Source organism: Coregonus clupeaformis, chromosome 18, assembly GCF_020615455.1.
Source record: "Coregonus clupeaformis isolate EN_2021a chromosome 18, ASM2061545v1, whole genome shotgun sequence".
NCBI lineage: Eukaryota > Metazoa > Chordata > Actinopteri > Salmoniformes > Salmonidae > Coregonus > Coregonus clupeaformis.
This window is the reverse complement of record NC_059209.1, coordinates 18073312-18346200: the sequence shown is the minus strand read 5'-3', so window position 1 is coordinate 18346200 and position 272889 is coordinate 18073312. Positions and strand designations below refer to the sequence as shown.

The following is a 272889-nucleotide window of genomic DNA, read 5'->3' as shown; positions in this document are numbered from 1 at the left end:
GGATTGATTTGCCCTTTTCGCACCAAAGTACATTCATCTCTAGGAGACAGAACGCGTCTCCTTCCTAAGCAGTATGATGGCTGCGTGGCCCATGGTGTTTATAGTTGCGTACTATTGTTTGTATAGATGAACGTGGTACCTTCAGGCGTTTGGAAATTGCTCCCAAGGATGAACCAGACTTGTGGAGGTCTACCATTTCTTTCTGAGGTCTAGGCTGATTTCTTTTGATTTTCCCATGATGTCAAGCAAAGAGGCACTGTGTGTGAAGGTAGGCCTTGAAATAAATCCACAGGTACACCTCCAATTGACTCAAATTATGTCCATTAGCCTTTCAGAAGCTTCTAAAGCATGACATAATTTCCTGGAATTTTCCAAGCTGTTTAAAGACACAGTCAACTTAGTGTATGTAAACTTCTGACCCACTGGAATTGTGATACAGTGAATTATAAGTGAAATAATCTGTCTGTAAACAATGGAAAAATTACTTGTGTCATGCACAAAGTACAGTGGGGAGAACAAGTATTTGATACACAGCTGATTTTGCAGGTTTTCCTACTTACAAAGCATGTAGAGGTCTGTAATTTTTATCATAGGTACACTTCAACTGTGAGAGACGGAATCTAAAACAAAAATCCAGAAAATCACATTGTATGATTTTTAAGTAATTAATTTGCATTTTATTGCATGACATAAGTATTTGATCATCTACCAACCAGTAAGAATTCCGGCTCTCACAGACCTGTTAGTTTTTCTTTAAGAAGCCCTCCTGTTCTCCACTCATTACCTGTATTAACTGCACCTGTTTGAACTCGTTACCTGTATAAAAGACACCTGTCCACACACTCAATCAAACAGACTCCAACCTCTCCACAATGGCCAAGACCAGAGAGCTGTGTAAGGACATCAGGGATAAAATTGTAGACCTGCACAAGGCTGGGATGGGCTACAGGACAATAGGCAAGCAGCTTGGTGAGAAGGCAACAACTGTTGGCGCAATTATTAGAAAATGGAAGAAGTTCAAGATGACGGTCAATCACCCTCGGTCTGGGGCTCCATGCAAGATCTCACCTCGTGGGGCATCAATGATCATGAGGAAGGTGAGGGATCAGCCCAGAACTACACGGCAGGACCTGGTCAATGACCTGAAGAGAGCTGGGACCACAGTCTCTAAGAAAACCATTAGTAACACACTACGCCGTCATGGATTAAAATCCTGCAGCGCACGCAAGGTCCCCCTGCTCAAGCCAGCGCATGTCTGAAGTTTGCCAATGACCATCTGGATGATCCAGAGGAGGAATGGGAGAAGGTCATGTGGTCTGATGAGACAAAAATAGAGCTTTTTGGTCTAAACTCCACTCGCCGTGTTTGGAGGAAGAAGAAGGATGAGTACAATCCCAAGAACACCATCCCAACCGTGAAGCATGGAGGTGGAAACATAATTCTTTGGGGATGCTTTTCAATGTGATTTTCTGGATTTTTGTTTTAGATTCCGTCTCTCACAGTTGAAGTGTACCTATGATAAAAATTACAGACCTCTACATGCTTTGTAAGTAGGAAAACCTGCAAAATCGGCAGTGTATCAAATACTTTTTCTCTCCACTGTAGATGTCCTAACCAACTTGCCAAAACGATAGTTTGTTAACTCGAAATTTTTGGAGTGTATGTAAACTTCCGACTTCAACTGTATACAGTACCAGTCAAAAGTTTGGACACACCTACTCATTCAAGGGTTTTTCTTGATTTTTACTATTTCCTACATTGTAGAATAATAGTGAAGACATCAAAACTATGAAATAACACATATGGAATCATATAGTAACCAAAAAAGTGTTAAACAAATCAGAATATAGTTCCACTAAGCCCAAACCAGATGGGATGGCGTATCGCTGCAGAATGCTGTGGTAGCCATGCTGGTTAAGTGTGCTTTGAATTCTAAATAAATCACAGACAGTGTCACCAGCAAAGCACCCCCACACCATAACACCTCCCCCTCCATGCTTTACGGTGGGAAATACACATGCGGAGATCATACGTTCACCCACACCGCGTCTCACAAAGACACAGCGGTTGGAACCAAAAATCTCAAATTTGGACATCAGACCAAAGGACATATTTCCACTGGTCTAATGTCCATTGCTCGTGTTTCTTGGCCCAAGCAAGTCTCTTCTTATTATTGGTGTTTCTTTGCAGCAATTCGAAGACCTGATTCACACAGTCTCTTCTGAATAGTTGATGTTGAGATGTGTCTGTTACTTGAACTCTGTGAAGTATTTATTTATTTCTGAGGCTGGTAACTCTAATGAACTTATCCTCTGCAGCAGAGGTAACTCTGGGTCTTCCATTCCTGTGGCGGTCCTCATGAGAGCCAGTTTCATCATAGCGCTTGATGGTTTTTGTGAATGCACTTGAAGAAACTTTCAAAGTTCTTGAAATGTTCCGTATTGACTGACCTTCATGTCTTAAAGTAATGATGGACTGTCGTTTCTCATTGCTTATTTGAGCTGTTCTTGCCATAATATGGACTTGGTCTTTTACCAAATAGGGCTATCTTCTGTATATCACCCCTACCTTGTCACAACCCAACTGATTGGCTCAAACGCATTAAGAAGGAAAGAAATTCCACAAATTAACTTTTAAGAAGGCACACCTGCTAATTGAAATGCATTCCAGGTGACTTCCTCATGACGCTGGTTGAGAGAATGCCAAGAGTGTGCAAAGCTGTCATCAAGGCAAAGGGTGGCTATTTGAAGAATCTCAAATATAAAATATATTTTGATTTGTTTAACACTTATTTTGTTACTACATGATTCCATATGTGTTATTTCATAGTTTTGATATCTTCACTATTATTCTACAATGTAAAAAATAGTAAAAATAAAGAACAACCCTTGAATGAGTAGGTGTGTCCAAACTTTTGACTGGTAGTGTATATATATTTTATTGTCACACACCGGATGGGTGGAGTGAAATGTGTTGTTTTACAGGGTCAGCCATAGTAGTACAGCACCACTGGAGCAAATTGGGTTTAAGTGCCTTGCTCAAGGGCACATTAACAGATTTCCCCCCTTGTCGGCTCAGGTATTCAAACAAGCGACCTTTCAGTTACTGGCCCAAAGCTTTAACCGCTAGGCTACCTGCCGCCCTATCATGCGATGTCCTAAGGACTAGTAAAACGAAAGCCCTAATAACGTCCTAAAAATGTCCTGACATGGTCCTCAGTGACGTCCTGGGAACTTACAGGGAACTACATAAAGGTCCCCCAGAGAACGTTCCCTTGGGACCATCATGCGACGTCCCATTGACCATCATGAAACGTCCCCTTGTGGACATTGAATGTTCTATGGATAACGTCTTGCTGAAAACCTTTAAGGGACCTAACGGGAATGTCCCTAGGACGTCCCCTGTTTACGGGGATACAAGTGTGTTGGAGATGTACCCCCACCACATGGTATGTATAACTGTCTATAGTGTCTGATGCTTTGGTTTCAGCAATATGATTCAACATGATAGTGTAGGCCTGCAGGGACTGCAGATAAAATCTGGGGAACATGGTCCATGTCTAAATAAACAAATAAAACACTGCTTTGAGGCAGAGTTCCGGGCAAGTAGGCGTCCTGTGTTCAGAAGTTCTCAGCCATTTCTAGTCAAGGAATGATTTTCTGCTCCTGCCCTAATTAATTAAAACCCAACTGCAAAGGAATCAACTTCAGTGTCCTGCTGCTCACTTGACATTCTTCCACTTTTTCTGTCCTCTCCACCTCATCTGTCTGTACTTGCCAATAGCCCTCCCTGCTCTGGCGTCTGCCTGGCCTCTATCCGCCCCATACCCCTCCCTCTCTCCCCAATCCCTCTCTCTTCCCCCCTCTTTCATTTGATTGCATGTCCAATAACGTTGGTTGTGCTGTTCACAGTTCAATACAACAAACATGGCTCCAGTGTTGTCATCTACTTAGCATTGATTCAATCGGTAATGTCATACATTAGGGTACGGACACTTGTTATCAAGGTCACCTAACAAGTCCAGTCCACAGATACCAACCCGGTTTAATATGTGGTGCACTAACTAACCCTTTGTATCCTCTGAATTGAATAGATTCACAGTATAGGTTTCAATGGATGTTCACTCATCTGAAACATGAGGCTTTGGAATTGCTTGTGGCATGCTTATAATAAATGTAATCTCTATACAAAGTCATTTTGACCATTTTGACCTATAAATGCCTTTTTTCGAGGGTTGGTAAAACAGTTGATATTGTTCAATAAAAACCATCATATGGCTTTCACTATTTCTCCATTACTCTTTCTCTAACTATAATGTTTCCTTCTGATTTTCTTTCTTTGCTGTCTATGAAAATGTGAGGTTCAAAAAAGCTCCCTCCGTATGGGTTTGTGTTATTCCAAAGCCCAGATTTGTGCATGACTGACCTAACTGACTAAAACTGAGAAAAAGACACAAAGGCATGAACAAGCTGGTGAATGCTTAATGTGGCCTGGCATAATGATACCCACCAACTGTTATTGCGTATCCTGTCTCTCTCATTCTGACAAGTCCCCTGTTCCGAAACACTGATGTGTTTGTACACGCATGGGCTCATTCAGAGGGACACGGAGAACATGATTTAAAACCCAAAGCATGTCTGACTCCTTATACAAGAGACCACAAGAGCAACAGCGGGCTTGCAACAGTACAGCAGTGGAGGCTGGTGGGGGGAGCTATAGGAGGATGGGCTCATTGTAATGGCTGGAATGGAAATAATAGAACGTTATCAAACACATCAAACATCATATGGAAACCACATGTTTGACTCCGTTCCATATTCCATTCAAGCCATTACAATGAGCCCGTCCTCCTATAGCTCCTCCCACCAGCCTCCACTGTAGTACAGTAGCCTACAAACACAGCTGCAAGCAGGATGCTCCTGTAGCTCCACTACATTACCTCCCTGTGTAACTCTGCTGCTGCACTTGAGGCTTATTTTCCATAATTATAGCAATAACCATTTATGCATATTCCATCATAAGAGATAGCCATAGAAAAAACTGAGCTCGATATGGGCTTGACAGAACCCTACACTATCTCCCTGCTGCGGGTATTGATTTGCAGTGCTGCAGTGCTGAGTCTATGGACACCTGGGGCCCATAAAACTTCCCTCTGGGCACTGCCCATCCCATCTGATCACTCATACTGAATGACTGAATGAGAGGAGCTCCTGGGACTGGCAGATTGATACAGATTGATACAGCTGCTGAGGAGTCTATCTCAAACATCAACCAGTCAGAAGAGTTCAATTGAATATTAAGGATCGTTTGTGAATTTTGGTGGTGTACTGTGACTGTCCAAATAAGATTGGGGTAGAAATAGTCCTATGTTTATAACCAATTACTTTTGGCATATGGACAATGCTGCATTTCACAGTTATTATGATAGTTTCTGACAGTTCTTCAGCACTCATTGCAGTTTGTTAATGCCAAAATAACAAGGCTGACAAGATGAGCCCTCTTGCTTGTGGCATCCAGCTCCAGCTTTGTCCAATCAGATGTTGACTAACAAGCCCAAGGCAGCCTCTAATGAACTGCAGTTTTGTGAAAGATTCACATCCAGATAACCCACGCATGAGGTATGAGGCAAGTTTGAGGGAGTACTTCACAGAGTTTACACTAGCCAAAGAGCTATTGAGAAGAAGGGTTGCTGTGGTTGACTCCTTTGTTTGCCAGTTTCCCAACCTACAATTAACGTATAGGTCTTTATAAAGAGAGGTCACATTGCATGAGCAACCAGACCAATTAGCCTTAGTCATCTACTCCTATCTGAAACCTGTCTGGGTAGAGTTTACTGGCATAGTGATGTTTAGAATTGGGAAAAACATGTTGCATTGTATGTTTGCAATGTCATTTTCCTGATTGATTGAATCCATACAGATCCATACAACTAGTACTGTAGAGGGTTCAATATGAGAAGTTCAGTGACCAACAGTGACCGCTTGGCCATGTTGAGGAGTAGTGAACTACATGTAGTTCAACTAGTAATTTAACTACATATTTGCAATAGCTTGTTGGTAGTTGAACTAAATTAAAATATTGGTAGTGTTTTCAGTAGGTAATTACTTTTTTTTGCCGTTTAGCGGTGTAGCTAACTACTGGAACATACTACTTTTTTGGCTAAAATAAAATAAAATATGGGTGAAGTAAACTATATTTTTCTTAAGGGTAGCTTTAGTGTAGCTTAACTTCTTCCAGTGTGAAGTAATTGGTAGCTTGGTAAGCTATATTTTCAGAGTAGCTTCCCCAACACTGCCTGTTGGAAGCTCTTGGATACACTACATGACCAAAAGTATGTGGACACCTGCTCATCCAACATCTCATTCCAAAATCATGGGCATTAATATGGAGTTTGTCCCCCCTTTGTTGCTATAACAGCCTCCACTCTTCTGGGAAGGCTTTCCACCAGATGTTGGAACATTGCTGCAGGGATTTGCTTCCATTCAGCCACAAGAGCATTAGTGAGGTCGGGCACTGATGTTGGACGATTAGGCCTGGCTCGCAGTCGGCGTTCCAATTCATCCCAAAGGTGTTTGATGGGGTTGAGGTCAGGGCTCTGTGCAGGCCAGTCAAGTTCTTCCACACCAATCTCGACAAACCATTTCTGTATGGACCTCGCTTTGTGCACGGGGGCATTGTCATGCTGAAACAGGAAAGGGCCTTCCCCAAACTGTTGCCACAAAGTTGGAAGCACAGAATCATCTAGAATGTCATTGTATGCTGTAGCGTTACGATTTCCCTTCACTGGAACTAAGGGGCCTAGCCCATTATTCCTCCTCCACCAAACTTTACAGTTGGCACTATACTTTGGGGCAGGTAACGTTCTCCTGGCATCCGCCAAACCCAGATTCGTCCGTCGGACTGCCAGATGGTGAAGCGTGATTCATCACTCCAGAGAACACGTTTCCACTGAGTCCAATGGCGGTGAGCTTTACACCACTCCAGCTGACGCTTGGCATTGCGCATGGTGATCTTAGGCTAGTGTGCGGCTGCTTGGCCATGGAAACCCATTGAAGCTCCCGACGAACAGTTATTGTGCTGACGTTGCTTCCAGTGGCAATTTGGAACTCGGTAGTAAGTGTTGCAACGAAGGACAGACATTTCCACTTCACAATAACAGCACTTACAGTTGACCAGGGCAGCTCTAGCAGGGCAGACATTTGACGAACTGACTTGTTGGAAATGTGGTGTCCTATGACGGTGCCACGTTGAAAGTCACTGAGCTCTTCAGTAAGGCTATTCTCCAGCCAATGTTTATCTATGGAGTGCATGGCTGTGTGCTCAATTTTATACACCTATCAGCCAGGGGTGCGGCTGAAATAGCCGAATCTACTAATTTGAAGGGGTGTCCACATACCATATAGTGTATCTTTATTATATTTTTGTTAACTTCAGGGGGATAGGGGGCAGTCCATTAAAGGTCAGGCTCCTGGCTAGACAGTGACTTTAGTTTCAGTATTGTGGGTGTAAAAGGCTTTAGTTGAATTCGCCAAAAGTGCTGCAGGCAAGGAAATATGATGTTTGAGGGATCCAGTGCATTAGCCTTAGTCGCAGCTCTCTACCAGACCTCATAGCTGCCCCCAAAACCCCAAACCCCAATGTTTATAAAATATATAGAGTTAGCCTCGAGTTACTGTCTCTGATGTCAGAATGCATGGGAGGCTACCACTTAGCGCCCCCTCCATGCGTCACCAATGGGTCTGGGTATGAGGGTTCAAAGTCTGGATTCATTCAAACATCTTTCAGCTCCTGGACATTAGAAAAACACCCTCACCTGTAGACAAAACAATTTAAAAACCTGTCTTCCGCCTGTCTTTGGGGTTAAGGGTGTTTTTTATTTCTTTTCATTTGTTTCCAGTAATTTGCTGATATATATCTTTCGGACCACTCAACATGGTTTTCTGTTTTGGGTCAATAGTTTCAATGCACTGACTGGAGTAAATTCAACACCGCAAGTGTGCTGTCTCTGACTCTGATTTCCCCTGGAGAAATTCACTCAGAGCAGAATGCTGACATTTGACCCTCACTTGCTTTATGTATACACATTGGTGTAAAGTACTACCTAAGTCGTTTTTTGGGGGTATCTGTACTTTACTTTAGTATTTATATTTTTACCAACTTTTACTTTTACTTCACTACATTCCGAAAGAAAATAATGTACTTTTTACTCCATACATTTTCCCTGACACCCAAAAGTACTCGTTACATTTTGACAGGAAAATGGTCCAATTCACACACTTATCAAGAGAACATCCCTGGGCATCCCTACTGCCTCTGATCTGGCGGACTCACTAAACACAAATACTTCATTTGTAAATTATGTCTGAGTGTTGGAGTGTGCCCCTGGCTATCCGTCAATAAAAAACAAAACAAAAAATAGTGCCGTCTGGTTTGCTTAATATAAGGAATTTGAAATGGTTCATACTTTTACTTTTGATACTTAAGTACATTTGAGCAATTCCCTTTACTTTTGATAATTAAGTATATTTAAAACCAAATACTTTTAGACTTTTACTCAAGTAGTATTTTACTGGGTGACTTTCACTTTTACTTGAGTCATTTTCTATTAAGGTATCTTTACTTTTACTCAAGCATGACAATTGAGTACTTTCCACACAACTGAGCATACATACTAACAAAGCAGCACTAAATACAGTGTGTCTGTTGGTTTGTAGTTATTTACTGTATAATCTATGACATAGCTGGAGCAGCTACTCAGAAATTGAGGAAATGCATGCTTATATGCACAAAGAAATGTAATTTTGGCAAACACATGTACCATAACAGCCAGATGAACAAACACAGCTTGTGAATCCGAGCTACATGACTTCAGTCAATCTACCATACCGTCCATGTCCCAACTGATTACAAACTCCCCAAACCCACTCAGAGCACATAACTAGGAACATAAATAATGAATCAAAATGTTTCTGTTTGATGGTGTACTCCTCCGAGTTGTTCTGCGACCCTACTTTGAGAAGAGGCTTTTTCAAATAATTCAGGCCGGTATCCATTGAAGCGCATGGGAAAGCATCCCAGGAGGAACCTCTCTTTGGAGGAGAGGAACTGGAAGGCTATTAAAGGATACAGCACTTAAGAGCACCTGGCCTGTAGTACACAGCCTCGATCACCACTACATACAGTGGCTTGAGAAAGTATTCACCCCCCTTGGCATTTTTCCTTTTTTGTTGCCTTACAACCTGGAATTAAAATTGATTTTTTGGGGGGTTGTATCATTTGATTTACACAACATGCCTACCACTTTGAAGATGCAAAATATTTTTGGGGGTGAAACAAACAAGAAATAAGACAAAAAAACAGAAAACTTGAGCGTGCATAACTATTCAACCCCAACCCCCCCCGTCAATATTTTGTAGAGCCACCTTTTGCAGCAATTACAGCTGCAAGTCCCTTGGGGTATGTCTCTATAAGCTTGGCACATCTAGCCACTGGGATTTTTGCCCATTCTTCAAGGCAAAACTGCTCCAGCTCCTTCAAGTTGGATGGATTCCACTGGTGTACAGCAATCTTTAAGTCATACCACAGATTCTCAATTGGATTGAGGTCTGGGCTTTGACTAGGCCATTCCAAGACATTTAAATGTTTCCCTTTAAACCACTCGAGTGTTGCTTTAGCAGTATGCTTAGGGTCATTGTCCTGCTGGAAGGTGAACCTCCGTCCCAGTCTCAAATCTCTGGAAGACTGAAACAGGTTTCCCTCAAGAATTTCCCTGTATTTAGCGCCATCCATCATTCCTTCAATTCTGACCAGTTTCCCAGTCCCTGCTGATGAAAAACATCCCCACAGCATGGTGCTGCCACCACCATGCTTCACTGTGGGGATGGTGTTCTCGGGGTGATGATAGGTGTTGGGTTCGCACCAGACATAGCATTTTCCTTGATGGCCAAAAAGCTCAATTTTAGACTCATCTGACCAGTGTACCTTCTTCCATATGTTTGGGGAGTCTCCCACATGCCTTTTGGCGAACACCAAACGTGTTTGCTTATTTTTTTCTTTAAGCAATGGCTTTTTTCTGGCCACTCTTCCGTAAAGCCCAGCTCTGTGGAGTGTACGGCTTAAAGTGGTCCTATGGACAGATACTCAAATCTCCGCTGTGGAGCTTTGCAGCTCCTTCAGGGTTATCTTTGGTCTCTTTGTTGCCTCTCTGATTAATGCCCTCCTTGCCTGGTCCGTGAGTTTTGGTGTGCGGCCCTTTCTTGGCAGGTTTGTTGTGGTGCCATATTCTTTCAATTTTTTAATAATGGATTTAATGGTGCTCCATTTTTTTATAACCCAACCCTGATCTGTACTTCTCCACAACTTTGTCCCTGACCTGTTTGGAAAGCTCCTTGGTCTTCATGGTGCCACTTGCTTGGTGGTGCCCCTTGCTTAGTGGTGTTGCAGACTCTGGGGCCTTTCAGAACAGGTGTATATATACTGAGATCATGTGACACTTAGGTTGCACACAGATGGACTTTATTTAACTAATTATGTGACTTCTGAAGGTAATTGGTTGCACCAGATCTTATTTAGTGGCTTCATAGCAAAGGGGGTGAATACATATGCACGCACCACTTTACTGTTATTTATTTTGTATATTTTTTTGATTTCACTTCACCAATTTGGATTATTTTGTGTATGTCCATGAAATCCAAATAAAAATCCATTTAAATGACAGATTGTAATGCAACAAAGTAGGAAAAACGCTTACATACACCATACTATGCTTCATTGTGTACTTATATTATTTCGTTATAGTCAGGGGTGGGTTCAACTTGGACTTTCAAAATGGTGGACCTTATTATCCACGAATCAAAGCATTCTTAGTATGTTAGTTATTGTAATGGTATTATTAGAGTACAGTGGTAAATTATGCTGCTGCTGATGTTAGACAGTAATTCTGTCCAGCAGGTTCAGACACATGTCCTCCTGACACCCCCTTAGAGTTCTCTATGACATCACTCTCTGGCTCCACAGTCCTTACTCCTTACGCCAATGATAAACTCATTCATATTGATTCATGACATTAGCATTTTCCTCAGATAGATTAACATTTCCTTTCGACACAAACAAAGGCATCAAGAGAGAGGGAGCAGATGAATCAGATGGCATGGGGAGTGTGGGCTGAACTGTCTCAAAGGGAGGACAGGTCAGCATTTGTTACACGCCTGAGCTGGGAGGGCTGAGCTGGAGAGGGGAGAGGAGGGAGAGAGGGCCTTGAAAGAGAGGTGGCAGAGAAAGTTCATTAGAGTTGTATTGCTTATCTGAGATGATGAGGTTCATGGTTTAGGTCTGCAACTATCACACACGCTCGCACGTAGGTGTACACACACACTCATGCGTCATGTACACATTCACAGGCATGTACAGTAGCACACACACAAACACACATGCACACAGCCCTAATGGAGGCTGCCAGGTAACATTGAGGCCTTGAAATGCAAATGTCCTGAAAGACAAAGGCCATGCATATTTCATGGAAAACAAGGCACCTTAGTTTCTATTGTGTGACAGTGAGCACTTATAATCTGTGTTTTTTTAATACGATTCAAATTTTGTGGCCCCCCTTTCACCCTGCATTTGTATCAGAAGTCTGATAGCACTATGTTGTTTTAAGAGCATCTGCTAAATAAACTAAATATAATTTATATGTACAAATTTTGATAAATACTTTGTTGTGGGAAATGTACTTGATACAATTGTGATATGTTGTTGTCTCACCTAGCTATCTTAAGATGAATGCACTAATTGTAAGTCGGTCTGGATAAGAGCGTCTGCTAAATGACAAATGTAAATATGAACAATTGCAAAGCATGCTGAGTATTGTTCTAATGAGCTCCGCCCCAAAACAAGGCGAAAAAGAATGCTTTACGGTTCATTTTGATATGTTCAATTTCACATATACATTAACATTTTGTTCATTTAGCAGACACTCTTATCCAGAGTGCCTTGGTCAACTAAAGTAGATAAACCACATTTCACAGTCATAGCAAGAAACATGCTTTTGTAACCCTTACTGAGAATGCTGTTGCTGTTCGGGCTGGCTACATGCACATTTAGTTTTGTATATTCAAATACAAAAAACATATATTTTAATTAAATACATTACAAAATACAATACATTACAAAATACATTGATCTTTATGGTGTTTTGTATCTGTATTTTGTAATTGTAGATTGTAATTTTTGCCGATCCCTGGCTGTAGTCGTATTGGACACAGATGCCACCTCTGTCCTGAAGATATTCAGCTGCACTACTGGGGAGCAGAGAAGAATTCAGATGCAGCATTTTCTGGTTTAATTAATGTAAGATTCTGTAAGGATCAAAACGTAACAGATTATTTCAGGTCACAGAGTTTGTCGCAGCGAGACGCAATGTTTAGTCTCAGTGAAGTTATTTGTTTGTGGATTTAATTATGAAGCTGTTGGCCCAGGAAACAGCTTGTGTGTGTGTTTCTGTGCATGTCGTGCCGTTTAAGATGAGGGAGGATGATAAAAAAATGTATGAGCTGCCTTATATCTATTACAGCATATTGGATGACTGTCATTCATATTCCATTCACCCAGCTCAATGTAACATCGATAGGTTTAGGCTACTACATGATACTCTAATTTTCCCTGTACCCATCATGAGGCTGCTACAACCTAGCCTATGAATGAAAGTTTACAACGTAGGTGCACAGGTCGAGATAATTTTGAGTAATCAAGGTGACAGACAGTGACACGTTCAATACCGCCTCGCACACTCTTGCCTGCATCTAGCTGATCTAGGGTGTAATCATTAGTCCAAAAGTTGCAAATGAGAGTTTCTATTGGACAAATTCAGCTTGCCTCCTCTCTATTTGAGCAGGGTGTTTGAGTAGGCAAAACTAGCTAGCTAGCTCCATTCACTAGTTAAGTGAAAGTTTAAAAAAAGAATACAACCAAATAAATCTCTCTCCCTCTCTCTCTTCTCCTTAATTTTGGAAGAAATACATTTGTTCAAAATTGTTCAACTATCATTTTTTTCTCTGTTTGAGTCAACTACTTAACACATTTTATGCACTGCAGTGCTAGCTAGCTATAGCTTATGCTTTCGGTACTCATTCTCTGATCCTTTGATTGGGTGGACAACATGTCAGTTCATGCTGCAAGAGCTCTGATAGGTTGGAGGACGTCCTCCGGAAGTTGTCATAATTACTGTGTAAGTCTATGGAAGGGGGTGAAAACCATGAGCCTCCTAGGTTTTGTATTGAAGTATAATAATAATATAATATAATAATATGCCATTTAGCAGACGCTTTTATCCAAAGCGACTTACAGTCATGCGTGCATACATTTTTTTTTTTGTGTATGGGTGGTCCCGGGGATCGAACCCACTACCTTGGCGTTACAAGCGCCGTGCTCTACCAGCTGAGCTACAGAGGACCAAATGTACCCAGAGGAGGACAGAAGCTAGCTGTCCTCCGGCTACACCATGGTGCTACCCTACAGAGTGCTGCTGAGGCTGCTGTAGACCTTCATTGCAAAACAGTGTGTTTTAATAAATTATTTGGTGACATTTAGCATAGTTTTATCTAAAAAGGATTACTTTTTTCATGTTTCACTATTTTTATTTTTATTAAATTCACTGAGGAGGATGGTCCTCCCCTTCCTCCTCTGAGGAGCAGACGTGCATGTATGTGTGTTTGTGCACATTCGTGGGTATGCAGTGGTGTAAAGTACTTAAGTAAAAATACTTTAAAGTACTACTTAAGTAGTTATTGTGGGGATCTGTACTTTACTTGACTATTTATATTTTTGCCAACTTTTACTTTTACTTCACTACATTCCTAAAGAAGATTTTCCCTGACACCCAAAAGTACATTTTGGCAGGAAAATTGTCCAATTCACACACTTATCAAGAGAACATCCCTGGTCATCCCTACTGCCTCTGATCTGGCAGACTCACTAAACACAAATGCTTTGTTTGTAAATTATGTCTGAGTGTTGGAGTGTGCCCCTGGCTATCCGTCAATAAAAAAATAAAAAATATTGTGCCGTCTGGTTTGCTTAATATAAGGAATTTGAAATGGTTTATACTTTTACTTATACTTTTGATACTTAAGTACATTTGAGTAATTCCATTTACTTTTGATACTTAAGTATATTTAAAACCAAATACTTTTAGACTTTTACTCAAGTAGTATTTTACTGGGTGACTTTACCTTTTACTTGAGTCATTTTCTATTAAGGTATCTTAACTTTTACTCAAGTATGACAATTGAGTACTTTTTCCACCACTGTGGGTATGTGTGTTTGTGCACATTCGTGTGTGTGTGTATTTAACGGGACACAGAGGGTGGTGTTCAGTGTGCAGTTTGCGTTCTGGTTACACAGCTGTGATCCTACTGACTACATAAACAATCAACACTCACAAACACACAGTGATAATGGGGACCATCTTCAAGCCAAATGAACGCCATGGGCACTTGGATCATTCAGGGATACTGTTAGGATCTCATTAAAACTAACATGGCTCTATAGGTTATACAGAAATGTGAAGTTTGAAGAAGCCCTCTGCATTGTCCCTGCCACTGGGCACACAACCAGCTGGAACTGTTCACTCACCCATACTGGAGCCTTTTAGGGCCTTTGAGGGCTAACCCTATCAGACCACACTGTACTAGCGGATGGACAGAGATTCACAAAAACATAACAAAAACAGTGTTAGAGCAAGTCAATTCCATAACAACTGAGTTCTTTGAGAAATTCTCTTACCTACATTCTGGTGTTTTTTTTTTGTGAAGATTTTATCAATTTATCAAGTATCAATTTCAAAAGGATTGAGAGTGTCCTATTTTCTGGAATAATCTAATGTCTATAGTTCTGAGTTACTGTGGTAACATTACATCATACAAGCAGCTCACATCTGATTCCAAGCATCATTCCCATTCCAACGGCTACAGAGACCAGACCCAGCCCTGACGCAATCGATAAGGGGAGAGGATTCAGAGTGATACAGAGCACACCTTGGCCATTATTCCACATGAGGGAAAATTACTGGAGCATTTAATCTCAGCCATGAGAGAGAGGGAGAACAGAGGGCCTGGGACATCTTTAATTCATCCCACTGGTAAGTGCAGTCACAGTGGAGGGAGGAGGCTGCAGGTCCACTACTCTAGGTTAGAGGTTTCATACTGACTGGCCGCCACATCAACCACATCATGGTCTTCTCTACTGTACAGACCATCTCCAAGAAAGCACTTATATAGCCGTCAATAACAACTCTGGGCTGAGCACAGCTGAATACACAGCTTTCATGTAGAACCCTGATACACCTCTCTTCTTAGACACAGCGTATAGTTGCAGTAAGGAGTAAGTGCTTATTGATACTGTGGAGAGGACATGCACACACACACACACACACACACACACACAGATGTCCATGCACGGACACAGGCATGCAAGCACGCACACACACACAGGTTGCCAGCTGTCAACTACGCCTGCTCTCCAAAATCCGTTAGCTGTTGCTGCCCTCTGCTGCTCTATTATAGTAATTGCAGCGGAGGCAAAGTTATGAGCTGTTATGAGAACCTTTTCAAATACAGTAAAGTCAGTAGTTGTAATTTGTTAGGCAAAAACAAGGAATTCAATACTTATAAAGTGCAATAATTCTATGTGAAACAGATAAAGGCACATGTGTGTATTTGCTGTAATTTCCTTTCTCAAACATAAATTGTGAAAAACCTTTAGAACAGAAGAATCACAGTCAATTTTGCCATTGCATTGTAGTTTAAACCTGGTCAGGAACCACAAACTGTACAATACTTGTGCAAAATATGCATCACATTAATCAGTGTTGGTATGGCCTTGGGAGTTACAGGAATTCTGGACCATATACATTGGAACATATACAGTACATTTATGAGTGTAGATAGATGTATTAGGTTTAGATTCATGAGTTAGTTTGGATGATATCAGTCTTAAGGACAGGGTTTGGCATCTACGACAGGCTCACAGCGGTCCACCACGGCCCGGATCTCGCCGATCTGAATGCCATCGTACACCCCAGAGATGGAGGTCCACTGGGTCTCTCCGTTGCGGTATGTACGGCTCAGCCTGGCTGTGAAGGGGATGTCTGCGGTGATCTTGCGGCCCTCCATGCGCACGGTACAGGAGTGGTTGGGTGGCACCTTGAGCTCCACAGACACAGAGTGGCTGAGGGCCTCCACCATGGTGGTGCCCCGGTTGAACTGCAGGGTCTTCTCCCCACTGAACTCAACCCCTGCAGAGCCGATTAGGGGGATCTTGGCTGTGATGCCGGCAGTGATGCCCAGCATGGTGGTGCGTCCGATGTTCCAGGTGCTCTCCACCTCTGAGGTCTTGGAGATGGTCACCGTCTTCACTACCGTCTGGCACTCGTTGTTGGTTACGCCAGAGAGGCGCATGGTCTCAGGGGGGTAGTGGAACATTTCCACCTCATCAATGCCATACTTGACATGGGAGATGTGCTGGGTGTAGGCGTCTCTGTTGATGGCCAGGACCTGGTAGCTCTTGTACCAGTACTCATCACCCTCCCAGGGCAGGAAGAAGGCCTTGAACTGAGGGACCACCTTCCCCAAGCCATACTTGTTCTTCCCAGCATAGATGCCCACTCCAGAGCATGTTCTAACTGAGTGTTCGGGCACCGAGCCGTGCGAGTCCTCCTTCCATTCCACAAACTCAAAGTTGTCTCTGTTGGTCAGGATCTCGAACTCTGGGGCGTAGTACTCTCTCTCACCGTAGGGGTATTGGCAGTATGGGCCCTTGCTAGGAGTGTAGAAGCCGGCTTCGCAGATGTATTTGCAGATGTAGTCGGTGCGTTTGGTGTAGCCGTTGTAGATGCCCACAGCTGCAGTTGGGAGAGAACCATTCCAGCCCAGCCACTGCAGGTTGACATTGTCCCCGAACATGAATGGAGTAGGTTTCTGTTGGTCCTTAAACTCAGGAGGGTTCAGTGGGCCCTGGACTGGACCATTACTGGACAGTGGGGGGACCCTTCCTTCCAGCACTGGGTTCAACAGGGACACTAGAAGACAAAGAATACACTGGACATGTCCGAATACCAATACTTTAGTCCTAAATAGTAGGCCATTTTTGTTTAATAGTATGCGACATTTTGAAAATCGAGTATACTTTAAATGCCTGCATGTCATACTCATTTCGGCTTTGATCAATTAGATATGGGGATGCGCTACCGAAATCAATGAATATCGAGAAACAACGCACTCGCACATGACACATTTTCAGTATGTGAAAATATAATATTTTATAGTATGTGAATTTTTGAAAATCGAGTATAGTTTAAATGCCTACTCATTTCAGCTCTTCATCTAGTAGAATTCGATGCACACTTTTCCACAATGCATTGGAAGAGGTGGGCTGCGAGTGATAGACCCTAGTTCTCTTAAAGTAGCCAAACAACATAATTAAGCTACTTCATTGGGAAGATGCCAAATAGCGAAGCTTCTGCGGTGGTGTTCAAATGTAGGACAAGTAGTTTTTGTTCTCCTTAATATGATCACGAGTATTGCATCATAGGCTACATCTTTGAAAACAGAAGTCTTTTTTATTTTTTTAATTTTTTTAAAGTGGATTCCTGTTTTCTCATTGAAAAGTGTTTCTTGTTCTCTTGGCCTTCGTCAGGGCTTTTAAACTAGTATGAAAAATGTATGCACTCACTAAAACTTTAAGTCGCTCTGGATAAGAGCGTCTGCTAAATGACTAAAATGTAAATGTAAATGTAAACTAAATACTAAACCACCTTTTGATTTCTGAATGTGTCAGCACCAGGGACTCGGGATGTGGCTGCGTTATTGATGTCATGTTAATCAGGCCTTTTGATTTGAACATATGGATTGTTTTAGTTTGTAGGCTACCTAATTTCATTTATGGATCAAACATTAGCAGTCATTCTGATCTCGTTCCCAATGATCAGGGCTTTAGTTTATTATGTTGCTGTCCAGCAGTTCTGAATTTGCGATGCACCCGGCTGTCCACGTTTTTCTGTGCAATAGCCTTTTGATTTCAACATTTGAAACGTTTTGGTGTGTGTACTAGGTTATTTGATTTAATTTATCAAACCAAACCAAACCAAACTTTATTTATACAGCACATTTCAGACATGGAATGCAACATAGTGTGCTTCACAGGAAAAAACTAATAAAAACAATGAAAACTGAACAACTAAAAAGCACCCTAAGGAAAAGCAAAGCTAAAAAAGTGTTTTTTAAGATCTCTTTTAATTATGTCCACAGTTTCAGCCCCCCTAGGGTTCTCTGGCAGGCTATTCCAGGGGGCATGGCATAGTAACTAAAGGCTGCCTCTCCAGGCCTCTTGGTCCTAGGCTTTGGGATAGTTAAAAGGCCAGAGGACCTGAGGGGCCTACTGGGTACATAACTTAAAAGCATGTCTGACATGTATTGAGGTGCACAGTCGTGGATTGATTTAAAAACCAATAGAAGAATCTTAAAATTATTTATAAAACTCACAGGCAGCCATGTGTCAACCAGGGAAAATAAATCCATAATGCCTTTGCGTGGTAGGCTAGGGCACATATTATCAAACTTCTCATCAGGTCTTGCTTGACTGATACCCAGCCTAATGTTTGTTATCTTATCTCTGAAATATGCCGCAAACTAATCACATTTTGATGTGGAGGAAAGTTCATGTAGGTTGTGGGGGTTGAATTTGTCAGGCCATCAATGGTCGAGAAGAGCACTCTCGAATTATTCTGATTATTAGTGATCAAGTTAGAAAAATTAGCCCGTCTGGCATTTCTAATTGCCTTGTTATATATGCCAAGTAGCTCTCTCAGAATATCATAATAGAACTGCAACTTTGACTTTCTCCACTTCCGCTCTGCCTTTCTGCAATTTCTCTTTGATTTATTAGTTTCTTCACTCATCTAAGGGGCTCTCTGTTTGGATGTGGCCTTTTTCAACTTTACTGGAGCTATGGCATCAATGGTTGCCCTTAATTTGCGATTAAAGTTATCAACTAAATCATCACAAGAGGAAGGCAGAATAGGTGATGGAGTATTGTTCATACACTCAATCAAATCTGTAGCAACTTCAGAGGTAAGATAGTGTTTCTTAATTATGCTTTCAGTATTACCCTGTGCTATGGGCAAAAAGGTAGTAAAAAATACACAGTGGTGAACGGATAAAGCAACAGCAACAATAGAGGATATGTCAATTGGTAATAACCAGGTCCAGAGTATGGCCACGGTTATGGGTGGGCCTAGTATCATGTTGGATAAAGTCCATGGAGCTCAAAATATTCATAAATGCAATGGCCTTGGAGTCAGTCTCTTTGTCAACATGAATATTAAAATCGCCTAACACAATGATTTTATCATAGTTCTCAAGGACAATAGACAATAGTTCAGAAATCAGTAAGGAAAGTGGAGCAGTGCTTTGGTGGCCTATGCAGGGTTATGGCCAGCACTGGTGGCTCACATTTAAACAGTATAGCATGATGCTCAAAAGACCCAAAGTTGCCAAATGAAATGTCCTTACAGCTGAGAGCATTAGTAAAAATAGAGTCTGTCCCCCCCACCCTTTCAGATCAGATCTTCTCGGATAGATGGGTGTCCAGACTGCCTCCCTGATCTCCTAGGCCTTGTGAGTGTCCAGTCTCCCATGGGCCACGGAGTTAAGCTTAACATTTGTCCGTTGGATTAGGACAGATCAACGCCACCCGACTCATCAACAGCTTTGCTATAGGAGGCATTTAAAACTGATATTTGGTTTGCCTTTGGTTACAGCAAGGTCGGTGTACTTAGAAAGCAGGTTTTCCTTTTTCTCACAACCGAGCTAACAGCCGGAGGATCTCTTCCCTAAGATGCTTGATGGTGGTGCATTTAGGGCAGACAAATCCCTGTCCATTTTCCAGTTCCACCTTCTCTTCATCTTGTGATTGTGTGGAAATCATCTCACACCTGAAGCATTTGTGCTCAGCCATGGATAAAAACACTGGTGGGCTAGCACTGCTAGCATTAGCCTGCTCAATTTTCATGATGGCTAGCAGCTAACTGCTACTTAACAGGAATCCGGGAAACAAACTTGCGGTCCCAGACATAAAGGCTGACCGGGTCGCGGAACCAGTAGCAATACAAACTTTAGCTATGATTAAAAACGATTTAATGAAAACTATTACATAAAAACAACAAACCGCGTGTAGACAGTACACTGTTGCGCGCTCTGAAGACGTCTGTTGCACAATGACTTGGCTCCTATATGTTACACACTTTGGTTTCACTAATAAATATGTTGAAATGGAACCAAATTATCTGTTTCTGTCTGCAGTCCTTTTAAATAAGATAGATGGGCTATGTAGGCTATGTTATAGGTCGAATGCGATAGTCTGCCTATATACCAGCCTGAGTAGGCCAATAACGCCATTCCTATTCTATTCATAGTTAGAGAAATTAATCAAATTGGAAATGAGCTATTATCAGGCTGGTTAATGCGATGCATGTCTGTTAAATTTGGAGAAATCCACCCGCACATGGCCCCGCCCCACCCCACCTACTCAGCCAGTCAGGAGCCATTACTGCATTGCGGCCATGTCATACTGCAAACTTTTTACTAAACGGTACATTCTAAATAGTAGTTGAGTACATAGTATGCAGTTTAAGTATGTAGTACGCTAGTATGGGTATTCGGACACGGGCACTGTCACAATATGCACCCATTACTGTTGTGTTGAAACAACTGACATTGAATGACTTTCTGAATGTTTTCTGTTTTCCTTTCTAAGAGATCGAACGCTGGGATTGATTGAATAAAAGGGGTGTATCAAATTAGAGAAGTACACAAATGTAGGCTAATTTACCCTTCTGTCTCAGTGAGCTCTTCCTCAATATGTCCTGGAGGCTGCCTGGAGGAGAGCCTGCATCCTGGGCACAGCACAGCCCCAGGTGCAGCAGGGAAATGACCACCAAGACTGACAGCTTCATCTGAGGAAGACCAGGAGGAATATTAGGAAACATTGAAGTACAATAGTGGTTATTACTATAGATATAACACTATAGTGTTACACAAATTCACATGAAATCAACATGATGTTGCATTTGAAATGTTGTGTTATAGAATATTCTTCCATAAGCTCCATTGAACAGCAACATTTTATATCAGATTCTTAAATAGTGCCCTAAATGCACAAATAGAAGAGCCAGTGCACTCACCCTCACAGTCTTTACCCAGTGAGCAGTGAACCTGTTGATTCTCCAGGGTTATATAGCTAGCTCCTTTATGACACTCATAAATTGCAACACTCACTCTCTCAGGGCTTTGACATGATGCTACATTCTCTTCTTTTTATTATTGGTTTCATTATTACATTTTAGTCATTTAACAGACACTCTTATCCAGAGCGATTTATAGTTAGTGAGTGCATACATTTTTCATACTGGCCCCCCGTGGGAAACGAACCCACAACCCTGGCGTTGCAAGCGCCATGCTCTACCAACTGAGCTACAGGGGACTACATATCATAATCATCTGAAATGTATGAGCTAATCTCTCTCTCTTCTCTCTCCAGCCCCCACTCTCTTACGCCCTTGACAGCACCACACCATGACAATGTATTAGTGTTTGACAAAATAATGTAAATTGGAGTTAGCTTAGACACTAGAATATTTGTTTTGCCATCTTGTTGTTGTGCAGTTTTCTTTGGAAGACAAATTGCCCTGTCTTCTCACTCGTCACACAACCTATGAGAAGGGAAGAACAGACACATTGAAGATGAGGGATTATAAACATGATTACGCAAATAGAGTGATAACAGAGATACAGGTAAAAGGCTTCTAGGACAGAGCTGACTGTCCTGAAATATCAGTCTTATCTCAGTTCCCTTTCCTCAAAGTTGGTTAGGAAGCACAATTTAGTTGTGGGCATAATAGCATGATTCAATTCAATGGATCTTTATTGTCTCCGAAGGGTAACTTGTGCATTATTGATATACAGTTGAATGGCCGATAGGACAACAAGTGGGGTGATAAAGAATGATCAAAGACAGATTCTATCAATGTAAAGACCTTTATACTGTCTGTCCTATTTCATTATCTGCAGAGGAACATTGAACTAGCGTGATAAATAAATTGATAACAGCTATCTGTGTCAAGGACTTATAGAGGCGGCAGGTAGCTTAGTGGGTAAGAGAGTTGTGCCAGTAACCGAAAGGTCGCTGGTTCTAATCCCTGAGCCGACTAGGTGAAAAATCTGTCGATGTGCCCTTAAGCAAGGCACTTAACCGTAATTGCTCCTGTAAGTCGCTCTGGATAAGAGCGTCTGCTAAATGACGTAAATGTAGAGACGGCCTTGGGATCATCAGTAAATTTGGCCAATCAGTACAAATCCAAGTTTTTGGCCTTCACCCGATAGGGTCAATAATATTATATCTGGGGGACTCTGAAGGATGTCTTTGTCTTTGCTTATCAAAGGAAAGCTTGTGATATCTCCAATAACAACCTCACTTGCTAGTCATCAGAATAGCAACGCCATCACACTAGGTTTCTTATCATAATCACAAAGCCTTTCTTATGCAATGTGTTTCTGTTATTTTACATTATACGTGATTTCTGGTAGATCGTGTACATTAATATAAAAAGCTCACATTCACTGCTGTAATGAGATAGAAAGGTATAATCTCAACCTATGATTATGTAAGCGAACACACTAAGCCCAGTGCATGACTTGCCTTAGACAACCACTGCAAGGGCACCAAAACAACATGGTAAAATGATTATACACACAAGGGCACTAGTCACATCTTTAATTAACTTTTTTCATCACTAAAACAATAAGCACTGTGCATTATAACTGTACAGTATAACTAAAATAAATGGTGAGGAAGCAGCAGCAAGAGACTCATATACAGTTAGAATACTAGGCCAAAGGGCATGGGGCCACTGTAACTCTGGCTGCTTTATTAGGGGAAATGATCCTGCAGGGAGGTTTAAAAAGCTGCAGGGGCTGCAGATCAAGCCACTGGAGGAGGAAACTGTCAAGGTAAAACAGCTTTCTTACATCTACCTACTGTATCAAAACATACTATTACTGTTAACTCTGTGCTGAATACCAATATCACGATTCCCTGTATTGTTAATCTGCTTTATGTAACATACAAATACAGTGACTAATGCTTTGATCAATGTAATTTCAAAAGTTCTAAGCTGGAGAGGCAGTTTTTGTGATTTCAGAACACAATTGTTTTAAGTAAATGACAGGCAAGCCCTAAAAATGGACATATTGTAAGAGTGTGATTTGAAGGAGTCAGGCGCAGGAGGGTAAATCACAGAATACAGAGTTTATTCCGTAGTACACAGTTACGCTGGATAGCGTCAACAGTCCAGTGTGCAAAACAGGCGCACTGGAACAAATACAGGCACACGGGAAAATATAACCCGGCAATACAAAGTACAGGTAGCTCCACCGAGCTACACTGAAACAATCACCCACAAGGACAAGGGGGCAGAGGGAACACTTATACATGTACTAATGAGGGGAATATGAACCAGGTGTGTGTAATTGACAAGACAAGACAATTGGAATAATGAGATATGGAGCAGCAGTGGCTAGAAGGCCGGTGACGACAAACGCTGAAGCCTGCCTGAACAAGGAGGGGAGGCAGCTTCGGAGGAAGTCGTGACAGTACCCCCCTTGACGCGCAGCTCTAGCAGCGCGCCGACCCCGGCCTCAGGGACGGCCAGGAGGAAGCGGAGCAGGGCGAGCCAGTTGGCGACGGTAGAAATCCCACAACCGTTCCTCCGGACCGTACCCCTCCCACTCCACGAGGTACTGAAGGCCCCCCACCCGACGCCTTGAATCCAGGATGGAACGGATGGAGTACGCCAGAGCCCCCTCGATGTCCAGAGGAGGTGGAGGGACCTCCCACACCTCAGACTCCTGGAGCGGACCAACCACCACAGGCCTGAGGAGAGACACATGAAACGAGGGGTTAATACGGTAATCAGGGGGGAGTAATAACCTATAGGTAACCTCGTTGATTCTCCTCAGGACTTTGAACGGCCCCACAAACCGCGGGCTCAGCTTCCAGCAGGGCAGGCGGAGGGGCAGATTCCGGGTCGAGAACAATACCCGATCACCCGGTACGAAGACCGGGGCCTCACTGCGGTGAAGGTAAGCGTTGGCCTTCTGACAACGTACCGCAGGAGCCTCGGTCTGGCTCTGGTGCCACGGTGCCAGAACCGGTTGGTAACCTAAAACACATTGGAATGGCGTTAGGTTAGTGGAGGAGTGACGGAGAGAGTTCTGGGCATATTCGGCCCATGGCAAGAACACCGACCACTCCCCCGGCCGGTCCTGGCAGTAGGACCACAGGAACCTACCCACATCCTGATTTACCCGTTCCACCTGCCCATTAGACTCGGGGTGGAAACCAGAGGTCAGGCTGACTGACACCCCCAGACGTTCCATGAACGCCTTCCAGACCTTGGATGTGAACTGGGGACCCCGGATCAGACACTATATCCTCTGGTACCCCGTAGTGCCGGAAGATGTGTGTAAACAGGGCCTCCGTAGTTTGCAGGGCCGTGGGGAGACCAGGCAGAGGAAGGAGGCGGCAGGCCTTGGAAAAGCGGTCCACAACGACCAGGATGGTGGTGTTACCTTGGGTGAGGGGAAGATCAGTCAGGAAATCAACACTAAGGTGAGACCATGGTCGTTGTGGAACTGGTAAAGGTTGTAACTTACCCGCTGGGAGGTGCCTAGGTGCCTTACTCTGGGCGCACACCGAGCAGGAGGAGACGTACACCCTCACGTCCTTAGCCAAGGTAGGCCACCAGTACTTTCCAGTTAGGCAGCGCACTGTACGACCGATACCTGGGTGACCAGAGGAGGGTGACGTGTGTGCCCAGTAGGTCAGACGATCACGGATAAGAGCAGGCACGTACTGCAGCCCAGTTGGACACTGAGCTGGAGATGGCTCTGTGCATAATGCCTGCTCTATATCCGTGTCCATCGCCCATACTACTGGTGCCACAATGCAGGCCGGGAGTATGGGGGTGTTGTCTCTGGGCCTCTCCTCTGTGTCATACAGCCGTGACAATGCATCTGCCTTCACGTTCTTTGTACCCGGGATGTATGATAGTGTGAAATCAAACCGGGTGAAGAACAGGGCACACCTGGCATGGCAAGGATTCAGCCTCCTCGCTGCCCGGATGTACTCCAGGTTACGGTGGTCCGTCCAGACGAGGAAAGGGTCAATGCCTCCACACAGTCAGGGCTTGGACAACAGCCAACAGCTCCTGATCACCAACGTCGTAGTTCTGCTCTGCCGGGCTGAGCTTCTTAGAGAAGAAGGCACAGGGGCAGAGCTTGGGTGGCGTGCCCGAGCGTTGAGATAGGACAGTGCCTATCCCTACCTCGGACGCATCCACCTCCACTACAAACGGTAGTGATGGATCGGGGTGGGCCAGTACCGGGGCTGAGGTGAATAGACCCCTCAGGTTACTGAAGGCCCTGTCAGCCTCAGCAGACCAGTGGAGCCGGAACGGCCCACCCTTCAACAGAGATGTAATGGGAGCTGCGACCTTGCCAAATCCCCGGATAAACCTCCGATAGCAGTTGGCGAAGGCAAGCAAGTGCTGCACCTCCTTAACCGTGGTGGGAGTCGGCCAATTACGCACGGCTGAAATGCGATCTCCCTCCATCTCCACACCTGAGGTGGTAATGCGGTATCCGAGGAAGGAGACGGACTGCTGGAAAAACATACACTTCTCTGCCTTGGCATAAAGGTCATTTTCCAACAGTCGGGCCAGCACTTTGCGAACCAGGGACACATGCTCGGCGCGCGTAGCGGAATACACCAGAATGTCATCGATGTAGACCACTACACCGCGACCAAGCATGTCCCAAAACACCTCGTTCACAAAGGACTGGAAGACGGATGGAGCATTCATCAAACCGTACGGCATCACCAGGTATTCATAATGCCCCGTGGTTGTGCTGAATGCTGTCTTCCACTCATCCATCTCTCGGATACGCACCAGGTTGTACACACTCCTGAGATCTAATTTCGTGAAGAAGCGCACCCCATGCATTGACTCGATCACTGAAGGAATGAGGGGGAGAGGATAACTAAATCGTATCATCTCCTTGTTCAGTGGTCTATAATCAATGCAAGGGCGCAGACTGCCTTCTTTCTTCTTCACAAAAAGGAAACTTGAGAAGGCGGGTGAAGTGGAGAGACATATATACCCCTGGCGCAGGGACTCGGTGATGTATGTTTCCATAGCTTCCATTTCAGCCTGTGACAGGGGATACACATGACTCCTGGGAGGCACAGCGTCTACCCTGAGGTTTATCGCGCAATCCCCCGCCGGATGAAGTGGTAACTTGGTCGCCTGAAAAAACGCATGCGCCAAATCGAGGTATTCGGGGGGAATTCGCACGGTGGAGGTACTGTCTGGACTTTCCACCATGGTTGCACCAACGGAAACACCTAGACACCTACCCTGACATTCTCGCGACCACCCTGTGAGAACCCTCAGAGGCAATGAGAAGGTGGGGTTGTGGCGTGCTAACCAAGGGATACCTAATACCACAGGGAAAGCAGGAGACTCAATCATTTTAAAAAAGTGACTTGTTTTACTGTGGATATAGATACTTTTGTACCTGTTTCTCCCAGCATCTTCACAAGGTCCTTTGCTGTTGTTCTGGGATTGATTTGCACTTTTCGCACCAAAGTACATTCATCTCTAGGAGACAGAACAAGAAGTGGTTGTATTAATTGGGGATCTATCGCATCCCACAACTGTCCCAGACTATGTTTGGAATATTTATTTCTCGCACAGAATAGAATAGGTCGACTTTTGTACTATGGGGGATAGTAGATTTGACATAGACTAGTGCTTTTGCTGTTCGTTAGCCCTACTCAACTTGTTGGCTGACGAAAAGTAAATGTGGGCAGCTCTTCCAATATCTTCAATATGCACCTCGGAATTGGATAAGGACGCGCGCAGTTGCATCCCCGATGTGTCTGTCTTCACTTGTAGCCTGTGAGAAAGACCCGATCACGTGATGGAGAGCCATGTGAGTGAGAGGTGATTCGGAGCACTCAGCACTCAGGAGAAGGTCACAACGGCCACTGGCCGCAAAAGGCATGGATTTTTTTGGGGTGCATTACGGCCACACAAAGGGGATGCCACCGTGAAATTCGAGGCATTATCAAGTGTTTGTCAAATTGTGAATGAGTGACTGATGTAGTGTGTACAGTCTGCGCAAAAAACAAAGCAAAGCTCATGCCTTTCAAGCGACTTTTTTCAAATCATCATTAGAGTCGCATCATGCAGTCTTACAATGTATTAAAAATTAAAACATATAGCCCAACGTTTGTAGAACAACTAAAGTTACATTAATAACTCTAAATTAAGCATATAGGAGTGCCTATTTCTTTGTTGACCTCTCATCACAGAATAGCCACATGTGCGCACTCCCTCAAATCATTTGGAGAAAATATTTATATTTTATTCGGCTTTGTTCAATTGTATTCTTCATACTATAAAATAATATAAAATAATACCATGGAATTCTAAGCAAATCTTGTCTGCTAAATGAACTAGTGTAGCCCACAGCCATTTGGCAAAGCCACATCAGGACCTAACATAAGGACAACTCAGAGTATGCTATTCTTTTCTTCTGAAATAGACTACATTTTCTTCATATCATGCTTCTTTAGACCTGTCTAAAATAAATAATGGATCTATTGTGAAGGTGTAGGCTATATTACATGGATTTATTATACTTTTTAAAATGTAGATGTTCCAAAGGTCTGCATCAGTGGCTTGTAGGCTATGTGTGGAAGCCAGGAGATGCTAAATGTGTTTATGTTAATTAACGGTCAATTACCGTGAGACCGACAGTTATTCGCTTGACAATCACCGGCTGACTAAATTTTGTGACCGCCACAGCCCTCCTCCTGGCACCTACTGCCATACCCGTTTAAAGGCACTTACATTTTTTGTCTTGCCCATTCCAACTCTGAATGTCACACATACACAATCTATGTCTCAATTGTCTCTAGGCTTAAAAATCCTTCTTTAACCTGTCTCCTCCCCTTCATCTACGCTGATTGAAGTGGATTTAACAAGTGACATCAATAAGGGATCATAGATTACACCTGGATTCACCTGGTCAGTCTATGTCATTTAAAAAATATATATATTTTACAAATATTTTCCTGCCTCTTGGACCCCACACGGGCCTGGGCACCGGGGCTTCAGCCCTGGTAAACCCATGCATTAAACCGGCCCTGTTGAGATATATACTTACATAGACATGTAATTTAATAATAGTAGACCGCGCTACCGTAAAAAAACACTTGCGCTTACATTTACTTGTAAATTAAGTCCATCCTTCTATCCTGCTGGGTAAAGACATCAGTGACTGAACTGTAAAACTCCTCCCTGTTGGCCCTCAGTTTTAAAAGTCGATGGAGATGATGGCAAGGGATGAGAGTCGTCCTTAATCGGCCCGGATTCGACTGTATGTCTTGATCCATTTCAGCGTAAAAAATGACCTCTCAACAGATGCTGTTGTAGCTGGTATAGTGAGGACCAGCTGCAGTAACTTTGTCGCCTCGGGGACAGTCTGTGTCAGGTCATGCTGGAACAAAAAGCTGAGGAGCTGTCCAGGTGATTTGTCTCATACCATTTGTGAACTGTACAATACGACCAGTGGTGTAAAGTACTTAAGTAAAAATACTTGAAAGTACTACTTAAGTAGTTTTTTGGGGTATCTGTACTTTACTTTACTATTTATATTTTTGACAACTTTTACTTTTACTTCACTACATTCCTAAAGAAAATTATGTACTTTTTACTCCATACATTTTCCCTGACACCAAAAAGTACTCGTTACATTTTGAATGCTTAGCAGGACAGGAAAATTGTCTAATTCACACACTTATCACGAGAACATCCCTAGTCATCCCTACTGCCTCTGATCTGGTGGACTCACTCAACTCATGCTTAGTTTGTAAATGATGTTTGAGTGTTAGAGCATGCCCCTGGCTATCCGTAAATTTCAAAAACAAGAAAAATGATGCCGTCTGGTTTGCTTTATATAAGGAATTTGAAATTAATTATTATTTTACTTTTGATACTTAAGTATATTTTAGCAACTACATTTACTTTTGATACTTAAGTATATTTAAAACCACATACTTTTAGACTTTTACTTAAGTAGTATTTTCCTGGGTGACTTTCACTTTTACTTGAGCAATTTTCTATTAAGGTATCTTTACTTTTACTCAAGTATGAAAATTGGGTACTTTTTCCACCACAGAATACGACAAGATCAGCCTTAAGTCCCTCAACATCTAAGTACTTGGCATATTTTGACAGACTCCAGTTTGCAGGTGTCAAACTTTTGTGCCATTGTTTCGATGTTTTTGCAGTCCACTAAGCCAAGGAACTTAAAATCACCAGAATGGTTGTTACGGATTTCCTGCCTGTGAGTTCTATAACTTCATGCAGCTAACTCCACCCATCCCCCGATGGTGCCAGAGAGACTAGGGGATCATAAACTGTTTCCCCAAAGTGACCTCTGCTACCAGCCCACCGATAGGTTGCTAGAGAGGTTGCTAGGGGGCAGGACACCTGACTTCTGCCAAACCTGGTCTCAGAGCATTTCGTCTTATTATTATGTAGGTAAATCTGAGTTACTCTATTTAGTATGATAAGTTACATTCCGTATGGTATGGTATGTATTAATTTGTGGATGTCCATCACCCATTTGGTATGATATGTTACGAATTACAATATGTATTATATGTTACGAATTTGCAAAACGTATGATATCTTACGAATTCTAGCTAGCTCGCTAATGTTAGTTCGCTCGCTAACGTTAGCTAGGCTAGGGGTTAGGATTAAATTTAGGAGTTAGGTTAAAAGGTTAAGGTTAGGGTTAGGGTTAGGGATAGCTAAAGGGGTTAAGGTTAGGGTTACGGGAAGCTAACATGCTAAGCAGTTGCAAAGTTGGTAAAAAGTAGTATGTAGTTGAAAGTTGCTAATCAGCTAAAATGCTAAAGTTGTCCATGATGAGATTCAAACTAGCAACCTTTGGATTGCTAGACATTCGCGTTATACACCCACCCAACCACCCTACTTTTGTTTTTGCCTTAAGTAACCATCTGTCTTATGTAACCATACCAAACGTAACATACTGTATCATACTAAATAAAGAATAGCGGATTTACGAAATGCTCTGAGGCCGGTTTGTTCTGCCTGCTCAGGTCAGAGCTTCCTCAGTCTCTCCAAGTGGACAAGAGTAATGGAGTGCGTGGACAGAAGTGAGTGATGTTGTTATTGAAACTTGTGCATTTACTGTTGGTTGTTACTATTGCTAGTTGTTAATAGTTGTTGATGCTATGTGTTATACAGTCCTTTGCTTATGTCACTATCTCCTTATACAGTCAATATTATTATTGCTCTTGTGCTATTTATTACTCATTCATTCTCATGTTTATTAGTATATTCATTCATAACAATTCTCTGTACAGAACCACATCCATCTCATTTTTCATCTGGAAATAAAGTTATTTAGTGTGAGTAACTCTATGTAAGGTTGCCTTATTCCTCTGACCGGTAAAGTTGTCAATGAATCACAGACCAGCCCAACTGGAGACCCGCTCTCTTTCAGTGGTCAAAACTGGCTCTCATCTGAATATTGATATTGTCCAGTATGTTGTAGTAGATTAACCCCCTCTCTACTCTGATTGGCTGTTTACTATGAGTTTCGCTTTCAGCCAGGCCCAGTTCATTGCATTTCTGCTCAAATCGCTCATAGAAACAAAGGCATGTAATAGTTCCACAGAGTTGCCCCTGTTTGATGAGCTGGCACTCTCATCGTTGCCATGAATTGCCAACTCCTGTTTACCTAGGTAGCATGGAGCCTAGCATTTATTAGGTCTTTCAAAATCTCACGGTTATCTTTTGCCTTTGCATTGTGCATGTCGATGTTCAATCTCCGTTGTTCATTCAATACCAGATCTGTCACGGTTCAGACAGACGACAAGAGGACCACAATTGCGTCACACCAGAAAGTTTATTAAACTTAAGGGAAAAGGGAAGTAGGGAGTGAGTGAAGGCTCCAGGGGTTATCCCGTCCAATGGGCTGGGTCTGTGCCCCCCAGTGGCAGCGATGCGTCCGATGACGCTCGGTGGTTGGTGGTCCAGAAGTCCTGGGGGGAGGAAACACAGACACAACGGGGCGGATGAAACAAGGCAGAAGTACAGTTCAAGGGAAATCCAAATACGTTGTAGCAAGGCAGAAGGCTGGTCAGAGTTACCGGGGTCGAAGAGTAGTCAGGAGTCGTAATGGCAGAGAGCAGGTCTGGTTCTCCTGGGGCAGAAGAGTATCCAAGAATCAGGCAGGTCCGGGGTCACAAAACAAGGGTGAGCCAGAAGCGCGAGCACACAGGTTCGGGTGTGAGCTTTGCAGACGATCTGACAAAGGAGAGCTGAAAGACGGGACTTTAAATACTGGGAGAGGTTAGTGGGTAATGCAGCGCAGCTGGCAGAGTAATTAGAGCCGAGCAGAGCAGGGACAGGTGGAGCTCGTTAGGCTGAGTAGAGAGAGAGAGATGAGCAGAGTGGAAGATAGTGGAAACACATTCAGGTGGTAACCCGGTGGAGTGAGAGGGCTCATGACAGAACCCCCCAAGGGGACGGCCCCAGAAGTCCCAAGAGCAACACCACGCCGGGCGGGAGGAGGGAGGCCGGAGGAGGGCTAGGGAACTCCTCCGACCGGTCCGAGCGAACGCCCTCATCCTCGGAGGAAGCCGGAGGGCCGTGGTCGGGAGATGGGACAGGTCCCGAGACAGGATCAGGCACAGGACAGGAAGCCGAGCGGGCAGGACGGTTAGGGATCCTCTGGGGCGGCCCCTACGGATTGCAGGTTGATCAGGATGCCGTTGGTGGAAGGCGGTGATGAGAGTCCTATCCACAATCCGACTAGCTGGCACCCAGGTCCTTTCCTCAGGTCCATAGCCCTCCCAGTCAATGAGGTACTGGGAGACCCCTACCCTCCGTCTGGACCGAAGCAGGCGGCGGACGGTGTAAACCAGACCACCATCGACGAGCCGTGGAGGAGGAGGACAAGGCGCAGCAGGGACCAGCGGACTCTCATGAATGGGCTTAATCTTAGACACATGGAAAGTGGGGTGCACCCTCATGGAATTAGGCAGTTGGAGCCGGACAGCAGTTGGGCTAATCACTCTTATGATAGGGAATGGGCCAATGAACCGAGGTGCCAACTTCTGCGACTCCACCCTGAGTGGCAGGTTCCTTGACGACAACCACACCCTTTGACCAACATGGTAGGTGGGAGCAGGGATTCTCCGACGGTTGGCCCCGGTAGTGTAGCTGGCAACGGATCTGAGAAGTGTGGCTCGGGCCTGTGACCAGGTGCGGCGACATCGACGGGCAAACGCAAGTGCAGATGGGCAAGTAACCTCCCTTCCTGACTGGCAAATAGAGGAGGCTGGTATCCATAAACACATTGGAAAGGGGACATACCGATGGCAGAGCAGGTCAGAGAATTGTGTGCGTACTCCACCCATGTCAATTGCTGCGACCAGGAGTGGGGGGTTGCGTGAAGTCATGCATCGCAGTGCCTTCTCGAGCTCCTGATTTGCCCGCTCTGACTGCCCATTGGATTGGGGATGGAATCCGGAAGTCAGACTGACTGTGGCTCCCAGCAGGTGACAGAACTCCTTCCAAAAGCGGAGGAGAATTGTGGACCACGGTCAGAAACTACATCCTTTGGCAGTCCGTGGATCCGGAAGACGTGTTCCAGGACCACCTGGGCGGTCTCCTTGGCGGTTGGGAGCTTGGGGAGGGGAATGAAGTGTGCCATCTTGCTGAATCGGTCAACTATGGTGAGAATGACGGTCTTGCCCCTTGAAGGGGGCAGCCCCGTGACAAAGTCAAGGGCGATGTGAGACCAGGGACGTCTGGGCACAGGCAGGGGCTGCAGCAATCCGGCTGGGGGCTGGCAGGACGACTTGTGTTGGTTGCAGATGGGGCAGGCTTGGACGAATTCCCGTACATCCTTTCTCAGAGCGGGCCACCAGAACCTCTGGGCGAGCAGGTTGTAAGTGCGGGTGGAGCCAGGGTGACAAGCTAGGCGGGAGTCATGCCCCCACTGAACGACCTGGGACCTTAGGTTTTCGGGGACAAAAAGGCGGTCAGCTGGGCAAGTGCTGGGACCGGGCTGGTTACGGAGAGCTTCCAGCACCTGTTCCTCAACAGCCCAGGTCAGAGCTGCTACGATGCAGGGACTTGGCAGAATCGACACAGGATCCTTGGAGGGGTTGTCATCCTTCTGGAATTGACGGGGAGAGGGCGTCTGGCTTGGTGTTGCGTGATCCAGGCCGGTATGACAGAGTGAAATTAAACCTGGTGAAGAACAGGGCCCAGCGGGACTGCCTGGAGTTCAACCGTTTGGCCGTGCGGATGTACTCCAAGTTCTTATGATCGGTCCAAAGCGAGAAATGGAATGGTGGACCCCTCCAGCCAGTGACGCCACTCCTCCAAGGCAAGCTTCACAGCCAGCAGCTCTCGGTTCCCTATGTCGTAATTGCACTCAGAGGGGGACAACCGACGTGAGAAAAAGGCACAGGGATGGAGCTTCCTATCCTCCGCAGCCCACTGAGAAATCACAGCACCAACTCCCACATCCGAGGCGTCCACCTCCACAATGAATTGCCGGTCCACGTCAGGCATCTGGAGGATGGGAGCGGAGGTGAACCTTACCTTGAGGGTACTGAAGGCCTTGTCGGCTGCTGGGGTCCAGGTGAAGGGTTGCTTGGTGCTGGTTAGAGCAGTGAGAGGGGCAGCAACGGTACTGTAGTTCCGGATAAACTTTCTATAGAAGTTAGCAAACCCCAGAAACTGTTGCAGCTTCTTTCTGTTCTCCGGAACTGGCCATGACGTGACTGCTGATACTTTGGCAGGATCCATTTGGATACTTCCCTCTGCCACTATGTACCCCAGGAAGGCCACTGTCTTGACGTGAAACTCACATTTCTCTGCCTTGGCGTAGAGGGAATTCTCCAGAAGACGATGAAGGACTTGCTGGACATGGCGGGTGTGTTCAGACAGGTTTCTGGAGTAGATTAAGATGTCATCCAGGTAAACGAAGACAAACTTGTTTAACATGTCCCGCAGTACATCATTCACTAGAGCCTGGAACACAGCCGGAGCATTGGTGAGGCCAAAAGGCATAACCAGATACTCGTAGTGGCCTGTTGGTGTATTGAATGCGGTCTTCCATTCATCTCCCTCCCGGATCCGCACTAGGTGGTAAGCGTTTCCGAGATCCAACTTGGTAAAAACAGTGGCTCCCTGGAGCAACTCAAAAGCAGAGGTGAGCAGAGGGAGAGGGTAACGGTTTTTCACTGTGATGTCGTTGAGTCCCCTGTAGTCGATGCAGGGGCGAAGAGATCCGTCCCTCTTCCCCACAAAGAAGAAGCCAGCACCAGCCGGAGATGAAGATGAACGGATCAATCCTGTGGACAGAGAGTCATTGATGTAGTCCTCCATGGACCTTCTTTCAGGAGCAGACAACGACAAAGACGGCCCCTTGGAGGGGCTGTTCCAGGGAGGAGGTCGATGGCACAGTCGTACGGTCGGTGAGGGGGCAGAGACGTGGCTCTTGCTTTGTTAAACACTTCTCTGAGACCATGGTAGCATTCTGGGACATGGGAGAGGTCAGGGGCGGAGTTAGTAGGTACTGGCCGAGGGGTAGTGCGGCAGCAAGCAGGCAGGTTCGGTGGCAGTCCTCTCCCCACTCCCTGATCACCCCGGTCACCCAGTCGAGCTGAGGGTTGTGCCGGGCGGAGCCATGGGTAACCCAGGATGAGGGGTTGGCCTGGAGAGGGGAGCAGGTGAAACTGGATAGTCTCTTGATGGTTTCCGGACAGACCCATCAAGACCGGGGCCGTGACATGAGTGACCGATCCGAGTAAGTGTCCGTCCAGTGCCCGGGCAGGAATAGGAGGTGTCAAACGGAGGTTCTCCAGTCCCAGTTGGCGTGCCAGCTTGATGTCCATTATGTTGGCTTCGGCGCCAGAATCCACCAGAGCAGCCAGGGTGTGAGTAGAGTCAGAGAGGCGGAGGTGAACTTGCAGCAAGGGTTTGCGGTCGGAGGACTGGATGGTCATTGAGCTCAACCGGACTCCCCCTATGCCCGGTGAGCTTCGGCTTTTAAAGGGCAGGTTACCACACGATGTCCATCACCTCCACAATAGAGGCAGAGGTTTGAGGTGAGCGGCGCTGGCGCTCTGCAGGAGTGAGAGAGGCTCGCCCAATCTCCATAGGCTCAGACTGATCAAGCTGACTTGGGTGAGTGGCAGTAGCTGACAGGAGCCCAGTCGGATCTCTCCGAATGCCGGTAGTTGGTGGACCTTGGCGCCCCCTCTCACGACTAGCGGGTCTGTATCCTTCTGTCGATCCGGACAGTCAGTGCGATGGCTTCATCAAGAGTGGAAGGCAGTTCATGGGAGACCAACTCGTCCTTGATATAGTCAGCCAAGCTATGGAAGAACGCGTCCCACCAACGATGGTGTGTTCCAAGAACTTCGTCTTGCCAGGGTTCGGAAGTCGATGGAATGGTCTGCGACTGTACGTCTGCCTTGTCGAATACTGAACAGTTCACGAGACGCCTCTGCGGTTGGTGAATCCAGGTCAAACACCTTCAGCATCTCCTCAGCAAACAGGTCGAAGGTTGCACATGCGGGGGTTTGACGTTCGAACTCTGCTGTTCCCCAGAGTCGAGCTCGGCCCGTCAGGTGAGTGATGGCATACCCGACCCTAGCCCCCTCCGTGGCGAAGGTCCTTGGCTGCAAGGAGAACTGAAGTCGGCAGCTAGTCAGGAATGGCCGGACCTGGGTAGAATCGCCGTTGAACCGCTCGGGGTTTCCAATCGTGGGTTCCGGGGCAGCGGCTGAAATGACCGGGGCAGGTAACTCGGAGGCAGGGCTGGTGGGCAGACTGGCTGGGGTAAGGTTGGTGAGGAGTTGGATGATCCTGGCGAGTTGTTGTTGCTGCTGCTGGGACTGCTGCTGGTGCTGCTGGAACTGCTGATGCTGTTGGTGGCCGACCTGAAGCAGAGAGGTGATGTCGCCGCTCATGCGACCTAGCTCTCTCTCAGTGTGTTCCAGGCGTAGCATGGCGGTGGGTTGCTCAGGTTCTTCGGTTTCCATGTCGGGGGAAGTGTGCGCTGAGTCCATGATGGTCAGATCGTACTGTCACGGTTCAGACAGACGACAAGAGGACCACAATTGCGTCACACCAGAAAGTTTATTAAACTTAAGGGAAAAGGGAAGTAGGGAGTGAGTGAAGGCTCCAGGGGTTATCCCGTCCAATGGGCTGGGTCTGTGCCCCCCCCCAGTGGCAGCGATCGTCCGATGACGCCGGTGGTTGGTGGTCCAGAAGTCCTGGGGGGAGGAAACACAGACACAACGGGGCGGATGAAACAAGGCAGAAGTACAGTTCAAGGGAAATCCAAATACGTTGTAGCAAGGCAGAAGGCTGGTCAGAGTTACCGGGGTCGAAGAGTAGTCAGGAGTCGTAATGGCAGAGAGCAGGTCTGGTTCTCCTGGGGCAGAAGAGTATCCAAGAATCAGGCAGGTCCGGGGTCACAAAACAAGGGTGAGCCAGAAGCGCGAGCACACAGGTTCCGGGTGTGAGCTTTGCAGACGATCTGACAAAGGAGAGCTGAAAGACGGGACTTTAAATACTGGGAGAGGTTAGTGGGTAATGCAGCGCAGCTGGCAGAGTAATTAGAGCCGAGCAGAGCAGGGACAGGTGGAGCTCGTTAGGCTGAGTAGAGAGAGAGAGATGAGCAGAGTGGAAGATAGTGGAAACACATTCAGGTGGTAACCCGGTGGAGTGAGAGGGCTCATGACAAGATCTATCCGTGAGCTGCCAAATTTATTTTCAGTGCTATCTGGCTTTGGATGTGAGACAGATTTCTCATGCTTGTTGAGCCCTATTGGCAAGTTGTTCAAGTTGAAGTAACTGGCTCTTGTCCACACGTTGTCGCTGGTGGAGAACAGCAGGCAAAGGAAGCAGTAGAGTTGGCTGCTAGCAGCGCAGCCACAGAGCCAGTAGTTCCATTGATACCACTCAGATTTAAATTATGCCGTTATTTTCTGTCCCTTCCTTTGATTTAGGTCCATAAGCTCAGGTGTTGGTCTTCCTTCCCTTACCACCCCCTGTTTCACGAGAAAATCCAACTTTGAAAACTGTTTCAGATGCAATATGTTAGCCATTGTCACGGTTTCGGCCGAGGCTGCTCCTCCTCCTTGTTCGGGCAGGCTTCGGCGGTCGTCGTCCCCGGAGTACTAGCTGCCACCGTTGTATGTTTCGATGTTTGTTTGGTTTTGTCTGATTGGTTACACCTGTTTCTGTTTTGTGCTTATTATGTGTCCTATAAGTTCTCGTCGTTTGAGTCTTGTGTTGTGTGTAATTGTTTCTCCAGTCAGCAAGGGCTATTAGTATTTTCTCTCCAGTTATTGTTTTGAGAGAGTGTCCGCACTGTGTGCGCATTTGTTTTGTATTTTGTGCTTTACGCAGTGTTGCGTAAAGTTGCTGCCTCCGGCTTGGATTTAGCCGTGTGTTTTGTTTACGTGTCTTTACTAAAGACTGTTGGACGAAACCTCTGTTGTCCTGCGCTTGATTCCACACCACATCCACGCTCGCACCTGACAGAATTACACACCATTCTACATGGAATCAGCAGGAGCAGCCTCTGCCGCCGAGGTAATCGAGGAGCGCCTCCGCGGACAGGAGGACAGGATCAACCGGATCGGGACCGCTCTAGATGGAGTAATGAATACCCTACATAGATGGGAGACCAGCGGGGTACCCACGCCTCCACCTACCTCACCACCACCATCGGTCAGTCCGCCCGTCCAAGCTCCGGAACCCAGTGGGATTCGGCTCTCGCTCCCGAGGGCGTATGATGGCACCGCTGCCGGGTGTCAGGGTTTCCTCTTGCAAGTCGAACTCTACCTAGCCACCGTACACCCTGCGCCCTCGGGACACGAGAGCGTTTCCGCCCTCATCTCCTGTCTCACCGGCAAGGCATTGGAGTGGGCCAACGCCGAATGGAGGAGGATAGACGCCGCAATGATCACATATGCAGAGTTCTCCCGCCGCTTCAGGGCTGTGTTCGACCATCCACCTGAGGGGAAAGCGGCGGGGGAGCATCTATTCTACCTCCGGCAGGGGATGAGGAGCGCCCAGGAGTTTGCACTGGAGTTCCGGACTCTAGCGGCAGATGCAGGGTGGAATGAGCGGGCCCTCATAGACCACTTCCGCTGCAGCCTCCGGGAGGACGTCCGTAGAGAGTTGGCTTGCAGGGACACCACTCTCACGTTCAACCAGTTGGTTGACATGGCCATTCGTCTAGACACCCTGCTGGCCACCCGCAGACGTCCTGGGTGGGGGTCGTCCATTCCACCCTCCAGCACCTCCGAGCCGAGTCCTATGGAGCTCGGGGGTGCTGGCGCTAGAGAACGGAGGAGAAGGAGTCCGAGGGAGGCCGTCCCCTGCACCAACTGTGGCCGTGGAGGACACACTGCGGCTAGGTGCTGGGGAGGGTCTCCAGGGGGACGAGACGGCAGGCCACGCACTGGGGAGTCCTTCCAGGTGAGTAGGCGCCCCACTTACCCAGAGCTCTCTGTCATGCACCTAACCATACCTGTTTGTTTTTCACAGGTTGCACCTCGTTCCCAGCATAAGGCGCTAGTAGATTCAGGCGCAGCTGGGAATTTTGTAGATCGGAAATGTTGTATAGAGTTAGGGATTCCTCTCCTTCCTGTTAAAAATCCCTTCCCTGTACATGCCCTAGATAGCCGTCCGTTGGGATCGGGGTTGATTAGGGAGGTCACAGCGCCACTTAGGATGGGGACGCAGGGGGGTCATGAGGAGACGATTCAGCTATATCTGATCGACTCTCCTGCGTATCCGGTGGTTCTGGGGCTTCCCTGGTTGATTACTCATGATCCCACTATTTCGTGGCGAGAGAGGGCTCTTAAGGAGTGGTCTGCCCGGTGTGTGGGGCGATGTCTGGGTGTTTCCGTGGGGGCGACCTCGGTGGAGAGTCCAAACCAAGTGCCCGCAATGCACGTTCCCCCCGAGTATGAGGATTTAGCGCTCGTGTTTAGCAAGGTGAGGGCGGCGCGATTACCACCTCATTGACAGGGGGATTGTGCGATAGACCTCCAGGCAGGAGCTGCGCTCCCGCGGAGCCATGTGTATCCTTTGTCTCAAGAGGAGAAGAGGGCGATGGAGACATACATAGCCGAGTCTCTGAGACAGGGATACATACGGCCCTCCACTTCCCCTGCGTCCTCGAGCTTCTTTTTTGTGAAGAAAAAGGATGGAGGTTTGCGCCCGTGTATTGATTACCGCGGTCTCAATCAGATTACTGTGAAATACAGTTATCCACTTCCTCTGATTGCGACTATGACGGAGTCATTACACGGGGCACGGTTCTTCACAAAATTGGACCTCAGGAGCGCCTACAACTTGGTGCGCATTAGGGAGGGCGATGAATGGAAGACAGCATTTAGTACCACCTCGGGTCATTACGAGTATCTCGTCATGCCATACGGGTTAATGAACGCTCCGTCAGTCTTCCAATCCTTTGTGGATGAGATTTTCCGGGACATGCAGGGGCAAGGAGTGGTCGTGAAAATAGACGATATTCTGGTTTACACTTCTACCCAAGCCGAGCATGTAGCCCTGGTGCGCCGGGTGTTGAGGAGGCTGTTGGAGCACGACCTGTATGTCAAGGCAGAGAAATGTCTGTTCTTCCAGGAGTCTGTCTCCTTTTTGGGTTATCAGTTGTCCGCGTCAGGGGTGAAGATGGAGGTTGACCGTGTGTCAGCCGTGCGTAATTGGCAAACCCCAACCACGGTTAAAGAGGTGCAGCAGTTCTTGGGCTTTGCGAATTACTACCGGAGGTTTATCCGGGGTTTTGGACAGGTGGCAGCTCCCATAACGTCCCTTCTGAAGGGGGGTCCGGTGCGCTTGCGGTGGTCAGCTGAGGCGGACAGGGCTTTTGGGAAACTGAAGGACCTGTTTACTTCGGCTCCGGTGCTGGCACATCCGGATCCCGCTTTACCATTCCAGGTGGAGGTGGACGCGTCAGAAGCCGGTATAGGGCCGTTCTCTCGCAACGGTCCGGCACGCCACCTAAACTCCGCCCCTGTGCCTTTTACTCGAAAAAGCTCAGTCCGGCGGAGCGAAATTATGACGTAGGGGACAGGGAGCTATTAGCCGTGGTACAGGCCCTAAAGGTGTGGAGGCATTGGCTTGAGGGGGCTCAACACCCTTTCCTCATTTTGACTGACCACCGTAACCTGGAATACATTCGGGCAGCTAGGAGACTGAATCCTCGCCAGGCTCGGTGGACCATGTTTCTAGCCCGGTTCGTGTTTAAGATCACGTACATCCCTGGGTCCCAGAACGGAAAGGCAGACGCCCTGTCTCGGCGGTATGACACAGAGGAGAGGTCCGTTAAGCCCACTCCCATACTACCGAAGTTTTGTCTGGTGGCACCGGTGGTGTGGGAGGTCGATGCTGAAATCGAGCGGGCGTTACGTACCAACCCTAGCCCTCCACAGTGTCCTGTGAGTCGGACGTACGTTCCGCTCGAGGTTCGGGATCGACTCATTTATTGGGCTCACACGTCACCCTCCTCTGGGCATCCAGGAATTGGCCGGACAGTGCACTGTCTTAGCACGAAGTACTGGTAGCCAACGTTAGCCAGGGATGTGAGGGTTTATGTCTCCTCCTGCTCGGTGTGTGACCAGTGTAAGGCGCCCAGACTCTTGCCCAGGGGAAAGTTACAACCCCTGCCCGTTCCACAACGACCATGGTCTCACCTCTCGGTGGACTTTGTTACAGACCTTCCCCCCTCACAGGGGAATACCACCATCCTGGTCGTTGTGGATCGGTTCTCGAAGGCCTGTCGCCTCCTTCCCATGCCGGGTCTCCCTACTGCCCTACAGACCGCTGAGGCACTATTCACCCACGTCTTCCAGCATTACGGGGTGCCCGAGGATATAGTGTCTGATCGAGGTCCCCAGTTTACCTCCCGAGTCTGGAGAGCGTTTATGGAGCGTTTGGGGGTCTCGGTGAGCCTTACCTCGGGGTACCATCTGGAGAGCAATGGGCAGGACGAACGTGTCAACCAGGATGTGGGTAGGTTTCTGAGGTCGTATTGCCAGGGCCGGCCGGAGGAGTGGGCGAGGTATGTCCCCTGGGCAGAGATGGCACAGAATTCTCTCCGCCACTCCTCCACCAACCTAACCCCTTTCCAGTGTGTGTTAGGTTACCAGCCGGCTCTGGCACCATGGCATCAGAGCCAGATCGAGGCCCCTGCGGTGGATGAGTGGGTGCGGCACTCGGAGGAGACGTGGGACGCTGCACACGTCCATCTGCAGCGGGCCATCCGTCGACACAAGGCGAGCGCCGATCTCCACCGCAGTGAGGGGCCGGTGTACGCACCTGGAGATCGAGTCTGGCTCTCGACCAGAAACCTACCCCTCCGCCTGCCCTGCCGGAAGCTGGGTCAGCGGTTTGTGGGGCCTTTTAAAGTCCTGAGGAGGTTGAACGAGGTGTGTTACAGGTTACAACTGCCTATTGATTATCATGTTAACCCCTCGTTCCATGTGTCTCTTCTCAGGCCAGTGGTAGCTGGTCCACTCCAGGACTGTGAGATAGGAGAGACTCCTCCGCCCCACTGGACATCGAGGGGCTCCGGCGTACACAGTTCGGTCCATCTTGGATTCGAGACGTCGGATGGGGGTCTCCAATATCTCGTGGAGTGGGAGGGGTACGGCCCGGAGGAACGGTGCTGGGTGCCAAGGAGGGACGTTTTAGACCTGTCTCTTCTGACTGAGTTCCACCGTGGTCACCCCACGCGCCCTGCTCCGTGTCCTCCTGGTCGTCCCCGAGGCCGGGGTCGGCGCACGGCTGGAGCCGCGCATCAAGGGGGGGATGTACTGTCACGGTTTCGGCCGAGGCTGCTCCTCCTCCTTGTTCGGGCAGGCTTCAGCGGTCGTCGTCCCCGGAGTACTAGCTGCCACCGTTGTATGTTTCGATGTTTGTTTGGTTTTGTCTGATTGGTTACACCTGTTTCTGTTTTGTGCTTATTATGTGTCCTATAAGTTCTCGTCGTTTGAGTCTTGTGTTGTGTGTAATTGTTTCTCCAGTCAGCAAGGGCTATTAGTATTTTCTCTCCAGTTATTGTTTTGAGAGAGTGTCCGCACTGTGTGCGCATTTGTTTTGTATTTTGTGCTTTACGCAGTGTTGCGTAAAGTTCGCTTGCCTCCGGCTTGGATTTAGCCGTGTGTTTTGTTTACGTGTCTTTACTAAAGACTGTTGGACGAAACCTCTGTTGTCCTGCGCTTGATTCCACACCACATCCACGCTCGCACCTGACAGCCATCCTGATCAGCTTACTTTTAGCTAGCTGAAAGCCTAGATGCAGGTATAGGTAGCTGCTTCCTGGACTGGTCTCGGAGTAGTGGGCGTGCTGAAATAAGTGGGTGTGTCGAAATAAATGGGCGTGGTGAAAGTGCACTGTTATTGGATGGTCTCTTTTGATTGAACAGGGTTGTTGCCAGTGCCTATTTTGTTCAGTCGCTTTCAGGAAGTGCATGGAGGATGCTAATGCAGTTTTAATCACATACACAACTCAAACTTTTATGAAAGCAAACATGACAAATTGTTATTGGTATACTACTGTATGTGTCATGAGGTATTGTATTGTACAGTCTCATAATCATTTTCACATACACAACTCAAACTTTTATGAAAGCAATAAATGAAGATCTGCCACCAGGGTAACCTAATTTTAATCTCATACTATAACGTATCAGATGGTATCAGCGTAGGCTATAGGCAATTTATTCCCAAGCCACTCTTCGTAAATTGGTCATCATCGGCATGTCAGCAATTCTTGCAGCCGGGCATGCAACCCATAGGTCTGCCCTTGCGCAACCTTGCTATCAGTGTTTAGAAATGGCACATCGACAAGTTTAATAATGACATTGCGCACTGTAGCCTACACAACTGCAATTCAATGTGATAAATGTAAAATGTTCACAACATGAAAGCATGTTAAGATACGTGCATTTACATGCAATGTTTTTCACGATTTCACAACACCATCATTCTGAGTTTCCCAAAAGTACTCAAGTTGATTTTGATGTGCCTTCCTACACAGTCATGTTTCCACTAATCTCTGCACTCGCTGGCAGGAACTGACAGAAAGTCAGGCCAATTACATGTGCACTTTCGACTCTGCACCGGTACCCCCCTGTATATAGCCTCCCTACTGTTATTTTATTTTACTTCTGCTCTTTTTTTCTCAACACTTTTTTGTTGTTGTTGTTTGATTTTACTTTATTTTATTTTTATAAATGCATTGTTGGTTAAGGGCTGTAAGTAAGTGTCGTATATGATGAATGGTGGCAATTATTGCCATCAACAAAGAGTCCGTTATGCTGCATCATGTTAGAAGTTTTTATTCATACCACGAGGTTACAGCATAAATTACAGACACGCGTTGTCCGGAGAACGGCTCCTCAGATTGCTATGGCCGTTCTAACGTCTCATCGTTTAACCCCTATTTATAAACACTGATGCCCCCTCTTCTGGCCAATCACCAGTCTCCCCTGTCTACAACCCACCTCCTGTCTGTGATATGTGGTATTACACCTAAAACATTCCCTCTTGATACTACCATAAACAACATTCTATTTCTTCATGAAAAACATTTAACAAAGGCATAATCTTCAGATACTATATTCCCCCCTTTCGAGACGAACTAAACGTCTCGAAACCAAACAGAATAGGATTATGACTAGTAACAACTTATCTTATTGAGTATCTTTAACCTTAAACCAAAACATTCTCCTCTAGAGTGTAAATACCTTTCTTATGAAATATGAATAACTGTTGATGAAGTGTGAACACATTACTATGAATTATGAATAAATCTTTATGGAGTGTGAGAGCGAAAAACCTGTCCGGCAACCTTTGTTCCAAATCCATCCATCCATCAATCAAGACAGTAAAATTCTCTCACGGTCCCTCTGCCCCAGGCAACCACCGCGGTACTCCAGATAAACTCATAAATCATGTAAAGACATTTGAAACTATGATGCCATTAAATACACATGTTTCCCCTGCAAACAAAATCCTATCCAGAAACATCCACTCTCAAGCTGGTCAACCCATAGGACTTGAAAAGGAATCTCTCCCTGCCTAACCGTCCTTTCCCTAACCCCATCGAAATAAACAAAAGCATCTAAGATCCTCATCTGCATTCAATAACATCAAACATCATTCTACTAAAATCAATACCTAAGAATATGACACCATTATGTATTACACATCAAATATGTCTATATTTCATTGCAGACACTGGAATGTAGTCCACTACACTTCATTTCCTCCGTAGTCTCCTCCTCCAATGGACTTGTTGATGATGGAATCAGCCACACCCTCCTTGTTTCATCTCCTCCAGTCATATTGTCCCTTCATATTGTCTTTGTTTCACATGTTCCCCCAAATGCTTCTGGAATGAAAAGAAAAGAAACGACCAAACAGTATCCTTTGCAAAACAACATTTTCAAATTAAACCTCAACATCAATTTAAGAATATAAAAATGACATATCAATGATGTATGAATCACATTATCCATTCCCCCCCTTTGATTCATAAATCATACTAAAAATCATACTAATATTGAAAAAACAATTTGAAAAATCATCAAATAATCCAAAATGATATTTATCCATCAGTTCCACTTGTCCATCTTTATCCAGATCAGGAACAGTCAACACCGGCATCTGAGTGTTGTCTCCAGGAACTCTCCAACCTATCTTAATCTCATAACTTTCTCAAAAGTCAGTACAAACATCACACAGTGATATCAAAGCTGAAACTAAAATCTGACCCATCACTGCCCCTACTGGCCTAATTAATCTTGCAACCAAATCCTCTCAAATCTCCATAGGGTCAGAATGTACTCTATCATCACAAACCCACTAAATATCTCTAAAATTCCCATAGTCACACTGTCAGTCAAAAGCTAATCTTTTAACCATCAAAGTCCAGCTTTTCTACTACCTGGTACATAAAAATTACATTATATTTGTCATCTCTAACCTTATGTTCATGCTTATCCAAAGTTATCATATAACATCCCAATATGATATTCCCATAAACATACCCTTTACCTCATATGTTTTATTAGAACAAAAATAACTTTTAGCCCTCAATGTTTCACCTGAATACTTCAGGTTTCCACTGTTACCTGACTTTACTTTCCATCTAACAATTCCCATAGGGTAATTCATTTACCCAAGAACACTTAAACCCTACTGTTCTGACACCTACATTATTTTATCTGTCAATGACTGTTGCCGATACCACAGCTATGACAAAGCATAACACTTACCCACACCTGCCAGAGGCCGCGCGACCGTCTAACACGTCTTGGGCTGGCATCCCCAACAGACATCAACCCTCAAGATTCCTCACTGATTCTTACAGAATGAGTTAATCTATCTCTAATTTTCACAACAGAGGAACGAGCAGCACTGATCAGATGCCCCCCCCCTCTGTCATCAAAATCAAAAGACCCCATCCTGCAGCTTCCATGATGAATCTCTCTTCTCCCTTTCTGATTAATCTATATTGTTTCTATTAATATCTGCTCTCCTATTTTAATCCTATTCGTATTATCATTGACAGCCCTCTCCATCCGTAACATAAACTCCTGAGTCATTAATTTCTTTCCAAAGTTACCATTAACGTCGTTGATTTAGTTGATGAATTAAAACCCTTAATTCCCTCTAGTGGGAAACTACCAACATCCTATTCGATTATTCCCTGTTGGAGTGACTACTGTAATAAACTTATCCTTAACTCCCTCTGTGACTGTGGAACGTTTTACAGACTTCAAATCTTCCATTATAAGCATCACCTTACAAATTACATAGCCCTTTAACCAATAATTCTTAACCAAAACAAATTTTAATGCTTGCACTAGATAAGTACACATATATTCTCCCTGATCTTTATCTATAATCTTACGCAAAATAATCCCTTGTTTGACTAAGTGCAACAGCTTCTACTTCTGATCCTGCTAACAATACTTATTCTCCCTAATTATCTCTCTCTCTCTGTGAAAGAAACGTCATCATCCTAAATGGCATATTATTATTATTATTATCCTAACTCTAATAACAGTATTTTCCCCCTATAATTGGTGCTGAACCCTTATAATCAAATGCGCTATATTTATGGCTTTAGTAACTATCAATGTTGAAAGAGTTAAATTACTTCTCACTGTTGTTTTAATAGACTCACGTGGTGATGTCATTATTGTTACTACCTCATCCCAAAGCTCTGAACTCTTTACTTGTACTTCCATCCATCACCACTAGTGTCACTTTTTCCCCCTTTCAGTTCTACCTCTAAACTTTAAACCTTTTGATTATAACAAAAAGTACCCACAATTACCTTGATCTTCCTATTCTAAAGTGTCATTCATTACTGTTCTCTCTCTCTCTCTTACTACTAACTTTGAACTTAGCTTACTGTCTCAGAATTCCTTCAACCCTAATCTACTCCTAACTTATTTTAATCTAATCTTTTCTCTCATAACATTTAAAACCTTTTCCCACTGATTTATTGACAAAATCCATTCCCCACCAATTTTTAGAATACGTGATTGGGAATTCCCCACCTGCTCCTGACTCCTTTACACAGACTTGGCAAAACCAACTAAACACCTTTTAGCCTAACCTCAAATCTCTTAGTGTAAGAATGTAACCCAACATAACAGTCACCCCTATTAAGTTTATTTCTCAGACAGATTGTCTAACAGGCAATCTAATACATTATCATCCTTCCTATGATATTATCTTTTAAGCAAATGATTCCCAAAAAACCCTACTTTTTAAAATATTCTACCAGACAGTCAGTCGTCTAGTGTGCCTCTGATTGAACACTTCAATTTACACCATACATCTCTTCCCACAATGTCATTGGTATATTGTCTCTTTTAATTCCTATTTGACTTCTATAGCAGAGCTCAATTGATTCCCTAAGAGTGTTTAAACTGTTTTACTACTTCCAATCCCTATCCTAACCTAATTAGTTTATTTTACAGAGTGGATATGGATAACCTCTTTAGGCTGAACCCAGATAAGTTTTTCCCCTATTCACTATCACTTCTAATGGTCGGTTGTTTTTACTTCAATTGTTGCTATTTTCCCTTCTTCTCTAATCGATGCTCTCAGCTGATACCCCCCTCGTATCTTCTAGACACTAACAGGTGATCTTCCCTTACTCCTGGATCTTCCTCTGTTTCTTCTTCTCTAATTCTGTGTCTGTCCAGACCTTGACTGTGGATATGACACCTAGTACCCCCTTGGCTGGTACAATTGCATTTGATATTGTTCAGTTGAAGCTGTAACAGTGATTGTTGATTTGGTTCCCTCTGATTCTTCATAACCCAAACTTATTTTCTCCTTCTCCAACTCTTGGGATTATTTTCTCAGCAGGTTTTCTTGGTCCTGTTCCTTCTCGTCGTTGACATATCAGTATTCTTCAACCTTAGTTCTAAGTTCTGTCCTCAAATATCATCTTCCATCATCTTCTTACTTTTCTTCTGTGCCAGTCCTTGTAGGACAAACTCCTCTTGAAAATAAAGCACCTTTAATCTCCAAATCTTCATCGCTTTCTTCATCTTCAACTTCCATCAGAGATCAAATCTCTAGTATCCATTTCTTCTTTCCTCTCTTGCCACTTCCCTCTGATCACAGAGTCACCTCCACCCATGACCTCTCATCAATCACTCTCATCTCCATCATCCTCTTCTCCTTCACGTTCCAGACATCTCATTTTCTTCCATCTTCATCTTTCTGAACCTCCTTCTCTTCGTTTCCAGACATGTCGGTTCTTCTTACTTCTGGAGTTTTGAATTCATCTTCATCGTTGTTTCTGCTGGTACCCTATCTATTATTAATCTATATTTCTGATGCAATAATCACTCCTGGATAATCATTGTAAGCTGAGAATAAACCTCCCTAAGCTCTACTTTTTAAACCTATCTTATCGCTGACATATTTTATCAATTTCTGTTTGAGAATGAAGGGCAACTTTTGTTTCACTTGCCGGATACCCTAGCAACACTTTAGTTAAAGGATTACCACTATGCACTATATCAACCGATGTACTGACTTTCATAGTCCTGATATCTTTTTCCCCATTGTAACAAGCCTTTCTATTCCTTTATTGTGAACTATCCTATTTTAGACTATATAGCTTATGTAGCCTTCCCCCCTGTAATTCTTAATATAACCTAACAACTCCAAATAAATCCCAATAAGTCAATTAAAAATCATGAATAATTAAAACCAATTTTTATTCCTATATCCTATGTCCCCAATTTAACCATTAGTGTTGACTATATTACCACAACCCATCAAATGCAAGTAAATTAGTCAACTTCAAAGCAATCCCAAAAACAAAGCCTCTAACCCTTCAATAAATGATACACAGAGCATCCAAAATGCAATTTTTAATGAAATAGTATTTGCCAAGCCTATGCAAAATCGTCATTTTATCACATTTCTTTAAATTGATTTTGTGTACTAGCCTGATCTGATCCTCTCGTCTGCCTCACACCTTGTCACGTGACGCAGTCAGCACTTCCTGTATCTCCTCTCGCCTCTCGCTTAGCGTTCCTCTCATATGACAGAAGAACATACACCGAAAAAGACTTTAGTAGTTAATGCAATCACTGATTATTTCCAACCGTTCAATATTCGTTCGTTCTACATTCACTCTAAGACTTTAACTCAGGACTAATGATAGATCGCCCAAAAACATTTTGCTTTTAATCCGTCATTTAATTATTTAATTCAATCTATTATAATCCGTTATCCTATATTTAATTTATAAATTCAATAGGTACCCAAACAAGTTTCATCTTAACCCACCGCCGTGTAAACTTATAAGATTCGTGTTAAACTCTCCTTGTGCCTATTTGTTCCGTCGTCTGTGTTCCTCTGTCTCCCCCTGCAGTTTAACCAATGTGTTGTTTTGCAGAATCCCACGCATGCGCAAATATCATTTTAACCTCATGCTTGAGTTTTAGCATCCCCTCGTGGTGTCGTTTTTTAGTGCCGTAAAACAAAACGTTCCCTAATCTCGTGCCATAAACTCTCCTTCCTGTAGTGTAGTGTCGCAAAATTAAACGCCTGCGCACAACCATTCAAAAATACCTTTTCCCCGTAAAAGAATGATTCTCTACTCTCTCTCTCCCCAAACAGAAAGAATAACAGCCAGCTGTAACTTCCCATTTCCCCCTTCTAGTCAAACAACATTTAACAGCGCTCACAAAACATACAACTCGACTTACAAACACATAAACAAGTTTAAAAGACTTTAATCCATCGCAATGGAATCTCTAAGGATATCCGTTAGCATGTAGCACGCAACACAATTAGCATGTAGCATTAGCATTTAGCTTAGCCTAAGGTACACTATAGCATGATTCACACTCTAGCCTTACAAAAATTAGCCTGAGCAACGATATACCACGTGGCCCAAAACAATCCAGCCTTAGCTTCAGCCTCTAGCCAACTGCAGCCTACTACACAAATCAATATCCTGCACCGTTGCCAAATAAATAATCGTCCAATTCTCCCCGTCTAACTTTATGCTGCCTTGAAAGATGAATCTCATATCAAGAGGTTACCCCCAACCAATTTCCCGTCGACCAGAGGAGGAGTATAACGTAGCTACAACCATTCACTTCATAATTCCCGCTTAAGGAATCAACCTGACTCAGTCTAACTAAGCCCTGGATTTCTGGCCCACTCCTGCGAGTCGCCCCGTTTTGAGGTCTTTCCAGATTAACGGTGCCCTAAAAATGCATACGTATCCCAACATTAATTGCCAATCCATTGTCACCCGTTACCAATGAAATATAAAGTTCTACCGTTCCTTTTTGCTCTAAATTTGCCATTGTCACCCGTTACCAATGAAATAAATTTTAGCAGACTCTAGTCGACCAGCAACAACGCCACCTGAGGCCAGGTTATAATGGAACATCTCTTCAATGTACACAAGTCATATCCAATCTAACAAACTCCGAAGCGGTAAGAACACTCACCCTTTTTTCCCTCAGAGAGAGTTAGCCCGACGATTGACTGAAACACAGAAGAGACGCAAACCAGCCCCACGTTGGGCGCCATTATGTCGTATATGATGAATGGTGGCAATTATTGCCATCAACAAAGAGTCCGTTATGCTGCATCATGTTAGAAGTTTTTATTCATACCACGAGGTTACAGCATAAATTACAGACACGCGTTGTCCGGAGAACGGCTCCTCAGATTGCTATGGCCGTTCTAACGTCTCATCGTTTAACCCCTATTTATAAACACTGATGCCCCCTCTTCTGGCCAATCACCAGTCTCCCCTGTCTACAACCCACCTCCTGTCTGTGATATGTGGTATTACACCTAAAACATTCCCTCTTGATACTACCATAAACAACATTCTATTTCTTCATGAAAAACATTTAACAAAGGCATAATCTTCAGATACTATATAAGCATTTCACGGTAATGTCTACACCTGTTGTATTCGGCGCATGTGGCAAATAAGATTTTATTTTATTTAATTTTTGATTTGATTTGATACGCCTACTTCCTTTCGACACCCCTATTTCTTTCAACAAACCCAGTCTCCGGCTGCCATATTGGGCTGCAGCAACCCCCTTCTCGGCAGATGAGGTGTGACGTTTATAGGCAGGTGTCAAGGGGTGCTGAAGGTGGGTGTGGTGCATGAATCAAGCGCAGGACGCAGAAGCTCAGTCCAAAAGACTTTAGTGCAATATTCACGTAGAAAATAAGCACAATAAGCCCGAAGGCGAAATAACGGCGCACACAGGCGTCAAACAAACGGCGCACTAGCATGTGCGAAAAACCTCTCCAAAACACTGGAGGGAAGTACGTAGCTCCAACACAAAACAGAAGAGCAATCACACACAAAGACAAACACACACAACGAGAACTAAATAGGACACTAACGAGGACTAACAATACACAGGTGTACAACATCAAGACAAAACCAAACGAACATGAAACATAGATCGGTGGCAGCTAGTACTCCGGGGACGACCACCGCCGAAGCCTGCCCGAACCAGGAGGAGGAGCAGCCTCGGCGAAACCGTGACAGTACCCCCCTTGACGCGCGGCTCCAGCCGTGCGCCGACCCGGCCTCGGGGACGACCAGGAAGACGCGGAGCAGGGCGCGCGGGATGGTCCCGGTGGAACTCCGACAGGAGAGATGGGTCTAGGATGTCCCTCCGCGGCACCCAGCACCGCTCCTCCGGGCCGTACCCCTCCCACTCCACGAGATACTGGAGACCCCCCATCCGGCGTCTTGAGTCCAAGATGGACCGAACGGTGTACGCCGGAGCCCCTCGATGTCCAGTGGGGGCGGAGGAGTCTCCCCTATCTCATTGTCCTGGAGTGGACCAGCTACCACCGGCCTGAGAAGAGACACATGGAACGAGGGGTTAATATTCTTATACTCAACAGGTAGATGTAACCTATAACACACCTCGTTCAATCTTCTCAGGACTTTAAAGGGGCCCCACAAACCGTCGACCCAGCTTCCGGCAGGGCAGGCGGAGGGGTAGGTTTCTGGTAGAGAGCCAGACTCGATCTCCGGGTGCGTACACCGGCCCCTCACTACGGTGGAGATCGGCGCTCGCCTTGTGACGAAGGGACGGCCCGCTGCAGGTGGACGTGGGCAGCGTTCCCACGTCTCTTCCGAGCGCCTCATCCAATCATCCACCGCAGGGGCCTCGATCTGGCTCTGCTGCCAAGGTGCCAGAACCGGCTGGTAACCTAACACACATTGGAAGGGGGTTAGGTTGGTAGAGGAGTGGCGGAGAGAGTTCTGGGCCATCTCGGCCCAGGGAATGTACCGTGCCCACTCCTCCGGCCAGCCCTGGCAATACGACCTCAGAAACCTACCCACATCCTGGTTGACACGTTCTACCTGCCCGTTACTCTCGGGTGGTACCCTGAGGTAAGGCTAACCGAGACCCCCAACCGCTCCATGAACGCTCTCCAAACACGGGAGGTAAACTGGGGGCCTCGATCAGACACTATATCCTCGGGTACCCCGTAATGCCGGAAGACGTGGGTAAATAGGGCCTCAGCGGTCTGTAGGGCAGTAGGAAGACCCGACATAGGGAGAAGACGACAGGCCTTAGAGAACCGGTCCACAACGACCAGGATGGTGGTATTCCCCTGAGAGAGGGAAGGTCTGTCACAAAATCCACCGAGAGGTGGGACCATGGTCGTTGTGGAACGGGCAGGGGTTGTAACTTACCCCTGGGCAGATGTCGGGGCGCCTTACACTGGGCGCACACCGAGCAGGAGGAGACATAAACCCTCACATCCCTAGCCAAAGTGGGCCACCAGTATTTAGTGCTAAGGCAATGCACTGTCCGGCCAATACCCGGATGTCCAGAGGAGGGTGATGTGTGAGCCCAGTAAATGAGTCGATCCCGAATCTCGAGCGGAACGTACTTCCGACCCTCAGGACACTGTGGAGGGCTGGGGTCGGTGCACACCGCTCGCTCGATCTCGGCATCGACCTCCCCACACCACCGGTGCCACAAGGCAAGACTCCGGTAGTATGGGAGTAGGCTCAACGGACCTCTCCTCCGTGTCATACCGCCGGGACAGCGAATCTGCCTTACCATTCTGGGACCCAGGGATGTACGTGATTTTAAATACGAACCTGGTGAGAAACATACTCCATCGAGCCTGGCGAGGGTTCAGTCTCCTCGCTGCCCGGATGTACTCCAGGTTCCAATGGTCAGTCAAAATGAGGAAAGGGTGTTGAGCCCCCTCAAGCCAATGCCTCCACACCTTAAGGGCTTGAACTACAGCTAACAGCTCCCTGTCCCCAACGTCATAGTTACGCTCCGCCGGGCTGAGCTTTTTTGAGTAAAAAGCACAGGGGCGGAGTTTAGGTGGCGTGCCGGACCGTTGAGAGAGAACGGCCCCTATACCAGCCTCAGACGCGTCTACCTCAACCTGAAAGGGTAATGCGGGATCCGGATGCGCCAGCACCGGAGCCGACGTAAACAAGTCCTTCAGTCTCCTAAAGGCCCTGTCCGCATCAGCTGACCACTGCAGGCGCACGGACCCCCTTTCAGAAGGGGACGTGATGGGAGCTGCCACCTGTCCAAAACCCCGGATAAACCTCCGGTAGTAATTCGCAAAGCCCAAGAACTGCTGCACCTCTTTTACAGTGGTTGGAGTTTGCCAATTACGCACAGCGGACACACGATCCACCTCCATTCTCACCCCTGACGCGGGACAACCGATAACCCAAAAAAGGAGACCGACTCCTGGAAAAACAGACATTTCTCTGCCTTAACATATAGGTCGTGCTCCAACAGCCTCCTCAATACACGACGCACCAGGGTTATATGCTCGGCTCGGGTAGACGAGTACACCAGAATGTCATCAATGTACACGACCACCCCTTGTCCCTGCATATCCCGGAAAATGTCATCTCTGAAGGATTGGAAGACTGATGGAGCATTCATCAACCCATATGGCATGACGAGATATTCGAAATGACCTGACGTGGTACTAAACGCTGTCTTTCATTCGTCGCCCTCCCTAATGCGCACCAAGTTATACACGCTCCTGAGATCCAATTTTGTGAAAAACCGCGCTCCATGCAATGACTCTGTCATGGTCGCAATCAGAGGGAGTGGATAACTGTATTTCACAGTAATCTGATTGAGACCACGGTAATCAATGCACGGGCGCAACCCTCCATCTTTCTTCTTCACAAAAAAGAAGCTTGAGGAGGCGGGAGAAGTGGAGGGCCGAATGTATCCCTGTCTCAAAGATTCGGATATGTAAGTCTCCATAGCTTTTCTCTCCTCTTGAGACAAAGGATACACGTGGCTCCGTGGGAGCGCTGCTCCTGCCTGGAAATCAATCGCACAATCCCCCTGTCTATGAGGAGGCAACTGCGTCGCCCTAGTTTTACTAAACACGAGAGCTAAATCCCCATATTCAGGCGGAATGTGCAGTGCGGGCACTTGGTTTGGACTTTCCACCGAAGTCGCCCCCACGGAAACACCCAGACGTCGCCCCTCGCACTGAGCAGACCACCCATCGAGAGCCCTCTGTTGCCACGAAATAGCAGGGTTATGGGTGCTTAACCAGGAATTCCCAGCACCACTGGAGTACGCAGGAGAGTCGATCAGATACAGCTGTATAGTCTCTTCATGACCCCCCTGCGCACACATCCTAAGTGGTGCTGTGATCTCCCCTAATCAACCCCGACCCCAACGGGCGGCTATCTAAGGCATGAACGGGAAAAGGTTTGTCAACAGGTAGGAGAGGGATCCCTAAATCTAAACAAAACTTCCGATCAACAAAATTCCCCAGCTGCGCCTGAATCTACTAGCGCCTTATGCTGGGAATGAGGTGCAACCTGTGGAAAACACACAGGTATACAAAAGTGCGCAACAGAAAGCTCTGGGTAAGTGGGACGTCTACTCACCTGGGAGGCCCCCCCAGTGCGTGGCCTGTTGTCTTCTCCCCCGGAGAACCCTCCCCAGCACCTGGCCGCAGTGTGCCCTCCATGACCGCACTTGGTGCAGGAGACAGGCCCCCTCGGGCTCCTCCTCCTCCTTTCTCTAGCGCCGGCAACCCCGAGCTCCACAGGGCTCGGCTCGGAGGTGCCGGAGGGCGGAATGGACGGACCCCCCTCGGAACGTCCACGGGTGGCCAGCAGGGTGTCCAGACGGATGGACATATCGACCAACTGGTCGAAGATGAGATGGGTATCCCTGCAGGCCAACTCACGTTGAACGTCCTCCCGTAGGCTACATCGAAAATGGTCGATGAGGGCCCGTTCATTCCACCCTGCGTCCGCCGCTAGAGTCCGGAACTCTAGAGCAAACGCCTGTGCGCTCCTCCTCCCCTGTCTCAGGTGGACTAGACGCTCCCCCGCCGCTTTGCCCTCAGGTGGATGGTCGAACACGGCCTTGAAGCGGCGGGAGAACTCGGCGTAGGAGATGGTGTTGGCGTCCATCTTCCTCCACTCTGCGTTAGCCCACTCCAACGCCTTGCCCGTGAGACAGGAGATGAGGGCGGAAACGCTGTCGTGTCCCGAGGGCACCGGGTGTACAGTGGCCAGGTAGAGCTCCACCTGCAGGAAGAACCCCTGACACCCGGCAGCTGTTCCGTCATACGCCCTCGGGAGCGAGAGCCGAATCCCCCTGGGTTCCGGACCTGGGACTGGTGGACCGACCGATGGGGTTGGCAGGGTAGGTGGAGGTGTGGGTACCCCGCTGGCCTCCCATCAGTGCAGGGTGTTGATGACGTCCTGTAGAGCGGTCCCCAGTTGTCGTATCTGGTCATCTTGGCCGCGAACATGCTCCTCGAGCGACTCAGGCGTAACTGCAGATCCTGCTGATTCCATTTTGGTGTGTGATTCTGTCAAGGGGTGCTGAAGGTGGGTGTGGTGCATGAATCAAGCGCAGGACGGAAGCTCAGTCCAAAAGACTTTAGTGCAATATTCACGTAGAAAATAAGCACAATAAGCCCGAAGGCGAAATAACGGCGCACACAGGCGTCAAACAAACGGCGCACTAACATGTGCGAAAAACCTCTCCAAAACACTGGAGGGAAGTACGTTGCTCCAACACAAAACAGAAGAGCAATCACACACAAAGACAAATACACACAACGAGAACTAAATAGGACACTAACGAGGACTAACAAGACACAGGTGTACAACATCAAGACAAAACCAAACGAACATGAAACATAGATCGGTGGCAGCTAGTACTCCGGGGACGACCACCGCCGAAGCCTGCCCGAACCAGGAGGAGGAGCAGCCTCGGCCGAAACCGTGACAGCAGGAGCGAGCTCTGCCTATCCCATTACTTTTTTCACGTCAGTACACATGCACATTTATTATTTGAGTGCAATGAAAATTAATGGGACATATTGACACTTGAAAGGCAGCGAAGCTCTTCTGAGATTGAAGCGTGAAAAAGGCACACGGCAAAGCTGCCTTTCCCCTGGCCTCGTTGTGCATTTTGTACCACGTCTCCACAAATGTGGGATTCAGAAATCGATTTTATCATGCAAGAAATATATACAGTACCAGTCAAAAGTTTGGACACACCTTCTCATTCAAGGGTTTTTCTTTATTTTTACTATTTTCTACATTGTAGAATAATAGTGAAGACATCAGAACTATGAAATAACACATATGGAATCATGTAGTAATCAAGAAAGTGTTAAACAAATCAAAATATATTTTATATTTGAGATTCTTCAAAGTAGCCACCCTTTGCCTTGATGACAGCTTTGCACACTCTTGGCATTCTCTCAACCAGCTTCATGAGGAATGCTTTTCCAACAATCTTGAAGGAGTTCCCACATATGCTGAGCACATGTTGGCTGCTTTTCCTTCACTCTGCGGTCCGACTAATCCCAAACCATCTCAATTGGGTTGAGGTCGGGTGATTGTGGAGGCCAGGTCATTTGATGCAGCACTCCTCACTCTCCTTGGTCAAATAGCCCTTACACAGCCTGGAGGTGTGTTGGGTCATTGTCCTGTTGAAAACAAATGATAGTCCCACTAAGCGCAAAGCAGATGGGATCGCATATTGCTGCAGAATGCTGTGGTAGCCATGCTAGTTAAGTGTGCCTTGAATTCTAAATAAATCACAGACACTGTCACCAGCAAAGCACTCCCACACCATCACACCTCCTCCTCCATGCTTCACGGTGGGAACCACACATGCGGAGATCATCCGTTCACCTACTCTGCGTCTCACAAAGACATGGCGGTTGGAGCCAAAAATCTCAAATTTGGACTCATCAGACCAAAGGGCAGATTTCCACCGGTCTAATGTCCATTGCTCATGTCTTTTGGCCCAATCAAGTCTCTTCTTATTATTGGTGTCCTTTAGTAGTGGTTTCTTTGCAGCAATTCAACCATGAAGGCCTTATTCACGCAGTCTCCTCTGAACAGTTGATGTTGAGATGTGTCTGTTACTTGAACTCTGTGAAGCATTTATTTGGGCTGCAATTTCTGAGGCTGGTAACTCTAATGAACTTCTCCTCTGCAGCAGAGGTAACTTGGCCTTCCTTTCCTGTGGCGGTCCTCATGAGAGCCAGTTTCATCATAGCGCTTGATGGTTCTTGCGACTGCACTTGAAGAAACTTTAAAAGTTCTTGAAATGTTCTGGATTGACTGACCTTAAAGTAATGATGGACTGTCATTTATCTTTGCTTATTTGAGCTGTTCTTGGTCTTTTACCAAATAGGGCTATCTTCTGTATACCACCCCTACCTTGTCACAACACAACTGATTGGCTCAAATGCATTAAGAGGAAAGAAATTCAAAAAATGAACTTTTAACAAGGCACACCTGTTAATTGAAATTTATTCCAGGTGACTACCTCATGAAGCTGGGCCAAGAGTGTGCAAAGCTGTCATCAAGGCAAAGGGTGGCTACTTTGAGGAATCTGAAATATAAAATATATGTTGATTTGTTTAACACTTTTATGGTTACTACATGATTCCATATGTGTTACTTCATAGTTTTGATGTCTTCACTATTATTCTACAATGTAGAAAATAGTACAAATAAAGAAAAAACTCTGGAATGAGTAGGTGTGTCCAAACTTTTGACTGGTACTGTATATTATTGATAAAATTGTTATTTATTTATTTTTCATTACAGTTCTTTTTTTGTTCATTTTCACCTACCCTGACTGCACGTCACTTACTGTGTGTGTATGTGTGTGTGTGTGTGTGTGTGTGTGTGTGTGTGTGTGTGTGTGTGTGTGTGTGTGTGTGTGTGTGTGTGTGTGTGTGTGTGTGTGTGTGTGTGTGTGTGTGTGTGTGCGTGCATGTGTGTGTGTGCATGCGTGCACATACTTGCATGTATGCGTGCACAATTCTGTGTTCCTTAGATGAGGCTGTCTCTCCTGGTTGTCCAGGCAGTGCTGCAGCTCTGCAGCCCAGTCATCCTTTCAGACCCCCTGCTCTACATCTCTCAGCTGGAGGAGGGGCAGTAAGCCCCCAGCAGTGAGTCGGATTATATTCATCCCTATTACACAAACACGTTTATCAAAATCCTTCAACTGGGTCTCATAGTGGAATAATATTGTTGTCTGAATATTCTCTACCAAGCAACCTAATCCAAAGCAGTTAGATTTCAACTCCAGAAAAGATACTCCATCACAACCTATAGCCTTTGCTTTCTGTCCCTTTTTACAGAGCCCTGGCTCAACCCTCTGCTGGAAGATGTGGTCCCTGATCTGGACATCCACAGTCCACCCAGACTGACAGAGACCTCAGATCTAGATCCCCAGTTCCCTGACTCCCTGTTTATGTATGGCGAGAACGCCAACCTCAAATGGGTAAAATGGGAAGGGTCCCTCCCTAATGGTGCTGTGGGCATCTACAATGGTTACACTGAACGACACGACTACATCTGCAAAGTCAACTGCGAAGCCGGCTTCTACACCGCAAGCAAAGCCAGTACCCCTACACTGACAAGGAGTATTCATCCTCAAAGTTCGAAGTCCTGGTCAACGTGGACAACTTTGAATTTGTGGAGTGGATCGAGGAGAAATACGGTGCTGTCCTCCAATATGCTGTCAAGACCTGCCCAGGCATTGAGATATACACTACCGTTCAAAAGTTTGGGGTCACTTAGAAATGTCCTTGTTTTCGAAAGAAAAGCAATTTTTTTGTCCATTAAAATAACATCAAATTGATCAGAAATACAGTGTAGACATTGTTAATGTTGTAAATGGCTATTGTAACTGGAAACGGCTGATTTTTAATGGAATATCTACATAGGCGTACAGAGGCCCATTGTCAGTCCTGTGTTCCAATGGGACGTTGTGTTTGCTAATCCAAGTTTATCATTTTAAAAGGCTAATTGATCATTAGAAAACCCTTTTGCAATTATGTTAGCACAGCTGAAAACTGTTGTGCTGATTAAAGAAGCAATAAAACTGGCCTTCTTGAGACTAGTTGAGTATCTGGAGTATCAGCAATTGTGGGTTCGATTACAGGCTCAAAATGGCCAGAAACAAATAACTTTCTTCTGAAACTCGTCAGTCTATTCTTGTTCTGAGAAATGAAAGCTATTCCATGCAAGAAAATGCCAAGAAACTGAAGATCTCGTACAACGCTGTGTACTACTCCCTTCACAGAACAGCGCAAACTGTCTCTAACCAGAATAGAAAGAGGAGTGGAAGGCCCCGGTGCACAACTGAGCAAGAGGACATATACATTAGAGTGTAAAGTTTGAGAAACAGACGCCTCACAGGTCCTCAACTGGCAGCTTCATTAAATAGTACCCGCAAAACACCAGTCTCAATGTCAACAGTGAAGAGGCGACTCCGGGATGCTGACCTAGGCTGGTGGAGTCCATCAGCCACTCCATCTCTGTGGAGCTGCTGGTCCCTCCCAACCACTCCTGTGCCGTGCGGATGGAGGGCAGGAAGATGACAGCCAACATTCCCTTCACGGGTAGACTGAGCCGGACCTACCATAATGGAGACACCCACTGGACCACCATCACAGGGATTTATGATGGTGTGAGGGTGGGGGAGATCAATGCCGTCGTAGAGAGATGCCAGCCTGTCTCTGATGCCATCCCCTGCTACCCCGATGAGACAGACTACTGAGACAGAATTCTAGATCTGTGAACTTTGAACTCCAATGTGCCTGTGGTATCCCTCCAGACACAAAGTGAAGAAATTACCCTTATGTCACAATAACTTTTCATCAGACAGGAATAAACTGATATATCTGCATATTCAGATAAAACAGCCAGTTAATTTATTTTAGTGTTTTTGTGTCAAGAAAAGCAATTTTTGCCGTATGTTTCCAGACAATAAATATGATCTTGGTGCAAAATGTTGTTTTTCTCTTTTCTTGATTGAACTAATTTACTCCTGTAGGCTACATGCACCTATAGCTGTATCATCATCATTAGTTTCAATGGCCTATTGAAGTTAAATATAATTTCAGCACATGAAGTTACACAATGTTGAAAGGTCCAAAATCACCTTTCCAAACCAGTAGCCTATTTATATTACATTTACATTTTAGTCATTAAGCAGACACTCTTATCAAGAGCGACTTACAATTAGTGAGTGCATACATTATTTTTTAATACTGGCCCCCCGTGGGAATCGAACCCACAACCCTGGCATTGCAAACGCCATGCTCTACCAACTGAGCTACATCCCTGTGCAATTGCTATGAGTGTTAAGGCGTGTATACAGTGCCTTCAGAAAGTATTCACACCCCTTGACTTTTTCCACATCTTGTTGTCTTACAAAGTGGGATTAAAATGGATTTCATTGTCATTTTTTGGTCAACGATCTACACAAAATACTCTGTAATGTCAAAGTGGAAGAAGAATTCTAACATTTTTTAAATAATGGAAACTAAAACACTAATATATATTGATTAGATAAGTATCCATCCCCATGATTCGATACATGTTAGAAGTGATTACAGCTGTGAGTCTTTCTGGTTAATTCTCTAAGAGCTTTGCACACCTGGATTGTACAATATTTGGCAATTATTCTTTTAAAAAATTGTCAATCTCTGTCAAGTTGGTTGTTGATCATTGCTAGACAGCCATTTTCAAGTCTTGCCATAGATTTTCAAGAAGATTTAAGTCAAAACGCTAGCTAGGCCACTCAGGAACATTCAACGTCATCTTGGTAAGCAACTCCAGTGTATATTTGGCCTTGTGTTTTAGGTAATTGTCCTGCTGAAAAGTGAATTTGTCTCCCAGTGTCTGTTGGATGGCAGACTGAACCAAGTTTTCCTCTATGATTTTGCCTGTGCTTAGCTCTATTCCATTTATTTTTATCCTGAAAAACTCCCTAGTCCTTGCCGATGACAAGCATACCCATAACATGATGCAGCCTCCACCATGCTTGAAAATATGAAGTGGTACTCAGTGATGTTTTGTGTTGTATTTGCCCCAAACATAACGCTTTGTATTCAGGACAATAAGTTCCTTTCTTTGCCACATTTCTTGCAGTATTACTTCAGTGCCTCATTAAAACAGGATGCATGTTTTGGAATTTTTCTTCCTTCTTTTCACTCTGTTATTTAGATTATTATTGTGGAGTAACTACAATGCTGTTGATCCATCCTCAGTTATTTCCTGTCAGAGCCATTAAATTCTGTAACTGTTTTAAAATCACCATTGGCCTCATGGTGAAATCCCTGAGCGGTTTCCTTCTTCTCCGGCAACTGAGTTAGTATTGATACACCATCCAAAGTGTAATTAATAACTGCACCATGCTCATCTACCAATAGGTGCCCTTCTTTGCGAACCATTGGAAAACCTCCCTGGTCTTTGTGGTTGAATCTGTGCTTAAAATTCACTGCTTGACTGAGGGACCTTACAGATAATTGTATGTGTGGGGTACAGAGATGGGGTAGTCATTTACAAATCCTGTTAAACACTATTATTGCACACAGAGTGAGTCCTTGCAACTTATTATGTGACTTGTTAAACACATTTTTACTCCTGAACTCATTTAGGATGTAATACTTATTGACACAAGACATTTGAGCTTTTCATTTTTAATTAATTTGTAAACATTTCTAAAAACAAAACATAATCTTCACTTTGAAATGATTGGGTGTTGTGTGCAGATCATTTACACAAAATCTCAATTTAATCAATTTTAAATTCAGGCTATAACACAACAAAATGTGGAAAAAGTCAATGAGTGTGAATAGTTTCTGAAGGCACTGTAAGTGAATTTATAAACCTCCAAGCTAGGTGGCGGTATGTTTGAAAAGATCAGACGTTGGTCACAATGAACCCTCTCAGTTTTCTGCCCAGCAGTCTCTTTGATTAATGTCAAAGTTGCATGGTACGGCAGGTTTATTTTACCAACAGAACTATATACATATCCTTCTCCAATGTTTCTTCTTTTGTGTTCTCAATTTTATAGATAGATCCGAGATTTCAAAGCTATAGACATTTCAAATAGATTCGTTTAATACTGAACTGAAATGTCAGGAGTACATTACTGAATCTAAGCTATTAATAGTGGTCACAGACAGTAGGCTTTTGACACTAGGCTACAATGTCACTGCCAGAGAACATGAAGTTATGAACGTCACTTATGAGAAACGTCCATATAGACATTAAAACCTGGGAAACGTCACTGTTGTTGGTAGACCTAAACTTTGGCATTGTGTGTCACCATTTTTCAAGACTGCTGAACTTCTGTCACAATGAGACGACTTTTATCAAAACTGATAAACCGAGCGTTGCTGACTGAACCCTTTGGACGAATGATGGGCAGTGAAGCAGGAGTCCACACAAATTCTCGTATGAGACTGGTAAGTGAATTATTCAAGAAAAACAATTGCTGCCCAATATGTTGTAGTCAGTGCACTGCAGCCACTTGTCTTGGGTTTTGACTAGGATACAGTTTGTCAGAATTGACCAAAATAGACTTTTCAAGCAGGTTAAGAGAGCTTACGCAGGAGGTTAGGATAATTAATGTTGCAGGTTATGAGAATTAGGTTAAGGTTAGGAAAAGGGTTAGGGTTAGCTCAAATGCAAAGAGTTTAAACTTGACGTAAATTTCACATAAACTGTATCCCATCTAGCCATGGTCCTTGTATTGCTCACAGTTTGATACATATAAAGCGTAGGCCTATGACTTGTTACAATGTAGCTGCTGGCATAGCAGCCCATGCTAGAATGTAACAATTAACAATGCTGGTAACGTTGCAAGCGACAACGTAACGTTAATCCACTTGAGACCACAGCTGACAGTTTGTGTCAATAGGGCTCATCAGGTTCTGTGCGTGGTGTTGTTCACAATACAATTTTGTAAGCATTGCATTTTTAACTGTTACAGAAGTATTTGCTGCTATTACTTTTATTACAATTGATCTAAATCGAAATTAAGTGTAGTGGCTAACCTATAATAATAATAATAATATGCCATTTAGCAGACCTAGTCAAAAGTTCCACAATGAGACACATTTGAAAGTAAATACATGTCTTATTTTGTTTGGCAGCCTTGTTTTGAGAGCTCTGTTTTTAAGTTATAAAAGTAAAAACAAAAACTTTGCTCCTGTGTGTTTTTGTCACTGTCAATGAGGGAGTTCAATTAACCTGAGCTATGGTGCATGGGTCTATGGCCTGTGACGTGAATGGACAAAAGTGGTGAGGGAGGCACACCCTTTTGAAATCGAACAGTAATCAGTGCCACTCGTGCTGTCAACAAGGCAGCATGGTGCATCGTCCAGAAACAAACAACATCTCTTTTCCATAAAATATATGTTAGAATTTCAAACTAGTTTTCATTGGGAAGGCAGATAAAGCATTTTTATCAAAAACAATCACTTTTGCATGTGAAAACACAGAATCCTACTCATTACTCCACGTGCTTAATCTAAATCACTTTTGTTTTGAGCCGACTTCACCATGGGATTTGAACAGGGCACCTGGCTCACGCCCAGGAGGCAGCCCGGTACCAAAATGAATGCAATCACTTTTCACCCGGTGCAAACTCCTCCCACCAGGGTAACCTGGGACAGATAATCGAATCTCCTCAATGAGTAGGCCCAGAGCTACAGTGAGCTCCAAAAGTATTGGGACACAGACCGTTTTTGTTTTCTTTTGGCTCTGTACTCCAGCACTTTGGATTTGAAATGATACATTGACTGAAGTGCAGACTGTCAGCTTTAATTTGAGGTTATTTTCATCCATATCGGGTGAAGCGCTCCACACTGCCCTTTCATACCTGGACAAAAGGAACACCTATGTGAGAATGCTATTAATTGACTACAACTCAGCGTTCAACACCATAGTGCCCTCAAAGCTCATCACTAAGCTAAGGATCCTGGGACTAAACACCTCCCTCTGCAATTGGATCCTGGACTTCCTGACGGGCCGCCCCAGGTGGTAAGGGTAGGTAACAACACATCTGCCACGCTGATCCTCAACACGGGGCCCCTCAGGGGTGCGTGCTCAGTCCCCTCCTGTACTCCCTGTTCACTCATGACTGCATGGCCAGGCACGACTCCCAACACCATCATTAAGTTTGCAGATGACACAACAGTGGTAGGCCTGATCACCAACAACAACGAGACAGCCTATAGGGAGGAGGTCAGAGACCTGGCCGTGTGGTGCCAGGACAACAACCTCTCCCTCAACGTGATCAAGACAAAGGAGATGATTGTGGACTACAGGAAAAAGAAGAGGACCGAGCACGCCCCCATTCTCATCGACAGGGCTGTAGTGGAGCAGGTTGAGAGCTTCAAGTTCCTTGGTGTCCACATCACCAACAAACTAACGTGGTCCAAGCACACCAAGACAGTCGTGAAGAGGGCACGACAAAACCTATTCCCCCTAAGGAGACTGAAAAGATTTGGCATGGGTCCTCAGATCCTCAAAAGGTTCTACAGCTGCACCATCGAGAGCATCCTGACTGGTTGCATCACTGCCTGGTATGGCAACTAACCCTACCTACATGTACATATTACCCCAATTACCTCGACTAACCAGTGCCCCCGCACATTGACTCGGTACCGGTACCCCCTGTATATAGCCTCACTATTGTTATTTTTACTGCTGCTCTTTAATTATTTGTTACTTTTATTTCGTATTATTATTATTTTATTTTTTGGTATTCTTTCTTAAAACTGCAACGTTGGTTAAGGGCTTGTAAGTAAGCATTTCACTGTAAGGTCTACACCTGTTGTATTCAGCACATTTGACAAATAACATTTGATTTTATTAGAAATTACAGCACTGCTTTAGGGGACCAAAAGTATTGGGACAAATTCACTTATGTGTAGTTAAGTAGTCAAAAGTTTTGTATTTGGTCCCATATTCCTAGCACGCAATGATTACATCAAGCTTGTGACGCTACAAACTATTTGGATGCATTTGCTGTTTGTTTTGGTTGTGTTTCAGATTATTTTGTGCCCAATAGAATTTCATGGTAAATAATGTATTGTCATTTTGGAGTCACTTTTATTGTAAATAAGAATAGAATATGATTCTAAACACTTCTACATTCATGTGGATGCTACCATTAATAGGGATAATCCTAAATGAATTGTGAATAATGATGAGCGAGAAAGTTAGAGGCATAAATATCATACCCCCCCCCCCCAAAAAAAAATAAAATGCTAACCTCCCCTTTTATTGTAGTGGTGAGAGGTTAGCATGTCTTGGGGGTATGATATTTGTGCGTCTAACTTTCTCACTCATCATTATACAGGAATATCCGTAATCATGGTAGCATCCACATTAATGGAAGTAGAAGCGTTTAGAATTTTACCATTCATTTCTATTGGGCACAAGATAATCTGAAACACAACCAAAACAAACAGCAAATGAATCAAACAAGTTTGTAGAGTCACAAGCTTGATGTAATCATTGCGTGCTAGGAATATGGGACTAAATACTAAACTTTTGACTACTTTAATACACATAAGTGAATTTGTCCCAATACTTTTGGTCCCCTTGAATGTATGTACAAAAAGTGCTATAATCTCTAAACGGTTCACCTGATATGGATTAAAGCTGACAGTCTGCACTGTAACCTCAGTCAAATCCAAAGTGTTGGATTAAAGAGCCAAAACAACAACCAACATTGTCACTGTCCCAATACTTTTGGAGCTCACTGTATATTTAAGCAATAAGGCCCGAGAGGGTGTGGTATATGGCCAACATACCACGGCTAAGGGCTGTTCTTATGCACAACGCAACAGACCTTAGCCGTGGGATATTGGCCATATATCACAAACCCCCGAGGTGCCTTATTGCTATTATAAACGGGTTACCAACGTAATTAGAGCAGTAAAAATAAATGTTTTGTCATACTCGTGGTATATGGTATATACCAGGGCTTGAACCATCCAGTTTATAACCTCCAATTGAACACCCGGTAATTACAAGGGAGAACCCGCCCCTGGATGCTTCTCTTTCTATTGGCTCATGGCTACTTCCTAGTTCTACGGGTAGCAGACATTTTTATGGAAAACACACCATACCACCTCCTCCTCCGTGCTTCATCCGTTCACCTACTCTGTGTATCAGAAAGACACGGCGGTTGGAACCAAAAATCGCGAATTTGGACTCATCAGACCAAAGGACAGATTTCCACCGGTCTGATGTCCATTGCTCGTGTTTCTTGGCCCAAGCAAGTCTCTTCTTCTTATTGGTGTCCTTCAGTAGTGATTTCTTTGCAGCAATTCGACCATGAAGGCCTGATTCACGCGGTCTTCTCTGAACAGTTGATTTTGAGATGTCTGTTACTTCAACTCTGTGAAGCATTTATTTGGGCTGCAAATTATGAGGCTGGTAACTCCAATGAACTTATCCTCTGCAGCAGAGGTAACTCGGCCTTCCTTTCCTATGGCGGTCCTCATGAGAGCCAGTTTCATCATAGCGCTTGATGGTTTTTGCGACTGCACTTGAAGAAACTTTCAAAGTTCTTGAAATGTTCCGTATTGACTGACATTTATGTCTTAAAGTAATGATGGACTGTCGTTTCTCTTTGCTTATTTGAGCTGTTCTTGCCATAATATGGACTTGGTCTTTTACCAAATAGGGCTATCTTCTGTATACCACCCCTACCTTGTCACAACACAACTGATTGGCGCAAACACATTAAGAAGGAAAGACATTCCACTAATTAACTTTTAACAAGACACTCCTGTTAATTTAAATGCATTTCAGGTGACTACTGGTTGAGAGAATGCAAAGAATGTGCAAAGCTGTCATCAAGGCAAAGGGGTGTCTACTTTGAAGAATCTCAAATCTAAAATATATTTTGATTTGTTTAACACTACATGATTCCATGTGTTATTTCATAGTTTTGATGTCTTCACTATTATTCTTACAATGTAAAAAATAATAAAAATAAAGAAAAACCTTTGAATGAGTAGGTGTGTCCAAGCTTTTGACTGGTACTGTATACAGTGCTATGAAAAAGTATTTGCCCCCTTTCTAATTTTCTTTACTTTTGCATATTTGTGATACTGAATGTTATCAGATCTTCAACCAAAACCTAATATTAGATAAAGGGAACATAAGTGAACAAATAACACAACAATTACATATTTATTTCAAAAAACCAAACTCTGCATTCCACAGTAAGAACATCATACCAAAGGTCAAGCATGGTGGTGGTGGTTGTGTGATGGTTTGGGGATGCTTTGCTGCCTCAGGACCTGGACGACTTGCCTTAATAGAAGGAACCATGAATTCTGCTCTGTATCAGAGAATTCTACAGGAGAATGTCAGACCATCCGTCTGTGAGCTGAAGCTGAAGCACAGCTGGGTCATGCAGCAAGACAATGATCCAAAACACACAATCAAGTCTACATGACAATTGCTAAAAAGCAACACATTTGAAGTTTTGGAATGTCCTAGTCAAAGTCCAGACCTAATCCCAATTGAGATGTTGTGGCAGGACTTGAAACGAGCAGTTCATGCTTGAAAACCTACACGTCACTGAGTTAAAGCAGTTCTGCATGGAAGAGTGGGCCAAAATTCCTCCACAGCGACGTGAGACACTGATAAACAACTACAGGAAGCATTTGGTTGGAGTCATTGCAGCTAAAGGTGGCACAACCAGTTATTGAGTGTAAGGGGGCAATTACTTTTTCACACAGGGGAATTGGGTGTTGTGTTATTTGTCCACTTATGTTCCCTTTATCTAATATTAGGTTTTGGTTGAAAATCTGATAACATTCAGTATCATAAATATGCAAAAGTAGAGAAAATTAGAAAGGGGGCAAATACTTTTTCATAGCACTGTATATATATATATAGTGTGTATATATATATATATATATATATATATATATAGTCTATATTAGGACCAGGCAAAAGTTTGGACACACCTACTCATTCCAAAATATACTATAGGTCCCTTAGCCTACTAGCCATCACCTCCCTAGGTATAAGTGTCCTTTGGGCTGCAAAACACACTTGGCAAAAAGTATTTTAAATAAAAATGACGGCTTTTAACTAACTTTGACAAATTTCTGTTTTTATTATTAAATGATTAATAGATTGTTTTAGGCATACAAGTTATGTTAGTTATTGATATTGACTAGGCATGTAGTGGGATACCAATCAGTTTGAAAGCAGGCTATTGCAATAAAGAAAATAAAACATATATTTATTTTCTATAAATTCACAATTTTAATTGTGGGGAAGGAGAATGGGAACAATGGCAAAAGCATGGCAGTCTTTCAACAGGCCTTCCTGCAGCCACAACTCTACAACAGGTGCATTGGATCTTTTTGTGGCCGTGGTGCTTCGAGAAAAAGTGGACTTTTACGTGTGCCTGTCACGAATTTCGAATGAGTCATAGGGCTATGTAGCGGACTAAACTCTACTCCATGGTGAAGGAAGTTTCTGATGACTCCACCAACTGAGTGGAGCAGATACCAAGCTTTGTGGAATCTAGCTCCGTCTACATCCATTCACTTAATAATAATAATAATAATATGCCATTTAGCAGACGCTTTTATCCAAAGCGACTTACAGTCATGCGTGCATACATTTTTGTGTATGGGTGGTCCCGGGGTTCGGGCAATACTTCCAAAACATTTAAATTATGAAAAGTATGGATTTCAGCAAACAAAGAAAGTCACGCAAATATAGAGGACAAACAGGTACAAGGTAGGCGTTTCATAATTTACCGTTTTTTAAGTACTGACCTTGGACGAATTTATGTAGTCAGAGTTAGATTCCGCAAAGCCTGGTCTATGCTCCACTCTGTTGGTGGAGTCATCAGAAACTTCCTACACCATGGAGTGGAGTTTAGTCCGCTAAGGCCTACGTGTCTATTTCACAATAAGCTGTGATGAAGGGCTCACTTTGCCTGCGATCAGTCCTCTGATTTAGTTCACGCTCTCTATGTTGCTGAATTTTGTGCGCATGTATTAGGACGCATCAAGGGATTCCCGCATGTGGGTTACATGTCTTCAATGTTTGCTACGTGGGGTAACAGCAATGTAGGCTACCTGGGGATTCTATGTTTTTATTCTTCATAATTATAAGTTAGACGTGAAGAGCTCCAAAAACAAGGCTCCCTGGAACAATTATGAGCCAAAAACAGATTTGATAATATATTTGAAACAGGACTTTGTATTATTGTTAGTTAAAAATGTGTGACTAACATGACACATCAGTCCGTTCTTGTGGGAGGAGAACCACTGTACTCGCCAGTGACATTTAGAGAAATATAGTATGCAAAGATGGAAAATAACTATTTCTTGTCCTTGTGCAGGTTGTGGGACTGGGAAACCCTGGAATGAATGGTTCGCGCCATAGCGTGGGCATGGCAGTGCTCGAAGCACTTGCTTCCCGGCTTGGGGTAGCTGATAGCTGGCGTGGTGATAAGCATGTGTCCGGTGAGGTCATCGTATCTGACATCCAGGACACCCAAATCGTGCTTCTCCGACCACGACTACTGATGAACATAAACGGTGTATCCGTGGCCAAAGCAGGTGAGGAATCTTGTCTTCTTGATGTCTTTTGACATTTTATGTATTTTGAGTTTTGACTGTCAGAGGAATTATACCAAAAGTAGGCTATGTGTACTGTGAATGAATTGTTAATGATATTTTGTTTTTAATTACCTTGAATCAAGCGGGTAAATACAGCATCAAGCCTGAGCACATACTACTGGTTCATGACGAGTTGGATAAGCCTCTTGGAAAGCTTGCTATGAAACAAGGAGGGAGTGCCAGGTGAGTTGATTCCCAGACAGTTATCAGCCTGACTAATGATGCTATCTGACAACAATGTGATCTTCCCAAGTTTGTGCTCATTTTAGATGTTGTTGATTGACAGGGGTCACAATGGTGTGCGGTCCTGTGTTGAGTGTCTGCAGACTGATGTAAGTAGCTTTCCACACAGACAAATACTCTCCCTTCCCACATTGGGAGGAATTGAGAGATGACTGTTCCCTTTGACACATTTTGGGAAGGTGCTAGAGAATCCAGAGAAATGTCATGTCTGTCAAATGGAACTGTTGTCTGGGGGGGTTGGGCGCAGAGTAAAAAGTCAAATGTATTTAGCAAGATAGACAATAAGGTACAATTATATTATTGTGCCCCCCAGGTGATGCTCAGACTGCGTGTTGGGATTGGCAGACCATCAGGTAAAACATCAGTGGACCGCCATGTTCTGGGCCGCTTCTCTCAGGAGGAGCAGAAGGTTCTGAGGGGGGTTTTAGAAGAGAGTGTGGACATTCTCCTCTCCCAGCTCACTGACAAGGAGAATGTGCAGTCCCCACTCTCGCCACCTGGAGGCAGACCAGCATCACAGACTGGGAAACCAAGGGAGCGTTTAAGCTCTCCAGGAAAGGACACAACCGCTGGCCAGACCTGAGACTGACGAGACGTTGACAAAGCCAGTGAAACTATGACTGTACTTAATTTGTTATGACTTTATTTATGCTCTGGTTTAGAGTGTATGTGAAATGAATGCCAAGTAAGCACACTTTGTTTCAAGGACAAAGAATTTAGATATGAATAAGATAATCATCGCATAGAGCATCTAGATTGGTATGCAGTATGCATTTATTTGGAAGTTTCCCAAACTACCAGTTGTATGGCTTTTGGTGGTCTAATTATGTGCAAGGTCCAAGGAGAGACCAATACTTGATATTAGAATGATTAAACAAAACCATCATACCAATGGCATTGAGAAGAAATGGAACTAATGGTGAATGAACTGAGGGAAGACTGAGGGTTTTCCTGATAAGAGAACCTGTTTCATTCATGTTTCAGCCACCCTGAAAGCCTCCCAATCCCAGGGTCTCACATCATCTAAACTCATTGTCTTTGGTGTATTTACTGGTGCAACATATTGATTCCATCCTTTAATTGTCAGCCTATAACCACACTCTTAATCAACAAGCATTCTTAATGAGTAGTAGCAAACAGTCAAGAAGTGTATGATTCTCACCAAAGTGAATACCAGCCCACAAAAACTGAGAAAGGAGCATATAAAAAGTACAGAAAGGCAGAGTGAGAGAAAGGAAAACTGATACAATGGGCCGAATAGATTGCGATGCAGGGCTAAAGAAAGGGCGGGGGAGAAAACAATGGGGGCCAAACATTGTAGGATAGGGCTGTTTGAAGCCTTCTGTTTGGCAGTAGCTCAGAGTCACAACAAAGCATCAGGGACACACTTGTGGATGTGGGGAATGGGACTCAAAGGGAATCTCTCCACTCATGACAGACCCTGGCCTCTCGACCCCTTTCGCTTTCTCTCATGTGACCCCGTTGAGCCAGCCATCTCACCCACCAGGGCACTTTCCCAGCCCCTCTGAGTGGTCAGCCTGGGAGAGTGCAGTGGTGGCCTGTAACTTTTCTCTGAAAGGTAAGAGGTCACTCATAAGGCTGGACACTGGGCTAATTTATTCAAGAAAGGCTTCCCCTCCTCAGCAGTTATAGGCTGAGCTTCACTAGCCCAAAGCCCAGTGGGGGGTCTTCCCCTAAGCCCGCAGATGTGCTAAGACCAGGGATACACAAAAAGACAGGGAGGGGGGATGGACACACACACAAACTGCATTCTTGTCTCTCCAATTGCGGACCCTCAGAGATTTCTTGATGTTTAAAGTGGATTCGTTATTCACCATGATCCCCAACAGATGACCTGGGAACGATAAGAACTTAATATGGACATTATCAGTACAGGAATGTGGATCGAATTCACTGGTTGTAAAGGTGAACTTTCTCAATGTAGTCCTTTGTAATTATCAAGGAGGATACTGCCTTCCCTCTCTTTGGGATATGACTGTCAAACTAAGCCTAATGGTTTAGTGCATGGTCTTATATTGAGGCTCCGGTTTAGTGATGCCATTTGTCACAGCCAGCCACACTCACCTAGCTTATTGGGGCCCTTATACCCTCCTTACCTAGGAACCGTGCAGTATTGGCATGCTGTTTTAAGTCAAGAGAAAGGTGAACATGACGAGAAGTGAAAACAAGAGGATTCCCCAGTTCTACTGACTCACAGAGAGGCTTGGAGACTAAAATGTATTTCCACATTCACTTAAAGACTGCGAAGGTTTTTCCCTATATCCACAAGTGAACACAGTCGGTCTCAGAAAATATAGATATGATAACTTGATGCGCTACACTAAGATTTACACATGGGCTATGGGCCTGGTTTGTATTGTTGCATATGTTATAAGCCTACAAAACAGGATGAATTTAAGTGAAAGTAAAGAGAATGTATTACCAATAAGAGGGGAAATCCTTTGGGCTTAGAATATACTTTGCAGCTTTACAAAAATTGTTCCTATAAATTATGCTATTATATATTCAGACCTTGAAAAATTGGCTAGGCCTACTCAAATCTGCACTGCACTGGGGAAAGAGTGTCCTTACAGACCTGCTATTTTAATTTGACCCTGTTAATAGCAACAGGAAATGTGAATTACTTTGTGGATTATAATTCATGGAGATTCTTTTAAGGGTTGATACATTTTTCGTTAGGTTAAATCAAGTCTGATATTTTTAAGTGGAAATTACAAACTTTAGAAGCCTTTTTAAACCTTGAATACATTACAATTTGCATTTTCTGCTGCGCAGGAAAATGATCTGGGTCAACAGTGATCAAATTAAAATAGAACTACTGTAGGCCTATGTGTTTTTTCATGTAGTGGTGACTGGTGGTGACAGACTAGGAAGCATCAGCTATCATTGAAACTTTTGAAATGCCAAAGTTGACTTCATAGGACAATAACAAAACATGTATGAAAGGAGTTTCAAACTCTTAAAATAAACTACATTTACCCGCAAATTGCCATAGAATGAGAAAAAACAAACAAGAAAAAACGAGTTAAGCTATTTCTGTGATGTACTAAACTACAGAAGAAAATGTACAGGTTTATCTGAGAAATATAATAATCTTTCTTCCCAATACAGATATGTATTCAATGACTTTCACAAAGTGGGTTCATAATAAAGGCCTAATATAGTTTTTTTCTCTCCAATGAACTGAATGGGTTTAGTTTAGTGAATCAGTGAAGTCCCCACTCGCTTTCCCGATAAGTAAGCATTAATAACGCGTATTTTCCCTCCCTTTAGCCATAATCTCCAGTGATCTCGCGCCTCCCGCACTAAATTATTCTGACATGGCGGTGAAAAGGCAGCAGCGGGCAGGCCCTTTAAGAGGCAAATGAGCATCGAAAGTGAGAAGATGTTCCCAGCAAAGGAAATGTTAACTCACTCCCCTCTAAGGAGTGCGATGCTATGGATGAAACCAACTGAGATGTCTTTAAAAGGAAAAGGGGAGAGCAGCCCAACCCCGAAGGCGGTCACTGTTTAATAATTTATCAGAGAGGAGTAGGCTTTTAACCCGAGCTATGATAGGCCTAAAGCATCTGGAGTGTGTGAAGCGCAAGTAGCATGGCTCTTTGGGCAAGGTTTACCTTCCTCGACACCATGCGATGCATATTCGATAAGGGAAGTGATTCGATATAGCAATCGAACGTAGCAAATCATTCGATCCAGTCGATCTAATTGCCATTTGAAAGAGATGTTTGGGTCAGAAAACTAGAAGAATAGTAGGCTAGTCAGAATAGTTTCAGGCCTTCTGAGGACCTGGACAGTAACTGGTAAGTTTGTTTCAGAATGAGGTCACAATGTTAGACCCATAAGCACCACGTCACCCTCGCGCGGTTTGTGGTTCACCTGTCAATCACCTGTGTCATACAGCTCTACAGAAATGTTTAGTTTATGTCTTGAAGATTTTCCTGAAAACTACTACAATAGCCTTATCTGAGAAATAAGGCTTAGGTCTAAACTACACGAACATTTATTCCTCCATAGTTATGGTAATCATATTGATCTCATGGTCTTATAGGCTCTACTAATTCATATGTAATTCATATGTTATTAACAGCCAAAACATCTGCCAATAGGCCATTCATTAATATTTTTGTAATAAACTAATGAACAAACAAGTTGATATTTGTTAGTGCTATGAACACCCCTGGTTTGTTTTTGTGAAACGAGAGAGGAAACGTAATTTATTATTGACAATTCGTTTTGCAAGGGTAACAGTGTTTTGATTGTAATTGCCCTGGAGAGGCAAAATAGGACTGTTGTATCTTTAAAATCTTTGCTGGTCCTTCATTCGCAGCTGCTGGCTCGTGTGTGCTATCAGAGACAGTGCAGATGCATTACTTCTTCAGCACAATGGACATTTATCGCCCCATGGTGTTATTCAAATTCAGTACCAAGCGAAGACCATCCCCACTCCCTTTCGCCGTCCATCTCGGTAACACCGTTATTGTGAGTGGAGCTCAAGAAAAGCCTTTGGATAACAGAATAGCGAGCACGCAGTGCCATTCCGGTGCAGTCGTCCTATCAAGTTGACTCATATAACCCTTTTTCGCGTCTTATCATTTTTCTACAAGCTGGAGTATACAAGAAATGCTGCTTGGGGACCGCGGAGTAGCAGGTGCATTCGCGTTTTAACCATTTCCCCTCCGCTTCCTCGCATCAGCAATGTTCTGCTTTGTCGCTTAGTAACGTTTTAAAATTAATATAACCACCGAGTTTTTTTTGTATGATTGGAATTATTTGAAGTCGAGTTCAATTGCTTGTGTTCTTCTCTATAATGATGTGGAAACTATATGTGCAAGGAGATGCGTCTTACAGGTGCAGATATGGCGAAACGCAGTCGTAATGGTTTGAACGACTCGTGTCTTCTGATTCCTATGCTGATGATTAGAGCAAACCCTTTTCATGTTGTTTTATTATGGCATTGAATTAAGACGTTTTTACAGTGTTTTGATGTTTTTGAAGGGGAAGTTGTATAATCTCTGAGGCCTTCGTCGACTTAAACATCTTCTGGTAAATCATGCCATTGGTATAGGCTATCAAAGATCAGAGTATCGAAAATAGCAGATATTTTGAATTTGAAATGTTCATGTTTGTTACTAGACCTGCTGATTTATCAAACGTTTAAAGGAGAAAACAAAAGTTTAGCTATATAAGAAAACAATAGGCTACTGCTTTTAAAACGTTATTAGTTTAACTTGCACATATCTAGATTACATTAACTAATATGTTTCTGTATCTTGCAACTGATGATATTTCATTTTACCAAATAAGATGAGGATCCATGGTCAGATGCATGATTGGAATGACAATTAGTGATAGTGCCTCCATATGATCTACAGGTCTATCTATATATTCTACAGATTCAAAGAGAATTGATATGATGAATTTAAATGGATTAATTCAGAACTGTTTTGAATGATGAGATCAGTTATTTTGGAGAGACACACTTTGAGCCCTTGCAGTTGATTGTCCAAACGCAATTCTTGTGAAATTTCAAACACAACCCGAGAATTGTATCTGGACATCTGTTGCTGGAGGTTCCTTTCACATCAGTGTCATAAATACAATTTCTTAGTCTTGTCACCATAGTCATGATATTTCTTTTTGGAAATCTGCCTTAAAGTGTTGATTATTCGATTTATTCATAAAACCACCAATTATCCAAAACGAGTCACTATTGGTCAAAAGCTTTAGACGATTATGTTCAACTAAATGTAATTGTATAGCCTGCAGTATAGCCTACATATGTGTACATTCATTGTATTATAACATTCTAAATCAATCATGCTTTATTTAGAACTAAGTAGGTCTAAGCCTACATAACTTTTGGAGGAGCAAGCTGGTGAATATATATAGTAGCCTAAAAACGTTCAGATTTTTTTGCAAGTTGTTCAAATGACACAACTAGGCCTACAGTTTATTTCGAAGAGAAGCTTTCAATGTTGTCTATTTTCCTCTTCCTACTTTCGATTGCCCCTATGCAAGGATGGGTTTATTGTTGCTCTACTGTTGAGCTTTTGTTGTGGCTCCAAGTGCTGTTTTAGGATTACAATTTGCATAATTCTTAAGGAATGTATCGTTTTAATTTTGTTTAACATACCGTGACCTTTGCAACCTCTTTATCATTTTAAAACACCATTACAAGCCAATTAAGAGGGAATTCGGTTGTACTTTTTATTTCAAGGTATAAATAGGTTTATATAATTAATAATACAATTATTAATCTAGGTTTATTAATTTTTTGTTTGTGTTTTTGTTGATCTTTTTGGAAATATTGTTTATTTGTTGTTGATTTTATACTGCATGTATGTTTGAGTTACACATTTGTGATGTTGAAATATGCTTAAAAAAATAAAAAATAAAATAATGAGAACTTAAACATAATTATGTATTTTTTTCCATTCATGTTTATGTATGTGATATTTACATGTATTTAATTTAACAATTTCTTGCTTTGACCAGTCATTGGTTTTGACCTAACTTAGCAGGCAAATGTTTTTGTCACATAGACCTTTCAAATAATTTCTTAATTAAATTATTCCAATATGTTTTTATGGATAGAATAGGCCTGTGTAAACTCCTGTGTTTCTGCCATTTCAACTCATCAACTCAACAATATATCAGCCCATCATTAATATAAGTGTTGCTAATGGCGCAGACTGGTCAATGCTTTGTAAAACATTATTGGTTATTCTTTGCCATTCTTCTTTGGACATTTCCCTCTGAGCCATTCATTTCTATACCATCTCCACACTTTCATGATATAGCCATATAGGAAGTTATGAATAACTTCATTATTAGTATGAACAGAAATATAATACTTCAAACTAAAACCATGAAAATGTAATATTGTTGCTCTAATCAGAGATGTCAGTATGGAATTTGTCCCAAGTCTCCAGTGTGGGATAAACAAACATGCTTTTGCCTATATTTGCTTTTTACAGTTTTGGTAGCTACTGCTCTCAGTAATTCATTCACCAAACTTGTCTCTTATTTCTATTGGAACTGTGTCTCTGGTAAATGGGTGTGATCCAGCAAGGATATTTCTCTATTCAGTTTACACATGACATAATAAAAAAATGGATTATTGCTCGAGACAGACACATGTGTGGTCCTCTCACTCCCACCCAACACGCAGGTCTAAAAACCTCCCACCAGCAGCCTTAATATTTTACAACAGAGAGGATGATATAGTAACATAAAAGTACATATTTTGACACAGTTAATTATATTGCACAGGCATTCTTAGTGATCAGTGTGTATTGATAAGAAATTGATTGATAATAGTCAATTAGTCTTTATGAGGCCATGTAATGACTGGGATTATTATCTGATGTGATTTGTTTGATCTACAGTTCAACAGCAGTGTGTTTCGGAGGTCTGAATCCAGCCCTCTCTGTTGAACACGTTCTTGTAATGATATAAATACACTTCAACATGAAACAGTTGCAAACTGCTCTTATTAAACTAGTCTTTCAATACTTTTATTTATCAATATCCAAGTAGGGGTTATATGCCAGAAAAATGCACTGATTTGACTTTGTATTCCATAAGCTGGTAGTACGTTTAGAGGACGACATATATGGACAGAGAGTGTATGATTGTGAATGAAAATAAGATGATAAAAGATGCTGTTGGACGTGTTATCTTATCGCTGTTCTACTGCTTTAAACCATGACCTCCATTGCTGGATCATCATGTTCCATATACATTCAATACACACAGCTGATACTATAGCAGCCTTCGTTCTGATCCAGGTCAGTCACTTCCTTCCTTCTTTCCTCATGTCCCTTGGACACCCCAGTCACGTGACCAGGCTTCTGTGTCATTGCTATGGGTGACACAACACCACTGTGTAAGAGCAGGGGATGGCGGAGAGACGGAGGAGCATCACAGGGCTGCTGAGCTGACGTTACACCCGAGTAGCATTATCCACTGTCTGGTCACATGGACTAACTGCTGTGCTGGGCATGGTACGGCACACCAGGGACAACCTGAAACCCCCAGGCTGTTCTTAGATCCTCAGTTATACTTCACATAGATAGTGGCACAGTAACATATCTTGAGAGAGAGAGAGACCACCTGGTAATAACACTATGTGTGTGTATATTCCCCCCGCCTGTTGTCTTCATATATCCCCTTACATCCTAACATAGTCTGATATGCATACCACCACAGCTACCTAGTGATGGCAGAGCTGAGGGAGACAGGGACTGCAGATATCCATATGATGATGTACCCCCCCCCCCCTCCCCATCCCTCCCTCCGCCACCCCCCGGAAATGTCATCACTAGCCGCCTATGCCGGATCCAGCCAGTTTGCTCTGTGGTGGTACGCTCTTGTTCTCAAACAGAGAAATGATAAATAAGTCTTTAGTAAGCTTGTTGTGTATGTGGTTTGTAATACGCAGCTATTGTATGCATGTGTGGTTGTGTCCATCCATATACATGTCATTGTGCGGTGCAGCCGTGCAGGCTAGCGCCACTAGCTCTTTCCTAGTCTTCCGTCCGTGGCAGCAGGCAGGTGTGTGAGTCTGAGTGAGAGATGTCTGGAGCCATCGCGGAGGCTGACTGACCACTCACAGAGCCAGAGCACTGACAGTGCCCCCTCCATCCCCTTTGTCCTCACCACCACCATCACCACCCTTTGGTACCAAAGAGGAACCCTGCTCTGTTGTCTCTGAGAACAGTGACTATCTACTCTCCCTGTCTTTTTCTCTCTCCACACTGCACCATTGTTCCACCTGTCTATGGAGTCACAGTTACAGACATACTCTGTTTATAGTACAGCTCTGACTATACAGGAGAGGGATGACGTCATTGATTAGAGCCAATAACAGCCATGATGCTCTTGGTTTTTGGAGCCATTTGCCCGACCAGAGGGATATATTTTATATTGAGGGACAGAAAGAAAAGCAATCACTTTTTATTGGCTGTGTCATCATCAATATACATTTACATTCTAGTCATTTAGCAGACGCTCTTATCCAGAGCGACTTACTGTTAGTGAATACATATTTTTTTATACTGGCCCCCCGTGGGAATCGAACCCACAACCCTGGCGTTGCAAACACCATGCTCTATCAACTGAGCTACATCCCTGCCGGCCATTCCCTCCCCTACCCTGGACCAATTGTGCGCCGCCCATGAGTCTCCCGGTCGGCTGCGACAGAGCCTGGATTCAAACCAGGATCTCTAGTGGCACAGTTAGCGCTGCGATGCAGTGCCTTAGACCACTGCGCCACTCAGGAGCCCATCTAATATCCCATCTAATGTTCAGAATTGTTTCAATAACACACAATTATTACTAAAGGACATTGTACATACATGTAACTACAACATCCTTTACTCAACATGTATAAAACCTTTAAAACTTTAGCAGAAACAGAGAGGATTTAAACCCTAAAGTGTAATGCAGATGTTTCTACTTTGGTGGACATTAGTTCACAGACATGGCAGTTCCAAAGTTGCACATTCCTTGCAGCATTACCATAACGTGTCGGTGGGAATGGAGTCATTCATCAATCAATAGTGTTGGGAAAGTGACCATGTCAAAGGACGGGAGTAGTGTTTGAGCAGCAGCAGGCCTATAGAGATCAGATGGGATGGTGTGAATGCGGTGGGGGGTTTGGGAAGGGTGGTTTGTGTTGTCATTAATCATTCCAAGTTTGAAGAGAATGAGAGGCGTCGTGATATTATTCCTCTTCACTCCTCCTCATCCCTAAACCCACCAGGCCTGTGGCTCTCACACCCCATCTGACCACATAGAGGCCAAGGTCAGCTAACCCCCCCCCGTCACCCCCTTTTACCCTACGCCCCACATTCCCCCCACCGCTCCCCCTTTGTCCACCTGTTGTCGTGGAGACTATTACCACAGAGACCAGCCCTTTGTTGTGTGCGAGGGTTTTTGTTGAGGTCAGAACAGAAGCAAAAATAACATATAATCCCACTCTACACTGACCAAGCCATGACACCATGGTGGCCGTTCCAACTCCCTCCTTCTCTTCCTCCCCTGCACTCACTTGCAACATGCACCCACACAGGAAAAATCAGTGAGACATTTTCTATCTTCACCCTCCAACAAGTTGAGCAGGATATTTCAACACTAAGTTTTACACCCAAATGAAGTGTATCAACAGAAAAAACAGTCGCTATATCATGATGGAATAGCTCAATTAGTAATGGGTAGGAAGTCACACCAGTATCATCCCAATGGTTTCAAATAAGGCCAATGGGATCATGTTACATTCACACTCCATTGGTTGCAATGGTAGTGATATAGCAAGTGTCCATGAAAACCAAACCAAATGCTTGCGTCTGCAATGTCTTGCTAGGAAGCTTACAGGAATGCAGACAAGAGTTTGGTTTGCCAACCGTCCCAAATGATTGCACACAAAAAAAGGATTTAACTCTTTGTCGCAATTGTCCCTCCACTCTGGCCCACCCTCCTCCCCACTGCTTCCCTCCCCTCCCTTCCCCAACCCCTAACTTTCCTCTGACCCCGGCCGTGTGGATAAAAGACCCATCAGAAGTATCGCCGGCCACATTTACAAGTGAAAGAGGGCCAATAATGGAGCGGTTAGGGGAAGAATAAGGAGACAGAGGGGCACTCACAGATGTGGAGGAGGGGGAGGGGGAGGAGAGGGGTTGGGGTGGCCCATTGTTGCACAAGGAAGGGGGGGAACGAGGGAGGTGGTGCAGTGCCTTTTTAAACCCGATTTTTGATGGAAGAGCGGAAGGGAGAGATAGCCATACAGAGGGTCTGGATGAAGGCCGGGACCCAGGCTGGTCCAGCTGTCCTAGGGGGAGCGTGTGAACACAGGCCCTAACATGCCCAGAGGTCAGGCCAGGAGTGTTGGAGGGGGACGGGGGACAGGGGGACGGGGGGCGGGTCATCTTGGAATTATCTGGGTGTCTTTTTGTCCAGGGATGGGGATACAGAAAAGCCTTTCCTTTACTCCAGCTGGGGTGAAGAGGCCACTCAGAGCAGTGACCCTTTAGGCCCCTCGTCTTCATCACTGACAGGGGGTTGGGGGTGGAGGGGGTAATGAAGTCATCACAGTAGGGCTGGGTGGAGAGAAGTGGCATATATATGTGAGGAAGTCTGAAAAGTCTTAAGACAAGGGTCTCCAAATGTTGTGAGTAGACACAAGTTGCTGGTCTTAGCTGCGAAGAGTTGGGCTCGAAAAGACCAGTCTGTTTCTGCCCTCTTGCCAACTCCTTATGGAATTATCATGTCATGTTTGGCATGACATAAGGATTTGGCAAGAGAGTTGATACAGACTGGCTCTCAGGCTATGTGCTCTCACTCTCATTCATTCTCCACATTATGGGGGAATAAGGACTGTGCCACTCAGTGTGTGGACAAATGGACAATGAAATGGACTAGTCATTTGCTGGCCAAAAGTAACAGAAGTCCCACTGGAGACAAAGACAGAACCATGAATGTAAGGGTTGTTTTTAAAGACTGCCATTTCTTGATATCAGTTTTCAAGAACATATATTTCTGTATAATAGCCTTTAACTAAAATATACTCAGTGCTACATTATCCTCAAGAAGTGATCTACAAACCGGTGACCCCTGAATCAATCAGAACCCTTTTTACATGGATAAAATCTTTTCGAAAACACATTTTGTTTTAGAGCAACAAGATGTCCATACAACAGAGATGAAGACCATAACTGTACAAGCGCTAGCTTGGCATTCTAGTTTGGGTACACTGTAATATGGCATCCAAGGTGGGTCCCAGTCTAATGAGAAGTAATAATATGGAAATGTGTGTGTTGCAGGGTGATAGGAGGGGTGATATTGGGAAACATGTCAAATAACCCCAATGCATTCTGAACGAACAGTGTTAGGGCTCAGACTCACCAATAACATTTGCTGACCGAGAGTATTTGCCGCCTCTGAACAGAACCGGACGTAATTTGCGAACGGAGTGCGCACCGATTTTACATGTAGTGTTGAAATATCGGCAGACGAATGCTAGATCCACACACGGTGCAATGTGTGCAAGCATTTAGAACGCGACATGACATGTCAGCAAGTTAGTTTATATTTGCCATGCTAGCCAGGTCAAGCCATCCCTATCACTATGGGGTAGTATTCATAAAGCGTCTCAGAGTAAGATTGCTGATCTAGGTTCAGGTTGCCCCCGTACATGTAATCGTATTCATGATGATCTAAAAGGCAAAACTGTTCCTAGATAAGCACTCCTGCTCTGAGACTAACTGTGAATACTGGCCCTGGTCTCGTCATAACATCCTGGACAGGTGTCCAGAAACGCATCTTACTTAGTTGATAAAGCCAGAGTCATAGTTACTGGAAAGAACATTTAGCAAGTTGTCATTTATTGGGATGAGTCTTGTCCTGGAGGCAGAGCTGAGCAATTCCTGCTAGAAGAGCCAGCTGCAAAGTCAAAATTGGCTATATTGTAAAAATTCATGAAAACTGAAATTAGCTTTTTGTTATTAATTTAAGGTTACAGTTAGGCATTAGGGTTAGCAGTGTGGTTAAGGTTATGTTAAAAATCAGATTGTATGACTCTGTGGCTGTGCCAGCTAGTGACAACTCTGCACAGCTGCCTCCAGAACAAGATTCATGACAAACAAAATGTAACCTGCGAAAATTGGAGGAGGACAAATTTAGAATCCCACCCATAATTCAGTCAAATATGTAAGAGACAAAGGTTGAGGCTGGCTGACACTTGACACTTCTTCGATCAGAGTATCTCCCAAAAAGACCACAATAACAAAATTATGTTCTAACACATAGGTGCTCTTTTATTTATTAAAAGGCTGACACGTCTCAACCTCAATCGGTCTTTGTCAATGCTTGCTTTCTGGGCTTTGTCAAAGCTTGCTTTTTCGCATTTCTGGATATGTGTTTATTTTGGAACATAATGTCCATGTAGGATTAGACAAACAGCATTTGATTTAAATATGTACCTGGCACAAATATCCAGATAGAAAGCTTATTTTTGACAATGTTGGTTAAACAGTCACAATCTTACTACTTCAACCTGATGTTGGTGTAAAGACTTCTCTGGAGGGACTTTAAGAAGGGACCATACTGTGAATTTCTATAAAAGTTGATGAAAGCAAAAATACATTTAGGCTGTAAAATAAATAACACATTGATAGATTTACAATATCATAATTTATCAACCAACTTCTCATTCATTCTTTGTTTCTCTTTTCATCAACAAATAATCAAACATATTCTTAAAAAACATAGTGATTTAAATAATAACAAAGAATCTTTAAAATAATAATAAAAAAGCACCAACTCTTGAGATGGTTTCCTCCTCTTGGCTATTAAAAGGGCCTTTACTGCTACATTCTGGCAAGAGGAGCAAACTGTCGCTCTGCTTCTACTGGTTGTGGTCATCTCATCATCATTTGACTTTCAAGCAATAACAGATTTTGTTTCAATTGAACAAAACCTGGTAGATAATGACATGATACATCCTCTGCAATGCTTACATTAACATTACCTCTTACTTTCCCCTTAAAAGATGGCCTGACTTTTGGTCAGCATTACGTTTCCCTGGAAGAGTCTATTCCTATTGGAGGAAGAACACCACACTGAATGGAGTCGTAGATCACTGTTCCATTTTGACAAAATGTAGTGACCAGTCTCCTTTCAACCTGGGTTTAGCTAATAACAATAGTCAACATTCTGAAACCATGTTGCCTTACCCTACAGCCACACTCAGAACTCAATGATGCAATTTGCTGTTAAAGCAAAGGTTGTTGGATTGGAGATAGAGGCGGGCTCTCGGTTCCACAGCACAATGAAGGGATTAACACTCCAGGAAATCATTCTCACTGTTTTTTAACTGAATCCTGGCCAAGGTGATACACATTGTTCAAGGGGATACCTCACTAGAGACGTACAGTTAACTCTGGCCTTGAGTGAGCAGTGCAGACCGCCTTAAAGGTCCTGTTTGAATACAATCAATCTTCTCTGTTTGTAGTGTGGATATTGAGATGATCATCAGTCGGAAGCACAGTTTACCATTTGATAAAATCCAACCCAATCAATCAGTCTTTGAGGTTCCCTTCCATCCTTCCCCTTCTTCTAGTTGTCCTCAATTCTAACTTTAGCAATTAAAATGGCTTTCAGTTTAACTCATAGGAAGAGGTTGACTTTGGCTGGCAGACTTGCAGCCCGTGGTACAAAAGTGTTGTCCCTGCTCGGGCATGTAGACAATGGCTCCCCCTACTGCCTCCACAACGTCAGTGCGATGGCACTCACTCCACTGGCAGAGCTCCCTGTGGGCACAGCACGCCACGTGGCACCGGCTCAGGAAGGGCACATAGCTGGTGAACAACTTCTCCTGGATTATACTGGAATGCAAGAATCAACCTGGGGGAGAAGGGCAGGGCTGTTTAGAACTGTTAAAACTTTTGAACGGTTGTATTCTAAACTAATGGGCTGTTGATTGCTAAGTGAATTAGGTTCTTACTTCTGCTGTTGTTGACAGCCTGTGAGATGGCGTCCTCCAGATGGAAAAACGTATGTGTTATGGCTTTACACCCCCTGCTATATTGTGGATAAAGAGTTACCTGTCTAACAGAACACAGAGGGTGTTCTTTAATATAAGCCTATCCAACATATTCCAGGTAGAATCAGGAATTGATTTGCATTTTAATGAGGGAAATAAGTATTTGACCCCCTCTCAATCAGAAAGATTTCTGGCTCCCAGGTGTCTTTTATACAGGTAACGAGCTGAGATTAGGAGCACACTCTTAAAGGGAGTGCTCCTAATCTCAGCTTGTTACCTGTATAAAAGACACCTGTCCACAGAAGCAATCAATCAATCAGATTCCAAACTCTCCACCATGGCCAAGACCAAAGAGCTCTCCAAGGATGTCAGGGACAAGGTTGTAGACCTACACAAGGCTGCAATGGGCTACAAGACCATCGCCAAGCAGCTTGGTGAGAAGGTGACAACAGTTGGTGTGATTATTCGCAAATGGAAAAAACACAAAAGAACTGTCAATCTCCCTCTGCCTGGGGCTCCATGCAAGAGCTCACCTCGTGGAGTTGCAATGATCATGAGAACGGTGAGGAACCAGCCCAGAACTACACAGGAGGATCTTGGCAATGATCTCAAGGCAGCTGGGACCAAGAAAACAATTGGTAACACACTACGCCGTGAAGGACTGAAATCCTGCAGCGCCCGCAAGGTCCCCCTGCTCAAGAAAGCACATATACAGGCCCGTCTGAAGTTTGCCAATGAAAATCTGAATGATTCAGAGGAGAACTGGGTGAAAGTGTTGTGGTCAGATGAGACCAAAATTGAGCTCTTTGGCATCAACTCAACTCGCCGTGTTTGGAGGAGGAGGAATGCTGCCTATGACCCCAAGAACACCATCCCACCGTCAAACATGGAGGTGGAAGCATTATGCTTTGGGGGTGTTTTTCTGCTAAGGGGACAGGACAACTTCACCGCATCAAAGGGACGATGGACGGGGCCATGTACCGTCAAATCTTGGGTGAGAACCTCCTTCCCTCAGCCAGGGCATTGAAAATGGGTCGTGAATGGGTATTCCAGCATGACAATGACCCAAAACACATGGCCAAGGCAACAAAGGAGTGGCTCAAGAAGAAGCACATTAAGGTCCTGGAGTGGCCTAGCCAGTCTCCAGACCTTAATCCCATAGAAAATCTGTGGAGGGAGCTGAAGGTTCGAGTTGCCAAATATCAGCCTCAAAACCTTAATGAATTGGAGAAGATCTGCAAAGAGGAGTGGGACAAAATCCCTCCTGAGATGTGTGCAAACCTGGTGGCCAACTACAAGAAACATCTGACCTCTGTGATTGCCAACAAGGGTTTTGCCACCAAGTACTAAGTCATGTTTTGCAGAGGGGTCAAATACTTATTTTCCTCATTAAAATGCAAATCAATTTATAACATTTTTGACATGCGTTTTTCTGGATTTTTGTTGTTGTTATTCTGTCTCTCACTGTTCAAATAAACCTACCATTAAAATTATAGACTGATCATGTCTTTGTCAGTGGGCAAACGTACAAAAATCAGCAGGGGATCAAATACTTTTTTCCCTCACTGTATACGGATGACTCAACACTATACACGTCAGCTACTACAGCGACTGAAATGACTGCAACACTTAACAAAGAGCTGCAGTTATTTTCAGAATGGGTGGCAAGGAATAAGCTAGTCTTAAATATTTAAAAAACTAAAAGCATTGTATTTGGGACAAATCATTCACTAAATCCTAAACCTCAACTAAACCTTGTAATGAATAATGTGGAAATTGAGCAAGTTGAGGTGACTGAACTGCTTGGAGTAACCCTGGATTGTAAACTGTCATGGTCAAAACATGTTATACAACAGTAGCTAAGATGGGGAGAAGTCTGTCTATAATAAAGCGCTGTTCTGCCTTTTTAACAGCATTATCAACAAGGCAGGTCCTACAGGCCCTAGTTTTGTCGCACCTGGACTACTGTTCAGTGGTGTGGTCAGGTGCCACACAGAGGGACTTAGGAAAATTACAATTGATTCAGAACAGGGCAGCACAGCTGGCTCTTAGATGTACACAGAGAGCTAACATTAATAATATTCATGTCAAGCTCTCCTGGAATAAAGCTCTTTTGTGGAAAAACTCATTGTGATTGGCTGGGCCTGGCTCCCCAGTGGCTGCGCCTGGCTCCCAAGTGGCTGCGCCCCTGCCTAGTCATGTGAAATCAATAGATTAGGGCCTAAATAATTTCAGTTGACTGATTTCCTTATATGAACTGTAACTCAGTAAAATTGTTGAAATTGTTGCATGTTGCGTTTATATTTTTTGTTCAGATATATATATATATATATATATATATATATATATATATATATATATATATATATATATATATATACAGTGCATTCGGAAAGTATTCAGACCCCTTAACATTTTCCACATTTTGTTACATTACAGCCTTATTTTTTCCCCTCATCAATCTACACACAATACCACATAATGGCAAAGCAAAAACAGGCTTTTATAACTTTTTGCAGGTTTATAAAAAAACAAAAACTGAAATATGACATTTACATAAGTATTCAGACCCTTTACTCAGTACTTTGTTCAAGCACCTTTGGCAGCCTTGAGTCTTCTTGGGTATGACGCTACAAGCTTGGCACACCTGTATTCAGACCCTTTACTCCCCACAGCAGTCTAAGGCAACTTCTGTAGCTCAGTTGGTAGAGCATGGCACTTGCAACGCCAGGGTTGTTGGTTCGATTCCCACGGGGGGCCAGTATGAAAAATGTATGCACTCACTAACTGTATGTCGCTCTGGATAAGAGCGTCGACTAAAATGTAAATCTCAGTGCTCACTCCCATAGGGCAGTGCACAATTGGCCCAACGTCGTTAGGGGAGGGTTTGGCCGGGGGGCTTTACTTGGCTCATCGTGCTCTAGCAACTCCTTGTGGTGGGCCGGGCGCCTGCAGGCTGTCGTCAGTTGAACAGTGTTTCCTCCGAAACATTGGTGCGGCTGGCTTCCGGGTTAAGAAGCATGGTTTGGCGGGGCATGTTTTGGAGGATGCATGACTTGACCTTTGCCTCTCCTGAGCCCGTTGAGGAGTTGCAGCGATGAGACAATGTTGTAATTGGATATAAAAGTTCAGATGCAGGACATACTTTTCACTTGTTTACTTCCAAAACTCATCTGAACTATGGGAAGTCTCGTGGGACCTTCTGCAAATAAAATAATGGGATACAGAGATCAGTGGGTAAATGTCATAATAATGCCACTAGGGGGTGAAAAATCCACTAGAATAGAAAATCCTTGGTTTCAGGGGGAAACTTCTGGTGAAGCATTCAATATACAACAGTATACTCTATGCAAATGGCCTTGACAGGAAGATGATTATATATTTTATTGTATGTTTGTAGGTGGAGATTGCTGTAAGGCAAGGCATGGCAGGGCTGTCTTGCACTGACATGCAGAGGCAGTGAAACATGGGCACTAAGCGTAGCCTAGGGCCTAAAATACTTGCAGAGATCAGGTTTAAACACCACAAGCATGACTACACATACAATCCATAACATCAGAGGAAAGGGAGAAGATCCCATCAGGAGTTTAAGATCAGTGCTGCTGCCTCCGCTAAAGAGTACCACAGTGTGGGTCATAATACCCATAAAACCTAGCAGAAGTTTTACATGGTTATTAAATCGTCACACCAGGGTAAGCCTACACGAAACACAGCCCTTATTTTAAGTGTTTCTAAAACTCCCTATGGGAAAAATGAATGGTGGAAAACCGATTGGAACCATTTCCCTGTTTGACCGCTAGGTTTTTATGGGTATTATGACACCTCCACTGTGGGGCTCTATGGGGCCACTTTTCTCCCTCCACACAAATGGCCTCCTGCAGCTGTGCTACAGAGCCGAGCCCACTGCTGCAATGTAAACTTGAGTGAGTGATGACAAAGAGCCACACACTGCACATGATGGCACTTTAACATGCCGGAAACGCATGGCTTTCTATGAAATGTTGAAGAGGAGACAAGAATGCAGGCTTTGTCCGAGGTATGGTGTGACGCAAGGAAGGTCAGGATAACAGCCAGTTCAGCAAAATAAAGTGTCTGTGCGCACCACCATCAATTCTTCAAAATTCATCCACGAACACTTGTATCCCTCCTTCCGGGGAAACATGGCCACCAAACATGGAAAGGAGAATGAGATCAATGGCACCAGGTTTGTGCAGGCTCAGGGGTTTGAGGTGGCTCACAAAGATCTGGTGGTCTGCCCAGAGGAGCCATGGCTGGCAGCCAGTCCAGATGGCATTGTAGACGACAGAGCTGCTGGAAATAAAGTGTCCAGTGACCAACTCACTTGTCCAATCTCTACAGGAGAGAAGAGGAGATCTAGCTCAGTTGGTAGAGCATGGCGCTTGCAACGCCAGGGTTGTGGGTTCGTTTCCCACGGGGCCAGTATGAAAAATGTATGCACTCACTAACTGTAAGTCGCTCTGGATAAGAGCGTCTGCTAAATCACTAAAATGTAAAAATGTAAGTGTCACTGTGAGATAGGAGGGGGGATTTGTGATGCAGTCCAATGGGCCAAGGGGGTACTACTTACAAGTTCAGTTGGATGTACTGCACCAAAACCACCTCATCCAAGTTTGCCATGTAGACCCCATCAGAACAGATAATATTGGACATACCGTTTGACAACAAATTCACACAGCAGCAAGAACGGCCCTGAAGGTTCTACTTTGGACATATGCTGCCTTCTTTGATAGTTGAGCTTGCTCAGGGCAGACTGCAGCTATGCCAGAAATATCTGGACATTCTCAAGAGCTAGATGCCATAGATGTGTGATGGGGTAAAATGTCACAATCTGCTTTAAAAATTGTTAATTCACAGAAATCTTCTTCCATTGTCTGATTTAATCTGTCTTCAATCCGCCCTGATAATACACAACAGTATTTTATAATGTGTATGTCGTAATATAATATGCATGTTCTGATATCACATTAAACTTATTTCAGAGCAATCAAGAAAGTGTGGTTAATCTTGTTCACATCGTAGTGTTTATATGTTACATTGTCTAAGTGGATGTAGAAAGTAACATTTTCACATTTCAATAAATAAATAGCATTTAAAAACGTAGGATCTGAAAATGATGTACATTTTCAATTGAGGAAACAAACATATTTACAGTAGTAATCTTCCAGACTCTCACCACCTTTTTGTATCACTATCTTTTTGTAGCATCAGTGGGGTATACTACTAGGCCACTAGGGATTAGTTGCCTACCAGTTTCCCTCTCAGGTTCACCATCCCAGCACAGATTTTCAGGATTTTCTTTCATTTTGGTGTCAGACTGATGGGGATAGTTTGTGACAGGATCTTGAACACCTTCAAGCACCTAATTGTGAGTTCGACATGTATCCTGACATGCAGTAAGTAAAGTGGTGTTCTCAGGACCATTCTTTTCATAAGAGTGGTCTGCCAAGGTTGGGTCTGAGCATCGGTATGTTGGTTGCTGCCAGTGCCATCTTCATCTGGTAATTCTAGTCCATCATCATCATGAGCTGGAATACAGACACATCATATACATTAATGTCCAAAGAACATAAACTTCACAGTCCGCAAGTCCAGAACAGAGTCTGGGAAACTAACAGTACTATATAAAGCCATGACTACATGGAACTCTTCTGCCTTAGGTAACTCAAGTAAGCAATAAAATCAGATTTAAAAACCAGATAAAACCACACTTCACTTTATTGTATTAATGTAATACTGTATATGTGTAAATATGGAGAAATGTACATTTGTATGATGTATTATTTTATTTATGATGTATTGTTTTATTCCTGTTTGGACCCCAGGCAGCAGCTAATTGGGGGTTCCTAATAAATACTAATAGACACACATGCGTTCAGGAATCTGTATCAACACGTCTTGTTTATGTATGAACTAACGTTAGCTATTACATACATTAACTCAAAGTACCTGTTGACCCCGATTCCGCTGGACAGACTATCAAGTTTCCTCCTCTTCTTCACAACGTGTCGGTCGTACCAAGGTACATTCCGGATAGGGCTGTTCCGTGGTGTGCACACAAACAAATTGTTTGATGGCTTCTTCAGATTTAAAGCCTTCAGCCATTGCGTCTTGTCGACTTCAGTCACGGGCATCTTGTGAAAAGAAAACCAAGGTGGGCATGAACATTTTGCCTTGGTCTGTGGCTTGTGGTCGAAACATTCCTGTCTTGACCACTCCTGTAGTTTCTTCCAGGAATTGTGGCACCCACAAACTGCACAGGTCCAGTGCCTTGCAAAAGCATTCATACCCCTTGGCGTTTTTTCCTCTTTTGTTGCATTACAACCTGTAATTTAAATGGATTTGTATTTTGATTTCATGTAATGGCCGTACACAAAATTGTCCAAATTGGTGAAGTGAAATTAAAAAAATAACTTGTTTAAAACATTTCTGAAAAATAAATAATGGAAAAGTGGTGCATGCATATGTATTCAGCCCCTTTGCTATGAAGCCACTAAATAAGATCTGGTGCAACCAATTAATCAGAAGTCACATAATTAGTTAAATAAAGTCCACCTGTGTGCAATCTAAGTGTCACATGATCTCAGTATTTATACACCTGTTCTGAAAGGCCCCAGAGTCTGCAACACCACTAAGCAAGGGGCACCACCAAGCAAGCGGCACCACGAAGACCTAGGAGCTCTCCGTACATTCCACAGAGCTGGGCTTTACGGAAGAGTGGCAAGAAAAAAGCCATTGCGTAAAGAAAAAAATAAGCAAACACAATTGGTGTTCGCCAAAAGGCATGTGGGAGACTCCCCAAACATATGGAAGAAGGTACTCTGGTCAGATGAGACTAAAATTGAGCTTTATGGTCATCAAGGAAAACGTTATGTCTGGTGCAAACCCAACACCTCTCATCACCAGAGAACACCATCCCCACAGTGAAGCATGGTGGTGGCAGCATCATGCTGTGGGGATGTTTTACATCGGCAGGGACTGGGAAACTGGTCAGAATTGAAGGAATGATGGATGGCGCTAAATATAGGGAAATCCTTGAGGGAAACCTGTTTCTGTCACAAACGAGACTCTCGCTGTTCCTCCTGCTCACCACCAGAGGGAACCCTCTCCTGAGTATTAAACCCCTGAACTTCATTTCCCACATACCTGGCTCTGATTACCGTTGCACCTGACTCCCATCAGTAGACTATTTAGGTGCTCTCTAACTCTCTCTCTTTGCGAAGTCTTGTTAGCCCTGGTGATCATTTCTGAGCGTTTTCGCCTGTGTCTGTCTACCCGTGGATTTACTCTGGACTGTTTTTCCCTCCTTGATTCTTTGCTGTCTGCCTTGGACTATATTCTTTACTGGACTGATTGTTGTAAGCTTGCTGCCTGCCCTGACCTTATGCCTGTACCTGGATTACGAGTTGCCTTATCCCTACTGTTGTGTCTGCTGGCTATTGACCCTGTTTGTACGACCAAGATTGTCAAGATTGTAATAAAACTGCAAATGGATCCTCACTCTCCTGGAGCGTCATTACAGAAGACTTCGCCAACACACGATCCAGCAGCTCTGGTTCAGATGTCCACGGAGATCTCCACTCAAGCTAACCAACTCGCCATTCATCAACAGCAGCTAACCCATTTAACTACAGTAACAGAGGAACTCGTCAGGACGCTACAGAGGTTGCCGGTGTCGCTAACGAACCCAGCCCCTCCTCAACCGAACGCGAGTGTGGGCGCTTCTCCACCACCGTCACTCACAGTTAACCCACGTCTGGCTCTCCCTGATAAATTCGACGGCAACCCAACTAAAAGTAAGGGATTTCTACTGCAATGTTCATTATTCATTGATCAACAACCAGCGATGTATGTCACCGATGCCAGCAAGATTTCCTTGGTATGCTCACTCCTCACTGACAAGGCGTTAGAGTGGGTGACGGCGGTTTGGAGAGAGGATGGCACTGCTTTCCCATCGCTTTGGTACCTTTCTTCAACGCTTCCGGGAAATATTTGAACACCCGGAGGGGAGGTATGAGAGCTGATGACCGACTACTGGCGTTGAGCCAGGGCAGGAATACCGCAGCAGAATATGCTTTGACATTTCGCACTCTAGCAGCTCAAACCGACTGGGTGGAGAGCACACTTAAACTGCTCTTTCGCAAGGGACTCAGCTTGGAGTTGCAATCCGAACTGGCCTGCCGAGATGAAGGGAGATCGCTGAATCAATTCATCGAACTAACCATTCAGATTGACAATCTGATTCGTTCACGTCGTCCACTCAGAACGGTACCCACCAGCACACAATACCCGGTCACTCTGTCTCAAACTGAACCCATGCAGCTCGGATATACTCACCTGACTCCGGAAGAACGAGAACGCCGCATACGTCAACATCTCTGCCTCTATTGTGGTCAACCGGGCCATCTGAGGGCGTTTTGCCCCACAAGACCACCTCCTCGTAATCCCTCTTCGGTGAGTCCTTGTGTTCAAGCACATCACTCCAGTTCTTGCATCAAAGTACCTATAGTATTATCTCTAGAGGGCAATCATATATCCACATCAGCTCTATTAGACTCAGGAGCAGCCGGGAACTTTATGTCTCACGAGTTTGCCCAACAACAACAACTCCCATTAATCTCCTGTAACTCTCAATTGGCAGTGGAGGCGCTAGATGGACGGCCTCTCGGCGATGGGAGGGTCCTGCACACCACCGTGGACCTTCAACTACAGACCGGTACCCTTCACACTGAGGTAATTCGTTTCTACGTCATCTCATCACCTCATAACCCGGTTATTCTTGGACTCCCCTGGCTACGTCAACATAATCCCCTCATCTCATGGAGGGAGGGTCGTATCATCGAATGGGATCCGTCATGTCACTCCAACTGCTTAACTGGCAGCCCTTCACTCTCCATTCAGACCGTCACGCTAAAGGACGAGCCGGTCCTTTTTCCCACTCTTCCCATTGAATACTCTGACCTCATCGAAGCTTTTAGCAAGACCAAGGCGATGGAACTTCCTCCCCACCGATCAAGCGACTGTTCCATCGAACTATTACCAGGCACAACACCACCTAAGGGCCGAATCTTCCCTCTATCACAACCCGAATCAGAAGCCATGAACAACTACATCGAGGAGGAACTTTCGAAGGGGGTTCATTAGAACGTCGACATCACCTGCAGCCTCTGGCTTCTTCTTTGTTAAAAAAAAGACGGTGGCCTACGCCCTTGTATCGACTACCGGGTCTCAACGACATCACCGTCAAGTTTCGATATCCTTTACCGCTGGTACCAGCTGCCCTAGAACAACTCCGCAAAGCCAAGTACTTCTCCAAACTGGACCTCCGCAGCGCCTACAATCTCATTCGCATCCGGGACGGTGATGAATGGAAGACAGCCTTCTCTACCAGCACTGGGCACTATGAGTATTTGGTTATGCCTTTCGGGCTGTCCAATAGTCCGTCCGTATTTCAGTCGTTTATCAATGACGTCTTTCGGGACATGCTTAATCGTTGGGTAATTGTTTACATCGATGACATTCTCGTCTATTCCAACACCTATGAGGAACACGTGCAACACGTGAGAACAGTATTACAACGACTCATTGATCACCAATTATACGCCAAAGCAGAGAAGTGCGAATTTCACCAGACTTCCACGTCTTTCTTGGGCTACATCATCAACCAGGAAGGAGTCGCCATGGACGAGAAGAAGGTCAAGGCCGTTCTAGACTGGCCACTGCCAGTAACCTTAAAGGAGTTACAACGCTTCTTGGGATTTGCTAACTTCTACCGACGCTTCATTAGGAATTTCAGCTCGGTAGCCTCTCCCTTAACTTCTATGACTAAGAGAAATGCACCACACCTCACCTGGTCAACTACAGCACAGGAGGCTTTCGCAGAACTCAAGTCACGTTTCACATCTGCCCCCATCCTCCACCACCCTAATCCTGAAATCCCGTTTACAGTTGAGGTGGGACGCTTCTAATACGGGCATTGGAGCCATCCTCTCACAGCGGCACGGATCCCCACTCAAGCTCTATCCGTGCGCCTATTACTCCCGCAAACTTAGTCCAGCCGAACAGAACTACGACGTCGGTAACCGAGAACTGTTGGCCATGAAAGCAGCTATGGAGGAGTGGCGTCATTGGCTGGAGGGAGCTAAACACCCGTTTGTGATTCTAACTGACCACAAGAATCTGGAATACTTGCGATCTGCCAAGAGACTGAATCCCAGACAAGCGAGGTGGGCTCTCTTCTTTACACGATTTGACTTCACCGTTACCTATCGTCCCGGTTCAAAGAACACCAAAGCAGACGCATTGTCACGCCAACACGACGGTGTAGTTCCCACTGAATCCAAGGAAACCCTGCTTCCTGAGTCATTAATCGTGGCCCCTATTCAGTGGGACATCATGACAGAGCTCACCCAGGCCAATTCACAAAAGACCCCTCCTCCCGAATGCCCCCCTAACAAAACTTTTGTACCTCAAGATCTCTGTCAGAAAGTGCTACAGCAAGTTCCTCCGTACTCAGCTCCGGTCATCCTGGAATCGCTGCCACTGTTCACCTGCTTCAGAACAGGTTTTGGTGGCCAACCTTGCGGGCAGACACAATAAAATTCATTAACGAATGCACCACCTGTAACACAAGCAAACATCTCAGACAACTACCATCGGGCCTACTGCAACCACTGCCAGTTCCCCACCGACCATGGTCCCATCTTGCCATAGACTTTATTACCGATCTTCCCAAGTCCAATGGGAACACCACAATACTCACTGTCATAGATCGCTTCTCCAAGGCCTGCCGGTTGATTCCACTTCCCAAATTGCCTACTGCATTGGAAACAGCCGAACTCATGTGCAACCTTGTGTTTCGCTTCTATGGCCTGCCTGAGGACATCGTGTCGGATCGGGGGCCCCAATTCACATCCAGAGTATGGTCAGCATTCTTCCAACAACTCAACATCAACATTAGCCTCACGTCAGGATATCACCCACAATCTAATGGTCAGACAGAACGCCTCAATCAGGAAGTCACCCGGTTTCTCAGAGCCTACTGTCATCAGAACCAAGCAGACTGGAGTCGATTCCTCATGTGGGCGGAGTATGCACAGAACTCACTCCAGAAACCCTCCACCGGTCTAACTCCATTCCAATGTGTAATGGGCTTCCAACCTCCCCTATTTCCATGGTCAGGGGAACCCACCGAGGTACCCTCTGTCAACGACTGGCTCCAGAGAAGCGAGGACATCTGGAGTCAGGCTCACACCCACCTGCTACGTGCTGTCAGGAGACAGAAGTTGCAGGCCAATCGTCACCGTCGCCCCAATCCCGAATATACTCCAGGTCAATGGGTCTGGCTATCCACTCGAGACCTACGCCTCAGACTTCCTTGCAAGAAACTCAGTCCCAGGTATGTAGGTCCCTTCCAAATTGTTAAACAGATTACACCAGTTTCCTTCCGTTTGGCATTACCCTCTAATTATCGTATCTCTCCCACTTTTCATGTATCACTTCTCAAACCCGCTGGTGGTCCGAGAGCGGAGGAGGAGGAGCAGACCAGTGATCAGGGCCCCCCACCCATCTTGGTGGACGGCGAGGAGGCATATCAGGTTCGAGATCTACTCGATTCCAGACGCCGGGGCAGGCTCCTCCAATATCTGGTGGATTGGGAGGGGTACGGACCGGAAGAGCGATCCTGGGTTAATACAGAGGACATACTCGACCCCGCACTCATGACTGAGTTCCATAGGACGCACCCGGAGAAACCGGCCCCCGACCTCGAGGAAGACCCCGGCGTCGTTCGCCTTTTCGCGTCAGGAGCCGCTCGCAGGGGGGGGGCTCTGTCACAAACGAGACTCTCGCTGTTCCTCCTGCTCACCACCAGAGGGAACCCTCTCCTGAGTATTAAACCCCTGAACTTCATTTCCCACATACCTGGCTCTGATTACCGTTGCACCTGACTCCCATCAGTAGACTATTTAGGTGCTCTCTAACTCTCTCTCTTTGCGAAGTCTTGTTAGCCCTGGTGATCATTTCTGAGCGTTTCGCCTGTGTCTGTCTACCCGTGGATTTACTCTGGACTGTTTTTCCCTCCTTGATTCTTTGCTGTCTGCCTTGGACTATATTCTTTACTGGACTGATTGTTGTAAGCTTGCTGCCTGCCCTGACCTTATGCCTGTACCTGGATTACGAGTTGCCTTATCCCTACTGTTGTGTCTGCTGGCTATTGACCCTGTTTGTACGACCAAGATTGTCAAGATTGTAATAAAACTGCAAATGGATCCTCACTCTCCTGGAGCGTCATTACAGTTTCAGTCTTCCAGAGATTTGAGACTGAGACGGAGGTTCACCTTCCAGCAGGACAATGACCCTAAGCATACTGCTAAAGCAACACTCGAGTGGTTTAAGGGGAAACATTTAAATGTCTTGGAATGGCCTAGTCAAAGCCCAGACCTCAATCCAATTGAGAATATGTGGTATGACTTAAAGATTGCTGTACACCAGCAGAACCCATCCAACTTGAAGTAGCTGGAGCTGTTTTGCCATGAAGAATGGGCAAAAATCCCAGTGGCTAGATGTGCCAAGCTTATAGAGACATACCCCAAGAGACTTGCAGTTGTAATTGCTGCAAAAGGTGTCTCTACAAAATAATGACATTGGGGGGGAGGGGGGGGAATAGTTATGCACGCTCAAATTTTCTGTTTGTTTCACAAAAAAATGAATTTACTGCTTCAAAGTGGTAGGCATGTTGTGTAAATCAAATGATACAAACCCACCCAAAAAAATAACTTTAATTCCAGGTTGTAAGGCAACAAAATAGGAAAAATGCCAAGGGGGGTGAATACTTTTGCAAGCCACAGTAGTTCCAGAAAACCCTGGGGGCATAGATAGCTAGTAGCGACTAGCGGCTAACTCTGAGAAGCTTAATAGCTAACATTAGCAAACTTGAATTAAACAAATATTAAATCACACTTATTCACTAACACTTATACTTGACTTTTATACTGTCTCCTTCGAATAATTTACTAAATGTTTTGCAAAGGCTGGGAAAGTAGCTGAAGTAAAGTTATTTTGCCGCTGCAGTGGGGGAAGTAAAGCGGAAGTCGTATCCATAATCCATTACTTCCGTTGTTTGGATGTGCCCATAGCAACGTTCGAAAATGAGGTGGATATTTGTTGAAAATCACAATCGCAACTGTCATATGGTGCAAATGATGCGTTCAAAAACACGTTGGACGACTGAGAAACAATGAAGTAAAACCATCAAAACCAGCTATATCACAGCAATTCTGACCACCAACATATTGCTGGAATCGGTTGCTGCACAAACAAAATATTCAATTTCACCACTAGGGGTCTTCGTTTGTAGTTTTTATTAATTTCTAAATGTATTTCAACCAGCCAGGACTATGCTTAACAGGAACAGTAACTCCCACAATACACCTGCGTGAACGCAGTCCAAACCATATAATTAGGAATTGAATAGCATCTCTAATGTACTACTAATGGTCCAAACCAAAACAAGAAAAAATCCAGCGGTGCGGTGGTGGTGTGTAAAGAATATTCAAGAGAGCACGACACTTTGGAAGATGCCAGTTCTGAGTCCTCTGATAACAAAGTCTCAAATGAACAGTTGATTTGACCTATAGGCTTATACTATTAGTTATAGGCCTTAGTGATAAATTTAGGGAGGAAAACACTGAAATAATCTGTGTGGGCCTAGAGATCTAATTATAGCATAGTACACTACATTACCAAAAGTATGTGGACACTTGCTTGTCGAATATCTCATTCCAAAATCATGGTCATTAATATGGAGTTGGTCCCCCCTTTGCTGCTATAACAGCCTCCACTCTTCTGGGAAGGCTTTCCACTAGATGTTGGAACATTGCTGCGGGGACTTGCTTCCATTCAGCCACAAGAGCATTAGTGAGGTCGGGCACTGATGTTGGACGATTAGGCCTGGCTCGCAGTCGGCGTTCCAATTCATCCCACAGGTGTTCAATAGGGTTGAGTTCAGGGCTCTGTGCAGGCCAGTCAAGTTCTTCCACACCGATCTTGACAAACAATTTCTGTATGGACCTCGCTTTGTGCACAGGGGCATTGTCATGCTGAAACAGGAAAGGGCTTTCCCCAAACTGTTGGAAGCACAGAATCGTCTAGAATGTCATTGTATGCTGTAGCGTTAAGATTTCCCTTCACTGGAACTAAGGAGCCCGAACCATGAAAAACAGCCCCAGACCATTATTCCTCATCCTCCAAACTTTACAGTTGGCACTATGCATTGAGGCAGGTAACGTTCTCCTGGCATCCACCAAACCCAGTGTTCAGACCCTTTACTCTGTACTTTGTAGAAGCACCTTTGGCAGTGATTACAGCCTTAAGTCTTCTTGGGTATGACCCTACAAGCTTGGCACATCTGTATTTGGGGAGTTGCTCCCATTCTTCTCTGCAGATCCTCTCAAGCTCTGTCAGGTTGGATGGGGAGCGTCACTGCACAGCTATTTTCAGGACTCTCCAGAGATGTTTGATCGGGTTCAAGTCCGGGCTCTGGCTGGGCCACTCAAGGACTTTCAGAGACTTGTCCCGAAGCCACTCCTGCATTGTCTTGGCAGTGTGCTTAAGGTTGTTGTCCTGTTGGAAGGTGAAACTCCGCCCCAGTCTGAGGTCCTGAGCGCTCTGGAGCAGGTTTTCATCAAGGATCTCTCTGTACTTTGTTCTGTTGATCTTTCCCTTGATCCTGACTAGTCTCCCAGTCCCTGGCGCTGAAAAACAACCCCAGAGCATGATGCTGCCACCACCATGCTTCACCGTATGGGTAGTGCCAGGTTTCCTCCAGACGTGACGCTTGGCATTCAGACCAAAGAGTTCAATCTTGGTTTCATCAGACCAGAGAATCTTGTTTCTCATGGTCTGAGAGTCCTTTAGGTGCCTTCTGGCAAACTCCAAGCGGGCTGTCATGTGCCATTTACTGAGGAGTGGCTTCCGTCTGGCCACTCTACCACAAAGGCCTGATTGGTGGAGTGCTGCAGAGATGGTTGTCCTTCTGGAAGGTTCTCCCATCTCCACAGAGGAACTCTGCAGCTCTGTCAGAGTGACCATCGGGTTCTTGGTCACCTCCCTGACCAAGGCCCTTCTCAGTTTGGCCGGGCGGCCAGTTCTGGGAAGAGTGATGGTGTTCTCCAAACTTCTTCCATTTAAGAATGATGGAGGCCACTGTGTTCATGGGGAACTTCAATGCTGCGTACATTTTTTGGGACCCTTCCCCAGATCTGTGCCTCGACACAATCCTGTCTCGGAGCTCTATGGACAATTCCTTCAACCTCATGGCTTAGTTTTTTCTTAGTTTTTTCTTATATAGACAGGTGTGTGCCTTTCCAAATCATGTCCAATCAATTGAACTTACCACAGGTGGTCTCCAATCAAGTTGTAGAAACATCTCAAGGACGATCGAGTCTCATAGCAAAGGGTCTGAATACTTACATTACCATTCAAAAGGGTTTTTCTTTATTTGTAGTTTTTTTTACATTGTAGAATAATAGTGAAGACATCAAAACTATGAAATAACACATATGGAATCATGTAATAACCAAAAAAGTGTTAAACAAATCAAAGTATATACAGAAGATAGCCCATATTATGACAAGAACAGCTCACATAAGCAAAGAGAAACGACAGTCTTTAAGACATGAAGGTCAGTCAATACTGAACATTTCAAGAACTTTGAAAGTTTTTTCAAGTGCAGTTGCAAAAACCATCAAGCGCTACGATGAAACTGTCTCTCATGAGGACCGCCACAGGAATGGAAGACACAGAGTTACCTCTGCTGCAGAGGATAAGTTCATTAGAGTTACCAGCCTCAGAAATTGCAGCCCAAATAAATGCTTCGCAGAGTTCAAGTAACAGACACATCTCAACATCAACTGTTCAGAGGGGACTGTGTGAATCAGGCCTTCATGGTTGAATTGCTGCAAAGAAACCACTACTAAAGGACACCAATAATAAGAAGAGACCTGCATGAGCCAAGAAACACAAGCAATGGACATTAGACCGGTGGAAATGTGTCCTTTGGTCTGGAGTCCAAATTTGAGATTTTGGTTCAAACAGCCGTGTCTTTGTGAGACGCGGATGATCTCCGCATGTGTAGTTCCCACCGTAAAGCATGGAGGAGGATGTGTTATGGTGTGGGAGTGTTTTGCTGGTGACACTGTATTTGATTTATTTAGAATTCAAGAACACTTAACCAGCATGCCTACCACAGCATTCTGCAGCGATACGCCATCCCAATTGTTTTTTCAACCGGACAATGACCCAACAGACCTCCAGGCTGTGTAAGGGCTATTTTACCAAGAAGGAGAGTTATGGAGTGCTGCATCAGATGACCTGGCCTCCACAATCCCCCGACCTCAACCCAATTGAGATTGTTTGGGATGAGTCGGAGGGCAGAGTGAAGGAAAAGCAGCACTCCATCACTCTAGCTAAAATATCGAAAAACCAGTTTTCTCTTTGTCATTTTGTGGTATTGTGTGTAGTGTGGCATACTGCGGACTAGCCACCAGGGGGAGACTTGTCGTGGACTGGTGACAGAAGGAGTCTACATCATGCGGCGATGGCTCCCTCTGCTGGACGTGCCAGGTCTCGACGGGCCCTCCGGATAGGACTAATTGGGGCTGATTGGACCAACCGTACGAGTCCAATAAAGCTGCCAGAAGGGTAGCACACAGGGGTTTTTCGGGGAGAGAGGTTGCTCCCGTATAGTCGTCCTCACGGTCTGCTAGAACCGAGGCGGTTTGGGTTTTTTCCCCAAAGGAGACAGCTATACCCCCGTGCCCAGAAGACGGTAACCCGGAGGAGGCCTCCTGGAGGAGACCTATTATTTTCTTTTTCTTTATTGTTTTAATAAACAGCCTTGAAATTGAGCTATCACACTTGTGTCCGTGTCTGATCAGTGTAAACGTTTTGATCTAGACCCTGGTCTGCCACAGTAGATTGATGAGGAAAAAAATGTATTTGATCCATTTTAGAATAAGGCTGTAACATAACAAAATGTGGAAAAAGTCTGAATACCTTCCGAATGCACTGTATAATGTATAAGGTCTGTGAATAGCTCAACCATTGTGAATGAAATACATTAACAAAATATATTGAAAAGCTGTAGACTAGCCCCGCTAGGCCTACTGGTGTGCTCATGGCAATGCATTATCTACCGGTATATGTTTTATGAATAGTTCCAGGCCAATATTGGAAGGTAACAGTGGAGGCTCCTCAGAGGAGGAATGGGAGGATAAACTATACTAAATATATTCACATCACCAAATAATTGATTAAAACACACTGTTTTGCAAGAAAGGTCTACAGTAGCCTCAACAGCACTCTGTAGGGTAGCACCATGGTGTAGCTGGAGGACAGCTAGTTTCTGTCCTCCTCTGGGTACACTGACTTCAATACAAAACCTAGGAGGCTCATGGTTCTCAACCCCTTCCATAGACTTACACAGTAATTATGTCAACTTCCGGAAGATGTCCTCTAACCTATCAGAACTTTTGCAGCATGAACTGACATGTTGTCCACCCAATCAAAGAAAGGATCAGAGAATGAATCTAGTACTGAAAGCATAAGGTACAGCTAGCTAGCACTGCAATGAATACAATGTTGTGAGCAGTTGACTCAAAGAGAGAGAAAGACAATAATTGAATAGTTTTGAACAAATTATTTTCTTCAAAAATGAAGGTGAAGCAAGAGAGAGCGAGAGAGAGAGACAGCTATATCTCATTGTATTTATTTTTTCACTTTCACTTACTTAGCTAGCGAATGCAGCTAGCTAGTTTTGCCTACTCAAACACACAGCTCAGATAGGAATGCCATGTTAGCTAGCTGGCTATGGCTATCCAACACTGGAACTTTTCCAAGTCAAGGTAAGCTTTTGGTTTTATGAATTTATTGCCACCGGGGCCCGCCGGTGTAACTGCTAAACTGTACGCATGATTGTAGCAGGTTTTTCTAACGCGTTAGTTCTAGTAGCTATGTTGACTATGATGTTAGCTAATATGGTGACAACGATGTAGGCTGTGTGTAGTGGTTAGCGGTTATGATATGAAGGTTTGGCTTGGAACGTTTTTTTCACCTGGTCACAGACAGCTGATGTGTTGTGCACTGAAGTCCACAAGCGAAAGGAAAAGGTGAGAGGAGGAGAGTGCATAGATGAGAAAATGAATTGTTGAGAGCAAGTAGATGCGAGAAGGAATTAACAAGCGAAGTGATCATGCTGTTTGTATTTGGCTGCTATGAAAGTGAACTGTGTTTGTGTGTGATCAGGGGTGTATTCATTCCACCGATTCTGTTGAAAAACGTTTCTTAAACGGAAGCAAACAGAACGAAACAGGGATAAACATACCTGAATTTGTCCAATAGAAACTCTTGTTTGCAACTGTTGGACTAATGATTACACCCTAGATAAGCTAGATGCTGGCAAGAGTGTGCAAGGCAGTATTGAAAGTGTCACTGTTTGTCACCTTGATTACTCAAGTTCTTCTCTTGACCTGTTCACCTACGTTCTAAACTTTCATTCATAGGCTAGGTTGTAGCAACCTCATGATGGGTATAGGGAAAATTGGAGTATCATGTATTAACCTAAACCTATTGATGTTACATTGAGCTGGGTGAATGGAATATGAATGACAGTCATCCAATATGCTCTAATAGAAATAAGGCCATTGTCACGCCCTGACTTATGTGACTCTGGTATGTTGAGTCAGGGTGTGGTGTTCTATGTTGTGTTGTCTATGTTTTCATTCTAGGATTGTATGTCTATGTTTGGCCGGGTGTGATTCCCAATCAGAGACAGTTGTCGCTCATTGTCTCTGATTGGGGATCATACTTAGGCAGCCTATTACTCGTTAGTTGTGGGATCTTGTTCCATGTTTAGCCTTGTTTTGTGTTCAGCCTTAGGACTTCACGTTTCGTTGGTTTGTTGTTTTGTTAGTGTGTTTATCATTGTAATAAACATGTATGCCTTTCACGCTGCGCCTTGGTCTGACCCGTCCTTCAACGAACGTGACAGCCATGCTCATAACAAAAAATATCGGCCTCCCTCATCTTAAACGGCACCGACCGCCACTGCAAGGTAAGCACATATGATGACAATAAAATTTGACTGTTGGTCTGATAACAACTTCCTACTGTTGACTTCGTATGATAAAGAAGACATGTTCCAACACCAATAAATGATTTTTATTCAATTATATTACAACATTTCTGTGTATATCTGTTTTATAGCACCTATATAGAATGAGGGTTTATCATATGGTCAGGTCAGTCAATATATCCATTACATTTACATTGAATACATGGACAAATAGGCTTGGATTACAAACATATCATTAAATAATTTGCACCTTTGGATCTAAGATCAGTGCATTTTTTTGATAACTGACCCTATCAAAGCATGTTCTGATGTAATGGCAGCTTGATCGAATTAATGATCAAATACACTAATGCTAAACATAAGTTAAAGACACATTTTTGTGAATAGCACCATAAGTAAATATGTATTGCATAGTGATGTATACAGTATCATACATGATTGAGCAGTAGTGGTTGGTTTTCTTGTCTCTCATCACTGATCACAGAACTAGGACAACTAGTGGCATTATTCATTTTAACACTTTCCCTACATATCTTACAAACATATTGACTTATAATAAGTTATAAGCAAGTAAATGTTCTGTTTAATGTAAGTAATGTTAGAGTATAAGTTAATGTACACACGACAGAGTTTACTATGATGTGCTAAATAGGTTTTGAAATGCAAGTCTTGATTGACCATGAATATTACCTGACTGAATGCACTCTTTGCACTCTCTGTGTACCATGATTAATGTAACAAATACAATTCCCACTTAGTGCTACTGAGCAAAGAACACAATTTCCTTCTTGTTATAAGCTAGTTAGTCTCATAAGTAAGGCGCAGCCTTCATAAGCAGGCTTATTATAACATACAAGAGCAACATTTATTGATACTGGCAAAGACATGACCAAATCTACTTCATATTATTTTCTCATAAGCATTTCTATAACGGTGGTATTTTATATTGAAAGGAGCAGCAACAACCTTGGACAGGCCATATGCAAACAGAGCATGATTCTCTGTTTACTATTTCACAGCACAAGTCTGTGTAATGAAGCACATTTTTATGTGAAATGATAAAGCAGCATCAGTAGCCTACCTTATTACACAGAACCATGAACTTAAGCCATCTCATAGCGCTTCTTAAGAGAACCATAAAGAAAAATAAAATGTCCTGACTCAGTCTTCCTGGTACAGCCATGTCAGTTGAAACTGAGTACGTGACTGGAGTTGCTTCTCATTTCAAGAGACAAAGGCAAGATAAAGACCCATTCAAGTCCAATGAGGGTTGGGGTTAAAGGTCACTGTGCTGAATGGGGGGCTCCAGTTTGTTGGACAGAGCAGTCAACACCTGGTCAAACTTGGTGTATCGCTCTGCCTGGTTCTCCACCGCCCCCCGACTCCCCCACAGCAACCTCATCTGGAACTCTGTGAGGAAGAGTTCTAGAACCTCAGCTTGCTCCTGGAACCCTGTATGTCCACAACAACACACAACAACATAAAGAAATCACCATTAAAATCTAATTCATACATATCCAACAACACCATGAATATGGTGTTCATATACGTGGTAAATTGTGTTGGTGTCGTGGTGGCAAACTTTTATGAAATACTTAATATCACAACATATATTTAATCTGTATCTCAACATAGATTTAGTCCATATCTCAACATGGTTGTAGTCTGTATCTTGACATGGTTTTAGTATGTATCTCAACATAGATTTAGTCTATAGCTAAACATAATTTTAGTCTGTATTTCAAATAGATTTAGTGTCACGCCCTGGCTCTGGGGACTCTCGTATGTTGAGCCAGGGTGTGAGTTTCTAGTTTTTGTATTTCTATGTTGGCCAGGGTGGCTCCCAATCAGAGACGGCTGAAGCCGTAAGGCATTCGTTTGGTGTGGTTTCTTGTTCCTTTTGGTTTGTGTTTGTACCGTAGGACTTCACATATCGTTTGTTGTTTTGTTCGCTGTGGTGTACTAAATAAAATATGTACGCATCTCACGCTGCGCCTTGGCCCGCATCTTTTCAAGACATTCGTGACAGAAGAAACAACCACGACTGGGTCAAGCAGCGTGATGAGGAGAGAGGTTGGACGTGGGAGCAGATGAGCGAGAGTCTGGCGAGAGCCATGGAGGCCGGGTCCACGGGGGAGAGAGACGGCCAGAAATTTTTTAGGGGGGGGCTCACGCCGTGGATGACGAGGCAGCGGGAGGCCGCAATAGAGCGGTTAGCAGAGGAGGCCGCCAGGTTACGGGGGCCACTGGTCACCAGGGGGAAGGAAAATGTTGAGGCACGGCGAGAGGTACTGGGGTGTGTTGCCAGTCCGGTCCGGCCCGTTCCTGATCCCCGCGTAGGGCCAGTGGTGTGTGTTCGCAGCCCGGTCCGGCCTGTTCCTGCTCCACGCACCAAGCCTATGGTGCGCGTCGCCAGCCCGGCCCGGCCTGCTCCTGCTACCCGCACCAAGCCAATGGTGCGCGTCGCCAGCCCGGCCCGGCCTGTTCCTGCTCCACGCACCAAGCCAATGGTGCGCGTCGTCAGCCCGGTCCGGCCTGTTCCTGCTCCCCGCACCAAGCCAGTGGTGCGCTTCGTCAGCCCGGTTCGGCCCGTCCCTGCTCCCCGCACCAAGCCAATGGTGCGCGTCGTCAGCCCGGTCCAGCCTGTCCCTGCTCCCCGCACCAAGCCTGTGGTGCGCGTCGTCAGTCCGGTACAGCCCGTGCCTGTTCCACCGGTGTCTGGTCCGGCACTGGTCAGCTGCTCCACTCCGGAGCTAGAGCAATCCGCTCCACCAGTATTCAGTCCAGCTCCGGCCAGCAGGGCCAGACCGGACCAGGGGCGCTTTGGGGGGTTAGAGAGGGAGTGGGGGTCATGCCCGGAGCCGGATCCGCCGCCGAGGCGGAGTGCCCACCCGGTCCCTCCCCTGTTGTGTTTGGTTGGCGCGGTCGGAGTCCGCGCCTTTGGGGGGGGGGTACTGTCACGCCCTGGCTCTGGGGACTCTCGTATGTTGAGCCAGGGTGTGAGTTTCTAGTTTTTGTATTTCTATGTTGGCCAGGGTGGCTCCCAATCAGAGACGGCTGAAGCTCGTTGTCTCTGATTGGGAGCCATACTTAGGTAGCCGTAAGGCATTCGTTTGGTGTGGTTTCTTGTTCCTTTTGGTTTGTGTTTGTACCGTAGGACTTCACGTATCGTTTGTTGTTTTGTTCGCTGTGGTGTACTAAATAAAATATGTACGCATCTCACGCTGCGCCTTGGCCCGCATCTTTTCAAGACGTTCGTGACATTTAGTCTGTATCTCAACATAGTTTTAGTCTGTATTGCAACATGGTTTTAGTCTGTATCTCAACATGGTTTTAGTCTGTATCTCAACATGGTTTTAGTCTGGATTTCAACATGGTTTTAGTTTGTATCTCAATATAGTTCTGGTGAACATAGTACAAAGACCTACTCCCACCCTCTTACCCTGTAGTTTGTTCTCTGCGTTGGAGCAGTAGTTGCCCCCCAGTTGTGCCATGGTACGTGCCACCGCCAGATGACTTATCACCACATCCATCCCCGCTTCCACCGTCTCCCACGGCTCTGCCCCATCTGCCACCGCCACACTCTTCTCCAGGAGGGACAGGAGGGGCACCACGTGGGGGAAAGATGTGTTGGATAATGCACAGCTCTCTAAGAAAGAGAGGAGAGGAAGAGGTCCATTAGGCATTGCATTGGACATACAGTATACTCTCACTAAGGTCAATGTTTGCATTCACTGCTCTTAAGGGGTGAGACAATGGGAGTGTCAGAAATGGCACCCTATTCCCTAGGCTCTAGTTAAAAGAAAGAGACTATTTAGGGAATGTAGGCTAAATGTCATTGGGGAGAAATTAGAATGAAGTACCTTTCCCATCATTCATGCGCTTCATGAAAGGCTTCAAGGTTTTCTCATAGAGGATAGCGCCCTCTGTGTGTCGCTGGCGTAACACCATCCACGTCTGCTCCAGACGGGAGATCTGAGAGGTAAAGAAGATAAATGCTCATCAATGCACTGATCAATATAACTCATGCTTTACCTCCCCTAATTGTAAACTGCTCCACATACTACAGTTACAGTAGTTATGTATGAGTAACTCTCCAGTTCCAATGCCCATCCATATGTGCTGTACCTGTGGCAGCTCTAAGGTTCTCATGATTGCGGCGAAGCCAAACATGTTGCCCAGGTTGCTCTTGAGCTCAGCAGCCATTTGGATGGTTTTGTGCAGCAGGGAAGCTCTCTCCTCAGTGCTGCCAGTACAACCCAGCACATCCACAGCTAGCATGATGGACATGGTCTGGAACCTGGATGATAGGGGGATAGTCGAGGTGCAGAGAAAACAGAGACTTTACAAAGACTTCAATTAAACTGGTGAATTTAGAAATACAAGGAAGCTGACTCAGACACACCAAAAAATAAGGAAAAAAAACAAAAAGCGTGTAAAGCAATGTGAAAAGTAATGCCAGTCCTCACCTTTCCAGCAGGTCCAGACGGAGTTGGTGACCGTGTGGGAGGGTCAGTAGCTCCATCCCAGAACTTACACCCATCTTCCTCTGCATCTCCGGAGTCACGTTCAATATCCTGGCGACCTGAGGACCAGAAACATGGTAAGAAAAGGATGTGTTTGGGTTGTACAATGAGGGAGTGTATGTGTGTGTGTCAGTACCATGCAGTCAGCCTTGGTGATGTGTTTAGCCGCTGTCTTGGCATCCACCTGGGCTAGCAGCTCCTTGACCCTCCTCAGCACCCCCACCTCCAGGGGCCTGTTCTCCTTGGGCATCAGTGGGGACTGGTACCTACTAGGCCGGAAGGCAGAGGCTGTTTCCACTATAGGGACCTCATACACATTCTCCTCCTTCACAGGGTCTACAACACTCAGACCCTCCTCTTCCGCACACAGCCGCTTCACATAACTCTGAGCTGGTGGGGTGGCAGGACAGAGCTGGCTGTAGCTGCTATCTGTGTCTGGAATCAGATATATGTGGGTTGGGGAGGCCTGGACTCTGGTGGTCTGTTTTGTGTTGTTGTTGGGGGAGGGTGAAGGAAAGGGTTGGGTCCTGCTGCTGGAGCGTCTGGAGACAGATGGAGAGGGAGCCACCCCTGGCACTCTGATGACATGTGGACTCCTGGGCTGCTGGTTGACTTCAGATACAAGCAGAGGAAATTCCTCAATAATGAGTTACACAATATCACACTATGTCACACTTCATCCCCCTTCTCCTCTCCCCTGTATCTATTCCCCAGGTCGTTGCTGTAAATGAAGATGTGTTCTCAATCAACTTACCTGGTAAAATAAGGGTAAACAATTAAATAAATACAAATGTAAGTATATTATGTCAGTCCTTTCCCATGGAGGTTTTTTTATTTGAAACGTAAGTCACTGGGAAGCAATTGAAGAGTTGTTATGTGGCACTCTCACAGTGCATATCTTTGATCTTGTGAATGTAGTGCTGGTGATGTTTTGCTGCACAAAAACATCCCCATACATGTTTCCAAACTCACTGATTGGTGAAGGGAGTGGGTTCTCTCCAATAGGTGAAGAGGGCTGATGGATTTTCTCAATCTGATCCAAGTTGAAGCTACAGCTCCTGACTGCCTCCCTGTGGTGAACAGTAGAAGGGCTGTAGACACACACACACACACACACACACACACACACACACACACACACACACACACACACACACACACACACACACACACACACACACACACACACACACACACACCTTTAGTCAAAATCAACAAACTATATTTGAAGCATAAATTCACTGCTCACAGCCAAACTGGTGTTGTATTCAAAAGAACAGATGACAGTGCAGATGAGAACAAGTCTCACCTCAGCGGGCAGATCTTGTCCATCACATTCCCACTCCGGCTCTTGACCAGAGCCTCTTTCTGACAGGAGGGAGAGTTCAGATAGCCCTTGTGGTTGGCCAGAGTGAAGGCTGCCTCCAAGTAGTGTAGTGGTAATGTACGATTAACGGGACTGTGGATCTGAGCCCCACTCTGATGAGTCAAAACCATCCTGTTCCCCACGTAGAAGTGAACCAAAGCAGGCACGGAGTCGAAGGCCTCTCCCTCCAGGGTGTACTGGACCCGGGTGTAGGTCTCACTGGTCTGAAGCAGGACCTTGCTTATTAGGAAGTGCAGGGTGTTGTGGTTCCAGCGGCTGGTCAGCACATAGTCTTCCAGGCTGGAGAGAGAGTCTCGGATGAGGAAGTCACCATGGTGCAACACCAGAGTCTCTGACACCTGCCAATCAAAGACACATCAGTTAAGGAGAGCTAGAGATGATTAAGAATGTCATGCGTGGGTACGTGCGTTTGAGGGAGCAGGGGAGCCTCACCTCCCAGGGGATGTGTCCATGGTACCAGCCGTGGCTCAGCAGGTTGCTGCTGCTGAGTTTCAGCTCCTCCTCCAGCTCTCTGCGCAGCTTCTCAGATGGGACGTCCAACCAGAACCTCTCCTTGGAGAACTTAAAAGACATAGGAAGCAAAGGTAAGACGTAGAGAAGAGATGAAAAAAAAATCTACTTCATAACCCCTGTGAAACAACAGTTATCTACGTAGATTCAGCACCAGACAGTGGAAACAAGTCACTTTGCAGCCTTTCCACCGGTTAGACTGTTGTGAAATACAGTAGATAGAGTGAAGCAGGGAAGGGTAGAGAAGAAAAGTTGGGTATTCCCACACTGGCATGTCACCAGAGCGCAGTCTTGGGCAGGTTGTTGCGGTAACGTTATTGTGTAGCTTAGCCATCAGTCAGCCAAGCTCTGTCACCTCTTTACACACAGTCTCCCAGATACAGTAGATCAAGCACCCTGACCCTCCAATCACCACTTGTTTAAATGTTTCTTGGAATTCATTTTAAATGGGCGGATCTACTGGTCCTAACGACTGTTCCCTTCTCAAGCCTTCGCCTACAGTAGGTGACATGTTGTTTTCTCAAACAAAAACTTTTCCCTCTATTGAATGGTTTGTCCCATGGGACCTTGTGCAAATCAGGCTGATTGGCATTGGTCCAAGAACACTTGAAGAGACCTACAGACCTAGAACTCTCATGAATAATTTGGATTTAATTAATGACATACCGGTTTGTTGCATCAAGATAATTTCGCATTTCAAGGAGGGAAAGTGTTATTTTAAATACAAAAACAGTTCAATATAATGTTTTTTAACCCTTATTTTACCAGGTAAGTTGACTGAGAACACGTTCTCATTTACTGCAACAACCTGAGGAATGGTTACAGGAGATGATTGAGCCAATTGGAAGCTGGGGTTGATTAGGTGACCATGGTGGTATGAGGGCCAGATTGGGAATTTAGCCAGGACAGCGGGGTTAACGCCCTACTCTTACAATAAGTGCCATGGGATCTTCAGTGACCACAGACAGTCAAGACACCTGTTTACCGTCCCATCCGAAAGACAGCACCCTACACAGGCCAATGTCCCCAATCACTGCCATGGGACAAAAACATTTAGACGAGAGGAAAGAGTGCCCTCCAACACTACTTCCATCAGCATCTGGTCTCCCATCCAGGGACTGACCAGGACCAACCCTGCTTAGCTTCAGGGGCAAGCCAACAGTGGGATGCAGGGTGGTATGCTGCTGGCAAGTGTTTATTTATTTATTTATTTTTTTGGGGGGGGGAGTAACTAACTTTTATTTTATTTATTTTATAAATGTTATTATTTTTTACAATAGTATTTTTATTGTACTTTTTTATATATATAATTTTTTTTATATGTAATATATATTGATAAAATAAAGCATAAAATGGTATGGTTGTCAAGTTAGAGAGGATCCAATGATAACAAGTGAATGTATCTGAATTCCTTCAGTCTTTCCCTCTCCACTAGGCATAACCAGTCATATCCAGATCAGGCTCAGTTGCCCACAGTTACCCAGTCAGCTCTAAACTATTCCTCTGGAATGAGCAGGCTTCCCAACTCTTTTATGTCACCGATCCTAATTCAATTAGAGCTTGACCGCTGCGCACACTGTGATCCCCACCACAGTTCTCCTGGTTCCACACAAACACAGCAAGAGAGGGGATTCTAAAAACAACACACTCTATAGGAAGTTTTGCCATGCTAAGCAGGCTCCTCTGAGTTTTATGTTCGAGAGAATGTCTCAAAAGAACCATTTATAATAAAAATATCCATATTAGATTAGTAGTGAGGAGGAGGTAAAAGATCTTACCTTCACATATTCGCATTTGCTATCAATGGGATCCAATTGGCTGGAAGAGAGAGGGGAAAACATCATGTTAGAATGGAAATATATGTTCTTCATTGGGATGACACAACATTCAGGGCCCTGTCCTCTGTGTATGTACTTCCATCCTCTATGTGCCTCCACTAGGGGAAATAGGCCTATTACATAACAATCTAGTAGGAGTTCAAATCTGCAATACCTTCAAGATATGTCCTAATATGACAACTCCCAGCAACAGCCTGTTACATTAAACAAAAACTATAATGGAAGACGTGAGGCATGTCAGGAGCTTTTGAAAAGTGTTACTTTGGACTTTCTGTTGTTCCTCAGCCAAGAGTGTAGCTACAAGAGTACTGTCAAGAGACATGACCTCTTGTTCCCATGAACTCAATCTCTTTAGACACACACACACGCGCGCGCATACACACACACACACACAAACACACACAGCTGCTCCTCGTCCTCCCCCACATACCATTCTTCCCCCCTCTCTTTCCTTCCAGCTAAAGATACATTCACTAACAAACACACATATATGGCCCACAGGGGTCTCAAACTACAATAACACAGACTGAGATAATGATGACAAAAACCAGCAGCAGAACTATCTTTCATTATCTGACAAGAAGAAGAATCTGCAGACTTATTTCCCTTTTTCCTATGATGCTTAATAAAGCCAAGCTCCTCTGACTGCCATTTCAGTTTGAGCCAAGGAACCTCCCTGTTCAGTACTTGGCCGGATGGGTTTCCCTAGATGAAGAGCCATATTTACAGCATAAACTAACGTCATCCAACAGTCATGAGGCAGCTGTGTATGGGGGCGACACACACACACACACACACACACACACACACACACACACACACACACACAGCCCCTTGATGTGGGTTGTGGCTCAAAACAATAATAAGCATCTCATACATTATGACCTGCAAACACTTAACATTGTACACTGCCCATATACATAAGGAGTACACACTAAGTAAGTTATGTCACAGATTATGATAGAGCAGTGTCACTGTCAGGAAAATTTAGGAAAGAGAGAGGTTTCACAGATCACACTCATGACTATGAAAGCTATATCCTTTGAGTGAGTCTAGAGTTTAGAGCTTTACACTAAAGACACTTGACCAGTGCCGCCTCTGCCTATACGGAGACTACGCGCTGAGCGTAAGGCCCTGCGGCCGTTAGGGGAACCTGCCACCCCTGTTGCAACCAAATCTTGCAGAGGACCCCCAAAAGGCAAGAGGGGGCTTTGCACTTGACAGAAGAACATGATCAGGCAAAATTAATCACTATTGACAAGCTGTCTATTGACCTCAGCATAGAGAGTAAAATGACCCCTGATCTGCTTCCATACTTCATCTATACCAGCGGCATTTAGCTCAATATTGTTTCCTCTCTTCTATAGACTAACAGGCAGTGGAATCCCGGTCTGCACATAATGTCTAGGACAGGGTTCCCCAATATGCAGCCCCACCGGGGTGATTTTTGTTGTTGGACATTTCTGCAAAATAACCAGCAAATTAGCTCAAAGTGATTTTAATTTAGGAAATCTGTTCCCAAGTATTCCCATGCATAAATAGAGAGGCATATGTGATCGTATCCCAATGTAATCATCATTATTATTTTCAAATACTATATCTGTTTGGGATTCTTGTGGTAAATTTGCAGTGCAAAAATTATTTAGAACTATGTTTCAGACCCGACCATCCGCTCAAGGGAAAATCGTCCCACGGCTGAATGTAATTGGGGACCCCTGGCCTAGGGGAATGTCAGGGAACATAAGGTCAAGTTCAACTGGCTGAGAGATCAACTAACTGTTAGGACAATCAGAAGTCAGTCTGGACCATAGACTGTATGGTCGCCACTCACTGGACAAAGAGCACTGGCCAGCCTCAGTAATAATGTCATCCTTTCGCTGAAATGCAGGAAAACGTCCAAATTCCTTAAGCAATACACATTACATAACCCATTCCCCCGCTCCCCAAATGACAAACAGCCACTATAGGCGAGGCTACCATAGGACATTAAACCTAGAGCTCACTGTCCGAAGCTGAACATTTCATGCCAATATGGTTTATTAATGTTTCATAAGAAAATAGATGTATTCATGTATATCAAGATATACTGTGTGGCAGTAAGTCACTTCAGGACATCATGCAGCTATTGAATATAATTAACTAGGATGCATTAGTTGTTTGTGCAGTGTGCAGGCTGAAGGCTGCAACTGCAAGATGTTATTACAATGTAACAAAATGACATTAATGCAACATCTGTGAATGTTACAATGTCCAAAACATAAAAACAAACCGTTTTCAAACGAAAGTGCTCAGAGAGAACATGACTAAGTTATGCAGTCAAGGCAATAAACAACCTATGAACTAGAACCTGAATTTATCCATCAAACGTAGATCCACCATGAAGTGGTGGAATTGTGTTATCATAAGAAATATAGAAATCTGACCTTATTCCCATGGTAGTAAATACTCGAGACGGAATCGAACCGTAACCTATAGCATGAGTTTCGCACATCTCTAGCAGTCTAGGATCTCAAGTCATTGCGCTGAACTGAACTGAAATACATGAGGAGCAAAGGCTGCTCCCGTCCACGCGCTGAGCGCAAAGACAGTGCAGGGGAGGAACCTTCAGCCCATGCTTATTATTGTCGGAGTCGAATTATCGTTTTGCTATTCTACAAGACCTTTCAAATGTAGGTTTATGGGCACATCCAATTTTGAACACGATTAATTATACGTCCCACCTCGAGAAACAGATACACTGTCAAACCAAGTGTTCAGGGATCTGAACACTTAACTAAACACTTTTCTGTAACACTTCGAGGGGGTGTTGTTTTAACACTGTTGGGTGTAAAGCCATAGTTGCATATTTCCCAGCATGCCTTTTAACTGAATGTGACACCCATGACTGTGGTTGTTCCATTCAATTATTTATATTCCTGGAGCCTTCACCAGGTGACTGCCTAAGTGAACGTGTTTCATTTAAAAGTAAATCCTTTATGACCACATATACATTTCATATGGCCTAGTAATCCTCAATATTGTGGTCAGAAAATCCTGGCTCATTGGCCACATCAAACTCCTCATGCCTATTGGAATCCAGCCAGAGGGAGGATATCCAATAATTGGAATATTTTATCACCCACAACCTGCACTCAGAATGCCTGCTATGGTGAAGGACTTTTAAAACAAGACTACCTAAGCCATCTAAACTGGAACAACCTTCTCAGTAAGTCCAACCCCTTACATATTGGATTAGTTTAGAAAAATGTAAGTTATTTATCTTTGTATAGTATAAGATAAATTCATCAATCAATTAATGTGCATGAAGAAACATAGATATTAAAACAAACGATTCTAAAAATCAACCTGCAACAAAGCATGCAGGTGAATATGATAATGGTCCCCTCCAAAAATCATTTCCACTCAGAGAGTTAACAGAAATGAACTCAACACAGTCGCGTAGCAACACCACGCGATGGAAAATATTTGTTGAATCAAATGTCCTGTTCCGTTGTGCTGAAATGTAGGTAAGGTGACAGACATTCCTAACACTGATCTGATTAATAGGCATGGCATTTCTAATGACTGAATGCACTCTAAACAGGACGATGGGAAAGTAAACACTAGTGTTTAAAATCTGAACACTTAGGAGATACAGGCGTTTTCTTGGTTGGAAACTCACTGGAAAAAGCTGACTATCATGTTTAGTCTTGCATTCTAAACGCGTGTGTTTAAGGTGAGAACACTTATTGGCAAATCGAAATGCCTGATGTTTAATTTTTATACATGTCACATGTTTCATGGTTTTACAGTGTAGGTTGGCTAATGCAACTTCACTTCAGACCACTTTTGCAGGATAACATATGGCACTAGAGTACAGTCATTCCATTCTTCAAAACCTATGTCTCTCAGTTACAAATTCTTGAATTCAGAGATACAGATAACATTTTCGATATTTTCTTTGAAAAATAAATATAAAGGCTACAGAATGTATCAATTCATCTCACACACATCCCTTGTGTTGTGATAAATCAGTTTCTCACCAGTCAAATGTCTCCATCCCCTGTGAATCTCCCAGAGTCCTGCTTTCATCATCCTGTGTCTTCTCCTCTGTATCTCTGTGGACCACCTCTACAATAGGGTCCATCACCTCATACAAGTCCTTGGTAAGCGCTGTGGGTGACACTGGGCCAGAGTAGTACTGAGTGCTCTGGGAGGAAGGCATAGTGGCAGGGTCAGGCACACAAGGATTGGTCCTGGTCCTGGCTGCATTGACCCCTGAGTGGTCCTCACTTGTCAATGGTGGATCTTGATTTCCTGAGGGTTTATTAAGTGCTGAGGTCTTGGGTACCTCATATGAGCCTTTACGGGATGGCAGTGTATCTGTGTCACAGCTGGATGAGGGAGAGTGGGTGGGGGCCTGAACCACTGGCAGTGTTTTCCCTGTAAGGCCACCAGGCAATGGTTTCTCTAAAGAAAAAAGATGGGCACTAGACAGGGCACTCAGAAGAGGAGAATCTTGTACATAGTCCCCAGCTTGACACTGGCTCTGCCCTCTACTGATCTCACCTTTGCTACTCCTTTTTTTATTTGACCCCTTGCTGCTTTTCTGCCTCTCCTTTCGAGGCACGGTACCTACGTGTGTGTACATGTCACTGGAGCGAGCATAGCCTGGACTGTGGAGGCTGGTATCCATGTCATCAACTGAGTTGGCCCCCAAAGTTGTGTCACTGCGGCTCCCATCAGGCTTTGAGGTTATCTTGGGGTCTGTCTTGTCTGATGAACGACGGATGGAGAGATTGGACAGACTTTCAAACCACTTGAGACCTGGGGAGAGAAAGCTAGATTGCCTTATTGTATCCACTGTTGCCTTGACTCATTTGATATTCTGATACATTGGTGTTCTGTGGTACAGTATGTGCTTGAGATTTCTCTCTTAATTTTTATCATGTGAAAAATATTATTTGTTTACTCTCTGCTCAATAATGCCTGGAATGTTTTCACATGCAAGCCGAGCATGCTGAATCCCTCACCGGATTCATTTCTGAAATGAGAGCTGAACTCTTTGGTTGTTTGATTATGTTTCTTCCCTGGGGACCCATTAGAGCATGAAAACGTGATGCAGGCATATTGAATGCCTCTAGCCTGCCTCCAGCTAAATATAACGAGGATTCCTCAGGGGTTTTTGAAAGGAGTGGGAGAGGGAGAAATTGGGGGAGATACAATAGAGGAATACTAAAATGTTCCTTACGCTAGTCATTTATTTACTTTTCAGAGACAAATTAGGCCAGAGGGTGGTGTACTCTGGACCTGAACGGCTAGCTTTGGCACTGAGAGAGTTATCAAGGGAAACTTGAGGAAGTAGAACTATAAGCATGTTATTATGCAACAGATGTAGCCTACTATCTGATCAGGATTTTAATCTTCAGCACAATATTAGAGAGATTTCCTTTACTCAAATTATTTTCAAATTATGTTTTTGGTCCTGATGGTCAAGTTTAAATGACATAATGACCCTTTACTGTCGTTATACACTTCAAACTACACACACACACAAATACATGACCTAATCCCTAATACCAACAAACATGCCTTTGTTGTCTATAGAAGGCTGGCTTGTCTTAGTAAGAGTTGGTTTTATATTGTATGCCATCGTCAGTCTCCATTTAGTGCTCAATTGAGATGCTATTTGAAACAAAACAATGAGCCATCTATGATTTTGTTTACAATAGCATATAAACCTGAATAGTGTTTTTATAAGTGGAGCAACAGCAGACAATGAGTGAACTGACAGAGAAACAAGAGTCAATAGAACTCATTCATTACAAATATTCACATTAAGAGATGAGGAGCATCCTCCCTTTCCCTAACTCTGACTCATAACATAGCCAGAGCTCTAGGATTGTTGCATTCTGTGATCCTTCTTATTATATACTGTAGTATTGATTGCGAATGAGACATTTATTAAGAAAAACAAAACTTACTCAGTTTTCGTTTGCTCATGGTTTGGGATAGGTTTAGAGGTGTAAGGATACAGTTCCTATTATCATCCTTGTTCTTAGACAGTCTATATGAGGACAACTCTGATACACTTCTTGAACAGAATGCAGTTCCCGCAGTGCAGTAGTGTGATGAACAGCATACATTTGCCCAACAGAGAAATGTTCTTCCTGTCATCTTGAGAGAGCGGAAATGGCTAATCCATTTTACGTCAGCAGTCATTTCTGCATATGAAAGTCAGAGATTCTAGTGAATCTATAAAACCAAAGTTTCCAATGAACATGACCTTTACCCTAATAAGTTACAACAACAGTCAGTGTCACATACAGTTGTTGTGTTATTTCTAGTGACAATTTTAAGGAGCTTTCAGCAAGGTTGTATATGATGTGATCTATGAATGTGCTTATAAATGATTGACAATCTATAGATTACAAAACATTGATAAAGCAAAACAACAAAATAGTCCCACTGAAAAAATAAGTCAACCAAAACATCAGGAGTGCATCAGGAGGGGACTTGCCTTTCTCCTTTTTGGGGGGGTGGGGTAGGTTTTCTTTAAAAACTCGGATAGGGAGTAGTCACTCAGCACAAGTCTTGCATCATTTTCTCTGTGTTGCTACATTTCCTATTGAGACTTCCTGTCATATGTAAAGAAATAAGCAGTAGTAGGCAGTAGGCAGTACGCAGTAAGCAGGTTGTCTAGGCACAAGGAACACCATGCTAGCTCAAAACAAGCTTTGACATTTTCACTAACATTTAGTATGACTGGGTATCTGACACAATTACAGTGGCTTGCAAAAGTATTCACCCCCCTTGGCATTTTTCCTATTTTGTTGCCTTACAACCTGGAATTAAAATTGATTTTGGGGGGGTTTGTATCATTTGATTTACACACGATCCCTACCACTTTGAAGATGCAAAATATTTTTTATTATGAAATAAGAAAGAAAACTTGAGCGTGCATAACTATTCACCCCCGCAAAGTCAATACTTTATAGAGCCACCTTTTGCAGCAATTTCAGCTGCAAGTCTCTTCGGGTATGTCTCTATAAGCTTGGCACATCTAGCCACTGGGGGTTTTGCCCATTCTTCAAGGCAAAACTGCTCCTGCTCCTTCAAGTTGGATGGGTTCCGCTGGTGTACAGCAATCTTTAAGTCATACCACATATTCTCAATTGGATTGAGGTCTGGGCTTTGACTAGGCCATTCCAAGACATTTAAATGTTTCCCCTTAAACCACTCGAGTGTTGCTTTAGCAGTATGTTTAGGGTCATTGTCATGCTGGAAGGTGAACCTCCGTCCCAGTCTCAAATCTCTGGAAGACTGAAACAGGTTTCCCTCAAGAATTTCCCTGTATTTAGCGCCATCCGTCATTCCTTCAATTATGACCAGTTTCCCAGTCCCTGCCGATGAAAAACATCCCCACAGCATGATGCTGCCACCACCATACTTCACTGTGGGATGGTGTTCTCGGGGTGATGATAGGTGTTGGGTTTGCGCCAGACATAGCGTTTTCCTTGATGGCCAAAAAGCTTAATTTTAGTCTCATCTGACCAGAGTACCTTCTTCCATATGTTTGGGGAGTCTCCCACATGCCTTTTGGCGAACACCAAACATGTTTACTTATTTTTTTCTTTAAGCAATGGCTTTTTTCTTGCCACTCTTCCGTAAAGCCCAGCTCTGTGGATTGTACGGCTTAAAGTGGTCCTATGGATAGATACTCCAATCTCCACTGTGGAGCTTTGCAGCTCCTTCAGGGTTATCTTTGGTCTCTTTGTTGCCTCTCTGATTAATGCCCTCCTTGCCTGGTCCGTGAGTTTTGGTGGGCGGCCCTCTCTTGGTAGGTTTGTTGTGGTGCCGTATTCTTTCCATTTTTTAATAATGGATTTAATTGTGCTCTGTGGGATGTTCAAAGTTTTATATATATTTTTATAACCCAACCCTGATCTGTACTTCTCCACAACTTTGTCCCTGACCTGTATGGAGAGCTCCTTGGTCTTCATGGTGCCGCTTGCTTGGTGGTGCCCCTTGCTTAGTGGTATTGCAGACTCTGGGGCCTTTCAGAACAGGTGTATATATACTGACATCATGTGACAGATCACATGACACTGAGATTGCACACAGGTGGACTTTATTTAACTAATTATGTAACTTCTGAAGGTAATTGGTTGCCCCAGATCTTATTTAGGGGCAAAGGGAGTGAAAACATATGAAACAATTTTTTTATTTATTTCACTTCACCAATTTGGACTATTTTGTGTATGTCCATTACATGAAATCCAAATAAAAATCCATTGAAATTAAAGGTTGTAATGCAACAAAAGAGGGAAAACGCCAAGGGGATGAATACTTTTGCAAGGCACTGTAGGCCTATACAGCCAACACAAGGATGACATTGTTAATGACAGCTGACTTGTCTATGAATCAGCCAGGGCCTGGCAAGTACCGTACAGGCCTATTTATACGGTTGCAAATCCTTTGTTATGTGCAACAGAGATGTATTAATTAAACAGTATCCGAATAGAAGTTAGTAGATCTGTGAAAAGGGAGAGAGGAGACGACGATGGTTGGCTTGTGGAATGTTAATTATATTGACAAATAAATACACTTGCAGTTTCTGTTTGTTGTGCATACTTGCGGTAATACATTCCCAAATATTTATTGTGCTTGAACTGTGTTGATGCCATAGACTTGGTCCTTGCTCATGTCATCAATATGCTTATATGAAATAAAAAGAAAACCCCTGTACTACAATAATCAGAGTAGGTTCTATAGATTAAATAGGTAAACATGATGTATTGTAAATATCTGTTTGTTAAACTGATAGTATGGTAATACAGTAGCTGAATTGTCTGATGTTCCATTTCAGTGGGAAGACTGTCATTCCAATTCAATGGCACCTGACGTCATTCCCTGGTAACAACGTATGTTGTGGATGCCAGGAGTGGGAGAAGGTCCAGGAAAATGGCGGCGAGTAGTGTGGAAGAAATGGAGAGAAGGTTGGAGAAGCAACAGCTTTGCTGGAATTCAATCAATATGGGTGTCAGTTCTGATACTATGCAGAGGGAGGATGAGGGTCAGGGATTGGGAGAGGGAGTGTGTGGTAGAAGTTAGTTTATTTGGTTTTTAATTTAATTTTCATGGTAGTACAGAATTGGGCAGATCATGATTGATCGTTCATTCCAGCACAGTAGGTGGCGGCATGCACTTTAAACGTTTGTTTGCAGACCGCCATGATATCATAGAAGAAGAAGAAGAAGGAGAAGAAGAAGCAGAAGAAGAAGACAATAGGGTCCAGCTGCCATGTCTTCTCTCAGAGCAGTCATCCCTCAGGTTCCCTATGCTGCCACCTACTGATATGTCATCTCTCAGGGGAGTGCATCTCTCAGGGTGGGCATTTAAAAGGAACCATATAAGGAGGGGTTTCGAAAGGAACCATATAAGGAGGGGTTTCGAAAGGAACCATATAAGGAGAAGTGGGGATTTCGAAAGGAGTCTCTTAACACTAGTAGCGCTGGAATTCCATAACTACTAGAACCACCATGACTTGATATTTCAATTATTATTATTATTTCAAATATTCAATAATAAATAATACATTGTAAAATTAATGCATTTATTATAAGTTAAGGTAGCTAATGTAAATAGCATTTACATTGACGAAAAACGTAATGTTGACATATCAGCAGGAGGCAGCATAGAGACCATGAGGGATGACTGCACTGAGAGATGACATATCAGCAGGAGGCAGCATAGAGACCATGAGGGATGACTGCACTGAGAGATGACATATCAGCAGGAGGCAGCATAGAGACCATGAGGGATGACTGCACTGAGAAATGACATATCAGCAGGAGGCAGCATAGAGACCATGAGGGATTACTGCGCTGAGAGATGACATATCAGCAGGAGGCAGCATAGAGACCATGAGGGCATCTTCTTTGAGGAAGAGTATGTGCAAAAGATGACGGAAGCGGACGCTGAAGTGGATTGTGAATCTAATGGCGGTAGAATCAAAGAGAATTTGAATATTGTCCAAAAGAATGGAAAACAGAGCAAAGTAGTGTACAGTGCTGAGAATGTCCCTTCGTATGTTGTAGGAGTACGGTTTCTTAATGAGGAGTAGCTGATCGGATTACCAATCTTGAAGAATCCATTTGAGATATTCAAACTGGTGGAGAGCGTGCTGGGTAAAGTGAACGCTGTGAGGATCACTAGAGGCGGGCTTGTTTTGATTTGTTGTACTTCTGCGGATCAAAAGGAACATGTGTTGCGTCTCACCCGATTTGATAAGTTTGACAAGTCGTGTGTGTCTCTTCGGAACCGGGCACCCCTCAAGGGGGTAATATCTGGCGTCTCGTGGGAAGTCGATGTTGAAGAGATGAGAAATATTCCTGGAGTGATTGATGCAGGTCGGATGAATTGTGTGGTGAATGATGAAAAAGTGAAGAGTATCTGCTCTTTTGTTTTTTTATATGGAGTCTCTCCCTACTCAAGTGCAGTTGTCACCGTAAAGCTTTTGATCATGTTTCAAGTGTTTGCAGAAACTGAGATGTCCAAGTTGTGGAAAATATCATGTCATGTGTTTTAAAAGTGATGAAATTGTGACATGTTGCAATTGTGGTGGGAACCATGAAGCCACATCTTTTGAATGCCCCACAAGGGTGAAAGAGAATGAGGTGGCCAAAGTCAGGGCTATCCAGAGCATATCATATGCAGCAGCTGTTAAAAGGGTTGAGGGTTTGAATGGTGCACTTGAAGAGTCCATGGTGGTGGATAGGCCTTCATTGCAGGCTGCAGGGGTTGCCTTTCACCAGCAGGACCCTGATATTTTAAAGGTTAAGAAGGTGGACTTTGTGGCCTTTATAGCTATGGAGATTAATGGCACTGCAAAGGTGGAGCAGTCCAGAAAATATATATTATTGTGGATGCGGCGGAGCGGTTCCTGGGGCTGAAAGATTTCTCAGCGGAGGAGTTACATGGAATATTGTCACAAGCTGTACCACCCTATGAGGCCCTAGAGCCTGAGAAGGGAGATATGGAGATTTGAAAGATGGAAGAAGTGGGAGTTTTGTTTGGCTTTTGTCAATTTACTATTTTTATTTGGGTGGATTAAGTTAGTTTCCCTATCACCTATGGATTTTATTTGTACTTTTTTGTTTTTCAACCCGTCCAGTTGGTGGCGGCAAAACACCTTTTTGGGTTGTAGTCCGCGAAGAAGAAGAAGAAGAAGAAGAAGAAGAAGAAGAAGAAGAAGAAGAAAGTCAATTGTTGCACCCGAAAGTTTGGTAGTAGGAGTACAGACACAATATGATGCTCATTGTCACAGAGGGATCCTGACATGTTATGAAGTTGGACTTTGTAGCGTTTATTAATTTGGTTATCAACTGCGCAGCGCAAACGGAGAGGAAATCGGACAAAATAGGCATCATTGTGTGTGCGGTTGAGCGTTTTCTGGTACTTAGGGACTTTTCTGCAGAGGCATTACAAGGAATCCTGTCGATGAATGCTCCGTCCTCACAGGCACCTGAGCCTGTGTAGATGTGACTGAAGGAGTGGGATGGTGTTACATTTATTTTTGTATTATCTCTGCCGCCCCCCCTTCCCGCAATGGAATATATTATTTGTGTTTTGTTTCAATACCCCGTACAGTAGGTGGCGGCAATACACCAATAGGTGTAGTCTGCCATAAAGAACACGTCGAAGCTGGACCCCTCCCGAAGAAGAACGTCTGTTGTGGATGCCTAACTAGTTATTTGATAGCGCAATCGAATTTCATGGGGGAAAAGTTTCACGGCAAAAATGCCACCCTTTTTTAGGGGGGAATGAATGCATGAAAAGCGGAGATAAATCAACCCCAAAAATATTTGTTATTGATAAAATACTGCCCATTAGTACGAAATCAACCATAAAAATATAAAACTCTATCCTTTGAATTCCATGATTTGAATTCCCCCCTATTTAAATGGCATCCTATTTTCTTAACAGCTTTGCAGATATCAGCACAAATGTGATGAGTTGTAGGTGCAACACAAGGACTTCTCCTCTCAGTACTTTACTGTTGAGAAGGACATAGCGCTCTACCAGAAGTGCTTGCTGGCCCAGAAGGAGGATGAGCTCACAGACCTGTCAGAGCAACTGGTGGGACAGCATCAGGCCAAGGACGCTGAGAAGGACTCCTTTGAGCTGCAGCTCAGTCAACTCCGCCAAGAGTTCCAGGAGAACAAGGACAAGCTCACCTTAGAGAACATGGTTCCTGGTAAGATAAAGAACCTCGATACCACAGCATCCCATCCACATGATCCACCACCAGGCTTTTATTTAAATCCAGCTCCAACATACCTGATCCTGTGGTTTGAATTCAAGAATATTATACGTTGATAATTTTATTTTATTACTCCTCTCTCCATCCCAATGCAGCGGGTAAGCTGGCAGCTCCGGAGGAGTCCCGTGTGCAGAAGGAGGAGCTGATGGCCCACCTGGAGAGCCTGGAGTAGCACTGAAGCAGAGACAGGAGCACCACACAGTCAACTACAGCCTAGAGAGGAAGGCCGTGCTGGACAACGACAGATCAATGCCATATGTACACTGAGTGTACAAAACATTAAGAATACCTGCTCTTTCCATCACAGACTGACCAGGTGAATCCAGGTGAAAGCCATGATACCTTATTGATGTCACTTGTTAAATCCACTTCAATCAGTGTAGATGAAGGGGAGGAGACAGGTTAAAGAAGGATTTTTAAGCCTTGAGACAATTGAGACATGGATTGTGTATGTGTGCCATTTAGAGGGTGAATGGGCAAGACAAAAAATGCCTTTGAATGGGGTATGGTATTAGGTGCCAGGCGAACCGGTTTGTGTCACGAACTGCGACGCTGCAGTTTTTTTCACACTCAACAGTTTCCCATGTGTATCAAGAATGGTCCACCACCCAAAGGATATCCGGCCAACTTGACACAACTGTGGGAAGCATTGGAGTCAACATGGGCCAGAATCCCTGTGGATCGCTTTCAACTCCTTGTAGAGTCAATGCCCCAACGAATTGAGGCTGTTCTGAGGGCAAAAGGGACGGGGGGGGTGCAACTCAATATTAGGAAGGTGTTCGTAATAATTGGTATACTTTGTGTATATACCCTGTATTATTGGGTCACTGCTGCTCAAAACCTTCCTTCTCTCTCCATCTAAACAGATTTTCACTCCAAACATATTTTTGCCATAAAATCATTCATTGACAGAAAGGGAGGGGGTCCCATACAGCAGTAACTACAGTGGCAGCCTTTAAAAACAACATCAATATAAAACGTGTATGTTCCAACCAGGGACACTAACTCCTGCTCTCCTCCCTCCCTGTGCCCTCTAGACTAGAGTTTCCCAAACTCTGTCCTGGGGCCCTCCCCTGGGTGCATGTTTAGTTTATTGCCCTAGCACTACACAGCTGATTCAAATAACCAACTCATCATCACGCTTTTGAATCTGCTGTGTAGTGCTAGGGCAAAAACCAAAACGTGCACCCAGGGGGGGCCCAGGACCAAGTTTGGGAAACCCTGCTCTAGACTAAAGAAGGAGATGTAGCAGCACATGGCGGCGGTGGCAGCCGAGTTCCGGCACGTGTCGGACAGGAAGATGCCAGAGACGACCATGAGGGCCATCCATGAGAATGTGTCTGTGATCGCTCAGCCAGCTGTCGGACAAGAGCAAGCAGCTGCTCGAGGAGAACAATGACCTGAAAGAGAGAGAGAAACTGATCAACAGAGAACTGGAGAACCTTGAGCCCCTGTTCAACAAGGTGACCCGCAAGAGCCTCGGCAACAAGAAGAGGTGTGGGTGTGTGTGAGAGAGAAAGTGCATGATTTCGGTGTATCGACACCTCCACATAATGACAGGGCCTGTTTGACCGCTGACTAGTTACCTTCCTCTCTTCTAATCTTCTCTCTTCATCAGGTTTTCCATCAGCTCACAAAGTGTAAGCAGAAGCAGGCTGAGCTGGAGGAGTATGCCAGGGCTCAGGAGGAACATCAACAACTGCAGAGATCCATGCCCGAAGGTTTGATGATTCCATTCAGAATTAAAATAGACTCCAGAGTTCAAATGTATAAAAAAAAAAAACTTAAATATCACATTTACATCAGTATTTAGACCCTTTACTCAGTACTTTGTTGAAGCACCTTTGGCAGTGATTACAGCCTCGAGTCTACTTGGGTATGACACTACAAGCTTGGCACACCTGTATTTGGGGAGTTTCTCCCATTCTTCTCTGCAGATCCCCTCAAGCTCTGTCAGTTGGATGGGGAGCGTCGCTGCACAGCTATTTTCAGGTCTCTCCAGAGATGTTTGATCGGGTTCAAGTCCGGGCTCTGGCTGGGCCACTCAAGGACATTCCGAGACTTGTCCCGAAGCCACTCCTGTGTTGTCTTGGCTGTGTGCTTAGGGTCATTGTCCTGTTGGAAGGTGAACCTTCGCCCCAGTCTGAAATCCTGAGCGCTCTGGAGCAGGTTTTCATCAAGGATCTCTCTGTACTTTGCTCCGTTCATCTTTCCCTCGATCCTGACTAGTCTCCCAGTCCCTGCCGCTGAAAGAAATCCCAACAGCATGATGCTGCCACCACCATGCTTCACCGTAGGGATGGTGCCAGGTTTCCTCCCGACATGACTCTTGGCATTAAGGCCAAAGATTTCAATCTTGGTTTCATCAGACTGAGAGTCCTTTAGGTGCCTTTTGGCAAACTTTTAATGAGGAGTCTGTCTGGCCACTCTACCATAAAGGCCTGATTGGTGGAGTGCTGCAGAGATGGTTGTCCTTCTGGAAGGTTCTCCCATCTCCACAGAGGAACTCTGGAGCTCTGTCAGAGTGACCATCGGGTTGTTGGTCACCTCCCTGACCAAGGCCCTTCTCCCCCGATTGCTCAGTTTGGCCGGGCGGCCAGCTCTAGGAAGAGTCTTGGTGGTTCCAAACTTCTTCCATTAAAGAATGATGGAGGCCACTGTGTTCTTGGGACCTTCAATGCTGCAGAATTATTTTCCCCAGATCTGTGCCTCGACACAATCCTGTCTCGGAGCTCTACGGACAATTCCTTCAACCTCATGGCTTGATTTCTGCTCTGACATGCACTGTCAACTGTGGGACTTTATATAGACAGGTGTGTGCCTTTCCAAATCATGTCCAATCAATTGAATTTACCACGGGTAGACTCCAAGTTGTAGAAACATCTCAAGGATGATCAATGGAAACTCAATTTTGAGTCTCATAGCAAAGGGTCTGAATACTTATATAAATAAGGTATTTCTGTTCCTTATTTTAATAATTTGCTATTATTATGGGGTATTGTGTGTAGATTGCTGAGGGGAAAAAAGTATTTAATCAATTTTAGAATATGGCTGTAACGTAACAAAATGTGGAGAAAGTCAAGGGGTCCGAATACTTTCCGAAAGCACTGTGCATGCTCCAGATCATCATGGCTTCTTGGTCCTCTTCTCAAGGCCACCACCCACCTGTCTCACTTCAAGACAGGAGTCCTGGGCCTTGTACCGCGTTGGACACCCAACTACAACCACATCCTGTCCAAGATCATCCGCCTTCAACTTCACAGGTGATTGAGCTGCATTTTATGCTGCTGTTTTCATGCTTGTCAAAAATATTCTTTTGATTAGTAAATGCAATAAATGTCCTCAGTGTATATTGTAACTTAGTTACAGAGATACTGAATGGGTGATTTTTGTTGTATTATATTAAAGAGATCGGAAGTATATATAAAAAAAAAGTGGTGTATTTTGTAATGTAAATTTTGGTTTAATAGATCAGATTTGTGTCAATGTCTTGTTAACCGTAGCCTCTCTGTTCGTCGGGAAACCCCCACCGCCCTAGAAGAGGACTAGTCCATCCAAACCCTCTGATCCAGAGTGCCTGGCTCCTCTGCTGGGTGACCCTCCCAGAGGGAGCTTGTTTTCCCCCCACAGACCCTCCCCAAACAGGGGTAGCCCCGCTGAACCCATCCTCAGATAGGCAGGGCTAGGACTGGGCTTTAAACCCCTTTTTAATGTGACATTTTCAACAGAAAATAAATGGTGCTACATGGTTATGCAAAAAAATGTATGTGTTATTTTGTGTTATGAGTTATTTAAAGACTGTAGCTGGGGTGGGCTTTAATTGGCTCATCGCGCTCTATCGACTCCTTGTGGCGGGCCGGACGCCTGCAGGCTGACTTCGGTCGTCAGTTGAACGGCGTTTCCTCCGACACATTGGTGCGGCTGGCTTCCGGATTAAGCGAGCGGGTGTTAAGAAGCGTGGCTTGGCGGGTCATGTTTTGGAGATCGCATGACTCAACCTTCGCCGCTCCTGAGCCCGTTGGGGAGTTGCAGCGATGAGACAAGATCATAATCACAAAATTGGGGAGAAAAGGGGGATAAAAATAAAATATAAATATAAATGTATACTCAAAAGATGAAGACATACTGTAACACAGCCATTGTCCACCTACTAAATCGAATATGTAGTTCATTAAGTAATAAACAGCCAGTGCTTGAGGAAAATACTTAAACATTACTGAACTTTATAAGGCTGACTTACTACAAGGTTCAATGGTTGTTGTGTGGACAGAATGTGGTCTGTTGTACAGAATATCTACACATCTGTAAGTAAATAAATTGGTGTTTGACATAGTCAAGGTCTCTATAATACAAAGTCTATGAGGAAATGTTTTAAGTGACACTACTGGACCCCAGATAATGTGAAACAATGGTGCTTGTTTTCTGACAACAATGTTCACATCTTTATCATATCAAAGCTATGTGACTGGATGCATGTGAAGAAGGGAATGTGGATGGGGACATTTCTTCAATCTTTTTGTGAGCCGATTGCTAACCTTTTGTCACTACTAAACAGTTTTTCACTGTCATAATTCAAAGCTATTTTCTTGGTGCCTTTACCAATCAAACCTAGTTAAAAATATATCTCCCTAAAATGAATCAGTGTCTCATTTATAGGGGCATATCTTTTTACAGTCCATGAGAAGACATCAGACAGTAGCTCCTTTTTATTAATGTGATTCATCACTTTCCTCTCAGTGGTAATTCTCAGGTGAAAGTACCTGTCTTCTCAACCCCTGAAAATAGATGATTTATCTCTTTAAGTGGGCCATTGAGGTTTTGAGAATCCACTGTAGAGGTTTCTGTGCTGGATCCACTCGTTGTCCCTGCCCCGGCTATTAAAATGGATCCTGAAAAGTTAAACACATCGACACATTGTGCTGCTTGGAGCCGCCTAGATGCAACTAGAGCCTGAAGAAAAACAGATGGTTTGTCTGAGCTGGCCCATGTCCTGTTTTATTATTCACTTTCAACAGCAGACAGACGGACCCCTCGGCTTCTGCTAAAAGGCAGTCAGTCTGCATCTGAAATGGCACCCTATTCCCCATATGCACTATATTTGACCAGAGCCCTAGGGTGCGGGCCAAATGTAGTGCATTAAAAAGGGTATTGGGTGTCATTTCAGATTCACACAGCCATCAGAAGCTGTTATCTAACGTTTCAGTGTTTTCAAGTGATGCTGCCTTATTTTGGGAACAGATGGTTACCCACCATAGCATGGGCATCTATACTAAATGGATGAGTGCCATCTGAACTGCAGTCTAGTGAGACTAAGGCGTTGGCATAGCAATCAAGTACATGGTGATATATTATACAGTGCTCTCCATGCTTCAGTTATGTACGTGTTCAGTATTGATGATACTTGTATGATGCATGAGTTCAGTGCAGAAATTGATTGAATAGATCAGGTGTCTCTCAGTCTTCACTCCTCAATAAAAAAAATGCCAATGGTCAATGTGTTAGGTTAGAGCATGGTGCTTGTAGCATTAGGGATGTGAGTTCAAATCTCTCATTGACCACTTATACTGAATATAGGCCTATGTGTCATTAACCAGCTTTTCATCCAACCATTTCATGTGGATGAATTACCTGATGCATGGAAAAAAAAGTCACGACCGGTCTGATGGAAACAGGATATGCTGGTACAATTTTATAAATGCCGACAGACAAGTTGTTTGTTTCGACATGGTGGGATCTTTTTGTGTCGGTAAAATGTATTATGCAAGAAATTGGGAAGATAAATGACAAGTATAAATGTAAACTAAAATGATTGACAACTGTTCAATAACTGCATTACTAAAGTGTTCTATGTACCTAAAATATACTTACTGACCTGGACACTTAACAACAGAAACACCATTTCCTGTAACAAGTAGCAAATTACGTCCTGTGCCCTAAGACAGGGAACATTTCTTTTGCAGACAGGTTACATTTTAGAAAGATCAAGTTTGTCAGCGTTCTTGCGCTGAGCCTGGCATGATGAGGGCGCATGATGAGGCCTCCATGACTAAACACTCTCCACTGGGGCACTGGTGGCAGGCACAGCCAACACTGTCATTGCTACCTTCTTGAGCCTCGGAAAGTCTTTCGCATGGATTCTCCAAAAATCCAAGCAATCAACTTCATTTTCATCAGAAGATAGTTGAATGTAGCGAATAATCTCTGCTCTGACAGATGACTTTATGTCTCCTTTCTTCTTGCTGATGTTGTTGCGGTAGCCAGAGAAGAGTCTGGAGGTTTTGGCAGGTGGTTGTTCTTCTTCTTCTCCACTACTGCTCTCCGTAACGGTGACTTTCCGTGCCTCAGCGAAAACAAGGTCTGAAAAAAAATCTTTCAATTATGTATAGAATCAAGAATATAACATTATACATGAAAACAAATTATTATTATTTGAATGCAAGTGGCATAGAAAACGTTGCATGTTGCAATGCATTGTACCTACCAATCAGACTCTCCTTCAATTCAGCTTTATCTTCATGTGGTATGAGGACATCATGATCAAGCCAGAACAGGCAGAAAGATGGGTCCAGCAGTGCAGCCATTATGTATACATTGTCACCAAATGGAAGTTTTGTTGCCTGTTCTTCTGAGTGCTCCATTCTGACGTTCACAAACACCCCATGGAATCGGCGTTTGAGGGACTGCTGCAGTGCTTTTACTAGACTGACTAGGTGACGACTTGTGCTCAGTATACTTTGCAGATGATAGTTGAGTGACAGTACACAAGGAAGGGCAGCACTGAGAGTCACCACTTTCTCCCCCTGAGTAAGGTCAGTGGCCTGGACAAAAGGGTCCAAAATGTCCACTAGCTCCAATAGCTGGCTCCATTCCCTTGGTGATAAGCAGAGCTCCTTGTGTCCTTGGGCCTCAAGTAGAGTATTGAGGCTTTGTTGATTCAGATTGGTGACTGCTTTAACAAGCCGGAGGATGGAATTCCATCTGGTAGACACAGCAGCAGGGATACTACGATTGGCTCCGAACTCAGCTTCAAATGCTTCTTTCAGACCACAGGTAGTATGTAGTAAGCTGCAAAGTTTAGTTACCTTAGCCATCACACTGTTTATGATTTTTGTTTCCTTTAGTCCATCTCTAATCACCAGTTGTAATGAATGGGCAAAGCACTGTAAGCGCTGTTGCCTGCAGTTGGTTTGGATAGCTTCAACATCAGCATTGTACTCTTCACCAAATTCTTCCCATAGGCTGGAGTTATCCACATCATCATCATCATCATCATCATCATGATCATTGCTTGCTTTGGGGAAACAAACTGTGAAGGCCTTTTTCATATTTGCAGTGTTATCACATATGATATAATCTAATTTATGTTTTATGCCAAAGTTATCACATATTACTTCAAATTGATCACTGATTCTTTCCCCAGTGTGTGACCCTGTGAATCTATCACAGCTCAACAGAACTGACTCCAGTCTGGGAGTTTTTTTTCTCTTCCATGGCCATGTAATGGGCCGTTACTCCCATGAAGCCCCTCATGGTCCTGTCAGTCCATATATCTACAGTGACAGACACTGATTCTGTCTTCTCTAGGGCGCTTTTGATTGTAGCCCTTTGTTCAGTGTTAAGTCATGCAGGCACCTGGTCGACGTGGGCCTACTTACTGGTCTATATTTGTCATCTACCACTGACATGAAATGCCTAAAGTGAGGGTTGTCCACTAAGGACATAGGCAGGTTGCAGGAAATGATCAGGTCTTGCAGTATATCCTCTGTAATGGCCTTCTGCCTGGGGTGGCCCTGGGTGTACACATGGACACCTGTGGTGGTCAAGAATGAGTCAATGTTGCTCTGTCCTTCTGTCCCTGCGCTGGCCACCTTTGCTTTGCAGAATTCAGTGAACCTGCAGATGAACAACATGATGGATAGTTGTTGCTGACTTGAGATGGAAATACAAGGACACAAACAAATATATATGGTCTATGGGATTTTTCAGCAGAAATGTCCAAGAAGTTGCATGCTTTGAACTCTCGTTTTATACTAAGTTACTTCCTAGGACCAGGCTACAACAGAAAGTATATTAAATCCCATAGTGATATGCATATCGCTGAGATGTAATTTAATAATCTCTGCTAACAAGTAGGCCTAGCTATCTGACAACCCACCTCTTAACCTTTTGAAATATTAGACCGTTTTCAGTTACTGAAAGATGACACACAAGAAAGCTAGCTATATCAAACTGGCATCTGCTAAACAGGCTATTATTAGTCTAACCACATTGTAACGTTGTTAGCTAGTTAGCCTAACTGACTTTTCGCGGTGAGTTTTCAAATGTCGGATGAAGTTAGATGTAGTTGCTCCAGCATCTTTAATGTTAATTACACACGTTTTGCAAACAGCATTTCGTTTTTTGCCACTGGCATTATACTGCAGGTTCTTGTAACCAAATTTAATAATGAAAGCCTCACCACCTGATGACATTGTTGCTGATTACAATTGTTTAGCTGTAGTACTACAGTGACGTAAAAATGACGCAGACGTTCTAGAACGCTTTTCAGCCCTCTGTATTAAACTACTATTTCTGTGTTACAATGCTGCCTGTTCCATGTTATCTGACAGAATGCACAACAAAAACGTATCCCAGTACTGACTTGCATTGTTCACGAGTCTCTCATCTAGAGTCCAAGTCAAGTCTCAAGTCAATTGATCGTGAGTCTAAGTCAAGTTGCAAGTCATTTTCTTTGCGACTAAAGCGCGACTCGAGTCCGAGTCTCAGACTCGAGTTTCCATCTCTGGTCGGCGTGACACACCATCTGCATTACCGTGCAGTCTCCCTGGCCTGTGGACAATATCATAGTCAAACTGATCCAGTTTCTCTTACCATCTAGCCAACTGTCCCTCAGGTTGTTTGAAGTTACTCAGCCACCTCAGTGAGCTGTGATCAGTTCTCAGTAGAAATGTCCTCCCCAGCAAAAAGTGTCTGAAATGTTTAAGAAACCCTACCACAGCAAGAAGCTCCTTTTTGGTAGTTGAATACTTCCTCTCCTATTTTGACAGTGCCCGACTGGCATATGCTACTACTCTCTCTCTACCCTAGTGTTTCTGGGAGAGGACTGCCCCTATGCCTGTGTCATATGCGTCAGTATCCATTATGAAATCTAAATTTGGGTCCGGGAAAGCAATTATGGGGGATGTGGTAAGCTTTGACTTCACACGCTGCGTTCCACTCAAACATTTTCCCCTTATCTCTCAATCTGTACAAAGGCTCCGCCATAGCTGCAAAAACTGGTATAAACCTTGTGTAGTATGATGCCAGGCCTAAAAAGCTTATTGCTTCTGTCAGTGACTTGGGGCTAGGCCATGACCTGACTGTCTCTGTTTTTATGGGGTAAGTGGACACTCCCTCAGCCGAGATGCTGTGTCCCAGGTAGCTCACCTGCGACCTGAACAAATGGCACTTAGATGGCTTCACCTTAAGTCCTGCCTGCTCCAATCTGCTGAAAACCTTGTCTAAACGCTTCACCTGCTCTTGGAATGTACGACCAAACACTATGATGTCCTCTAAGTACACCAAACTTGTTGTCCACTGTAAATCTGTCAAAACCAGGTCCATGAGACGCTGGAAGCTGCTTGGAGCATTTGTCAACCCAAACCCCATGACCTGGAATTTCGAAAAGCCTCTTTGTCACAAAAGCAGTTTTGCAACAATCCTCGGGGTGCAGCTCGACTTGTCACTGGCTAAGTCTAAAGTGGAAACCACTGAGCACCGGCAAGCGAGTCCAAGGTCTTGTCGATCCTAGGAAGGGGATAAGCATCTTTAACAGTGTTCTCGTTTAACCTTCTGTAATCCGCACAGAACCTGCAGCAATACGGCATCCCATCTGGTTTGGGCTTAGTGGGACTATCATTTGTTTTTCAACAGGACAATGACCCAACACATCTCCAGGCTGTGTAAGGGCTATTTTACCAAGAAGGAGAGTGCTGCATCAGATGACCTGGCCTCCACAATCCCCAGACCTCAACCAAATTGAGATGGTTTGGGATGAGTTGGACCACAGAGTGAAGGAAAAGCAGCCAACAAGTTCTCAGCATATGTGGGAACTCCTTCAAGACTGTTGGAAAAGCATTCCAGGTGAAGCTGGTTTAGAGAATGCCAAGAATGTTCAAAGCTGTCATCAAGGCAAAGGGTGGCTATTTGAAGAATCTCAAATATAAAATATTTTTTAGTGAAAACACTTTTTGGGTTACTACATGATTCCATATGTGTTATTTCATAGTTTTGATGTCTTCACTACTATTCTACAATGTAGAAAATAGTAAAAATAAAGAAAAATCCTTGAATGAGTAGGTGTTCTAAAACTTTTGACCGGTAGTGTAGTTGAAGACGATGCTGCACTGTCCTTTTCCATGTAAGGACAGTTTTTTTTCATGTGCAATGTGCAACCACAGTGCCAGCAGGCCCTGCTCTTGTTCGACGTAGGTCGTCCTCTGTCGCTCCCGGGGACCTAGATCTCCCTCTCCCCTGGTCCGGTCTGTATCCTCCCGCAGCGTCTGCCGTTGCTACTGTATAAGACCCTGGAAACGCTCTGCTGCTTTGGTATGTCTCCCTCTGATGTGGCTGCCTCGCTGCAGTTAAATTCCCATGTCCCTAATAAAAAATTCAAATGCGTTTTCAACTCTGATGGTTTTCTCACTAGAAATGTTAGTTATATAGTAGCCAACAGCGTGCAGATACAGTACTGTATCTGTGCACTGTTGGCTAGAGCGCACATATAGCCTATAAGAGATTATGATGGACAAAAGAGCGAGATTAACTTTCATGCCAGAATCTTTTGAGGGGAAAGAAGGCGAATGGACTGTTTGGATTGAACAATTTGAGTTAGCAGTACTGTATCTGCATGCTGTTGGCTACTATATAACTACATTTTTGTGTGAGAAAACCATCAGAGTTGAAAATGCATTTGAATTTTTTATTAGGTACATGGGAATTTAACTGCAAAATGTATTTGTATGTGCACAACATCATCACGCACAGCCTTTTATCTGTGACAAGTCAATTTGATGGAAACACATACAGTTGAAGTCGGAAGTTTACATACACTTAGGTTGGAGTCATTAAAACTTGTTTTTCAACCACTCCACAAATTTCTTGTTAACAAACTATAGTTTTGGCAAGTCGGTTAGGACATCTACTTTGTGCATGACACAAGTCATTTTTCCAACAATTGTTTACAGACAGATTATTTCACTTATAATTCACTGTATCACAATTCCAGTGGGTCAGAAGTTTACATACACTAAATTGACTGTGCCTTTAAACAGCTTGGAAAATTCCAGAAAATGATGTCATGGCTTTAGAAGCTTCTGACATAATTTGAGTCAATTGGAGATGTACCTGTGGATGTATTTCAAGGTCTACCTTCAAACTCAGTGCCTCTTTGCTTGACATCATGGGAAAATCAAAAGAAATCAGCCAAGACCTCAGAAAAAGAATTGTAGACAATAGCACGCAAGTATAAACACCCTGGGACCACGCAGCCGTCATACCGCTCAGGAATGAGACGCGTTCTGTCTCCCAGAGATGAACATACTTTGGTGCGAAAAGTGCAAATCAATCCCAGAACAACAGCAAAGGACCTTGTGAAGATGCTGGAGGAAACAGGTACAAAAGTATCTATATCCACAGTAAAACAAATCATATATCGACACAACCTGAAAGGCCGCTCAGCAAGGAAGAAGCCACTGCATCAAAACCGCCATAGAAAAGCCAGACTATGGTTTGAAACTGCACGTGGGGACAAAGATCGTAGTTTTTGGAGAAATTTCCTCTGGTCTGATGAAACAAACATAGAACTGTTTGGCAATAATGACCATCGTTATGTTTGGAGGAAAAAGGGGAAGACTTGCAAGCCGAAGAACACCATCCCAACCGTGAAGCACAGGGGTGGCAGCATCATGCTGTGGGGATGCTTTGCTGCAGGAGGGACTGGTGCACTTCACAAAATAGATGGCATCATGAGGAAGGAAAATTATGTGGATATATTGAAGCAACATCTCAAGACATCAGTCAGGAAGTTAAAGCTTGGTCGCAAATGGTTCTTCCAAATGTACAATGACCCCAAGCATACTTCCAAAGTTGTGGCAAAATGGCTTAAGGACAATAAAGTCAATGTATTGGAGTGGCCATCACAAAGCCCTAACCTCAATCCTATAGAAGATTTGTGGGCAGAACTGAAAAAGTGTGTGCGAGCAAGGAGGCCTACAAACCTGACTCAGTTACACCAACTCTGTCAGGAGGAATGTGCCAAAATTCACCCAACTTATTGTGGGAAGCTTGTGGAAGGCTACCCAAAACGTTTGACCCAAGTTAAACAATTTAAAGGCAATGCTACCAAATACTAATTGAGTGTATGTAAACTTCTGACCCACTGGGAATGTGATGAAAGAAATAAAAGCTGAAATGAATCATTCTCGCTACTATTATTCGGACATTTCACATTCTTAAAATAAAGTGGTGATCCTAACTGACCTAAGACAGGGTATTTTTACTAGGATTAAATGTCAGGAATTGTGAAAAACTGAGTTTAAATGTATTTGGCTAAGGTGTATGTAAACTTCCGACTTCAACTGTATCTGGTGAGAAAATGCGCATATTGTTTTTATGCAGATTGTAGAGTATTCACATTAAAATCTGTCGCCAATTGGATGGAAACCTAGCTACTGTCAATGTTGCCATTACTGTACTTTGCTTTTGATAAAAGTGTCCACAATGATATGATTATAATATTATTGTCAGCTGAACAGCAGTGATGTGTGCTAGCCATCCATCCTCTCTCCCTCCCTCCCTACAGTAGCTGTAGTCAGTTCCTCTTGACCTTGAATGCCCATGAAACAGCAGAGACGTTGTGAACATGCAGCAGCTCATCAAATAGTTATACCCAGATCTAATTCAGGACTTCATGTGATTTTCCTTGGCTTCGGGGCCAGGGTCTGTCTCTCTGGGGTTGAGTGAAGTAAAAATAATCTGTATGACTGCCCCCCGCTTGCTTCAGAGTAAACATGGGAATGTTTGAGGAGTGTCTTTTATTATAATTTTCAATAGTAGCCAGTTTAATCGTCTCCCAAGTTCCTGTAGAGTAAACAGGGATAAAATCTCCAATTCACATAAAAATCTGTTTTCATTTCTCAAGATTATTTGAGACATTGAGATGTCCTCAACTGACCGGGAACCGTGACATCATTCACACCCCCTCCCCCTTCTGTATCATACAGTGGGGAAAAAAAGTATTTAGTCAGCCACCAATTGTGCAAGTTCTCCCACTTAAAAAGATGAGAGAGGCCTGTAATTTTCATCATAGGTACACATCAACTATAACAGACAAAATGAGGAAAAAAAATCCAGAAAATCACATTGTAGGATTTTTAATGAATTTATTTGCAAATTATGGTGGAAAATAAGTATTTGGTCAATAACAAAAGTTTCTCAATACTTTGTTATATACCCTTTGTTGGCAATGATACAGGTCAAACGTTTTCTGTAAGTCTTCACAGGGTTTTCACACACTGTTGCTGGTATTTTGGCCCATTCCTCCATGCAGATCTCCTCTAGAGCAGTGATGCTTTGGGGCTGTCGCTGGGCAACACAGACTTTCAACTCCCTCCAAAGATTTTCTATGGGGTTGAGATCTGGAGACTGGCTAGGCCACTCCAGGACCTTGAAATGCTTCTTACGAAGCCACTCCTTCGTTGCCCGGGCAGTGTGTTTGGGATCATTGTCATGCTGAAAGACCCAGCCACGTTTCATCTTCAATGCCCTTGCTGAAGGAAGGAGGTTTTCACTCAAAATCTCACAATACATGGCCCCATTCATTCTTTCCTTTACACGGATCAGTCGTCCTCGTCCCTTTGCAGAAAAACAGCCCCAAAGCATGATGTTTCCACCCCCATGCTTCACAGTAGGTATGGTGTTCTTTGGATGCAACTCAGCATTCTTTGTCCTCCAAACACGATGAGTTGAGTTTTTACCAAAAAGTTATATTTTGGTTTCATCTGACCATATGACATTCTCCCAATCCTCTTCTGGATCATCCAAATGCACTCTAGCAAAATTCAGACGGGCCTGGACATGTACTGGCTTAAGCAGGGGGACACGTCTGGCACTGCAGGATTTGAGTCCCTGGCGGCGTAGTGTGTTACTGATGGTAGGCTTTGTTACTTTGGTCCCAGCTCTCTGCAGGTCATTCACTAGGTCCCCCCGTGTGGTTCTTGTGATCATTTTGACCCCACGGGGTGAGATCTTGCGTGGAGCCCCAGATCGAGGGAGATTATCAGTGGTCTTGTATGTCTTCCATTTCCTAATAATTGCTCCCACAGTTGATTTCTTCAAACCAAGCTGCTTACCTATTGCAGATTCAGTCTTCCCAGCCTGGTGCAGGTCTACAATTTTGTTTCTGGTGTCCTTTGACAGCTCTTTGGTCTTGGCCATAGTGGAGTTTGGAGTGTGACTGTTTGAGGTTGTGGATAGGTGTCTTTTATACTGATAACAAGTTCAAACAGGTGCCATTAATACAGGTAACGAGTGCAGGACAGAGGAGCCTCTTAAAGAAGAAGTTACAGGTCTGTGAGAGCCAGAAATCTTGCTTGTTTGTAGGTGACCAAATACTTATTTTCCACCATAATTTGCAAATAAATTCATTAAAAATCCTACAATGTGATTTTCTGGATTTTCTTTTCTCAATTTGTCTGTCATAGTTGACGTGTACCTATGATGAAAATTACAGGCCTCTCTCATCTTTTTAAGTGGGAGAACTTGCACAATTGGTGGCTGACTAAATACTTTTTTCCCCCACTGTATATACAGTACATAACAGCTGTTAATTTTATATGTAATGTGATCATATGTGCTTGCTGGCCTGGTAGCATCCCCCGCCCTGTCATCGCTCCAGCAGAATCCACTGACTGCAATCCCCTGTTGATTTAGCAGAGTGCTCTGCTCTGATGCCTCTCTCTCTGTCCTGATCCCCTGATCGGAACTCACCACAGAGGTGAAGGCCATGCGGCTGTGTAGGTCTGTGGTGAGGAAAGAGTGCATGGGAGAAGTTCTACAGTGATGGTAGTGATTAACAAAGAGGGTGAAGGTGACACTGACAAAGAGAGAATGAGAGCAATGTGTTTGTGTGTCAGAGAGAACAAAAAGAGAGAGGGGTAGAGAGATCGAGAGGAAGAGGATGATAGAGGAATAAAGTTTAGCTAATCTCTGACATCTGGATGGGCTGCTCAGTGTTGTTATCAGTTGTGTTATATGTGAACAGGACATAATGACATCACATGGTTAGTTGGACTAGACACGTTTGATCCCTCTACAAACTGACAGATCAGGCTTTTGAGTTTTTAATTCAACTTCTTTAATTTCCTGCTTTGATAGGGAAATATGATATGAAACTCTGTCATACAGTACATTTAGGGTGCAAAACCATTCACCTGATGTTACAAGAATGTTCGCAGAGCACATTTCATCTGCTCTTTAAAGGTTCCCAGAATGTCTCATGTTGTGGGAACATTGTGGGGATATGACAAGAGATAGGTTCCCAAAACATTAAAACTGTCCAGTTGTGCTGACATTCAGATAATGTTTGTATCAGGGTGCACAAAACATTCCTTTCATGTTGCAAGAATGTTGACAGAACAGCCTTTCTAAGTTCTTTAACCTCTACGGGATCGGTGTCACCACAGAGGTGATTAGCATGACTGTTGTAAGTAACAGCAAACCTTCCAGTACATAGACATGTCTGGCGGCAGGTAGCTTAGTGGTTAAGAGCTTTGTGCCAGTAACCGAAAGGTCACTGGTTGTAATCCCCGAGCCGACTAGGTGAAAAATCAGCCGATGTGCCCTTGAGCAAGGCACTTAACCCTAATTGCTCCTGTAAGTCGCTCTGGATAAGAGCGTCTGCTAAATGACTAAAATGTAAAATGTCTTATATGGCCAGAAAGCTTGACTTCTTGTAAATCTAACTGCACTGTCCAATTTACAGTAGCTATTGCAGTGAACAAATACCATGCTATTGTTTGAGGAGAGTGCACAACAACAAAAAATGTATCACGGCAACTGGTTTGATACATTCACCTCTGAAGGTAAATAATGTATTTACATTCAGTAATCTTGCTCTGATTTGTCATCCTAAGGGTCTCAGAGATAAAATGTAGCATAGTTTTTTTTTATAAAATCAATTTTTATATTCAAATGTAGGAACTGGGTTCTACAGTTTGAACCCCTGCTGTCTCTGGCTCCACACCCACCCAGCCTGGCCAGATGTGTGAAAGTTAGTGTATAAGCTAATGAGCCATCATGTATGACATTCCTGGGAGTGTGTAAACTTACATTTTGTATTACCATATCATTTTTGTATGTTCTCTATAGTTATGTACTTGAAAATGTATCAATTGACCAATTCGGCACATTTGGGCAGACTTGATACAAAATAGTCCAGTATTGCAATGCTTCACTGGATCAATCTGAAACTTTGCACACAAATTGAAAAAAAGGGTCCGTTCCTTAAGAGGTTAAAGGTTCCCAGAACATTTAATTAGGTTGTGAGAACAGTGTGGGTACATTAGAAGAGAGAGGTTCCCAAAACACAAAATATGCTTAATTGTGATGACATTCATACAATGTTGAAGTTAGGTTGCACAGGACATTCCTATAATGTTGTAAGACTGTTGAAAAAAAACCTGGTCTAAGTTCTTTAAAGGTTCCCAGAACATTTAATTAAGTTATGGGAGTTGTCTGGGATGTTGCAAAAATATTGTTGTGATGTTGTGGGGCGGCAGGTAGGCTAGTGGTTAAGAGCATTGGGCCAGTAACTGAAAGGTTGCTGGTTCAAATCCCCAAGCCGATTAGCTGAAAAATCTGTCAATGTGCCCTTGAGCAAGGCACTTAACCCTAATTGCTCCTGTAAGTCGCTCTTATCCAGAGTGTCTGCTAAATGACGTAAATGTAAATATTCACATAGGTTGCACAGAACATTCCCACAATGTTGCACAATTTCCAAATGAGTCAGTTTTTGATGTTCATAGCGTATTTGTTTTAGGTTTAACATAATATTCCATTGATGTTCACGCAATATACATTTGACCTTGTCTTGGAGGACCTCAGAACATTTCAAGAACATTTAGGAAATGTATTTAAGTTTTACCTAATGTTAGCACAACATTCTCAGCATGCAAATTTGTAGCACGTTAAAGCATAAGAAAGCAGATTGGAATAAATCCCATTATGTTTCTATCCAGATTTTATGGCAATTAACATTTGAGGACTGTATTGTAGGACTATATTTTTTGGCTTCATTATAGATATTTTTGAAACATACCTGCTATGGGCGTGGGTTGTCCCATCCAAAATCTTGCTAATTGTCTGGGATGTCATCGCCAACACTTTCTGATAACGCTTAATTAAGAGACATGAATGACATTTGAGACCAAAGCCGTTTAAGTAGGAAATGCGTAAACATACATTTTGCATACATACCAAACTCTCTAGGGCAAAGAAGGCATCCATGACCTATAAAGTCAAATATTATTATGTTAATAGATTTGATATACGGTTACAGCAGACCTGTAGTATTTCGAAACATCAATAGCATTTTTGCGCAGGTCTGCTCAATAGTTTACCACAAGTCATCTGTAAAGAGATCATTACCTCATCTGGAACTTGGTTGGGCCCATTAAGGGCCTGAAAGCTGCTACAATAGCTATTGTGTGGCCCAAATTTCCCGATGAGGCTGCTAGGCGCACAGACACCCTCATGATCTACAGGAATTATGTTTGGAAAGGGTAGTTAGTTATTTCCCACAACAGAACATCATTATTAGATTAGGCTTTGTTCTGTCCTTGAGCTGTTCTTGTCTATTAATGTTCTGTATTATATCATGTTTCATGTTTTGTGTGGACCCCAGGAAGAGTAGCTGCTGCTTTTGCAACAACTAATGGGGATCCTAATAAAATACCAAAATACCAAACACAAATTATAAGAGGCCGGAAAATGTATTCAGTCAGCAGCATTTTCATTCAATAAGAACGGACATGAAAAAAGGGAAAGAACATGATCTCTGTCTCATCTAGACTGTTTGTCCAGTGCACACCTACTCCTCACCTGTTACACCTATTTAGGGCAGCAGATAGCCTAAAGGTTAGAACGTAGGGTCAACAATCTGTCGATGTGCCCTTGAGCAATGCACTTAACCCTAATTGCTCCGAGGGTGATTTAGGGAGAGTGGGATATGCAAAGCACATTTCCAATTCACACATGCGTATTAATACACACTTGTAATATTAATATACACAAATATAAGCACCCACCAAATTAGTATTATTATTACAACGCCAAACAGAATACCATCTCTAACCATGAGAAACAAAAAGGTTTTTCTAATGGCTAGTGATTATAAAAGGCTGCACATTGTCCCCCGTCCTCTAAGCCCATCATCACCTTTGTAGGCTACCACCAACCCCACATGGATTGACAAGGCACAATCTGGGATTTGCCCGTTCCTTAGATCCAGCATAATTTCAGAAATAAAATTGGTTGTATTTTATTATGCAGAACCATCCATAACCTGTTTTTTTGGCAATGGACACATACTTAATGAATACAGAAGGAGAATTGTCATTCTACACTACTCAATGAGTATGTCTCTGCAATTTGACATGCATTGTGCAATTGATAGATATTATAATGCATGTGATAACGGATAGGCTATAATCAGCATGCGATTTGTGAAAGATACTGTACAGAGGGGGGATCAATTAATAGGCCCTATGTGGTAGGTTATACAGCTGTAAGCAATGATCGGAAGCTTTATCTGCTGGTATAATTGACAGAAATCCCCACCCCATCTTCCACGGCAAATTGCTATCTGGCTATAGTAGGCAGTAGTTTTCTTATGCTTTAAGTTTGTGCTAGTGAGAAAAGTATATTGGCCAACAATTTCCATGGCTTACTGGCCTGCTGGGACACAGCACATTTTTCAAATCACCTATCCCTGCCCTTTAAAATCTCCCACCCACCATTTAAGCATATACAATTATTACCTCTTGTAATACCAGCAGACATCTGGATGGTGAACTACAAAAAACGACCATGTGTGGATGAGCTGAGGAGCAATTGCATTAGTCCAAAATATTTTGCCAGGTTCCCACTGTCAAAAAATCAGAACAGTCAGAATGTCAGTTACTTGAGATGCACGGGCAGGCAGTATAAACTTTATGGGATTAATTGTATTGCAAGTAACAGTACCATCTACTGAAGTGAGGCAGAATAGATGCTCCAGCAAAGCAGTCAGTCTAAAAGTAGCTAGCTAGTTATCTTATACTATTTTGTGCAATGGTCTGTGATAGAGAACTTGGTGTCTAGTGATTCACTATCTAGCTGTTAAAAATAACAATTTGTTTAGAAACAGGTTCACAGAACTACAGTGAGGGAAAAAAGATAATGAGTTCATGAGAATGGTGAGGAATCAGCCCAGAACTACACGGGAGGATCTTGTCAATGATCTCAAGGCAGCTAGGACCATAGTCAACAAGAAAACATTTGGTAACACACTACGCTGTGAAGGACTGAAATCCTGCAGCGCCCGCGAGGTCCCCCTGCTCAAGAAAGCACACATACAGGCCCGCCTGAAGTTTGCCAATGAACATCTGAATGATTCAGAGGAGAACTGGGTGAAAGTGTTGTGGTCAGATGAGACCAAAATCGAGCTCTTTGGCATCAACTCAACTCGCCGTGTTTGGAGGAGGAGGAATGCTGCCTATGACCCCAAGAACACCATCCCCACCGTCAAACATGGACGTGGAAACATTATGCTTTGAGGGTGTTGTTCTGCTAAGGGGACAGCACAACTTCACCGCATCAAAGGGACGATGGATGGGGCCATGTACAGTCAAATCTTGGGTGAGAACCTCCTTCCCTCAGCCAGGGCATTGAAAATAGGTCGTGGATGGGTATTCCAGCATGACAATGACCCAAAACACACGGCCAAGGCAACAAAGGAGTGGCTCAAGAAGAAGCACATTAAGGTCCTGGAGTGGCCTAGCCAGCCTCCAGACCTTAATCCCATAGAAAATCTGTGGAGGGAGCTGAAGGTTCGAGTTGCCAAATGTCAGCCTCGAAACCTTCATGATTTGGAGAAGATCTGCAAAGAGGAGTGGGACAAAATCCCTCCTGAGATGTGTGCAAACCTGGTGGCCAACTACAAGAAACATCTGACCTCTGTGATTGCCAACAAGGGTTTTGCCACCAAGAACTAAGTCATGTTTTGCAGAGGGGTCAAATACTTATTTCACTCATTAAAATGCAAATCAATTTATAACATTTATGACATGCGTTTTTCTGGATTTATTTGTTGTTATTCTGTCTCTCACTGTTCAAATAAACCTACCATTAAAATTATAGACTGATCATGTCTTTGTCAGTGGGAAAACATACAAAATCAGCAGGGGATCAAATACTTTTCCCCCTCACTGTAGCTAGCCAAATCACAGTTAAGTTCACTACAGCCTTGCAATGTGTCCCTGTCCCTCGCTTTTTCCATCATAACATGCTAATTCTAGCTATCTTATTCTATTTAGATTAAATTATAGCATGTTAGCTGGCCAGCTAACACATTTCTAATGTTGCTACAATCGCCATTATCCTTGTTTTCTATATATTCATGTGACTGGTAGAAAAAAAACCTTGCTAGCTTGTTAGTTCGCTAGCTAAGCTAACGTTAGCTAGCTAACTTAGCTAGCTATATTCCCAAAGTAGCCTAGTCGTATGTTATAAATCGCGCTCCCTTTTAGATACATAGAGCAAAAACTTATAATGATAATAGCCTATCTAATAGGCCCAATTAAACAAGAGATGCTCATGGTAATTTGTTGTATGGCTACTTCGGGAATTTGAACTCAGAACAGAAAAGGTGCAATGGTTATGATATATGTATTATGTTTATAAATGAAATATATTATCTAGGCTACTTGAGAAATGTAACATTACAGTATTCAGACGTAGACAAACATAAATGGAAAAGGTGAACGGTCTGTTCAACTGTTAAATTGCATTAAGGATCGTATAGAGCAAAATACTTTAAATACCGGTAGCTTATCTATTTACTACTGTGAAATGGGTCCAAATAAATGAGAGATGGGACGAATGGTAGTCTTTCTTAACTTTTTGTTTGCCTATAGGCTATTTTGAGAGTATGAAACCATCACAGTCAGAAAAGGTGAGGAATTTATTCTGCAATGGTCATGGAAATGAAATAAATAATCGGAAATAGATTTCTAATTATTTTAGAAGATAAGATAAAATAAATAGATTTTTGCTCTTCTCACTAACAGCATATTATTGCATCTTGATATTCTATTTAGCTACCTGTTTTTTTTGTTATGAATAAGTCTTCATATATTCCTCATTTACACAAGGCTACTAGGCTAATTTTGCCTTCTTGCAATGCAATACTTCTACCACAAGAAACTGTGCGTAGGCATAGTCTAAAGTTTATGGAAGGATAATGAAGCACATTCTCATGTCAAGTTAAGTTTTTATAAATGGCAACTTTTGCAAATGTTTTGGGGCATAATTTGTGCCCACGCAATGTTGATAAATGAGGCCCCTGCCGTGGTCGATTGTGATGGTCGGACTTGCGAAAACACCTCGTCGTTGCCTCGCGTATACCACGCCTCTTGACCCTTTTGCAACAACCAACGATTACGTTTCTGCCCTAAAAATAGAGTTCGCTACACTTTTTGTCCACATAGCTACATTGGAGATATGCAATTTTTTCCATTGTTCTATGAGCAGTTTGAATGAAGAGCCGTTTGGGAGCCAAATGAGCCGGCTCTTTTATGTGAACGGAGCCTAATGCCCATCACTAATGGAAGATGATTACATTCAGGGTTGTCAAAAACAGTAGCTAGCTAACAACAAACAAGAGATACTATTATAATATGATAATTGAAAACATAACTAGATATCTAGTGAATCACACATTCTTGGGCTTTCAGTGTATGAATGATCTGACACTGGAGAACAAAGAGCAAACTATTGATCCTTTGTTTCTAAAAATCAGAATGTCTGTGAAAAGGGTGTGCAAGAGATTCTCAGCTGAAACTATAAATGGTCATATTTTATAAACTGGATAACATAATGTGCCTACAACACACCTCTGAGCTTTTCATACCATTGAGGTTTGGCATGATGTCAGGGTCTTATTTTGCACAGCTTTTCAGTTGCACTGGTTATTGGCATGCAGTTTCTATAAGCCTAGCCTATGTTTTATCAAGGTTGTTGTGAATAATTCTCACTGTGAAATACTGCGACAATAGGCAAGCACAACATAATTAAAATCATTTGGACAGCCTGTTATAAGACTCACTACTTATTGTCAGTCATAGTCATTATCACACAGTCATATTACAATTCTTCAAGGCCACATATTTTTACATGGTTTATTTACCTGCCAAAACAGTCAGGTGTTGCGTTTAGCACCCGACAATCTAATGCGCGTGCGCAACTGTCCCGCTCTTCATTGAGGGGGTTTGATTAATCTGGCCCTGAGGTACACTGGGCTATGGCTTGTCACTTCATCAGGCAAAAGCGGGGAGGGAGGAGCGTCCTTATAAAATGAACAGTAATCTGCACCGCTCCGTCATGTTGTCAACAAGGCAGCATATAGTGCATTGTTTTCCATAAAATAAACATTTGAATTTTCAAACTAGTTTTCATTGGGAAGGCAGATAAAGCGTTTTTATCGAAAGCAATCACTTTTGCATGTGAAAACACAGAATCCTATGGAAGGACATAACAATACAAAATAAATAATTCCCTCCTTATGTGAGATCCATCTTATTTATCTCATGATCACTAGATAACAAAAGTTGTTTTGTCAAGATCACAACATAATCAAAAGTACCACGCGTCATCCATTCATTTGTTCAGATGCACGATAACCACCTAAAGGAGCCCTGTGGCTAGACTGCCTGCAGCCCAGTGGTGCAAAGTACTATTTAAGTAGTTTTTTGGGGTATCTGTACTTTTCTTTAATATTTATATTTTTGACTACTTTTACTTTTACTCCACTACATCCCTAAATAAAATAATGTACTTTTTACTCCATACATTTTCCCTGACAACCAAAATTACTAATTACATTTTGACAGGACAATGGTCCAATTCACACACTTATCAAGAGAACATCCTGGTCATCCCTACTGCCTCTGATCTGGCGGACTCACTAAACACAAATGCTTCATTTGTAAATTATGTCTGAGTGTTGGAGTGGGCCCCTGGCTATCCGTAAATTAAAAAAACAAGAAAATCATGCCATCTGGTTTGCTTAATATAAAGAATGTGAAATTATTTATACTTTTACTTTAGATACTTAAGTATATTTTTGCAATTACATTTTGTTTTGATACTTAAGTATATTTAAAACCAAATACTTTTGGTAGTATTTTACTGGGTGACTTTTACTTTTACTTAAGTCATTTTCTATTGAGGTATCTTTACTTTTACTCAAGTATGACAATTGGGTACTTTTTCCACCACTAGTGCCGCAACCAAGATCACAGCCAATCACATGCAAGGAACAACGCAGCTAACTTGGCTAGTCTTGTGAGCTAGCTAGTTAGCGAGGTAGTCTTGTTAGCTATTTAGCTAGCTAGCAATTCTTTTGTCACTAATCCATGCTTTTGTCACTTCAAGATTAGACTACTGCAATGCTCTACTCTCTGGATACCCAGATAAAGCACTAAATAAACTTCAGTAAGTGCTAAATACGACTGCTAGAATCTTGACTAGAACCCAACATTTTTATCAAATTACTCCAGTGCTAGACTCCCTAAACTGGCTTCCTGTTAAGGCTAAGGCTGATTTCAAGGTTTTACTGCTAACCTACAAAGCATTACATGGGCTTGCTCCTACCTATCTCTCCGATTTGGTCCTGCCGTACATACCTACACGTACACTACGGTCACAAGACACAGGCCTCCTTATTGTTCCTAGAATTTCTAATCAAACAGCTAGAGGCAGGGCTTTCTCCTATAGAGCTCCATTTTTATGGAAGGGTCTGCCTATCCATGTGAGAGACGCAGACTCTGTCTCGACCTTTAAGTCTTTACTGAAGACTCATCTCTTCAGTAGGTCCTATGATTGAGTGTAGTCTGGCCCAGGGTTGCGAAGGTGAACGGCAAGTCACTCGAACCACCCTTGCAGTCTCTGCCTGGCCGGCTCCCCTCTCTCCACTGGGATTCTCTGCCTCTGACCCTATTACGGGGGCTGAGTCACTGGCTTACTAGTGCTCTCCCCTGCAGTCCCTAGGAGGGGTATATCATGCGGGCCAGGCTTTTCTCGCTATACTCTACTTCAGTGGGTTGAGTCACTGACATTATATTTCTGTGCGGTGGAGGAGATCTTTGTGGGCTAACATTTAGGGGAGTTTAGAAACACTTAAAATAAGGGGAGTGTTTTTCGTGTAAGCTTTTTTTTTTTGATAACCGTGTAAACCTCTCTAGGACGAGGTGACTTTATCAATATATTTGCCTGTATTTACCCCACAAAATGAAATGCTAAGGTAAGCCTACACGAAACACAGCTCTTATTTTAAGTGTTTCTATAATCCCCTATGGGAAAAATGAATGGTGGAAAAAATATTTGAACCATTTCCATGTTTGACTTCTAGATTTATGGGTATTATGACACCTCCATTGTGGGGCTATATTATGCCACGTTCAAAACAACTGGGAAATCGGGAAAATACGAGGTCAAATCATGACATCAGTGATCTACAGGTCAGAAAGTCGGAGCTCTAGAAAGATGCCAGAGTTCCCGAGTTGGAATTCCGAATTGGATGACCGTTCAAATCGATTTATCCCAGTCGTAACTCGTTCCCAGTTGTTTTGAACGCACTGAGGTCGGAAGTCAGAGATTTCCGAGTTCCGACCTCCCAGTTGTTTTGATTGAGGCATATCTACACGTGCTTAAAAACCCCTAGAGTCAATTGACGTACCACTGCGTCAATCTAAGTAACATAATAAAAAAATCCCCATCAAAATCTATCAACTGAAGCTAGAGATATCTAGCTTAAACTTCTATTTGCAGCGTCCGAACCGTTTGGGCTACAAACTAATGTGACCCCACTGTGGAAAGGGGAGATTCTCACGAACACGATGGTGTTGCTCTATGTTCGGCCCACGTGTCACGGGACTCATCTGAATGTAACCAGTACTGGTTTAAAAAATGAATGGAAGTATGAAGGTAGTTTTGTGCCTACGCCAAAAAGGGGTTAAATACAGTAGGGCCTATGTGTAAAAAAAGAAAAAAAAGAAGCATATTTCTTGAGCTTTCTTATATCTGCTAGATATAGGACAAACACTTCAAAACCTTGTTTCTTATCATTTATTTTTTGACTGTCTTTTTTGCCATTTATGAATGTGTTATTCAATGCATTTCTCTGGGCTATAGTAGTAAAGGCCAAATTCAATATTTTATCAAATATAATATATATATATATATATATATATATATATAAACTCAGCAAGAAAAAATAACGTCCTCTCACTGTCAACTGCGTTTATTTTCAGCAAACTTAATATGTGTAAATATTTGTATGAACATAACAAGATTCAACAACTGAGACATGAACTGAACAAGTTCCACAGACATGTGACTAACAGAAATGGAATAATGTGTCCCTGAACAAAGGGGGGGACAAAATCAAAAGTAACCGTGAGTAGCTGGTGTGGCCAGCAGCTGCATTAAGTACTGCAGTGCATCTCCTCATCATGGACTGCACCAGATTTGCCAGTTCTCGCTGTGAGATGTTACCCCACTCTTCCACCAAGGCACCTGCAAGTTCCCTGACATTTCTGGGGGGAATGGCCCTAGCCCTCACCCTCCGATCCAACAGGTCCCAGACGTGCTCAATGGGATTGAGATCCGGGCTCTTTGCTGGCCATGGCAGAACACTGACATTCCTGTCTTGCAGGAAATCACGCACAGAACGAGCAGTATGGCTGGTGGCATTGTCATGCTGGAGGGCCATGTCAGAATGAGCCTGCAGGAAGGGTACCACATGAGGGAGGAGGATGTCTTCCCTGTAACGCACAGCGTTGAGATTGCCTACAATGACAACAAGCTCAGTCCGATGATGCTGTGACACACCGCCCCAGACCATGACGGACCCTTCACCTCCAAATCGATCCCGCTCCAGAGTACAGGCCTCGGTGTAACACTCATTCCTTCGACTATAAACGCGAATCCGACAATCACTCCTGGTGAGACAAAACCGCGACTCGTCAGTGAAGAGCACCTTTTGCCAGTCCTGTCTGGTCCAGCGACGGTGGGTTTGTGCCCATAGGCGACGTTGTTGCCGGTGATGTCTGGTGAGGACCTGCCTAACAACAGGCCTACAAGCCCTTAGTCCAGCCTCTCTCAGCCTATTGCGGACAGTCTGAGCACTGATGGAGGGATTGTGCGTTCCTGGTGTAACTCGGGCAGTTGTTGTTGCCATCCTGTACCTGTCCCGCAGGTGTGATGTTTGGATGTACCGATCCTGTGCAGGTGTTGTTACACATGGTCTGCCACTGCGAGGACAATCAGCTGTCCATCCTGTCTCCCTGTAGCGCTGTCTTAGGCATCTCACAGTACGGACATTGCAATTTATTGCCCTGGCCACATCTGCAGTCCTCATGCCTCCTTGCAGCATGCCTAAGGCACGTTCACGCAGATGAGCAGGGACCCTGGGCATCTTTCTTTTGGTGTTTTTCAGAGTCAGTAGAAAGGCCTCTTTAGTGTCCTAAGTTTTCATAACTGTGACCTTAATTGCCTAACATCTGTAAGCTGTTAGTGTCTTAACGACCGTTCCACAGGTGCATGTTCATTAATTGTTTATGGTTAATTGAACAAGCATGGGAAACAGTGTTTAATCCCTTTACAATGAAGATCTGTGAAGTTATTTGGATTTTTACGAATTATCTTTGAAAGACAGGGTCCTGAAAAAGGGACGTTTCTTTTTTTGCTGAGTTTATATATATATATATATATATATATATATATTTGTTTTAAACTTAAAGGGGTCCTAAAATTCAAAACCAAATAGCTAAATGATTCCATAGTATGAACATCTTAAAACAATGCCATATGTCAGCTTAGAACACTTTTGTTTTGAGCCGACTTCGCAGGTCAGACAGACCGCGGCACCTGTCTCACACCCTGGAGGTAGCCCGGTTACAAATCGAATGCAATCAATTTTCAGCCGGTGCAAAACACGGGCGTCCGGGCGAGATTAATCGAATCCACTCATTGCTACCACGGCGCTTGCCCTGCCGCTTACAATTGTGATCAAAACACTAGCGAATGCTAGCGGGTGCAGAGTCCACGTTGTCCCAAACCGAGAGGAAAACGGAGTTGTTTGTGCAAACACGAAGTCCTACCAGTGAAATTATACCCTTGACATATTTGGGATTTGTTACCTTGGTTCAAGTACTGCAACTCTGTGAGTATTTCCTCAATGACAATTGCTCGAGATAGCGCAAGAAAGGATGCATACATACTAGCCTGCTGCACTGTTGGTCAGCTGTGGGGCTAGCAACTTCACACAGCTGCAAATCTGAACATTTTCTTATAGCACGTTGGGGAAATTATAAAGTATCATGCTTCCCCCTACTATGCACAGTCTTTATTTTTATTTTTTATATTGTTTTATTTTCTAGTGACATTATTTTCTACTGTAGCTAGTTTACGTTATAGCTACCCAGCTAGTTAATGTTGTCACAATTCAAAAGTCCCAGATTGTCACAAAACAAATGGAAAAACAGAGGACGACATGCACTTTGATGTTGGTTCGAGCTTTCGCATAGTTCATATTTTCACTTTAGGTTATTTAATGTATCAGTACTCTTATCAAAGAAGAGTTACAATTTACATTGATGTCATCACTAAGTATTTTGATATTAAATTACGGGTCCTTACCATTTAATGTAATTTAATATCAAAATACAGCTAATGATGACATCAATTTAAATTGGAAATCTTCTTTCTCTAACTAGCTAATTTAACAGGTGTGAATGTCAGATAAAAAAATAAGGCAGACAAAGGTAAATAAAGGCTATTTTAGGTGCTTTGGAGAATCTCTCTTTCCTGGTTAAACACTATCAACAGCTGAAAACATGCTCATGGTGTTGCTGTTTCAGGTTAACTGGTCTGGTGTGCTGTATTCAATACTGCAGAGTAAGCAGCAGAATGCAAAGACTGTAGCAGGTGCTGGTCCCTGTCTATGGAATGTAAATGAGAACGTTAACAGGAGCCTAATTTCCCAAGGCTCCACTGCCCCAGCCAGGACTAGATTAATTTAGTGTTGATGGGCATGGGTTGTGCAGTTTGTAAATGAGGAATAAGTGTGTATGACATTTTGTTTTGTAATTAGTGTTATGCCTCTTGTGTATGGGCAATTCCACGTTAACAGAGTGACAATGAGACTCAGATTTTTCACTTAACAATTTATGTCAAACAAAAAACAATGATTGCATAGTTAAACCATACAACTCTATGCACAAGGACTACTTTTAACAATTTCCACAGAAAATTTTACAAAAAATGTTTTACTTGAAGAACAGTGCAGATGCAAAGTTTGGTAACAGAATGATGCCACAAATGGCCCAAACCGTCATTCTGTTACAAAACTTTGCATCTGCACTGTTCTTCAAGTAAATGTGTTTTTGTTAAATCTTCTGTTGAAATTGTTAAAAGTAGGCCTAGTCCTTGAATTTTGAAAGCATTAATTCCCTATCAACATGTTCCGGTTTTCCATGACCAAGCCTCCTATGCTCAGAGGGGGTTGTTTTGGAATTCAGTCGCTTCATAAGTGTTATAGCTGGAACCATATCTGCCTTAGCTCAGTGTTTTTGGCAGTGAGTAAATCCAATCAAGCCATAATCGTTGGAATGTTCTCTCTCTCAGACTTGATGGGTAAGATGTCTGGGGATATTATTGCTTAATTGCTGTTTTGTATCACTTCTTACATGCACCCACACACGGCACACACACACATAATCTTTGAAGAGTATTAACATGGTTTATTCTTGGGTGTCTAAATCTCAGTCATATCGAACACAGTATCCCATAAAATGTTGATCACAGGTCTAGATGTGATCTTATAGACATATGACCATCACGTCACCATATTATTTAGGCCATAAGCTGCAGATGGTGCAGTCAATGGATTGTCTATCATCAGTGATTCGAAGAAGCTGCTGTCATTAGCGTTGTGCAGTAACTGAGAACAAATGTTGAAGTAAAGCTGTGAAACATGAGCAGCTGAGTATTACCCTGCCCGTTCCCATCAGCTCACAGATCCATATCTCTCCTCTCATTTCAACTCAATTTCACCCCCCTCTTTTCTATGCCATACCAGGGAGGAGGACGGCCTGAATCAAGTGCATATTGTGTCGCAGTCCCGTGGAATAGAGAAGGTTCATTTAGAACACTGATGATGAAAGAAACAAATCCAGAGGCTTCCACATTTTGCATTGTCTGAAATAAATGCGCTTTACCCAGAGAGACTGCAGAATTTAATGTCCTCTGTGCTTCTTTCTACCTCAACCATTTGATGTGCTATGAAAATAGTTTGAGCGTGGGTGGGCAGATTATTCTCTGCTGCACCTGTAAGAGGTTTACAATGCATTTATCATGCTTAGTTTGTACAGTAGGCTAATAGCCAGTAGCCACATTGTTTACCAAATTCCCAAATTAGTTCCATATAAAGGCCATAACTCGATTTGCCTCTGGTCATTTCCATATGAAAGGACCCATGAGCACCAACGTGAAGTTCATAGGAACATGTCAAATTGGATGTCAAATGAAAGCTAAGAGTATATATATTTTCTTATTAAGGCATATGTACATTTTTCAACCATTTTCCATACTACAAGCAAATGCTTTGATTTCTGCTCAAACAGATTGAAAAGGGGTCTTAGAAAACATATACCAGGAAAAAGTCTTAAAAGGTATTAAACACATCAAAACACAATAATGTTTAAGTAAAGACCCTTGCCAACTAATATTAACACTTATATTTAGTTTTGTAGAAATGATTTGCCTTCTCTAAGTTTAAGAAACATTGCCTTGTGCTTGTAATTCTGTTACCAGAAACCCACATATCTTTAAGATGTTTTCAAATTTCTCTCCGGCATAATGAAAGTTTACAGAAGTAACAAGTAAAGGTAGACGTATCAGATAGTTATAGTGTTTTTACTGATATCAATTTTGTTTGAATTATTAAGTGACTAAAACTAGCAATCAGTAACGGAATTTCCGAAATAATCGGTCATGAAATTTCTGCTTTTGAATTGGCTACAATGGCAGGGCTCGACATTAACGTTTGTCCTCTTGTCCGGGACAAGTAAAACAAATAGTCAGTCCTCTTGTCCGGGACAAGTAAAACAAATAGTCAGACAAAAATAATATAGATTTAAATCGCTCCGCCATTTCCGGGTTACTAAAATTCAAATACTTCACCTTCGCCTAATTTCAGTTTATGTGACAAAACAAGCAGTCATTGTGTAGAGAATCATTGTACCATCGAAACGGCTGTGAAATATATTTTCCAAAACCAAAAATATTGTATATTCAGCTGTTTGAAGCTGCTGTACAAAACCGAAAGTAAAAGACGCAGAAACAAAACTTCAGAATGGGAAGCATAGAAATAGCACACACAGAACAAATCTACCGCTTCTTAGACTTGCTTTCAACGGGAATTAAATATCTATAACCCACATTTCTATGTGAATTGCCCAACAAGTTACGTATTACATTTTTAGTCATTTAGCAGACGCTCTTATCCAGAGCGATTTACAGTTAGTGAGTGCATACATTTTTTCATACTGGTCCCCCGTGGGAATCAAACCCACAACCCTGGCATTGCAAGCGCCATGCTCTACCAACTGAGCTACACGTATTGTAGTTTTTTTTATTTTTATCACACAAATCACAATGTCAAACAGTTACTTACTTAGAATTGAATCAGAGGCCAACATTGGAATAATATTTAAGTGTATTTTTCATGTACATACAGTACCAGTCAAAAGTTGACACACCTACTCATTCCAGGGTTTTCTTTATTTTTACTATTTTCTACATTGTAGAATAAAATAACACATGGAATCATGTAGTAATCAAAAAAGTGTTAAACAAATAAAAATATATTTGAGATTCTTCAAAGTAGCCACCCTTTGCCTTGATGACAGCTTTGCACACTCTTGGCATTCTCTCAAGCAGCTTCATGAGGGAGTCACCTGGAATGCATTTCAATTAACAGCTTGTTAAAAGTTAATTTGTGGAATTTCTTTCCTTCTAAATGCATCTGAGCCAATCAGTTGTGTTGTGACAAGGTAGGGGTGATATACAGAAGATAGCCCTATTTGGTAAAAGACTAAGTCCATATTATGGCAAGAACAGCTCAAATAAGCAAAAGAAACGACAGTCCATCATTACTTTAAGACATGAAGGTCAGTCAATCTGGAAAATTTCAAGAACTTTGAAAGGTTCTTCAAGTGCAGTAGCAAAAACCATCAAGCGCTATGATGAAATTGGCTCTCATGAGGACCGCCACAGGAAAGGAAGACCCAGAGTTACCTCTGCTGCAGAGGATACGTTCATTAGAGATACCAGCCTCAGAAGTTGTAGCCCAAATAAATGCTTCACGGAGTTCAAGTAACAGACACATCTCAACATCAACTGTTCAGAGGAGACTGCGTGAATCAGGCCTTCATGGTCGAATTGCTGCAAAGAAACCACTACTAAAGGACACCAATAATAAGAAGAGACTTGCTTGGGCTAAGAAACACGAGCAATGGACATTAGACCGGTGGAAATCTGTCCTTTGGTGTTATGAGTCCACATTTAAGATTTTTGGTTCCAACCGCTGTGTCTTTGTGAGACGCAGAGTACTTGAATGGATTATCTCCGCATGTGTGGTTCCCACCGTGAAGCATGGAGGAGGAGGTGTGATGGTGTGGGGTGCTTTACTGGTGACTGTCTGTGATTTATTTAGAATTCAAGGCACACTTAACCAGCATGGCTACCACAGCATTCTGCAGCGATAAGCCATCCCACCTGGTTTGCGCTTAGTGGGACTATCATTTGTTTTTCAACAGGACAATGACCCAACACACCTCCAGGCTGTGTAAGGGCTATTTGACCAAGAAGGAGAGTGATGGAGTGCTGCATCAGATGACCTGGCCTCCACAATCATCTGACCTCACCCCAATTGAGATGGTTTGGGATGAGTTGGACCGCAGAGTGAAGGAAAAGCAGCCAACAAATGCTCAGCATATGTGGGAACTTCTTCAAGACTGTTGGAAAAGCATTCCAAGTGAAGCTGGTTGAGAGAATGCCAAGAGTGTGCAAAGCTGTCATCAAGGCAAAGGGTGGCTACTTTGATTTGATATGTGTTATATCATAGTTTTGATGTCTTCACTATTATTCTACAATGTAGAAAATTGTAAAAATAAAGAAAAACCCTTGAATGAGTAGGTGTATCCAAACCTTTGACTGGTACTGAAAATAAAAAGTGTGTAGGTGATATGCATTATGGATACAGCCTCATGTCCAAACCGATGCTGATACGAGGGAGGCGGCAGAAAATGTAGCCAAACTTTTTAATGAGACTTTTAATTACATAAATATAGGCTAAACGCCAGTCATGTTTGATAATGATGGTAATTAACATTATCGTCTAAAGACTTGATTCTGTCAATACTCAAGGCATGGTTTGTTCAGATCAAATGGTCACAAGACCAGAGAGTTAAGGACATTGCCTTTTGCGCACCGCACATCACCCAACTTGAATCTGAGCGGAGGCGGTCAGCATTTTGAAACTATTTAACTTGGACGTTGTTCTATTGGTTTTCAAATCCATTTACTTTCGTTGTCCAGCAGCCAAAGGCATAATCCTAGTCATATTAGTAACCCATGCTATTTGATGCGTCTTTAAATCTCCCCCTTCTTAATTTCTAATGGATATTTTCATCTATGACACATGAAATGGCTCGCGCATGCGGTGAGCTTTTGAGAAGGATGTTTTCACGCTAATTGCATTTTGGAACATTCGCACATAGCCTACAGCCATTTGTGCATTGGTGAGCTTATAATATGAAGAAATAAAACTTTATCAACATTTTAAGCTAAACGGTCTGATCTGATGCAATAGCCTTATTGCTTTTTTAAATGTTTTAATGTGCAGTGGTTGTATGAATTTAGGATCTGTCGTACCAAAACTGTCCCAGAGTCTATTTTGAACCATAGACGTATTTGTTATCGTCCCAGGGATGACTGGAAGCCTTAAATTACGAATTGTTTTATAATGACCTAAAAAGTATTTGGTTGTAATTGTAATATTACAACCATCCAGCAGGAGAGCCTTAAAGGGGCAGTGTTGTATTTTGAGACAGGCTTGAATTTGCAAAGAAGCCAATAGGCGGAGTGTAGCCAACATTTTTTCTGATTCTCTCTGGTAAAAATTATAGTAATGCATTTTATTTTGTAAAGTGGTTCCTTGCATCATAGAATAATGTACAATTTGTGTTACAGACCTTTTTTGGGAGAGGGGGACAAGTGACTTGAGCTTTTGGACAAGTAAAGAATCTGTCCTACTTGTCCAAAGTACCAGTGGCAAAAAAAAAAAGACAAGCCCTGAATGGGAAATCATAGTAGTCACAAACCACAGTTGGGTTTGGACAGTACAGCACAGCAAAGTGAAGTACAGTAAAGAAAATAAAAGTTCAGTCGAGTACGGGAAAGTACAGTACTGTAGAGTAGAGGTTTGTACAGTACACAGTAGAGCACACTAGAGTTGGGTACTGTTCTACTGAACTCTACTGTACTGAACTCTACTGTAGTGAACTCTACTCTACTGTGCTGTACTCTACTGCGCTGTACTATACTGAGCTCTACTGTGCTGTACTCTACTGAGCTCTACTGTGCTGTACTTTGATGCCCAAACGTGTGAAACACGTTGATTGGTCCAGACCAACCAATTTGGTCTTGTTTGGGGGCAGAGCCCATTAAAATAATAGCCAGTGTGTAGAATAATACCCAAATATGCAAAGGAGGATATTGCATATTTATACCTTTTGTGTACCTATTTAGGATATATTGCCATGAAGAGAATTACATTTATATCCATAATTATTCATTTCTGTGTAAGACAGATCAGGGACCCATGATGAAATTCCATTACTGCAATTCCGTTACCGGGTGTAAATCCACTTCACTTACTGTAGTTAAATAACCAAAAGAGATTTGTTCAAAGTCAATGTGTCATGTCATAGCTGACTCCCCATTCTTGAATCTTAATTCTGAGTTTTTGGAAAACGTGGACACAAGAAACTGAGGAAGATTTTACCAGAATTCTCTTACCAAACTTTGCATCTGCACAGTTCTTCCAGTAAATGTGTTTTTTTTAAAAAAAATTCTGGGTAAATTGTTCAAAGTAGTCCCTGTGCATAGTTTTATGATTTGTTAAACTTTGAAATCAATGGTTTTTGTTGGCATACATTTTACGTGAAAATCTGAGTCTCAGCGCAATCCCGTTATTGTGGAATTGCCCCTCTATTGTTGCTAGTGTCACAGTGGTAGGCTAGGTTTGGAGCAGATGTGGGTGTAAATAGGCCTACCTCCTGAAGTGTTGTCAAACCTGAGATGAATACCAGCTATCTACACTTTTCTTTTCTTTGCTACACTATCTTCTTCAGCACTCTACGTACAGTGAGGGAAAAAAGTATTTGATCTCCTGCTGATTTTGTACGTTTGCCCACTGACAAAGACATGATCAGTCTATAATTTTAATGGTAGGTTTATTTGAACAGTGAGAGACAGAATAACAACAAAAAAATCCAGAAAAACGCATGTCAAAAATGTTATAAATTGATTTGCATTTTAATGGGGAAATAAGTATTTGACCCCTCTGCAAAACATGACTTAGTACTTGGTGGCAAAACCCTTGTTGGCAATCACAGAGGTCAGACGTTTCTTGTAGTTGGCCACCAGGTTTTCACACATCTCAGGAGGGATTTTGTCCCACTCCTCTTTGCAGATCTTCTCCAAATCATTAAGGTTTTGAGGCTGAAGTTTGGCAAACCCGAACCTTCAGCTCCCTCCACAGATTTTCTATGGGATTAAGGTCCGGAGACTGGCTAGGCCACTCCAGGACCTTAATGTGCTTCTTCTTGAGCCACTCCTTTGTTGCCTTGGCCGTGTGTTTTGGGTCATTGTCATGCTGGAATACCCATCCACGACCCATTTTCAATGCCCTGGCTGAGGGAAGGAGGTTCTCACCCAAGATTTGAAGGTACATGGCCCCGTCCATTGTCCCTTTGATGCGGTGAAGTTGTCCTGTCCCCTTAGCAGAAAAACACCCCCAAAGCATAATGTTTCCACCTCCATGTTTGACGGTGGGGATGGTGTTCTTGGGGTCATAGGCAGCATTCCTCCTCCTCCAAACACGGCGAGTTGAGTTGATGCCAAAGACCTCGATTTTGGTCTCATCTGACCACAACACTTTCACCCAGTTCTCCTCTGAATCATTCAGATGTTCATTGGCAAACTTCAGACGGGCATGTATATGTGCTTTCTTGAGCAGGGGGACCTTGTGGGCGCTGCAGGATTTCAGTCCTTCACGGCGTAGTGTGTTACCAATTGTTTTCTTTGTGACTATGGTCCCAGCTGCCTTGAGATCATTGACAAGATCCTCCCGTGTAGTTCTGGGCTGATTCCTCACCGTTCTCATGATCATTGCAACTCCACGAGGTGAGATCTTGCATGGAGCCCCAGGCCGAGGGAGAGTGACAGTTATTTTGTGTTTCTTCCATTTACGAATAATCGCACAAACTGTTGTCACCTTCTCACCAAGCTGCTTGGCGATGGTCTTGTAGCCCATTCCAGCCTTGTATAGGTCTACAATCTTGTCCCTGACGTCCTTGGAGAGCTCTTTGGTCTTGGCCATGGTGGAGAGTTTGGAATCTGATTGATTGCTTCTGTGGACAGGTGTCTTTTATACAGGTAACAAGCTGAGATTAGGAGCACTCCCTCATTAAAATGCAAATCAATTTCTAAAATTTTTGACATGCGTTTTTCTGGATTTTTTTGTTGTTATTCTGTCTCTCACTGTTCAAATAAACCTACCATTAAAATTATAGACTGATCATTTCTTTGTCAGTGGGCAAACGTACAAAATCAGCAGGGATCAAATACTTTTTTCCCTCACTGTATGGCTCATTGAAGTGAGCCTCTTACAGTTTTCAGCCTGACTGAAATAGACCATCAGAGCCAGAGGCTTTTTTTACTGATTGTTTTACTGGCACTGAAATATTCATGCCAGCGTTTTTGAACAGGCACCACATTCTCCTCTTTCACTGTATTTTGAGCAAGCATCACGAGGCTCTCTTCTTTCAGACACATTTACAGTTGAAGTCGGAAGTTTACATACACCTTAGCCAAATACATTTAAACTCAGTTTTTCACAATTCCTGACATTTAATCCTAGTAAAAATGCCCTGTCGTAGGTCAGTTAGGATCACCACTTTATTTTAAGAATGTGAAATGTCAGAATAATAGTAGAGAGAATTATTTATTTAAGCTTTTATTTCTTTCATCACATTCCCAGTGGGTCAGAAGTTTACATACACTCAATTAGTATTTGGTAGTATCGCCTTTAAATTGTTTAACTTGGGTCAAACGTTTTGGGTAGCCTTCCACAAGCTTCCCACAATAAGTTGGGTGAATTTTGGCCCATTCCTTCTGACAGAGCTGGTTTAACTGAGTCAGGTTTGTAGGCCTCCTTGCTCACACACGCTTTTTCAGTTCTGCCCACAAATGTTCTATAGGATTGAGGTCAGGGCTTTGTGATGGCCACTCCAATACCTTGACTTTGTTGTCCTTAAGCCATTTTGCCACAACTTTGGAAGTATGCTTGGGGTCATTGTCCATTTGGAAGACCCATTTGCGACCAAACTAACTTCTTGACTGATGTCTTGAGATGTTGCTTCAATATACCACATAATTTTCCTTCCTCATGATGCCATCTATTTTGTGAAGTGCACCAGTCCCTCCTGCAGCAAATCACCCCCACAGCATAATGCTGCCACCCCCGTGCTTCACGGTTGGGATGGTGTTCATCGGCTTGCAAGCCTTCCCCTTTTTCCTCCAAACATAACAATGGTCATTATGGCCAAACAGTTCTATTTTTGTTTCATCAGACCAGAGGACATTTCTCCAAAAACTACGATCTTTGTCCCCACGTGCAGTTGCAAACCGTAGTCTGGCTTTTTTATGGCGGTTTTGATGCAGTGGCTTCTTCCTTGCTGAGCGGCCTTAAAGGTTATGTCGATATAGGACTTGTTTTACTGTGGATATAGATACTTTTGTACCTGTTTCCTCCAGCATCTTCACAAGGTCCTTTGTTGTTCTGGGATTGATTTGCACTTTTCGCACCAAAGTACGTTCATCTTTAGGAGACAGAACGCGTCTCCTTCTTGAGCGGTATGACGGCTGCGTGGTCCCATGGTGTTTATACTTGCGTACTATTGTTTGTACAGATGAACTTGGTACCAAATTATGTCAATTAGCCTATCAGAAGCTTCTATAGCCATGACATCATTTTATGGAATTTTCCAAGCTGTTTAAAGGCACAGTCAACTTAGTGTATGTAAACTTCTGACCCACTGGAATTGTGATTAAGTGAAATAATCTGTCTGTAAACAATTATTGGAAAAATTACTTGTCACGCACAAAGTAGATGTCCTAACCGACTTGCCAAAACTATAGTTTGTTAACAAGAAATTTGTGGAGTGGTTGAAAAATGAGTTTTAATGACTCCAATCTAAGTGTATGTAAACTTCTGACTTCAACTGTAGCTATTCTTCGGCTCCCCCAAGGAGGACTTGCTAGGTCCCTTGGGGTAGTCGCTGGTTGCTGCAGGCTAGTTAGTTGAAGATGTGGTAGTGGTGGTGGTGGTAATGGTGATTAAGGAGTGGTTAAGGAGTCTTTTACGTCAGTACCAGTTAAGTGGTAGGCCTATGTGATCAGTGGTTTAGACACACATGCACACACACACACAGAATCCAGAGTTGTTGTTGTAGTGATATCCCCCAAGGCTGGGCTGCTGCTAGTCCAATGGACCTGGGGTGGATGATAGTATCACCGATGGTGAATCTGAAGATCTGAATTGGCTGCTAGCTGGAGGTCTACTAGCCTAAATGGCTAGAGACACACTAGTTTGTGGTTTTTGGAAGCTGTGCAGATTGTGTCCACTTTTTCCACCATTTCTAAAAACCTGTTTTCTCTTTGTCATTATGGGGTATTGTGTGTAGATTGATGAGGGAAAAAAATGCATTTAATCCATTTTAGAATAAGGCTGTAATGTAACAATGTAGAAAAAGTCAATTGGTCTGAATACTTTCCGAATGCACTGTACATAGAATAAACATACGTCTGCTGTAATTTTTGGACATTTTCAGTGGTTGCCTGAAAAAGGCGCTTTATGAGCTGGTCATTGAACATCATTCAGCCCTAGGTCACAATGTGAGAGAGGGTAGGCATGGTGGTTTGACGGTGAGTACCTTGCCACAGCCAGCATATTTGAATTAGGGTTGAATATTTTCACAGTATTTTACACGTTCCATCCCGAGAATTAATCACTTTTCTCCTGGGTAACCCGGTATTTCCCGCAAAAAACGGAAGTGTCATTCAGAAGCATTATAAAGCATATAAATAGGCCTATGTCTGGATTTGAATAGAGCTTTGATTGAAAATTCAAGCCTGATTAAATACATTTTATGAGCCCTACACTTTATGACATATATTGAGCCCAAGCCCAAAAAAGGCAAAATCATTGTGCCGTTATCCAATACATAGGCTATATGATACACTGCACATTACGCACGACAGAAAAACGTAAAAGCACATACAGTGGGGAAAAAAGTATTTAGTCAGCCACCAATTGTGCAAGTTCTCCCACTTAAAAAGATGAGAGAGGCCTGTAATTTTCATCATAGGTACAGGTCAACTATGACAGACAAAGTGAGATTTTTTTTCTCCAGAAAATCACATTGTAGGATTTTTAATGAATTTATTTGCAAATTATGGTGGAAAATAAGTATTTGGTCAATAACAAAAGTTTCTCAGTACTTTGTTATATACCCTTTGTTGGCAATGACACAGGTAAAACGTTTTCTGTATGTCTTCACAAGGTTTTCACACACTGTTGCTGGTATTTTGGCCCATTCCTCCATGCAGATCTCCTCTAGAGCAGTGATGTTTTGGGGCTGTCGCTGGGCAACACAGACTTTCAACTCCCCCCAAAGATTTTCTATGGGGTTGAGATCTGGAGACTGGCTAGGCCACTCCAGGACCTTGAAATGCTTCTTACGAAGCCACTCCTTCGTTGCCCGGGCGGTGTGTTTGGGATCATTGTCATGCTGAAAGACCCAGCCACGTTTCATCTTCAATGCCCTTGCTGATGGAAGGAGGTTTTCACTCAAAATCTCACGATACATGGCCCCATTCATTCTTTCCTTTACACGGATCAGTCGTCCTGGTCCCTTTGCAGAAAAACAGCCCCAAAGCATGATGTTTCCACCCCCATGCTTCACAGTAGGTATGGTGTTCTTTGGATGCAACTCAGCATTCTTTGTCCTCCAAACACGACGAGTTGAGTTTTTACCAAAAAAGTTATATTTTGGTTTCATCTGACCATATGACATTCTCCCAATCCTCTTCTGGATCATCCAAATGCACTCTAGCAAACTTCAGACGGGCCTGGACATGTACTGGCTTAAGCAGGGGGACACGTCTGGCACTGCAGGATTTGAGTCCCTGGCGGCGTAGTGTGTTACTGATGGTAGGCTTTGTTACTTTGGTCCCAGCTCTCTGCAGGTCATTCACTAGGTCCCCCCGTGTGGTTCTGGGATTTTTTATCACCGTTCTTGTGATCATTTTGACCCCACGGGGTGAGATCTTGCGTGGAGCCCCAGATAGAGGGAGATTATCAGTGGTCTTGTATGTCTTCCATTTCCTAATAATTGCTCCCACAGTTGATTTCTTCAAACCAAGCTGCTTACCTATTGCAGATTCAGTCTTCCCAACCTGGTGCAGGTCTACAATTTTGTTTCTGGTGTCCTTTGACAGCTCTTTGGTCTTGGCCATAGTGGAGTTTGGAGTGTGACTGTTTGAGGTTGTGGATAGGTGTCTTTTATACTGATAACAAGTTCAAACAGGTGCCATTAATACAGGTAACGAGTGGAGGACAGAGGAGCCTCTTAAAGAAGAAGTTACAGGTCTGTGAGAGCCAGAAATCTTGCTTGTTTGTAGGTGACCAAATACTTATTTTCCACCATAATTTGCAAATAAATTCATTAAAAATCCTACAATGTGATTTTCTGGAATCTGATTTTCCCCACTGTAGATGTAGCTATGCTCTCTTGGGTAAATAAATTAAACAAGTTCCAGTAGGCTAACCTTTTTGAGTGTGAAATGTATTCTTGAACTGTATTGTATTATACTCTATTATATGGACTGGAATTACGCACCATGTTCAAACCATGATAAAGCAGGGAGAGAACATGCGATTCTGGTGCAGCACATGCAGCCTACAAAGTTACAAGTATAGGCTAGGGAATTAGATTTTAATTTGTCATAATATTTCCCCTAATGTTATTAGCCTACCTCCTCTTTCTCACTCTAGTGTTGCATCATTCCTTCCTTGCTTTCAACAGTTAAATGAAATACGTTTCGTATTCCTTATCTTCATCATTCTAATGACATGCTTGAATAATATACACTGCTCAAAAAAATAAAGGGAACACTAAAATAACACATCCTAGATCTGAATGAATGAAATAATCTTATTAAATACTTTTTTCTTTACATAGTTGAATGTGCTGACAACAAAATCACACAAAAATTATCAATGGAAATCAAATGTATCAACCCATGGAGGTCTGGATTTGGAGTCACCCTCAAAATTAAAGTGGATAACCACACTACAGGCTGATCCAACTTTGATCTAATGTCCTTAAAACAAGTCAAAATGAGGCTCAGTAGTGTGTGTGGCCCCCACGTGCCTGTATGACCTCCCTACAACGCCTGGGCATGCTCCTGATGAGGTGGCGGATGGTCTCCTGAGGGATCTTTTCCCAGACCTGGACTAAAGCATCCACCAACTCCTGGACAGTCTGTGGTGCAACGTGGCGTTGGTGGATGGAGCGAGACATGATGTCCCAGATGTGCTCAATTGGATTCAGGTCTGGGGAACGGGCGGGCCAGTCCATAGCATCAATGCCTTCCTCTTGCAGGAACTGCTGACACACTCCAGCCACATGAGGTCTAGCATTGTCTTGCATTAGGAGGAACCCAGGGCCAACCGCACCAGCATATGGTCTCACAAGGGGTCTGAGGATCTCATCTCGGTACCTAATGGCAGTCAGGCTACCTCTGGCGAGCACATGGAGGGCTGTGCGGCTCCCCAAAGAAATGCCACCCCACACCATGACTAACCCACCGCCAAACCGGTCATGCTGGAGGATATTGCAGGCAGCATAACGTTCTCAACGACGTCTCCAGACTCTGTCACGTCTGTCACATGTGCTCAGTGTGAACCTGCTTTCATCTGTGAAGAGCACAGGGCGCCAGTGGCGAATTTGCCAATCTTGGTGTTCTCTGGCAAATGCCAAACGTCCTGCACAGTGTTGAGCTGTAAGCACAACCCCCACCTGTGGACGTCGGGCCCTCATACCACCCTCATGGAGTCTGTTTCTGACTGTTTGAGCAGACACATGCACATTTGTGGCCTGCTGGAGGTCATTTTGCAGGGCTCTGGCAGTGCTCCTTCTGCTCCTCCTTGCACAAAGGCGGAGGTAGCAGTCCTTCTGCTGGGTTGTTGCCCTCCTACGGCCTCCTCCACGTCTCCTGATGTACTGGCCTGTCTCCTGGTAGCGCCTCCATGCTCTGGACACTACGCTGACAGACACAGCAAACCTTCTTGCCACAGCTCGCATTGATGTGCCATCCTGGATGAGCTGCACTACCTGAGCCACTTGTGTGGGTTGTAGACTCCGTCTCATGCTACCACTAGAATGAAAGCACCGCCAGCATTCAAAAGCCAGGAAGCATAAGAACTGAGAAGTGGTCTGTGGTCACCACCTGCAAAACCAGTCCTTTATTGGGGGTGTCTTGCTAATTGCCTATAATTTCCACCTGTTGTCTATTCCATTTGCACAACAGCATGTGACATTTATTGTCAATCAGTGTTGCTTCCTAAGTGGACAGTTTGATTTCACAGAAGTGTGATTGACTTGGAGTTACATTGTGTTGTTTAAGTGTTCCCTTTATTTTTTTGAGCAGTGTAGGAGTAGAATAAGATGCAGACGGCTTTCACTTCTCTTCACAAGGATTGAATGGTTATGGGTCTGAATAAATAACTGCTATAGCCTACCGCCATCGCACGTTCGCTCTTCTTTCAAAGTACCCTTGAGTTCTATTGGCTGCTGTATTTAACATTCAGCAAACAAGAGCTTGCGTCCCTCTTCAAATAGTCAGTCTATTGGTCTATATGTCCAGCAAGCTATTCTACTCTAGCTTTTCCTGCATGGGACTCCAAGAGCTAAGGAGCCTTTTCTACAGAGAGAGGCCAGTGGAGCACAGGTGCGTGTTTTGCAAATGTATTACAAATAAAAAACAGAAATACCTTATTTACATAAGTATTCAGACCTTTTGCTATGTTTCTCGAAATTGAGCTCCGGTGCATCCTGTTTCCATTGATCGTCCTTGAGATGTTTCAACAACTTGATTTAGAGTCCACCTGTGGTAAATTCAATTGATTGGACATGATTTGGAAAGGCACACACCTTTCTATAAAAGATCCCACAGTTGACAGTGCATGTCTTGGTAAATCTTGGTAACCGGGTTCCCGCCATTCAACCCTAATTTTAATAAGTAAATAATCAATAGTACACTTCAATCAAGCAGCCCTGTCCTCATCACATTATCACTTAGTTAATGTTAGCTGGCTGGCTAGCTAGCAATCTGTGCTACTTACAGTGCCTTCAGAAAGTATTCAGACCCCTTGACTTATTCCACATTTTATTACGTTACAGCCTTATTCTAAAATTGATTCCTCTTTAAGGAATACCTGGGATAGGATAAAGTAATCCTTCTACCCCCCCCCCCCACCCCAAAAAAATAATAAAAAAATAAATAATAATAATTGTAAAGTGGTTATCCCACTGGCTATAGGGTGAATGCACCAATTTGTAAGTCGCTCTGGATAAGAGCGTCTGCTAAATGACGTAAATGTAAAATGTAAATGTAAAACATTTTCAGCAATCTACACACAATACCCTATAATGACGAAGCAAAAACAGGCACACACCTGTCAATATAAGGTCCCACAGTTGACAGAGCAAAAACCAAGCCATGAGGTCGAAGGAATTGTCTGTAGAGCTCCGAGACAGGATTGTGTCGAGGCACAGATCTGGGGAAGGGTACCAAAAAATATCTGTAGCATTGAGGATCCCCAAGAACACAGTGGCCTCCATATTCTTAAATGGAAGAAGTTTGGAACCACTAAGACTCTTCCTAGAGCTGGCCGCCCGGCCAAACTGAGAAATCGGGGGAGAAGGGCCTTGGTCAAGGAGGTGACCAAGAACCTGATGGTCACTCTGACAGAGCTCTATAGTTCCTCTGTGGAGATGGGAGAACCTTCCAGAAGGACAACCATCTCTGCAGCACTCCACCAATCAGGCCTTTGTGGTAGAGTGGCCAGACGGAAGCCACTCCTCAGTAAATGGCACATGACAGCCCACTGGAAGTCTGCCAAAAGGCACCTAAAGACTCTCAGACCATGAGAAACAAGATTTTCTGGTCTGATGAAACCAAGATTGAACTCTTTGGCCTGAATGCCAAGCGTCATGTCTGGAGGAAACCTGGCACTATCCCTACCGTGAAGCATGGTGGTGGCAGCATCATGCTGTTGGGATGTTATTCAGCGGCAGGGACTGGGAGACTAGTCAGGATTGAGGCAAAGATGAACGGAGCACAGTACAGAGAGATCCTTGATGAAAACCTGCTCCAGAGCGCTCAGGATCTCAGACTGGGGTGAATGTTCACCTTCCAACAAGACAACGACCCTAAACACACAGCCAAGACAACGCAGGACTGGCTTCGGGGCAAGTCTCTGAATGTCCTTGAGTGGCCCAGCCAGAGCTCGGACTTGAACCTGATCTAACATCTCTGGAGAGACCTGAAAATAGCTGTGCAGCGACGCTCTCCATCCAACCTGACAGAGCTTGAGAGGATCTGCAGAGAAGAATGGAGAAACTCCCCAAAAAGAGGTGTGCCAAGCTTGTAGCGTCATACCCAAGAAGACTCGAGGCTGTAATCGCTGCAAATGTGCTTCAACAAAGTACTGAGTAAAGGGTCTGAATACTTATATAAATGTAATATTTCCGTTGTTTATTTTGAATAAATTAGCAATAATTTCAAAAAACCTGTTTTGCTTTGTCATTATGAGGTATTGTGTGTACAGTCGTGGTCAAAAGTTTTGAGAATGACACAAATATTAATTTTCACAAAGTCTGCTGCCTCAGTTTTTATGATGCCAATTTCAATATACTCCAGAATGTTGTGAAGAGTGATCAGATGAATTGCAATTAATTGCAAAGTCCCTCTTAGCCATGAAAATGAACTTAATCCCCCCCAAAAAATTCCACTGCATTTCAGCCCTGCCACAAAAGGACCAGCTGACATCATGTCAGTGATTCTCTTGTTAACACAGGTGAGAGTGTTGACAAGGACAAGGCTGGAGATCACTCTGTCATGCTGATTGAGTTAGAATAACAGACTGGAAGCTTTAAAAGGAGGGTGGTGCTTGAAATCATTGTTCTTCCTCTGTTAACCAAGGTTACCTGCAAGGAAACATGTGCCGTCATCATTGCTTTGCACAAAAAGGGCTTCACAGGCAAGGAAATTGCTGCTAGTAAGATTGCACCTAAATCAGCCATTTATCGGATCATCAAGAACTTCAAGGAGAGAGGTTCAATTGTTGTGAAGAAGGCTTCAGGGCGCCCAAGAAAGTCCAGCAAGCACCAGGACCGTCTCCTAAAGTTGATTCAGCTGCGGGATCGGGGCAGCACCAGTGCAGAGCTTGCTCAGGAATGGCAGCAGGCAGGTGTGAGTGCATCTGCACGCACAATGAGGCAAAGACTTTTGGAGGATGGCCTGGTGTCAAGAAGGGCAGCGAGGAAGCCACTTCTCTCCAGGAAATACATCAGGGACAGACTGATATTCTGCAAAAGGTACAGGGATTGGACTGCTGAGTACTGGGGTAAAGTCATTTTCTCTGATGAATCCCCTTTCCGATTGTTTGGGGCATCCGGAAAACACCTTGTCCGGAGAAGACAAGGTGAGCGCTACCATCAGTCCTGTGTCATGCCAACAGTAAAGCATCCTGAGACCATTGTGGGGTTGCTTCTCAGCCAAGGGAGTGGGCTCACTCACAATTTTGCCTAAGAACACAGCCATGAATAAAGAATGGTACCAACACATCCTCCGAGAGCAACTTCTCCCAACCATCCAAGAACAGTTTGGTGACAAACAATGCCTTTTCCAGCATGATGGAGCACCTTGCCATAAGGCAAAAGTGATAACTAAGTGGCTCGGGGAACAATACATCGACATTTTGGGTCCATGGCCAGGAAACTCCCCAGACCTTAATCCCATTGAGAACTTGTGGTCAATCCTCAAGAGGCGGGTGGACAAACAAAAACCCACAAATTCTGACAAACTTCAAGCATTGATTATGCAAGAATGGGCTGCCATCAGTCAGGATGTGGCCCAGAAGTTAATTGACAGCATGCCAGGGCGGATTGCAGAGGTCTTGAAAAAGAAGGGTCAACACTGCAAATATTGACTCTTTGCATAAACTTAATGTAATTGTCAATAAAAGCCTTTGACACTTATGGAATGCTTGTAATTATACTTCAGTATACCATAGTAACATCTGACAAAAATATCTCATAACACTGAAGCAGCGAACTTTGTGAAGACCAAAACATTTGACCACGACTGTATTCCCCTCATGGCAGCTTCTTGTCATTGTTGCTAGCTATCTGACGGTCCAGAATCATAACAACACACATACTCCTGCGTTGTCAGCTAACCCGTCTATAGTTTTGGCAAGTTTAAATGAAGACTTCTAAAACAATGACAAACCTTTTCCGGTCGCACTGCCTGCCTGTTTACTATGTGAGTGTGTTTTTACTCTCTGAACTTCAGTCAGAACCTTACATTTTTAAAAAGAGGGTTATGTGTCAGACTCTGTCCCTTTGTCTCATGCTGTGCTCACCATCTGCTGTTGTAGAGGTTTTCAAAGTCATTAAAAAGTCATCAGTGTGGCTTACTTTTAATTATCCCTGTAAAATCACCTAGCCTCTCCATTCAGGTTGAGATAATGACACTCATAATGTGATCGCGGATCTAAATTGAAAATGTAAAACAAGGAAGGCTCTGATGAATAGAGGGGCATAGCTTGTATTCTAGTTGTTAGGTCAGAATGTCAGATAATATCTATGATTACATTTTTGTTACCCATAATAACAAATAAATAACTCACTTGATCTTTCTTTTTTGAGAAATACCTAGGCTATATATTTGGTTGCAATCGATAACATACATCTGCTTTTTTGGTTGATGTTGGCTGTTTGTAGTTATGGCTGGACATATGCCAGTGTGATAAATGCTTATCATTTCTATCCCATCTCCTTTTATTCCTCCCACAGCTGTGCTGATTTACCTGTATCTCTGCCACGTGGGACACGAGCTAGCTGATGGGTCAGAGGTGACTGCACGAGGAGGCGGAGTTAGGGTCCCCTGGTCCTAACCTAGACCACACCCAGTCACACTCCTAGACCAGAGAGGTCTGTGGTCCTTGCCTCTCCTCTAGAGATGGTGAGGTGTGTGTGTGTGTGTGTGTGTGTGTGTGTGAGAGAGAGAGAGAGAGCATCTGGCTGAGTGCGAGGATGTCTGTCCAAGTAGGTTGTTTGTCTGTGGCTATATTGTATGTTTGGGTCTGACTGTCTGTTTATGTGTCTGTATGTCAGATCTTGAATAAAGACGGGTTGTTTGAGAGGAGAAAGAGAAATATATAGGAGATGTGTACTGTATGTGTTGAGGTTGTTGATGTGCTCCCCTCTCTCTGATATAGAGGTGTGAATTCCCTGGTGGTACAGAAAGAGATTAGCTAGGTCGTGATAAATGACCCACCTCCAGCTCTGAGGACTTGAGCCTCCCCTCCTCAGTCTCCACACACTAGCCTATGAATTATTCAACCCTATCATAAATAACCCACTGTAATGAGTGATGCCTACACACTGCACACAGAGAGGGAGGGAGGGAAGAGAGATAGAGAAAGGAAAGTGAGACTGACCTTGAGCTCAAAGCTCCACATGGTGCTCTCTCTGTACTGTGTACAGTTGGGCTTGCTAAACAGCACACATTTGCTGATACAGCTGATTTGTAGGCAAGCACACACTGGCTTCGTAAGTAGGACAAATGGAAATTCGCAGCAGCACTGGTTGCTAGGAGGTGCAGCGTAAGATGGCATGTCTGACACCAAGAAAAGTCCTTACTGCAACTGGCCAACTCATTTGTCTTTAGAATATTGACAAAGGATCACATGTTCTGAATGACTCATTATTTGTTTTTCCTTCCTCTCAGAGGTCCATCCGATCGTTTGCCAACGACGACTGCCACGTCATGGCCAAGCATGCCGACATCTACCCTTCGCCAGAGGAGCTGGAGGCGGTCCAGAAGCTGGTGTCCACCGTGGAATGTGCCCTCAAACAGGTGTCTGACTGGATGGACAACCTCAACGCATCCCTAAGCAAGGCCCCGACCACCACCACCACCGACGTCAATGCTGCTGGAGACTCTACCGGCACCCACGGCAGCACAAAGTGAGTTCTCTTCTACAATGTCACAAAGGCTTGAGGTACTTTATATTTAGTGTTTCTTAATCCTGGTCCTGGGGACCCAAAAGGGTGCACATTTTAGTTTTTGGCCTAGCAATATACACCTGATTCCATTTCTCTACATAGTAGGTTTTAACAAAGCAGTTATACAGTTACTGCTTCCTCTGTTCTGGTGAAAATGTGTAGACTACATAAATGTTATTTCGACATGTGACAAGAGTGTCTGAAAACAAAATATTTTAGTTTATAACTCTTCAGTTCTCTGTTAATGGCGTCCTTAGAAACTAGTGGCGCAGTGGTCTAAGGCACTGCATCGCAGTGCTAACTGTGCCACTAGAGATCCTGGTTCGAATCCAGGCTCTGTCGCAGCCGGCCGCGACCGGGAGACTCATGGGCGGCGCACAATTGGCCCAGCGTCGTCCAGGGTAGGGGAGGGAATGGCCGGCAGGGATGTAGCTCAGTTGATAGAGCATGGCGTTTGCAACGCCAGGGTTGTGGGTTCGATTCCCACGGGGGGCCAGTATAAAACAATATGTATTCACTAACTGTAAGTCGCTCTGGATAAGAGCGTCTGCTAAATGACTACTGCACTGCTCTGTCTTCAACAGGCCCCAGAGTGTGTCGATCCTGTGTGGGGTGATGCGGGTGGGTCTTGTGGCTAAGGGCCTCCTGGTTAAAGGAGACTTGGACTTGGAGCTGGTCCTGATGTGCAGAGACAAACCAACCAAACTACTTCTGTACACTGTTAGTGCCAACCTGCCCTTGCAACTACAGGTCAGTTTTTACTCAAACATTTTACATGAGCAAAATAACCGTAACATTTTAAAATTAATGGGATGGCACATTATCCAAGGTGAGTTCCGAATACCACGTAATGTAGTGCAGACTAGAGGTTGACACGGGAGTGAAAATTAATTCCTGTCCCGTACTGTCCTTATCCCGCAACAGTTCTATAACCCCTGAACTTTCCTGTCTCGTCCCGATAAAAATCCCTCCCGTCCTGTGCTCATTTGTAGGCGCAGAAATCAGAAATAACTTCCTCCGTTAGCTGCTTGTCTGTCTGTCCCCCGCTCTGCATGCAGAATTGCACAAGTGGAAACCAAGACTGTTCTCAGGGCAGGCCTGGTTGTAGCTAGATATGTTTGAGTTGTGTCGGGGACAATTTTAGCTAACCCTAACCCTTTTCCTGACCTTAACCTAATTCTCCTAACATGCCACGTTAATTCTCCTAACATGGTGGGTAAGTGCTCCTAACCTGCTAGAAAAAGTCACTGCTAGTCAAAACCGGCAGACCTGCCCTGAGACCAGTCTGAGTATCCACTAATGCGTAGCCATAGCAACTGCTCCATTTGGCTGCTGCTCCACGCTCCCGAGACAGTTGCCTGCACAGTGCACACACAGCTGATAACAACTACATTACGGGATTTTGGCAATGAAGACAGCCCTTCTACCAGAGTCGGATGAACTCATATATAAATAAACTCATAGATATAAACATGTGCAATTGTGTATGTCTCAGCGTGCATCTGAGGTAAAGTAGTGACTGGCTACAACTGGAGCGAGGCGTGCTAAAGTGAGCTGACGGAAGGGGGAGGGGATTAAATAGAATTTTTATTTTGTAATTCGTTTTATTAAGTAAACCTTATTAGGCCTAAATTTTTTTATTTTATTTTTTTAATGAAATGCTCCACACATTACATACAATACCAGTCAAAAGTTTGGACACACCTACTCATTCAAGGGTTTTTCTTTATTTAATTTTTTTTTTTACATTGCAGAATAATAGTGAAAACTATGAAATAACACATATGGAATCATGTAGTAACCAAAAAAGTGTTAAACAAATCAAAATATATTTTATATTTGAGATTCTTCAAAGTAGCCACCCTTTGCCTTGACAGCTTTGCGCACTCTTGGCATTCTCTCAACCAGCTTCATGAGGTAGTCACCTGGAATGCATTTAAATTAACAGGTGTGCCTTCTTAAAAGTTAATTTGTGGAATTTCTTTCCTTCTTCATGTGTTTGAGCCAATCAGTTGTGTTGTGACAAGGTAGGGGGGTATACAGACGATAGCCCTATTTGGTAAAAGACCAAGTCCATGTTATGGCAAGAACAGCTCAAATAAGAAAAGAGAAACGACAGTCCATCATTACTTTAAGACATGAAGGTCAGTCAATACGGAACATTTCAAGAACTTTTAAAAGTTTCTTCAAGTGCAGTCGCAAAAACCATCAAGCGCTATGATGAAACTGGCTCTAATGAGGACCGCCACATAAATGGAAGACCCAGAGTTACCTCTGCTGCAGAGGATAAGTTCATTAGAGTTACCAGCCTCAGAAATTGCAGCCCAAATAAATGCTTCACAGAGTTCAAGTAACAGACACATCTCAAGTCCAAAATTTGTCCAAATATGAGATTTTTGGTTCCAACCGCTGTCTTTGTGAGACGCAGAGTACTTGAACGGATTATCTCCGCATGTGTGGTTCCCACCGTGAAGCATGGAGGAGGAGGTGTGATGGTGTGGTGTGCTTTACTGGTGACTGTCTGTGATTTATTTAGAATTCAAGGCACACTTAACCAGCATGGCTACCACAGCATTCTGCAGCGATACGCCATCCCATCTGGTTTGCACTTAGTGGGACTATCATTTGTTTTTCAACAGGACAATGGCCCAACACACCTCCAGGTTGTGTAAGGGCTATTTGACCAAGAAGGAGAGTGATGGAGTGCTGCATCAGATGACCTGGCCTCCACAATCCCCGACCTCAACCAAATTGAGATTGTTTGGGATGAGTTGGACCGCAGAGTGCAGGAAAAGCAGCCAACAAGTGCTCAGCATATGTGGGAACTCCTTCAAGACTGTTGGAAAAGCATTCCAGGGGAAGCTGGTTGAGAGAATGCCAAGAGTGTTCAAAGTTGTCATCAAGGCAAAGGGTGGCTATTTGAAGAATCTCAAATGTAAAATATATTTTGATTTGTTTAAAACTTTTTTGGTTACTATATGATTCCATATGTATTATTTCATAGTTCTGATGTCTTCACTATTATTCAACAATGTAAAAAATTGTAAAAATAAAGAAAAACCCTTGAATGAGTAGGTTTGTCCAAACTTTTGACTGGTACTGTATTTCTACCCGTCCCCTCCCCCAAACCTCAGTTTATAACTATTCCTGTACTGCCTGCTCCTGTGGACTGTTGATTCTGGACTATCCCGAACTTGACTCTAGAACTTGAATCTCATTCCTGCCGGAATCCCGCGGGACCCGCAAGACCCGCGGGAGTCCTGTTCCCGTGTCAACCTCTTGTGCAGACCTGAGCGTACCACAGCTCTTTTCTGTAGTGTAGTGCAGAAAAGACTACATCCACCACTGCTTTCTGTAGTGCAGAGCTGACTACTGTACATGGTCTCCCTGTGCTCCCTCTCTCCCTCATTATCACCGAGTTAATTACCGCTCGAGTCTGCTGTGCAGGTTATCATCAAGGGACGATTCCATTTGCACCTCTCGGCTTTTCAGCGAAGGAGGTGGAGTGAGGTTGACACAGAAGGGGAGAGATGAAGCATTATTCAAAGCAACTAACTGCTAGACTAGAGAATACACCTGAATCTTTCTCCCTGTGAACATGATCACTACAAAACTGGAAAGACAATAAAATGCCATGCATAGAAAATGATATTGGAAGTTTTGTTATGATGCCTATGAAGATTAAACATGTTCTGATAATTTAAATTGTAGTAATATAATAGTGTGTAATGTGAATGTGTTGAACATGTTGTGTGCATGCCACAGCTAGCTTATGATCTGCCTCAACCCTCATTGGTTGCCCTTGCAGACGCTGACAGAGGACAAGTACGAGGTACGGTCGAGCGTGTCGGAGTCAGCCATCTGGGTGGTCAACGTCAACGACCCCAAATTCTCCCTGAAGGTCACCCTGTCCTCACTGGCCATGAGAGATGAACACACTGCCATAGACCAAGGTATTTACCCCTCTGTCAGTCCTCCAATGAGAAAAATATGTTTATTTAACCTTTTGAAGGATTTAATTAGTTGAATGTATGATTTTATCTGACAATTAAAATAAACATAAAGCTGCTCCAGCTGAAGACAACATAATATACCTTTAAAATCTATCAACTTATACTTTTAAAATCTATCAGTAAAACCTGAACCCTTATTTCCATTGTGGTCATTAAATGAACAAGGCAGGGTTAAAATCAAATCAAATCAAATTGTATTTGTCACATACACGTGTTTAGCAGATGTTATAGCGGGTGTAGCGAAATGCTTGTGCTTCTAGCTCCGACAGTGCAGTAATATCTAACAATTTCACAACATATACCCAATACACACAAAACTAGTAAGGAATGGGATTTAAGAATATATACATATATGGACAAGCAATGACAGAGCGGCATGGACTAAGATACAGTACAATATTATAGAATAGAATGCAGTATATACATATGAGATGAGTAGTGCAAGATATGTAAACATTATTAAAGTGACTAGTGTTCAATTTCTTAAAGTGGCCAGTGATTTCAATAGGCAGCAGCAGCCTCTAATGTGCTAGTGATGGCTATTTAACAGTCTGATGGCCTTGAGATAGAAGCTGTTTTTCATTCTCTCGGTCCCAGCTTTGATGCACCTGTACTGACCTCGCCTTCTGGATGATAGCGGGATGAACAGGCAGTGGCTCGGGTGGTTGATGTCCTTGATGATATTTTTGGCCTTCCTGTGACATCGGGTGTTGTATGTGTCTTGGAGGGCGGGTAGTTTGCCCCCGGTAATGCGTTCGGCAGACCGCACCACCCTCTGGAGAGCCCTGCGGTTGTGGGCGGTGCAGTTGCCGTACCAGGCGGTGATACAGCCCGACAGGATGCTCTCAATTGTGAATCTGTAAAAGTTTGTGAGGGTTTTAGGTGCTAAGCCACATTTCTTCAGCCTCCTGAGGTTGAAGAGGCTCTGTTGCGCCTTCTTCACCACACTGTCTGCGTGGGTGGACAATTTCAGTTTGTCGGTGATGTGTACGCCAAGGAAGCTTTCCACCTTCTACACTGCGGTCCCGTCGATGTGGATAGGGGGGTGCACCCTCTGCTGTTTCCTGAAGTCCACGATCATCTCCTTTGTTTTGTTGATGTTGAGTGAGAGGTTATTTGCCTGGCACCACACTCCCAGAGCCCTCACCTCCTCCCTGTAGGCGGTCTCGTCATTGTTGGTAATCAGGCCTACTACTGTTGTGTCGTCTGCAAACTTGATGATTGAGTTGGAGGCGTGCTTGGCCACGCAGTCATGGGTGAACAGGGAGTACAGGAGGGGGCTGAGCACTCTTGTGGGACCCCAGTGTTGAGGATCAGCGACGTGGAGATGTTGTTTCCTACCTGCACCACCTGGGGGCGGCCAGTCAGGAAGTCCAGGACCCAGTTGCACAGGGCGGGGTTCAGACCCAGGGCCTCGAGCTTAATGATGAGCTTGGAGGGTACTATGGTGTTGAATGCTGAACTATAGTCAGTGAACAGCATTCTTACATGGGTATTCCTCTTGTCCAGATGGGATAGTGCAGTGTGATGGCGATTGCATCATCTATGGATCTATTGGGGCGGTAAGCAAATTGAAGTGGGTCTAGGGTGACAGGTAAGGTAGAGGTGATATGATCCTTGACTAGTCTCTCAAAGCACTTCATGATGACAGAGGTGAGTGCTACAGGGCGATAGTCATTTAGTTCAGTTACCTTTGCTTTCTTGGGTACAGGAACAATGGTGGCCCTCTTGAAGCATGTGGGAACAGCAGACTGGGAAAGGGAGAGATTGAATATGTCCATAAACACACCAGCCAGCTGGTCTGCGCATGCTCTGAGGACGCGGCAATGGATGCCGTCTGGGCCGGCAGCCTTGCGGGGGTTAACATGTTTAAATGTCTTAATCACGTCGGACATGGAGAAGGAGAGGCCACAGTCCTTGGTAATGGGCCTCGTCTGTGGCACTGTGTTATCCTCAAAGCGGGCGAAGAATCTGTTTAGCTTGTCTGGAAGCGAGACGTCTGTGTCGGCGACGTGGCTGGTTTTATTTTTGTAGTCCGTGATTGTCTTTAAATCCTGCCACATACGTCTCGTGTCTGAGCCATTGAATTGCGACTCCACTTTGTCTCTATACTGATGTTTTGCCAGTTTAATTGCCTTGCGGAGTGAGTAGCTACACTGTTTGTATTCTGCCATATTCCCAGTCACCTTGCCATTGTTGAATGCGGTGGTTCGCGCTTTTAGATTTGCGCGAATGCTGCCGTCTATCCACGGTTTCTGGTTAGGGTAGGTTTTAATAGTCACAGTGTGCACAAAATCACCTATACACTTCCTGATAAACTCAGTCACTGTTTCAGTGTATTCGTCTAAATTATTTTCGGAAGCTACCCGGAACATATCCCAGTCCGCGTGATCAAAACAATCTTGAAGCGTGGATTCCGATTGGTCAGACCAGCGTTGAATATTCCTTAGCACGGGTACTTCCTGTTTGAGTTTCTGCCTATAGGAAGGGAGAAGCAAAATGGAGTCGTGGTCAGATTTGCCGAAAGGAGGGCGGGGGAAGGCCTTATAACCATCCCGGAAGTTTGAATAGCAATGGTCGAGGATTTTAGCAGCGCGAGTACAACAGTTGATATGTTGATAGAACTTCGGCAGCCTAGTCCTCAAATGTGCTTTGTTAAAATCCCTGGCTACAATAAATGCAGCCTCAGGATATGTGGTTTCCAGTGAAGTTCTTTGAGGGCTGTCGTGGTATCGGCTTGAGGGGGGATATACACGGCTGTGACTATAACCGAAGAAAATTATCTTGGGAGATAATACGGTCGGCATTTGTTTGTGAGATATTCTAGGTCGGGTGAACAGAAGGACTCGAGTTCCTGTATGTTACTACAATTACACCATGAGTCATTAATCATGAAACACACACCTCCGCCCTTCTGCTTCTCGGAGAGATATTTATTCCTGTCTGCGCGATGAACTGAGAACCCATCTGGCTGGACCGATTTCGACAGAATATCCCAAGAGAGCCGTGTTTCCGTGAAACAGAGTATGTTACAGGCCTTGATGTCTCTCTGGAAAGAAATCCTTGCCCGCAGTTCGTCGACTTTTTTAACCAAAGATTGAACATTAGCGAGTAGAATACTTGGAAGCGGTGGGTGGTGTGTGCGCCTCCTAAGTCGAACCAGCAGGCCGCTCCGAGTGCCTCTCCTTCGCCGGCGATGTTTTGGGTCAGCCGCTGGAATCAGTTCAGTTGCCCTGGGGAGAGCAGAAAAGGATCTGCTTCGGGAAAGTCGTATTCCTGGTCGTAATGCTGGTGAGTTACCGCCGCTCTGATATCCAATAGTTTTTCCCGGCTGTATGTAATGATGCAAAACACTTTCTGAGCTAATAATGTAAAAAATTATACCTAAAAAAACAAAATACTGCAAAGTTTCCTAAGAGCTAGTCGCGAGGCCGCCATCTTCGTCAGCGCCAGGAGTCTAAGTGGTTAGAAAAGAGGGAAGATTAGGAGAGGTGGGGAAGCAGAGGAAAGCGGAGGAAGGAGCGAATGAGGGAGACTGCGGGAATGAGGGATGTACAAAGCAGAGGTGAAAGATGACAGGAATGGGGTGTGGAGAAAAGAGGCGAGGGAGGGTGATAAAGGAGGGTTGAAAGCTGACAGGAGTTGGTCAGGTGTGAAAGTGTGAATAGCCATCTGTCTCGGGTTTCTCCTTACAGCATTCTGTCTCATCATTCTTGTCTAACAGAGAGTCAGGGTGTTTATCCTATCCTTTCCCAACATCCAGTTTGTGGGAAACTGCAAAATGCAGCAATGGAGACAGAGGGTGCTTATTCTGTGGTTTTTAAAAAGGGAATACAATTTTTTTTTAAAGGAATGAATGAAAGGACGTGAAGAGCAGCAATTATGTAAAACCTATTGTAGTGTGTCAACCCCACTAGGGGAGACTGAAAAAAGATTTTCAGCATTCTGTACAAAAGGTCCTCGCAGCATAAATGTTGCATTGAGTGTGTTATTTGTGAAACACTGGAGCAGATGAATGCTAGGAGAGAGATTTTGTCCTCAGCCTCTAAATACTCTGCACAGCACAAGCAAAGAAGTTTCATTTTAATTGTGTAACCAACACAATATGCCACCAGCACAAGCTCTCCTGCGACCTCTAGTTCTGGTGAACAACATGAAAGTAGAACACAGACTGACTGTATTGAAGTTTGTTCTATTCATAGAATTAGAATTAGGATTCTATTTCTAAGGTTCCATCTGACCTCACAACTCAAAACTGGTTGTCTTACCACAGCATCCTTAACCCTGCGAAAGGCACATTGCCCCCCGAAACGGATCTCCATAGAATGTTTGGGATTATATATAGTGTGCAAATGTCTTTATTTTACCACAGCACCCCAGCCCAGCGTCTGTGGATTATCAAACCTGGAAGCGCCGGGCTGGGAGCCAGCCTAGCGACGAGGCCCAGCGCAGGACACCCGGGTACAAGGGGCTTCCCCTATAAAACCACTCTCTGCCTAGCCCTAGACATCGCTCCCCCCCCCCCCCTCCTCTGTTCAATGTACTTCTCTTCTCTGGGTTACTCTACACCAGGGCTGTTCAATTCAGGTCTTGGAGGGCCGAAACCCATCTGTTTTTTGTTTCTACTTTGTAGTTAATTGCACTCACCTGGTGTCCCAGGTCTGAATTAGTAGAAGGAGACGATGAAAACCAGAAATGTTTTGGCCCACCAGGACCGACATTGAACAGCCCTGCTGTACACCATGAAATTCTGGTCCATGTCCAATTCAGAGCCGACAGAAGACAGGCAACTGGTATCCAACTGCATTCTTGATTGCCGATATTCAACATATTTGATATTTTGTTGAAGAGTGGTTGGCCTTGCACATTGATATTCGACGACTCTCTCTAACTTTGCTGTTGATTTGCTCAGAATGACATCCCATAACTTCATGTTGTAAAGTCAGTGGTATTAATACGTGGTATACATTTTCTTAGTTTTTTGGTCACTAATGAAAGTCTAAGCTGATGACGTCAGAGAGCTCTAATTGGGGTTGTCTTTTTGGAATGTAGTCCTTATGATTGATGGCTTCTTCATGACCTGCAGCTGGTGGAAACTGGAGAGACAGTTCTACATAGGAAGGGCTCATGAGGCTCCATTCGCCTGGTTTCTTTTCATCAATTTATTCCTGCCCAGTGCCTACTGGCACATTTTCTTAGCGTATTTTTTTTTTCTTCTGTTGAATTAGTTAAGTGTTATAAGGGTATTTTTAAGTGAATCAAAGACACTGAATCAAAACATTGCAGGGGAATGAAAAGGCAATAACTTAGCAGGAACTGAAAACGTAACATAAGTTTACAACCTGATATTTCTGGCTGAGAAAATACTTTTAAAACTTTTTATATTCTGTCTTATTAAAACTCCACAGTTTTTATAAAGTCTCAAGTTGCACTTGAAAGGCAGAACAACGAGTGCACTCAAGGATAATGCCATAAATATCAGTCCCTCACTGAACTATTTCTGCATAAAACAGTCAAATCATTGCAATATTATTGCATGAAACTGAGACCCGTCACCGCAGTACAAAAAGAGGGCTTGCAATTTTAACCAATCACTGCACATTTACCGCATGATATGGTTCAATCAAGCCACATGTCAACAAAAGTTTTCCCTTGTCAGTGCATTTTCACGACAAATTTGACAAAATCATTGCATATTGCCATACAAAATGGCGGAATTGCTGCAGCAAAATCAATAATTTTTACCCGTAAATATTACAGAAAATCCCTGCGAAATCCTGGAGGGACTGAGATATAGTGTATATTTTGTGCCTTTATGGTCCTTTTTACAGTTGAAGTCGGAAGTTTACATACACCTTAGCCAAATACTTTAAACTCAGTTTATCACAATTCCTGACATTTCATCTTAGTAAAAATTCCCTGTCTTAGGTCAGTTAGGATCACCACTTTATTTTAAGAATGTGAAATGTCAGAATAATAGTAGAGACAATGATTTATTTCAGCTTTTATTTATTTCATCACATTCCCAGTGGGTCAGAAGTTTACATACACTCGATTAGTATTTGGTAGTATTGCCTTTAAATTGTTTAACTTGGGTCAAACGTTTCGGGTAGCCTTCCACAAGCTTCCCACAATAAGTTGGGTGAATTTTGGCCCATTCCTCCTGACAGAGCTGGTGTAACTGAGTCAGGTTTGTAGGCCTCCTTGCTCACAAACGCTTTTTCAGTTCTGCACACAAATGTTCTTTGGCTGCGTGGTCCCATGGTGTTTATACTTGCGTACTATTGTTTGTACAGATGAACGTGGTACCTTCAGGCGTTTGGAAATTGCTCCCAAGGATGAACCAGACTTGTGGAGGTCTACTTTTTTTTTTCTCTGAGGTCTTGGCTGATTTCTTTTGATTTTCACATGATGTCAAGCAAAGAGGCACTGAGTCTGAAGGTAGGCCTTGAAATACATCCACAGGTACTCCTCCAATTGACTCAAATTATGTCAATTAGCCTATCAGAAGCTTCTAAAGCCATGACATCATTTTCTGGAATTTTCCAAGCTGTTTAAAGGCACGGTCAACATAGTGTATGTAAACTTCTGACCCACTGGAATTGTGATACAGTGAATTATAAGTGGAATAATCTGTCTGTAAACAATTGTTGGGAAAATTACTTGTGTCATGCACAAAGTAGATGTCCTAACCGACTTGCCAAAACTATAGTTTGATAACAAGAAATATGTGGAGTGGTTGAAAAACTAGTTTTAATGACTCCAACCTAAGTGTATGTAAACTTCCGACTTCAACTGTAAGTCCTTGCAATCCCTGGGCCAAGATCCTTAGCAGATGCCTGTACTTTATATTTCCCAGATCTCCCCTGGGGCAGACCATGAAGGCCCTCAGTCTAGCATTAGGAGGTGTGACATGGGTTGACCCAATTGCTTCATTTGCTCATCTTGTTTGTGTTCCACCTCTTCCATAATGTCCAGCTTTCACAACGGTCTCTATGGCAAAGATCTGCAAAACCACACAGACTGCTCTTACAAACCCCTCCATAAATACAGTATACTGCTGCACATGTCTACTAACCTTACACTTAAAATGGCCAGTGTAACTACTAAATTCAAAAGCTAATAATCTTAGACCAATAATTCGCTATTGAAGAAATCAGAAAATCTATTTTATTTCCAACTCGCTCAATAAACCAATCCAGGAATTAACATTTAAAACCTACAAATAAGTGGATATTACTATCCAATTTCATTAGTCAATGTTAATATAAATATTTGAGCGAAAAACCTGTCCCAACGGTTGGAGTCAATTATTCATCACATAATACAATTACCGATTCTAAAATAAGATGTACTAGCGAATGTAATTCATGCCAAAAAGGCATTTGATTGTGCGGAGCGGGGTGATCTTCTTGTAACTTTGAAATAGCCTGAATTGGTTGTGGTTCTAGCTGCAGGCCTATATTCAGTAGATGTCGCATCCGTTACAAGACCATGGTGCTTGCCTTTGGAGCAGCGAGGGGAACGGCACCTCTGTACCTTCGGGCTCTGATCAGTCCCTACACCCAAACGAGGGCATTGCGTTCATCCACCTCTGGCCTGCTGGCTCCCCTTCCTCTGCGGAAGCATAGTTCCCGCTCAGCCCAGTCAAAACTGTTCGCTGCTCTGGCACCCCAATGGTGGAACAAGCTCCCTCACGACGCCAGGACAGCGGAGTCACTCACCACCTTCCGGAGACATTTGAAACCCCACCTCTTTAAGGAATACCTGGGATAGGATAAAGTAATCCTTCTACCCCCCCACACACAGCGGAGTCGCTCACCACCTTCCGGAGACATTTGAAACCCCACCTCTTTAAGGAATACCTGGGATAGGATAAAGTAATCCTTCTACCCCCCCCACACACAGCGGAGTCGCTCACCACCTTCCGGAGACATTTGAAACCCCACCTCTTTAAGGAATACCTGGGATAGGATAAAGTAATCCTTCTACCCCCCCACACACACAGCGGAGTCGCTCACCACCTTCCGGAGACATTTGAAACCCCACCTCTTTAAGGAATACCTGGGATAGGATAAAGTAATCCTTCTACCCCCCCCCCAAAAAAAAAAATTGTAAAGTGGTTATCCCACTGGCTATAGGGTGAATGCATCAATTTGTGAGTCGCTCTGGACTAGAGCGTCTGCTAAATGACGTAAATGTGCCCTTGAGCAAGGCACTTAACCCTAATTGCTCCTGTAAGTCGCTCTGGATAAGAGCGTCTGCTAAATGACTAAAATGTAATGTAAATGTAATGTGGATTACATTGCTAATTTGCCACATTAATTATTTGGAGGGGATGAAGAGAATATCTCTCTTACTAAGCCCAGAGTTCTTTAGTGTGGTCTGCGGTCCGTTTGCTCATCCCATAGCAATCACCCCCTAGCTAACTGCTCCCAAGAAACTGAGCCTTCACTTTCTTTCCAGGGTGGTGTCCTCACTCTCAGATGTTTATGTTCTGTCTTTCTGCTGTTGCTTTTTATTTTCGCCCATGGCTCAGTTCCAGCCATGGCAGGGCAGGGTTGATCCCACAGGAAGCCAGTGTGGTTTAGTAACCATAAACATCTGATTGACCTGCAAGACAGAAAATACCAGCATGGTGTCCTACTACAATACATGACAAACACATTGAATTATGACTCAATTTCATTTTTTCAATTACACAATTCCAACGCTTTCCAACTACTTCTCTAAACATCCTTGAGATCCTCAAGACAGTAGTTACAGAACTAATCTCCAGACATTATCCCCTTCCATTCTCCCCATTAAAAGAAATATCTGTCCTGTGTCCTGAGATGGGGCCATGCTCTCATTTTCATTGTCCCGCACTGTACTGACAACACTAATCTGGTGGTGAGGCCATTGAAGTAGCCACTGATCTGCATCTAGACTGAGTACCCATCTGGCAGGGCCGCAGCAGAAGCATGTGCTCACATTTACTCCTGTAACCTTCTGTGCAGGATGGGGGGAAAAAATAGAATGAGTTGCGGGGACATTTTTGAGTTCTATCAGATCAGTAGGATGCTAATTATAGCCGGCCACCCTACTTGCCTGTGTGTCTGTGGGTACGTCCTAAATAGGCACCCTATTCTCTAAAGTGGACTCCTTTTGACCACCACCTCCATAGGGAATAGGGTACCATTTCAGATGCAGCTTGTGTTTGTGCTGCTGTCTGTCTGAAGGCTCCCTAGGCCAACACAATCATGTGTCCTCATCCTGTCCCTCTTTCCAGAGGAAGGCGTGAAGGTGGAGGAGCTTGATGAGGTGCTGGACGGGTGGAGGTGCCGGGCTGCCCTGGCAACACTCAGACACACCAAATGGTTCCAGGTGGGACATCTGATCTGATTTCACAATTTGACATTTAATTCATACCTCATTCAGAACCGTTTGCTCCCTAGAGGGATATTTGGGGAACATTAAATGGCTTAATATCCTTTGTATGACTGAAGAATTTAGCAATCCTGATGGTGGACTGTACGTTTTTTGAATCATCACTGGACTCGTATTGAGAGTCTGTTCACATTGTCTTGTCTGTCCCCCATGTAGGCCAGAGTGACCAATCTGAAGTCGTGTGTCATCGTCATGCGTATTTTCAGAGATATGTGCAACAGACTAACTGTGTGGGAGCCTCTCAAAGGATGGGTAAGTGGTCCATGGAGAGTAGGAAGAGGTGTGTGTATGTTTGTGTAAGCACATAATGTACAGTGCATTCGGAAAGTATTCAGACCCCTTCCCTTTTTCCACATTTTGTTACGTTACAGCCTTATTTTAAAATGGATTAAATAAATATAAAATCCTCATCAATCTACATACAATAGCCCATAATGACAAAGCGAAAACAGGTTTGTAGAAATGTTTGGAAATGTATATAAAAAAAAAAACCCAACAGAAATAGCTTATTTACATAAGTATTCAGACCCTTTGCTATTAGACTTGAAATTGAGCTCAGGTGCATCCTGTTTCCATTGATCATCCTTGAGATGTTTGTACTTCTTGATTGGAGTCCACCTGTGGGAAATTAAATTGATTAGACATGATTAGGAAAGATACACACCTGTCTGTATAAGGTCCCACAGTTGACAGTGCATGTCAGAGCAAAAACCAAGCCATGAGTTCGAAGGAATTGTCCATAGAGCTCCGAGACAGGATTGTGTCGGGACACAGATCTGGGGAAGGGTACCAAAACATTTCTGTAGCATTGAAGGTCCCCAAGAACACAGTGGCCTCCATTATTCTTAAATGGAGGAAGTTTGGAACCACCAAGACTCTTCCTAGAGCTGGTCGCCCGGTTAAACTGAACAATCCGGGGAAAAGGATATTGGTCTGGCAGGGGACCAAGAACCTAATGGTCACTCTGATAGAGCTCCACAGTTCCTCTGTGGAGATGGGAGAACCTTCCAGAAGGACAACCATCTCTGCAGCACTCCACCAATCAGGCCTTTATGGTAGCGTGGCCAGACGGAAGCCACTCCTCAGTAAAAGGCACATGACAGCCTGCTTGGAGTTTGCCAAAAGGCACCTAAAGGACTCTCAGACCATGAGAAACAAGATTCTCTGGTCTGATGAAACCAAGATTGAACATTTTTGCCGGAATGCCAAACGTCACGTCTGGAGGAAACCTGGCACCATCCCTACGGTGAAGCATGGTGGAGACTAGTCAGGATCGAGGGAAAGGTGAACGGAGCAAAGTACAGAGAGCTCCTTGATGAAAACCTCCTCCAGAGTGCTCAGGACCTCCGACTGGGGCGAAGGTTCACCTTCCAACAGGACAACGACCCTAAGCACACAGCCAACACAATGCAGGAGTGGCTTCGGGACAAGTCTCGGAATGTCCTTGAGTGGCCCAGCCAGAGCCCGCACTTTAACCCGATCTAACATCTCTGGAGAGACCTGAAAATAGCTGTGCAGCGACGCTCCACATCCAACCTGACAGAGCTTGAGAGGATCTGCAGAGAAGAATGGGAGAAACTCACCAAATACAGGTGTGCCATGCTTGTAGCGTCATACCCAAGAAGACTCGGCTGTAATCGCTGCCAAAGGTGCTTCAACAAAGTACTGAGTAAAGAGTCTGAATACTTATGTAAATGTAGTTTTTCCGTTTTTTTATTTGTAATATATTTGAAAACATTTCTACAAACCTTTTTTCTTTATCATTATGGGGTATTGTGTGGAGATTGATGAGGTAAAAAAAACAATTTAAGCCATTTTAGAATAAGGCTGTAATGTAACAAAATGAGGAAAAAGTGAAGGGGTCTGAATACTTTCTGAATGCACTGTACTTGTCTATTAATGTTATAAATTATTTAATGTTTTGTGTGGACCCCAGGAAGAGTGGCTGCTGCTTTAGAAGTAGCTAATGGGGATCCTAATAAAATACTCTCTCCCCACAGCCCCTAGAGCTGATCTGTGAGAAGGCCATAGCCACCTGTAACCGGCCCCTGGGGCCCGGAGAGGCCCTGCGCAGGGTCATGGAGTGCATCGCCTCAGGGATCCTCCTCCCAGGTCAGTCGCAGGGAATAGGAGGTTTTATATCCAGGTATCCCCTAGGAAAGAGGTCTGCTGACCTCAATGGGACTTCCTGGTTAAATAAAGGTTAAATAAAAATATTACTGTGCCCATTCACTGGGGTTGTTTGGGCTGAGTTAGCCCAGTAAGCCCGTACAATGTATGTTGATTTTTACTGCTGTTCCAGATGGTCCAGGAGTTCACGACCCCTGTGAGAAGGAGCCAACAGACACCTTGTCAGTGATCACAGGCCAACAGGCTGAGGCTATCACTCACAACGCACAGGTGAGACACTTAACAATACATCTATTATATATCTACAATACATTAATTACATACCTACAATACATATATTACATACCTACAATGCTGTAAAGTCAGACTTGTATACATCAGGAAAGAAATGACACTGCTCTCCTCATTGTTACAGTACCTTCTCCCTCACTTTGATGGGATGATGAGGTTTATTTAAAGTGGCTCCACGGCCACTCCAGAGGCCCAGTCCAGGTCTATAGTTAGATCAGTGCTGCTGTAGCACCTCAGACTCGACCTCTACAGCCCCTTGGAGCTGAGGAGAGGAGACTGATGATGGAGGCCTAATTATCCCACAAATGAGCGTGGGAAAGCACTCCCAGAGCACCAGCACTGCTATTTGCTGCTTACTACATGAAACACTTCTAGACTGCCCCTGGCCCTGAGCAGAATGAAAGGCTATAGGGAGGGTAGAGGAAGGTGAGGATCTCTCGGTTTCTCGCTCCAGGCAGAAGGAGATCTGTATGCAGTAAGTCAAGGTTGTTGCAAGTGTGTATATGCTCCCAATGTAACAATTCTCTCCAAGATCTCTTACTGAATAATGTGGTGATTGAGCAAGTTGAGGAGAATAAACTGCTGGGGGTAACCCTGGATAGCAAGCTGTTAGGTCAAAACATGTAGACTCAATGGTTGCTAAAATGGGAAGAGGTCTGTCCATGATAAGGCGTTGCTCTGCTTTCTTGACATCTAAATCAACCAGGCAGGTCCTACAGGCCCAAATTTTGTCGCACCTGGACTACTGTCCAGTTGTGTGGTCATGTGCGGCAAAGAAGGATCTAGGAAAATTACAGTTGGAACAGAGCAGCACCTATTGCACTTAGATGTACACGGAGGGTGAATGCCAGTGGTAGGCATGTCAATCTCTCCTGGCTCAAAGAGATTGACTGCATCACTGTTGGTCTTTGTGCGAGGTGTTGATGGGTTAAAGGTACTAAACTGTCTGTTCAAGCAGTTGGCACTCATCGGTACCACACAAGACATACAGCCAGAGGTCTTTTCACAGTCCCAAGGACCAGAACAGAGGCTGGGAAACACAGTATTAAATAGAGCCATTTTTATATATTTTGTATTTTGTATATTATATATTTTGTTTGTGTTGTGTTTCCTATTTGGACCCTAGGAAGAGCTAATTGGGGCTCCTAATAAAATACAAATCTAATAAAATAACTTAAAGGGGTACTGTGAGATTTTGGTATAGCAATGCTACCGTACCTGTAAAATTCCAGTCATTGCACTAACGCATGCTAGCATTGGCTTGCGAAACTACCGCTAACTTCCTTAAATAGCAGAATCTCGAAGTGTCCTTTTAAATACATACTATTGATCTATAGTTTCCTATTTAATTCACCCATTGATTACATTCTAGTAGGTATTTCTAGAATCGCTCTTTCCTAGAGGGCTTGTGGGTGTTTTTGACTCTTGTTTTGTGCCCTCATTCTGTCTGGTGTTTCATACTGTGTCTGCTGTTTGTTTCAGCATGCGCTACGCCTCCTGGCCTTTGGACAGCTTTATAAGGTCCTGAATATGAATCCTCTCACTCCAACCAAACCGTCACACAGACTCTCCGGGTCGGACAAAGGTGTGTGTGCGTGCGAGTGTGTGTGCGAGATCTCGGGTTGTCTCTGCTCTCCTGAAGGTGAAACCATACTTTGTATTACACAGGAACCTGTCGTAAAAGGCAGCACGAAGACAGACACACTGACGACAGACAGCTCTTCAAGAGGATGAAACACAACCTGATGAGAGGTCAGATTCACTGCTGCTCTGGCTAAATCTTTCCTGAGTGTAGAGAAATCCCTTTCCTCTCCATTCAGCCTGGAGAACTACTTGATGTCATCTAGATGCATAGTCTTTCTGTAGATCAGCTTATACCCATTGCCCATATAAGAACTCTATAATAGAATGCTGGTACATTCCAGAATGTCAATACCGAAAAATAGCACTCTGAGTGGGGTATTTATCTCATACCATCTCTCACCTACCCCTCATGGCTAGTAAGGCTGTCTGTGTCACAGTAATTAAATTCCCCCTCACTGTGACTCCAATCCCACAGGACTTTGATCTCCCACAGTTCAAAGCAGGTGACTGACAGATAGGGGGTTGAAATGGACTTGGGATTAATCCCCCCTCCAGGTAGTCTCGCACACAATTATCTTTCTACACCTCGCTACCTCGCACAGGACACCCTACCTACACTACAGGACGCTCTCCTTCTATTAGCACCACCACCTTCTGCCACTCTATCTGACACACCTGCTCTCTTCCTCAATATCACTCCACGTCTGCCTGGGCATATAGATTAGACATGCCTTGACGCCTGCCATGCTGACCTAGTACAGAATCAGAATGAGCAAAGTACTGTACAGAATCAAACTACTCAATTGTTCAGAATCACAATCTATTCCATAGACTTTTCATTTATGTCATTGAAACCCTGTATGGTCTCCATGTTTCCTCCTCCTAGTTCTGGACAGTAAGATGATGGACCCCAACCACTCCATGAACTCCCTGATAAGACTGAACCAGGTCCACCCGGGGCTGCAGTACAAGCTGTTGTCCCAGTCCGGCCCGGTCCACGCTCCAGTCTTCACCATGTCTGTGGACGTCCACGGCACTGTCTACGAGGCTTCCGGCGCCTCCAAGAAGACGGCCAAACTACAAGTAGCACTTAAGGTACCCAACAAACCTATTTCAGTAAATGGCATGGGAAGAATAAATGGAGGAATGCATGTTACGAGATGATGAGGACTAACAGTTAGGACAGGCAGAGGCCAGTAACATGAGAGAAGAATTGGATTGGATTGAAGAAGATTTTTAAGAAAGATGATGTAGAATCATCTGTACATGTATTGTAGAACTGTGACACATTACATTGACACATGGCAGATATGACACACCTATTGGGTGCACTCTACCATGATAGCACACAGTGTCCAAGGAAGTGCAGCTCCTCTTGATCTTACAGTACATATTATTTTACTATCTTTATGTTCCTGTTCTCCAGGTCCTACAGGCACTAGGTTACCCAGCTGTCTTCGATGTGGACCTGGACTCCCTGAGCGCTGACGAGAGGTCTGACGGTGAGGGACGCAACCATAGAAGTGACAGAAACAGAATGTCCACCATCTCCAGCAGAAACTCTGTCACCTCCACAGACACACACGAGGTAACCACACAACCGTCACACTAACAACACTAGCTAACCACACAACCATCACACTAACAACATGAGGTAACCACACAACTGTCACACTAGTATGGAAACCTGTTATAAATCTTAACAGCATTTGAAAGCTTTAGATTCAGGTCCAGATTGTGTCCGGAGGCTTTCATTGTGATTGCCTAAGTATATGCGATAGTTGTTAAATTGGTGTACATCCATAATGGATATGTTTTGTGTGATTCACCGACTGAACCCCATACAGAGTTAGTGATTTCCTCTTATTATTATCCCTAGTCCCGCACCCCAGGCCCTCTCCTGACAGCAGGGGGCAAGAACCCAGTGATGGAGCTGAACGAGAAACGCAGAGGCCTGAAGTACCAACTGCTATCAGAGACAGGCGGCAGCTACGACAAACGCTTCATCATGGAGGCAAGTCTTGATCTTACAGTACATAGTAAAATAATATCTTTATGTTCCTCTTCCTCTTGTTCTCCAGGAGTCTTTATACAAACATACACGCTTGCGCTGCTTTTTGTCGAGCAAAACGCTTCGGTGAGGGTCGAACTCTGCGTACAGAGCCCTCAGCGCACTCACCCTCCTCGCATTGTAGGCTACAATACTTCGAGTTTCCTCATATTTCGGTGGGAAACAGCTGTGAATCGAGCTGTAGCCTATTGCGTGTTTATGTTTATGAGTCTGTTATTAAAGAATGTGAAGAAAAAAATGGTATGTTTGCTGATTTTCTGTAAATCATGTGTGGCTGTTTTTTTTGGCATAAATTAAATTAGTTCATATGGGCAGAATATTGTGTGTGTATGTATGTGTGTGTGTGTGTGTGTGTGTGTGTGTGTGTGTGTGTGTGTGTGTGTGTGTGTGTATATATATATATATATATATATATATATATATATACAGTGGGGAGAACAAGTATTTGATACACTGCCGATTTTGCAGGTTTTCCTACTTACAAAGCATGTAGAGGTCTGTAATTTTTATCATAGGTACACTTCAACTGTGAGAGACGGAATCTAAAACAAAAATCCAGAAAATCACATTGTATGATTTTTAAGTAATTAATTTGCATTTTATTGCATGACATAAGTATTTGATACATCAGAAAAGCAGAACTTAATATTTGGTACAGAAACCTTTGTTTGCAATTACAGAGATCATACGTTTCCTGTAGGTCTTGACCAGGTTTGCACACACTGCAGCAGGGATTTTGGCCCACTCCTCCATACAGACCTTCTCCAGATCCTTCAGGTTTCGGGGCTGTCGCTGGGCAATACGGACTTTCAGCTCCCTCCAAAGATTTTCTATTGGGTTCAGGTCTGGAGACTGGATAGGCCACTCCAGGACCTTGAGATGCTTCTTACGGAGCCACTCCTTAGTTGCCCTGGCTGTGTGTTTCGGGTCGTTGTCATGCTGGAAGACCCAGCGACGACCCATCTTCAATGCTCTTACTGAGGGAAGGAGGTTGTTGGCCAAGATCTCGCGATACATGGCCCCATCCATCCTCCCCTTAATACGGTGCAGTCGTCCTGTCCCCTTTGCAGAAAAGCATCCCCAAAGAATGATGTTTCCACCTCCATGCTTCACAGTTGGGATGGTGTTCTTGGGGTTGTACTCATTCTTCTTCTTCCTCCAAACACGGCGAGTGGAGTTTAGACCAAAAAGCTCTATTTTTGTCTCATCAGACCACATGACCTTCTCCCATTCCTCCTCTGGATCATCCAGATGGTCATTGGCAAACTTCAGATGGGCCTGGACATGCGCTGGCTTGAGCAGGGGGACCTTGCGTGCGCTGCAGGATTTTAAGTGGGGAGTGGGCCAAAATCCCTGCTGCAGTGTGTGCAAACCTGGTCAAGACCTACAGGAAACGTATGATCTCGGTAATTGCAAACAAAGGCTTCTGTACCAAATATTAAGTTCTGCTTTTCTGATGTATCAAATACTTATGTCATGCAATAAAATGCAAATTAATTACTTAAAAATCATACAATGTGATTTTCTGGATTTTTTTAGATTCCGTCTCTCACAGTTGAAGTGAACCTATGATAAAAATGACAGACCTCTACATGCTTTGTAAGTAGGAAAACCTGCAAAATCGGCAGTGTATCAAATACTTGTTCTCCCCACTGTGTGTGTATATATATATATGTGTATGTGTGTATAGTGGCAGTCAAAAGTTACTAATTCAAGGGTTTTTCTTTATTTTGACTATTTCCTACATTGTAGAATAATAGTGAAGAGATCAAAACTATGAAATAACACATATGGAATCATGTAGTAACCAAAAAAGTGTTAAACAAATCAAAATATATTCTATATTTGAGATTCTTTAAATAACCACCCTTTGCCTTGCACACTCTTGGCATTCTCTCAACCAGCTTCATGAGATAAAATTGTCTGACGGTGAAGTGGACATACTCGGTATTCATATCCCAAAAGAAAGAAATTATCTCACAACAATACATTTTAATAGAAAGTTGGCAAAAATAGATAAGATCTTGCTACCATGGAAAGGAAAATACCTGTCTATTTGTGGAAAAATCACCCTGATTAACTCTTTAGTCATATCCCAGTTTACCTATTTGCGTATGGCCTTGCCTACACCTAGTGACTTGTTAATGGGCCTATTTATATAATATGAATTTGGAGGGCAGAAATGATGAAATATTAAAGCATTAAACCTCTCACTAAAGGAGTCAGTCATACAAAAGTTATACTTAAATCCAAACTGGTTCTCTAGCAGATTAGTAAGAATGTCTCACCCAATGACTTTGGCTTCCCTCCAGGCCTGAGGACAAACCCTTTCTTCTAGACTCAGATTAAAGATATGACAGATGGGAGTGGCTATGCCAGGAGGTTTGTCATTATTGATCGATAACCCCAAAAAATCAACCTCTCCCACAATATACTTTTTTTTTTCTTTATTGGCAAGTCATAATGTTTAAATGATTTTGCTCTCTAAATACTAATTTGATTTCTGCCCATAATTTCATTTAAAGTACTCAAGTTTTTTTTCCATCATTCTTTATATAATTGATCTTGGCTTCATAATACAGTTTATTTTTGTTGAGTTTAGTCACATAATTTCTCAATTGGCAGTAAGTCAGCCAATCAGATGTGCAGCCTGACTTATTACCCACTCCCTTTGCCCCATCTCTTTCAACCATATAGTTTTTCAATTCCTCATCAATCCATGGAGCCTTAACAGTTCTAACAGTCAGTTTTTTTAACAGGTGCATGTTTATCAATAATTGGAAGAAGCAATTTCACAAATTCATGAAGTGCAGCCTCTGGATGCTCCTTATTAATCACATCATACCAACAAATATTTTGAACACCATCCACATAAGAGTCACAGTAAAATCTTTTGTATGATCTCTTATACAATATTTTAGGCCCAGCTTTTGAAACTTTGGCTTTCCTGGATATAGCCACTATATTGTGATCACTGCATCCAATGGGTACGGATACAGCTTTAGAACAAAGTTCTATAGTATTAGTAAAAATGTGATCAATACATGGGGATGATCTTGTTCCTGTAGTGTTTGTAAACACCCTGGTAGGTTGAGTAATAACCTGAACCAGATTACAGGTTGAGCGGACAGCTTGATGAAAACTAGTCAATATTCAGGTCCCCAAGAAAATAGGCCTCTCTGTTTACATCACATACACTATCAAGCATTTCACACACATTATTTAGATACTGACTGTTAGCACTTGGTGGCCTATAGCAACACCCTAAAATAATAGGCTTTAGATGAGGCAGGTGAACATGCAACCACACTTCAATAACACTTGACATGAGATCTTCTCTAAGCATTACAGGGATATGCCTCTGAAGGGGTGGAAAACATGGTTTCAGGGTGGTGAGGTTGGATGGATGGAGACATGGATGGGTGGGGTTAGGGAACGGGATGGGAGGTTGGCTCACTTATTTTTGTTTATCTTTACATACTAAATGTATTACTTTTCTTAACTCTTAATATGATTATAATGATCAATACTTTTTATTTACAGTGCCTTCGGAAAGTATTCAGACCCCTTGACTTTTTCCACATTCTGTTACGTTACAGCCTTATTCTAAAATGGATTACATGAAAACAAATCGTCAGCAATCTACACACAATACCCCATAATGACAAAGCAAAAACAGGTTTTTAGAAATGTTTGCAAATTGACTAAAAACAGAAAACAGATACCTTATTTACATAAGTATTCAGACCCTTTGCGCTATGAGACTCGAAATTGAGCTCAGGTGCATCTTGTTTCCATTGATCATCCTTAAGATGTTTCTACAACTTGATTGGAGTCCACCTGTGGTAAATTCAATTGATTAGACATGATTTGGAAAGGCACACACCTGTCTATATAAGGTCCCACAGTTGACAGTGCATGTCAGAGCAAAAACCAAGCCATGAGGTCAAAGAAATTGTCCGTAGAGGTCAGAGACAGGATTGTGTCGAGGAACAGAACTGGGGAAGGGTACCAAAAAATGTCTGCAGCATTGAAGGTCCCCAAGAACACAGTGGCCATTCTTAAATGGAAGAAGTTTGGAACCACCAAGACTCTTCCTAGAGCTGGCCGCCCGGCCAAACTGACCAATCGGGGGAGAAGGGCCTTGGTCAGGGAGGTGACCAAGAACCTGATTGTCACTCTGACAGAGCTCTAGAGTTCCTCTGTGGAGATGGGAGAACCTTCCAGAAGGACAACCATCTCTGCAGCACTCCACCAATCAGGCATTTGTCGTAGTGACCAGACGGAAGCCAGTCCTCAGTAAAAGGCACACGACAGACTGCTTGGAGTTTGCCAAAAGGCACCTAAAGACTCTCAGACCATGAGAAACAAGATTCTCTGGTCTGATGAAACCAAGATTGAACTCTTTGGCCTGAATGCCAAGCGTCACGTCTGGAGGAAACCTGGCACCATCCCTACGGTGAAGCATGGTGGTGGCAGCATCATGCTGTGGGGATGTTTTTCAGCGGCAGGGACTGGGAGACTAGTCAGGATCAAGGCAAAGATGAACGGAACAAAGTACAGAGAGATCCTTGATGAAAACCTGCTCCAGAGCGCTCAGGACCTCCGACTGGGGTGAAGGTTCACCTTCCAACAGGACAATGACCCTAAGCAGATAGCCAAGATAACGCAGGAGTGGCTTCAGGACAAGTCTCTGAATGTCCTTGAGTGGTCCAGCCAGAGCCCGCACTTGAACCCGATCGAACATCTCTGGAGAGACCTGAAAATAGCTGTGCAGCAACGCTCCCCATCCAACCTGACAAAGCTTGAGAGGATCTGCAGAGAAGAATGGGAGAAACTCCCCAAATACAGGTGTGCCAAGCTTGTAGCGTCATACCCAAGAAGAATCAAGGCTGTAATCACTGCCAAAGGTGCTATTGAATCCAATGTGGATACAGCAAAACTCTCATAGACTAAGCAATAATTATTGTTCTGCTGATGGCCCGTTGGCTGTTGAATGGGGCTGTTAAATTATTCAGATTGATTAGAATGAATCTTTCAGAACATTCACATCTAGTGTACTAGTCAATCAGCACACAATCATCTGGACACTTTCCTACCTGTGCAGGTCAGTCACATTAGTTCTTTTCATATAGAAACAATTAAACTGTTAGCCTATTAATAGGCTATAGTCAGACTTTACATATTGGTGCCATTCACTAGTAGCCTGATACTCCTCCAATCGATGGAGAGATTATGTGTGCTGCTGATAAGATCGAGGGGATCGGCCAGAACAAGCCGCTGTGCAGAATCTCTAATAAAGGCAATTCCTTTCCAACATATGCTGTTTGAGTCAACGTTTCAAGGAAATATTGTAGGCCTAGTTTTATTATTGATAAATAGATTCTGGAGCAAATTGAAAGAACAGTTTATTATTACCAGGTTAAAATAACTTTGATTTTGGTTTATTTGTTTCTTCTAGGCTATTGAATATGTGCACATTTTGTATTTATCAATACATGTATTAGTAGGCTAACAGATTAGGTAGTACATTTTTCAAGTAATCCGCCCAACCCTGTTTTATTCTAACAAGGAAGGTAACAAAAGGAGTGCATGCTTCCTGTGACTTGTTCAGTCGCATGCAGCACAGATGTTTTATAGACAAAGATATAGTATAGGCTGTTTTCAGGCGGGTTTACACCGCCAGCTGTGTGTGCGGGCGCGGCGCAACAGACAGTTGGGGCGCGCCAGCCGTGTGTGTGCGTGCGTGTGTGTGCAGATGAAAGAGTCGCCTATGAAGGAGTTTGCTTCTGCAGCATTTGCTATAAAATATAACTATTTGTAGCGGTGCTTCGCACATACACAGACATACACACACGTGCACACACTCCCAGCAGCCTAGCATCTGCTTGACTTTTCTTATAGTCTTTTGACCTGACCAAGAGAAACTAAACTAGAGCCCAGTGTTTCCACTGAGCGGGTCAGTAGGTCAGGACAAATGGCCCCAGTATAGTTCTGAATGATTGAGTGTCTGGTCTGTACTGTACTGTAGGTGGAGGTTGATAAACAGAAGTTCAGAGGCTTGGGGCCCAATAAGAAAGCAGCAAAGGCTAGCGCCGCCCTGGCTGCTCTGAAGAGACTCTTCTCTGACTCCAAAGACCCCCGCAACAAGAAGAGGAGACCCACCACACCGGTGGGTGGACAAACCTCACTGTCATCCATAGAATTCAAATGAGCCTATCATTATTAGTCGTGCAGCATACGTCCGAAAGTATAGAAATGTATGGAAAGGTGACGCTAGAACCGTAATTGTCCCCTGTAATTGTCCCCTGTAGCTCAGTTGGTAGAGCATGGCGCTTGCAACGCCAGGGTTGTGGGTTCGTTTCCCACGGGGGGCCAGTATGAAAATGTATGCACTCACTAACTGTAAGTCGCTCTGGATAAGAGCGTCTGCTAAATGACTAGAATGTAATGAGTGTGTGTTTGTTTGCAGGTGAAGAGAACTGTGTCGTCAACCGTGTCTATCCCAGCCCATGCCCATTCCAGGCCTAGAACGAGGCCAGTGATGCATAGAGCACCCTACATCAGCGCTCCCCCCACCCATGGCTACCTCCCAACAGGTAAGACCCGGGGCTTGGTGTGTGTGTGTGTGTGTAAATGGGTGTGTTCGTTAGGTTGTCGCTATGTAAGCACTGCGCCTGTAACTAAAGTTCCCTGACCTCTGTTTTCAGGCTATGGAGCTCCATATGGTTATGGTACTGCAGCTCCCTTCCCTGCCTATGGTAAGCATACTGTTCATACCAGAGCCAGGACCAGCAGCTACTGGACAGTGTCACGCATGCATGCGCTTGCTTTTCCACCTCACCTTGCCATATTCTGCTTTCCTGATTTCTGAGGGTGCTCAGACTCCGAACAGTCAAATGTGAGTGCCTTCAGAAAGTATTCACACCCCTTTACTTTTTCCACATTTTGTTATGTTACAAAGTGGGATTAAAATGGATGTAATTAGATTTTTTCTGTCAACGATTTACATAAAATACTCTAATGTCAAAGTGGAATAATAAAAAATAAAATAAAAACTTCTAGATAAGTATTCAACCACTGAGTCAATACATGTTAGAATCACCTTTTGGCAGCGATTACAGCTGTGAGTCTTTCTGGGTCTCTAAGAGCTTTGCAAACCTGGATTGTACAATATTTGCCTATTTATTATTTTTAAAATTCTTCAAGCTCTGTCAAGTTGGTTATTATCATTTCTGAACAGCCATTTTCAAACCTTCCCAGATCTTCAAGACGATTTGTCAAAACTGTAACTAGGCCACTCGGGAACATTCAATGTTGTCTTGGTAGGTAACTCCAGTGTATAATTGGCCTTCTGTTTTAGGTTATTGTCCTGCTGAAAGGTGGATTTGTCTCCCAGTGTCTGTTAGAAAGCAGACTGAACCAGGTTTTCCTCTAGGACTTTTCCTGTGCTTAACTCTAGTCCTTTTCTTTTTATCCTAAAAAAACTCCCTAGTCCTTGCCAATGACAAGCATACCCATAACATGATGCAGCCACCACCATGCTTGAAAATATGATGAGTGGTACTCAGTGATGTGTTGAGTTGGATTTGCCCCAAACATAATGCTTTGTATTCAGGACAAAAAGTTCATTTCTTTGCCACGTTTTTTGCAGTATTACTTTAGTGCCTTATTGCAAACAGGATGCACATTTTGGAATATTTTGTATTCTGTACAGGCTTCCTTCTTTTCACTTTGTCATTTAGGTTAGTATTGTGGAGTAACTACAATATTGTTGATCCATCCTCAGGATAAAACTATCGCAGCTATTTAACTATGTAACTTTTTAAAAATCACCATTGGTATCATGGTGAAATTCGTGAGTGGTTTCCTTCCTCCCCGTTAACTGAGTTAGGAAGGACACCTGTATCTTTGAAGTGACTGGGTGTATTGATACACCATCCAAAGTGTAATTAATAACTTTACCCATCTACCAATAGGTTCCCCTATTTGCGAGGCATTGAAAAACTCCCTGGTCTTTGTCGTTGAATCTGTGCTTCAAATTCACTGCTCAACTGAGGGACCTTACAGAAAATTGGACTTGTGGGGTACAGCGATGGGGTAGTCATTCAAAATTAATGTTTAACACCATTATTGCACACAGAGTTAGTCCATGCAACTTACTATCTGACTTTTTAAGCACATTTTTACTCCTGGAGTTATTTAGGCTTGCGTTAACTAAGTGGTTATTGACTCAAGACATTTCAGCTTTTCATTTTTTATTAATTTGTACAAAATTCTAAAAACATAATTCCACTTTGACATTATGGGGTATTGTCAATTTTAAATTCAGGCTGTAACACAACAAAATGTGGAAAAAGTCCAAAGGTGTGAATACTTTCTGAAGGCACTGTATCAGCACGTTTTATATCCATACTTTAGTGATAGTGATACATGTTCTAAGTTTAATTTGAATAGATGGACTGTACAATTTGGTTATTTTCTTTGTAGGTTTTCTCTCTCGTAATCCCTGTCATGAGTAAAATAGTAAAAACCCTGGAATGAGTAGGTGTGTCCAAACTTTTGACTGGTAATGTTTGTTTAGAAATACACTTGTCAAAAGTTTGGACACACCTACTCATTCAAGGATTTTTCTTTATTTTTACCAGTTTTTACATTGCAGAATAATAGTGAAGACATCAAAACTATGAAATAACACATATGTAATCATGTAGTAACCAAAAAAGTGTTAAACAAATATATTTTAGATTCTTCAAAGTAGCCACCCTTTGCCTTTGACAGCTTTGCACACTCTTGGTATTCTCTCAACCAGCTTCATGAGGTAGTCACCTGGAATGCATTTCAATTAACAGGTGTGCCCTCCTAAAAGTTAATTTGTGGAATGTATTTCCTTCTTAATGAGTTTGAGCCAATCAGTTGTGTTGTGACAGAACTTTAAAAGCTTCTTCAAGTGCATTCACAAAAAGCATCAAGTGCTATGATGAAACTGGCTCTCATGAGGACCGCCACAGGAATGGAAGACCCAGAGTTACCTCTGCTGCAGAGGATAAGTTCATTAGAGTTACCAGCCTCAGAAATTGCAGCCGAAATAAATGCTTCAGAGTTCAAGTAACAGACACATCTCAACATCAACTGTTCAGAGGAGACTGTGAATCAGGCCTTCATGGTCGAATTGCTGCAAATAAACCACTACTAAAGGACACCAATAATAAGAAGAGACTTGCTTGGGCCAAGAAACATGAGCAATGGACATTAGACCTGTGGAAATTTCTCCTTTGGTCTGGAGTCCAAATTTGAGATTTTTGGTTCCAACCACGTGTCTTTCTGAGACGCGGTGTGGGTGAACGGATGATGTGTATTTCTGCATGTGTATTTCCCACCGTAAAGCATGGAGGAGGGTGGCGCAGTGGTCTAAGGCACTGAATCGCAGTGCTAGCTGTGCCACTAGAGTTCCTGGTTCGAATCCAGGCTCCGTCGTAGCCGGCCGCGACCGGGAGACCCATGGGGCGGCGCACAATTGGCCCAGCGTCGTCCAGGGTAGGGGAGGGAATGGCCGGCAGGGATGTAGCTCAGTTGGTAGAGCATGGCGTTTGCAACGCCAGGGTTGTGGGTTCGATTCCCATGGGGGGCCAGTATGAAAAAATATAAATAATAATGTATGCACTAACTGTAAGTCGCTCTGGATAAGAGCGTCTGCTAAATGACTAAAATGTAAATGTAAATGTAAAAGGAAAGTAGTGGGCGTGTGGAAAGGAGTGCATGTGTAGAAAGCGCTTTGCTATAGTTTAGATGGTTTTGATTTAGCTGTTGTTGTTTTTTTACCATGCAACTACCATACATTGAGCTACCGTACTTGGACTTCTGTTTTTAAGCCAGAGGATGAGTCTGAGTCGTATTTCACTGTTAGTTTTAAACAAATAATTGTACACTTTCTTATAAAACTGAAGATAGTTTATTTTTAGTTTAAAGTATTGATGATGGGTGTACAGTTTCATGCGTTGTATGCATGTGCTTAGTTACTGTGACTGTCACTCTGATATTGGCTTATAGGTAGCTACTTCCCACGCGTTGCCGGATAGTAGTGCTTGTCAAGCGGGAGCGAAGGGGCATTGTGTCCCGGTGTTGTTGCCGTTCATGCCCTCCCCATTGAGTAGTAGACTGTATGTATCAAGGTGACATCTAGATGGTTATCAATATTAATTATTTATTGTGTAGGCTGCTATCATACTTGAAATAAAATCACGTGAGAGAAAGAAAATGGCCACGTAGTTACCGCAGGCAACAAGACCATGATACCCAGGAGGAAGCACTTTAAGTCGGCAGGCAAACCACCGGAGCAGTGGTTGGCTTAGTAGCGACTCGTAGTGCATCCCAATCAGCTACGCAGAACGGTCTTGAGTGGCAACAAATCTGCCCAATTAGCTGATTCGCTTTCCATACACCCACTCCTTTCGACACACCACCCACTCGCCCATACTTTGGTCGCCATATTGGGATGCAGCTACCCATACTTGAAACAACCTCTAACTTCCTTCATACTGGACACAGAGACATAAACATGGTATCCACGAGTGTATCTGACTCTGGGGAAGTAGATAAAGGGCCTCATTGCCAAAATCCCAAAGTATCATTGTCCAGATTCTCCACCTCCACCCTTCTCACGAATTGTGCAAGTGCACACTAGGGTGGAAAATTGGGACCCATCTCTCTGAGCAGACATCAATCCAAGAAGAAGAAGAAGAAGCACTACATCATCAGAGTTGGAATTATTTCCCAATGTGTTGCAATACTTGCAAACTTCAAATCTACTTGGAAATAGTGGAAATGGATTGGCACAACACTGCAATATTCATGTGATATACACTGAGTATACCAAATATTAAGAACACCTTCCTAATATTGAGTTGCACCCTAGCCTTTTTCCCTCAGAACAGCCTCAATTCGTCAGGGCATGGACTCTGCAAGGTGTCGAAAGCATTCCACAGGGATGCTGGCCTATGTTGACTCCAATGCTTCCCACAGTTGTCAAATTTGGCTGGATGTCCTTTGGGTGGTGGACCATTTCTTGATACACACGGGAAACTGTTGAGTGTGAAAAACCCAGCAGTGTTGCAGTTCTTGACACAAACCGGTGCTCCTGGCACCTACTACCATACCCTGTTCGAAGGCACTTAAATATTTTGTCTTGCCTAATTACCCTCTGAATGGCACACATACACAATCCATGTCTCAAGGCTTGAAAATCCTTCTTTAACCTGTCTCCTCCCCTTCATCTACACTGATTTGAAGTGGATTTAACAAGTGACATCAATGACGTTTGTCCACTGACAAAGACATGATCAGTCTATAATTTTTATGGTAGGTTTATTTGAACAGTGAGAGACAGAATAACAACAAAAAAATCCAGATAATCGAACCCACAATTGCTGATGCTCCAGATACTCAACTAGTCTAAAAAAGGCTAGTTTTATTGCTTCTTTAATCAGCACAACAGTATATATATATTTTTTTTTTTTGTAATTTACCAGACGCTCTTATCCAGAGCGACTTAGTTAGTGAGTGCATACAAATATATTTTTTTCATACTGGCCCCCCGTGGGAATCGAACCCACAACCCTGGTGTTGCAAGCGCCATGCTCTACCAACTGAGCTACACAGGGTAATTATGGGTGTGTGTGTTTTTTGAGTATGTTTAACCCAATTAGGGTATGATTTGTATTTATTTATGATTCATGTCAATTAATGCATATTTTACCACATTGTAAATACATTTATATCAAGTACCTTTGTATATAATATATACATAGCAGTATGTATGTATGTATGTATGTATGTATGTATGTATGTATGTATGTACAGTGAGGGGAAAAAAGTATTTGATCCCCTGCTGATTTTGTACGTTTGCCCACTGACAAAGACATGATCAGTCTAGAATTTTAATGGTAGGTTTATTTGAACAGTGAGAGACAGAATAACAACAAAAAAATCCAGATAAACGCATCATTTCTTTGTCAGTGGGCAAACGTACAAAATCAGCAGGGGATCAAATACTTTTTTCCCTCACTGTGTATATATATATATATAATGTATATCAGTGGAGGCTGCTGAGGGGAGACCGGCTCATAATAATGGATGGAATGGAGTAAATGGAATGGTATCAAAAACATGGTGTTCAGATGTCATTCCATTCAATCCATTCCAGCCATTATTATGAGCCGTCCTCCCCTCAGCAGCCTCCACTGATGTATGTAAATATATATACATATACATATAATGGTGTGTAAAGACAGTATATGAATAGAAAAGATTTACACAGCAGTAGTTATATAGGATGAGCCATGACTAGAATACAGTATGTAAACATTATTAAAGTGACCAGTGTTCAATGACTAGAATACAGTATGTAAACATTATTAAAGTGACCAGTGTTCAATGACTAGAATACAGTATGTAAACATTATTAAAGTGACCAGTGTTCAATGACTAGAATACAGTATATACAGTGCATTCGGAAAGTATTCAGACCCCTTGACTTTTTACACATTTAGTTACGTTACAGCCTTATTCTAAAATTGATTATTGTTTTTTTTCCTCCTCAATATACACACAATACCCCATAATGAGGAAGCAAAAATATCACATTTACAAGTATTCAGACCCTTTACTCAGTACTTTGTTGAAGCACCTTTGGCAGCGATTACAGCCTCGAGTCTACTTGGTTATGACTCTTCAAGCTTGGCACACCTGTATTTGGAGTTTCTCCCATTCTTCCCTGCAGATCCTCTCAAGTTCTGTCAGGTTGGATGGGGAGCATCGCTGCACAGCTATTTTCAGGTCTCCAGAGATGTTCGATCGGTTTCAAGTCCGGGCTCTGGCTGGGCCTCTCAAGGACATTGAGACTTGTCCCGAAGCCACTCCCACAGCATGATGCTGCCACCACCATGCTTCACCGTAGGGATGGTCCCAGGTTTCCTCCTGACGTGACGCTTGGCATTCAGGCCAAAGAGTTCAATTTTGGTTTCATCAGACCAGAGAATCTTGTTTCTCATGGTCTGAGAGTCTAGGTGGCTTTTGACAAATTCCAAGTGGGCTGTCTTGCTTTTACTGAGGAGTGGCTTCCGTCTGCCACACTACCATAAAGGCCTGATTGGTGGAGTGCTGCAGAGATGGTTGTCCTTCTGGAAGGTTCTCCCATCTCCACAGAGGAATTCTGGAGCTCTGTCAGTGACCATGGGGTTCTTGGTCACCTCCCTGACCAAGGCCCTTCTCCCCCGATTGCTCAGTTTGGCAGTTTATTGGTACCCTTCCCCTGATCTGTGCCTCGACACAATCCTGTCTCGGTGCTCTACAGACAATTCCTTCGACCTCATGGCTTGGTTTTTGCTCTGACATGCACTGTCAACTGTGGGATCTTATATAGACAGGTGTGTGCCTTTCCAAATCATGTCCAATCAATTGAATTTACCACAGGTGGACTCCAATCAAGTTGTAGAAATATCTCAAGGATGATCAATGGAAACAGGATGCACCTGAGCTCAATTTCGAGTCTCATAGCAAAGGGTCTGAACACTTATGTAAATAAGGTATTTCTGTTTCTTATTTTTAATACATTTGCAAAACTTTCAAAAAATTTGTTTTCGCTTTGTCATTATGGGGTATTGTGTGTGTAGATTGATGAAAACAAAAATGTATTTAATCAATTTTAGAATGAGGCTGTAACGTAACAAAATGTGAAAAAAGTCAAGGGTTCTGTGTACTTTCCGAATGCACTGTATATACACTACCGTTCAAAAGTTTGGGGTCACTTAGAAATGTCCTTGTTTTCCATGAAAACATACATGAAATGAGTTTGAATAGGAAATATAGCAAAATGCATAGGAAATGTTGTCATTGGCAAGGTTAGGAATAATTATTTTTCATTGAAATAATAATTGTGTCCTTCAAACTTTGCTTTCGTCAAAGAATCCACCATTTGCAGCAATTACAGCCTTGCATACCTTTTGGCATTCTAGTTGTCAATTTGTTAAGGAAATGTGAAGAGATTTCACCCCATGCTTCCTGAAGCACATCCCACAAGTTGGATTGGCTTGATGGGCACTTCTTACGTACCATACGGTCAAGCTGCAACCACAACAGCTCAATAGGGTTGAGATCCGGTGACTGTGCTGGCCACTCCATTATAGACAGAATACCAGCTGACTGCTTCTTCCCTAAATAGTTCTTGCATAGTTTGGAGCTGTGCTTTGGGTCATTGTCCTGTTGTAGGAGGAAATTGGCTCCAATCAAGCGCCGTCCCCAGGGTATGTCATGGCGTTGCAAAATGGAGTGATAGCATTCCTTCTTCAAGAACCCTTTTACCCTCTACAAATCTCCCACTTTACCACCACCAAAGCACCCCCAGACCATCACATTGCCCCCATCATGCTTGACAGATGGCATCAAGCACTCCTCCAGCATCTTTTCATTTGGTCTGTGTCTCACAAATGTTCTTCTTTGTGATCCGAACACCTCAAACTTCGATTCGTCTGTCCATAACACTTTTTTCCAATCTTCCTCTGTCCAGTGTCTGTGTTCTTTTGCCCATCTTAATCTTTTATTTTTATTGGCCAGTCTGAAATATGGCTTTTTCTTTGCAACTCTGCCTAGAAGGTCAGTATCTCGGAGTCACCTCTTCACTGTTGATGTTGAGACTGGTGTTTTGCGGGTACTATTTAATGAATCTGCCAGTTGAAGACCCGTGAGGCGTCTGTTTCTCAAACTAGACACTAATGTATTTGTTCTCTTGCTCAGTTGTGCACCGGGGCCTCCCACTCCTCTTTCTATTCTGGTTAGAGCCAGTTTGCGCTGTTCTGTGAAGGGAGTAGTACACAGCGTTGTACGAGATCTTCAGTTTCTTGGCAATTTCTCGCATGTAATTTCTCAGAACAAGAATAGAATGACGAGTTTCAGAAGAAAGTGATTTGTTTCTGGTCATTTTGGGCCTGTAATCAAACCCACAATTGCTGATGCTCCAAATACTCAACTAGTCTCAAGAAGGCCCGTTTTATTGCTTATTTAATCAGCACAACAACAACAGTTTTCAGCTGTGCTAACATAATTGCAAAAGGGTTTTCTAATGATCAATTAACCTTTTCAAATGATAAACTTGGATTAGCAAACACAATGTGCCATTGGAACACAGGACTGATGGTTGCTGATAATGGGCCTCTGTACGCCTATGTAGATATTCCATTAAAAATCAGCCGTTTCCAGCTACAATAGCCATTTACAACATTAACAATGTCTACACTGTATTTCTGATCAATTTGATGTTATTTTAATGGACAAAAAAATTGCTTTTCTTTCGAAAACAAGGACATTTCTAAGTGACCCCAAACTTTTGAACGGTAGTGTACATACATATGTGTACTGTCTATGGCTCTAGTGGAGACTAGATACTGTAAGCAAGTCATTATTGAATAGGCCTATTGAGTATGTTTACCAGTTTAAATGCTTTCAGCCTCTCCTTGCAGCTAGGATCATCCTGTCTGGAGTCACAGGTCAATGAAGATGCTGGGCTGTCAGTTTCTCGGGGGCATCATCGCAATCCTCCTGTTGGCCAGTGGCCCTAAGTGTAACAGGATCCTAACGTCCTGAAGGGCAAGGCTCTGTTCAAATACAATTTTTAGCGTGTGAAATAGCACTCCCAAGGCAAAGCACTCCCAAGGCAAAGCCTTTAACAGTGTTTTGTAAATATACACTCTGCTCCAAACCATTGAGAATGGAGAACTGAATGAGCCCAGAAGGGATGGTTTGGGAACAATCCTTATGAGTTGTGGCACAGTCAGCGTCTCCATCCCCTTACAACTCTATGATCACGTAGTTACCTTTTGGTTGGTCTTTTTTTCTGCCAAAATGGCCGACCGCAGTCAATTAATCACAATGCATCCTGGACCCAGATTAACCCTAGTCCTGGATTAAATTGTTCTCAATAGATTAATCTCGGTCTGGGAAAGTGGCCCGTAGAGTGTGTACAGGCCCACGCATTGATTTCTACTGTTGAGAGGCAGAGAGAGTAACAAGACTTGTCATATGGTTCCAGTCCAGACCAGCAGTGGTCTCCACTCCACCTAACAGCTCTCATGAGAACCCTCAGGACCCCATCAGCAGAGTTTAATTAGTAATTACAAACATAACCTCAGAGATTACCTAAACAATTTGCATTCAATCTCCATTTATTAGCACAGCAACACACCCGATTCAACTAATGTCAACTACTTGTCAAGGGCTTGACGATAAACTGAATTAATCTGCTGCTCTATGTTTGCTACATACTTCAGTCTGAGACTGCCATTGTTGAAGTCGTTTGTAGTGACGTTAAAATGAGGGATGTTGTACAAAACAATGTCGTAATTGATTGGATCATCTCTAACCGATCAGTATCAAAGCCTATGACACATTTTCAAAACGCTGCTTTACCCACGTGTCTTATGGCTCTGGCCCACCCCAACAGTTTCTGGGACCAATCAGAACTATTAGAATGTGTTTGCGTTCTAGAAATCGTTGGGGAGGTACTCAGATCCAGACTCATTGCGGAGAAGAAACTAACGTCCATGGGTGTGGCGTAGCGACTGGCTGGAGCAAGGAGTTTTGGGTAGGCAGGAGAATGTTATAGTGCTCTGCTGGACCCAATGCCTGCACACCTGGGAAAAGCACTGTTCCAAAATTATGTTTGGATGTAGAGTGTGTCAGCAGCCCCCTCTACTGGCCTTCAGCCTCAATATATGAACAGGGTCGTCAGTGGAGGTACCAGTTTAGGTTTCTCTGGCAGGCTGGTAGGTAGGTAGTTTTAAGGCCAGTATCCTCCCCTTGTCACACTGGGCTAGGGTAACAGTGCAAATAATTTTGATTTAGTATTGGTTAGTAACAGTCAGAGAGCAGTGGGCAGATGTAGTATCTTCTGTTTTTTAAAGACTGTCTAAATGTAACTTTGCATTCTGCATAATTCAGTCTTGTTGACTGCGAGAATGAAATAAATAAATCAAAATGTGCATATCATTTTACTGGAGGTGGGCTGCATACCAAGACACAAACTGCACAGTAGTGCATACTGGAAATATGCATAATGTGTGATAATGTTTTCAGTTTTCTTTTGGTATCTAGTAAAACAAAAACTTGGAAGTATAGGATTCACCTCATTGTATCCTGAAAATGTGTAGTAGGTTACAGTGGGTTCATTCCACAGTAATACATCACATCCACTAGATGGCTCTGGTTTTCTCCAGTTTAACTATTTAAATGTTTAACTGTTTTTTAATGTATTGAGACATCCATTATAACACTGCGTACGATACACAGTACAATACATGATCCTATCATCCCCATTTCAATGGATAGCATACAAAGTCTATTAACATCTTACTCTGATTAATGTTACTGTAGTAATATAAAGTCAGCAGTGAGTGAATGGGCTGCTTTGTTTTGCACTATAAATCACTAGCACTGTGTTGAGTTTATAAGAAGTCCTTTTATAACTGTCCAGTGAAAATCTCACTTTTCATATTATGTTAACACATACCCAAATAATGTTGTTGACTCATCCTACACTTATTATATATGAAAATATTATATTATTTGTGGCCAAAGCATAAATTGTAGAAAGAAGCTGCGAAATATGTAACTTTTTGGGCGACCTGACCAAATTCACATAGAAATGTCAGTTATAGATCTGTTATTCTCATTGAAAGCCAGTCTAACGTGGTAGATCCGTTCTATGTGCGGTATTTCTATGCTTCCCGTTCTGAAGTTTAGTTTTTGCGTCTTTTCCTTTCGGTTTTGTACACCAGCTTCAAACAGCTGAAAATACAATACATTTGGTTATTGAAAATATATTTCACAGCGGTTTAGATGGTACAATGTTTCTCTACACTTTTTGCTTGTATTGCTTGGTTTGTCACAAACTGAAATTAGGCGAACTGTTACAATTTTAGCAACCAGGAAATGGCAGAGCGATTTCTGCATTTTGCACCTTTAAATGGGAACTGCCTCCTAGAACCAACTTCTCTGGTTATAAATGGCCTATATGGCATCGATTTGAGTCAGAAACATTCATTCTAGTGTCCAAATTAACTACAAAGTGTAAATAGGATCATTTTGGTCATGAAGTCAGTCTCGTCCAAAACGAGATTTGGAAGTGAGTGTATCACGACGGGTATTGATGGGTTCGGTATGGATTACTTACATGGCCACTTTTGCCAATGATGTCCAATTGCCCAGAGACAAGGTGTGGTCCGCCCTCAGCTGCCATGTGTTGTGGACATGTTGTCAAGTCTGGAATGCACGCACACTTGCTCAGCATAGGAGTGAAAATGGGCTTCCATAAAGTTTGTGCAAACATCTAATGCATTCACAATATTGCTCAAGATGGCAAGGAATGGATTACATACAACAAACGTACGACATGATGGCTGTGACTGGTGTGTGGTGAGCGGCTAGCTAGCTATGATACGGTGATAGACCACTGACTAGACCACTGAGTGGCGCAGTGGTCTAAGGCACTGCATCGCAGTGCTAACTGTGCCACTAGAGATCCTGGTTCGAATCCAGGCTCTGTCGCAGCCGGCCGCGACCGGGAGACTCATGGGCGGCGCACAATTGGCCCAGCGTCGTCCAGGGTAGGGGAGGGAATGGCCGGCAGGGATGTAGCTCAGTTGATAGAGCATGGCGTTTGCAACGCCAGGGTTGTGGGTTCGATTCCCACGGGGGGCCAGTATAAAAATAAAACAAATGTATTCACTAACTGTAAGTCGCTCTGGATAAGAGCGTCTGCTAAATGACTAAAATGTAAATGTAAATGTAACTAGCTAAATACATAGCCTCTCCCCAAATCAAATCCAAATCAAATTTTCTTTGTCACATATACGTGTTTAGCAGATGTTTTTGCGGGTGTAGCGAAATGCTTGTGCTTCTAGCTCTGACAGTGCAGTAATATCTAACAAGTAATATCTAACAATTTCACAATTTATACCCAATACACACAAATCTAGTAAGGAATGGAATTTAAGAATATATACATATATGGACAAGCAATGACAGAGCGGCATGGACTAAGATACAGTAGAATATTATAGAATAGAATACAGTATATACATATGAGATGAGTAGTGCTAGATATGTAAACATTATTAAAGTGACTAGTGTTCCATTTCTTAAAGTGGCCAGCGATTTCAATAGGCAGCAGCAGCCTCTGTGCTAGTGATGGCTATTTAACAGTCTGATGGCCTTGAGATAGAAGCTGTTTTTCATTCACTCGGTACCAGCTTTGATGCACCTGTACTGACCTCGCCTTCTGGATGATAGTGGGGGTGAACAGGCAGTGGCTCGGGTGGTTGATGTCCTTGATGATCTTTTTGGCCTTCCTGTGACATCGGGTGTTGTATGTGTCTTGGAGGGCGGGTAGTTTGCCCCCGGTAATGCGTTCGGCAGACCGCACCACCCTCTGGAGAGCCCTGCGGTTGCGGGCGGTGCAGTTGCCGTACCAGGCGGTGATACAGCCCGACAGGATGCTCTCAATTGTGCATCTGTAAAAGTTTGTGAGGGTTTTAGGTGCCAAGCCAAATTTCTTCAGCCTCCTGAAGATGAAGAGGCTCTGTTGCACCTTCTTCACCACATTGTCTGCGTGGGTGGACCATTTCAGTTTGTCAGTGATGTGTACGCCAAGGAACTTGAAGCTTTCCACCTTCTCCACTGCGGTCCTGTCGATGTGGATATGGGGGTGCACCCTCTGCTGTTTCCTGAAGTCCACGATCATCTCCTTTGTTGACGTTGAGTGAGAGGTTATTTTCCTGGCAGCACACTCCGAGAGCCCTCACCTCCTCCCTTTAGGCGGTCTCGTCATTGTTGGTAATCAAGCCTACTACTTTTGTGTCGTCTGCAAACTTGATGATTGAGTTGGAGGCGTGCTTGGCCACGCAGTCATGGATGAACAGGAAGTACAGCAGGGGGCTGAGAACGCACCCTTGTGGGGCCCCAGTGTTGAGGATCAGCGAAGTGGAGATGTTGTTTCCTACCTTCACCACCTGGGGGCGGCCCGTCAGGAAGTCCAGGAACCAGCTGCACAGGGCGGGGTTCAGACCCAGGGCCTCGAGCTTAATGATGAGCTTGGAGGGTACTATGGTGTTGAATGCTGAGCTATAGTCAATGAACAGCATTCTTACATAGGTATTCCTCTTGTCCAGATGTGATAGGGCAGTATGCAGTGTGATGGCGATTGCATCGTCTGTAGATCTGTTGGGTCGGTAAGCAAATTGAAGTGGGTCTAGGGTGACAGGTAAGGTAGAGGTGATATGATCCTTGACTAGTCTCTCAAAGCACTTCATGATGACAGAGGTGAGTGCTACGGGGAGATATACATTTAGTTCAGTTACCTTTGCTTTCTTGGGTACAGGAACAATGGTGGCCATCTTGAAGCATGTGGGAACAGCAGACTGGGAAAGGGAGAGATTGAATGTGTCCATAAACACACCAGCCAGCTGGTCTTCTCATGCTCTGAGGACGCGGCTAGGGATGCCGTCTGGGCCGGCAGCCTTGCGGGAGTTAACATGCTTAAATGTCTTACTCATGTCGGAGATGGAGAAGCCACAGTCCTTGGTAGCGGGCTGCGTCGGTGGCACTGTGTTATCCTCAAAGCGGGCGAAGAAGGTGTTTAGCTTGTCTGGAAGCGAGACGTCGGTGTCGGCGACGTGGCTGGTTTTCCTTTTGTAGTCCGTGATTGTCTGTAGACCCTGCCACATACGTCTCGTGTCTGAGCCGTTGAATTGCGACTCCACTGTCACGGTTTCGGCCGAGGCTGCCTCTCTTCCTTGCTCGGGCAGGCTTCGGCGTTCGTCGTCTCCGGAATACTAGCTGCCACCGTTGTATGTTTCTGTGTTCGTTTGCTTTTGTCTGATTGTTGTTACACCTGTTATCGTTTAGTGTAATTAGTGTCCTATAAGTTCTCGTTGTGTTTGTCTAGTGTTGTGTGTGATTGTTTTACTGTCGTGCCGGTAGGCTGTATTTCTACTGTTTGCTCGGTTGAGCTATATCTCCATTGTTTGGAGTGTTTTTGTCGCACCTGTTAGTGCGCCCGTTATTTTCGCCTACGTGCGGAGTTTCGCCTCAGGGCGTTTGTTTGTGATTGTTTTTCGTGTGCATCAACTAAAGTCTGTTGGACTAACGTTCTGCGTCCTGCGCCTGATTCCACCACCACACCCACCTACATCTACCTTGACAGAATCACACACCATACTCGATGGAGTCAGCAGGAGCCGCAGCAGCACAGGCGACGTTGGAGGACAGGATCCGCGAACAAAATGACCAGATCCTGCGGATGGGGTCCGCACTGCAGGAGGTGATCACCACCATCCGAGGCTGGGAGACCCGAGGGACTCCTCCACCGCCATCCTCCCTGCCCGCACCATCGGCAGGTCAGCCCATTCCCGCTCCGGAACCCAGAGGAGTTCGGCTCTCGCTCCCGAGGGCCTACGATGGGACCGCGGCCGGGTGTCAGGGATTCCTTCTCCAGGTGGAGCTTTACCTGGCCACCGTGCACCCGGCGCCCTCGGGACACGAGAGCGTGTCCGCCCTGATCTCCTGCCTTTCCGGGAAGGCGTTGGAATGGGCCAACGCAGAGTGGAGGAGAATCGACGCGAACACCATCACCTACGACGAGTTCTCCCGCCGCTTCAGGGCGGTGTTTGACCATCCCCCGGGAAGCGGCGGGGAGCGTCTGGTCTGCCTCCGGCAGGGGAAGAGGAGTGCCCAGGAGTTCGCCTTGGAATTCCGTACTCTAGCGGCGGATGCAGGGTGGCATGAGCGGGCTCTCATCGATCACTACCGATGTAGTCTACGCGAGGACGTCCGTAGGGAGCTGGCCTGTAGGGACACCAGCCTCTCGTTCGGCCAGTTGGTCGACATGTCCATCAGGCTGGATACCCTGCTAGCTACCCGCGGACGTCCCGAGGGGGGTCCGTCCATTTCATCCTCCAGCGCTTCCGAGCCGTGCCCCATGGAGCTCAGGGGCGCTGGCGCTAGAGAGAGGAGGGGTCGGCTTACGAGGGGGTCCATCTCCTGCACCAACTGTGGTCGGGGAGGACACACCGCGGCTAGGTGCTGGGGATGGCCTCCTAGGGGAGAGGACGACAGGTCCCGCACTGGGGAGTCCTTCCAGGTGAGTAGGCGCCCCACTCACCCAGAGCTCTCTGTTGCACATTTCTGTATACCTGGGCGTTTTCCACAGGTAGCACCTCATTCCCAGCATAAGGCGCTGGTAGATTCAGGCGCGGCTGGGAATTTTGTTGATAAGAAGTTTTGCTTAGCCTTAGGGATTCCCCTTCTCCCAGTTGACGTTCCCTTCCCCGTTCATGCCCTAGATAGCCGTCCGTTGGGGGCGGGCTTGATCAGGGAGGTCACTGCGCCACTTAGGATGTGTGCGCAGGGGGGTCATCAGGAGATGATCCAGCTATTTCTGATCGACTCGCCTGCGTATCCGGTGGTGCTGGGCATGCCCTGGTTGAGTACCCATAACCCATCTATTTCGTGGCAGGAGAGGGCTCTGATGGAGTGGTCTGCCCAGTGTGTAGGTCGATGTTTAGGCGTTTCCGTAGGGGCTACCTCGGTGGAGAGTCCAAACTAGGTGCCCGCATTGCACGTTCCCCCTGAGTATGGGGATTTGGCTATTGTGTTCAGTAAGTCGAGGGCGACGCAGTTGCCTCCCCATAGGCAGGGAGATTGTGCGATAGACCTCCAGGCAGGAGCTGCGCTCCCACGGAGCCATGTGTATCCTCTGTCTCAGGAGGAGAAGAGAGCTATGGAGACGTACATAGACGAATCTCTGAGACAAGGATACATACGGCCCTCCACTTCCCCTGCGTCCTCGAGTTTCTTTTTGTGAAGAAAAAGGATGGAGGATTACGCCCGTGCATTGATTACCGTGGTCTCAATCAGATCACGGTGAAGTACAGTTATCCACTCCCGCTGATTGCGACCATGACGGAGTCATTGCACGGGGCGCGTTTCTTCACTAAATTAGATCTCAGGAGCGCGTACAACTTGGTGCGCATTAGGGGGGGCGATGAATGGAAGACAGCCTTTAGTACCACCTCGGGCCATTACGAGTATCTTGTCATGCCATACGGGTTGATGAACGCTCCTTCAGTTTTCCAATCCTTCGTGGATGAGATCTTCAGGGACATGCAGGGGGTGGTCGTGTACATCGATGACATTCTCGTGTACTCGCCTACCCGAGTCGAGCATGTGGCCCTGGTGCGCCGAGTGTTGCGGAGACTGTTGGAGCACGACCTGTATGTCAAGGCAGAGAAGTGTCTGTTCTTCCAGGAGTCGGTCTCCTTTTTGGGTTATCAGTTGTCTGCGTCAGGGGTGAAGATGGAGGTAGACTGGGTGTCAGCCGTGCGTAATTGGCTAACGCCAACCACTGTGAAGGAGGTGCAGCAGTTTTTGGGGTTTGCGAATTATTACCGGAGGTTTATCCGGGGTTTTGGACAGGTGGCAGCTCCCATAACGTCTCTTTTGAAGGGGGGTCCGGTGCGTCTGCAGTGGTCAGCCGAGGCGGACAGGGCGTTTGGGAGGCTGAAGGACCTGTTTACCTCGGCTCCGGTGCTGGCGCATCCGGATCCCTCTTTGCCATTTCAGGTAGAGGTGGACGCGTCAGAGGCCGGTATAGGAGCCGTGCTGTCGCAACGGTCCGGCGCGCCACCTAAACTCCGCCCCTGTGCTTTTTTATTCCAAGAAGCTCAGTCCGGCGGAGCGAAACTATGACGTGGGGGACAGGGAGCTGTTAGCCGTGGTACAGGCCCTAAAGGTGTGGAGGCACTGGCTTGAGGGGGCTCAACACCCTTTCCTCATTTTGACGGACCACCGTAACCTGGAGTACATCCGGGCAGCGAGGAGGCTGAACCCTCGCCAGGCGAGGTGGAATATGTTTTTGACCCGGTTCACATTTAAGATCACGTACATCCCTGGGTCACAGAACGGTAAGGCAGACGCACTGTCTCGGCGGTATGACACGGAGGAGAGGTCCGTGGAGCCCACTCCCATACTGCCGGAGTCGTGTCTGGTGGCACCGGTAGTGTGGGAGGTCGATGCTGAACTCGAGCGGGCGTTACGCACCGACCCTAGTCCACCTCAATGCCCGGAGGGTCGGAAGTACGTTCCGCTCGAGGTTCGGGATCGATTGATTTATTGGGCTCACACGTCACCCTCCTCTGGACACCCTGGTATCGGCCGGACAGTGCACTGTCTTAGTGCCAAGTACTGGTGGCCCACGTTGGCGAGGGATGTGAGGGTTTATGTTTCCTCCTGCTCGGTGTGCGCCCAGTGTAAGGCGCCTAGACATCTGCCTAGGGGTAAGTTACTACCCCTGCCCGTTCCACAACGACCATGGTCTCACCTCTCGGTGGATTTCCTCACTGACCTTCCTCCTTCACAGGGGAATACCACTATACTGGTCGTTGTGGACCGGTTTTCTAAGGCCTGTCGTTTGCTCCCTATGCCGGGCCTTCCTACTGCCCTGCAAACCGCGAAGCACTATTCACCCATGTGTTCCGGCACTACGGGGTACCCGAGGATATTGTGTCTGATCGAGGTCCCCAATTTACCTCCAGAGTCTGGAGAGCGTTTATGGAGCGGTTGGGGGTCTCGGTGAGCCTCACCTCGGGTTACCACCCGGAGAGTAATGGGCAGGTGGAACGCGTGAACCAGGATGTGGGTAGGTTTCTTAGAACATACTGCCAGGACCGGCCGGAGGAGTGGGCAAGGTACGTTCCCTGGGCCGAAATTGCCCAGAATTCCCTACGCCATTCCTCCACTAACCTAACCCCTTTCCAATGTGTGTTAGGTTACCAGCCGGTTCTGGCACCTTGGCAGCAGAGCCAGATCGAGGCTCCTGCGGTGGATGAGTGGGCGTGGCGCTCGGAGGAGACATGGAACGCTGCACACGTCCACCTGCAGCGGGCCCTCCGTCGTCATAAGGCGAGCGCCGATCTCCACCGCAGTGAGGGACCGGTGTACGCACCTGGTGATCGAGTCTGGCTCTCTACCAGAAACCTGCCCCTCCGCCTGCCCTGTCGGAAACTGGGTCGGCGGTTTGTAGGGCCATTTAAAGTCCTGAGAAGGTTGAACGAGGTGTGTTACAAATTACAACTACCTGTTGAGTATAAAAGTATTAACCCCTCGTTCCATGTGTCTCTTCTCAGGCCGGTGGTAGCTGGCCCACTCCAAGAAAGTGAGATCAGGGAGACTCCTCCGCCCCCATTGGACATCGAGGGGCACCGGCGTACTCCGTGCGGTCCATCTTGGATTCGAAACGTCGGATGGGGGTCTCCAATATCTAGTGGAGTGGGAGGGGTACGGCCCGGAGGAACGGTGCTGGGTGCCGAGGAGAGACATTTTGGACCCGTCTCTCCTGACGGAATTCCATCGTGGGCACCCGACGCACCCTGCTCCGCGTCCTCCTGGTCGTCCCCGAGGCCGGAGTCGGCGCACGTCTGGAGCCGCGCGTCAAGGGGGGGGTACTGTCACGGTTTCGGCCGAGGCTGCCTCTCTTCCTTGCTCGGGCAGGCTTCGGCGTTCGTCGTCTCCGAATACTAGCTGCCACCGTTGCATGTTTCTGTGTTCGTTTGCTTTTGTCTGATTGTTGTTACACCTGTTATCGTTTAGTGTAATTAGTGTCCTATAAGTTCTCGTTGTGTTTGTCTAGTGTTGTGTGTGATTGTTTTACTGTCGTGCCGGTAGGCTGTATTTCTACTGTTTGCTCGGTTGAGCTATATCTCCATTGTTTGGAGTGTTTTTGTCGCACCTGTTAGTGCGCCCGTTATTTTCGCGTACGTGCGGAGTTTCGCCTCAGGGCGTTTGTTTGTGATTGTTTTTCGTGTGCATCAACTAAAGTCTGTTGGACTAACGTTCTGCGTCCTGCGCCTGATTCCACCACCACACCCACCTACATCTACCTTGACATCCACTTTCTCTATACTGATGTTTTGCCAGTTTACTTGCCTTGCGGAGTGAGTAGCTACACTGTTTGTATTCTACCATATTCCCAGTCACCTTGCCATGGTTAAATGTGGTGGTTCGCGCTTTCAGTTTCGCGCAAATGCTGCCATCTATCCACGGTTTCTGGTCAGGGTAGGTTTTAATAGTCACAGTTAGCACAACATAACCTATACACTTCCTGATAAACTCAGTCACCGTTTCAGTGTATTCGTCTAAATTATTTTCGCAAGCTACCCGGAACATATCCCAGTCCGCGTGATCAAAACAATCTTGAAGTGTGGATTCCGATTGGTCAGACCAGCGTTGAATAGTCCTTAGCACGGGTACTTCCTGTTTGAGTTTCTGCCTATAGGAAGGGAGGAGAAAAATTGAGTCGTGGTCAGATTTGCCGAAAGGAGGGCGGGGGAGGGCCTTATAACCATCCCGGAAGTTTGAATGGCAATGGTCAAGGATTTTAGCAGTGCGAGTACAACAGTCGATATGTTGATAGAACCTCGGCAGCCTAGTCCTCAAATAAGCTTTGTTAAAATCCCTGGCTACAATAAATGGAGCCTCAGGATATGTGGTTTCCAGTTTGCATAGTCCAGTGAAGTTCTTTGAGGGCCGTCGTGGTATCGGCTTGAGGAGGGATATACACGGCCGTGACTATAACCGAAGAATATTCTCTTGAGAGATAATACGGTCGGCATTTGATTGTGAGGTATTCTAGGTCGGGTGAACAAAAGGACTTGAATTCCTGTATGTTACTACAATTACACCATGAGTCGTTAATCATGAAACACACACCTCCGCCCTTCTGCGGTGAGATATTTATTCCTGTCTGCACAATGAACTGAGAACCCATCTGGCTGGACCGATTTCGACAGAATATCCCGAGAGAGCCATGTTTCCGTGAAACAAAGTATGTTACAGGCCTTGATGTCTCTCTGGAAAGAAATCCTTGCCCTGAGCTCGTCGAGCTTGTTAACCAGAGACTGAACATTAGCGAGTAATATACTTGGAAGCGGAGGGTGGTGTGTGCGTCTCCTAAGTCGAACCAGCAGGCCGCTCCGAGTGCCTCTCCTCCGCGGGCAATGTTTTGGGTCAGCCGCTGGAATCAGTTCAATTGCCCTGGGGAGATTAAACAAAGGATCTGCTTCGGGAAAGTCGTATTCCTGGTCATAATGCTGGTGAGTTACCGCCATTCTGATATGCAATAGTTTTTCCCGGCTGTATGTAATGATACAAAACACTTTCTGAGCTAATAATGTAAAAAAAATTATACATAAAAAAACAAAATACCACAAAGTTTCCTAAGAGTTAGTCACGAGGCCGCCATTCTCGTCGGCGCCTACAAACTATTAGGTTTCAGGTCTCTCCAGAAATGTTAGATCGGGTTCAAGTCTGGGCTCTGGCTGGGCCACTCAAAGACATTCAGAGACTTGTCCCGAAGCCACTCCTGCATTGTCTTGGCTGTGTGCTTAGGGTCGTTGTCCTGTTGGAAGGTGAACCTTCACCCTAGTCTGAGGTCCTGAGCGCTCTGGAGCAGGTTTTCATCAAGGATCTCTCTGTACTTTACTCCGCTCATCTTTTCCTCGATCCTGACTAGTCTCCCAGTCCCTGCCACTGACAAACATCCCCACAGCATGATGCTGCCACCACCACGCTTCACCGTAGTGATGGTGCCAGGTTTCTTCCAGACGTGACACTTGGCATTCAGGCCAAAGAGCTCAATCTTGGTTTCATCAGACCGGAGAATCTTGTTTCTCATGTTCTGAGAGTCCTTTAAGTGCCTTTTGGCAAACTCCAAGAGGGCTGTCATGTGCCTTTTACTGAGGAATGGCTTCCGTCTGGCCACTCTACCATAAAGGCCTGATTGGTGGAGTGCTGCAGAGATGGTTGTCCTTCAGGAAGTTTCTCCCATCTCCACAGAGAAACTCTAGAGCTCTGTCAGAGTGACCATCGGGTTCTTGGTCACCTCCCTGACCAAGGCACTTCTCCCCCGATTGCTCAGTTTGGCCGTGCGGCCAGCTCTATAAAGAGTTGTGGTGGTTCTAAACGTCTTCCATTTAAGAATGATGGAGCCAATTGTGTTCTTGGGGACCTTCAATGCTGCAGACATTTTTTCTACCCTTCCGCAGATCAGTGCTTCGACACAATCCTGTCTCGTGGCTCTACAGATAATTCCTTCGACCTCATGGCTTGGTTTTTGCTCTGACATGCACTGTCAACTGTGGGACCTTATATAGACAGGTGTGTGCCTTTCCAAATGATGTCAAATCAATTGAATTTACCACAGGTGGACTCCAATCAAGTTGTAGAAACATCTCAAGAATGATCAATGGAAACAGGATGCACCTGAGCTCAATTTCGAGTCTCATAGCAAAGGGTTTGAACACTTATGTAAATAAGGTATTTCTGTTTTTGCTTTTGTCATTATGGGCTATTGTGTGTAGATTGCTGAGGATTTGTATTTATTTCATCAATTTTAGAATAAGACTAGCGTAACAAAATGTGGAAAAGTCAAGGGGTCTGAATACTTTCCGAAGGCACTGGATACACAGGGTACCAGTACCGAGTCAATGTGTAGGGGTACGAGGTAATTGAGGTAGATATGTACATATTGGTAAGGGTAAAGTGACCAGGGAACAGGAAAGATAAAACAGTAGCAGCAGCGTATGTAATGAGTCAAAAGAGTTGCAAAGAGCTAATTGTGGCTCAGGGATAGAAGCTGTTCAGGGTCCTGTTGGTTCCAGACTTGGTGCATCGGCACCACTTGCCGTGCGTAGCAGAGAGAACAGTCTGTGACTTGGGTGGCTGGAGTCTTTGACAACTTTTAGGGCATTCCTCTGACACCACCTGGTATAGAGGTTATGGATGGCAGAGAGCTCGGCCCCAGTGGTGTACTGGGCCTTACGCACTACCCTCTGTAGCGCCTTGCGGTCGGATGCCAAGCAGTTGCCATACCAACGGTGATGCAGCCAGTCAAGAGGCTCTCAATGATGCAGCTGTAGAACTTTATGAGGATCTGAGAGCCCATGCCAAATCTTTTCAGCCTCCTGAGGAGGAAGAGGCATTGTTGTGCCTTCTTCACGACTGTGTTGGTGTTTGTGGACCATGTTAATTCCTTTTTAACATTTTTAATTTCACCTTTATTTAACCAGGTAAGCCAGTTGAGAACAAGTTCTCATTTACAACTGCGACCTGGCCAAGATAAAGCAAAGCAGTGCGATAAAAACAACAACACAGAGTTACATATGGGGTAAAAAAACATAAAGTCAACAAAAAAGAATACAACAGAAAATATACAGTGTGTGCAAATGTAGCAAGTTATGGAGGTAAGGCAATAAATAGGCTATAGTGCAAAATGATTACAATTAGTATTAACACTGGAATGCTAGATGTGCAAGCGATTATGTGCAAATAGAGATACTGGGGTACAAATGAGCAAAATAAATAACAATATAGGGATGAGGTAGTTGGGCGGGCTAATTTCAGATGGGCTGTGTACAGGTGCAGTGATCGGTAAGGTGCTCTGACAACTGATGCTTAAAGTTAGTGAGGGAGATAAGTGTCTCCAGCTTCAGAGATTTTTGCAATTTGTTCCAGTCATTGGCAGCAGAGAACTGGAAGGAATTGCGGCCAAAGGAGGTGTTGGCTTTGGGGATGACCAGTGAGATATACCCGCTGGAGCGCAGACTACGGGTGGGTGTTGCTATGGTGACCAATGAGCTAAGATAAGGCGGGGATTTGCCTAGCAGTGATTTATAGATGGCCTGGAGCCAGTGGGTTTGGCGACGAATATGTAGTGAGGACCAGCCAACAAGAGCGTACAGGTCACAGTGGTGGGTATTATATGGGGCTTTGGAGACAAAACGGATGGCACTGTGATAGACAACATCCAATTTGCTGAGTAGAGTGTTGGAGGCTATTTTGTAAATGACATCGCCGAAGTCAAGGATCGGTAGGATAGTCAGTTTTACGAGGGCATGTTTGGCAGCATGAGTGAAGGAGGCTTTGTTGCGAAATAGGAAACCGATTCTAGATTTAACTTTGGATTGGAGATTCTTAATGTGAGTCTGGAAGGAGAGTTTACAGTCTAACCAGACACCTAGATATTTGTAGTTGTCCACATACTCTAGGTCAGACCCGTCGAGAGTAGTGATTCTAGTCGGGTGGGCGGGTGCAAGCAGCGTTCGGTTGAAGAGCATGCATTTAGTTTTACTAGTGTTTAAGAGCAGTTGGAGGCTACTGAAGGAGTGTTGTATGGAATTGAAGCTCGTTTGGAGGTTTGTTAACACAGTGTCCAATGAAGGGCCAGATGTATACAAAATGGTGTCGTCTGCGTAGAGGTGGATCTGAGAGTCACCAGCAGCAAGAGCGACGTCATTGATATACACAGAGAAAAGAGTCGGCCCAAGAATTGAACCCTGTGGCACCCCCATAGAGACTGCCATAGGTCCAGACAACAGGCCCTCCGATTTGACACATTGAACTCTATCTGAGAAGTAGTTGGTGAACCAGGCGAGGCAGTCATTTGAGAAACCCGGATTGATGATTAGTTGTCCAGGACATACATTTAAATGTGTACTGTTGGGGGGTACTCAAGGACTGGAGTTGGAAACACTGTTCTAGGGCAACAAGTAATGACAGAAGAGAAAAGAAGCTGCATATATGTAATTATAGACAAGTTGACTAAGAAATAGCCAACCAACAGTGTCAGAAATTATAAACAGAAACCGGCCTATCTAGAATTTTTTTTAAAGAATCCTGCATCCCCCCAAAAATCGTTACGGCATATCTGACTGTACAGCACATTTTCTATATTTGCAGGTTAGGGTCAGGTGCGGGCATCAGATTTTCACTTTACCACATAAAGTAGGGTGGTTGCGGATGGGTTATTAGCAATTGCGGGCGGGTGCGGGTGAACAAACAGCTGACCACGCTCATCACTAGTATGTACCGGTATATATGTATTTATGTGCGGGCACGCATGCATGAATCATGTTCCATTCCACACATGAATTCGACTACCAAACAATATACCAAACATTAGGAACACCTTCCTAATATTGAGTTACACCCCCCACCCCCCTTTTGCCCTCAGAACAGCCTCAATTCGTCGGGGCATGTACTCTACAAGGTGTCTAAAGAGTTCCACAGGGATGCTGGCTCATGATGACTCCAATGCTTCCCACAGTTGTGTCAAGTTGACTGGATGTCCTTTGGGTGGTGGCTCATTCTTGATACACATGGGAAACTGTTGAGCGTGAAAAACCCAGCAGCGTTGCAGTTCTTGATACAAACCCGTGCTCCTGGCACCTACTACCATACCCAGTTGAAAGGTACTTAAATCCTTTGTCTTGCCATTCACCCTCTGAATGGCACACATACACAATCCACTTCTAAATAGTTTCAAGGCTTAAAAATCCTTCTTTAACCTTAAATCATTATTTAACCTGTCCCCTCCCCTTCATCTACACTGATTGAAGTGGATTTAACAAGTGACATCAATACAGGATCATAGCTTTGAACTGAAGTCACCTGGTTAGTGTATGTCATGGAAAGAGCAGGTGTCCTTAATGTTTTGTACACTTACTGTATTTAGGCTACTGTTCCCTGAGAGTGAGTTCCTCTTACTGGATGTCTACATGTTTACTATGATAAATCCCTGTTCTCATCTCACTCTACTCTATTGAGTTACAGCACCAAGGCTTCAGAAGAACTGCATTGCCTGCCATATGTTATAGTCTGGTCTACAGTAAAGGATAATGTCTTGGGTAATGGCAATCCATAGCATTTCCATAGGCTCCCACAGCATGAATCCATCATGACATGTGATGTGGGAGGGAGATGAGCTGATGAAATATTACAGTAGCCTGTCTTCCGGCGCCCACACCCACGTATCCTACCATCTACAATAGTGTCACATAGATTACAATCCTGCTCTTTTCAATGACTACCTGTTGCTCCTTTATTGATGTTCTGTTTATGTGGACCAGCAACACATCTTTGAATAATAGATGGGGCTGGCTCCATCTTGTGCAGCAACTCTGGGTTGATCAAAGCAAGTGGAGAGGATCCAGAGTGTTAAGTCTAAAGCTCAACACTTCTCAGCTCAATTCTTATCCTACACTCAGACTTCACGTCATATTTATTTTTCGGCTTAAGGAGGGATTCCTTGTCTTTAAAATTGTTTTATTATAAATCCGTGTCTGTTTGCATTTGGGAGATAAAACCGTCTTGTTTGGCAGGGTTCCCTGAAAGTACTGAGGAAGTGGATGAGGGCTGGCAGACTGGGCTGAGAGACACAACAATCGTGCTTACTGGCCGAGAGTACTTAGCACCTCTGAACGTAATTTGAGAACCGAGTGTGCATGTTGAATCAGCGTGAAAAATGTCAGCAGTCATACATCTAATACATCTACAGCGGGTGGTTCCTAAAACACTGCGCTCTAAACGATCAGCAGACGAACGCTAGAGACACATTCGGTGCGATGTGTGCGAGCGTTTATAATAATGTTAATCTACTTTTCTATTCATTTTCATTTAATCTCAAGGACACCTTCACTCAATAATCGACCCCCTACATTGCACCTAACATGCTTCTTTGCCATATCACGTGTCTTCAGAACTGTAAAAAGAAATGTCGTGATTTTGCCCGGTCATTCCACATTAATAAGACACTGTGTATAGGGGTCAGCCTGCAGTGGGAGGGCTATAGTAACTGTAGTTAGCATGTAGTCATGTAGCCTCCGGCAGAATGCACTGTACTGCCTGGCTGCAGCAGGTTCACATCAGAGACGAAATCCCTGTTGGCTATTGAAGTTGAAAACCCTGTTGGCTATTCCTGTGTACTGAGGGAACCTCCACATTAAGTGGGCATAAAAGACAAACTTACCCTAGATTGCGTCTCACTCACTCACTCACTCACTCACACACTCACTCACACACACACACACAGCTGCCAGAACCTCAGTTCCCTTCTAGATTAGATAAAGGGTCAAACCAACAAGAAAGAAAGCAAGAAAAGAATGACAGGAAGAAAGGGTAATAAACAAAGAACTGCCTGTACTGCTGAAGGAATTCACATTTTCCATATTGGAGGTTCCCACCAACCACAGCCCGTCCCTTCCATGGGCCGTGGCTCAGGCATGGATCAGGTTGGTGGCTTCCAGCGATCCAGCCAGCCTGCCAGTGTTCTTTGGCCATGATAATCATCAATGTTTATGTTCCGTCTGTTTCTGGCCTGGGTTATCAGGGCCTGACAGACACTCCAACATAGTTACCTCACAACGATTAGTGCACCACTGTACCTCTATATCAACACACTGTGTGCGTGTAAGAGAGAAACACTCCAGGTAGCTGTATGTGTGTGTGGTCAGAGCCCCTGCCATGTCAGGTCAGGATCAATATAGATTGCTCCAGCTCTGGCACCAGCTACATTTCCGGGCAATAGCCAAGAATAACTATCAGCATGAAAAAAGCATTTCCTCCCTCCTTCACATCACCCAGGTTCCAGGGATAGCTGTACTTAGTGATGCTATCTCACTTCCTGTACTATACGGCCACACAACCCCAGTAGAACCCAAGCCAAGATAATTCCCACGCTAAGTTTAAAGATGCACTATGCAGAAATCGATCGCCCATTTCCTGGTTGCTAAAATTCTAATAGTTTGCTTAATTTCAGTTTATGTGACAGGAAAAGCAAGTGTTGTGTAGTGAATCATTGTACCATCTGTGAAAAATATTTTCCATAACCAAACATATTGTATTTTCAGCTGTTTGAAGCTGGTGTACAAATCCAAAAGTAAAAGACTCAAAAACTAAACTTAAGAACGTGAAGCATAGAAATTGCGCACATAGAACAGATTTACCATTTTAGACTTGCTTTCCATGAGAATGACAGCTCTATAACACAAATTTCTATGTGAATTTGGTCGGGGTCACCCAAAAAGTTACATATTGCAGCTTTAAAGCATCATTCATACTGAAATGCTTTAATCAGAAATGAACGAAGAATTGTTTGGAGTAATTACTCTTGAGGGAGTATGTATTCTCCATCGGATATTGTGCCTGTGTGACAGTCAGACTAAGACCATGAAGGAAAATTTGGTGAAACTTGATCCAGTGATGTTATAGTGTCAGGGGTATTCAAATCCTACCCTGGTGGTCCAGAGTACTGCTGGTTATCTGTTCTATGTGATAATTAATTGCACCCACCTGGTTTCCCATGTATAAATCAGTCCCTGATTAGAGGGGAAGAATGGAAAAAAAAGCAGTGGAACTGGCTCCGAGGTCGAGATTTTAATTATAGGGTTATAGCGTGAAGATTTAAGAAAAGCGTTTGACTCATTGCCCACAATGCTAAAGAAAATACATTTTTTTTTGGTCAAAATACACTCCAGTAGGTAACTTCACATTTAATCAATGGTTGCAGAATACAATCACAATCAAAATGGTAATCAGCAATTGTCAGCAAATACATACAATACTTATCATCACATGAGGTACAGTCCCCAACACGTGAGGTACAGAATATTTGTTGAAGAGCTGAGATTGCTTTTCACATTGGGAAATATATTTTAGTTAAAATGTGCAATTAAACATCAGTTGTGGTGGTTCTAATGGTGGCAGTAAAGCGAAAGTCTCATTCCTTTTCAATAAATGCATAATGAACTAGTTGTTCAGTTACATGTTCATTAAAAACACAACCCCAGGGAAAATTGTATATTTCATGAAATTTGATCATTATCTCTCCTCTGTACTCTTCAGAATGAATCATCATAAATCCCTTGTCAGAATGCAAACAACAGTTGCCATTGTGGTGTTGGTCAATGTTGGATTGAGGGGGGAGCAAAGGAGAGTCTTGCTGTTCCAATCAAAATACATTACAACCCCCCACCCCAACCCTCAACCCCCACCCGACCCCTCCTCCCAAATACTGCTCCAAATTTGGCACTGCGGTTCGGGTCTCCGTGAAACACCAGGTCCCCTGAGATCACCGCTGTAGCTTTTGATTCTGATCCGATTCTGACAACACTACTATTTTCCCACAGGAAAAAACATGCTCTTTGACATAACATGTTTTGTTTTACAACATCAAAGCCTAAAGGAACTTACGTGAGTGGGAATCTGAACTATATAATGTGCTGATTGTGGCGCATTAAGGAACGTGCTCAACAAAATATGAGAGGAGGACATACAGTATGCCATAATGCACAAGTTAGGAAGGGTCACTTGGAAATCAATATGCAAGGTCATCCTCAACATTAACCATTGCGATTTCAAACATACAGTATCTTCAGCAATTCCAAGAGACTTGCAACATGCTGCTAACGTCTTGGACAAGTGCAAAATGTGAGACTTCTCTGCATGGCTGATTACACAAAAAGATAAAGTACATTGAGTACTGTACTATCCCATTTGAAGGGCATTCATGTTATCTCAAAATAAAACAAACACTCATGTTTATGGTCATGTGAGCGCAATAGAAGACACACTTCACGCTCACATTCTAGAACAGTCATGTGGGCCAAATAAACGACAACTACTCTCCAATCAGATACAGATAGATATCACATGCACATAATGCAGTTTACCAATGGGCTTGTGTCAGATAACCAAGAAGAGCCCTTTTGTAATACCACTACTGATATGTTTTCATTGTCTTGAGAATAGTTGGGAGAGGACAGACTTGTATTGCACAGACAGACAGAGAGACAGACATACAGCAGCATGTGGAGACTGGAGAGGGAAACAAGCCCTACAAGCAGCCCCCCTGAGGAAAAACAGACCTTTCCAAATATTCCTAAAAGTCAGAATAAATTCACACTCTTTAAAAGGTTTCTAACATAGAGACCAATAAAAAATATATCTGTTCTCTTGAACTACACTCTAAAAATTAGGGGTTCAACAAGGCTTCTTCTAAGATCCTCAAGAGTTCTTCGAAGAACCTTGGCACGGAAAACTGCCCCCAAAAGGTTCTTCCAAGAACCCCATAGGAGGTGGGGTTCATCGAGGAACCTCCTTAGGTGGTGGGGGTTCTTGCTGGAACCTAACTGCCCAACTGAAACATTTGGATTTCAATTTGAAAGGACAGCAGGTACAGGCACTCAACTGAACAATGTAAACATTTCCTCAATTTAAGGTAAGGTTTGTCCCTTATATGATCTAAATTGATATTGTTTTATGATGATACCATCTATCTTTTCATATGTGCAAACTTTCTAAAACAGAAAATGGACACAATTCTATGGATATCAATCATCAAAGAGGTAAGAATGTGTATGGTATAAGAATATGTTGAAGGCTAGCTGTATTGGGTGCAGATGACTGAACTGCTCACTTTTGTGTCTGTGTCTGCAGGTATACAGACGAGGAGGCATACAAAGGTATGCAATTAGTAATGGTATGTTGTGCAGATCCCATGTACTATCCTCCTCCCTTACCTCTTCAATGAAAATTTCATCGGCCTCTACATTATGGACAAGGTATGTGTATGAAACCATTATCAAAACAATTTTTTAAATTCACATTTACCACAAAAAAACAGGATATGAATACTGTCGTGTGCATGTTTTGTTAAGCATCTGTATAATTACAATTTTGTGGCTTCACAGACTTCACCCTCCCTACACCTCTGATGAATATAACAAGAAACCTGTTCGATCACCATGCACTGCAAAATAATTCTGGCTATGGATACAGAGAACATCAACACGCCAGAGGATATACCCATTGGACTTAGGGCTCTGCTGGGAGTTTACCTCATATTTAGATGTGTTAATTCTGCTTTGCCACTAAAATCATAATAAACACTGACAACTAAAATATTGTTTTATTGTTATGTGTATTAATAATAATAATAATAATAATAGATCCTTTGAGGATCCATTAAAATTGGTTATTTGAAGAACTTAAAGGGGTTCCTCCACAGTTTCAATTTGAAGAACCCCTAAAGGATACTCCAGAAACCTTTTACTTTTAGTGTGTACTAAGGTCTTTCCCGGAAAGGTGAAATTAATGAAAATATGACCTAAAGGAAATATAATATGCTATTTACACAACATCATCAATGGTTATAATGTTAAGAAAATTGTGTAGGCTATAGGCAAAAAAACTGCTTTCAGGAGCATTATCCTAAAATTAGTATTGATCATCTCACCCACCTCTCACTGGCTGAAATACCATCATGCATATACAATTTCTGAAATAATCTTGTAAAAAACCCAATCATTATTCTAGATTATCCTGGGGTATCAAGTCATAACACCACAGTTAAGCACTATTCTTGCAACAGATATTTAAAAAAAACATACAAATGTTGTATATAAGAGCTGTATACACACTATAGTGCAAAGATGCTGTCATGCTGTGCTTGTGATTCTAGAATATTCCTCGAATGGAATGCAATCACTCCTGGGAATAAGAATACAGAGTGCTGCAGTGCAGACCCATCTGATATTCTCCTTGCTTAATTGCCACAGTAGGTTGACCCTTGCTTGCTCTACTGTGTGTGTGATGGAGTGATTGTCTATGACTGTGTACAGACCCCCTGGTTCGATTCCAGGCTGTATCACAACCGGCCGTGATTGGGAGTCCCATAGGGTGGCGCACAATTGGCCAAGCGTCGTCTGGGTTTGGCCGGTGTAGGCCGTCACTGTAAATAAGAATTTGTTCTTAACTGACTTGCCAAGTTAAATAAAGGTAAAATAAATAAAATATAAAATATAGGTTTGTCATATAAGAAGACTCCTTCACATACAGTACAATCACCTCTGCACCTTTTATTGTGATGATGTTTCAGTGAAGTGTACACTGTCCAAGGTCTTTGTCTCCTATCCTACATATATTTACATATATTTGCACATAAACCTAGTTCACATAAAAACCTATTAGCAATCCACAAGTCTACTTTCCATAAATGCCTTCGAGACCCAGAGTAGTTCCACATAAACCTACTTTGCATGAAACCCTTAGAAACACATTGTCTTAATGACCCCTCTGCCTTCTAGAAAGACAATCTGGCCCTCTGGGAGCCTACATGTGCTACTCTGCCACTCAGCTCATCTGTACAGCTACAGTGTCTTGCAAAAGTATTCATCCCCTATTTTGTTGCATTACAACCTGTAATTTAAATGGATTTTTATTTGGATTTCATGTAATGGACATACACAAAATAGTCCAAATTGGTTTAAAAAAAGGATTTAAAATGAATAACGGAAAAGTGGTGCGTGCATATGTATTCACCCCCTTTGCTATGAAGCCCCTAAATAAAATCTGATGCAACCAATTACCTTCAGAAGTCACATAATTAGTTAAATAAAGTCCACCTGTGTGCAATCTAAGTGTCACATGATCTGTCACATGATCTCAGTATTTATACACCTGTTCTGAAAGGTCTGCAGCACCACTAAGCAAAGGGCACCACCAAGCAAGCGGCACCATGAAGACCAAGGAGCTCTCCAAACAGGTCAGGGACACAATTGTGGAGAAGTACAGATCAGGGTTGGGTTATAAAAAAATATCAGAAACTTTGAACATCCCACGGAGCACCATTAAATCCATTATTAAAAAATTGGAAAGAATATGGCACCACAACAAACCTGCAAAGAGAGGGCCGCCCACCAAAACTCACGGACCAGGCAAGGAGGGCATTAATCAGAGAGGCAACAAAGAGACCAAAGATAACCCTGAAGGAGCTGCAAAGCTCCACAGCGGAGATTGGAGTATCTGTCCATAAGACCACTTTAAGCCGTACACTCCACAGAGCTGGGCTTTATGGAAGAGTGGCCAGAAAAAAAGCCATTGCTTAAAGAAAAATAAGCAAACACGTTTGGTGTTCGCCAAAAGGCATGTGGGAGACTCCCCAAACATATGGAAGAAGGTACTCTGGTCAGATGAGACTAAAATTGAGCTTTTTGGCCATCAAGGAAAACGCTATGTCTGGCGCAAACCCAACACCTCTCATCAACCCGAGAACACCTTCCCCACAGTGAAGCATGGTGTGGGGATGTTTTTCATCGGCAGGGACTGGGAAACTGGTCAGAATTGAAGGAATGATGGATGGCGCTAAATAGAGGGACATTCTTGAGGGAAACCTGTTTCTGTCTTCCAGAGATTTGAGACTGGGACGGAGGTTCACCTTCCAGCAGGACAATGACCCTAAGCATACTGCTAAAGCAACACTTGAGTGGTTTAAGGGGAAACATTTAAATGTCTTGGAATGGCCTAGTCAAAGCCCAGACCTCAATCCAATTGAGAATCTGTGGTATGACTTAAAGATTGCTGTACACCAGCGGAACCCATCCGACTTGAAGGAGCTGGAGCAGTTTTGCCTTGAAGAATGGGCAAAAATCCCAGTGGCTAGATGTGCCAAGCTTATAGAGACATACCCCAAGAGACTTGCAGCTGTAATTGCCACAAAAGGTGGCTCTACAAAGTAATGACTTTAATAGTTGAATAGTTATGCACGCTCAAGTTTTCTGTTTTTTTGTCTTAATTCTTGTTTGTTTCACAATAAAAAATATTTTGCATCTTCAAAGTGGTAGGCATGTTGTGTAAATCAAATGATACAAACCCCACAAAAATCAATTTTAATTCCAGGTTGTAAGGCAACAAAATAGGAAAAATGCCAAGGGGGGGTGAATACTTTCGCAAGCCACTGTATTAGGAGCACAGAGTGAGTGAGTAGCTCAACAGTAAGAATACACACACGGTAATGATTGTGTCTCTCTTTTGTGTTTTGCATCTGGATCAGTAGCATGCTTAACATGCTGCAATTCCAATCTATAAAAAATCTTGCTTATGTTATTGCTGTCAGATTATGATGAGTAAATCGTGCATTTGCAGTCTCAAGACCAGTCTAAATGCATCAGCCATTAAGGGTAAACAAACAACTGACGTTCGACCTGAGGAAACATGGACAGAGAATACAATTCTCAAATAAATCAACTTGTCTCATTGCTGAGAATGATAAACCAGAATGCCATCTTGCAAAAATCTGCTAATTCATACATCAACATTCCTGTGTGAAACTAAACACTACATGAACGTTCTTGGATCTCACTTCTAACACCCAACTTCAAACGAGAATAATCCCTTTCATAAAATACACACAAGCTACTGAATAATCCTCAAGTATTTTTCTGGGAAACCAACTGTAACCAGTCCTTTTCACACTGCTAGTCCTCTCTGTATGCTACAGCTTACTGTAGTGCACAACATCATTATCAGATGATTTTGTCGCAATTTAAGGGAAGAATAACAGTATATTTCAAGTGCTTTTATGTTTCTAAATACTTGTTATGCATCACTAATGTCTACCCTGAAAGAACAAAGACACCTAAACATGGCACCAAAACTGTAAGATTGGAGTTTCTCCTCTTCAAAACCCACAGAGAGCTGTGTGCCTCTTTTTTCCTCAGATCCATTCCGATATCCATATATACTACCACAAACGTTCTCCTCCACACGTGGTGGTGATCCACCCAGCCAGAAACAGGCAACCCCTCTTGGGAGAACACTCCAGAAGAAGACCCTTCCAGCTCCTGCCTGCAAACCACCCCTCTGGCCTGGCCACAGGGGTCTCTATGTACTACTAATGTAGCAAGAGACCCTGTCACATGCAATGTAGTAATACACTGCACTCACCAGGGGCTGAAGCCAAACCCAAGGCCAAAGTTTACTGTACCCACTGGGCACAAAATGGTTGAATCAACGTTGTTTCCACGTCATTTCAATGAAATGACATTGAACCAATGTGTAATAGACGTTGAATTGACATCTGTGCCCAGTGGGTAGCTAACCAACTAGACAGTGTCTGTAGGAGATTGTTACACATGGCAGGCTGGGGCTGGGCGCGGCCTGGGTAGAGCGGGACCCTTTTTCCCCTCCATGTAGCAGCCCAGTCCCAGAAAGGGGGACCAGAGTTGCCTGAACAGATGGCCCAGGCCCTTCCGGAACATGCTGTTGGAGAGACTATAGATGAGGCAGTTGCAGAAGCTGTTGCTGATGGCTAGCCATGTGGTGAGAAAGGAGGCAACCAGGTGGTGGTAGAGTCCGGTGCTCTCCAGCAGGAAGTAGAGGATGTAGGGCATCCAGAGCACGTAGAACACACTGGTGATACGGAAAAGCACCATGGCATAGCGCTTATCCGGGCACCCTTCACAACGCTCGCCCCTCTCGCTCTCCGGGGGGCCGAAGCGTGCATGGCGCTGGGTGATCTCCCGGGTGTGCTGACGGCAGATACGGAAGATACTCCCATAGGTGAAACACACAGTGAGGGCGGCCGGTGCATACAGCAGAGCCACGATGAACGAGCTAAAGCCCGGATCTGTCTGCCATGAGGTCGCACACCAGCGAAATATGTCCCCGTGGTAGCCGGGCTTCCCCCAGCCAAAGATGGAGGGCAGGAAGATGAGGGCGGAGTAGAGCCAGATGAGGCCGATGCAGACGCGCAGGCGGCATGGTGTGACCAGTGTAGCGTAGGAGAACGGCTGTGTGATGGCGATGTAGCGGTCAACACTAATACACGCAAGAGACGCCATGGACACGCTCTTCAGCACAGACACCAGGTAGCCGAACACCTGACAAGTGAGCTCCTCGTCCAACCCCTTGAGGTAGTGGAGCAGGGACAGGGAGGGCACCAGGCAGCTCACCCCCACCAGGAGGTCTGCATAGGCCATGGTCTGGATGAAGTGGCTGGTGGTGTGGCGGTGGAGCAGTGGAGCACAGTGAAACACGAAGATCACCACCAGGTTGCCGCTGATGATGAGGATAGTGAGGAAGAGAATGACGGCCGCCTCCAGCACGCAAGTGTTAAAGGTGTGGGTGTAGCCCAGGCCCAGCAGGCAGAAAGGAGATCCGCTTTGGTTCACATCGGACGACGAAGAGTTCATGTTCAGTTCTGCTCTCATCTCACTACAGTCTTTATCTCTCTCTTTAAACAGACCGTCAGTTATCTCTTTCTTTAGACAGACCGTCAGTTTAGCTGTGCTCTCTCCAATGGTCGTTCTCTCTTTCTTTCAACAAACTGTCAGTTCATCAATCCGTGCTCCTCGCCTTCAGTTTCCCCATGGAGGTGAGCTGCTACCAGATGGTCGTTTTCTTCCCCTCCTCTTCTCTGCTGCTCCTTTTCTTCTCGTCTCTTCTTTCACTTTTCTGGCCCCAGAGTGCAATGCGGTCTTACGGCAAATGTAATCCTCTGTTGCGCCATGAGAAGAGCAGAGGATGTTGCTGTGTATGAGTGTGTGTCTCTGGGTGTGTGTGGGTACGTGCTTAAGTCTTGTGTTGGTACCGGACAGCCTTCTGGTGGGCTAACCTAGCAGATGCATGCTCTGGTGTGTACAGTACACAGGGGCTGCAGTAGAGTCTGTCTCGCTACTTGTGTCAGTTCCACCTCTATTCCTTTCTCTTTACTATTAAGCTGCAGAGGTGAGAAAAGCTGAGCTTGCACACAAACACAATCTCTGGATGTCAACTTCTGTGCATGCCCTGTACATTACCAGCAGGTGGAGTTCAAGGAGTCCCGGAGGCCATCAAAAGGTCTAGATCTATAACTCCTCTGTGAAAATACAACCAGTATAGAAAGAGGTTTCACTGACAAAAACTGTCACCAGCAGCCAGAAACACATTCCAACCAAAACAGTCTTAAACCTCTAAAAGTAGCAGCAGCAGCAGAGTCTAGCAGGAGAGATGCAAAGAAAGACGTATTCAATATCCAAAATCCCACAGCTTCCACAGACAAGAGAGTAGGAGGATAAGAGGATAGTAGAGCATTCAGCTGTGATGGATATGTCACATGGAGCTCCAGTCTCTGATTCTTGTGAGGCTGAGCCAGTGAGTGTTTAGAGTAGAAGAACAGGGAGGACACGAGAGTCCTTTACTGCTCCACTCTGCTGTGGCACTGATGCAGCGATGGTACTGTCCTCTCCTCCCCCTTATTCGCTCTCTCTCTCTCTCTCTCTCTCTCTCTCTCGCTCTCTCCCTCTGTCTGTTTCCTTCACTATGCCTGCAGCATCAACAACCAGAGAGGAAGAGCTCCTCCCTGTCTGCGAACCCAGCCAGTGAGTAGCCGGGTAGACCCTTACAAAAAAACACGTCAAATTTGCATTTTCAAATGTGGAAATCACATTTTCACATGTGAAATCACATTTTCACATTTGAAATAGCTGTTTTCGCATGTTGATCTTCAATTTCACACGTGAAACCATATTTTCACATGAATTCAATTTAGAGTTCACATGTTAACCTGCCCCCGCGGAAATCTAATTAGCATCATACAAAAATCCCCATCAAAATCTGTCTGTTTAAGCCATCTGTTTTTTTGCATGGGCTGCGTCTCAATCCACCACATCCGATGATATCGCCCTTCCACATCTGCAGTGAAAGGTGGCATAGCTAGAGCGGTGTTTGTCAGACCATTCTCACAAAAACGTCTGTAGCGTCCGAACAGTTTGGTCTACAAAGTATTATGACCACTCTATCGAAAGATGCGTTTGCTCTAGGACGCCCACAGACTAGTCTGAAGTCGGTACAGCCTCTTCTGCCAACTTCTGTCTGTAGCACAAGACTGTTTGAAGGGCCCCGGGACCAGTAGAAAAAATTAATGGAAGTACATTGAACAAAAACATAAACACAACATGTAAGTGTTGGTCCAATGTTTCATGAGCTGAAATAAAAGATCCCAGAAATTTTCCAGAAGCACACAAAGATTATTTCTCACAAATTTGGTGCACAAATTTGTTTACATCCCTGTTAGTGAGCATTTCTCTTTTGCCAAGATAATCCATCCACCTGACAGGTGTGCCATATCAAGATTAAACAACATGATCATTACACAGGTGCACCTTGTGCTGGGGACAATAAAAGGCCACTCTAAAATGTGCAGTTTTATCACACAACACAATGCCACAGATGTCTCAAGTTTTGAGGGGGAGTGCAATTGACATGCTGACTGCAGGAATATCCACCAAAGCTGTTGCCAGAGAATTGAATGTTCATTTATCTACCATAAGCCGCCTCCAATGTCGTTTTAGTGAATTTGGCAGTACGTCCAACGGGCCTCACAACCACAGACCACGTGTAACCATGCCAGCCCAGGACCTCCACACACGGCTTCTTCACTTGCGGGATCGTCTGAGACCAGCCACCCGGACAGCTGATGAAACTGAGGAGTATTTCTGTCTGTAATAAAGCCCATTTGTGGAGAAAAAACTCATTCTCATTGGCTGGGCCTGGCTCCGCAGTGGGTGGGTCTGGCTCCCAAGTGGGTAGGCCTATGCCCTCCCATGCCGACCCATGGCTGCGCTCCTGCCATGGGTCAAATCTAAAGATTAGGGCCTAATGAATTTATTTCAATAGACTGATTTCCTTATATGGAATGTAACTCATTAAAATCATTGAAATTGTTGCATGTTGCATTTCTATTTTTGTTAAGTATATATATGGAGATAGTTTAGTGCCTAAAGTAAGGGGATTAGTAGTTTCCTGGTCTTTCTTATATCTCTCAGATATAGGACAGACACTTCAGAACAAACTTCCTTTCTATTGTTTTTTGGACTATCTGTTGTTCCATGTAGTGTATCTGTTATTAAATGCATTTATTTTGGCTAATAGGAGTAATGCCAAATTCAATGTTTCATCCCAACATTTTTTGGGATCATTTTTTGACACCTTAAGGGGTCTTAAAATTCAAAATCAAATAGCTAAATGTTCCTTGGTATGACCATCTTAAAATAATTCCATATGTATGACGGTCACTGCCTGTTAAAGGGGCAATCCTACATTTGTACCCATTGATTCTTGAAGAATATAAAGTATAAATGCCTGATGAGCCCATCAGAACCCACAATATAAGCTTGTTTTACTCCAACGTTTGTAAACAAAGTAAATGTAAACAACCACTCTATAGCCTAAAAACATGTTTAAAACTATAATTTTGATATCATGGATGGTCAGTCCTTGCATCAATATCAATAGTGGTTACATTTCTCCAACCCTATCCCTCAGCTTTCTACTGAAACTGTGGCAGGGAGACACTTTGTTAATGTTTCAATTAAGGATTGCCGCTTTCAACACCTTTAATAGAGTAATAGTGTTATTATATGGTGCAGTCCTCTAGTGACTGAGTTACTTTTGTGCCATTAATATCAAGCAAATCTTCTGAAGTCGAGAACAAAATTCTTAGTATTGCAAACAAAAAGAATGATATTGAAAGCAAAACATGAACCCAAAAGTATTAATAGCAAAACAAAATATTGCAAGGAAATAATTTTGAAATGCGAGAATAAATGAAATGTACATGGATGGAAAAAAAAAAAATCAGTGATTTTTTTCTATGATAATGCGATTAAATAAACGCCTCCCTCTTTCCTGCAATTTCCCCTGTCTTTGATTATGTTACCCTGGCCTTTGCTTTTGCTGCCTTTTCCCAGTTGCTGTTTTGGCACATTCTTTCCAGCAACATAGCACCCTGTATCCCACTGCTGGTTTGCCTCTGAAGCTATGCAGGGTTGGCTCTGGTCGGTCCCTGGATGGGAGACCAGATGTAGCTGAAAGTGGTGGAAAATAAAGATGTGAAAAAAATGGAAATTAAAATAAAATGTCACTTGAATATTTTCACATGATTTGTTAACATGTTAAACTTCTCGTGTCCGAAAAACAAGTGTCTAAAAAAAATACAAATAAAATGTCATTGAAAATGTTCACATGATTTGTTCACAGGTGTTCACACCTGTCTGAAAAGCACATGTGATTTTTTTTCTAAGGGCAAGCTCTCTCTCCACACAGACACACGCAGACACACACACAGGCTAAAGAAAGAGGAGACTTGAACCATCATTTTTGATCATGTATAACAGAACTCATCTACGTATGTCAAAAAGGATCAATGTCCATTATGCTAGAGTGAAAGAAAGGTATGCTTTAGATTAGATTACTCCCTGTGACATAAACAATCTTTCAGCATGGGGAATTTTAACTCAGAATTCCCCAAACAGCTTCTTACCAAGATCTAAGCCTGAAGGTCTGTGACTTGTCTTACTGTGCTGCTATCCACATCAAACAGAGGCAGGACACAAACATACTGTATATATACTGCACACATGCATGCTCGCACACACACACACACAAGCACACCCGCACGCATGCACACACATAAGCATACACACATGCATTCTTGAATGCACACACGTGTGCGCGCACACACACACACACTGTGGCTGGAACCCCCCGGCTGTAAGCTACACTAAATGCCACAGCTGGCAGACAAGGGTTATTTTTTAAATCCTTTTAATTAAATTCTGGAGCATTTTTAATTCATCTCAAGGTTCTGATTTAGAACAATAAGTGAGAGTTATAGGAGTAGGAAATGGAAGTCGTAATTTAGCAGGGCTGGGTGTGTGGACTTCCTGACGGGCCACCCCCAGGTGGTAAGGGTAGGTAACAACACATCTGTCATGCTGATCCTCAATACAGGGGCCTCTCAGGGGTGCGTGCTTAGTCCCCTCATGTACTCCTTGTTCACCCATGACTGCATGGCCAAGCACGACTCCAACACCATCATTAAGTTTGCCGACGACACAACAGTGAGTGGTAGGCCTGATCACCGACAACGATGAGACAGCCTATAGGGAGGTCAGAGACCTGGCCGTGTGGTGCCAGGATAACAACCTCTCCCTCAACGTGATCAAGACAAAGGAGATGATTATGGACTACAGGGAAAAAAAAGAGGACTGAGCACACCCCATTCTCATTGACCGGGTGGTAGTGGAACAGGTTGAGAGCATCAAGTTCCTTGGTGTCCACATCACCAACAAACTATCATGGTCCAAACACACCAAGACAGTCATGAAGAGGGCACGACAAAGCCTATTCCCCCTTAGGAGTCTGAAAAGATTTGACATGGGTCCTCAGATCCTCAAAACGTTATACAGCTGCACCATCGAGAGCATCCTGACTGGTTGCATCACTGCCTGGTATGGCAACTGCTCGGCCTCTGACCGCAAGGCACTACAGAGGGTAGTGCATACGGCCCAGCCAGCCTAGTCATAGACTGTTCTCTCTGCTACCGCACGGCATGCGGTACCGGAGCGCCAAGTCTAGGTCCAAAATGCTTCTTAACAGCTTCTACCCCCTAAGCCATAAGACTCCTGAACAGCTAATCATGGCTACACGGACTATTTGAATTGTCCCCCCCCACCCCACCCCCTCTTTTATGCTGCTGCTACTCTCTGTTTATTATCTATGCATAGCCACTTTAACTCTATCCACATGTACATATTACCTCAGTTACCTCAACTAACCTGTGCCCTCGCACATTGACTCTGTACCGGTACCCCCCCTGTATATAGCTTCCCTACTGTTATTTTATTTTACTGCTGCTCTTTAATTATTTTTAATTATTCACATATCCTGTGAGACAAACAGCCTCTTAAAAATTCTTAAGATGTCCAGTAGAGAACAAAAGGAACTCTGAGAGCTTCCACTGGGAGACTAATGATATGAAATAGATGATGTTCTGTGCTAAAACAAGACATTTGGAGCCATTTCTAGACAAGACTTATTTAACAAAGGGCGCTATATTTCTACCCAAACGTCCCATTTGCAGTGGGGATTTTAGCATGTAAATCTTGATGGGGCAAACTCATCCTTCAGCTTTTATTTCTTTCATCACATTCCCAGTGGGTCAGAAGTTTACATACACTCAATTAGTATTTGGTAGCATTGCCTTTAAATTGTTTAAGTTGGGTCAAATGTTTCGGGTAGCCTTCCACAAGCTTCCCACAATAAGCTGGGTGAATTTTGTCCCATTCCTCCTGACAGAGCTGGTGTAACTGAGTCAGGTTTGTAGGCCTCCTTGCTCGCACAAGCTTTTTCAGTTCTGCCCACAAATGTTCTATAGGATTGAGGTCAAGGCTTTGTGATGGCCACTCCAATACCTTGACTTTGTTGTCCTTAAGCCATTTTGCACAACTTTGGAAGTATGCTTGGGGTCATTGTTAATTTGGAAGACCCATTTGCGACCAAGCTTTAACTTCCTGACTGATGTCTTGAGATGTTGCTTCAATATAGCCACATAATTTTCCTTCCTCATGATGCCATCTATTTTGTGAAGTGCACCAGTCCCTCCTGCAGCAAAGCACCCCCACAGCATGATGCTGCCACCCCCGTGCTTCACGGTTGGGATGGTGTTCTTTGGCTTGCAAGCCTTCCCCTTTTTCCTCCAAACATAACGATGGTCATTATGGCCAAACAGTACGCGTCTCCTTCCTGAGCGGTATGACGGCTGCGTGGTCCCATGGTGTTTATACTTGCGTACTATTGTTTGTACAGATGAACGTGGTACCTTCAGGCATTTGGATATTCCTCCCAAGGATGAACCAGACTTGTGGAGGTCTTGGCTGATTTCTTTTGATTTTCCCATGATGTCAAGCAAAGTTTGAAGGTAGGCCTTGAAATACATCCACAGGTACACCTCCAATTGACTCAAATGATGTCAATTAGCCTATCAGAAGCTTCTAAAGCCATGACATCATTTTCTGGAATTTTCCAAGCTGTTTAAAGGCACAGTGAACTTGGTGTATGTAAACCTCTGACCCACTGGAATTGTGATACAGTGAAATAATCTGTCTGTAAACAATTGTTGGAAAAATGACTTGTGTCATGCACAAAGTAGATGTGCAAACTATAGTTTGTTAACAATACATTTGTGGAGTGGTTGAAAAACAAGTTTTAATGACTCCAACCTAAGTGTATGTACACTTCCAACTTCAACTGTATACGTATGCTACATGTGCTCCACCAAGTCAGAACAGTAGGCTAAGTTATGAGGGGGAAAGGGACAAAATTATTAGGGTGAGGCATATGGGCTACTAACAGCTTACTACACAAAATACACTTAGTAGGACTTTCTTAGCTACAGTATACATATCTCCCTGGCATATTACATAATTTATGCAGCAGCATACAAGACATTTTTGGACTCACCTTGTTGTGCTGTACTCACTTGAACAGGAAGGTGGCGCGGCATCAAACTTAGTCATCAAAGTCTGTCATTCTCTGGATTTATGGTGCTTTCAAGACAACTGGGAACTCTGAAAAAAACAAGGTCGAATCATGACGTCAGTGATCTTCAGGTCGGAGCTCTAGAAAGTAACCCGAGTTCCTGACTTGGAATTCCGATTTGGATGACCGTTCAAAGCGTATCTTCCCAGTCGGAGCACCTTTTTTTCCAGAGTTCCCAGTTGTCTTGAACTCACTGAAGTCTGAGATTTCCCAGTTGTTTTGAACGCGGCAGAAGTCATGCTGAATTGACAGAATGGCCAATGTACTCAACCTTTTCTGGCCCATGGCATGTGAATGTTTATCCTTTTAAGCTTGTATAAGAGACCCTTAAACCCAGACTTGGACCACACACCCACTCCACTGAATAGCAGGCTAGTGATTGCTTTGCAACGCTTGCAGTTAGCCACTGATTCCTTCCAAACCACTCGTTGTTGAATTTGCGATTTCCAACTTGTTGTGTAACGTTTATGTCCAATGACCGATGAGCACTGATACGTTTTATTTATAATTTCTCTTCATATGACAAGGATTGAATGTCACGGATCCCCCCGGTACTGCTGCTCATTCTGTTCACCAGCCCCGGAGGTCTACGTCACCGCTATTCTAGGCGTCACCAACCCCGGACTGTCTTGTCTCACTACGCACACCTGGTTCCCATTTCCCCTGATTAGCATGTGTATATACAGTTGAAGTCGGAAGTTTACATACACTTACAGTGGGGGAAAAAAGTATTTAGTCAGCCACCAATTGTGCAAGTTCTCCCACTTAAAAAGATGAGAGAGGCCTGTAATTTTCATCATAGGTACACGTCAACTATGACAGACAAAATGAGAAAGAAAATCCAGAAAATCACATTGTAGGATTTTTAATGAATTTATTTGCAAATTATGGTGGAAAATAAGTATTTGGTCAATAACAAAAGTTTCTCAATACTTTGTTATATACCCTTTGTTGGCAATGACACAGGTCAAACGTTTTCTGTAAGTCTTCACAAGGTTTTCACACACTGTTGCTGGTATTTTGGCCCATTCCTCCATGCAGATCTCCTCTAGAGCAGTGATGTTTTGGGGCTGTTGCTGGGCAACACGGACTTCCAACTCCCTCCAAAGATTTTCTATGGGGTTGAGATCTGGAGACTGGCTAGGCCACTCCAGGACCTTGAAATGCTTCTTACGAAGCCACTCCTTCGTTGCCCGGGCGGTGTGTTTGGGATCATTGTCATGCTGAAAGACCCAGCCACGTTTCATCTTCAATGCCCTTGCTGATGGAAGGAGGTTTTCACTCAAAATCTCACGATACATGGCCCCATTAATTCTTTCCTTTACACGGATCAGTCGTCCTGGTCCCTTTGCAGAAAAACAGCCCCAAAGCATGATGTTTCCACCCCCATGCTTCACAGTAGGTATGGTGTTCTTTGGAACTCAGCATTCTTTGTCCTCCAAACACGACGAGTTGAGTTTTTACCAAAAAGTTATATTTTGGTTTCATCTGACCATATGACATTCTCCCAATCCTCTTCTGGATCATCCAAATGCACTCTAGCAAACTTCAGACGGGCCTGGACATGTACTGGCTTAAGCAGGGGGACACGTCTGGCACTGCAGGATTTGAGTCCCTGGCGGCGTAGTGTGTTACTGATGGTAGGCTTTGTTACTTTGGTCCCAGCTCTCTGCAGGTCATTCACTAGGTCCCCCCTTGTGGTTCTGGGATTTTTGCTCACCGTTCTTGTGATCATTTTGACCCCACGGGGTGAGATCTTGCGTGGAGCCCCAGATCGAGGGAGATTATCAGTGGTCTTGTATGTCTTCCATTTCCTAATAATTGCTCCCACAGTTGATTTCTTCAAACCAAGCTGCTTACCTATTGCAGATTCAGTCTTCCCAGCCTGGTGCAGGTCTACAATTTTGTTTCTGGTGTCCTTTGACAGCTCTTTGGTCTTGGCCATAGTGGAGTTTGGAGTGTGACTGTTTGAGGTTGTGGACAGGTGTATTTTATACTGATAACAAGTTCAAACAGGTGCCATTAATACAGGTAACGAGTGGAGGACAGAGGAATCTCTTAAAGAAGAAGTTACAGGTCTGTGAGAGCCAGAAATCTTGCTTGTTTGTAGGTCACCAAATACTTATTTTCCACCATAATTTGCAAATAAATTCATTAAAAATCCTACAATGTGATTTTCTGGATTTTTTTTCTCAATTTGTCTGTCATAGTTGACGTGTACCTATGATGAAAATGACAGGCCTCTCTCATCTTTTTAAGTGGGAGAACTTGCACAATTGGTGGCTGACTAAATACTTTTTTTCCCCACTGTATATACTGAGATCATGTGACAGATCAGATTGCACACAGGTGGACTTTATTTAACTAATTATGTGACTTCTGAAGGTAATTGGTTGCACCAAATCTTATTTAGGGGCTTTAGTAGAATGAGAGGCTTAATTAAAGATGTTGCAGAACTGCTGTATTTGAATCACCACTCCCTTCTGCCCAGTTTCCCTGGTGTTGCTACGGTAATCAAGCTGTTTTTACCATCCCTGTAAGTCGCTTCTGCGCAGAGATCGTTTCTAAACTAAAACTCATAAAGAACTACCTAAGAACGAAGCATTAGGCTCTCGGTCTGATATTGGCTTTTGAACACCTGAGTAAATTCAACTCATTGCACTGGCGCAGTCATGGCCTTGTCCACAGGATTTGTTCACCGATATCCCCTTACTTTCAATCAGTTCAATTATTAATTTTTTAAGACCTGGGGCACTTTGATCAGTCACATTCTTGAAGCCCAAGAAACAAACACTTAGCTTCCTAGTAGATATGGAAATTAAAAAGGTTTATGAATGAATTGTTGGAGGGTTACTGTCAAAATTATCAAATAAATAAATAGACATCAATGACAGGCGCAAAGGCCCCAAGGGCTCGTGTCCCCCCAGTAAGTGTAGGTGAGCCAAGAGTTAGGATTATGACTGGGTGCACAGTGGCACTGCAGAGCTTCAGCCAAGCAGATCCTGTCTGCCTGAGTGATTGGGCTAGGAGCAGGAAGATACGCCAGCTGCCCCATAGACCATGCGTCCATGCACCAACGCACCTGCACACACACACATGTGCACACAAACACACACACACACAGAGGGCGTGTTCCAGATTCACAGACAAAAACTCTGTGCAGGCCTGCTCAGAATTTTAGATCTTTGCCAAGCCTGGTGATGTGTTTAATGTCTCAGAAATCACATCAATATGAAATAATAAGATGGGCGGCTGGTAACCTAGCGTATAGAGCATTGGGCCAGTAACCAAAAGGTTGCTGGTTCGAATCCCCGAGTCGACTAGGTGAAAAATCTGTTGGTGTGCCCTTGAGCAAGGCACTTAACCCTAATTGCTCCCATAAGTCACACTGGATAAGAGCATCTGCTAAATGACTACAATGTAAATGTAATATATACTGTATAAGGATCTTGTAATCTACGCAGACCTGCACTGCACGTGTATGAAGAACTGTCTGTAGGTTATTTGTAACCACTGGTCAAGTAGTCTATCAACTGATGTGCCCCCTTATTCTCATATCTATGTAAATAAAACAGAGATAAGTGTTACACAGTGAATACTTATATTAATAATGCATGGTATGAAGTACAATAGGGATATTGCTATCAAAATGGAGCAGAGAAAAATAATAGTGTAAACATTCAGTCCATTCATTTACTACATTATAATAATCCTGATGCTGTGGCATTGGGAGCAGTCATCAATCTAAATCATGTTCCAATCTTGAATTACAGTACTGTAACACCAGTGATTCACCCACAACAATGGCCAGCAAGAGTTCAGAGGGTATAAAAGACAACGCATCATGCTGTGCAACGATATGGTATACAATGGCTCCATCTACTGTAGAAAGTATGCTAATGCTTTTGAGTTTACAGGCTGACTACAGTGACTTGATTTGTTGCATTGTGCTGAAAAACATATCAGTATTTACATGGTGGTGACATTGGCAAGTACAGTGTTATTACAGTATAGATACACGTTGTTACATAGTACTTACAACTATTCATGTTTGGACTTTGTAGGCTATCAATTAGATTAGCAAATAAACTTAAATTGACAGTTGGCCCAAACAGGCCATACTAAGTACTAATGTGTGCACACACTGTAATTATCCTGTACCTACCAATGTAAAAACTTTGCAAATAGATCAGCTTTTAGTGTCACTTAAAGATGCGTTATAAAGGTTTTGTATAGTTTCAGCCAGTAGTTTTGAAAGTAGTGCTCATGAGCCAAACCGGGTCCCTGAAAAGTGTGCACAATTGTGTACAATGTCATCCATTTGGCATGATATGTTACCTCCTGCAATTCGTATGATATGTTACGAATTCCAATTCGTACAATATATTACGTTGAATCTCTTTAAAGTAAAGTGGGACTCATCGTTTTCCTGTTGGGAATCTGATCCTCTGATATGTCACAGTAGAACCACAACATACTCATCATCCTTACCCACATGTCATGTCCTCATACAATACTCAAGCATATATTGTCTACCCCATTTCCAAAACAGGCATCATAACATATTATGTGCTACAGACACACTTTCATCACTTTTGTTCTACTGTAGGTTTCCTTAGCCAAAACAATCCTCATCAGGACAAATCATTTCAGTTTATATTTTTAGTACTCATTTTACAGTAACTCTTCTTCTAATATTCAGTCTTGTACCTTCAAGTACCTTACAATGTGGTTTACAATTCAGTTAACACTACTACGCAGCTATTAATTTATGACTGGAATGGAACGCGATACAGTGCTACAGAGAGTCACCCATAAGAACAGGCTTATTGTCCATGCTACAGTCCTGCAGACTCAAAGTCCAGAACCCCGTCGTGTAGTTGGCTCCTCTCGTTGGCGTTGTCAAAGCTGTTCTTGCCGTGGATTTGTTTGAGGTGTTTGCGGAGCACGGGCTTGTGTGCAAACACCATGTCGCAGTAGTTACAGCGATGGGGCTTGTCTCCGCTGTGTAAGTTCAGGTGGTCCAGGAGAGAGCATTTCTGAGTGAAGGTCTTGCCACAGATCTTGCATTGGAAGGGCTTGATGCCAGCGTGGACCCGCATGTGCCGGTGCAGGTTACCCTTCTGGGTGAACATCTTGCCACACAGCAGGCACATGAACAGCTTGTGCATCTTGAGGTGGTTGGCATAGTTCTCTAGCTGGCGGAACACGCGGGCACACTTTGGGCACTGGTGGTACCACTGAAGGGATTTGTCTGAGTTTCGTAGGTGCCCCCCCAGATTGGGTCTCCCTGTGGCTGAGGTGGGTAGTGGAGGGGGGCTGAGTGGGTATCCTGGCAAGGGTGGCATGGTCATTTCGCTAGCCCGGGTGTCCACGGTGGAGTTGATGAGGGAGTGCTGGGGCTCGGGGGAGTGTAACGACAATGGGGGGCTGGTGGGGAAGCGCACTGCAGTGGAGGCAGAGGGAAGTTCAGACATCTCAGACACCCGCTCACACACGGACTCCACCTTTACGATGGTGATGGGGCTCTCCTCGCCCTCACTCCTGTCTCGCTTCTGCCTCTGGGGAGGGGTCATCAGCTGAATTGTCACATCATCATCGTCTTCATCATCCTCCTCCACCTCACGATGCACTACCTGTGCTTGGGGCAGCTCATGTACTCTCTGGGCGTGAGAGGCTCTGAGAGTCTCTCCATCTCCCTCCTCCTCCCGATGCTGCTGTTTCACCTGGCAGGGTCGCGGCTGGATGAACTTCTTGAGGGCCTGGGTGCACTGCTCCACTACGTGGCCCATCTGGAGGAAGCTGGCCACAGTTAGGTATTTGACCAGCTCTATCTCAGGCAGCTCCAGGGTTCCCGTGTAGCAGGACAGCAGCAGCTGCTGGCCCACCTCCGCCTCCTGGGTCATGGAGATCTGGACCTCCCTCATGGATGAATCCTGCAGGAAGAACTGGTCCCGGAGGAAGGAAGAACCGGCTGCCAACACCACCTTGTGACCGGGGACCTAATCATAATATTGATAGAAAAACATTATTTGTATAGCACAATTCATACAGAGACTGCAACTCAAGTGATGTGCATAATAAAATAATCAAAATAGATTAAATAGATTTAAAAAACATGGTAAACAGTAAAAGCAGCATAGAATGCTTAATAAGTGAAAAAACACAGGTGATTGATGGATGCGCACCTCCAGGTCATTGATGCGCACAGTGACGTCACAGAATCGGCTCTGGTGGCGGAGCAGGTTCATCTTCTGCAGCATGGAGTCTCCAAAGGTTCTGAAGTGGAACTGGAGGATCACCTGGTTCTGCTGCTGGGCCATGGACATGGTGGCTTACTGCAGCTGCCTGCAGGCCTGGTGGAAGGGAGTAGACACAATGGCAATACATTTGATAACAGGTATATGGAATATGATGCGGTTTAAAAGCATTTTAAGACTTGTCATAAGCATATGACCCCCTTATAATGTATTATTATCAGAATGATCCTGACTTAATAACAGCCAGTTTGAGCCAGTTGAATATGTCATAAAGGCTCATAAGACATTATTAAGGCTCAAAGCATGAGGAGTGCAACTTTTATTTAGATTTCTGAGCAATGACTAGCAGTGTCATGTGAAGAAGTGCACAATTACTCAATACTAATACAGCAGTCCCACACTTGAGAAAATAAATATAAAATCATGACATAACATGTTATATTATTTCTTATTACAAAATAGATAATTGATCAATAATAATGCAGTAATTATAAGAGATCAATATGAAAACTCCACCATATCAGGTACTAAAACAATATAAAAATCTCCAATCTCACGTGGTAATATTAGGATTATTATTAGGCCTATTATAAGGCTGCTGTGGAGAGGAGAGACAGCCTGGTTGACGCGCGACCCTTCGAGAGCTGGTGTCAGCCAGACTAGAAGAGAGACGATAGACACTGAAAACCGCTGAGCCTATTCGTTGGAAGACAAACTGAGGTTTGATAAACATTAAGAAAAAATGTTAGTCCCTTTGGAGAAAAATCTAACAGAAACACAGTTAATCGTCATTCATTGTTTTAGTGAAACGACCTAGCAAAATCAAATTCTGTCTACTCAGTGTTCTTTTTCTTCACGGTAATCTAGATGCTGCTCTAAAACAGTGGCCATATTTCACCACTGTTTCCCGAATGTAAAGACAACGGCATTACTACATTTCAGCACTAGAGAAAACGTATTCACCTATCGTATATTGCTAATAGGAAAACCCCTCCTCGAAATATGGTTTTCTCTCGGTAAAATCGGTTTAGATGGATCTACTTTTCAATCTAGAATCGTCTTGAAAAATTGCAGATTGCCTACAGTGCGGAAGAGTAGGGAGGGGCGCCACTCTCTCAGCTAGAGCGATCTACAGAGGGATGACTTTTTAAAGCGGTAGAGAGCCATTTCAGCTGGTGGTCAGACTAACGCTGAGTGAGTGGTCCCATGGACCTAAAGCATAAATCATAGTCCACAGACGCTGAGGCCCGATAGTCCGACGTCCCATTGTGACATAGCTACGCGACTCTGAGAGAGGGATGCACAGCCTGACTCACACCTCCCCACAATTCCCAACCAACCCATCTCCTGTATTGGTCTATTCATTTGAATATATTGACAGTCAGAGAAATTGCTTGAGCTGCACTGAGAATTCGAACAGTATGTAAGCCAACAATTCAATATTCTAGAACACTGCAGTGCATTCGAAAGTATTCAGACCCCTTGACTTTTTCCACATTTTGTTACCTTACAGCCTTATTCTAAAATGGACTGAATTGTTTCCCCCCCCCTCATCAATCTACACACAATACCCCATAATGAGTCCTGGCTCTGGCTGGGCCACTTAAGGACATTTAGAGACTTGAGCCCAAGCCACTCCTGCGTTGTATTAGCTGTATGTTTTGGGTTGTTGTCCTGTTGGAAGGTGAACAGTCTGAGGTCCTGAGTGCTATGGAGCAGGTTTTCATCAAGTATCTCTCTGTACTTTGCTCCATTCATCATTCCCTCAATCCTGACTAGTGTCCCAGTCCCTGCCGCTGAATAACATCCCCACAGCATGATGCTACCACCACCATGCTTCACCGTAGGGATGGTGCCAGGTTTCCTCCAGACATGACGCTTGGTATTCAGACCAAAGAGTTGAATCTTGGTTTCATCAGACCAGAGAATCTTGTTTCTCATGGTCTGAGTCCTTTAGGTGCCTTTTGGAAAACTCTAAGCGGGCTGTCATGTGCCTTTTACTGAGGAGTGGCTTCCGTCTGGCCACTCTACCATAAAGGCCTGATTGGTGGAGTGCTGCAGAGATGGTTGCCCTTCTGGAAGGTTTTCCCATTTCCACAGAGGAACTCTGGAGCTCTGTCTGAGTGACCATCGGGTTCTTGGTCACCTCCCTGACTAAGGCCCTTCTCCCCCGATTGCTCAGTTTGGCCGGGCAGCTCGCTCTAGGAAGAGTCTTGGTGGTTCCAAACTTCTTCCTTTTAAGAATGATGGAGGCCACTGTGTTCTTGGTGACCTTCAATGCTGCAGACATTTTTTGGAACCCTTCCCCAGATCTGTGCCTCGACAAAATCCTGTATCTGAGCTCTACGGACAATTCCTTCGACCTCATGGCTTGGTTTTTGCTCTGACATGCACTGTCAAATGTGGGACCTTATATAGACAGGTGTGTGCCTTTCCAAAACATGTCCAAAGGCTTTGTAGCCACCGGTCGGCCATATTGGCACTCCTCCGAAAAGCAGTCTTCCATAGGAATGAATGGAATTCTACAGTATTTCATTTAAATGTTTCAAGGACAAAATTAGTAGTTTTTTTCTGTAGTGGGGACAGTAAAATTAGTACTTTCAAAAAATATATGTATATACTTTAAGGAAAATGTTTTTATATATATATATTTTTAAATGTTTAGCGCAAATAATATAATTTAAAAGTATGCATTGTGTCTGTAATAGAATAATGTGGCAAAACAAATGTAGACTTTAGTAACTGCATTTCTATAGCTTCCAAAATATTTTTGGGAACGGTGTGGTAGTGCCAAGATGGAGGCACGGTGGCTTCAAAACAGTGGCACCTGTCAGTCATCTAGTGTACTGTAATATAAATCATTGGGTGAGGCTCACCTGCTCTGGACACACACACACACACACACACACACACACACACACACACACACACACACACACACACACACACACACACACACACACACACACACACACAAATGTAATAGCTACAATCAGATCCAGGAGTTTAATCAGCCCTTCTCACCTATCATAGAGACCCCTCTATCGCTCTCTCTCAACCACACAACTCAAGTCAGTTTTTGTGCTGTAGTACAACATTTACAACATAAGGTAATATTATATTTGGAGCACAATACTTAATGTGAGGGTGACATTTAAAAAATTGAATGCAAAGATACACCACCAGTCAAAAGTTTGGACACACCTACTCATTCAAAGGTTTTTCTTTATTTTTACTATTTTCTATATTGTAGAATAATAGTGAGACATCAAAACTATGAAATAACACATATGGAATCATGTAGTAACCAAAGAAGTGTTAAACAAATCAAAATATATTTTTATATTTTAAATTCTTCAAATAGCCACCATTTGCCTTGATGACAGCTTTGCACACTCTTGGCATTCTCTCAACCAGCTTCATGAGGGAGTCACCTGGAATGCATTTCAATTAACAGGTGTGCCTTCTTAAAAGTTAATTTATTTCCTTCTTAATGCGTTTGAGCGTTAATGGCCGTGTTCGAGGGTGGCTCCTGGAGTGAGTAGTCATGCTGTACTTCGCTCCGCAGGTAATATGACACACATTACATTACAATGGAACGATTTGATTAGTGTAATGTTAGCTAGCTACATAGTTGTCTTTGTATCAAAGATAAAGGTGTAGTATAGAAAAAACTATCGAGGTTAGCTAGCCAGCTACATTCATTCGCAGCGACGCCGTTTTTTCAAACAAAGTCAACACCGCAGCCATTGCTAGCTAGCCAACACTACCAGCTAGTAGTACTGTAGCAACTAAATACAATATCATTTTAGCCAGCTACATTCGTTCGCAGCGATGCCGTTTTTTCAAACAAAGTCAACACCGCAGCCATTGCTAGCTAGCCAACACTACCAGCTAGCAGTACTGTAGCAACTAAATCCAATATCATTTTAGTCAATGAGAATTTTGCAACGTAAAGCTTCACTTTCTGAACATTCGAGATGTGTAGTCCACTTGTGTAGTTAGCATGACTGACTTTGTGCTAGCTAGCCAAAGTTTAATTATTTCTGCGTTATGAAAGGAACTAGACACGGACACGAATGATCTGTTTAGTGTGTTAACATACTATTGGTAGTTTGTTGTAACCAAGTATTGGTGCTAAACCGTGTGTTGTTGGATGCTAGCATGCTAGTTAGCTATGGCGTCATAGGATACGGTGCCCTGGGCGGTTTTCACGGAAGAATACTGTACCAAGTTAGCTAGCTGAATAAATTAAGTTAGAGTCTATTCCTAGAAAACATTGAACCACTGTAGTTTACAACAATTATAATTTCTAAAGTGGAAGTTGGGAGAGTTATATTTGAGTGTTTCAGTGAAAGGTAGGTGAGGGAGGCCCCGCTCTCCAGATGTTTAGTTAATTTTATTCAGATCTCTTTTGCATTATTGTAGCCTTTTCTGTAGCCTGTCAACTATGTGTCTGTCTATCCCTGTTCTCTCCTCTCTGCACAGGCCATACAAACGCTTCACACCGTGTGGCTGCTGCCACTCTAATCTGGTGGTCCCTGTGCGCACTACCCATGTGGAGTTCCAGGTCTCCGGCAGCCTCTGGAACTGCCGTTCTGCAGCCAACAAGGCAGAGTTCATCTCAGCCTATGCTACCCTCCAGTCCCTCGACTTCTTGGCGCTGACGGAAACATGGATTACCACAGAAAACACTGCTACTCCTACTGCTCTTTCCTCGTCTGATCATGTGTTCTCGCATACCCCGAAAGCATCTGGTCAGCGCGGTGGTGGCACAGGAAACCTCATCTCTCCCAAGTGGACATTCTCTCTTTTCCCCCTGACCCATCTGTCTATCTCCTCATTTGAATTCCATGCTGTCACAGTCACTAGCCCATTCAAGCTTAACATCCTTATCATTTTTCGCCCTCCAGGTTCCCTTGGCGACTTCATCAATGAGCTTGACGCCTTGATGAGTTTCTTTCCTGAGGATGGCTCACCCGTCACAGTTCTGGGTAACTTTAACCTCCCTATGTCTGCCTTTGACTCATTTCTCTCTGCCTCCTTCTTTCCACTCCTTTCCTCTTTTGACCTCACCCTCTCACTGTCCCCCCCTACTCACAGGGCAGGCAATACGCTTGACCTCATCTGTACTAGATGCTGTTCTTCTACTAATCTCACTGCAACTCCCCTCCAAGTCTCCGACCACTACTTTGTATTCTTTTCTCTCTCGCTCTCCTTCAACACTACTCACTCTGCCACCTACTCAGATGGTAATGTGCCGTCGCAACCTTCGCTCTCTCTCTCCCGCTACTCTCTCCTCTTCCATCCTATCATCTCTTCCCTCTGCTAAATACTTCTCCCTCTGATCTCCTGATTCTGCCTCCTCAACCCTCCTCTCCTCCCTTTCTGGATCTTTTGACTCTCTATGTCCCCTATCCTCCCGCTGGCTCTGTCCGCCCCTCCTGCTCCATGGCTTGACGACTCATTGCGAGCTCACAGAACAGGGCTCCGGGCAGCCGAGTGGAAATGGAGGAAAACTAGACTCCCTGCGGACCTGTCATCTTTTCACTCCCTCCTCTCTACATTTTCTTCCTCTGTTTCTGCTGCTAAAGCCACTTTCCACCACTCTACATTTCAAGCCTCTGCCTCTAACCCTAGGAAGCTCTTTGCCACCTTCTCCTCCCTGCTGAATCCTCCTCCTCCTCCCCCTCCCTCCTCCCTCTCTGTGGATGACTTCGTCAACCATTTTGAAAAGAAGGTTAACGACATCCAATCCTCATTTATTAAGTCAAATGACACCGCTGGTCCTGCTCACACTGCCCTACCCTATGCTTTGACTTCTTTCTCCCCTCTCTCTCCAGATGAAATCTTGCGACTTGTGACGGCCGGCCGCCCAACAACCTGCCCGCTTGACCCTATCCCCTCCTCTCTTCTCCAGACCATTTCCGGAGACCTTCTCCCTTACCTCACCTCGCTCATCAACTCATCCTTGACCGCTGGCTATATCCCTTCCGTCTTCAAGAGAGCGAGAGTTGCACCCCTCCTCAAAAAACCTACACGCGATCCCTTCGATGTCAACAACTACAGACCAGTATCCCTTCTTTCTTTTCTCTCCAAAACTCTTGAGCTTGCCGTCTCTAGCCAACTCTCCTGCTATCTCTCTCAGAATGACCTTCTTGATCCAAACCAGTCAGGTTTCAAGACTGGTCATTCAACTGAGACTGCTCTTCTCTGTGTCACGGAGGCTCTCCGCACTGCTAAAGCTAACTCTCTCTCCTCTGCACTTATCCTTCTAGACCTATATGCTGCCTTTGATACTGTGAACCATCAGATCCTCCTCTCCACCCTCTCTGAGTTGGGCATCTCCGGCACTGCTCACTCTTGGATTGCGTCCTACCTAACAGGTCGCTCCTACCAGGTGGCGTGGCGAGAATCTGTCTCCGCACCACGTGCTCTCCCCACTGGTGTGGGCTCAGTTCTAGGCCCTCTCCTATTCTCTCTATACACCAAGTCACTTGGCTCTGTCATATCCTCACATGGTCTCTCCTATCATTGCTACGCAGACGACACACAATTCATTTTCTCCTTTCCCCCTTCTGATAAACAGGTGGCACATCACATCTCTGCATGTCTGGCAGACATATCAGTGTGGATGTTGGATCACCACCTCAAGCTGAACCTCGGCAAGACGGAGCTGCTCTTCCTCCCGGGGAAGGACTGCCCGCTCCATGATCATCACGGTTGACAACTCCATTGTGCCCTCCTCCCAGAGTGCAAAGAACCTTGACGTGACCCTGGACAACACCCTGTCATTCTCCGCTAACATCAAAGGGGTGACCCGATCCTGCAGGTTCATGCACTACAATATTTGCAGAGTACGACCCTACCTTACACAGAAAGCGGCACAGGTCCTAATCCAGGCACTTGTCATCTCCCGTCTGGATTACTGCAACTCGCTGTTGGCTGGGCTCCCTGCCTGTGCCATTAAACCCCTACAACTTACCCAGAACCTTGCAGCCCGTCTGGTGTTCAACCTTCCCAAGTTCTCTCATGTCACCCCGCACCTCCGCACACTCCACTGGCTTCCAGTTGAAGCTCGCATCTACTACAAAACCGTGGTGCTTGCCTACAGAGCTGTGAGGGGAACGGCACCTCCTTACCTTCAGGCTCTGATCAGACCCTACACCCAAATGAGGGCACTACGTTCATCCACCTCTGGCGTGCTAGCCCCCCTACCTCTACGGAAGCACAGTTCCCGCTCAGCCCAGTCAAAGCTATTCGCTGCTCTGGCACCCCAATGGTGGAACAAGCTCCCCCATGACGCCAGGACAGCGGAGTCACTGACCACCTTCCGGAGACACTTGAAACCCTACCTCTTTAAGGAATAACTGGAATAGTCTAACAGTAATCCTTCTACACCCCCCTCCCCCAGTGGTGGTTGTCCCACTGGCTATCCTAAATTGAATGCACCAATTTGTAAGTCGCTCTGGATAAGAGCGTCTGCTAAATGACTTAAATGTAAATGTAAATGTGTTGTGACAAGGTAGGGGGGTATACAGAAGATAGCCCTATTTGGTAAAAGTCCATATTATGGCAAGAACAGCTCAAATCAGCAAAGAGAAACCACAGTCCATCATTACTTTAAGACATGAAGGTCAGTCAATACAGAAAATGTCAAGTTTCTTCAAGTGCAGTCGCAAAAACAATCAAGCGCTATGATGAAACTGGCTCTCATGAGGACTGCCACAGGAATAGAAGACCCAGAGTTACCTCTGCTGCAGAGGATAAATTCATTAGAGTTACCAGCCTCAGAAATTGCAGCCCAAATAAATGCTTCACAGAGTTCAAGTCACAGACACATCTCAACATCAACTGTTCAGAGGGGACTGTGTGAATCAGGCCTTCATGGTCGAATTGCTGCAAAGAAACCACTTCAAAGGACACCAATAAAAAGAAGAGACCTGCTTGGGCCAAGAAACACGAGCAATGGACATTAGACCGGTGGAAATGTGTCCTTTGGTCTGGATTTCAAATTAGAGATTTCAAACCGCTGTGTCTTTGTGAGACGCGGTGTGGGTGAACGGAGGATCTCTGCATGTGTATTTCCCACCGTAAAGCATGGAGGAGGAGGTGTTACGTTGTGGGGGTGCTTTGCTGTTGACACTGTCTGTGATTTATTGAGAATTCAAGACACACTTAAGCAGCATGGCTACCACATCATTCTGCAGCGATACGCCATCCCATCTGGTTTGGGCTTAGTTGGACTATCATTTGTTTTTCAACAGGACAACGACCCAACACACCTCCAGGCTGTGTAAGGGCTATTTGACCAAGAAGGAGAGTGATGGAGTGCTGCATCAGATGACCTGGCCTCCACAATCCCTCAACCTCAACCCAATTGAGATGGTTTGGGATGAGTCGGATGGCAGAGTGAAGGAAAAGCAGCCAACAAGTGCTCAGCATATGTGGGAACTCCTTCAAGTCTATTGGAAAAGCATTCCAGGTGAAGCTTGTTGAGAGAATGCCAAGAGTGTGCAAAGCTGTCATCAAGGCAAAGGGTGGCTATTTGAAGAATCTCAAATATAAAATATATTTGTTTAACTCTTTTTTGGTTACTACATGATTCCATATGTGTTATTTCATAGTTTTGATGTCTTCACTATTATTCTACAATGTACTTGAATGAGTAGGTGTGTCCAAACTTTTGACTGGTACTGTATATTACCAAAAATAACCTACTGTATTGTTTCAAATACCAGCATAAATTATTATGGCCTTCTTGATGTTGCTGAAAGGATGGTTTTAGAAGAATATCAGCAAATAATAATTACAATATTTGATTAATTATATATTTATTGATAATTTAATAATATATCAATATTCAATAACACCTCAAAACACATCTATATCATTCATGTTTCACTTTCCTCCAACAAAACACCTTACGCCACAAAAACCTTACAACAAAAGTGCTAACCAGTATTATGAGCAACACAATGGCCAATAGCGTAGCTATGACGTCCACAGAGTGGTAGGTGAACCAAGACATCTTGTAGGACTCTGTCCTCAGATGTGCCGCTCCTTTGTTCCTCATGACAAACTCGATCCAGAACATGGCGCGGTCCAGTGGCTTCATAGGCTGGTCCCTGTGCAGCCTGGAGAGCCTCTGCATTGCCTTCCTGTAGGACGGCTCATAGAGAACAGCTTTCACTGCCTCCAGGAAGATGTCTTTGTCTACGGAGGCGATGTCCACTATCTTAGCCACTCCCTTAGCCCTCATCCTGTTGAGGTTATCCTGCTGGTCAAACATCAACGGGAGGCCGACTATGGGGACACCGTGGTAGATGGCCTCCTGGACTCCGTTGGTGCCTCCGTGGGCGACGAAGGCTTGGGTCTTGGGGTGTCCCAGGAGGTCGTTCTGGGGGAACCAGTCCACCAGTAAGGTGTTGTTACCCAGGGAGGCGGGTCTCTTTCCAGTGTGCCTCCAGATAACCCTCTGAGGCAGTTGGGCGAAAGCAGTGGCGATGTCCTCAGCGATGTCCTCAGGAAGTTGTCCCACCAAGGTCCCCAGGGACATCATGATGACCCCATGGTCCCCGGAGCTCTGGACAAAGTCCTCCATGTCCTGGGGAAGCGGCTTGGAGGGCTTGCACTGGAAGCCACCCATGTAGACCACGTTTGGCATGGTGGGACGAGGAAACTCAAAGGTGAAGTCATTCCTCATGAGCCAGATGTCTGCTGCCTGGAGCAATGACATGTAGTGAACATCAGGGCCAAAGTAACGACGGACAAACGGAATGTAGTTAAGGTCTGTGACGTATGCCATTTGAACCCTTGTAAAAAGATAAAACAGAATATTTATGACTCTCTCCTGAAAAGTCATTTTGTCCGTCAACATTGCTCCTGGTACTGGGACATATGAGAGAGGTGAGGGAGCAATGGCAAAGTGACCCTCGCCCTGGATTGTCCATCTGACATTGAAGACAAGAGGAAGACCAAGGCGGTGTGCCAGTAACGTGCCCGCACCAGTGGCAGGATCCGTCAGAACCAGATCATAGTTTGCATCGTGGAACGATTGCATTAGCTCGGCATCTTCAAATATCATAGTCATCATCTCAATCAAATCCTTGTTTGACTCATAGAACTGCTTCCCCACCTCAAGCTCCAGACTCATACGAGACCAGAAACCTCCACCCTCCCTTTTGATCTGCAGTAATCTGGTCACAAATGAACTAAAGATCTTCTCATCAATTCCTCCACCAGATGCAGGGATGGTGATACACGAGTAATGAGGGGACTTCTCCTTGATGTACCAGTTGGCGGATGGACGAATCACTGTGATGCTATGGCCTCTGGAGTGCAGTTCTTCGACGATGACTTTCATGTTCACCCAGTGGCTTCCATCCAATGGGAAGACCAGCACCTTCCCCCCATAGACAGTGGTCAGAGAGAAGAGCAGCACAGCAACCGTGACCAGGGCTGGTTGATGCATTCTAAGGTGAATCCTTTGATAGAAGATACAAGGGAAGAGTAGTTAGTTAAAGATAAACTACATCTCTTATTTCCTATAAAATAGTTTCTAGTTGGTTGCCTGTTATTCTCAAACACATAAATTCTTTCAAAATTACTCGAAATTACAGCGAAAAATGTAATTATTTGTAAACCCTCTTATATTGTAGTGATTAGCTTGTACTGAAAAAAATATATAAACGCAACATGTAATGTGTTGGTGATTACACAGGTGCACCTTGTGCTGGGGACAATAAAAGGCCACTAAAATGTGCAGTTTTGTCACACAACACAATGCCACAGATGTCTCAAGTTTTAAGAGAGCGTGCAATTGGCATGCTGAGGAGTATTTATGTCTGTAATAAAGCCCTTTTGTGGGGAAAAACTCATTGTGATTGGCTGGCCCTGGCCTATGCCATCCCAAGCCAACCCATTGGTGCTCCCCTGCCCAGTCATGTGAAATCCATAGATTAGGGCCTAATTTATTTATTTCAATTGAGTGATTTCCTTATATGAACTGTAACTCAGTATAACCATTGAAATTGTTGCATGTTGCGTTTATATTTTTATTCAGTATAATTTACTTGAATATACCTGATTAACAAATGAATAATACAGTACATTATTGATCTTCACAGAGAGAATTAGCCTAGGTGTTCCACCAGAAGCAGACTTAGACCAACAGTACTGGCACAAATCAACAAGAGTACTGATACCTGAACAAAGTGTATTACATGTACACTGTAAAACATTTCCTGTAATTTTTACAATAATTTCTGGCAGCACAGTAGCCAGTAGGTTGCTGTACATTTACAATAAATTACTGGCAGCACAGAAGCCAGTAAATTACAGTAGACTTACAGAACCTTTACTGAAACACAAACGCAGTGTACTGCTTACATGAATCAAAAAGATAATAAAAAACCTTTACACCTACATGTAAATAAATAAGCAACCGACAATTGAAAACGTAGAGACACTGTTTATTGCTATGAAGTCTTCCAATGCTATCACAATTGTACCAGTCATTCCCAAATTGACTCAATCGTTCAGGCACATTACTATAAAGGTGTGCAAGTTCTCTCTACATCTGGACCAGGCTTCATGCTCATGTTATGTAAGGGTCAGACTCTGTAGTGGATGGAAGTTACTCCAACAACGTCTCTTTATTGAAGGTTTTACATTCGATGTAATAATAGGTAAGTACCATGAATTACTTAAAGTTACTTTGATAAGTTTCAGCCATATGTTCTCCTCTATGGCTGTTACTATTACTTAATGTTAGAGTTGCCAATACTGCTTTGCGTATTGTTTATCGTATGTAGTATTATTCAGTATTGCCATAAGTGTTATTATTGCATTGGTTGCACAAGTATTTTTACAGAAGTTGTTTAATTGTTGTATTAGTAAACATAGTTTTTTGTATGTACACGCTACAGCAGCGTTTTCCATAGTGGCCTTTGTTAAGGTGTTTTTTGCGCTGCCATGGGCGAACTACTGGAGTCATCCCAGATGGTTTTTAGAGTTTGCTCATGCGCAGAGTAATTTACTACTCTGTGGCACAAGGGCAGATCAGATAAGATCTCAGCCCGGCAGATTCTCATACCATTCCGGAGAGAGAGAGGGTGCCATAAATCTTGTCCCTTTGTCAATCCAAGTAATTAATTTATCTCCAAGAGGTTAATGTTTAGGTTTATGTTTATATTGATGCTGTGTTTATAGCCCTTCATAGACGTGTTGTAAGTGTATTGCCATTTGCCATTTATTCATGTACATATGTATATTGCATAGTTATAACCCTTAACTAATACTGTTTACATGTGTGCATATCTTTGATTTATAGAACCACACCAATAAGATTCCAAGTCATTCGGATTACCTCACATAAAGAACCAGGGGCACAACGTTCACTGGGGACAGGGTTATGTCTCCCCCACATTCTGAAATGGCATTTTTGTCCCTCCCAGTTTTATCATTACAATGTGATACAAAAAGTGGCGACTGGTGTGCTTTAGGACCATGCGGACACCTCAGAGCGGTCGGGTAGGCTGTTTGGAGTGTTCAGCCCGCTGGATTTAGGACCACGTGGACACAACAGAGCGGGTTGACGGGCTGTGTGAAGGCAAAGCTTCTGGAAGGCTGGATGGACCAGCAAGGGAGAGTTGAGCATAGTTCAGTGTGTATGTGTTGAGCTCTTTCACTGAGTTGTAAAGGGAAGCAGAGCAGAAACTGGCTACTCTTTAGTTGACTGATATAGCTGGCAAGGTAACTGCTGTTTCACTTAACAGATCAAAACTAAACTATCCAGCGTAACTGTGTTCTACGGAATAAACTCTGTATTCTGTGATTTACCCTCCTGCGCCTGACTCCTTCAAATCACATTCTCACAGTTTGAATGCCCAGTCATGTTCTTATCATTTCAGACATAAACTACCGCAGTTTAAGACCATCCATAGAACATATTATATGCCATTGAAACTGAATTACATGCACTCAGAAATGTCATTCCTCTGCTGGAGGTGTAAAACACAAAAGTGGACGTATTTGCATATGTTATGGTCTTGTGAAGGCTTACTGAATTCTGGCACATCAATAAGTATGTTCTTTTATCTCAGCATGTCTATAGATTCTCCCTTCTCCCTATTTTTGTTTGCTTGGAAATGTTGATGCTGGAGACTGCTATCTGAAGTAACTGTGTAACCAAGCATTTATAGCGGCTAAGAAATGCATTGCCATTAATTGGAAGGTCAATTTATATATCACTAGCTCCCACAATGTCAATTTATATATCACTAGCTTTGATTTATTACCAGATTAAGGGTATACTGGGCAACTTTTATAAGATCTGGATGCCTTATATGGAATATAGTACGACAAAAGGAGTCTGTATTGAAAACATGCCCAGGTCAGGGGAGATACCTATTTAGGCAATCCCTAGCTGCTGGGCTGCTCAGTCCTGGCTCTTGGGGTCTGCCGTCCTGTGGGTTGTCACTCTGGCCTTGGCCTAACACATCCGAAACCAATAATGAATGTTTCACTAAGATCCTAAAGTTGAGTGGGGTGTGTTGGGTTGGGGTGCTGCAGGGTGGTGGACCCCTAGGGACAGGATGGGGCAATCCAGCTATAGTGTGTGCAAGTAAAAAGAGCTCTACAGTACTATTAGGCGTATGAGATTAATTAGATGGAGGATTTGCTGTTTCTGTGTGTTAATGTATATTTTAGGTGTATGTTTTTAGTTTTTTTTAGTTTCCAAACCTTTCCCTTGGGAACTAAAAAAATTAAAGGTGGGAACTGGGAAGGAACTTGTGTTGGTAGAGAGTTACAGTGGGGAGAACAAGTATTTGATACACTGCCGATTTTGCAGGTTTTCCTACTTACAAAGCATGCAGAGGTCTGTAATTTTTATCATAGGTACACTTCAACTGTGAGAGACGGAATCTAAAGATCCAGAAAATCACATTGTATGATTTTTAAGTAGTTAATTTGCATTTTATTGCATGACATAAGTATTTGATCACCTACCAACCAGTAAGAATTCCAGCTCTCACAGACCTGTCAGTTTTTCTTTAAGAAGCCCTCCTGTTCTCCACTCATTACCTGTATTAACTGCACCTGTTTGAACTCGTTACCTGTATAAAAGACACCTGTCCACACACTCAATCAAACAGACTCCAACCTCTCCACAATGGCCAAGACCAGAGAGCTGTGTAAGGACATCAGGGATAAAATTGTAGACCTGCACAAGGCTGGGATGGGCTACAGGACAATAGGCAAGCAGCTTGGTGAGAAGGACAACTGTTGGCGCAATTATTAGAAAATGGAAGATGTTCAAGATGACGGTCAATCACCCTCGGTCTGGGGCTCCATGCAAGATCTCACCTCGTGGGGCATCAATGATCATGAGGAAGGTGAGGGATCAGCCCAGAACTACACGGCAGGACCTGGTCAATGACCTGAAGAGAGCTGGGACCACAGTCTCAAAGAAAACCATTAGTAACATACTACGCCGTCATGGATTAAAATCCTGCAGCGCACGCAAGGTCCCCCTGCTCAAGCCAGCGCATGTCCAGGCCCGTATGAAGTTTGCCAATGACCATCTGGATGATCCAGAGGAGGAATGGGAGAAGGTAATGTGGTCTGATGAGACAAAAATAGAGCTTTTTGGTCTAAACTCCACTCGCCGTGTTTGGAGGAAGAAGAAGGATGAGTACAACCCCAAGAACACCATCCCAACTGTGAAGCATGGAGGTGGAAACATCATTCTTTGGGGATGCTTTGCTGCAAAGGGGACAGGACGACTGCACCGTATTGAGGGGAGGATGGATGGGGCCATGTATCGCGAGATCTTGGCCAACAACCTCCTTCCCTCAGTAAGAGCATTGAAGATGGGTCGTGGCTGGGTCTTCCAGCATGACAACGACCCGAAACACACAGCCAGGGCAACTAAGGAGTGGCTCCGTAAGAAGCATCTCAAGGTCTTGGAGTGGCCTAGCCAGTCTCCAGACCTGAACCCAATAGAAATCTTTGGAGGGAGCTGAAAGTCCGTATTGCCCAGCGACAGCCCCGAAACCTGAAGGATCTGGAGAAGGTCTGTATGGAGGAGTGGGCCAAAAACCCTGCTGCAGTGTGTGCAAACCTGGTCAAGACCTACAGGAAACGTATGATCTCTGTAATTGCAAACAAAGGTTTCTGTACCAAATATTAAGTTCTGCTTTTCTGATGTATCAAATACTTATGTCATGCAATAAAATGCAAATTCATTACTTAAAAATCATACATTGTGATTTTCTGGATTTTTGTTTCAGATTCCATCTCTCACAGTTGAAGTGTACCTATGATAAAATTACAGACCTCTACATGCTTTGTAAGTAGGTGACACGTTCGCTTACAGACGGGACGGACCAAGGCGCAGCGTGATATTCATACATGTTTATTTAAACTTAATAAACAGAACGACAAAACAAGAAACGAAACGAAACGTGAAGTCCAAGGTAGACACAAATAATATACCTTTCACGCAACAAGATCCCACAACCCACTAGTGCCAATAGGCTGCCTAAGTATGGGCCCCAATCAGAGACAACGAGTGACACCTGCCTCTGATTGGGAACCACACAGGCCAACATAGATCTATACATACTAGAATGTACAACATGGACAAACACAGCAAGGAAAATACACACCCTGACTCAACATACAAGCGTCCTCTGAGTCAGGGCGTGACAGTAGGAAAACCTGCATAATCGGCAGTGTATCAAATACTTGTTCTCCCCACTGTATGTCACACCCTGATCTGTTTCACCTGTCTTTGTGATTCTCTCCACCCCCCTCTAGGTATCACCCATCTTCCCCATTTATACCTGTGTTCTCTGTTTGTCTGTTGCCAGTTCGTTTTGTTTCGTCAAGCCTACCAGCGGTTGTCTTTTTCAAGTGCCTGTTTTCTAGTTTTCCCAGTTTTGACCATTCTGCCTGCCCTGAGCCTGCCTGCCATTCTGTACCTTGTCACACCACCCTGGATTATTGACCTCTGCCAGCCCTGACCCTGAGACTGCCTGCCGTTTTGTACCTTTTGGACTCTGATCTGGATTACTGACCTCTGCCTGCCCTTGACCTGTCAATTGCCTGCCCCATGTTTTTGTAATAAACTTTTGTTTCTTTGACACTGTCTGCATCTGGGTCTTCTCCTGAAACGTGATAAATTGAGTTATTGACTAGACTGGTGGGGGTTGGGCGTGCAGGCGGTTCGGGCTGGCTGGTCAGTCTGGCTGAAATTTGATATAGAGCATGTCTTAATAAAGACAATCAAAAGTCTGAATTTTTTCAAGAGTTGTTCATTTGTTAGGCTATTGGTTAAAGGTGCAACACAATATTTATTATTGAATTACCTTTGATCTAGTTCAGTCTTATTAATCACTTTAACATATTTAATTGTGATCTCTTACCTAGCTTGATGACTGCATTTGTGCTTACTTTTTGTTCTAAATTGAGATGGCATATTGGATTGTGTAAAAATGCAGGAAATCAATTTAGATGCCCAAAACTATTCTGGGGGAGGACCCCCAGACCCCCCACCAGGTTATGTCCCTCCCACTTCTAAAACCAAAGTGGTGCCCCTGTAAAGAACTACCTTCAATGGAAGCAGCTGTGTATATGTGTGTGTTTGTGGTGCTGACAATTAAAAGTGTAATGGGCCTCAACATCGTGTTAATAGCGGTTGAGGGCATTCACAGCCGACTGCTCAGACGAGCTCCAGCTAGCCGTTTTTACATGGTCCTGCTAGTCGTTTTTACAGATGCTGAGTTTTATTTGGATTTGTAGAACTACAAAAGTGTTTGGAGGATGCTTCTTGAGATGTGAACATGTTAGACATTTATGTTGTATTAAGGCTATTGAATCAAGTCAAGTTTGTAGTTCTATATACGTTTATATCTCTTCTATAGTTCTCTGTATACATACTGTAGATATGAGTTAAAATTAGTTAATTTGAAAATGTAAGTCTGATGATGCCATGTATTCAACACTAGGTACTGAGCAACTGTTTTAACAACAGGCTTAACTATTCCCATATTCCACTACTTAAATCTGTTACTTTCAACTAGAAATGTTGCTTCACATAAACACTTACCAAAAAGATCTGTCTGCAAGGAGCCTAAAATCCAAAGTGATGTTTGGCCAACCTCCCAAACAGCAGTTCTTCACCTCACATCCCAGTGAAAGCAGTCATCTGGCTGTGGCTTTGAGCTGGAGTAACCTAACCTATGCTGCCACAACTAATCTGTGCTCTCTTGTTCAAAGTTCACAGGTTCTAGCATGCAGCGTAACACCCCTGTATTTACATAAGGCTTTCATGTGTTGGCTTCCCGTTCTGTATTAAGAAATGGTCACTAGTTCAACATGCACATCATTATGGAGTTAGTTAGAATATAAAAAATAAACTTGTTTTAAAGATAATGTTTGCCTCCATTAGCCAAACCCAGATTAAATAAATCATGGCATAGGTTTAATTCAGACATTTTTTTGGCAATAACTACACATTTGATTTCATGAACCTTGCATGGTTAAAACATGCCTTTGGTCTATTACTTAAAATTAAGATTAACAACCGTTGCTTTTAAAATGAACATTAACCATACAGTGGTCCAGGAATAAGTTAGGCTAAATTGTGTGTATGACTAAGGCAAATTATGATTAGTCATGATTCAAATGCAATTTAGTCCAGAGCATAATGCTTTAGGTTTAGTCCAGCCCATAATACTTTAGGTTGACCCTGTGTCCAATTGGTTAAAGGGCACACCATTTGATTGGATTTGATTTTATTAGGATCCCCATTAGCCAACACCAATGGCGACCATTGAACCTGGCTCACTCACTGTAAAGAAAGTACGAAAACAGAGTACTAGGGGAAAGTCATATCTTTGAACTGATGACATAATGTCACATATGACTGTATTGTACCTTGTACATTTAAGAAAAGGTCTCAGAGATGTCTTTGAAAGATTAGAAGATGCAGTAGGCTACATACAAATGTTTCAGTCATTCATTGCTATTTTCCTAAGTACTCTGTGTAGCCTACTGCAAATTATGTTTGATATCAATGTCATTTGAATACAGTCAGAGGTTATACTATAAGTATTATGGGCCATAATCCTTGGATAATACGGTCAGTTTTCATAATACCGTAGCAATGTGTTCAGTGTCTTTATACAAATTACTGCATGCCTGTGCACAAACACTTCTTATTCTGAAAAGTAACTGTGTTTACCCATGAAAGGGAGTCTACTTGGTAGTAGTAGTTAGTAGTACAAGGTTTTTACATTGTTCATTCTTTGATTTTATTTGACCATGGGAAAAAGAGCTACAGTACTGCGGAGATACAGCAATGCAGGTTTGGTTTGAATTGAGTCTTGAATATTGCAGGTCAGACATTGCCACAGGGGGGCAGTCCTCTCATACAAAAGAATACAGGCTACTGAAGAAAGTATTCACCAGATATATTCTGCACAACAGTGCTTCCATGAGTTGAGGACACACTACCTAAAGCACTATCCCCACACCACACCGACAGATGTAACTGCAGAAGTGGGCATCAATTAACACCCCTAATAGTGTCGTTGTGCAAACTACTTTTGTGATTTTTCACAGAGTTTCCAGGATTGTGTTGCAGATTTGGCAGACAGTGATGTGGTTATATACTTCTATTGTAACTACATATCTGAGGTGATATGAAAGCACAGAATTAACTGAGTTTTGGTGCCAGTCAGGTTCATGTAATTACGCCTTCTTATTCCTTTTTAGGAAGAAAGATCTTTTATCATTTGAACTGCACCTGTTTGCTAATATAATGTATGTGTATATTTGTATCTTTGTCTGTGCACACCTTGTATAGTCTGCATGTGTGTGTGTGTGTGTGTGTGTGAGAGAAAGTGTGTACGTACCTATGTGTGCATGCTTGTGTGTGACCACATAAATGAATGCCTTGAGTAACCACAGCCCCTCCATGACATTGTCTCAGCTTCCATTCAATTATTCTCAAAACGTATGACTCTGTAAGACAAAGCCATTTATAAACATTTGTTTCACATATAACAGACATTGATAGTTCCTTTCAGAAAAATGTACTTTCATGTGACTCACATGAGTGTATTTGTGGTGCTGCTATTCACCCCGCTAGTTTATCTTTATTCTGCTGCACTAAGCCCTCCTGGTTCACCACTGACACAATGTCATAGTCTTTGTATTGTGAAAATGTATGTCAGCGGCCCATTGAGTCATTCAAGAATATAGAGAACATGAAAAGGAATATTTCATATTGTCAATAGACTATACTCTACACAGTAGTTAAATGACTATCATGAAATAAGCATACATACTGTAAATATGATGTGATGGATTATCGGTAGAGATTTGCATACTGTTACATAGGGTATTTAAGGTAGATACACTATATATACAAAAGTATATTTAGCTATTTCAGCCACACCCGTTGCTGACAGGTGTATAAAATTGAGCACACCGCCATGCAATCTCCACAGACAAACATTGGCAGAAGAATGGCCTTACTGAAGAGCTCAGTGACTTTCAACGTGGCACCGTCATATGATGCCCTGCTAGAGCTGCCCCGGTCAACTGTAAGTGCCATTATTATGAAGTGGAAACGTCTAAGAGCAACAACGGCTCAGCAGCGAAGTGGTAGGCCACACAAGCTAACAGAACGGGACCGCCGAGTGCTGAAGCGCGTAGCGCATAAAAATCGTCTGTCCTCGGTTGCAACACTCACTACCGAGTTCCAAACTGCCTCTGGAAGCAACGTCAGCACAATAACTGTTCGTCGGGAGCTTCATGAAATGGGTTTCCATGGCCAAGCAGCCACACACAGCCTAAGATCACCATGTGCAATGCCAAACGTCGGCTGGAGTGGTGTAAAGCTCGCTGCCATTGGACTCTGGAGCAGTGGAAACGCGTTCTCTGGAGTGATAAATCACGCTTCACCATCTGGCAGTCCGATGGACGAATCTTGGTTTGGCGGATGCCAGGAGAATGCTACCTGCTCAAATGCAAAGTTTGGTGGAGGAGGAATAATGGTCTGGGGCTGTTTTTCATGGTTCGGGCTATGTCCCTTAGTTCCAGTGAAGGAAATTCTTAAACCTACAGCATACAATTACATTCTAGATGATTCTGTGCTTTCAACTTTTTGGCAACAGTTTGGGGAAGGCCCTTTCCTGTTTCAGCATGATAATTCCCCCGTGCACAAAACGAGGTCCATACAGAAATGGTTTGTCGAGATCGTTGTGGAAGAACTTAACTGGCCTGCACAGAGCCCTGACCTCAACCCCATCAAACACCTTTGGGATGAATTGGAACGCTGACTGCGAGCCAGGCCTAATCGCCCAACATCAGTGCCCGACCTCACTAATGCTCTTGTGGCTGAATGGAAGCAAGTCCCTGCAGCAATGTTCCAACATCTAGAGGAAAGCCTCCCATAACAGTGGAGGCTGTTATAGCAGCAAAGGGGGGACCAACTCCATATTAATGCCCATGATTTTGGAATGCGATGTTCAACAAGCAGGTATCCACTTACTTTTGGTCATGTAGTGTACATGAAACTCATGTCATTATACAGTGTGATGGGAGCTGAGGAGTCACCATCTTATATACAGTGCTTTAGTGACCTCAGTACTTCAGCTGCTCAGGTGACGTCTACCTTAGCACATACGTACTAGTCAGCGGGGAACTTCACACACTAGGTCAGGGCAGTGAAAGGGGTAGAAAAAAGGGTGCTTTGAAAAAACCCAAATGAGTACTGTGCACTTTACAGAAATAGAACACACTCGCGAAGTACCATATTGAGTTAGACAGGCTCATTATAAAGAGCGATAGAAGATAAAAGTTTGGCCCTTATCTACAACTGATCATCCATGTTAACAAGAGTAAGATAGAGCTCAGATAGACAGTTTGGGGCAGGTGACAGTAGCCATAGATGGTATTATAACTGACATGACACCAGATCTTACCTCTATACGCAGCACAATAACCCAGAAAGACAGGATAGTGCAATGCTTTTCATGACATCAACACTATTGTACTGCCTGCCTAGGCTGTCAAGGGAGTCACTGTTGTCATTGCAAACAAACGTGTGTTTTAGTTTGATAAATGTGATTTAGAATTGGTGGCAGGTGACAGAAGTGGATTGAGTCTAATCAATTAAAACATTTTCCTTTCTGTTTTGATCAGATGACAAAAGAACATCTCGCTAAACAACTTCAGTCTCTCTCTCTCTCTCTCGCACACACACACATACATGCACACACACATTTGTTTTACTATCCTTGTGTGGACAAAACACTAACCCCCAACTCTAAACCCTAACCCGTAACTTAACCCCAAACCCCTAACTCTAACCCTAAACATAACCCGTAACCTTAATTCAAACCCTAATTGTAACCCAACCCCTAATCCTAAAATAGCCTTTTGCCTTGTGGAGACTGGAAAAATGCCCCCACTTCAGGTCCCCACAAGGATAGTGAAACCAAACACACACACACACACACACATATACACACACAAAGGCTTGACATCTGAGACTACTGTATTTGGGTCACATAGCTATTTTGGCTTCTGCTCTCTTGTTGTAGCTGAATTTCATAACTCTTTCCTCAGTTTCTGCCTCCCTGTTATATTCAGTTCCTGCTTCTTCTTCCACAGGGTTTCAAATTAGCCTTGTTTAAGGACATAGAGGTGATAGAGGTGAAAGCATACAGATATACAACAATATACTATTACATTCGGTGGGTAAATGAATCTGCTTGTTATGCTGACCTTTTTATTATTCAAGCTGAGTTCACACTTTGCATGAAGTTACACAGTTACAATTCCATGTGGTTACATGGGATTAAAAAAATAATAATTATGCAACTATACTATAGTTACATTTTGGTTACAAATGTACAATATAGTTACAAAGTTACTACATGCCATTAAGACAACTAAATGTAAAGTAGGATGTTGAAGGGATCTCTCATGACCTCCTGCTCACATAAAAACATACACACTTGTAGTCCAGACTTACTCTCACCCCATCACCAATTAAAGCACACAAAAAAAACACCCTTAAAGATGCAGAAAATGTGTTTACTATTTCTCAAATAAACCCAAGATTATATATTCCCGATATTGATTATATATTGACCCCACACATTTTCCAACAGTAATCACGGCAGTCTACAATTACTGTATGTCCAGAGACTGGTGGTCGGACATCTCAGACTGTCCTTAGTCAATGTGGTTAGTAGACAAAAAGCAATCTTTCACGTGTGTCCAATCAGAATGTGGAGGGCCAATGGTTCTGTGTGTGATGATGATGATGATGAAGATAATGTAAATAAACTAATGGAGCTGATGAGCTCATGTCTTGCTCTCCTCGATCTGCTCCATCTCGCTGGATTCATCCACTACACTGCCGTTCATCACGGTCTGGGTCACCACCTTAACGATCTTCATGGTCCTCACCTCGGGCTCCTCTGGAACAAAGAACAGATCCACAGTTACAGTTTCCACTTATCAGCACTACTACACTGTAATAGCTGGTGTGTAGAACAAAATGGCTGCTGGGATTTTAAAGGCTGGGATCAGGGGTAGACAAGAAATGTACTTACTTTAATGGGGAGGCATTTCCTTGATCCTGAAAGTCAAATCAATAAACACAGTTTACTTACATATGAAGGAAGCAAGCCTGGTCAAAAGGGCTGACCCCAATTATTAGACTGGTCGATTGTTTGGTCGATAGGCTGTTGGTCGACCAAGATAGTTTTTTGTCGAGCAGTAGCAAATATATATATATATATATATACAGTGAGGGGAAAAAGCATTTGATCCCCTGCTGATTTTGTACGTTTGCCCACTGACAAAGACATGATCAGTCTATCATTTTAATGGTAGGTTTGTTTGAACAGTGAGAGACAGAATAATAACAACAAAATCCAGAAAAAACGCATGTCAAAAATGTTATACATTGATTTACATTTTAATGAGGGAAATAAGTATTTGACCCCCTCTCAATCAGAAAGATTTCTGGCTCCCAGGTGTCTTTTATACAGGTAACGAGTTGAGATTAGGAGCACAATCTTAAAGGGAGTGCTCCTAATCTCAGCTTGTTACCTGTATAAAAGACACCTGTCCACAGAAGCAATCAATCAATCAGATTCCAAACTCTCCACCATGGCCAAGACCAAAGAGCTCTCCAAGGATGTCAGGGACAAGATTGTAGACCTACACAAGGCTGGAATGGGCTACAAGACCATCGCCAAGCAGCTTGGTGAGAAGGTGACAACAGTTGGTGCGATTATTCGCAAATGGAAGAAACACAAAGAACTGTCAATCTCCCTCGGCCTGGGGCTCCATGCAATATCTCACCTTGTGGAGTTCAATGATCATGAAAATTGTGAGGAATCAGCCCAGAACTACACGGGAGGATCTTGTCAATGATCTCAAGGCAGCTGGGACCATAGTCACCAAGAAAACAATTGGTAACACACTACGCCGTGAAGAACTGAAATCCTGCAGCGCCCGCAAGGTCCCCCTGCTCAAGAAAGCACATATACAGGGCCGTCTGAAGTTTGCCAATGAACATCTGAATGATTCAGAGGAGAACTGGGTGAAAGTGTTGTGGTCAGATGAGACCAAAATCGAGCTCTTTGCCATCAACTCAACTCGCCGTGTTTGGAGGAGGAGGAATGCTGCCTATGACCCCAAGAACACCATCCCCACCATCAAACATGGAGGTGGAAACATTATGCTTTGGGGGTGTTTTTCTGCTAAGGGGACAGGACAACTTCACCGCATCAAAGGGACGATGGACGGGGCCATGTACCGTCAAATCTTGGGTGAGAACCTCCTTCCCTCAGCCAGGGCATTGAAAATGGGTCGTGGATGGGTATTCCAGCATGACAATGACCCAAAACACACGGCCAAGGCATCAAAGGAGTGACTCAAGAAGAAGTACATTAAAGGTCCTGGAGTGGCCTAGCCAGTCTCCAGACCTTAATCCCATAGAAAATCTGTGGAGGGAACTGAAGGTTCGAGTTGCCAAACATCAGGCTCGAAACCTTAATGACTTGGAGAAGATTTGCAAAGAGGAGTGGGACAAAATCCCTCCTGAGATGTGTGCAAACCTGGTGGCCAACTACAAGAAACGTCTGACCTCTGTGATTGCCAACAAGGGTTTTGCCACCAAGTACTAAGTCATGTTTTGCAGAGGGGTCAAATACTTATTTCCTCATTAAAATGCAAATCAATTTATAACATTTTTGACATGATTTTTTTGTTGTTATTCTGTCTCTCACTGTTCAAATAAACCTACCATTAAAATTATAGACTGATTATGTCTTTTTCAGTGGGCAAACGTACAAAATCAGCAGGGGATCAAATACTTTTTTCCCTCACTGTATATATATATCACCAATAGTAATCTACCATTTATTCCTAATCTACAGTACAATGTTGGTTTGGTTACGGTAATGTCTGTTAATGCATTCAATATATTATTATTCCAGTCTTTTACCATTCTTGTTGTCAGAGTGGACACATTGTTTTCAGAGCGCACAACCTATGCTACACTTGTGAGAAACAAGTTTTGGTTTATTTCATTCCATTTACAAGTTTTGTCAATTTAGTCATTGTCTTTGGTTTGGAGCGCTCCTGTCAATTTTGAGTAAGAACGAGCACCTGATTACACATATGTGTAGGCCTATAGGATAACTGGCCTGCACGCAAATGTAAATATATAAATGTGCCCACTTGGGGACCTGATAGTATTTCTGATTGGCTTAATGCACCACTGTGGAGCTTCTCAAATAATGTTTTCTTCACCTCAAACAGCAAGCAAACAAAGTCTGTTTTTAAATCCATTGAGAATGACAATAATTCCTCAATGTAGGCTATTTGAAAAATCTTTCCAGCTCTCTCCCTTTCAATAACCACTCAGCTGAAAGGGGGGGGATGACATGCTCTGATTCAGTGGAAACATCATAAAATAGGCCTACCTGATTACTTCTTATCCCTTGCGCAAATAGCCTACAGCTGTGTCTGTCCCGAGCTCACTGGTGCAGGAAACTCTGAGGGCCCAGAACATTTAATACAATGTTGCAAGGAGCTTCAGGCTGTACCCAAGTTAGTAGTTGATACAATGCGTAGCCAATGTGATTTAGAAGATATTTATTTTTATCAGGATATTTTCTACCTGCAGGCTGCAATGTTTTTATTTGTTGGCTTTATAGGCTATTTTTACATAGTTAGCAATGGTAATAGAAGTTACTTTTTATGTTTGTATCATTTTCATTTAGATTTGGATAGAATTTTGATTAACCACATCAATGATTTTGAGATACGAAGACGTCATTATAAATTCAATGAAACTGTTCCACGAAAATGTGCATATGAAAACCATAACTGGCACGCAGTAGGTAGGAATGGTAAGATAAATTGGCATTCCACATGAGAAAGTTTGCTGACTCCTCATGTAGCCTATTACTGGCAAATTCAGGAGAGTAATGGCAGAATCTGCGAAACCCAGTAGGAGCGGGAGGAGGATGTTCGGGACATGTTATCTTGATGTCTGGCTCCCTCTTGAGTCATTTGTGTCTTTTTTC

At 43.9% G+C, this 272889-nt stretch overlaps 8 protein-coding genes and 1 pseudogene across 14 annotated transcripts; 4 read left to right on the top strand and 5 right to left on the bottom strand.

Moving 5' to 3' along the window:
• Positions 1-15691: 15691 nt before the first annotated feature.
• LOC121551531 (natterin-3-like) lies at positions 15692-21250 on the bottom strand. The gene is made up of 3 exons (XM_041864229.1): positions 21233-21250; positions 20881-21004; positions 15692-17071 (listed from the first exon to the last, which is right to left on the bottom strand). Exons 2-3 carry the CDS (start codon positions 21002-21004, stop codon positions 15987-15989), a joined length of 1209 nt encoding a protein of 402 aa, XP_041720163.1. The 5' UTR covers positions 21233-21250; the 3' UTR covers positions 15692-15986.
• A 36928-nt stretch (positions 21251-58178) lies between these two features.
• Positions 58179-60104, top strand: LOC121550706 (natterin-4). The gene is given in 4 exon segments (XM_045227052.1): positions 58179-58285; positions 58478-58735; positions 58738-58904; positions 59629-60104. Coding segments are annotated over 3 exon segments (585 nt in total). The 5' UTR covers positions 58179-58285; positions 58478-58590; the 3' UTR covers positions 59902-60104.
• A 1998-nt stretch (positions 60105-62102) lies between these two features.
• Positions 62103-70962, top strand: LOC121551054 (probable peptidyl-tRNA hydrolase). 2 transcript variants are annotated; one of them, XM_041863580.2, is made up of 6 exons: positions 62103-62124; positions 62472-62599; positions 69532-69751; positions 69895-69994; positions 70098-70143; positions 70368-70962. In XM_041863580.2, exons 2-6 carry the CDS (start codon positions 62492-62494, stop codon positions 70635-70637), a joined length of 744 nt encoding a protein of 247 aa, XP_041719514.1. In that variant the 5' UTR covers positions 62103-62124; positions 62472-62491; the 3' UTR covers positions 70638-70962. The 2 variants fall into 2 exon arrangements, with proteins under 2 accessions (XP_041719514.1, XP_045082935.1); XM_045227000.1 differs by having other exon boundaries at positions 62117-62599.
• Positions 70963-103840: 32878 nt separating this feature from the next.
• LOC121550339 (SH2 domain-containing protein 3C-like) lies at positions 103841-118114 on the bottom strand. Of its 2 annotated transcripts, XM_045226787.1 has the most exons (12): positions 117995-118114; positions 116054-116837; positions 111972-112011; positions 110116-110244; positions 109606-110021; positions 109269-109387; positions 108433-108908; positions 108240-108355; positions 107899-108070; positions 107634-107745; positions 107213-107419; positions 103841-105222 (listed from the first exon to the last, which is right to left on the bottom strand). In XM_045226787.1, the coding sequence occupies exons 1-12, from the start codon at positions 118011-118013 to the stop codon at positions 105047-105049; spliced, it is 2766 nt and encodes a 921-aa protein (XP_045082722.1). In that variant the 5' UTR covers positions 118014-118114; the 3' UTR covers positions 103841-105046. The 2 variants fall into 2 exon arrangements, with proteins under 2 accessions (XP_045082722.1, XP_045082723.1); XM_045226788.1 differs by lacking the exons at positions 116054-116837; positions 117995-118114 and adding an exon at positions 114455-114735.
• Positions 118115-123063: 4949 nt separating this feature from the next.
• Positions 123064-128104, top strand: LOC121550705 (annotated as a pseudogene).
• Positions 128105-151728: 23624 nt separating this feature from the next.
• LOC121550561 (spermatid perinuclear RNA-binding protein-like) lies at positions 151729-228572 on the top strand. 2 transcript variants are annotated; one of them, XM_041862873.2, is made up of 20 exons: positions 151729-151855; positions 171189-171357; positions 172126-172364; positions 172988-173153; positions 176212-176356; positions 185688-185782; positions 186002-186097; positions 187846-187957; positions 188148-188245; positions 189749-189851; positions 189935-190018; positions 190737-190945; positions 191277-191438; positions 191730-191864; positions 197953-198093; positions 198394-198520; positions 198632-198682; positions 228164-228202; positions 228294-228418; positions 228548-228572. In XM_041862873.2, the coding sequence occupies exons 2-19, from the start codon at positions 171355-171357 to the stop codon at positions 228329-228331; spliced, it is 2043 nt and encodes a 680-aa protein (XP_041718807.1). In that variant the 5' UTR covers positions 151729-151855; positions 171189-171354; the 3' UTR covers positions 228332-228418; positions 228548-228572. The 2 variants fall into 2 exon arrangements, with proteins under 2 accessions (XP_041718807.1, XP_041718806.1); XM_041862872.1 differs by lacking the exons at positions 228164-228202; positions 228294-228418; positions 228548-228572 and having other exon boundaries at positions 198632-198995.
• Positions 228573-232762: 4190 nt separating this feature from the next.
• On the bottom strand, positions 232763-233827 carry LOC121550702 (probable G-protein coupled receptor 21). The gene has a single exon (XM_041863061.1). The coding sequence runs from the start codon at positions 233825-233827 to the stop codon at positions 232763-232765; it is 1065 nt and encodes a 354-aa protein (XP_041718995.1).
• Positions 233828-244573: 10746 nt separating this feature from the next.
• Positions 244574-248592, bottom strand: LOC121551324 (zinc finger and BTB domain-containing protein 26). Of its 4 annotated transcripts, none has more exons than XM_041863917.2 (3): positions 247813-248592; positions 247184-247351; positions 244574-246997 (listed from the first exon to the last, which is right to left on the bottom strand). In XM_041863917.2, the coding sequence occupies exons 2-3, from the start codon at positions 247322-247324 to the stop codon at positions 245834-245836; spliced, it is 1305 nt and encodes a 434-aa protein (XP_041719851.1). In that variant the 5' UTR covers positions 247325-247351; positions 247813-248592; the 3' UTR covers positions 244574-245833. The 4 variants fall into 4 exon arrangements, with proteins under 4 accessions (XP_041719851.1, XP_041719852.1, XP_041719853.1 ...); XM_041863918.2 differs by having other exon boundaries at positions 247184-247970; positions 248219-248592; XM_041863919.2 differs by having other exon boundaries at positions 248219-248592.
• Positions 248593-256072: 7480 nt separating this feature from the next.
• Positions 256073-264487, bottom strand: LOC121551205 (UDP-glucuronosyltransferase 2A2). The gene is made up of 2 exons (XM_041863758.1): positions 264372-264487; positions 256073-257742 (listed from the first exon to the last, which is right to left on the bottom strand). Exon 2 carries the CDS (start codon positions 257727-257729, stop codon positions 256146-256148), a length of 1584 nt encoding a protein of 527 aa, XP_041719692.1. The 5' UTR covers positions 257730-257742; positions 264372-264487; the 3' UTR covers positions 256073-256145.
• Positions 264488-272889: the final 8402 nt, after the last annotated feature.

Coding starts and splice junctions, on each gene's coding strand:
- LOC121551531 (XM_041864229.1), bottom strand. CDS start 21,004: ATGAAGCTGTCAGTCTTGGTGGTCATTTCCCTGCTGCACCTGGGGCTG. Junction 17,072..20,880: donor GAGCTCACTGAGACAGAAGG/GTAAATTAGCCT, acceptor TTTGTCTTCTAG/TGTCCCTGTTGAACCCAGTG.
- LOC121551054 (XM_041863580.2), top strand. CDS start 62,492: ATGAGACGACTTTTATCAAAACTGATAAACCGAGCGTTGCTGACTGAA. Junction 62,600..69,531: donor CAAATTCTCGTATGAGACTG/GTAAGTGAATTA, acceptor GTCCTTGTGCAG/GTTGTGGGACTGGGAAACCC. Junction 69,752..69,894: donor TGTATCCGTGGCCAAAGCAG/GTGAGGAATCTT, acceptor CCTTGAATCAAG/CGGGTAAATACAGCATCAAG.
- LOC121550339 (XM_045226787.1), bottom strand. Junction 110,022..110,115: donor ATGGACACATCCCCTGGGAG/GTGAGGCTCCCC, acceptor TTTGATTGGCAG/GTGTCAGAGACTCTGGTGTT. Junction 107,746..107,898: donor GAACCTTAGAGCTGCCACAG/GTACAGCACATA, acceptor TTTACCTCTCAG/ATCTCCCGTCTGGAGCAGAC.
- LOC121550561 (XM_041862872.1), top strand. Junction 173,154..176,211: donor ACCTGCCCTTGCAACTACAG/GTCAGTTTTTAC, acceptor TTGCCCTTGCAG/ACGCTGACAGAGGACAAGTA. Junction 191,865..197,952: donor ACAAACGCTTCATCATGGAG/GCAAGTCTTGAT, acceptor ACTGTACTGTAG/GTGGAGGTTGATAAACAGAA.
- LOC121550702 (XM_041863061.1), bottom strand. CDS start 233,827: ATGAACTCTTCGTCGTCCGATGTGAACCAAAGCGGATCTCCTTTCTGC.
- LOC121551324 (XM_045226999.1), bottom strand. CDS start 247,324: ATGTCCATGGCCCAGCAGCAGAACCAGGTGATCCTCCAGTTCCACTTC. Junction 246,998..247,183: donor TGCGCATCAATGACCTGGAG/GTGCGCATCCAT, acceptor TATTATGATTAG/GTCCCCGGTCACAAGGTGGT.
- LOC121551205 (XM_041863758.1), bottom strand. CDS start 257,729: ATGCATCAACCAGCCCTGGTCACGGTTGCTGTGCTGCTCTTCTCTCTG.